Below are 252,213 nucleotides of genomic sequence, written 5' to 3' on the forward strand. Positions count from 1 at the left end.
CTGACTTGACTTGCACTGCTATATATCAACACCCATGGAGAGACTCCATTCCTGTCTTTCACACAGATGCCATATGCTTGTCTTTCTTCAGTATTGTCAGGTTGCCAGACACATGCCTGGCCTGGCCTACTTTTCTATCTCATTCCCTCTCACCCTGAAGACCTCTGAAGGCAATCCCTCCGTTTCCCTACCAATCTCATCACTTCATCCCTCTCCCTCCATCTCTCCCCTCATCATTCCATCTCTGTGTCTATTTTGCTTGCAGCTGTCTCAGCGCAATGTGGCTGACTTAGGCCTGCCACTCTTCTCCTCTCCCATGAGTCTTTGGGGCAGTGCCCACTTTCTTTCCCAGACAGCAGCATTTGCATAACCATAAATCACCCACCATAGTGACACAGTGCACAACAAGGCTCCTGAGGACTGCCAGGCCGGCCAACTGCCAGCTCTCTTTCTTTTTCTCTCTCTCGCTCTAGGTGATAGAACATATGGAGGATGTTCTAGAATGAACCCAGATGCTATTCCCAAATTGCAGAATCATCCATTCTCAGAAATTCTAGAATTCCACAGATTGACACCTTGACCACGAGTTAATGTCCTACAACATCAAACACACAAGGCGGTGGGATTCCGAACAAGGGGCATACTTTTTTTTTTTGACCCAAACTGAGTCTAAACTAAAAATAAAATGCATTGGTGCATCATGAGATTAACTTCAAGACACAAAATGAAAATCTCTGCTCAAAGTAACCACAGTAGTTGAGCTCTATGAAATAAATAAATATGGAAAAATAAGATACAATAGCAGTATAAAAATGTGCATTTTGAAGGATTAATATTTTTAGGTGTTTTTCCAAGCCTGATTACTTGGAGATGGCCTGAAGATCAACGTCTGTTCATGTTACAGGTAGTGGTCTTAAAAATGTTAATGGTGTAGGGGCAGTAGCCAACCTTCTAAACTAATTAACACAGGGACATGTATTCAGTCAGGCAGGGTGTCCAGGCTCTGTAAAAGACAGCTGTTCTTTTTCTGTGATCATCTTCGCTTAAATAAAGTTTCCCTCCTCTGGAATTTTGTAATAAGGCCTCATTTTGCCTCAGCAACTTTCTTCAGAAATGTGGTGTATAGCGTAGAAGATGAATTATGAGTGAAATAAGCAGTCAGTGAGCATTTCCGCTTTGAAACTGCAGTGTTGGAATGTCTCAAATGGGTGAATTCAGCCAGACAGGGTTTCATACATCATAAACACCAACAAACCCTGAGCAAATGTGGGGTGGGGCTTTCGAGTCAAATGGGTCATTTTGATGAACGGTGATTCGATTTTAGGGATTTAAATATGGACTGAACTTTAACTTATATCATATTTTTGGGTGCTATACACCAGAACTCGACTTTATTGCGAAACGTAGGGAGAGCAGAAAGAAAAACGGGACTGCGATAGGCGTACGTGACCGGGCGTATGGACAGAGTAATGCGCCCAGAAGTAGTTCCAGGAAAATTCAGAAATTGACTCGCGAACAGGAACTCTGCGAGCGATAAACATTAGTGACAAAACTATTGATTGCAGGCTTCATATTTACAGCCGCGTAGAGGGGCAAATATAGTGGAATATATTACTCTGCACTGACAGAAATAAACCATTCACTGTCCCATTACTGCGAGATGGATGTCCCCCGGGCTGTTAAACTTTCACAGGTGGCTAAAACAGGCAGATTAAACTTGGCTGGCTGCAGTGTGTTTAAAATGTGGGAAGCGCGACGCGGGCCGTGAAAGTGAAAGGGCGGAATAAAATACTGCTCCAATAGCTCCAGCTATCATAAATTACGCTGAGGAAAGAAATTGAAATTTGTTGGTCACGTGAATGATCTAAAATAGATTTTCCCCCTCGCAGTAAAGTACTGGCCCTAATCTCCATCTGACAGTAATCTGCGCTGGATTAGAATAAAACCACTTCAAGATTTGCATGAAACAGAGAGAGAGAGAGAGAGAGAGAGAGAGAGAGAGAGAGAGAGAGCCGCTAAACCTAAACAGCCCTCCAGCTCGTAGCTCTCTTTAGTGTTTCTTCGCCTCGCAGCCACCGTTTATTTCTCCTTTTCAGTCGGTTAGCCTCCGTCTCGGCGCTCTCCGACTCTTAGGAAAGGGGAGGAGAAAAGAGGACTCTCCCTCTCTCTCTCTCTCCCTCTCCCTCTCTCTCAGTGAGTGCTGGCTTGTGGTGGGTGTTGTAGTCAGTTAGCCCGAGCGGAACGTTAGCAGCAACCACAGGAGCTTCGCGCTGCCAAGGCAACCCCCCCGCGCGCACACACCTGGCCGCGTCACGTGACCCCGCTTCTACCTGGGCGTGGATGGTGAGACGACGGTTACTTTCCCTCCACATTGCTGTCAGTCAGTCAGTCTTTGTACAAACATTCCGCGGCGCCTGTCTTCTCCACAGCGTGCGCTCTCTATCTTTCTCTCGCTCCTCGGACGAGACGAAACGAGCCCGTTCGCACAAACTAAGATGTGAACTTTTCCGAATAGCTCCGCTTTGGGGATATATCGCTCACCCTGGGTGTGTTGTTCTCCTTCGGAGGAACCGAGATCTGAAATCTGACTGAGCTACTCACTCCGCTTCTGCCAAGGTGAGTGGGGCGTCTCTCTCTCTCTCTCTCTCTCTCTCTCTCTCTCTCTCTCTCTCTCTCTCTCTCTCTGTGTGTGTTTATATCTGAATGAAGAAGTTGTAGGCACGGCCGGCTTCTCCTCGCTGTGGTCGACCAAAATACAAGCTGTGCTCGCCGAGGCAGTAACAGTTAAAGCGAACAGGCTTTCCCTATTTCAGGCATTTCCTCGCGACCATTCTCAAAGCCCCTTGAACACACACAAACAGAGGCGGTCTCACTCTCAGTCCACAGCTGGGTCGTGGACCTCCCGCCCTTCCAGACCTCCTCCGCATGCGTCTCGTTTTCATTCAGCCAAAGTTTGTTTCACGGCTGAGAGTTGAGCGTTCTGGATGTGGTCTACGCTGCTCTGGGAAACGTGAGACTCAACGGTTAACGCATGCATGAATAGTAAAATGTGCCTGAGCACGAAAAGTTCGTTTGACCCGTACAGTCATTTCATCATGCGTCAGTTTTTCAGTGATTTGAATAAAGTTCCAGAAAGAGTTCTACACACTTCAGAGAGAAGCGCACTCAGCCCCCTTTACACCCCGCCCCAACCACATTCGAGGAGAAACTTTTTAAAGTTTATGGAATTGAAATGTTTTAGAAAGAAAGGTTAAACTGGTAACAGTTATATTACATTATATCAGTTCTTGAAGCCTGTTCAAGTTTCTCCACATGTAAACAGGGTTCTTTAATGAAGTACACATGTACCTAGGAATGCACTGTAATGTGTTGTTGCAAAACTGACAATGCGTCAGTGCATCCACAATGCAGACCACATCATGGAACTGGCTTGTAGGTCATTGAGTGCTATTACTCATCACAGTAAGTCAACTATGAACTAACCTTCAATCAGCAACTTTAAGGGTTGTGAATGTCTGTTAGTTTGTTTAAATAAGAGCCGTCCATGAGGCAGTGCATAGTTTACCAGCTCATCTTTTACTAAAAGAACAGCACCACTACCCAGACATCACTGAATTTGTTCCTCAAGACGGTAAATAAGCAAGTATTGCTCTGCACTTGAATCAGCGCTGTGAAAATCAGCTGTTATTTCTAGCCCTCTGTCTTGTGTAGCTGATGACCCATCTCCATCATCTCCCTTTAAAACCTCCTCCCTCTCCAGTAAGTTGTTTTTTTTTCCTCATCACTCAAAGCCAGTCCAGTGTATATTACTGTACTGTATGCCGTAGGTTAACTACAAACCTGGAATCCTAGGCTAAGTTGTTGGACACGTGAAGAAATTGAACTTCAAAACAAGCTCTCAGATAAAACAGGGCTCTTACGTAGAGGACTAAACGTACTCATGCCTGTTTAGAAACTACTCCACAAGGGTGTGCTATTCAGCCCTTTGCATCAACGACACAATTGCCTAGTCCCAAATGCTGTATGTGCACAAAGCTGCTGCAGGGATTTAACGCGTCTCATTTCTCATGTTCACGATCAAACGGGTGCTCATAAGTGCCCTCTACGTGCCCTTACAGCGGCCTTCGGTGAGGTCTGCCAGGATGCGGACTCAGCAGTGCCTTATTACCCAAAATCCTTGAAATACAAGTGAGGACCGTTGATGGACGGTTTTGTTTACGACTCTCTGTCCGACATGACAAAGTGAAAGGTGTTCAGACGGGAGCATGAATGCATTTTTTTTATTCACTGAAATTGCCACTTAGATACATTGTGCTTGTAATATGAACTGAGCTACAGTAGACGACTCAATCAGCTTAAAACACAAGTACCGCCAGGCACCTGTAGAGCAGGGAGAGCACACAAGTCTGTCCCATTGGCATGCGTCTGAACCGAGCAGCCTTGAGGTATGTTGTGTGTGTGTGTGTGTGTGTGTGTATGTCTGCCTCTTGTTTATGTTACCAAAGTGTATATGTGAGGAGGCCCAGAGGGCTTAGGGTTTAGGACTTAGGACATTTGTAGCAGGGCAAATAACTGCATTCGGAATCAATCCTTGTTATAGAAGTAGTGTTCTGGCCATTTGTAGTGTTCCTCAACATCAAAGTGATAAATCTGACTGACTGTATATTGCACTATAAAAGACTTAAATGCACTGCAAATTGTTGTGTACAGATGATATACGTTACACAACACAATATATCCCATAACTCAGCGCGGTTGTTCAATTACAAAGATTTGTTTATGTGACAGAAAAGATATTCGGCACGTTTTTATGAAGCCGTAATATTTAATGTAGTGTCTGCAAAGCCTTTCAGTTGTTCCCTAGTCAGATCGCTGTGTAGCAGATGCTATGTTGGGAATAGTGAATGAATTAACAAATGAACTGTTCAGAACAAAGCCCACGTGTCCTTGTTTTAACAGCAGCGTCCCGACTCTAGTGTCTTTTCACTAAGTTGTGCAGCAACATAAACCTCTCAAAACAAATCCTCCTGCATTTTCAGGGTCCTCCCTGCTCTTCTGAAAGAACATCATCAAGTGAACAAGCTGCTGTTCTTTCTCATTGGTGTCTCAGCTGATGGGGTTTTATTAAGGCAGGACAGAATGCTCTTTATCTTTATTCAGACTCTCTCAGTACATTGAGGTGCACAGTAAAATATTATGGTCGAAGTCACTGCCCATATCCCTTGCACGAGAGCCAAATTCCAGTCATAAAGCTCTCTGCTGCCGCTGTGAGAGAGCTCATGTGGAACGGTGGTGGTCAGGTTGCTTACTGTGCCCCTGCCCTCTGATTCATCTGGCATGCTTGGTCATTTGTTTGTGTGTGTGTGTGTGTGTGTGTGTGTGTGTGTATACACAAAAGTCTACAGAGAAGCTCTTTTTTAAATGCTGTTTCTTCTGTTTTGTTTGTCTTGAGTGAGAGAGAGAGAGAAAGAGAGAGAGAGTAAAAGAGGGAGAGACAGTAGATCCCATTCAGGATGTCTGAGGTTTTGCTGCTCTTCCGTATCTCTCAGCCCCTGGCACTCTGCGGCCTCACTGTACGGCCTCATTGTGGCTCTAAATCGCGCCTTTATCCAAAACTCTCATGCATCTCCAGCCAGAGCTGAGAGAAAGGCACTGTAAAAGAGAAGCTGCATCTTCAGGGGATTATCCTCATTAAATGACATTAAACAAACGCTTTCGTGGAGGAGGCGGATTAAAGAGCTTTCTCTCTCTCTCTCTCTCTCTCTCTCTCTCTCTCTCTCTCTCTCTCGCTCCCTGTGTGTTTATATATGAGGGTAACGGTGATCGAAAACTGGGAGTGGCAGGATCCTTCTCACTCATCGTAAGGGGCATATTCCCCAAACACTTGCCATCTGTGCAGATCTCTCTCTCTCTCTCTCTCTCTCTCTCTGTCTGTCTGTCACTCTCTCTCTGTTTCCCACTGTTTTGTTCATTCACCTGTAACAATCTATCTCCTGTCCACACGTGTGCACAACCTAAAAAAACAGCTTCCTTCTCTTCCTCATGGTACCTCACCTCACTTTTCTAGCTTATCTGCTGCTCTTTGAGGAGATAGAAAAGGCTGGCTGTTCCTTATCAGAAGCATGAAGCAGTGATAAATGCTTTCTCCGTACAGTCCTCACAGCTGAGAACGACCCCATTCACCTTCAGTCACTGTGCTCTTTTCAAGCTTCCCTCCATAATGTCATTACTTTCATAATACATCCATTACTCACAATCATAAGCTACTGTGTCACTAATGCCGGTCCGCTAAAGTGAGTGATATTTTTTTTCCCTTCATTTAAAGCTGAATAAACAACGAAAAATCTGACACTGCAAACCACAAACTATGGGGTGACTTTGTGTTTACTCAGAGTTGTTTTTTTTTCTATTTTTTTTTTTTTTTTGTTGTTTTTGTTTGGTCTTTTCTCTCTACAAAAAAACAGTCTTGCAGCACTTCAGACTCCTTGTTTTGAAGGCCCTTATTTTCCATGTGTGTAGCATTACTCATCTAGAATGGCTCGCCGCAGAAGAGGCTATACTTTACTTCCTCTTTTACTGCCGCTTAGTAAATCACTGTCATTTTGAGATGTGCTGAACTGCTGTGTTGTCAAAGTTGTTTAATTCCCCGTGACTTGGTCTCATATTAAAGCAAAGGCAGCCCACAAAATCGCACACTAAACTAACAGCGTAAGTTGACAAACATCACCTTCAACACCTCCAAGTGATGTTTCATTTACACTACCTCGTCAAAAGCAATCTTTTTTTGGTGGCTCATCAATTTATTATTCCAGTCTCAGTGAGAAAGGAGCACAGGAACACAGAATGTTTAAATTTCAAATGAGAACATGACCAGAGAGTGCCAGGAAGCTGTACTGAAGTCACCTGTGCCTTAGCACTGGCTAATATATGTATATAAATGTCGCAGTCATAGAGAGATTATATGGTATTTGGTCTGTTTTTCCAGTGTTTCCGTTGTCTTCAGTTTTAGGCTGCAAAATAATTGAATTAATTTATCTTGATTAATTTTGTTCTTTCTGTAGTTAATTGTGTAATAAAGGTTTTTGTTTGTTATTTGAACAATTTTTACACTCCATTACAAATTTCCATTTAAATCTTTGCATTTTTTTCATAGTGAGGTGAGACAAAGTAAAGTCTATCAGAATTCATGTGCTTCTTTCTGTAACTCGTAATATGTTCATTGCATGACTTCAGGTTCCATTTCAATGTAACATGAAAATCATACAATTGCAAGGTCAAAATTAAACAGATTTAACTATTTCTGCTATTCATCAACACTATTCAAACACTGTTGTGACTGTAGAACTCTTGGCCTCATACTGCTACATTGTGTCTTGAAAGCCATTTTTAATGCCTTTGTTAAATACACACGGACCAACAGGATACATTTGTAAAATATTGAAGCATTTTCAAAAATGCCCTGGAATATTCTTTCACTTTACTCTGATGTTTCTTTGTTGATGCTTGAAAGTCCCCTGTCCTAACGAGTTGATGACAGCCTGCAGAGCTTTCTCCTAAGAGGAACTAGCTTGCGATTTCACTGTCTAATCGAGTTTTTCTGACTGTGATATAGAGGTCCCCCAAGACTTAGAACTGAGAAATACTAGAACAGTAGTCTAACTGTAAGGGAACCATGCTAGGAAATGGCTAAGCTATGACTCGGCTGAGCATTAGGCAGAAAATCTGTGAGCACTTTCTTTTCAAAAAGACTGACTATGGTTGTCACAGATGTATTCTTTTGTTCTTTGCATACAAAGAATATTTTCACAAAAACACCTTTGCCATCACTTTTTTTTACATTGTGTTGCAGTTGCATAAAGATTTGTGATAGGCCCTGTTGGAACCTCTTCTCTTCAGGTGTTTTGACATGGAATGCCCCCTAGACTACTCTAACAAGATACTGTGGAGATAATAAATCATGCATGAAAATGAAAATTGCAAGCTTCCTAGTTTATAACATGAGAGGCTGAAAGTGAAACCGTTCTGGACAGCTAATTCATCCACAAGGATACAGAAGGGGCTGTGGTCAGTACCAAATGGTATTCATTTCTGTCCAATCAGTAGAATTTAGCGAGTGTTGTTCGGGTTTCTACCCTTCTGTTGTCCTGTGTGCACTGTTCCCTTAATAACGGAGCTGCCGCATTATTTGATGTCCTCAATTTGTTTTCCATGCTCTTGGAAGTGCTGGTAATTTGCTTCCTTTATTAATGCACTAAAGCATCTCTGCTGTTTCACTGTCAACTTTTGAGCAGTTATGACCCTTTTTTCTGCTCTAAGAAGCTTGAGAGCTGCTAGACCTTTTCTGAAGTATTAAAGCTTGGAAGAATTGCAATGGTTTAGTTTAAACTCTTTTTTTTTTTTTTATAGAGGGTGACCCTATCAACCCCCTACTCGTTTTTGTCTGGAGTCAAATGGTATCTGCTCTGAGAGGTCACCTGACCTCATTCTGGTCCTCTCTGGCCTGACTGGGAGGCAGGTATATACCATGTGTCAGTGAGGCTGGCACAGTTGCCCTTTGCTCCGGAGCCGGAGCCAGCTTTCTATGTCTACTGTATTGGTTAAAGTTGGATGGCTCAGTGAAACTGGCCCTGGATCAGCATGGGACAATAACTGACACCCACACACTGAGAGGGAGCAGATGGCAGAGCTGGGTGATATGTTCTGTATACCAGTATTGATGAAGCATAAGGATTTTTCTTTTTCTTTTCATTTTCCTCCCCCCCCCACCCCAGTATTGATTAAGTTATACTTTGTTAAAGGTGTTTTATATGATTTCAATCCAATACACTCTATGTAAAATTCAGTGGATGTTTCCTCATAGCTCCCTGGTCTGTTTGTGCATCGAAAGAAACAAAGTGATATGGACAGAAGAACATAACACTATTTGAGCCAACCAGCAACAAGAGGCATTTGTGCTTGTGTACAGGATGAGGAAAGGGGCAAGTCTGAAAGCTCACTGTTGTAATCCTGGCAGTGTTCATGCCTGAATTTAGAAGACAGAGCTACTGAAGGAGCACTGAAGGGAGGGGTGTGTTTGGTGTTGAAGTTCAGATATCAACCTTTGCTCTCCAGAATTGCCTTTAAATGTAGGTTATTTCACTGGTAAGCTGCTTCAGATTAAAAAACAAACAAACAAAAAAAAATAAAAATAGCAAGTATTATTTAAAAAAATATATGTTTTGCATCCAGGTATAATTTTTAAAAGCAGATCACAATAGGTCATTTAAAAAGTACAGGTCAGTATTTTGGGGTTATAGAATTGGTTATAACATTGTGTTGAGTTAATCTTTTTTTTTATTTTTTTTATTACAACGTTAATTTATACAGGCAAGTCATTAAGAACAGGCTCTTATTTACAGTGGCAGCCTAGCAAGCAGCAAATGCCATGTGAAGGAAATAGAAATACAACCCCAAATCCAATTACGTTAGGACATTGTGTAAAACATCAATAAAAACAGAATATGATGATTTGCAGATCCTTTTCAAACTATATTCAGTTGAATACACTACAAAGACAAGATATTTAATGTTCAAACGGATAAACTTTATTGTTTTTTGAAAATATTCACTTATTTTGAATTTGAGGCCTGCAACACGTTCCAAAAGAGTTGAGACAGGGGCAACAAAAGACGGGGAAAGTTGATGAATGCTCAAAAAACCACCTGTTTGGAACATTCCACAGGTGAACAGCCGAATTGGAAACAGGTGAGTGTCATGATTGGGTATAAAGGGAGCATGTTCACCACTTTGAGCAAATCGTCCAAACAGTTTAAGAACAATGTTTCTCAACTTACAATTGCAAGGAATTTAGGGATTTCATCATCTAGAGTCCATAATATCAATATCAAAAGATTCAGAGAATCTGGAGAAATCTCTGCAAGTAAGCGGCAAGTCTGAAAACCAACATTGGATGCCTGTGACCTTCTCAGACGGTACTGCATTAAAAAACAACATCACTCTGTAACGGATATTACCACATGGGCTCAGGTACACTTCAGAAAACTATTGTTAGTGAACACAGTTCGTTTCTTCATCTACAAGTGCAAGTTAAAACACTACCATGCAAAAAATAATAACCAGAAATGCTGTTGGCTTCTCTGGGCCCAAGCTCATCTGAGATGGACTAATGCAAATTGGAAAAGTGTCCTGTGGTCTGATGAGTCCACATTTCAAATTGTTTCTGGAAACATGGACGCCGTGTCCTCCAGGCCAAAGAGGAAAACTGTCCGGATTGTTATCAGCACAAAGTTCAAAAGCCAACATCTCTGATGTTATGGGGGTGTGTTAGTGCCCATGGCATGGGTAACTTGCACATCTGTGAAGGCACCATTAATGCTGAAATGTACATACAGGTTTTGGAGCAGTTTTTGACACTATTGAAAATGTGTGGCGCATTATGAAGCGCAAAATACAGCAACGGAGACTATTGAGCAACTGAAGCTGTACATCAAGCAAGAATGGGAAAGAATTCCACCTACCAAGCTTCAACAATTAGTGTCCTCAGTTCCCAAATGCTTATAGAGTGTTGTTAAAAGGGAAGGTGATTGCAGGCCTCAAATTCAAAATAAATGAATATTTGCAAAAAAAAAAAAAAAAGTTTATCCGTTTAAACATTAAATATCTTGTCTTTGTAGTGTATTCAATTGAATGTAGGTTGAAAAGGATTTGCAAATCATCGTATTCTGTTTTTATTTTTGTTTTAAACAACGTCCCAACTTCTTTGGAATTGGGGTTGTATAAAAACAGAGGGGGAAAAAAAGAAATACCTAAAATGTACACCATATAATGGGCAACACCAAAAATGAACAGTACTGTCAGTTAATTATCTAAACATATATGGTGGTTTTATAAGTACTGACACCTTATTCTTTCATTAATTTTCCCTTACTATGTTCAGGGTTGACCTGCAATAATGGGTCACAAGGCGGAAACACACCCAGTGGCTCATACACTCACACCTGTGGAAACACAACCTGTCAGCTTCCCAGCATGTGATTTTTGGACTATGGGAGAGAAGTGTAGCACTTAGAGGGAGCCCACAGAGATACAAGGTGAACACAAAACCCTACACATACAGTGACACGAGGCAGGGCCTGAACCCACGAAACCGGAACCCTGGAGCTGTGTGACAGTTGTTCTTGTTGTTGTTATTTTAATACTTCCAGTTAAAAGATTTTTCAAATGAATTCTTTAATAAATTAAGATGTATTTATGATTCTGCTAATGCTAAGGGGAAAAAAGGGGTTTCTTCATGATAGTCACTTTTCTCCCTTCATGATTCAGGCCACTCTTTGTGGTAGGTTTATTTGGGGTGCTGGAGGCAGGACAAACTGTTTCGGGTTTTGATTGGTTTCAGAAAAGGAGATTACGTCATCGGAATACTGCAGTGTAAGCCCACTTTGTTTTGGTGAATATTTGTTACTTAGTGCCCAGCAGCTCAAGTGGGAACACACGCCATGAAATTGTATACAACACAGTACATAAATATGTTTGTATGATTCAAGTGTTCAAAAGCAGTTAAAACCTCTACACTATTGGGATCATATATATTTACTTTAATGTAACCCAGGGCTAACAGCTGGGTTCACCCAGTTTATTCATCTTAGGCTTAAACCTTTTTGTCTTTGCAGATATGAGAGGAAATCAGACTTCCCTCAGCACTTAGATTTGTGTATCATGCCCCGTTTTCTCCCCTTTTCTCACTCTCTTCATTCACTTATGAGCTCGGTTACATCTGATAGCAAAGCCTCATGGGAAATGGCAGGCATGAGGTGAGATCATATCCATTCTCACACTTCCCAACCAGCAGCTGTCCACAGCTCTGTCAGCCCGCGGGGCCAGATCTGTGTCTTCGCTTCATCCACCCACCCACCCACCCTCTCTCAGCTCTCTCCTACACTTCCCCTCCCTCACATCCTCCTTCTCCCACTCATGCTCATGCAACTAGTTTGTTCAATTTGTGTCATAGATTGTGCCATATACCTCATTCTAGCTGTAGCACAGCACTCTTCGTCCACTTATCTCTCTGTCCAACTCTCTTGTTCTTGTTAGGGTTGCATGACATGTTGGTGAACGATATATTATTTGATTTAATTGAAAAAAACAATATTAACATACAACCAACTTAAATTTTTTAATTAAATTACAAGGACAGTAAAGTGCCTAACTGCATTTTACTATCCTTCAAATGGGCGATAAAAGATTATGTTCCCCTCCAAAGCAGGAACGCCACAGCCACCCATATATAAATCTTGATGACCTTGAGTAGGCCCAAAATGTTGCATTATATTATGTCTGATAAATATGTAAATGTCATGGCTGTATAAAATCCATCACTGATCTATCATGCTAACCTTTTCAAACCTGGTTTGTGCAAATTGCACTTCAAATAGTATTTACAGTTTGAACATATTGTTAATTTTGTTGCTGCTTTACAGATTTTATTATTATTATTATTTGAAGAACTGATTAAATTTGTTGGAGTGTGTATGCTTAGTGAGGATACAAGAATCCCATGTTCCTCACGGTTCAACATGAATGGAAGTGTGTGGGTTGGAACTCAGCCTAGAGAATTGTGAGCTCTTGGTTCAAAGGGTCTGGTTATAGGCATGAAAGAGTTTATCAGTGCAGAATTAGACTCTTGTATGGCAAGGCCTAATGGAGCCGTTTGCGAAAGACGTAACAGCCTCGGCTGCTGCTTCTCTTCCCATCAGCAGAGAATGAGCTGGCAGAATGGCATTCTTGACTGCAGAGATGTTCCTGCGCACTATAAACAGACAGACGCTCTGTGTGCTACCGGACGGCCTGTGTTTGGAGGGATGGCCTGTTTGGTGTGGACTATTAAACACACTGTGGCCCATTTTTGTTACATGAAATCATTTGGGCATGCAAAATAGTGTACAATAGTTCTAATATTCTTTTCAATTCAACATTCTAATATAGGCAACCGTTCCGAACACTGATTAGACATCCTTTGTTTTGGCAGGTTTCCAGGATGTTTTGTTGAGCTGAAAGAGAATGAAAGGATTCAGCACAGCTCTGTATTTTAAAGCTTTTCAATAGGTCTTCCTGCAAGTCTTTAACAGAGGCTACCAAAAGCCTCTTTTCTCAGTTTGACGTGTACTGTGAAGTCGTGTTTTTTTCCCTTTTAAACAATCTCTGTTTTATGATTTTAGGAAGGCTACCTGAACGTTCATAATGCAATTGAGCTGACAATGGCTTGACGCATTATTTTGGGGGAATGACTAAGCCCATGGAAGAACCGATGCATTCTTAATTTATCGCTGTGTAGAAAAGAGATTTAACGCCTGAACCCCACTCAGCTGAACAGATAAGTGCTAAATGATAGATCCACTTCATGTACCTGTCACCCACACTGCCGCTTTTGTTTCTGCACTAATGATTTTTTTCCCCCCTTTTTTTTCATTTTGGAGAGGTATTAGACTGAGCACTGAAGGATGCGATTTATTTCCCCAAATGTGAGTGATGCCACTGTTAATCCGCAAACAGCAAATGTCTAGCGCCAAGCTTATTTTTTAATTATTGTCTCTATAATACAGCTAATGGAAAGTCCAGCTGGATCATGTTATTAGTATAACTGTTTAGTGTGCTGATCTTTTTTTTGTGTGTGTGTTAATTTATTCCAATTTTTAAATTTGTCTCTCAGTGGTTAATTAAGAAGGAGAGCTTGGCTGGAGTTGTACTGGCTGTGACAGATGGATGAAGGGTCAGAAATCTGGCAACAGCTGGAAACCAAGGTCACCCCAACCTGAGAGATTGGAAAAAGAGGAGTTTAGCTCACATGGAGGAACAGATCAGTTGGGAGTAAAAGGAGGAGAGTGGTCGTTACACTCGTGGTAAATGATTCATTCAAGCCTCTATAGTGGATATAAAAATTTCAACAGGGCCCTTTCCTGGACTTGCTACTGACTCAGGACCCCAAAAAAAGGGAGAACTGGGTCAAGTGCAGTATTTTTATCACTTGTTACTGCTTCATTGAGAATGAAGTGGTGGTTTTGATGTGTTTTATATAACATCACAGGTGATTAAATAATCCGTCTGAAATGCTTTAGCCTGTATCTCTTTCAGTGCTTACAACAGTGAGTTCAAATGTTGGTTGCCTGAGTTATTTATTTAGCTGAATAATACAGTAATAGCTGGAACGGATCAGTGTGTCTCACCCATTGCTTTTTCTTCGGTGGTGGCGTTTGATGCTAATGCAAGGGTCAGTCGTGTTAGGGCCTGCGGGGCAGTTGAGGAAGGTCTGAGCTGTATGAGAGCAGGGGGTTGTTTGGCGAGCGGCACGTCTCCTCCTGAGGAGGTCCTGCTGTTCTGAAGCTTCCCAGAGCTCAGTCAGAGAGAAGGCCAGGAATTCCATCTACGTCCATTAAACCAGACACAGGCACAAGCATGAGAGCACATGGACATTCAGAGCTTTGTCTCATGCTGTCAGGACTTCTAGCTTAACTGACCTATATAGGGCTGTCGCAATAACCGCAATACGATAATATCACGCTATTGACCTGCCCACCGCAAGGAATGTCAAACAACCGTCACCACCCCAGTGTATACATGTTTTCCTTTTCATTGCATCTTCTTTCTTGTTTTACAGTTTGGTGTGTGTGTGTATGTGTGTGTGTGTGTGTGTGTGTGTGTGTGTATTAATGTTTAAAACATCATAAAAATGTTAGGAGTGTAATTTTTCTCAACCGTTGGCATCTGAACAGCCGAGTGTCAGTCTTCATTTAATAAAATGGACACAATGGCAGCAAACCTAGTCAAAAATGCAACTTCGACACTTTGGGAGCATTTCAGCTTTCAGCCAAATGAAAAGGGAGAGCCAGGCAATTCAGACGAGGTAATGTGCAAAATCTGTTCGCTGTGAAACAGGGAAATCTGAAATTTGAGATCTCATCTAGCTACCTATAATCCAACTGCCTCCACCAGTCATGGAGCAGCCTCAAAAACAGTTCAGGCCTTTTCCATGTGACAATCAGGAGTTTAGCACTACAACCAGGATGAATTAAGTAATTTGGGGCGGTAATATCACATATCGCAGTTTTGAACCCTGTTAAAACACAGCACGAGAAAGCCTTTCACCGTGACCGCCCTAGACTTATATGCGTTAATTCTCTGAGGTGGTCTTTCTGTGCTCTCTCTAAACCACCTTCATTTATTCCACACTCATATTTGCATAAGCGTTGTTTCCTGTAAGGATTTGTTCTCATCTTATATCTCGCCTTCATCTCTTAGGAACCATTTTCACAGGCTTGTATACATTTTCCGGCCTCTTTGTTCCTTCCGCTTTTCACAACCCTGCTCAGATCCTTCTTCCATTCCAGCACTCCGGTGCTCCAGGCTGGTGTCTGTCCTCAGCTTGGTGCATCTGCAGAACATGTCATTGTAGCTGTGTGTTTTGGGTGTTTACAGGTGCCTCCAGCGCACTAAGCTCATTCACAGCGATCAGGGAAGACATGCATGGCTCTGGACTGACTCATAGACAGCAGCATGGCTCTGCCACTAAATCTGTGTTCACTACTTTCTACTTTCAACTTTAGCACACACACACACGACTAACTTCTTCCTTTTGTCAAGAATACAGTGCATATGACTCTGTAGTGGTGTGACCTGCTATTGTCTGATTGTGTTCAGTGTGTTTTTCACTTCACCATTTAATACCCTGTCCTCTCAGGGTGGTTAGTTCATCTTTAGCATATCTGCTTTATAGTTCCATGACCGTAAACCCAAACAAGTGGCTCCATTTAAGCAAATGACATCACTGTCTGAGGCACAGCCCCTATAAACATGTCTAAACACATGCCTGCATGAGCCTGGTAGAGGCCAGCATACTTCCATCCCATTGAAGCATATTCTAACGAGCAGCACAAGCTCAGCACCCTGCGGAAAAACGACAGCACCGCATGGCTTTGCATGTTAAGTTCCAGCGTGGTCACCGTATGCTTCTGCTCTGTAGTTAGCTTTTCATTAACGCGCTAGTTCGCACGCTTCACGTCACTGCACTCTACATTTTTCAGACCTCTAATTATTGTGATTAGTGAAAGAAGGCATGCGGGTGGGGTCAGGAAACCTTATTATTGAGCTCATGACACTGAAAATACAAGCCGCCTTAGCTTCATATTGCCTTGTTTATTTGGTAAACAGTGCCAGATTGGCCTTTTTTAAATTTATTTATTTGATCATTTTTTTCTCCACCCTTTTCCTCTCACTGAATGTGTGAGTTGACTAGTGAGGAAAGCAAGACAAGGTGTTTCAGGGCTGTTCAGACTATTTCATGATCAGTTTGTTTACATGCGTCCAAGAAGTTGAGGAATTTTGCTGGTACATTTCAACATGAGTTTGCAATTAATCCATGCACAAAATGATGAATGTTGAACAGTCTCCTGGCCAGGGAGACTACCCCATGTGTTTTCTTTCCCTGCTTTTCCATGAGTTTCTACTCCAGGCCATTCTGTGTTTCTGTTCTCTAGTGAATTTCTTGTGTTTTCTTTTATGTTTTAACTTGGAATCGACAAAAGAGTGCCATGGCTGCCCCAGGAGTAGCTCCAGCTCAGCTGTGCCTGATGAATTTTCTACTTGCTACATGTGGGTGCCTCTTTTGCAGCAGTATCAAGAACTGCCAGGCCAGTCGCTGTGATAAATGACTAGAACTTTAAAGCACCTAGTCCACTAGATCTGTTTGTGTCTGCAAAATCAGAAACTTTCCTTTCCTTTCACTCTACTAATGTTGTGGGTTTTTAAAAATATTGCTTCCAAGTGGTGAGGATGCCTCCTCTCAGAGTTTCCTAGGTCCTCTTCACACTACACTGGTTTTTATGTTAATTGATCTAATGGAATTAGTTTGTTTTTAGTCATGATTCAAAATCCCACCTCATCCACCAGCTTTGTTTGTTTATGTCCAGAAATACATTCTCTGGCAATGTTAAAAGAATCAAAGTTGCAGCACTCCATGAAGCACATGCAATTCTATTGGGGGATAACAACTTAAATGGCTGTTTTAATACATTTCTCTCTCTCTCTCTCTCTCTCTCTCTCTCTCTCTCTCTCTTTCAAAGAAAGGAAAAAAAACACTTGGCTTGCCTTTATTTGCTAATGATTTTCTGCATTTTCAAGAAAGGTAAAAGTCCAGTCTTTAACTCTCTAGCTGAATTAAGAGAATGATCCCTTAGAGATTTAATGAACATGAGAAGAAAGTTAAAAGTCAGTCTGCTGTTACCCTCCAGCTTTCTAATGGAGCATGGAGATGCTTACTAGCATAGATTTTGCTTCCCATTAAAAAAGCTCTCAAGCGTTATAGCTTTGGCGACATTCTGCTAAACACTCTGGGGCCTAACAAGGTTAGCAGGATGCTAACACACAGCGCTGTGGGTTTTGGTAGGGCAGGTTTCTGTTTGATACAGAAGAGCAAGTGTTACACTAAGTGGTAGTGTAAAACCCTCTCTCCGTGGGTGTGATTTTAGGTGTAGAAAAATGTGCAATAGAGCAGACTTGTGGCCTGTGTTAGCTGTGGACTCTGACTAAAGTACTGCACGATAAAGAGGCTGCGTAGCAGGGCATTTGGCCGAAGCCCCCGGATGAAAGAGCCAGGCGAGAAAGCGATTGCCATGTCCGGGTGAAGCGAGGGGATTTCTAGCGAAGTGGGCTAAGCCTCGGGAAAACTGATGTTGTGTGAAACGCTTGCTGTCAGCCCTTGGTTTCTTGGGTATGTGGAAAAAGTGCTGTTGGGTTGAACAGCCTCTTCTATAAATATATACTTTAAGTGACTAACTAAAAATACCCCCTTGCCTTAGATTTTCAATCAATCCTAGAGTGATTGCCGTGTAGGCTGGAGTGGTTAATGCTAGGGTTAGACCCCCTATGGGGGTGCTCAGCGGTAGGACCTTTTCCCCTCACTCTCGCTGATCAGTTTTGAGGCCAAAGCATTTGATTTCCTTCAGAGTTGAGATGACAAGCACTCTGAGCAGTCCTGAACTGTAAAGCTCGGAGCGCTGTGCGGAGAACCAGACGTGTAGTCTACCAACAAGACTGATCGATCCTGTTTGCTCTGGCTTGTCTAAGTGCAATCTCTCTCTCTCTCTCTCTCTCTCTCTCTCTCTCTCTCACCGAAAATAATCCCAACTTAAAGTGCACAATTCTTTCACCCCTCTATAACTTCGTTTCACACTGCCACTAGCCTGGGGGAACTGGGCAGGCCAAGCCACGGATCCATGAATTCCTCATAACGCAATCTGTCGGCTGATCAATAATTCAATTCTATCTGTGAGCGGGCATGTCTGGATCCAATCTCACCTGCACCTCCCTAGCCCTCCCCTTAACGAGGTGGGCGGACTGTCCTTGAGCCAGGCCAAAATATGTGTGTGTGTGTGTGTGTACCTGTAAGGGGAGAGATATTGCTGATGTATTTGCATGTATAGCCGTGTTTGGCAGTGACATACTGTCTGTGTGTTGTCTCCCTGCAGGCAGTGTCTGTATATCAAAGACACCGCACTCATTAGACACCAGGGTAGTGGGGATGGCTGAGCTTAGGTGTTTGATTATCAGGATCAGGTGACCAGTGGGGACGCTCTCCTGCTGTACTAGACCCTCTTATCCGACTCCAGCACTTCGCTGGGGGGCCACTCTCTCCCGTCTGGGTCACGGCCATGGGACAAGGACACACACTCACGTCCCGGCCCGTATCGCACACCCTGTGTACTCTCTCACCTTGTCCGCATCTAGCGCTTTCTGTGTTTTGCTGCCTTTATCCAAGGCTGTTCATGTTTTTATCCACTCAGGTCATCCTGAGCTGACTTTCAGCCAAGGCTACACCTCTCGGAAAGGTTACTACTCTGTGGAGGTTCTTTTGTTTTCCAGTTTGGCGAGGCGCTGAGCATTATGAAAAAGTTCTCCTTTTCTGTGAATGCGCTCTCTGTCTTTTCACTCAGTCGAAGTCTTTGTCAGATGAAACGATAGCTGTTTTCAAGTCTGCTAACCACACTCTCAGTGGAAACCACAATCTCTCAACATAATTTCTCTCGCTGTCTGCCTTTGTTTGTTTGTTTTTATTTATGTAGGTTTTCTTAGTCACTCCTATTAAATATGCTGTTAAACCTATATAGAAACATATACACACACACACACACAAACAACAGAAGGGAAAAGGGAAGTCTCTTTGTACATTTGCTGAAAGCTGACTTCAGTAGGGACTTTTCATTGAAACAGAGATGTCTGTCTCTGCATTAATTTGGTGCTTTTGAAATATTATTTGGTCTGTTGTGGCCTCCACCCGGTAGGCATTGTTTATCCTCCTGAAAAATGCAAGCCATCAAGTCCTTTCTTCCTATTTATTTACTGCTCAAACTTTCAGCATCCACCTCCCTCTCATTTTGCATATGAAAACTAGTTTAGTGCAGATACATTTTATATAAAGGGTACATATTATGGAACAATATATTGTTTTTTTGTGTGTGTGTGGGATGGCACTAGTACATTAATTTGAGGATATGGTGTGTACCAACACATAAAATGTGAAATAAGACTACCCATTGAGACCCAATGAGTTTTTGTGTTGTTTCTAGGTCAGAAAGCTTTTAAAAATATGCGTAGTTCTGATTTGGTGCTGTGTTTTGTGTAGAACACAGACACCTCCTTGTCTCAGTGTCTTCAGTCACAGCACAGGACACGTGCTTATGTGCGAGTGCAAAGATGAGGTTAAATAGAGCAAAAGCAGCACAATGAGCGTAGAGAGGTAAGTGTACTGATTAAATATGGAGAAAATGACAACATATAAGAAAGAAAACAAAGTGAAAATAGCAAAAACCCAGAGCTCATGCTCTTTACTCCTGGACTTTCAAATTGAACTGAGCTTTGGCTCATTCTGATTTAAAGGAAAGGCTGTTGAAGCTGGTTGTTCTGAACAGGGCTGTTTAGAAAGGAATATAACAGTGCTGTGTTTTAATACCGTGTGATATTCAGACCTAAGCATTTAATAGAATTTCATTAAGACCCAGAACTGTGTTAACTTGTGGAAAAGGCATAGAATATGTCCTCTTTAGAGTGCATGATTTGGGTTACTTTTATTCGGGTTGTCTTTATGGATTTTGTGAGCTTTTTGTTCCTGTTTCTTCCTCTTCATGGCATACTGAGAGTGTGATGTTTCCTTTACATGCCTCTGATAAGACCCCAAGGGACCAGAGACAATTTGTTATAAATTGAACAATTGCTTTTTAAAGGGCAGACCAGCGCCTCCAGTTGTCCAGACCCATTTGTTGCAATAATCAGAGGTTTAATTAATGAAGTCAGCTTTGAATATCAATTAGACCACTTGTATCTGCATTCATGTGACGCAGAACAAAATAATGAATGATGAGGGTGTTACTGTTGCTGGCCACTAATCATTTGTTTCTTTTGGCTGAACAAATCAGATTTTTTTTTCCCTGTTTCTTGTGCTGAAAGCTTGAACATGGCTCTGGTACTTGGAACAGGATTGTTTTTCTAATGAGAGGTGAGCCGTCTGTGTTTCTGTGCTGCTTCAGACCTGCCATGAAATGATTCAGAGTTTTCATACTTCAGTGGAATGGAATGTATAATTTGGATAAGAAAACCTGATTCCAGATCAGTCTGAAAGGTGAATGTGTACTGGAGCGAGCACTACTGGAGAAAAATGACAAACATCGGCAAGGCACTCGAGCCTGCTCTGGCATTTTTGTCCTCCTGTCATCTCAGCCTCTAACACTCGGGTCACAGGCAGGCCTAGTATAAAACTTATAATCTTACTTTGTGTCTCCTGCAAAACATGCCTCTGCCTATGCCTCAGAGCAATTGAATTGTTGCATTCTCTCTAAAACCTTTTAGTAGTCATTTTGAACATTTTTTACACATTTATAAACAGAAACGACTTGTAGTGGACATATTTATACCTTTTTGCACAAGGGAGCAAAGTTCTGGAGTCTTAATGAAACCTCTTTTGACATTCTTTGTACACTAATCTGCAAGGATCAAACAACACAGTGCAGTTCTCCCTCTGTCTATACGGCCATGTTGAGAACGAACGGTTTCAGAGCATGTTCCTTTAAATATGCACAGGTCGGTTCAACACAAGAGCCCAGGAGTGAGGAGCAGAAGCTCTGGATTTGAGCCATTTTCACTTTGTTCTCTTTCTTCTCTGTTCTTGTTTTCACCATATTTAATTAAGGTTATTATTTCTTTTGTCATACTTTTTTTTCTTTTAAGTTTAACCTCAATTTTACACTTTCACATAAACCCTGGTCCATTATTGTGATTGGAGAGATTCAAAGAAGTAGGTGGGGCAATTCTAAAATATTTGCGCTCAAAATGCAGCACAAAATGAGAACAACCAAATTTATTTCTTTTTTTTTGCAGACTACAAAAAAATAGATTATTTTATTTGACCATGTGTGGATTGATAGGATCCCACACACAGTAGCTCCAGATCCCAAAATTAATGTCATTTTTGAGTTCATTAGCACATTAATTGGGCGATCTGTAGTTAACAGCCCACACACTCTGGAAAAATAACCCAGTCATTTTTTTGATCACCATGGGTCCGAAACTATGAGATAACACAAGTTGTTAAGATTTTGCACTGCTTCTTGTGTACAATTAAAGGTACCACAGTGGTTTTAAAGTCCAGCTGTAGTCCCCAAAGGTACTTTCTTCAGAAGTAGAGGTGAGTATTTGTAATATTTTGTTAAAGAACTGTGTAAAATAAAACAACATCATATAAGTGCTGGAGATGAAATGGGGTGTATGAAATCAACACAACGTAAAAATCTACAATTAAAATGGAATAAAGTGTAATTATGTTCCATTTTAAGGTACAATTAAGGCCACAGTGGCAGCACAAGGTACCACCACAACTGAGTTTTTCTGACAGTGTAGAGTGCAGAGATTTTAGACACCTCTATGTCTGAGTATCTCCAATTATAGAGCCGAACCTGCATTTATGTGAGAGCACAAAATGAGGTTAAATGGAGCAAAACAAACACAATGAGTGTGGAGCAATAAATGAACTGAATAAATATGTCGAAAAATAAGAACCAGAAAAGAAAGAACAAAGCAATAATGATTAAAGATCCACATTCCTCCCGTGCCTCATTTCTGGCATCTTACTTTTGGAGTATATAGGCTCATACGTAACAGGCACTGAACATGGTCATTCTGAACAGGGCTGTTTAGACTGGGGAGAACACTGCTGTATTATTTGATCCTTTGGACCAAAGAAGTAATGACTCAGAATTACTTAGGATTAAGTCTTGTTAAATTAAGGTACATTAAGAGTAAGCATATTTTAATCGTTTATAGGACTGTCTAATTCATTCTTTCATTCATTGTAACCAGTTACAGTGGGTCCAGGGCGTACCCGAAATCACTGGGCGCAAGGGGGATCACACCCTGGAGGGGGCGCCAGTCCTTCACAGTGTGACACACATTCACTCACACACTTACACCTATGGACACTTTTGAGTAGCCAATCCACGTACAAACGTGTGTTTTGGGACCATGGGAGGAAACTGGAGCACATGGAGGAAACCCAGGGGGAGAACACACCAAACTCCTCACAGACAGTAATCTGGAGAGGGACTTGAAACCACAGCCTCCAGGTCCCTTAGTAGTACCTATGTGAATGAGCAAGATACACCTAGAATGTGCTTAATTTCAGTATTATTATTACATTTATATTTATCATTTAAATGCATGGCAAACAGCTTCTATTGTTGTCACTGTCTTTCAGTGAGGGCAGCAGTGGCTGCATGGTCCAGCTCCTTTGTGACTGATGCGCGGGCTCAGTTGTGAAGTTATTACAGAATATTTAAGGGGCCAAAGTGGAGGATATGCTAATTGCATAGACATTTTTTTGCATGAATCAGTACATTATTGTGTTAATTTTAAGAATATTATCCTCATTATCAGTTATTTTCTGTTTCCTGATCCAGGACCTTTGCACTTGAGAGTGAATTAAACGTATTATTTACAGCCCACTGCAGATGTATCCCGCTGGCCTCAGGTGAGCAGAGTCCCCTCGCCACCACAATATTTAAATATTGACTCCATCTTGGCTCACCCCTAAACCAGCAGGGCCCCTAATTTGTCATTGTCACTCCAGCCCAAAATGGCCACAGCTGCACTTGCCCCTATCTGATGCCTTGTTGATGTCTGTGCTACTCCAGATGCCCCTGCTTTCTTTCTGTTTGTTGGAACCCAGGACGGAAGAGCAGTTGCACAGGAACCAATTAAAGCGGGTGCTGTTCGCTGAGCGTAGCGCGGGGGGTTTGATGCCTGGGCCACTGATGTGGCATCGTAGTGTTAGTGGCGCGCTGTGTTTTTTGGCAGCTGTCGCGAGGCCGGTGTGAGATGACCAGCGTGAGCACCTCACAAACAATCTCGAAGATTCTCGAAGCAGGAAGACCTCCCAGAGTACACAGACACACGCTAATCCAAACAGCCACAGGCAGAATAGGAGGAGAGACGTGGCTTGGGATTCAAGTGTTTGTTTGTTAGGGTCATTTCAGTAGAAAGCTGAATAATTGTTGAAAGCCTAATGGCTAAAGTGGCTCGTGGGCAGCACCAGTGTTGATTCATTGTTAACATTAAGTGCTTTCAAGAGGAGGTTTATCAACCAAGCTTTCAATACATTGCTAAAAAGGAAGAAGTAGAAGCATGCAGAGCTTAATGAGTGTTTGTTTATTATCCTCAAAATTGGCCTCAGGTTACTACTGCAGATCTAAGTGTATAAAAATGCACTGACCATTGCTTGAAAAATACCCAGAATGGGTTCCTGAGTGAAGACTCTGGAATGACTAATGTTGTTGCTTGAAAGAGGCACACACAATAGGAGTGATTTGTTGTTTAAAACTACTGTGTTCCTTGCTGTGCCATGTCTTTGTTTTATGTCTTTGTTATAGAAGTGCGCCTGCTTTAAACAGAACTTCAGCGTGAGCAGCCCTGTCCCCTTTAGGATTTATCCTCAGTTGTAAACCTGGTGTCTGCTATGTCAGTCTTGCTGCACAGAATGGCGGATTGGCCCACAAATCGGTTCTTTACCTGGTCGTCTGCGGCAAGCTGCCAGCCACAGATGGACTTCCCAGAATTTGTAAGTCATTTTGGGATTACACTCCATCCGTCATATCCGAAATTCCAAGCTGCAGCCAGGATCTCTCAGCTGGCACCTGCTGCCGGCCTAATACACCCAAAGCCTTCCGGCAAAAAAAAAAAAAAAAAAAAAAAAAGCTTTCAGCATTGTAGGGCTTTTAACTTTAACAGAAATCATTTCAGCTGGAATGGAAAATCACCTTTCCACATGTCGCCGCTCTAGTGCAGACGGTCTTTGACGTTTTTACACATGTTTTTGAAATCGCATCACTAGCACTACTTCGGTGGGGGTTGTGGAGGTGTGCTGTGCATAGCTGTGACGTCCAGCACCGTGACGCGCTTCAGTCCACAGCTGCCTGCTGGCTGGTCAGTTTTCCCTGACACAATAAGCTGCTTGTTCAGGGGGAATTGACCCATATCTCAGCATCTCTGTGGTGCTCGGCTCTGAAATGGCTTGTTCAGACGAACGATTAGTTCGCATTGTGACTATTGTAAGCACACCGCTGTTCTTAAATTGTCCTCTGTGGGAGAGCTGATCATTCTAGTCTAAGTGATTTTCTGATTTGCTGTGTGTGTGTGTGTGTGTGAGCATGTGTGTTTGAGAACTGAGCATAATGCATTACATGTGTGACATTAAAAATGAATGCATAGCTATTTGCTCTTGTTCTCATTATTACATTCACCAGGAGACCATTGTTTGACACAGTCACAGTGCGTGACATGACAAGGATCAGTGGACACTAACTGCTATTCCTGCCTTTATAAAAAGATTGAATTCAAACTTGAAGATTTGTATAAAGTATTATCTGGTATATAGGGCTGTCGCAATAACCGCAATACGATAATATCATGTTATTGACCTGCCAACCGCAAGGAATGGCAAACAACCGTCACCACCCCAGTGTATACATGTTTTCCTTTTCATTGCATCTTCTTTCTTGTTTTACAGTTTGGTGTGTGTGTGTAACAAATGTAAAAAAAAAATCATAAAAATATTAGGAGTGTAATTTTTCTCAACCGTTGGCATCTGAACAGCTGAGTGTCGGTCTTCGTTTAATAAAATGGACACAATGGCAGCAAACCTAGTCAAAAATGCAACTTCGACACTTTGGGAGCATTTCAGCTTTCAGCCAAATGAAAAGGGAGAGCCAGGCAATTCAGACGAGGCAATGTACAAAATCTGTTCGCTGTGAAACAGGGAAATCCGAAATATGAGATCTCATCTAGCTACCTATAATCCAACTGCCTCCACCAGTCATGGAGCAGCCTCAAAAACAGTTCAGGCCTTTTCCATGTGACTATCAGGAGTTTAGCACTAGAACCAGGATGAATTAAGTAATTTGGGGCGGTAATATCACATATCGCAGTTTTGAACCCTGTTAAAACACAGCACAAGAATTTCTTTTGCCACGGCAGCCCTATCTGTATGCATATTTTTAAATGTATAAATGGTTTTATCCATTGTCTTAACCCTTGTTTATACTATATACATATACAGGGGTTGGACAATGAAACTGAAACACCTGTCATTTTAGTGTGGGAGGTTTCATGGATAAATTGGACCAGCCTTCTTCATTACACATTGCACCGGTAAGAGCAGCGTGTGAAGCTTCAATTAGCAGAGGGTAAGAGCACAGTTTTGCTCAAAATATTGCAATGCACACAACATTATGAATGACATACCAGAGTTCAAAAGAGGACAAATTGTTGGTGCATGTCTGGCGCATCTGTGACCAAGACAGCAAGTCTTTGTGATGTATCAAGAACCACGGTATCCAGAGTAATATCAGCATACCACCAAGAAGGACGAAACACATTAACTGTGGAAGAGGAAGCTGTCTGAAAGGGATGTTCGGGTGCTAACCCCGGATTGTATCCAAAAGACATAAAACCACGGCTGCCCAAATCACGGCAGAATTAAATGTGCACCTCAACTCTCCTGTTTCCACCAGAACTGTCCGTCGTGAGCTCCACAGGGTCAATATACACAGCCCGGCTGCTATAGCCAAACCTTTGATCACTCATGCCAATGCCAAACGTCGGTTTCAATGGTGCAAGGATTGCAAATTTTGGGCTGTGGACAATGTGAAACATGTATTGTTCTCTGATGAGTCCACCTTTACTGTTTTCCCCACATCCGGGAGAGTTACGGTGTGGTGAAGCCCCAAAGAAGCACACCACCCAGACTGTTGCATGCCCAGAGTGAAGCATGGGGGTGGATCAGTGATGGTTTGGGCTGCCATATCATGACATTCCCTTGGCCCAATACTTGTGCTAGATGGGCGCGTCACTGCCAAGGACTACCGAACCATTCTGGAGGACCATGTGCATCCCATGGTTCAAACATTGTATCCTGAAGGCGGTGCCGTGTATCAGGACGACAGTGCACCAATACACACAGCAAGACTGGAGAAAGATTGGTTTGATGAACATGAAAGTGAAGTTGAACATCTCCCATGGCCTGCACAGTCACCAGATCTAAATATTATTGAGCCACTTTGGGGTGTTTTGGAGGAGCGAGTCAGGAAACGTTTTCCTCCACCAGCATCACTTAGTGACCTGGCCACTATCCTGCAAGAAGAATGGCTTAAAATCCCTCTGACCACTGTGCAGGACTTGTATATATCATTCCTAGGCCCTACACCATACTAATAAATTATTGTGGGCTAAAACCAGGTGTTTCAGTTTCATTGTCTAACCCCTGTATAATATAGAAAAGGCATTTACACAACAGCCAAGGTGTAAGGTTGTCTTTGTGAATGTTAGTGCCTTTTTAAGTATAATAGTGTCACTTGAAAATTGTATCTTTTATACAAAAATGTTTTGTGTTGATGAAATTATTAGGTTACGAGTAAAGTAGAAATATGAAAGATTGTTGATGAAAATCATTCACTGCTGTTATTATTTTCAGGTGAACAATCAACAGAACATCTGACTGACATTTGCAGTGGTTTCATGGGAGACACTGAATTGGGACAGTGACTTTAGCTCTTTTTAACTGGGCCATTACCCACATTGCTCAGTGTCTGGGAACTGTTAGAGCTACAGCCAAAAAAATGTTCTTCTGAGAGCTAATGAAAGTTGAATCCCACCATGCACAGAAAATGAGACTCGTGTCTTGCAGCGTACGGCACAGGTGTGAAATTATCTTTGGGAATTTGTGTATAAGACTGGTTGGAAACACTGATTTAATTTTCATTTTCTTTAACAGTTATTTGGATATTTGAATCAAATTTATAAAAGGTTTGAAACGGAAATCCTGCCAGTGACGCAGGAGGCCACAGCTGTAACATCTTGGTTTTAAGATTGGAAGGCTGCATGGTTGACATGGCAGATTGTGTGTGTTTGTGCTTGTGTGCATGCACACGCGCACTGTCCATTCTCTCAGCTTCACTGACCATACAGGAGCACTTTGTAGTTCAATAATTACAGGATGTAGTCCAGCTGTTGCTCTGCATGCACTGTTTCACCCTGCTTTTAAGTGGTTAGAACCTCAACAGAGGAGGTATGATTTGTGTGGTGGATCATACTCAGCGCTGCAGTGACACTGACGAGGTGCTTCTGTGTTAGTGTTGGCTGGATATTTTTAGTTGTTTGTCTATTCTCAGTCCATCAGTGACACTGAGGGGTTTAAAATCTCCAGAAGCACGATGATGTATCTATACTCTTATTCAATGGTCAGTACCTACACACAACCACTTCAGTATTATTTGAAATATTATGATGATATTATCATAATGCAATATGGTACAGCCCTACTATGGACCAGCAGCTACTGACTCTGACCACTCATTCCAGCGCAACACACACTAACACATAACCAGCATTTTAGAGTCACTGCAGTGCTGAGAACCATCCACCACCCAAATCATCTGCTCTGTGGGGGTGGAGCAGGTAAAATGGAAAATAAATATATTATATTAGTCTGTGATTTATTTATTTATTTATTTATGAGGCCAGGTAAAATTGTGTAGCATATCTTCTGTCCCTCAGATGGGTGTCAAACAGAAAAATGCATGTTGTGTTATTATTATTATTATTATTATTATTATTATTATTATTGCACCCAGTGGGTCCGGGTGGGCTCCAGACTCACTGCAACCTGAACTGGATAAGCGGTTACAGACAATGAATGTATAGATTTTTATTATAATTATTATTTAATTTTTTTTCTTGGTCATATCTGTGCATTGTGCAGTCATTTCTGTACCCAAGTCTTCTGGAAATGTTCAGCATCCATTAACTTATCTCAAGGCATTTACCCACAAGAAATTATTGTTGCAGTGCAATAAATATCTTTGAATTATTATAGTAATACATTGACTAAAATATTGTGTCCATATTGTGCTGTGTATGCGTGTGCCCTTGTTTTGATTTTCTTCATTTTACATCTGCTGGGCTGTAATTAGTTTTAGCCGTCTAGGGGGCTGCCAGAATCTACAACTTTTAATAAGGCCCAGACAATAGGTCTTTCTCAAGGCCTTAATAAAGAGGTGTGAATCCATGTAGACAGCAGGTCTTAACATGTGAGTGGGGACAAGTCTCTCATTATAGCATATCAAGCCACAGTTCATCCTAGCATCCTCCTCAGATGATCGTAGATTCAGGTCCTCCTGTTCAGACTTTCACTTAAGGGCACACAATGAATCGTCACGTGGTATTGAACTGGAACGGATATCACAGATCACCCCATGATCATGTGGGTCAGTCACATATATGCTTTGAGAATATGAATAAATGAGAATAAAGACATTTATAATGTGAACATAAATAATGTTTGTCAACAATAATTTAGGCCCGTTAACAGATTGCTATATTTTCATTATACAGAAGGCTACACAATATGTGGGAATGTAATTATATTCTAAGCCCTGTAATGCACCTTTTCTATTAGTAGAGTAGTAATTAGCTCCACGTGGGAATATTTCATCCTTTTCTCCAATGTGTAGTAATTATCACAAAAAAAACCCCTAAAATATTGTGACATGTGAATTGCACTGTGACGTTTTTACCCTCCTTCAGCTGGCTCTTCTCACTTGGATTATTGTCTGTTTTATGTGACTTCTTCATGTTCACAAGCACTCACTATCGGTCCTGATTTCTCCCCTGTGACTCTAATTGTCGCAAGTTTGAGAGGAGCTTTTAATCGTGTTGATCCTCTGTCTCTCCTTCATCGTCTTTTTTTCAAGCGGGATCCTGAGCGGAGATCTTCAAAGCACTTCTCTGACCAGAGCGCTGGCTAATCAGGACAGACCATTGGGCTCTGATCCAAAGCAAATCGACAAATTGTCGACACACACCCATGCCCATCACCATTTCAGAGTCTTACCTGACCAGCCTAATTTGTTACACAGCTTTAACTTCCACCTCCCCCTGTGCTACACTGCGGTTGCCGTCTGCCCACCTGACTCTGCGGGCTGTGGGCTAAAGGATGTAGATGTACGTATGAGAGAGAGAGAGGGAATGGAATACAGTCTGGAATGAAGAGGAACACTCAGGTGTTGAGGTTTGACTCTTTTGCATAGCCTGAGGGGCATTCCTCCCCTACTTCGGTGTCACTCTGCCAGTGTATCTGTCACTCTGCCAGTGTATCTCTCTTTGGCCCACAGGCTTTATTTTTTTTTTTTGCCTTGGTTTTTTTTTTTTTTTTTTGTGCTCCAGCTGCACTTCTCTTCGTGTCAGTGCCCTAAAGGTGCAGAGTCCCCTCTCATCCAGAAGCCCCTTCACTTGTGCACACACATTTGCATGGCTGCATTTTTAGGGTAAAAACCTTGTGCCGAGGTTTCAGCACAAACACATTTTTAACCTCCCTGGGCACAGGCTGTTGTGCATCTTGCACACTTCTAGCAGTATCCCTCGCCTGATTTCTAACAGACACACGTCTTTTCTCCTAGACTCCTCCAGTTTCTGTCCACAGAGGGATATCCAGTTTGAGAATGAGGAATGGCCTGACTAGACTGAAAAGCGAAAGGCCCCCCTACAATGAAAAGACCCTGCCATCATGTCTTTAGAGCTGCTATTGTTGTCTGAAATATGCTTCTCCCCCCTCTCTCCCTTTTTGTTTGTCTTCTCGTCTCCTGGTTTGTATCTGGCCGGCGATTGATAAGCCTGAATCCCTGACAATCCAAGTAGCTGTGTATGTGTGTGCATGTGTATGAGTTTGCATGTGTATGTGTGTGTGTGTGTGTGTGTGTGTGTGGGTATGGGAGGCATGGCGGGTGTACTTGTTTATCTAGCTTGCCTTTTCCAGATGGCTCACAGCAGAAAGAATCCACTTCCTGACACGCTCTCTTTCTCTCCTTCCTCATTATCACCCGGCCGTGGGCTCTCGTAGGAATCTGGGCGAGTTTTCAGGGCCAGAGTAAATGTGTACACACACACACACACATCAAGAGGCGGGAGGTGTGGCCCTCTAGCAGGAGATATGTAAGGAAGGAACAAGATGGACTGATGAAAAACTGTGTGTATAAGTGTTTTTCTTTTTTATTTATTTATTTATTTATTTTTTTGCATAACACATTCGTTTGAGTGGAGGCATCCACTTATGCTAATGATGTCTTATGGAGGTTAGGGCATGGGCTGTTAGTCACCTACCTAAATATGCTGATGTGAACTCAAAGGCTTGCATTTATTTGATGTAAGATCAATTTGTGTACTGTATCTATTAGAGCTATAATGAGGCACTCTGCTCGTAGGTTTGCGTCGTTCACCACACGGCTCCCGAGGCCATTTGAAATAGTTACTCCTACTATATAATCACTGCTGTGTTTTGCCACCCAGACAAACAACAAACCGACAAACCCTGCAGGAAATTCGGTTCGTCATAGTTTTGCTGGGCGTGTGTCTTATCAGCGGTTTGTCTGCGCTCACTTGAATCCTGAAGGCTGTTTCTTGCTCATTCATTGCCATTCATTGACAGGTCTGACCTAAAGTCCTCAGGGTCGTCGTGTAGCTTGGCTGCTGCCATCGACTTTCTTTTCCTTTTGCTGCTCCTCTAGCTTTGAATGGATAGACAGTCAATTTGAGTGCGTGAGGATAATGGCAGAGTGTCAGTGGCCACCGATCCAGCCGTTATCTACTGTTTCCACTGCTAGCTAACAACCCAGGGAGGCCCTTGCTGCAATTATTGGCTTCTCTACTTTAATGATGTGTTTACATTGGCTGGAGGTGTGTTTGGTGCATAAACATACCTTTATGCCCCTCACTATCTCTAACAGGCAGGCTGTCACTGTTGGTGGTTCGACTGGTGGATAGGGGTCCTGTTTCAGACAGCCACGTTAACGTCTTAATCTGATGTTATCAAGACAAAATATCTCCAGCCCTGTCGGTTTATTATAGTTGTGCTTTCGTGATCTCACACACATAATGAGAACTTTGTAGGAGTAGGAATACTTCAGAAATGCTGCTCTCCCTCAGCAAGACCTTCAGGTAGAAACTTAAGGTACTGCAAAAATCTCGTCAGATAAAAGGAGCTGAATATGCCAGGTAACGATAAATAATACACAACGGTTTTTTGTTTGACCAAAAGAAGCTGCTCACATATTCCCTTTGAAAGGAGTCTGAGGAAACAGGAGCTCTGACTGCTCGTTTCACTGGGCTTTCTGCTCACATGGTGGGTGGAAGTCTGGACTACAGCCGTGCGAGTGAGGGACCACAGGAATGTTCTTTTCTTCTGACTTAGCACTTTTGCACCCAGACACCGTCTGTCAGAGTTCCAGAAGCAATGATACAATCTGGTTATTTTTTGAATGCATCGAGGAGGAACCTCAAATATCAGCAGTGCCAAAGTTTCTGTAGGCATGTCCTACAGCATTTTCTGAGTAGAAAATGTCTTTCCACAACAGATGGCATGTTAAATGTTCATTCCACTGGCCTAAAATGTCTTCACAGTGGGGAATGGCACATTTATCTATGTAGATTCTCAGTGGAAAGCTCTTAACATCTTTTTATTGAACCATACAGGATAGGCCTCCATTTTCCAGTCAGGCGGTTTGTCCTAAGAGTGAAGGACGTCAGTGTCTTCCTCGTAATCACATCACTTTTAGTTCAGGTAAATAAAGTCTCACCCAAAGGTCAACCTAAGGGCAAGAACTTGGTGGCTCTCACTCTCCTTTGACATTTTCTGTTTCAGCAACTGGCTTGAATGAATAAATAAACATCAGTTTAAGTCAGCTGCAAGCCAGCGCTCTGTAAACAACAGGTGCTTGATGTAGTTATGTGGGTGTTAAATATGCTGTAGGAATGCAAAAGCAGTGATTGTAAAGTTTGCTGAAGTGGTTTTGAACAGCATGGTTTTGGTAAGCAAAAAAAGCTTAATTATTTCTGATACCATATATCTCCAGAGGGGAAAAGTGCCTCATGGGGACTCTGCATGTGAGTGTGTGTGTGTGTGTGTGTGTGCCTTTTGTCCTCGTGTGAGAAACTGACCTGGTCATGAATCTCTCATCTTGGCTTCCTGTAATTAACCACGGGGGATTACCAGTTCCTCCCGGTCTCTCCCTCTCTCTCACACTGTCTCTCCCTTATACATTTTCTCACTTTCTCCCTCTCTCCCATTCTCTCTGTCACACCTGACTGCTGCTCATTCTCACATTCTCACATTTCTACAGAGCAGAGATTCAGAGGTGAGCAGCTTGGAGGCTGCGGGGACAGTTCCCAGCCTGAACCCAGATTAAGTATCGCCTACGTTCCTGCCATGACAATGGGTGGCTATATTATCATCATAGGCATAAATATGACAATTCAGGAACACAAATTCAGTTGCTCGCTTGCTTCCCAAGTTCTGTTTCCTCTGTCTTATTTTACTTTTGATCTTTTTGTGCACTCTTGCCCCTTCTCTGACATAAATATTTAAACACAGACATACCTACAGACTTTTTATTCAGCAGACACACTAGGCCCAGAGCAGTATGATCCCTGTTTCCTCACTGCACTTCTCCCCTATACTCCACTCTCAACCTTTCACACATGACTTCCCTCACTGCTTTCGTCTTCTCAGTTATAAGCCAGGGAGGATGTGTCCTCTGGAGCTCTGTACTCCCTTGTATTTGACTGCAGACTGTATTATGGTTCCCTGACAGAATGTGATCTGAATGGAATACAGCCCTTTTACTCAATGACTTTATAACAGGTTACACTAGAGCCCTCATCTGACTCTGACAGTACTGTGCCTCTGTGGTGTGTGAGCAACAGTTAGATGTCAGAGTTAAACTCTATTACTCTCTGAAGGCTTGAGGTGTTCCGGAATTATCTTGCTGTCTGAAATTTCTCATAGAGTCTCTTGGGGTAATATAATTGCTCCTAATAGCCTCCAAATGAAGCTTTGCCCTAATTTTCTTCATTGTGAGCATGCAGCTTGAGATTCAACACAAAACTACGAAACATAAATGGGCCACATACCAAACCTTGAGGAACACTATTACAGCTGTCAGTCATACAATGTCTTTTTTCTTCGGTAGTGAGAGCTAATGGCTTGAGGTTTGGAGAAAATGATGTTAAGCTTTTGGTGGTTACAGCCACAATTTGCTCCTCTAATGGCCCTTGAACATTTCCATCCATTCCATTTTTCTCCCCTTCTCTTAAGCACTTAGTATGACTGAAACTGAAGCACACATTTAACAGAACATATCTAGTGAAAACAGCTGGATGCATAATTCAGTTTTTGATTTATACATAGCTGTCATAGAGTAAGCTTGTTTACCCAGCAGATAAGAAGTGACTTTGAGAAAGGTTCAGTTTTGTAATTCTAATCTTGTACTTTCTGGCATTTACCAATGCACTTAAAAGTTGTATTGAACCTTTGGGAGTGACGTAATGACTGCTGTCTCCACTCCCTACAGCATTCCCTGCAGCCACTCTCTCTGGCTTTAGTTCAGGTAAGATAATGTGGTATCACTCTCTTCTACCCTCCAACATCTGTCGCTCACGTTAAGTAGACTCATGTCCTTCCACAAAACGTCACGCTTCTTGAATGTTTACCTCTCTTAGGGAAAGCCTTATGAGCTTGCTCTCTGTCTCTCTCTCTCTCTCTCTCTCTCTCTCTCTCTCTCTCTCTCTCCATCTCCGTGTGTGTGAAATGAGGCTCCACTCATTAAATGTTTCCAGAAGAATAGGAAATCAATGGTGCATACTGGTGTGAAAGAACATTTTTTTCCCTCCCTTAATTCAATTTATCTCTCCTTATCTGTTTGCACATCTTTCTCTCCTCACCCCTCCTCCTTCCTCTCTTTGCATCTCTCACACTTTTGTGTCGTCCTTTCGTTCTTTTCCTCCTGTGGATTGCAAATGTATCACTGAGAGAGGACAAACAAAGGTAGGATCAGTTGCTTTCAGAAGTAATCTGCTTCTCGTTGGTGAGAGAGCGCGAGCTTGGCTGGCCGTCCGCTGTTCTTTTGGTATCTGACTGGATTGCTTAGCGTCCACCACATGATGAGGCTTCCGCAAAGCTTTATTTAACCTGACATGCATCTCCAGCGCTGAGGCTCTACGGGGAGTACAATTTTAAAAGTTTTTCAGTCTCTGGCAACCATTTTAAATTTAAAGTGAAAGTCCACATCTCTTCATCTTTTTCTTGTCTCTCTCCATTCTCCTCCTCTCACTCTCGTCCTGGTATAAGCCCCCTTAGCCAGGAGCGCTTGATTTGATTAGGTCAGCCGGGCAGGGACGGAGGACTGTGTGTCATGGAGAGGGTTGACCATATCGAGTCTGGCTGGAAGGGCTGCATTCACACTTTCTCTTGAGCAGCCATAATTATTCTTCTGGGATGTCTAGCGTCCTGCAGTCAAACACACACACACACACACACACAGAATTATTTTTCTCTCCCAACTTGGCTCATTATGGCCTCTTTTCACCTGTAGACAAGGTTACACACAGACACACACGCGCACGCGCGCGCGCACACACACACACACACACACACACACACACACAAAACCATAGCATAATTTGGTGAGCTGGCCATATTTCAGGCTGTTGTGCTGCTATCTGCAACTGAACAGCTTTGCTAACGCCACTCGGCCGAGCCCAGGAAACAATGCCTACCCTTATTTATTTATTATCTCCTCAAACGGGCCATTTTTTCCCTCCTTCAGCATAGTCGCTTGTGTAAAAGGGGACAGCAGGCAGGGCTGGATAGGGACTGTGTGTTTCAGGCTGTCCTGCAGGTCTATGCACAGCTCATTGCTAGAATAATGGATGTGCTAGCTCCAGCTGCCTGGCAATGGCTATCACTGGACTTATCTACAGGGTACGTGCACACACTAACACACACACACACACACACACCCAAAGCTTGAGTAGCCTGTGATGAATGGCTTTGAGTCTCGCTGTCTGCGATCAATAAGCCACTAGCACCCAGATGAGCGAGATGGACCTAAACGCCCCTCCTACTTCTCTTCCCATCTCTTCCATCCCTTTTGAGTTTGGGACCTGGAACTGGTGGCTGTCGCTAAAATACCATTGTAGGGTTACATTGCTGCTTTGAGTATCGAGCAGTTTGAGTGTCAAGTTTAACAATAGACTGTAATATAAATATGTGACTAATATCAGCTGCATTCTATTAACTTTGCCATTTTATACACTGTCCTTGTTTAGAAAACGAATAGCTGCAATCTTTTTAATTCAGTCGGTTCAGTATAATACACTGTAGTTTAAACCCATCACTTTAATGAGGAGGAAAGGAAGCAGCTATTTACTCTACTTTCATCCATTCTTTAAGAATAAGATTTCTCAGCACTGATATCTTTCTCAGTGGGCTTTGTAAAGATAGGGAACTCTAACTGAAATTCATACATTCATTAATTTTCTGGAAGTGCGTTATCCAGGTCAGTGTTGCAGTGGGCCCGGAGCCTTTCCAAAATCATTGGCTGCAAGATATTAATACACACTGGGCAGGGTGCCAGTCAATCGCAGGGCACATGTTCTCACACCCTTGGACAATATCATGTAGCATGGGTTTTTGGATTGTGGGAGGAAACCCAAGCACCCACAGGAAACCTACATATTGAGTTTTTCCACCACATGGTCCCTACTCTGCTCAGCTTGGCTCAGCTCAGCTCTATGTGCTTTTTGGGACCAGGGCCCAGATTCACAATAGTGTGGCAAGAAATTTTTAATTTTTTTTTTACTTCACATTTAGGAATGTAATAATGTGCAATTATTTGTCATTGTACAATATAAAACAAAATGTTTCTCCTGAATTTAAGCCATCTGTGGCAGTGAAACGTGAACACACACACACACACACACACACACACACACACACTAGTTCAGTAGGGGCTGTGAACACACACCCAAAGCATTGGGCAGCCATCCCTGGGAGGAGTTGTGGGTTTGGTGCCTTGCTCAAGGGCACCTCAGCCATGGAGCCAAGGAGGACAGATCTGTTCCATTCCCATTGCCCCCAATTTTCCTGCTGGTCCTGAGAATCGAACCAATAACCTTTCAGTCCTAAGCCTTCTTCTCTAAACATTAGGCCACGGCTCCCCATTTAAGATAAATAGTTATAAGAAAAAAGAATTGTCTTATTGTTTCCTTAACAACATTTCTCTTATAAACAATTAGCATTGTTTACAAGTATGTGTGTGTGTGTGTGTATATATATATATATATGTATATTCTGAATTCGTATTAGCTGAATTACTATCAATAATGTTTAATCTAAAAGATTAAAAGATTGTTCTTAACGTACTTTTCATTTCAGCATAAACACAAGACAAGAAACTGTGTTGTTGGTTATTTCCTCTACCCTCACTTCTAATTCTTGTTTACTTGAATTTTTGAATGATTAATTTGATACTTGTTTTCATCTATTGTGCTGTCCACTGCACAGATTTGACTGATGACTGGTAATGATGGTAGATTTTTATTTATTTATTTTTTTTAGATTAATTTTTTTTAAATGAGACTCACTGCATTATAAACAGTAAAATGCAGCATGACAGGCTTCATTACAAATTACAGACTACAGAAGAAAAACAATGGAGTAAAGAAATGTAAAGAAAATAATTAAAACCATCCATTTTTAGGAAAGCTTTTGTGAATCTGGCCCCTGATTCTTGGTCGTTTTTCCAGAAGCACCGCTCCCACCTAAATGTTAGTGATACAAAAACACAACAACAACACACACAAACACACACACAATTTAGGCTTGTGGGCAGCACAGTGAGCATACAGGTACACAGCTTCAAAGTCTTTGAGACTTGGATTTGATCTTTGCCTTGGGTCACTGTCTGTGAGGACCTTGGTGCATTCTCCTGGTCTCTACTAGCATTTTCCCACTGTATGGCACCCACTCAAATCCGCTCAGCTCTACCCTTTTCCATTAGGTTCTGCTTGCTCATGGTTCCCAGTGTTGTGACATGTAAACCTTGCAGATCTCTGATTGGCCAGAAAAGACTTGCCAATCACAGTGAAATGCAGACACCCAGTACAAACTCTATGCTTGTAAATCTCCAAGTCACAGTAGAGATCACATTTGTTTTTATCCAACTCACAACAGCAGCTCGGAAAATTACGCTATGGTGTTTTGAAGAGGTTCACACACTACTTGGTGTTGTGGCCAACTCCAATGAGAAGGAAGCAACAAAAACTCTACTGATATGTCTGTACTGGGCTGTGCAGCTATGTTCAGCACCAAAAAACAAAAAGGGCCATTGGTGGTTTTCAAAGCCTGTCGTTCCTTTAGAGCAGGTGCTTTATGACATCACTGGTTTACATTTAGTGCAGTAAGACAGGAATTTGAATTTACTGTCAAGGTATTAAAACCATTCTGGATGACGTCTGCTCCACATCCCTGTTTTTATCTAGCCCGCTTGCTATATGGATTGCTGAGACTTGGGTGGAATGCTCCCTTTTACGACGGGGGGCCACTTAAACATAAAATTAGAGCCACATGTGACATGTCAGCCCAAAATCCAACATGCACACAACATGCACTGAATTTAGCTCACATCCAGTTTGCCACAGACAGCACAATCATATATTTGCTAGAAGTAGACCAAATGAGCATTTTTACTTCACATACAGTTTTCCGGTACCAACAATAGGCCATTAGTGCTGCGTCTTTGCCAAAAGTGGTTTGCATCCGCATGCTGTCTGAGTAAACAGTTGCCTTTCATTTTTTACTCTGAAATAAATCAATAAGTGCTTAGCAGTGAGAATTCCATTGTGTATGTGTGCTCCCTCAGAAAGTACTGCAGTGCAAATACCCAAAGCCTCTGAATGTATTACTGACGATATGTCGGGTAAGCTGAGGTTAACCCACACAGTCCTTTTCAGTGTCAATTGTCATGCTCCCAGCTCTAGTCACTTCAGGCGGCTGAACATGGTTCTAGTCATACTTCTCTATCATTTAAATTTTGTTCAGATGATAGGAATATTCATCCCAGTATCATGAATAAAATTGTATCATGGTGTTTTTTTGTGGCTCTGTGTTTTCCATTCCTGGTCCTGGAGTACCCTCTACTCCACAGTTTAGTGTTGTCCCTGCTCTGATGCAGCTGATGCACCTGATCCAACTGATGAGTGAATTATCAAGCTCTTCCAGAGCTGAAGTGGTTTCATTAGAGCAGTGGCAGGCATACTCTGATCTGGATTTGGTGAGGCTCATGCATGTACACACTCACAACACGCGTTTTGCACAGACACTCTTGTGCAAGAAGAGTGCAGTGCACAGAATAAACTCTCGTTGCTCGGATGAAAGTGTGAGACTGAAACTGGAGACGAGCTGAAAGCCCCATCTGCACTGGATAAGAGGGCAGCCATGGCTAGAGTTACAATCAGAAGACACATACACGCACACACCCACACACCACACACAAGAACACTCTTTGTCTGTCTGGCTTTTGTACGAGTGTGCTTTGACATATCGGCACATCCAGACCAGGGCAATCTATCAGCAGCCATTCCCTGGACTTCAAAAGAAATTCCCCTATTACTGTGCATTCTAATCAGATGTTTTCCTCTTTCCTGGAGTGTGAATATTCTAATGCACCGACTAATTAAGCCTTCCAGACCATAACAACAGCTTTGACTACACACAGCAAAGCACACAATCCTATAGTTCAATGGGCAGTTCATGGTGGGGAGGTTTTTATTTTATTTTTCTTCAAACTTGAATCAAATATATTATAGTGCAATTAAACATGATTATTAATAATGTGTGGGGGAAGATCTCTGAATAAGTTTAATTACATAATTCTATATATATTTCATGAAACTAATTCATAGTTAAACTGCCAAACTAAGAGTTCTATGTTTAGAGCAGTATGTTGTAAGAGTAGCGTGACTGTTCATTTCAGTGTAATTCCATTTTATTTAAAGTGCTATGTTTATAACTGCTCTGGTCACAAACACTCTGGCCACAACTTCAAGTCAGAAATTAAGGCGACCGTGGCAAAAAATATGTTCCCTCAGAACATTATGAAGAAATTTGGGAGGAACCAAAACTCGTAATGGGAACCCATCTTCCTCTTCTTGACACAAGTTCAAAACTATAAAACAATGCAGGCACCAAGAATGACGAGTTATGGATTTACACTGAGTGTATAATAGTGTTATAAACACAACACAATCCACTATTGTATTCAGCCCAGGCTGTTCTGCATTCACAAGCCCACAAAGTTTTCCCACAATATATTAAACAATATTAATTAAAACCAAAGTGAACAACCTGGCTGAAGCTGGGATGCTTCTTGTTGGTGTCAGAGAATATTGATTTGGCGCTTTAGTTGTTTTAAGATATGCTTGCTAACAAGACCATGTTTTATAATATACACATGCCAGATTGATGGTAATGCAAATATGTTCTGTAGTAGCTGCCTATTACATACATCTGGAAATATGCAGCTCACTTCGTTGTGTTCTAAATCCTGTTTGAATTTGCTTGCTGGAGAGGTAGTGTCTACAGATTTCGAGCTCTGCTTCATACAATTAGCTCTATAGCCATAATTTACTGTCATAATTAACTGAAAGTGATTAGCCAGCCAGGCAGTATTTGCTAGATCTTGCCCTTCCAACACTGATGGGTGAAAGTGACAATGTTTTTTCAGTGCTTGTCAGTAAGACATTAAATAAGTTTAATTAAATAACAACTCGCAGGCAGATGTGTAAATGAATAGTTATTATTGACCTTTAATTATTAATCATATATGTAATATTAGTAGGTGACGGTGCATTATTTAAATTTGCGCGGCTTGTAAGGACAATAAAGGAGAACGACATAGGGAGGGGGGAAAATTCCAAATCCCCTACATTCCCCACTGACCACCCTGTAGCAGCCCAGACCTTCACATGTCCTGTCTGGAGTGGGCACTAAGCTGTCTGTTTGTCTGTTGGTTGTATGGCCTCCAGCCACTGCACCTGTTGCCGTCAGCGTGTTGTGTATGAGCATGATGCTGCTCCGGTCACCTCTGCCACTGATGGCTGTGTGAATGTGCGAGTGTGAAAGGGATTCTGTCTCCTCCAGACTGTCAGACTAACTGCTCCCCTGCTCTAATGAAGTCAGGGTCAGGTGTGTGTATGTGTGTGTGTCTGTGTACTTTAATGAAGGCAGGGTCAGATGCACTGTGCAGCTAATTGGTAGAGTTTGCCTGCGGCTACTGAGGCTTAGTGTGATTGAAGAGTCCGGCTGGGGTCTCTCTTTTCTCCGTTCCAACAGACTACACACACACACACACACACCTGCTAATGTGTGCATACAAAAAATGCTGTCCTACCAAAACAGTCAAACCTTTCTCTCACACACACACAGTTTCCAGTTTTTTTATTAGATACACAACATCACCAAAGTCTGGCTTTGTATTCAAGAGAACTGCATAATTACATTGTGTGACTGAAAATCAACAGACTTTGCACTGGACTGTAGTTTTGCTTTAAACATATTGTCCTGCTGCTTAAGATTAATCAGATCTTTTTTTTGTTTTGTCCTTCTACTTGACTTGCTCAGTTTTCAAATGTTCTTATGGTTTTTCCACAGCTTTAAATGAGATCATAGTGCAGACCCTAACCAAAGACCTTTTCAGAAAGATGTTCACCTATATGGACATCAAGGCAATCACTCATCCACTCATGCGAGTGTAGTGCAGTCACATGTTACATATTGCAAGCATTTAACTTCTGTGATAGTGTCGGATACAACACACACCAATGGTGATGTTCACAAGCTTTGTGTGGGCCGTTTGGGACATATTCTCTCCGTACTGGTGTACTGTGTGCATATAGCTGAACTAACAGGCTCCAGCGTATTTAGAGACAGACTTATATTTGAAATATTTACTGAAAGTGTCAGCATCCTGGTTCCAACATACACACTATGGGATATCTTTCTTGAATACCTGTTATTGGCATCAAATATTATGTAAATATACTAAATTTTATGCTGGTACTAGTGTACTGTGCTGTTTTTCAGCAATGGGGAAGATGAAAACATGGGTAGGAAAGTGCTATTTTATTGAACAAGCCCCACCCAGCATTACACACACACACACACACACACACACACACACCCACACCAAAACCAGGGGGTGGCAACTTTGGAAAGTGTGCAATGGAATGTTTGGGTGAATTACCAAAACATCCTCGAAATTACCATCCTTACATACAAAACAACTCAACAAACTAAACACACCACACTCCAAACTACACAACACCCACAGTAAACAACTGAAAAACATCTCTCTTACCGGGAGGTGTAAGGCATGATGGGAACTGCTTTGCATTTCTGTGCCCTGAAAGTTCCCCATGGGAACAAGAGCCACGGTGCCACTACGATGCTGCTGAAATTCCCATTAGGAGGCATATAAAACTTTGCATTATCTTCGTGGGTTGAGTAAAAAAAAAAGTCTTACTTACAAATTGAATGACAATGTGTGGCGTAAAGGCAGCTGTATTATGCTTGGTGGTTACATTCTCATAACTCAGGCTAGTCACGGGTTTGAGGTCTCACTATGTGTATGACTCTGCATACACATTTAAATGTGATGTCATTTTCTAAAATAATAATAATAATAAAACAAATCAGTACATGAGCCCTATTGGTAACAAACATATTCTCATATAATTTATTTTGCAGATTTCTATCCATTTCTATATGTTCTGTGATTAAAAATGTAAAAAAAAATATTACAAGCCATAGCTTTTTTTCCCAGGCCAAATATACACACAGATCAGCCACAACATTATGAGCATGTCCTTGTTTCTAGATCCATGTGTCCACAGGGGCATATTGTAGTCCTACAATTACAGACTGGATTTGTTGCTCTGCATACATTATTTTCCCCCTTTCACCCTGTCCTTCAATGGTCAGGACCCCGACAGAATAGGAGTGATTTGGGTGGTGGATCATTCTCAGCGCTGCTGTGACACTGATGTGGTGGTGGTGGTGTGTTGTGCTTGTATGAGTGGATCAGACACAGCAGTGCAGAAATATACTTCTTTTTATTTAGAAAATCAATGTGTATTTTGACCAGGAGTATCCAAACTTCTGCATAAGCCTGAACATGTTCCACAGCAGCTATTGGAGCAATCTATATATCTTTCTATAGTCTGTTCTGCAGAAGAAGTCACAGAATGTGGACTGACACTGATTGACCTGTAAAGGTCAAGCTCTGGTTCAAGGCTCAACTTCCCTCTAAGTCTCAGAAGAGATATAATATGCTCATTCAATAATGGAGGTACTTTCAGTTATTTTTTGACACTGTAACCAGACACATTCATGATGTAAATCTCTGCTAGGCTTGTTTGACAACTTTTATATATTTTTTTAAATAAAATTGTTTGTCGTCAAGTTATGTTGAACTTTCTCCCCAGTTATTATTCATCTTCAATTCAACCCTTTTACTGAATCTCCCTCGACTGGACACACTGCCGCCAGCTTCTGTGATTTTTCAAAATCACAAGGCCAGCTTACTGTTCTGGTGCCACTAGTTTAGCAACCCTGAGAAGAACACAAACTGCCCAGATCTGTTACATCAGCTGACGACTCCTGTGTCAGCTAGCACCGTGATCAGTGGAGGGAGAAAGGGCCCCATCTTTCCACATCCAACCACAATATTATGACCACCCTCTTGTTTCTAGACTCATGTCCACACTAGCATATTGTAGTTCTACAATTACTGACTGGAGTCCATCTGCAGCCAGAGAGTGATGCTGAAGCTTTTAACCTGTGGTTTCCTGGTGGTAGGGCCAGTGCTTAAACAACTACACCAGACTGGAGCTCAAAGTTCAAATCACATTTCAGCTCGATCCTGTACATCTTCAGCATTTTGAATGCTGTTATTCATTAAATAGCTATATTTCTAAAGACAGAGTCACAAGAGAGATAATTTGGTTAATGAGTGGCACAGATTTTCTTAGCAAAGTGATTCTGCGATTAACAGTTCCAGTATATGCGCATAAAAATACCCACAAATATGTTTTTGTGCCAAACTCATTAAACTTCCAAAAACTGATTCCAAGAGCTGTGACGTTGATTGTGGTGAAGACAGCGTGAAATTGCACTTTTAAAAAAGGTGCCAGAAAGGATGCTGTAGAAGCTATATTTGATTCCTCAATGAATCTTTCAGTGGATGGTTCTTTAAGACTCATTGTGAAGAATTCTGTTTTACTCTTTAAAGAACCTTCATGTAATGTTAACATTTACACGAGTTTCCTAGAACAGAACATCCAAGCCAAGAAGCATTTAGGAACATGGGGCCATATTACAGAAACTTCCTGTATCTGAAATGCTATTTTAGCTGCTTTGTTGTCATGGCAACTATAATTAGGAACATATTTAGGACAGCAGCCAATACAGAGCAACAGTTTCTAACTTCATAATCTTATCTTATTTCAAGGAAAGTAAATATTTTGTTTGTTTTTTTTAAATACAAAAACATCTAGAATAGTTAGAATAGTTTCCTAACTTCCCAACAAGCACAAAGTTGTCTTGAATTCTATTTAAAGCTTTTCAAGTAAAACATTTACTTGAAATCATTCTGTTGCAACTGTGAAAGAACAGCCTTAGGATTTTTCCAAGCTAAGGTTTCTTTATACAACATGTATATTTACAGATGTAAATATAATTTTTGAAGACCCAAACAACACACATTTTGAAATAGTTTCCCAAACAGGGATTAAACCTAGTCCATTTTGAACTGTGATATTTTTCTTTGGAAATAGGATATAGTCCAGGACTAGGTTGATTTCTATTTGGGAAACCAGCCCTTTAACAACTAGTGGCTCCCAAAGGCCATGATACACAGCTAGATGAGCAGATTTGGAGTGGCCATTGAGGCATCACAGGGCAGTTCCATGTGTAAAGGTCTGTTTTGTCCTTATAACTGTGGTTGTGTCAGCTAGCTACTGTCAGAGAAACTCTCACTGGTGGTACATATTCTCTATCTGTAATTAGGGATCCAAATTGTACTTTATTCTATTATAATTGTAGATCTTAAAGTTTTCATAGACCCCGTTTCATCTCCAGGACTTGTTATTTTATCTTACACAGTTCTGAAATGAAAGATTTCAAACGTTCACCTCACCTTCTGCAGAAGTGAATTTAATATACAGTTTAGGAAATAAAAACAGGAAGTTAAATCCTTTTAGTGACCAATAATGTACATCCACCATGCCTTTTATTCTGTAAGTGTTCACTGTAAATATATGTTTGGTCTAAATTGGTCTGGTTTTTCTAAGATGAGGTCAGATAAAGTGCTGTAGGGTAAGGTAAAACTCTTTCTTAGGAATTTTACCATACACTACAGCACTTTATCTGACCTCATATGGATTTGTGAAGAAATCTTACCCAAACCCATCAGACCTTAACTGAAAATAAAAGACAGGAAGATTCTCTTCTGCCCCTGGATTTTTAAGAGCGTGGGAGAGCTGTTTGTGTGTTGCTGGTTTTAAAAAATCTCTCATGAAAGGTATTGAAGTGCTAATTGTCCTGGAGTTTGCCCTCTCCAAGTGGCCAAACTTGCCAAGCTGTGGAAAATCTCTCAAAGCTGAATTTGGCAATATTAGCCAACTCTCCGGCTCACTCTCTTCCTCCTCCACCTTCTCCATCCTTCCCTCGCACTTCATTTATAGCCCTCTTTCTCAATTACTTCTGCTCTCCATCTTGATCCTTTGCTCTGCATTTTATTCCTGTTCTTTCTTCCGCCTCCCACTTTCAGGTTCTCAGCAACCAAACACACACACGTACACACACACACACACACATACACACACACACACACACACACACACACACACACACACACACACACACACACACACAAACAAACAAACACACACACATGATTGGAAGTTTGAGTAATTTTCTCAGTCTTGCTGGAGCGCAGCCAGGATAAACCTATTTTCTACCTTGGTGTGTGTGTGTGAGAGAGAGAGAGAGAGAGAGAAGAAGAAGAAAGGGGAAGGTATACTGTTGAGGAAAAGGAGCAAGCAAAATAGGGAGAGAGCATGAAAGAAGGGACTAAGGGTACAACGAAAGGTGGTAAAAGAAAGAGGGATCAAAGAAAAAAGAGGCTTCGATAATTAGTCTCTCTTCCTCTCTCTCCCTTCCTCTCTCACTTACATACACACACACACACACCACTTTCTACTCTCTCTCAGCTCGTTAAAGCACTACCGCCTGCTATTGTTTCTCTGTCACATCCACACTCTGCTCTGGAGGGAGGGAGGGAAGGGGCTCTTAACACAGAGGGAGACACAGGCTGACCTACCTCACCTGCTGCACACCTGAGTCTCTCTCTCTCTCTCTCTCTCTCTCTCTCTCACTCACTCACTCACTCACTCACTCTCTGGTTCTTGTTCCCCATGGCCTAGAAATTAGGCTGCCACTATAGCTTAACAGCTGCAGGCTCAATAGCTTCTCGTCATCAACAGCCTGAAGGCAGGCAGAGATCGTACAGTCAGAGCGATTGCCCAGTTCAACAGCATGAATCTGCTCTCTGCTATTTCATCTGTGGAGAGTGTGGGTAAGACATACTTTTTCATTCTTCTTGAGCGTAGTCCATATTGCAGGAAAGGTAAGGTGAAGTTGGACATGCTTGTGGATGCTTCATTGGTTCAGTACGCTGCTGTAGTAGCAGGTCATGTGTCCGTAATGTGTTTCCGTGAAGAATGATAACAGACACCTCAGTAGGATAACTGTGATGAATAAGGTAATTAAGGCCACTATCACAGAATCCCTGGATCATGAATATTCATAGTCATCATCTTCATCATTCATGGAACATGTCTTTGTCCAGGAAACATTTCTTACTCGCCATCTGCTTCACCCCTAGGTTTATCCCTGCCATCATCACCCCTTGGCATGGTTTAGAGGTCAGAGCCAATTCCTTATAGCACGTTTGACCTATGAGTTGACACCTCAAGGGACTAAATATCATTACTGCCTTTTAACGGGCGAAAATGGCATTTTTCTTCAAAGAAATATCAGTTGCATTTTTTTACATGACATGAAATCTCATTAACCTCTACTAGATTCTCCTTTGAGGAAACAGGTCATTTAGTGCAGAGTCATACTTAATTATGCTGCAACATTTTTCTGTGTAGGTGTAGTAGAGCCAGCAGTATTTAAATAAAACCTCCTGTTGACTGAGTAATGTTATTTACAACATAAAACACAGGCCAAAACCAATATTCAGAGCTGACTGATTGCAGTTGTGTAGATCAACAACTGTCCTGACTGTCCGGTGCCAATCCGGAGCTCAAACTTCTAGGGCAGTGGTTCCCAAAAGGTGGGTAGGGGGGCACAGCAAGGCAAATGAATAAACTACATAATACAGGGGGTCCTCGACTTACGACGTTGATCCATTCCTACGCCGCGTCGTAAACCGATTTTCGGTGTAAGTCGGAACATACGTACATACTGTACGTAAATAACATACTTTAAGCACTTATCCTATCCTAACACCTATCTTCCTCGGTCTTGAGCCGCGTAACCGTGTATTCTACCGCCGTGTACACCAGACATGAAGTTTGCGTTACGACGTTTACGGCGCAAAACCACTTAATTCGAAACAAGGCTTTATACAGTAAATGGGAGATGTGTTGTAACCACGAAACATCGTAACCCGAGGACCTCCTGTACATATTACGTGTAGTAATTACACTGTACAGTTGATTTTTCGCTTTATTTATTCATTCATTCATTATCTGTAACCGCTTATCCAGGGTTGCAGAGGAGCCTACACGGAATAACCGTGTGCAAGACGGAAACACACCCTGGAGGGGGCACCAGTACTTCACAGGGCGACACACACATTCACTCAAACCTATGAGCACTTTTTGAGTCACCAATCCACCTACCAACGTGTGTTTTTGGACTGTGGGAGGAAACCGGAGCCCCCGGAGGAAACCCACGCGGACACAGGGAGAACACACCAACTCCTCACAGACAGTCACCCGGAGCGGGAATCGAACCCACAACCTCCAGGTCCCTGGAGCTGTGTGACTGCTACACTACCTGCTGCACCACCGTGCTGCCCATTTATCACTTTATTTTATTGTTAATAATATGCTATGATATTGTGGTTAATTACAATGTTTAAAATAAATTCCAATGAAGTCTGGAAGCAAAAAAAAAAAAAACACATACATGGGTTTCAGAGCTTGGGTTTAGAAAAGTAGTGTAATATACAAAAGGGAATTGCAGAAGATGTTTGGGAGCCACTGTTCTTGGATCTAGATTCCTGACTTCTGTTAGGCTGTTTTTTGATGCTTTATATCACAAATTAAATTCAATTAAAATAAATGAAGCAGGGTAAAGTAATAAGTTTGTCTCGCAAACAATTTGTATTTTCCAAAGTTCACAGGCATTTCATTCTCACAGTGCTGTATGTGTTTAATGAGAGCTGTGAGCTTAATGAAGTATGATGAAGAGCTTTACTGGATCTGGATTACTGCAGTCAGATTGCAATCATTTGTCTTTTTTTACTGGATGCCGAATTTGTTTTCTGGTGAGCTTTGTTTTTCTTTTCATTCATTCATACTCTGATTTGTTTTGATTGTTTTCTCTCCCCTTTTAGTCTCTCTCTCGCTCGCTCGCTCACAAAATACACACCATGAGGTAATGGGGTAGCAGGGCTGAGTATGAAATAATGGGACTGAGATTAAGCTGAAAATGAAACAGAATCCTATAGATTTAGGTAAAAACTGATATGAGTTTAAATAAGTTTTTTTAATATATGTTTAATGCACTATTCATTGATGTCATACAATTTGTTTTCTCCATATTTTATGTTTGAGGGCATTTTATGAGTTTGTTTTTATTTTATTAACGTTGGTGAATTGTGATCACATTTATTACTTTAGCTTGTTTCAGTAAAAGATGATCATACAGTCAGAAATGAAGGCTGTTTGTCTCAAAGGCGAGATTCATGATTGTAATAATAATAAGAAGAAAAACACTTTATAAAATTCAGGTCATGTTTAGTCACCATTTGCTTGTTCTAGAGTCTGTTTGCAACTAATGTGTTTAGCCCCAGTGAGTCTGTAAATGAGTTTAAAAACGAATTGTCTCGGTCCGGTATGTTAGTCGTTTTTTTTTCCCTATCTATGCTCTTGGGAGAGGCATCTGGATTTTTGTTTTTTGAGAATAGAGAGAACTCCAAACGTTGAATAGCACAAACTGAGATGAGGATAGTGTTCTATTCCTGCTCCATATTGTGGGTAATATTGACTTATTTTTGCTGTTAGGTGGAAATGTTTGCAAAATTGGGAGACAGCTAATTGCATTACTGAAATTGCTACAAAACTAAACAACTCGAGTTACAAATGAGTTACTGTGGTAATAACTGTAGTAACTGAAGTTAAACTTCAGCCACATACAAACAACTTATTTTTTTTCCCCTCAAACACACAGTTCCACATTAAAAGACACTGGGCTTAGAACTGCATTTCCCCACCATCATAGACATTTCCTTTAAGTGGCAAAGTAAAATGAACAATATTTCCAAATATTTTGAAGACACACTTTATAATCTGTTGCCTTTCAGCTTCTTTAAGTGCGCCCACTGTGAATACAGACTGTTAGTTGTGTTGCATAGCTTTTTTTACTGTAGAATACTGTGGAATGAATTTAGTATAAGTTGTACCAGTGCAACTCACACAAACACACCACCACCACGTCGGTGTAGCCCTGAGAATGATCCACCAGCCAAATCATACCGGCTCTGTGGCAGTCCTGTGAGGGTCCTGGCTATTGTAGAACAGGGTGAAAGGGGGCAAAATATAATATGCAAAGCAACAGATGGACTAGAGTCTGTAATTAGAGGTCTACAAAGTGCTCCTGTATGCTTAGAGGAGATGACAAATTGAAAAATGTGTTGTGAAACAAGTATGTGACTTTAAAGTTTTGGCTGATCTGTGTATATGTTGAGCTGTAGTTGCAGAGTCTACCTGTGTGAATGAGTGTTAGGAGCCTTCCCCCTGTTCTTTTGCTTTCTAATCTCCAGCTTGTTTCTGTTTTCTGTGCTTGTGTTCTTTCTCTCTCTCTCTCTCTCTCTCTCTCTCTCTCTCTCTCTCTCTCTCAGGCCACTAAGCCCAGTGGTATTAGTGTTGTCAGAATAGAGAAGGATGGGACGTGCCTCTCTCTACCAGGTGGTGTCTCAGCCCCTGTTAAGCAGTGCAGCATTGGAGTGGGTTTTTTTTTTAAGCGCTGAAGGATGCGAGAGAGATTTGCATCACAGATTTAAACGCCGCTTTCCCTCCCTGCCTTTGTTCACTTTTTCTTCTCAGTCACCTAGGTCTGTTTCCCCTTGAGCCACAGCATAACAGTATGTTGTAAGTTCGCATGTCTTCCATATCCGCTCGGGGTCATGGCTGTCAGTCACACCTCTGGGGGCTCAGTGGGAGTTTGGCTCCTCAGCTAATCAACATGTTTTGGGGAGAGAAGTCAGCAGGAGTGAACGTGAACAACGTGAGTCCCTTTACTCTCCCCCTCACTGTGTATGGGTTCATGTGTGTATGTGTGTGTTTGACAGGTGACAATCCCCTCCACAGCAGAGCTCCCCCACCTACTGTTAATCTAATTGGTAAATGAAGCATTGGCCCCAGACAGAAGGGCTGGAAGAATGTAAATTACATTCAGAACACATTTTTGGTCTAATAGATTTTGCAAATTCACCCCCCCCCCAACCCACCACCACCACCTCATCCGTCCTTAACGGAGGGTTAAGAATAAATACTTTTGTCGGTTTTAAATGAATCATTTTAGTCAGAGAGAAGTGCTTGCCTATGTCAAAGTGGAAGCATTTCTGTAAAAATGATTTGAAATTATAGCTTCAAGGCATTCATGAGTCGAATCAGCCCAGACTCATTATGTTTTGAAGACTGGAAATGACTTCATGTGTACCTTATGTTCACTATTAAACCAAGAAGTAATGATGGTTTTGTGCCAACAATCCTGGCACATTCACTTTTAAACATTGTTTAATATAAATTTTGAGGTACTTTGCTTAATTGGTGTAATTTTTCTCATGTTCTTATGTCAGTGACTCTAACAGGTTTATTCTTTACCTTTTGTATTAGCTGTACATAATTTATCAAGACACCACCATAACAGTATCTCCACATCTAATGTATTCATTCACGTTTCAGCACTACGTATGGTTTCTCACTAGAATCGCATCATGTGCTTCTTATATTTCTCAAGACCAAGCTCAAGGCTAACTCAGTTAGGGAGAAAACCACGCAAATTATGCTAGTCATCATTTTTATTCCAAACCCCAACATTTTTTTTTCTTTCTGTTCCATGAACAACTGTGTACTCGATGGGGTGGGAGTTATTATAAAACACCTCTCTTCTCCCCCCTACCCTTCCCTCAACCCAATATGAGCTCCTCTCCTCCAGTATCCCGTCACCCCCTGCGAGCTTCCAAGCTGTCACGGCAGCCTGGGCAGCATCCCTCGTTGCCAGGGCGCCGCAGGACCAGATCCGGCCTTCGGGGCTGCCCACGCCCCTCACTCAAGCTCACGCAGACCCTCCCTTCCTGCACAAATGTTATCTAAATGCTAAGCACTTTGGCACTCAGTGGCAGGGTCTCCTTTGTGCGAAGCATGGGCTATGCGAGAAGAGTTTGCTGGTTTTCTGAGTGTGAAGCGCTTGCTCGGTGTAATGCCTAGTGAACAGGAACATGAGCCTATTTCACTGTGTTTGAATTAGGGAGCTGTGAGGCACTCTTAGGGCCTGGCAAAGCTTTAAATACGAAGAGATTTAACACAGCCAGAGACACAGAGTACACATCATAAACAGATGGCACTCATATCGGCCCTCAGCAGAATGTTGGTTCAAGGCTTTCGGTTGAAGGCTGATCATGCGTCAAGTGATGCTCCAGTCGCTCTTACACAACCCACATTATCCTCAGGATCTTTCTTGCATGGCCTCTCTGAGATGAAAGTTTCTAAAATGGCCTGAGCAGTCACAGTGAGGACGGAAATTTGCTAGGAACAATCTGAAAAATGCACAGATTAACTTCAAAATGTAAACAGAGTTTAGCTGAGGGTGTTTCATTTATTCTGTCCAAGGATGAAAGCCATCTGGACGGCACTGTGGAGCAGCAGGTAATTCTTCAGGGCTCCAGGGTTTGGGGGGTGTGAGGTTGGGTGTGTTCTCCCTTTATCTGTGGGGGTTTCCTCTGGGTGTTCCGGTTTCCTCCCACAGTCCAAAAAAATTCACACGTTTGTTGGTGGATTGGCTATGCAAAAGTACCCATATGGGTGATTGTGAATGAATATGAGTGATATGAGTATATGACATCTTGTGTTGGACCTTGCGCCAGGACCCACCATGACCCTGAACTGGATCAGCAGGTACAGACATATGAATGAATAAATGAATGAATGAATGAAAGCCATCTGAGTAGCAGCCGTGTGGTTTGGGCCAGTGCTGTCCAGGTGCCTCTGATCAGGTTTCCCTTGCTCATGTGCTGCTTGCATAATCCAGATCATATACCACAAAGCAGTTTTTTCACACCTCAGCAATATTTGGGGGCATAAAAATCGAAATCTTGTAGGTTTTTTTTTCTGTGTGCGGAAAACAAAAGGACATTGCTGAGCTGTTCCAAAGTGATCGCCACCAAAAGCCCAGAGTAGCAGAGCAGCGTTTTTACGTCAAAGTCAGGATACGCGCATGCGTACACTCACAAACCTTTTTACAGAAGCAACTAGAATTCGTTCTGTTAACATATTTCTTTTCTTTTAAAAAATGTTCTCTTGCGTCTCTTGCCTTTGGTAGGTGTGAGAATTCCTTGGGCTGCCTCTGGAAAACGAGTGTGTTTAACTTGTGTGTTGATCAGGGCTGGGTCTGATTTCACCCTCTTCGGCCGTGAGGCTGAATAATGGCCCGCCTGACTGTACTGAGGCTGCTGAGATGACTTTCTATATTTCTCCTGCACAACAAGCCTGGCTGTGATAGCAGTGGTACTTTTCATCTCACCGCCAGAGAGACTTAAAGGTTTTAGAGAACATAAATTGCCACCTCTGTAACACCGTTTCTGGACTCAGAGTGTAGATGTGGATACTTCAAAACACACAGTGCTGTTCTACACTGATATGAATGAACATTTCCCTGTTGGGAGCAGTAGAGAGGGAGGATATGAGTATTACATCCTGAACGGACGCCATAGGAAGTCATCAGCCGAACAGGAAAAGGAGACCCGCATGTTTTTGGACATGGCAGGAGATTGCTTTGTCACTCCTTCTAAATTGCACTTCATGAGCTACAGAGGAACGCCCTAAATGACTTGTCCCTGAATGCAAACCATTAGAACCGAGACTGTGTTCACAAGCATATAGACAAATCATCAGCCACTTGAATTTCTCTTTCTCTCTTCGGATACTTGTGTGCAGCTGTCACTAGCATTGGCGCACCGGGCTACGCCAGTCTCTCTCTATTTGGTTGTACGGAGGGTATATAAATAATGAAATGGAGCTGGTAATTGGCGGTTCACGGTAATTAGGCCTTGGCTGTCAGCTAAGCCAATGCCTTTCTCTCGTCGGAGGAGTCTGAACCGAGGACAGTAATTACTATTATCTGTGGGGGTTGTTGACACAACAATAATCCCATCCTTAGTGAGCCTATCATAGTGCAACATGGCCGCCCCCTTTTAGCATCTTTTTCTAGAGGGATTTATCTCACTGTTAATACCGATTTCCCTGCTGTGTCCTGACAACCTCTACCGCATTGGAGAGAGCCTGACCCATGGATTTTCTGCTTGGTGACTCCTGAAAAGCTCGTCCATATTTTCATTAGACCAACAGTTTGACTCTTCCCTGTGAGCGGCCTGAAGCTCCACCATAAACAGCATTATCAGGCATCTCAGCAGGCTTTCTAATGCACCTGTAATCCTGTCATTTCATTCATGGGTACCTCCGGGGTTATTCTTGGATGGCGCTGGTGTATCTGCCTGCCTGTCTGCCTGTCTCTGTGTGAGATTGGATTCCCTCGACCTAATGCTCCCCCTAAAACCAACCCTAGGGCCAAGAAGCTTATGCTTGTGTTTCATCCTGCCGATCAGGTACCTGCTGTCGAGGTGTGAAATGAATCGTCTGCAGATGAAGATTACGCTGAGATTATTCAACTAAATGCTGGTAGAAATCTGAGGAATATGGCTCAGCCATTGACTTTACTGACTAGGCGTTTGCCTGGAGTCAACTGGTAGTGTGCTCTTTTTTTAGTTGATGTTTACCTAAGCCCTGAGCCTATCTTTAATCCCACATTGTTCACACAGTACTGAGATGTGTGGCTGCAATGACCATGGACCACCGTTGATGAGGTAAGTTGGTTTTTTAGCCTCTAGACACTGCCATTTTTCTTGCCGCTGGACTGTAGAGAAACAGTATCTAGCCATGGCCACGAAAATGGATCTAGCCTTGCATCTCGGAGCGTTCTTTTAATACCATGGGCCAGGCAGTCATCCAGAGTGTCCCACCTCCAAGGCTGAAATGTATTTTAATAACTTTTTCTATCTGTACGCTGATCTGCTGTGAGACCTCTATCTTTGGTGCAGTGGAAATGGAGTGCTGGAGTGTGGGCCGGTAATGAATACTACATGTTTCTGGGAGATAAATACAGGGATGATGCACCTCTTTCGTTGCTAGAGTAAGACTGGATTGCAGGTAGGTGTTTGTGTGACCTCCAGGGTAGAAGAATTTGTGGTTGTGTGTGTGTGAGGGTGTGTGCACGTGCGAGTGAGTGAGTGAGCTGAATGATGAGCGTGTAAATTGCACGGGATCTGAATTAAACATGCCGCACCTCTGTGCTTGCGGTGTGATGGACACTCAAACATATTGCAGGCAGAGAAAATGACTTTTTAAGTAGGGTATTTATGGAAAGATATTGTATTCATTTGATTATAATAAAACATCCATTGTGCTGGGAATGAATGGCAGGGGGAGCTGGCGACAGTTCAAGGCAATAAGTGTCTCAGTGTCTGCGCCTCCAGCGCGAGAGAGGGCGGGCTTTCTAAGATTAGCTTTCTTTGTGCTCTGTAGATAGCCACGGCAATACGTTAAGGAGAAGTAATAAAGAAATATATCTGTTTTTATAGAGGCTTCATGACAGGGTTATGTTGGGAGGTAGCATAAAAAGCTGGGACAGGGTGTAAAGTGATATTATGGGCCATTAGACAGGGCAGATAGAGGAGCACTCTGTGGTAACCACCGCTTTTGGTAATGGAGCCCATCATTCTACTGCTGATCTTCCATCCATGCTGCTCTCAGGATGAACTCTCCAGAAACATGTCCCAACCACAGGCCTGGCCCTCAGTGCGTCTCTCTTGCCGCGTTTGCTCTCTCTATCCCGGTCCCGCGCTCTCTCCCCTGCCCCTATCTGAAATTGATACCGTTGTGAAATGGTGTCACAGCTTGTTGAGGTCATTTAGAGTGCGGTGTTGATTGAAGTATTTGGCTTCCTCCAGTGACACTGCTGTGAAGGTGAACTCGCCACGTCTCTGTGTTAAATGCTATCTTTCGACAGACCATAGCCTCTCACTCTCCTGCTTCTGTTGTGAACAGAGCCCTTGGGATATTATACCGCTCTGCCATGGAATTTTCTCTTCTAGCTGCTGACGTTGAATGAAAATGGGTGCATAGCCTGGAAGTTCCCAGTAACCCTTTATAAGCCCCCCGGGGGCTGAGCCCCTCCAGTAGGGAAAGAATGAAACAATCTAGCCTTTTCTCACTTGATACCACTTTTGATATCTAAACAAAGTCTAAAGCCAGTGCCAAGCATCAATTTAATACCATGGCTCTGTTAAGACCTGTTTAATATCAACAGTCTTAGGGTGTGTTCAGACATGAAGTTCAGTTCCCTTTGTCCAGACAAAACAATAAAATGATACATGGTAAGTCGACGTTCACGAATGCAACCCAAAAACACTTTTGCTCAAATCCGTCTAATGTGTTTACAAAGCCCCTGAGTGTGTAAATGAGTAAAAAAAAAAAAAAAAACTGCCGTCAAACACACTGTTCCACCTTAAAAGATGCAGAGCTTCTAAAAGTAAACAACCAGGATGAACTGTCTTTACCCACAATCGTATACATTCTCTTCAAGTTTATTCCTCGTTTGATTTCAATTTACAGTGACATATGACGTATGTATATATTATATATTTTTTTGCGAGCCAGTCATCAGAATCATTAGCTGGGCTTAATGCACTTATTTGCGTGTGTGTTTTACTGGAGGTGGAGGCAGGAGGTGGTAAAATAAATAAAGGACTAGAATGAGTGCCAGTAATTCCTCCACTTCCCAAACCCAAGAAAGTAATCTACAGAGAGAAGACGTTAGGAGGTATGTCCTCAGCTCTGTTTCCTCGCTGCACAGTTATTATTGTATCTTGGGATATCACGTCTTGTGTTTGGTTAGTTTCAGTTCACCAGAACCAAATGATTCACATCAAATTTTCACTTTTTTCAGATGGAACTAATAACGAATGCAATGACAGATTTTGCTAGCTTTCCATATTTAGTATTTCTTTTTTTGAATAAATTATTTTAATGTTGATTGTATGTTATGTATAAATGTTGAATTAACACAATGACAAAATAGTCACAGTGTTTGAATTTTGAATTATATTCAAACGGAAGTAAGCTCATATAAGTTAAACATTTTCATGGCACTGTGTATCACTGAATATAACATTTCTGCAGCATATGTTAAGGTAAGCTTGTTTTATACCAGATGTGGTATGGTGCAGCAGCAAAGTGGAACATTTATGCAACACTTTTGTCTCTCCATTCCAGTCACAGGTGACAAATGTTGTTCTGTACAAGCCTTTAGTTGCATGCTGCCTATTGTATAAAAGCAAAAAAAAAGGCTGTTTTAAAGCTGTTTCATCTGCTGTTTGCTGAGCATGACCTGTGTAAAAGGCCATGGTGATGAATAAAGAAGTGCACTATAAGCTTCAGCAGTGAGGTGTCATAGCGGAGAGGTTCATCCCCCCTGAAGTAAAATGCATTTCTTATCTCTCTTCTCTTGGGGGAAAACAACCCCAAAAAATATGTGTTTTTCAGGGTTACACAATACTGTTGCTGAAATATGCACACTTGGGACATATATTAACATTACAGAGAAATGAAAATGTTGTGGGTGTAGAGCTATAAATGCAGTAAAATGAAGATGCAGATATTTTAGCACCCGCCACTGTTGTCTGTGATCTTTTCAGCATAATAACTATGGCTGCAGACATTTGCATAACAACCATGGGTAACAGACAATATCAAAATATAGATGTCACGTCTGCCTGATGCCCAGTCTGTTTAATAAGGTCAGTATCAGTGCAGATTCCCAACCACTATCTGGGATAGCTGGATTATTGGTATTGCAGTTTACAGGCTACAGGAATATCCCTCGAGCACTGCCCCTTGTACTATAACTCTCTCTGTCAAAGCTAAGATAAAGGATCTATGTTGTGTTTAGGAGCTTGCTCTACCTCACTGACTCTCTTGCCTTGGGGCAAACATGGAGCAGATGAGGAATTCCAGGCATTCTGAGCTGAAGCAGATGATTTTTGTCTGTTTTTGTCTAGCCATTTGCCTGCATGCTTCATTCCTTTCAGTTTTGATGGACTCTTCCCAGTGTCCTACATTTGCCTAGATTTTGCAGTAGAGAGACTGGAATGATAATAGAACAAGATTAGCCTGTCTGTGGTTGAGGAGGGGCTTCTACTGCGTGCGTTAATTGGCCAGTGCCTAAAAACAGTGCTAAACTGTTGTGCTGAAACAAGTGGGGTAATAGTGATGTTACCATCCTGATGTGGCTAAACCAGCTCACATGGCCTGCTTAATGCTAAAGCAGCCATAGCCTCTCTGTTGTCATTCTGTTTAACTAACAGTTTTTAATGTTTTTTTTTTCTTTTCTCTTCAATAAGCTTCTTAGGAATGGAGTGGAAAGCAGTGGTCAGCCTCCAGTATGTTTTCGCATAAGAGGCACTTTCATGAGCACATAGAGGCCTTTGGAATTAGCTGCTGTATGCCAGTGATGCAAATAGTTAAGTTTAGGAGTCCTTATCTTCCTGCAAAGGTAGTAATAATCGGATACGTTTGGGATGTATGTGCATGCCTGTGTGGGCAGGTGTTGAGAATCTAGAAAGATGATTGAGCCTGTTGCACATTTCTTTGTTAAGCCTCTGGAACTAAGCTTTACTCTGACTGAACCCAAACCAGACACCTAGAGGGTATTTCACAAAGCAGGATTTCTCAATTAGCCCATAATTTAATCCACTCGTCCTCAAAAAAAGAAATAGTTGCACCCATAAAGAATCAACTGACAGGAAGAAAACTTTCTTGTGGTATTGTGAGACATGCAAAAGATTTGAGTTTCACGTTCGGCTGTGCATGTGATGAAGGCAAGGACAGGCCTTATTTCTGTACACGACTGACTATATAATGCTGTTCCATTTCATGTGCTTTCTATTCTGACTCATGCAGTTGTGTTGGTAGCATTCTTTGCAAATTAACTATGCTGCAGAAAAGAGCTCGAAAGAATTTCAATCAGTTGCAAACACAATCGAACCACAAAGAGGGTTGACTGGCGGATTGCCCGACATGTCCAGAGTGACTCAACAGCCATGACTGCGGACAACTAGTCAGCAGTGATGCCCTCACATCATCCTTATAGTGGCAGTACCATTGGCAGACAGCTGCACAACACAAATGCACGTAGAGCATTACAACAACTGCCCTTACCACCATGTCAGCATCAGCAGTGACTGCAATGGTGTCGTGCCAGACTGTCATGCAGTCGCTCAGAATGGCAGCAGGTCGTCTTCAGCGATGAGTCTAGCTCAACCAATGTATCTGTGTGTGGAGTCACGGTGTGCGGTGCAGTTTCGCACGATGCCAGATCACCTTTGGTGTTCATTACAGTTGTGGGATGGATTATTGCAGGACACCAGTGGGAACCTCTACAACTTTTGTGTTAGCATACCTGCCGGCCCAATGCCATACTGAGAGACACTACATCTGTATGTGTGGCTCAATTAATATTGACCATATCAATCTATATTTTAATCATTCAGTGTTTCTAGTAATCTTAAACTTCTTTTTATTTAAGCCCATAATAACAACTATCCAGTAGAAGAATGTTCCTCCTGGATAATGCTTAAGTTATCTAGCTAACTGAGAAACCCTGCTTGCTGTCCTCTTCATATTCTTCGGAGACCCAGTCTAGTAGTAAACACTACTACCTATTAACTTCGAGACCTTGTCCAGGCCGCCACCACACCCCACCCTCGCCCCTTTTGCGCCCCATTCTCACAACCACAGCCGTGTAATTGCATTTTTCTCCCCAGATAGAAAGTCGAATGTGAATGTGATGAAATGTGAAAATTCACCCTCTCCTCTCTGCTGGTGGTGGCTGGTCTTTCATGTCTGTATGTGGCAAGAGGAGATGAAATTAATTGGGTCACAGTTTAATAGTGATCTGTGCTCTTGGGACGCTGCGCAGTCTGGGTTAGATTCTGCCGAGCAACGCCGCTCGCTGTGGCAGCCACCATGACACAAAGCCACTCTGTCTGGAAATTAGAAAATCATAAGCTGTCACATTTCAGCATCTCAGAGCTTCACACTACCTGCGTCACATAATGCTTAGGCCACGCATCTTTGCTAGCGCATGACTCCACCCCTGCCATAGAAAGTGACTGAGACTTGTTGATCACAATCAATCTTTGAGCTTTTTTTTTAATCAGTGTTTGGCAGACTAACATTTTTTGTAGTTTGAACACTTTGTTTATCCACTCTGTTCTGTCGAGGTCCACTGTATTCCAGTCCCTCACTTACTCATGCAGACACCCTTGTGCTGTCTCCTCCCTTTCTCACTCCCTCCTCATTCACTCAGTCCTCTTTCACACCCTCCTAGCCCTCATTTCTCTCTCTCTCTCTCTCTCTCTCTCTCTCTCTCTCTCTCTCTTAATCTTACACCTTTAATTAATCTTTTTTGCTGTCTCTCGCTCTCTCTCTCTCTCTTTCTCTCTCTCTCTCTCTCTCTCTCTTTCTTTCTTTCTTTTGTTGCTCTCTCCCTCTTGCTCTCTCTCTCTGTGGTATGTTTATGTCTCTAGTGGAGTTAATGACACAGAACATGGATTTGTGTCTGTAGCGTTCTGACCGGAGCAGTGCCGCCTCATTGGTCAAGTTCCCCTTTCTCCCTCCAACACCCACCCACAGACACACACACACATGCACACACACACACACAGACACATCTCTGTACCCTGGCGCTATACCCTCTGCTCTCATCTATCTTCATCACTCCACCAGACGCTCTCACCTCCAGACGAGGCCATCCTCATCCTCACCTCCCCCTGACAGTCACTGATGACTGAGCAGCAGCTCCCCACACGCCTACACACACACGCTTACGGAAACATTCCCGGTCCGATCCGTCTTCATCCAGCACATGCGTGCCAGAGTGTTAATTAGACTTGGAGCCAGGAGACTCAGTCATGTTATCAACATCATCCTCTTTCATCTCTCTCCTCTTCGTCTTTCTCTTACTCTCGCTGTCTCTCGCTCTCTTTCTCTGTGACACGCATGCGCATGGCCACTTTCCCTGAGTCTACGGAGGATGTTTTGGTGCGACGCTGTTTGCCGGGGTTGTGGAGGGTATCGGTGCCAGCTGTCACTGCAGTGGATTGCTGCCAACCACTGATATCTCTCCCCATGCTCTTATCCCCTCGTTTAGTCCTTCATTTCTGTTTATTTATCCATTTGCAGTGTTTGCAGAGGCTGCATCTGTCTGCTTGCTGACTTTTTGTTCTCATAGGGTCACTTTTTGTTAGTGGTGCACCGATCATGAGATTTTATGGTGCTTTCTAGTGTTTCAGGAGTTAAACAGCAGTTTCTATTAGTGAGGTTCTTTCAGGTGTTAGTATTTTTTTTTTTTTTGGGAGGGGGACTTTTTTTTAGGGTGGGACCTCCATTGTTTTCAAAACAGCATCAATTCTTCTTGGCATGGATTCTGAGATGTTGAAAACTGTTTCTAAATCAAAACATGTATCTCTAGATTTGTCAGCCATTTGAACACAGCACCTGTCCTTCATATTGTCTGAAAAGTTCATACTGAATGGACCAATAGAAATGCTCCTAAAGGTTTTTCCTTTTCCTATAAAGTTACTATTTTAGAGACAAACATTTTCGTTGGACAGCGAGGAAACACTCCTTTGACGTCCTGGTCTGTGTTGACATAATTGCATCATGCAATTCCTGCAGATTTTTTAGGTGCACTTTCATGCTGCGAATCTCCTGTTCAGCCACATCCCAAAGGCGTTCTACTAGATTTAGATGCAGCAAGAGGGAAGGCCCCTGAAGAACAATGAACTTCATGTTTATGAATGCATTATTGACAGTACTTTTGCTTTACAAGAAATGTTTGCATTATCATGGTAGTAGTAGTATTTGAAGATGAAGGGAGGCACATCATTAGAAACAATGCTCAACAAGACTGTGGTACTCATTTATTATTTTTTTAATGCACCATTTGGTGCATGTCTGCCACCAACAAACATGTCATGGTCTGAATCACTGGGATCACATTTCTTCCCCCTCATTCTAATGGCGGATATGATCATTACACAAAGCTTCTAACTTGTATCTTCATATTTAAACGCAAGACATTGCTTCCACACAAGTGGCTGACTAGCTGCATGAATGAATAGGAGTACAGGAGTTCCTCATAAAGTACTTGTTGAGTGTATTTTCAAATAATTTACTTTTTGACAACAGCACAAATGTATACTGCACATGTTCTTAGATGAAACACATTGTTAACTTCAAATTGCGACCCACCATGTAAAAAAAATCTTGGATTACAATTAGAAACCAATAATCTTTTTTCAAGACTGCACTCCTACTGTTTTGCTATCTGCTATCTGAGTCACACTCTTATTGAGTTGTTTCAGTGCGGTGTGAAGGTATGGTAAAGCTCTGTGTTCGGTTTGTTTAGCCTGGAGTTCAGAGCCGTTCTCCAGGGATCAGCAGCAAGGCCAGAGAGTGTGGAGAGGAGAGAGACCTGTGCAATAGTCCACACCATGGGTGTTGACCAAGGCTTGAACACTTGCATAGACAAACACACGCACACACACACATGTATTTAATCTCACACACATGTACACTTAGGCTTCAGTTCATTAGTGATGTTAACATTCCCTCATCATGCCTTCCTCATTTTGCCCTGGAGAATCCCAACCACCATTTTAAGGGCCAATCCACCACTCTCGAGGCAACTGAGGTTCATTAGATAAATCCTTGGAGCGGCAGACAATCAATTAACATATAACTGTAGACATCAGGTAAGTTGGACAGAAGGCATTACAATCTGGTACAGTTCTCTTACCTAACAGTAAAAATTGTTTGCTGGTTTTATTTATTTATTTACTTTTTGTGCATAAGCATGCCAAAAATTATGATAATTTCAAAAGTGCATTCTTTTGATTAACTTATGGAGATCAGGTCATTTTATCTATGCATGGCAACTAAGCTTGTTGTTAGTATACTCTTCTCGCTAGTTTGCAGGCTTGTGTTTGTCGAGCATATATAATTTATAGCTTGTTTGTAGCTTGTGGCAACATTACTATGACATTTTTTTAGATGCTTTTTTAAGTTTGAAGGAAACTGGGGGTGAAACCTGCCAAGGCACTTACTTCCGCTGTATACACTGTAGTTGTTGCCAAGGGCAAATGTGTTATGTTGAAAAATTCAGTCTCTGATATACCCTCCTGCCTATCCTGCCAGTTATGATGGTGATGCTCACTTTCCAGTTATAAGGGAAAGTCAGTGAATGTGCTGAAAGTGTAATGAAACCAAGCTTTACAGTAACACACTTTCTTCTACACTGATCCATGCTTTATTGCCCTGCTTGTGCAATATCCAGATATATGACAATGAGCTTCATTGAGAACACAAGGTCAATCACTTTCAATGCCATAGTACTCAATTGCTGTCATCCTCTAAAAAGTGTTACCCATCTTTCTGAAGTAATCCATTAACAGCTCGTCTGTGACCAGTGTGAAGCCTGTAGCCTGAACAGTGATGTCATAATGCTGCCCTAGGGATTTGTTGACCTTACTTGTTTACATTCTTTTAACACCATTAATGTTCATCTTTACTGCTGTTCCCTTGTTTATTTAACAATATTTAGCTCTTTTTTTTTATATATAAACCACATTTAAACACCTATCTGAGATAAATAAAACACGTATCTTATTTTTAGCTCTTAGTAGATATAACGTTCCCATTACATTCAGTAGGTGGAGAGCCTCACTTTAATAGAAAGTAATGGCCTAAATCAGTGTTGCTCAAATCTGTTGCTGGCAGCCCACAGCAACTCTGATACAACTCATCAGCTAATTATCGAACCCTACATGAGCTGAATCAAATGTGCTGGAATATAAAGTGTGTTGGGATATAAATTTGAGCAGCTCTGGCCTAAACCTCACAGTCTGTTTTGTAAACAAATTCAGGGGGAATTTTGACGCAGTAGTTTGTTACTGTGCTGTTTTTATCACGGTTATCATGACTATCATAATCTATCATAATGACAGCCCTAGTCCTGCGCCCAACTTCTTCCTCTGGCTCTTGCTTGTGACTATGTGCATCTGTTTTGTTGTTTGCAAAGGGTGGGGGAGCTTGGGAGAGAGGGAGGAGGGTTTCACTCAGGTGGAGAAATGAAGCCTGGTTCTGGTGCTTGGCTCAGTTTTCATTCTAAACCTAGGATTTAACTTTTTGTTCAGTAATGCAGAATGGGTCATAGTCCACTTTGCAGCAGCAAATGGCTTCAGCAGATCACGGAGTGTGACTTACCCGTAAGGCTTTCTCCTCCACTGCTCGCTCTGAGCCGGTCAAGCTGGCAGAGGGAGGCTCAGCTCCAGGTCAGAGAGAAAACTGCTTGCACTACTCATCTGACCACATTACCTACACTGTCTGCTGAAGACCTACACGGCGGGCATGTTAGGTATTTGTCTCCAGAGGTGGAATTCAGAAATTTGTCTGTAAATGCATTTTTCCCACCTTGATTAACCCCCCTCCTCCCTCTGAATGTATGTGCTTTTACTCTTTGTGACGTGCCCTCGCACAGACCCCCTGGAGCATGCCTGAGACAGCAGGAGCTGGGCCAAGTTTAGATATATGCTTATTCTACACTGCTAATGCCAGCAGAACAGTTTGCTTCATGTTCTCCTACATTTTTTTTTTTCATTTCATAATGTGTCCTGGAAATAAGTTAAAGATTCCATCTAATGAAAGTCAAGTTTTTAACCTTGTTAATGTGTAAAATAAGCAGTCAGTGCTGTGGCTAACAGTTTTGACTTTGAAACTGCCACCGATGGCCAGCTCGAAAACTTTGACTTGAACAAACAAGGCCAGCTTCAGTCCTAAAAAAAACAGTCCCTGTCAACTTTCCCTTTCAGCTTGAACTAAGAGCAAGGTGTGGGAGGGGACACAGACAGGGTGTTATTGCATATTCACAGATTCAAGTGAACTGAATGAAGGCAAAGGTGTGGAGTTGCATCTCGGCTACTTTAAGGCATTACAGGATTTTTATGAATTTTTTTTATGAAGATTTAGATTCTGATTAAGAACCCAGAAGGTGATTTTAACACTGTAGCTGTTTTCACATATGAACTCCAGAGAAACTCCAGAGATGTTTGGGAGAGGTCCTTTTACACATGTAGCGCACACTTGTTTCTGTGTTAATTGCGTTCTCACAGCTGGAAATGTTCTACATGCTTTAGATGCATGTGCAGCACATGCAGGAGATACAGAGTGATTCTCCGGAACAAAAAGCAGCTCTATTCACATATGCTCACAATGACTTTACACTGTGTTTGTACTCGGGTACTACTGAGTAAGTCTAGGTAAAGTCGGGGAGTTCACACATATAACTCTTCAAGGTAAACTCCAGGACATTTCAGGTTACTGTGCATGTGTAAAAGGTGTGTGTACTTGTAACAGCTTTTTAGGGCTATCACAGTTTAAAAAATCACCCCAAAAATGCCTAAAACCAGTTATTTTAATCTCAGCTCAACTGGCAACAATTAGGCCAAGTTGGTAGAAATCAAGAGGAGCTTCATTTTATGCATATTCCCTTGCAGTAAAAAGTTTTTACAGAGCTGGACTTCTTTAATGCAGTTTTTATATCACATTTATGATGGCATCCATTTATGCAATTAATTGCAATGAATTGGTTTCTGATTCTGATTCGGAGTCATAGCAACAGCTGGGCAGCTAAGCTTCAGAGTGGATCTATGAATACTGGGACAAAATGAAAATACGTAAACAATGTCCAGTTGCGTTATCTCATTTGCACATTATTAATATACCCACAGCATTTTTTTCAAAGCTTTCAAGAAAAACCTTTGTTGAAAGCTTTGAAAATATAGTTATTTAATGTTATTGTTTAGTTCAGTTTGGTTTTATTGCATGACTTGTTTATTAAAGAAAAGTCTGATGACTGTAGCCAATGTAAAAATAATTGGTTAGTGATATAATTGATAGTGATGACTCTAACTGCATGTGTTTAATGGAAGTTGATGAGCTTCCACAGCTTGGTAGCAGTGAGTCTGTAGAGGTTTGGCTGAGCTGATGTGTGTTCTGCCTGATGTATACTGACCAGTGACTTGTTATGGCACTAGTGATGGGTCTGCTCTATTCTGTGCCATGGATTTGTCTTACACACATACACACAGGCTTTTGGAGACTATTTGTGTATTGCCATCATCTGTGTGAAGCCGTGTGGGGGCTGGGGTGGTTGAGGGGAAGGGGGGGCATGAACCATCTGTCTGTTTTTCCACATTCATGTTCTTATGCATAAATACATTTCATATGCTGTGTTTAGGGCTGTAGAGCAGTTTGCCCTGTTCTGGTTGCATAATCAACAATGCAATGAGAAAAAGAATATGGCTTGGGTGGGAAAAGCTGGTCCAACATCTGGTGCAGTAACAGTGCAGTGACTCTGTTGGAAGGAGCGATAATTTAAGGCCAGCTGCATTTACTGTAACACAGAGGGGTCACCTATCTCTTCGATTTTTACTGCTTCTTCAGGCTCTGCTTTCTAGATGTCAGTTTCTGCCACTTACCCTGCACAAACAGAACTTAGCCTAACACATCTCACAGGTTTTCATGTACACAGCATGATGAAGGCCGCCCTGCGGTACAGCTACTCTACTCAACAAGAGTGGGTGATCTGGTAAATAAAAAAAAAATATGATAAGGTCACAGTGTGTGGGCATCTAGGCTTTGTAGTTTATGCAGGTACAATAAACCTGTTGTTTTTGTAATTATTATTTTCTAAAAGCTGACATTTTTAATGTTACATGAGGTTGCTATGAATTCTAATATTTCTGTCTATGGAAGTAATATATACAGAAAAGTGTATGTTGGTTTTGTAACATTAACATGATCAAATTCCTCATCACTACTGTCTTTTTTATTTATTTTACTTTGTTTAGTAACTTGAAGAAACCCTCTGTAAGATTTGGGCTTTTTTGCTCTTGGGCTCCCCCACTCTGTCACTGTGGGGGCATCTTTGCTCTCAATGTGGGGCTCCCTTAAGAGTACATATTCAGTAAATTTAATATAGGAATAAAATTGAATCTTTTTCTTATTTTACATTTTTTAAATTGTTTTACTTTTTTATGCCCCATATAATCTCCAGGTTTTCTATTATGTTAATTTATTTTACACAGATCTATAATGGAAATGTACAAATGTACACTGCTGTGCTTTGAAATGTACATTTATGCAGTGTGTAACTTTAGTAACAACAGTATATCTGTACTGTACACTTTTTTTCTGAGAGCGTACACTTCCAGAGTGTAATTCACATTTACAGTAGTGTCCTGCTTTCAAGGGTGAATGGGGTAGAGTGGTGGGGGTTCTTACCCTCCTCCAAAAGTTACATAGAGTGCAGAGTAACAACGAAAGAGTTGTCTATACTCCCTGTTACACATCAGTGAAGCATCACAATGATTTTGAAGCTGTAATTTTATGGTGAAAATACTACCTTGTGTTACTTTAAGCAACTAAATAACCATGTTATGCACATTTCTTACTCCCTCAGTGGTGCACATAAATGTTTGTGTATGTGAACACAAATGTGACCAGAGCTGAATACAAATTCTTCTCATTCTTCTCATAAAAAAAAAAAAAAAAATCTCCACATTTCATACTTTCTCTGTCATGTCACTCCTGTTCAGCTCTGACCCAAGAAACCAAGTTTACATTGTGTGGGTCATATTGGAACATTCCTGAGCGCTGATCCAAGACATTGGGTATTTCGGCCCTGAGTGGGCTCGGCTATATTGGTTGAGGCACGGATGAAATAAAAACACAACCGAGCACAACAGCTTTTATTTTGGCCGTGACCCCGCGTTTAATTCCAAGACCCACGTCTCGACACAGTCTGTTTCCCAGAGCAGCGAGAGGAATCCAAACCTGGAACATGAAACATCAACACATCTGCAGACAAAACAAGCCGAGCTTGATCCCATGACAGCTCTTTTTTCCAGCAGTTTTTAAAACCCTTAGTGGCAGAAGAGCCCCAGGACTCTCGCTCAGAGATCAGCTCCTGTTGTTTAACAGCAGTTAAAGGCTGGCTTTATTGAGGTGAGTCTGATCCTAGATCTGTGCTCAAGGCCATTTTGTGAGGGCCAAGTCTGTTGATGAAGCTACTTTATTCCTTTTTTTGAAGAAGTCAGGCTGTTTTAGGTCACGCACCCGTGCGTCTGCGGGATTTTGGTTCGCTCTTATGAGGCGACAGCCGCTCGCTGCTCTCTGTGCTGTTTCTGGCAGCTGTCACTCGTGTGATATTGCCTACAAATGCCGCAGAGTTCCTTTTAAATCTGTCAGCAGCTTCTCTGACACATCTTCACCGCACAGATACTTTTATACGAGACTTCCTCTCTTCACCGTCCACAGATCTCCGTCTCGTTCTCTGTCACTCTCTCTCGTTTTCACTCTGGCTCACTCACTCGTGTCATCTTTCTCCCTCTCCCTGCCCATCCCCCTGCTTGCTGTGGGAGATGAAATTGGTTTCTTAGCCATTAGAGATTTTGAAGCGCTGGCTGGCCTTACTCTGGACCAGTGGCAGACAAGCCGAAAGTTTGTCATATGCACACTGTAGATTTCTAAATGGACGCGATAGTGAAGTGGAGGGAGTTCGTTTATTTAAAAAAAGAAAGAAAAGAGAAAGAAAATTGCTTTCTTTTTTCCTATTTAATTTTCTGGACTCTTTTTTTTGCACTCCAACACTCAAATTAATTCCGGCAACTTGTCATTTTACATTAGACCATGAAGTGGACGGGTGGAGGGCTGGGGAAAGCAATCTCGTCTTGTTGCCATGGGAGCGCTTTCTTATTGTGCATTTGGGTAAAGGAGCTGCTGCCAGAACTTCTACCCACCTGTTTCTGGTCTGTTTTCCGGAGGTAAGCAATGCTCCCAGCATGGGTAGAGGCTTGCACATGGAGGCCTTTCGCTCACATATGATTTACCAGCCTGATTAAAATATGTGTGATTTTGATTGGGGTTGAAATAGGAATTTGGATGCAGTCTCCACGGCTTCGATCCTGCTCTGCTCTGAGCCTTCCCTGCTGTTGAATGTTGTCCTCTTGTCATTTTGTTATAAAAATTTTTCATTCGTTCTAGCATGCACTCGGCCCTAAGTGGACTGGTTTCTTGTAGGCTTGTAGTCTTTTCTTTCATACTAATCTACCTCCCTTCTGCCTGTCCTACTTTAAAACTTCTGTGCACCAGAGCGAGAGAGATATTGGCCTGCACCCCAGCAATAATTTCAGAAAACACTATTATATATTTATTTTGTTTGTTTTTTATCTCGCCGTCTGCCTTATGGTTTATTGGCGACATCTCTGCCCCCGCACACTCAAAAAATAAAATAAAATGAAATAAAATAAAAGAGAACTAATACTCTCCACCACTGTGTGATTGCCCTCCTTCTCCAAACCTCTGATCACCATCTGCCTGTGTATCACAATTCTTGTGTTCAGGATCCCGTCCCTGTTATGCATTTCTCCAGAGGCCAGAGTAAACAACTGCCTGCTCACAGTGAATGCACACGCACACATTCGCGCGCGTGCGCAGACACGCACATATGAATGCACACCGGCATTCAGCACCCATAGCCCCTCATCATCAAGTCAGCTGAACACACCTGTGCAAACAGATGTCCGCGGGGATGGCTCTTATTCATCGCTCTGTGGCGCCGCTCACCCTCCCACCTGGGCACAGCGGGGGTCGCAGGAAACACTCCCGGGGTGAGACTGGTCTCAGACAGGAAATGAGACGACTATAGGGATCCTCTATCCTCTCACGCGCATGATTTGTGCTTAATACTCTATTAGCTCACACATGCTGCGAAGGGCTTTGTTATAGGGATAAAGAATCAGCCCATATGTTATAGACGGCTCTGGGTAAGACTGCTGATCTGGGGTCAGCTCGGCACTGGCTGCATAATTGATGTGTTCCCTACCAGCAGAAATGCAGGAAGGTGTTAAAATGTGATGTTGGTGTAATCCCCTCCCCCAACACACACAATAGTGTGTCAAATTTTTTTCTTCATTTGAATATTTGGGAACGTTTTCATCAAACAGATTGTGGAATGCAACAATGTGTTTAGATTTACCGGTTAAAAATCACAGCTAATGTGTCATCGCTCTGAGCCACTATTTCCAGCTTTTTTGAACATGAGACTCTCAGTGAAATCTTGAGTCACACAAGTGGGAAGTCAGGGCTCTATTTTTAACAGCTTTGCTCTACTTGACCATTGTCAGTAGCCTTTCAGCTGGTTCAGCACATTGAAGCAGTGTCAGAGGCCAGCAGTCAGGGAGAGATCTCTGATTGCCTGTCCAGTTTGGAGTATCTGTGCACAAGAAGAAAAATGAAATTGTCAAGAACCCAGATTTTGAGAATATTTAAAGCCAGCTTTTAAAAATGGTGGGTGTGTGGCTTTCTGCTCTAATGGCTCTTCTAGTTATTGTAGTGATATGAGCCTGTGTAGCAGTGCAACTAGTGTCGGAAGACTCATTGACCTGGTTTAGCACTATGCAGTACATTCTTGTAGCATCATTATCACATGTGCACATTTGCTATAATCATATTACAGTGTGTACAATGTCAAGTAAGGCCAATTAAATCAAACACATCATGCTACAACTGTCTGATAGAATGTACTCCAGTTTACAGGTTCTAGGATACACAATGTTTGTTGCTAGAGAGTGCCATGCAGGCACTGCGTGCACAGCAAAGCACAAATCACTATCATTCTTGATCATTTGCAACTGTGGTCACTTCTGCCACCTAAGCATCCCCTCATCTTCTCTACCCAATAGCAGTTGTGTGGTGAGGGCACTGGCAAGGATTGGCTGGAATCGCACCTTCCGGGTGGATGCTGCACATTGATGTGCTTTGAATGTCTAGAAAATGCTTTTTTTTTACTGAAACACAGAAGTGTTATGATGAATCACATTATATAGTAAACTAGCTCATTTCCCTTCAAAATCATTTCAGAAGAGCAGTTACAGCACTCATTAGCATTTGTGTTTGGTGCAGTGAAGCCAGTTTGATAGTGAAGTTCAAGAAAGTCTCTGAAAGGGCTTCAGAATAATAAAAAAAAATGTTACAGGGTTTTTATTATTGTTATTATTTAAACTTTCTGTGCAGATGCACTATTCACTGAATCATACGCCATTCTAGAAGGATTAATTCTTTTCCAAATACAACAATTTAATCATCTGATAATTCTTGTATGTTTTTACATGGCAGTGTATAATTTGCGAAACACAATGTCCGTTTTTTTTGTGCCATTAGCTTGGTGTTGTGAGGCATTTAAGGACATTGGTGCAGCAGATTGAGAGATAACCGAGGAAGAGTTCAAATAAAATTTGATTGGGCAATAGATGTGTTTGGTTTCTGAAAACAAGAGGCATGTTATCTCTTAAAAGTATAAAATAATAATAGATAAATAGTAATAAATAAATAAAATATAATCCCTTCGATTCCAGGATAAAAAAAGAGGTTCTTTAGTGTTCAGGCATGGCTCTTAAGCTTAATCATGTGGTGAGAGAGACGCATAGATGTCTGATTGTCAGCATGATGGACCTGGCTGTAGTTCTGAGTGCTGCTGGTGTTTCCCTTTTTAGTAGTCCACAGGTGTTCGCCATTGTCTCAAAGAGAGAGAGAGAGAGAGAGAGAGAGAGAGAGAGAGAGAGAGGTATTCATTTAACATCTCCAGAACTGTTGAATTGATGTTAATGATGTGCTTGCTGCCATGTGCATTTGTGTGATTGGAACGAGAGCTGTCACTACAGAGTGCTGGCTTCTATCAAAGCTAGTTTTAATGACTGCCTCTACAACTGTGAATGCTTTGTCGTTGGGATGAAACGCCTTGTGTTCAGCCATGGCGGAAAGAGAAATGGAATCAACAAATGATTGTTAGAACGTTTGATTAAGAAAAGCCCAAGCTTTTTGAGCAACTGTGAAATGTTTGTGTGATTATGTAGAGTTTATGGAAGAGCTTTGATTACAATAGGACCCCTACAGATAGAGCTGTCAAAAGCCACACCCAAAAGAAGCTCTCTCTGTCTTTCTCTCTCTCTCATTCAGACACACACACACACACACACATATACTGTGTTCATGTGTGGAGCCAGGCACTCATGTAATTTCCATATGTATAAGGCATACAGTACGGTGGGCAGAAGTCAAACACCTTCCTTCTTTAATTTAGTTTTCAGGAGATTTCCTTGTGTGTAATTATGCACTATTTTCATCTAATCTGCCAAAAAAGTAAAGAACTTTCTAAAGCTGGAATTCATACTTACTAAAAGACAAAGAAATTGGGATTCTTAACCAAAAATGCTCCCAGATATAGATAAAGATAATCAGAATTTAAAGCTTTCATCTTTGAGAGATAAGATAAATTCAATCTCCACCCTTGCTTAAGATTCAAATAAACTGGTGTTTTAGTCCATTTCCAATGTGAGAAGACAACTCAATGTTGTTGCAATTGTAAGGATTAGAGCACCACAATACATTACTAAACGAGGCTTATTACAATAAATAAATAAATAATAACTTTTTCAGTGTATGTGCATGTTAATTTGGGGATCTGGAGCCCACCAGCTCACAAAGTGTGAAATAAGACCACCAAGTCTGATTTTGTGCTGCAGCATACATAGTGCGGAGACGTTAGAATTGTCCTGCCTCTTCATCTGAGTCTCTCCAATTACAGTCCTGGACCCATGTTTACCTGAGCGAGCAAAGACGAGGTTAAATGGAAAGAAACAAACACAACGAGCGTGGGCAAATCAGTACTGATTGAAAATGGCAAAAACAAGAACAGAGAAGAAATAGAACAAAGCAAAAATGGTTAATAACCAGGGCTTCCAAACGCATCTTAGAGTAAAGAAGATTCTTAAGTGGTAGAGTGAGCATCACACTGAACACTCTCTCTCCCTGTTAACAATAAAATGTTATTGGGAAACTGGGCTCTGATATTATGCTCCTAGACCCTCACTCCTGGGCTCTCTCGCCAAACTGAGCTGTGGCTCATTCTCATTTAAAGGAACAGGTGCTGAAACCACTCATTCTGATCAGCGCTATTGAGACAGTAGCAGAGCTTTATTGTTTGATCCTTGTGTTAATTTGACCTACGCATGTCACAGACATTTCTTTAAGAGCCCAGAGTACTGTGGAAGCTTGTAGAAAATGTGGTAGAATAATTAGTTTTAGCTCTGGGCTTGACTAGCTGACCTGAGTGCTTGGATCTATGAGACCTACTCAGTTCATATTCTCTAAACAGAGCAGAGATATATTTTGAGCCTGATCCATTCAGTGATTTATAAACTAGCAGCAATAAAGTTCTGCAATGGACTGGAAGCCATTGTAATGATTTTAGAACTGGACTAATGTGCTCTGTTTTTTTGGTCCTGGTTAAAACGCTAGCCACAGCGTTCTGAATGACCTTGAGCAGTTTAATTTGCTTGAAACTCACTGTGGTGGTACCTTTTGCTCTCACTGTGGTGGTACCATCAAGGTACATATTTAACTTTAATTAGGGAACATAACTGTGTATATTCTCTAATAATTGTAGATTTTAAAGTTGTGTTGATTTCAAACACCCCATTTCATCTGTAGAACTTTTTTTGTTTTTGTTTTGTTCTTTTATTCTACACAGTTCTGTAATGAAATCATACAAATATTCACCTCTCCATTACCTACCTTTAAAGGTTCACTTGCACTGTGTGTACCTTTAGGGACAATAAGGCACCTGTACATCCCCTTTTTTCTGACAGTGCTTTTTTTGTATCTTTTGATTGTGGATATAATTTAAGATGGTAGAAAGTGCTTTTGGTGACTGCGTTGATGAAGCTGGTGAGTCTAATATTTGAGTCTCTAGAACTCTGACTTACTCTTTGGATTTTAGAGCCATAGAGCAAAGATGTTTTCTAAGTTCTACTACTAAGTTCTCTTCTCATTGTTTCCAAACACACAATTTTTTAGTTTTATCCCTATTTAACTGAAAACAAATGTATTATCCTATTATTTATGTTTGTAACATTGACACAGTGAGTATATCATGCAGACAGAGCCAGATGTGTCTGTGTATCATCTATATAATTATGGTACTAAGTGCTGTTTTTCTCCTGTAGAATATAGTCCAAAGGCAGGACATACTGATTAAACAGAAATGGTCCGAGAACTGACCTCTGGGGGATTTTTCATGTCATATTTATACATTAAGATTCATGACTGCAAATTCTTACACAATATCTCCACCCTTCTAGATAAGACCTAAATAAATGAAAGACTGTTCTGGAAAGTCCAACCCTATATTTCAGCTTGTCCAGCAGTATACCATGATCTACAGTGTCAGATGTAGAACTTAGGTCTAGTAAAAACAAGAACTCATATTTTCCCTGAATGAGTATTTATTCTTATATGATTTAATACATTTATAACAGTTGGTTCAGTTCTGTGACAAGGCCTCAGTCCTAACTGAACTTTGACAAGATAGCCTTTTTTGGAGTAAAAAAAATATGTATAAGCTAATAAATATTTAACACATATATATATATATATATATATATATATATATATATATATATATATATATATATATATAAGGAAGATTTAAGGCAGGTAGGTAGTTGTTTATACAGAAGTTTATGAGAGTGGTCTGATGGTAGCTGTGAATAATTTTTGAAAAATACCTGACAGCTGTGAACCAGTAATGTTTTATTGTTTAATTTTAATCACTTAAAATTGTTTTTAAAAATGTGCCAAGACATCACATTGTTGATATAAGATGCCCAACGGTTTCTTCGTTTTGTATGTTTGTTTTGATCAGCCATTCTAAGCAGTTGTAGAGACGTCAGTGTGTGACATTTTGCAGTTGATAGTGCATTTAATGTCATTTAGATATCATATTATTTATAATATTATAGTTTTTTTCATTAAGGAAGCAAAGCACATTCATTATATTTCTCTGTAGAAAGGAATTCAGGAGGTCTCTGGATTGTAAGCTGGTCAACCATGATAAAGTGTGTGTGTTGTATATATTATCATATGTTATTTTAGATATGTAAGTGTCTGATCTTGCCTAATTCCTGATTAAATTTGAAATTAAAGAGACTCTATATGTTTATAGAGGTCAAAGTAGATTTGAAGTTTATTTTAGAACCAGCTTCTAGATTTAGGTGTTTCTGTGTAATTTTCTGTTAATTACATGATCTATGAAGCTAACCTTAACCTTTATATCCAAACATATATATATATATGGTTTTTAGTATTAAAAAATGTAAAATATTTTTTGTTAAATCAGATCTGTTATCTGTTTAATCAAAGTGGTTTTCCTTATGAAGTCTCAGCACATAAAAACACACTCACTCCTCTAGCTCACAAAAACACACCGAGCCACGCCCTAAAAGCAGAGCCAGACTGGCAGCATGTGTATATGAGCTCACGGATGCATCCTCATGATTCAGGCTTCATGATGTTGGCACTCTTTCACCACACCCAAGTGTCATGCTACATACACACGCACACACACACACACACACACACACACATGCACGTTTTCTCATTTGCAATTGATCTGGCTCTTATCTGGTCTGTAATCTGTCTGCTTGTTCTGGGCAGTGCACGGATTGCCTAATGATCTATTGATCTCGGCATCGACCTCAATCAGCTGCAACAGGGCAACAGCACAGAGGCACCCACTGACATTCACACCCAGCTCCATTCTCTCTCCTCTTCCACATTGCCCACTACTTTATCCTCCTGCCCTCTTCTCCCCCACCTGCTTTTCTCTTCTCCCATCTTCTCCACTATCTCTTTCTCTCTGCTGCTGATCTCTTCTCTCTCTGCTCTGTTCCACAGAGATTAGGCATTACTCGGCTTTTAACATCTGGCTCCAAAGTTATTAATGCTAACTCTGTTAGCCAGACACAGCTCCAAACCCAGCTCACGTTTTCCTTCGGGTGATGCAGGGCAGCCAAGGCCATGCGTTTTATTAACACTACTAGTAATCTAAGGCTTTGTTCACAATGCAGGGCAAATAGGATTTGTTCCTTAAATCAGATTTTTTGGAGCCAGTGCCCAAACTGCACGTTACAAGTGACCAAATCTAATTTGTATGGTCAGACTGTAGTTGCATGTTCTCGCGTGACGTTGGTTGTCACAGTAACAACACAAGGAGTGAGTAGGCGGAGGGCAGGAAGGCATGAAGCTTCATCTCCGAATTACACAAGTACCACATGAAATCTTATCTGACTGGTCGAAAAAATCTGATAAGCAGATTCGAGCAGCCTGAGGGATTGGCGTAATAGCAATGCAGTCTATGTTCATCAAGTACTGTGAAGATGCAGTAGAATGTTACTACTAGTAGTATAAACATTTGAGTTGATGTAGAGAGCATAGGATCTGAACACAGGTCAGTACTTTTTTCCCCCCTTAAACATTGTATATATTTGATCCGGTAAATTTTGGTTTCATTCTGTATTGTAGCAAGCACCCTGAAAACCTTTCCAAAATATACATCCTATTGTCATCACATATGTTTTCTGTATTTCCCCATACTTAACATTAATTTGTTTATAGAGTGTGTGGGGGGGGTGTATTTGATGCTGGCATGTGGTCAGCTTGACAGGTAGCCAGAAAGCATAACTGAATAGATACTTTTTAGCCACAGTACTGCTAACACTATGGTACTACTGCCAGCAGCACAAGCTTAAACTTCAAGCAACACATACATTGCTTAGATATACAGTGCTTACTTATTCACCAGCTAATTATTCACATTTTCACTTCCACACTAAATGGTTGAACTCATTGCACTGGCTTATTAATGCTGTGTTCCAAACCACACCTGACAGCACTTTGCCTTCTAGACTACTGAGTGCCTTTGTGGTAATGATTCAGTATTTTTTTAAAATGCCCTATATAGTGTAGTAGTGTACCGTTTGGGATAAATCAGACGTAAAACAGTCGTTTAAATGTTTAGCTTTTATTTATGTATGTAAACACACATAAAACCAATACGATCAATGTGTGAGACTGGGTCGAGGTATAATATTTAATTCTCCCTCATATGTACGAGTCTGATAGTTATACTTAAGGCAACATGGCGTGATTATGGTAAGGGATTTACAGCTAAATTAAACGTTTTTATATGCTTTTTTTGGTGTGAAAGCAGTGAGTAAATTGCCTGGTCATGTCCATCTGTCAGGAGCGAGGGGCGGATTGAGGGAGGCGGACGCATTCGCTAAAACACGGGATAATTTAATATAAACAAAACAATGATACTTAAACAGGAAATAAACAAACAAGGAGCCAAACAAGCTAAATAAAACAAAGGAAACTGGACGGGGAAAACAGGACAGACGGACGAAAAGCGACACGACGAAAAAGGAGAAGAAACGGGGAAACTCTAGAGACAGACGGACAGACTAAATAACATGACCAACTAAACACAGGATAAAGGGGAAATGTACGACACACGGATGAGAGACAAGAGGGCTTAAATACTCACACAAACGAGACACACCTGAGACAGATAACGAGAAGGACGGGTAACAGATGACACGGACGAGGAGGCGGAGACAAGGACATAAACAAAACATAGCCATGTGCGAATAAAGCACATGGCGGGGACAACAGACTGACAGGACGAAGGCGTGACAGATGCCCCCCCCAAGAACGCGCAACTCCCGGGCGCGTACTCCTAAACCCCCCAGGAGCTGGCACTGGAGAGGGCACGGAAAACAAGACAGGACAACAAACCAACGGGTGACGGGACTCAGGACAGGACGGGAACAGACACAGGAGCTGGGGACACGACAGGACCGAATATACGAGACGGGACATGGGACATGACAGGAGACTGACAAAGGGGGGCAGCAAGAGACGAGAACGGACTGGACAGGACAGGAGTGGACACATGGGACTTGACAGGGTTTTTGACATTGGACATGACGCTGGATGGAAACAGGGACTGGACAGAAGACGGGACAGGTGACAGAACTTGGTGCTGGGACTGGACAGGAGCAGAGACTGGTGACAAGACACTGGACAGGATAGGAACGTTAGACTGGACAGGGGTACGTGACTGGACAGAAGACAGGACAGGTGACATGACTTGGTGCTGGGACTGGACGGGAGCAGAGACTGGTGACTGGACATTGGACGGATACGGGAACTGGACGTGAGACAAGACAGAGGGTTGAAACGGGGACTGAACAGGACTAACAGGGGACTGGACAGGAGACAAGACAGAGGGTTGAAACGGAGACTGGACCGGAGACGGGACTTGTGACTGGACAGGGATTTGAAACAGAGACTGGACCGGAGACAAGACGGGTGACTGGACATTGGACGGATACGAAGACTGGACATGACTAACAGGGGACTGAACCGGGGGTTGAAACATAGACTGGACAGGGCTGACAGGGGACTGGACATGAGGCAGGACAGGAGACTGGACTGGACTTGGTAGGGGAACAGGGACCAAGACGTTTACGGGGACAGACATGAATACAGTAACAGGTACAGGGACAGAGACAAAGGCTGACACGGGTACTGGGACAAGGACAGAAACGGGAACCATGACAGGGACAGACAAGGGAACCAAAATAACAGGGCGGTGCCCAGGACTGGCTAATGTCTGTGTGGCAGTCTGAGGAACCAGCCTGGGCACAGTTCTGGGGATCGGCCCTGAAGTCCTTCGGGCCGACCTACGGACATGGACAGGAGAGGCCGTAGCCACAGTCACGGGGACAGGAGAGGCCGTAGCCACAGTCACGGGGACAGGAGAGGCCGTAGCCACAGTCACGGGGACAGGAGCGGCCGTAGCCACAGTCACGGGGACAGGAGCGGCCGTAGCCACAGTCACGGGGACAGGAGCGGCGGGCGCCGCCGCAGTCACGGACACAGGAGCGGCGGGCGCCGCCGCAGTCACGGACACAGGAGCGGCGGGCGCCGCCACCATCACGGACACAGGAGCGGCGGGCGCCGCCGCCGTCACGGACACAGGAGCGGCGGGCGCCGCCGCCGTCACGGGGACTGGAGCGGCGGGCGCCGCCGCCGTCACGGACACAGGAGCGGCGGGCGCCGCCATCACGGGGACTGGAGCGGCGGGCGCCGCCATCACGGGGACTGGAGCGGCGGGCGCCGCCATCACGGGGACTGGAGCGGCGGGCGCCGCCATCACGGGCACTGGAGCGGCGGGCGCCGCCATCACGGGCACTGGAGCGGCGGGTGCCGCCATCACGGGGACTGGAGCGGCGGGTGCCGCCATCACGGACACTGGAGCGGCGGGTGCCGCCATCACGGACACTGGAGCGGCGGGTGCCGCCATCACGGACACTGGAGCGGCGGGTGCCGCCATCACCGGGACAGGAGCGGCGGGTGCCGCCATCAACGGGACAGGAGCGGCGGGTGCCGCCATCACGGGGACTGGAGCGGCGGGTGCCGCCATCACGGAGACTGGAGCGGCGGGTGCCGCCATCACGGAGACTGGAGCGGCGGGTGCCGCCATCACGGACACTGGAGCGGCGGGTGCCGCCATCACGGACACTGGAGCGGCGGGTGCCGCCATCACCGGGACAGGAGCGGCGGGTGCCGCCATCAACGGGACAGGAGCGGCGGGTGCCGCCATCAACGGGACAGGAGCGGCGGGTGCCGCCATCACCGGGACAGGAAGCCCTGCGACGTCGTCCACGGAGGCAGGGGAACCTGCGACGTCGTCCACGGAGGCAGGGGGACCTGCGACGTCGTCCACGGAGGCAGGGGGACCTGCGACGACGTCCAAGGAGGCAGGGGGACCTGCGACGACGTCCAAGGAGGCAGGAGAGGCGCGCGTCGCGCTCACGAAGACAGGAGAGCCGCGCGCCGCGCTCTCGAGGACAGGAGAGGCGCGTGCCGCGCTCTCGAGGACAGGGGTTTGTGCTGCTCTCTTGAGGACAGGGGTTTGTGCTGCTCGCCGGGCTCGCGCTGGAGCTGTAAAGGGTTTAGGGGGTTTCACAGGCCCACCCATTAGATCACCTCGAGGTGCGCCCCTGTTAGCCTCAGACCTCAGAGCTACGGAGGTGAGGCTAACAGCCCCTACCCTTAACGCCCCCCCAAAAATTTCCCCGGACCTGAGGGGGTAATCCTCCAGCGAGGGGGGAACTCCAGCACGGTTCTTCCGCCGACTCTTTCGACTCCCGCTGGCGCAACTACTCGATTCCCGAGTCGACTCCTCCGCTATAGGATCCGGAACAGCGCCAGGCAGGAGCTGGAGCCGGCGACTCCATTCCGAGGCCGCTTTCAAAGCCTCCCCCACAGGATCTTTGGGGCCTGTGCGGAATGGAGTCCGGCGAACGGCACACCCCTTGAGGTAGTAATCCGCGCTAGCTGCGTCCTTGTGGTCGTACATTCTGTCAGGAGCGAGGGGCGGATTGAGGGAGGCGGACGCATTCGCTAAAACACGGGATAATTTAATATAAACAAAACAATGATACTTAAACAGGAAATAAACAAACAAGGAGCCAAACAAGCTAAATAAAACAAAGGAAACTGGACGGGGAAAACAGGACAGACGGACGAAAAGCGACACGACGAAAAAGGAGAAGAAACGGGGAAACTCTAGAGACAGACGGACAGACTAAATACCGTGACCAACTAAACACAGGATAAAGGGGAAATGTACGACACACGGATGAGAGACAAGAGGGCTTAAATACTCACACAAACGAGACACACCTGAGACAGATAACGAGAAGGACGGGTAACAGATGACACGGACGAGGAGGCGGAGACAAGGACATAAACAAAACATAGCCATGTGCGAATAAAGCACATGGCGGGGACAACAGACTGACAGGACGAAGGCGTGACACCATCTCTGTCATTTACACTGAGATAAATGTGTTTTAAATATTACAGAGGCCCTGAAGTAAAATAACATTACACCACTTACACAAGTAAAGTAATCCTGTCAAACGATGGCTTCAGATTTTACATAGGTAATCCAGAGCAGCAAAATAACATGATAATATTTTCTACTGGATGACAAAAGCCTGTCTGCGCTTCCTGTTATAGTCTGTAAAATAGTCTGAACATCAAAAAAAAAAAAAAAAAAAAAAAAAAAAAAATAGTGACTTTGCTCCTCTGTTAAACTTTAAGTTAGAGTTTAAATTAATAACAAAACACCTATTAATGTGTGTGAGGGAGCAGTGCTGTTGTGGTAAGAGCAAAAGCAGTTTATCTAGCCTCTTGTCGTCCTTTGGGGAATACTAACACACTGCAGTCACAGCTTGAAGTTCTGGGTGTTGACAAAGATGAGAATCATGATTAGAAATAGTGTAAGTCTTACCTGCAATCATCACCTGCTCTGTATACCAGTATGATTGACATTTTTAAAAATAATCTGTTGCAGAAAGATTTGAGGCACATTATGGAGGTTTTGAAAGGGGAATTTCTTAGCCAATCCAGATATCTGGTATTTTTTATGTACACTTGCCAATCCTGATTCATAAAAATGTATGAAATGTACAATTAAGCACTTGATTTGATTTCAGTTAAAGGGCATGTAATATTAATCTTATAAATTAGATAACAACATAGATGTGCATTGCATTAATCGCTGCATTAATAAATTGTCAAGTGCTACAGTGGAGAAATTTAACTGCAGCAGCCAAGTGACATTGCTACATTCTCCACATCTATAGTTCAGTAAAATATTGGTTTCAGCTACCAGTCAAATGTAAACATCTGTCTGATGTATTTAATGCTAATATTTGTCTAATTTCACATATTTTCAGGGTTTTTTGTGCATACATTAAGGTAATTCCTGTTAGGGTTGACACACGTTAACTTATTAAATAGTCATTACTTATGTACTTATGGAGGTCCAAGCATTTATTATACTCTCCTACAACATAAGACACAGTTAGTTTGCATTTTATTTTATGTAGTAATTAAGTGATAACAATTGGGATGCAATATGTTTGAGATATTAAAGGGTTTATGTTATGTGCTAACATTAAAATATATGTGCCAATCCCAGTATAGAGGCATGTTACTGCATGCTCATGGAGTTACTACCTTTGCCTTTGTGCTTGAGAACTTAAACCAGTGCAACTGCATTTGTAGGACAGTAGCAGTATGCAGTTCTGGTTTTCCTCCCAGGGCCATGATTCTAAGGTCCAGACCTCTGCTTGAGAGGTGTGAGTAAGTGTGGCTGTGTGTGAGCAGTGAAAGCCTCTCTCCACACCTCCTAATTCTTTGCTGAGTCTGAGGGAGATTCTTTACCAGCAGGAGGAAATAACCTGGTGTCAAAAAGTCTGAAGCTTTATTGGAAACATTTCTCTAGCTCGATTTTTCTGAAGTCTGTTTGATTACCACCATTTTTCTGACCAGAGGGAAAGATGTATTTATACTTTTAGCTTGGAGGAAGTAGGCAAATGTCGAGTGTGGTTGGTGTATTGGGAGTGTTTCTAGAGTGTGTGAGTGTTGGGGTGTGTCTACAGTAGGTTGGTGGGTGAACATATGAGTCTTATTGAGATTCTGACCTGGGCAGCTGAGCTCATGCACATTAACAAACAGGTCAGCATGAGTTTTATGTCTTTGTGTGCAGGCTTGCTTCAGTTTAAATCCATGTCTGGAGGGGCTGAAGACTGTTTGTCTGTGTTTGTTAGGAAAAGGAAGATGGATTCATGAAGCAAGTCTGGGCACATCTGTTGGAAACTGGCAAGAGAAGAAAGCTCTGGCATTCTGGGATCTGCCTGAGTAGCTTACATTATGAAATGTCCAAAATACTCACCATCTATACAAACACACACACAATGTGGCTAATTTGGCCTGCGGCTCTGTTCCGTAGAGATCGCCTGAGTTGGCCAGTAGCAGTTGCTTCTGCTGAGGAATATTTCTATAATCAATTCATTTATGGACTATTTTTAAATGAATGTCCTTCACTTTTATCTGTGTAATAAGCAAAAACTGCTGAAGAACCAAATTAAACTGTGATTGATGGAATTCTAATGGTGAAACTAAAGTTTGGCACCGCCAACACAGAGTTACTTTCATTACAGAAAACTATGACAATACGTATACGTTGACCTATTTTTCACAACAACACTGTTGGACAAGAACTAAATAAAAATAATAATTTGTAGATGAGAACTATGTTGAAACATGCTGCACTTTTTAGAAATGAATTAAAACAAAACTAATTTGTGAAAAACCCATTACTTCTGATTTGAAAACAGAAAATCATAAGGAAGTAAAACCTTTGTCTGTTTGTTGCTGTCGGGTCAGAGAAACCTGCCGGCTGGAACAGTGAATAGGAATCTCAAACAATCATTTCTTCAAGCATCTGCAAGTCTCTTGTATCAACATTTGGCCAGCGATGATAGAGCTGAGTTCCATTTAAATAAACACAAAATGTATTTTAAGCCGTTGTTAAAAATTAAAAATTAAAATAGTTAAAATAGTAAAACCTTACATTACTAACATTAAGCTAATTGGTTTTTTTATGGATAAAACTGCACAGAAATATTTTTAGTTTTCATAAACTAAAAATTAGACTAAAACTAACAATAATTAAATGACTACAACAAGACTACAACAAATAAATATTTTAGTCAAAATACTAAGACTAAAGACTAAAGCTAAATCAAAGTCAGCTGCCAGCTGTGTTGTGTTCTGCCACAATGTCTCTGTTTATATAAGGACTGTACATTACACTGTATGCACATTGCCAACTCCATAAGGAACGAGGCATATGTGCAAATGAGCAATGACATGGAGCTGTGATAGTCAATCAAATGTTTCATGCCCTATGGAGCAGACTGCTTTGACCTTGGGTCCTCTGGTAGATTTGTCATGTACATGAGAGTTGAGGGCAAGTGATTACTGCTGAAGAGTATGTGTATGAATCTCCAGATCATTAGTTTTTAAGCAGCAGCGATGACTTTTTTTAATAACGATACATTGGCAGATCCTGACCAAATTAAAACATTCAGTTTGTAATGTTTTTAATTAACCTTAGATTATTCTTTCCTGACTGGATGTTTGACTAATAGCAAGCTATAGGCTATAGACTAATTGTTTTGATTAGTAGTTTGATAATGAAATATATGCAAAGTGTACTTTCCTCATACATATAAATTGTGGTCCTGTTTAAATGGTGTTATGAACAAAGAGACATTAAGATAGTACTTGAAATTACATGTCAAGCTTAGCATAAATTGGCAAAAAGGAGAAGTTCAGTATTATCAATTTGTCAGGTTAATGAATGTAGTGAATGAATGTAGCATACAAAGACATTTACAAACTGTCATTTTTTTTCTAAAGTTTGCATGTGGCAGTCCTGTATAATGTAGAATGGGTTTGAACACTCACCAGTGAGCAAGTGCCTGCTGGATAAACGATGCTGAGCTAGTTTAGCCACTTTCAGAGAATTATAGAGCACTTTCATTTTCAAGTAAACTTGTTATCAGTGACTAATCGACTTTGTTGAATTGTTTGTTCTCACCACAGACGCACACATTCAGGAAGGACAAATCTTGGCCAGGCGTTTGGAAATGATGTTAAAGCCAGTTCATCTTAACATTTTCTCTCTCTCTCTTTTTTTCTCTGTCTCTCATTTCAGAGTGTATTCCATCTGCGGGCAGATTGGAGGTGGCAGAAAAAGGCCTCCTCATTGCTGGGAGAACAGACGCCACTGCAATTAAACCTGACACCGCCGTTTAGAGCCTAACACGCACACTCCTGTGAGGGCCCACTGGCGAGCTGCACTCAACTCTTATGGGTACAGAGGGAGAGGGAGGGAGGGAATGTGGAAGAGAGCGGAATGGATGGATTGAGGAATGTATGTGTGTATGCGTGTGTGTGTTTGTGTTTGTGAGAGAGAACAAAGAGAGATGCCCCACAGCACAACGAGAGGCTAGTGTTTTCATACATGCCACAGCATAGCTGACCCCTGTCTCACTCAGATTCATACCCACACACAGAGTCAAACAATATGTTTGAGTGTAGCTGGTGCTGTCAGTGTGTGTGGGGCTGTGTGTGTTTGTGCCCTTTCTTCATTTGGCATTCATTGATTCTTGTATATGAATGAATGAAGTGTGTGTGCCTGTGTGTCTGTGCGGAAGGGAGGGAGGGGGAAATAGCATGAGTTGTGAGTGTGCTGGGCTTTGTGTAAGAGCTGGTGTGTTAAATAGAAAGAAACAATACCTGCCTGTTAAATGTCTAAAGAGAGGTTGTTTTGGTGGATGGAAATGACATAAATATTATGAGTTTGAATCAGAGGAAAATAAAATGTAAGATATGTGCCATTTTAGCAGAAGACTCTACTCTTTTCTCAAATGTCTATGAAAAGACATCTCTGATGGCACAGAGGGATAGAATGGAGAGAGGGAGAGTAGGGAGTATACTGGAGGCATTGAATGAGTGTGAGCATTAGTGATTGTGTCAGATTACTATTTGCGTGTGTTGTGGGGGTGTGTGTTACGGTTGAGATTTGTGCGTGTGTAATGGGGTGGAGATTCTATGGATGACTCTGTATGCTTTTTTTGGAAAAGACTTTGTGAAAAGAAGTGTAGACTTTCAGTACGGTGAGGAAAAGCCATCTGTGATGGCAGAGATGCTGATCTAAGAATCATAGTGCGTTCCTTCTATTATGGTGTATTTGTGTGATATCAATGTGCAGAGATCATTGCTGTTTGGAAAGCAATCTCTCTCTTTTCTCTCCTCCAATCCCTCCTGATGGGTTTTACAAGCTGCCAATAATTCGTAGCTATTGCAAGAAGCCCCAGACCACTCCCCCTTTTCCTCTCGCTAATACTAAAAATAATTTAGTGGCATCAGCAGAGGAAGCTGTTTTATCCCTAAATCTGGGCTGAAGGCAGGGTTTGGGGCAGTGGGGGTGGGTGGGGGAGCTGGTATGGGGTGTATCGTGTGGAATTAGACTGTGACAATCTCAGGCTCTATCTCAGTCCAGCAAAACACAGCTGTAATGCTATAACCCCACCCCCTGGCTCTACTACTAAACTCACTGCAATTTGGTGGATTTGGTCTGTGGAAAACACTGCATTAAAAAGCTCACCATCTGATGTCCTTCAGCCTGCAGACTCTACCTCATTAGACTCAGCAGCCTCCGCAAAAGGCACAAGATGCACTTTCTGAACGTGACGCAAATAACCTGTGACCGCATTCGTACCCCACCACGATCAATCTCCTGCACATCACATTCTGGCACCCACCGCACGTCGTTCTATCAGTCAAGCCAGCAGATGATAACTTGATGTCGTTATGATTTATTCGTTTACGGTGACACTCGGTTTGGACGGTAATGATCGCCGCCGTGCCCAGCAGGGACTTTATTGTTGACGTGACAGCGACAAGCTATTAGGAACATGACCAGAGGGCCCCACACACAGGCCTAGATTGAAACGAAGGAGAACAGAGGCTGTTAATTTCAATCTAGTGTGTGTGTGTGTGTGTGTGTGTGAGAGAGAGAGAGAGAGAGAGAGACAGAGACACAGATAGGGAGAGAGATAGGTGAGGATGCAGGCAGCAAATGAGAAAAGCAACGAGGGACTGGATTGGGGCTTGTTGGACCATGTGATCACATGTGTTTCGGGGGAGGGTGTCAGAAAGTAGGTGCCAGAGTGATGAAAGGAAAGGTGGAAAAGAGGTGATGGTGAAGAGGAGTAGAGGAGGGGATGAGGGAAATGTTTCAAGTGTCACACGTTTTCTGTCGAAGTGTGACAACACTGCTAGGATCCTATTTGTTTCCGTATATTGGTCACTGGTAGTTTAAGATAAGACTTCAATTACAAAATTAAAAATCTCTCTCTCTCTCTCTCTCTCTCTCTCTCTCTCTCTCTTTCTTTCTCTCTCCCATGATCTCTTGTATTAATCTGCATGTTCTTAAATTATCTGTGCATGTAGCTTGTTCACCTCTTAAAACCCTGCATTGTATCATGATTTTATACAAATGCCACAAGCTGAATAAATAGCAGACAGTGATTATGCTCTTTCAGAAATGCCTTTGCTCGAATTTTATCTCATCAACAATGGTAACAGACTCTGCAAATGAAAGCCTCATTGCTTGTGCAATCTTGCATGTAGCTTCTTTAAAAAGACAAACGAGAGAAGCGAGTTGGAAAATCATTTTCACATATTTAGCAATCTGACTTTTTTTTACTCCCATTCCTTCCAATCAGCAGCCTGTTTTTCAGTTTCCGTAGCTTTCCACAAGACTTCTCGTGAGACATGTTCTTTTAGTGGGCCCAGATCTCTAATTGAAAAACATTTACCTTGGGTTTGTGTCTACAAAGGTCCTAAGGTAATAGAAGACTCCACTTAATTAAATAAATGTGATCTGAAACCTTGCTAATCATTTAGTGTCTGTCATTTTTAGAGGAGTGGATGAATTCTTTGAGATCCTTGTCAGCAGAGCTTATCTCCTGAGTGTGAGTGGGTGGAGGGCTCCACAGAAAGCAGCAGTAAACCCGGACTTGTGTACATCAGACTTCAGAATGAAATACGTGATGCCATTCTGGAGTGGGGCGAAAAAAGAAAAGAAAAATCCCCCTCATCTCTTTTGTGGTTAAGGCACATGAACATGACGATTCAGGCAGGCAGGACACTGATGAAGAAAGGCCTGGCAGACGTAATGAATCACTCTAATTGTCTATAAACAATATGTAAAGTGGGCATTAATTATAGCATCCGGAAATCCGTGGCAGCGAGCGAGGAGTGTGGGCTGGGAGAGGGATTATGGAGGCCCAGTGTGGGCTCACAGGCCCTCACAGTTCTTTTGGCTTTGCTCATTTCCTGACTCGCCTTAAGTGTCATTGAGTGATTCCACAGCTCTTTAGCTACTATAGTGATGCCTCTACTTCACTTGGTGGTTCCCATTAGTAATGGATCGTCAATTTTATATCCCCATAGATCTGCACTATTGATAGATAATAACCTTTGTATTGATATTAACATTCTGTTCCATGCACTAGAGGTGTCACTGTTGCCCTGTGTATGGCTGGTTTTGTTGTTGCTGTTGTTTTTCTTATTTCTATTTTGTGAATTTGTGCACCTTACGCATGACATCCAAAGCTTGACAGGCCACTGAAATATGTGTAATTTGCTGAGTGTACGGGTGGGTAACATCACGAAATTGCATTAATTTCTTCATAAATCATGTCACAGTGTTCCACACTGCACATTTCAGAGCATCATTGATATCATCAGTGCATCTAGAAACACCGACCAACTGCATGTTTCCCTGAAAGAAGAATCGAAAATTTTATTATTGACTAAAAATAATAGTATTCATATTTTTATGGTATTTTATGAAATGGCTATACTGAGGTATTTTCTATATTCCGAACAAAGGTTTAAACGTTACACCAAGATTAAACAAAAACAATGATCTGATTAAATTTGTCTGAAGGCTCTTACTAACAACACAGAATCTTGATATGGACTTTCATTAACAGACACATGTAATTCCATATTTTCAACACCCTGAAATGTTTTTGTATTGTGAAGAGTGTTGTATATTAGGAAAATATATTCAAGTATGTGATTTTGGCCAATCATAGCCTGTTTCTGGATCAGTTATGGACTCGATAGGACTCGATATATCAACTAGTAATGTGATATATTTAGATTAGTTTGTAGTTGGAATAGAGGTGCCCCCCCGCCCCCAACAACCCATTCCCCTGCGTCATTGCGTGTGTACTCTGGTGGGTGTGTGCCTGCCTGCCTCGGGCAAATCAGACTTAGCCCAATGGGACTGATGAGGAAAAGACTGGGAGGGCCTCTCTCTCTCTCTCTCTCTCTCTCTCTCTCTCTCTCTCTCGCTCGCTCGCTCGCTCTCTCTCTATTCATCTTGACTGTGTTGGTGCTGGCGCTCAGCTGGAAAAACGTGCACAGCGTGCTGAAAACTGCACTATAGGGGGTCTCACACACACCCCTACACCTACTCTCTCTCAGACACACACAACCACACATGCTCACACACACACACGCACACACTCTCTCTCACACACACACACACACACACACACACACACACACACACACACACTAAGACTTTCTACCTCTCTTGTATGTTTGGGTTTATAGTAGCCTGAGGGCAAAGTGACATCTCATTTACATGTGCTGGGGTAGCAAATGAAGTACCACACTCATACCCTCTAAACTGTCCCTTTCTTTCTCTCATGCTTTGTGTACTGTGCACCTAATGTGTGTGTGTGTGTGTGTGTGTGTGTGAGAGAGAGAGAGAGAGAGTGCACAGGTGGTCACATGCACACATTGCCTAAAAGTGTGGTTAATTGTGACATTTCATCTGAACACAAGTGCTGTTTGTGTGCCATGATGTAGGCTCTCAGTGGTTAATGGCTGTGGAGGAACAGTCCAGCCCCTCTCTACAGTCAATTTTCAATCCTCCACCTCTCAGAGCAAGTGCTCTCTCTCTCTCTCTCTCTCTCTCTCTCTCTCTCTCTCTCTCTCTCTCTCTCTCTCTCTCTTCTCACTGACATTCTACCTTTCTTGTTCTCTCATCTTTCTTCTGCTTCACTCTTTCTCTCCACTGCACCTCCTCTTCTGTCTCTCTCCATCTCCCTCTGTCTGTCTCTTAGTTTCTCTCTTTCTGTGCTTCTCCCTCCCTCTCCTTCTCCGTGTGATCCCTCTTCAAAAGCCTTTAGCTGGAGCAGCCGTTTATCTAGCAGCCCTGATTCTGATGGCAGATCTTTCTTCTCACACAGAGCCAACCTGTTCCCTCAGCATTCTCAGCCTCTGCATTTATGCTGTTGCTTTCTCTCACAGACGCGTGTGCGCATGTGTGTGCTTTCTAAAACAAGTAAATTAAGTGAACCTAGCATGCTAAAACACTAGTATGTGCCCCATTTTGTACAGTTATTGTATGTTTTGCAAAAACCAAAAGCAAACCCACTTGCTTTTCTTAAATGAGTTAAATTAGACTAGACTGTCAACAATTCAAGTCAATAATCTTGAATCTAAACTAATCTCAGGTTGTAGATTGCTTAAAAACTCTAATCTCTGTATAACATGACAGTTATAAAAATTGATAGAGGTTCAAAAATCTACACAGATATTAAAAATCTTTTTTTATGTATGTCATTGTCTTAGCCATAGAAGTGAAAGGTATATACATATGATATCAGATCAGAATCAGTATTGTATTGTAAAGGAATTTCTTTTAGTGTAGGTGTTGACATAAATATTTACATGTAAAAGTATAAAAAAAATACACCAAATGTAAGTTTAACAATGGGCCCAGGCTCAACTGTGCAAGAGTGAACCTGAGGCAATCTGCAAAACAAATCAACATATGGGCTGCTAATGATTTGTTAAATATGTCTTAATATAAGGGGCACAATACATTTCCAGTATTCCCACGCTTTTCAGTATTGTTATTGAAAAGTGTGAACATTTAAAAAATTTAATTATGGTCAACTTTCTGATCGGCAGAGCTAATGCTAGCCAATAATATGTACAGCATATTGAGAGCAATGTTTCTACCAAAATTTGTGAAGACGTTTGTGGAAATTGTTCCACAATTGTACATTTTCATGAATTTTCCTGCATTCCAGAGGTGTCAACTATGCATTTAAAGCATAGGTGTCACTATAGAACCAATGAAACAAGCATATCCTGAATTGCAGTATCAGATAAAAATGCATTCTAACTTGTGAAGTTTTATTAGATTTGAAACATTCTAAGCCCCCAAAACACCACATGATTTTTAAATGTTACTCATTCCAGTCAAAATGGCTGACTTTTTGGTAGAATTGGATAATACGCAATGATCTTTGTTGGGTGTGATAAGATCAGTTACCTTGCCCAATTTGGTGCATACCTGACAAGTTTCATCCTGACCATTGCTCAAACTCCATGTAAGCTTTAGAGTTGACTAAGCACGAGGCCTTGGTCAATTTTTGTTTTGTTTTTGAGCATTGGAAGTGTCTGCAAAGCCAGTTAATACATTTAATAAAATAATTTTAACATTATATATATTAAATTAAAAACAATAACAACAAAAACAATAAGGCAAGGGCACCAAAGGCACCAAAATGTCATGGCTGCCTCTTGGGGCATCATCTTATGCCGTACTGAGGATAATAAGCCAAAAAATACTGAACCCCAAAATACTCACTCCTGAAACAAACTAAACTTAAGCTTGAAATGCTCAAGCAATTTTAATGTATTCAACAAAAGGACAATTTCAGTGAGAAGTGATAACTCTACTGAGTGCCACTTGCAGTAGTCAGTGCATCCACTTTTACCAACTTCACTGACAAGCAGCATGGGAGTGTAGTATTTCTCATGCACAAGTCTAATGGTGGTAGTGTGGTAGCACAGATTAAACTATTTTGCGATTTTTATTCCCTTATTCACTCTTTCCTGCCCTCATAAAACCCTTCTAACAACCATGGAATTCAACATTTATTTCAGAAATGACCGTGTCAGGGCTCCCAAGTGAGATCCAGGAGGAAACGAATCCTTGTCTTTATCCACCCAGTGTTGGTGGCACTGTGTATAACAGTGGGAGTTCAGCTAAAAGCTAATGGCAGGGAATTGGAGAGCATTAGTAATTGGGGTGAAATGTTGGTAATAACCTAGATGTTTAAAAAAAATGAACAAAAATGACTTAGAGTGGTCCATTTGTTTTGACTTTTTTCCCAGCACTTTTATTATGGCTTAAATCCCCTGATACTTTGAGCTCATGTTCTGAGATTGCTTGTGTTTAAGATCTTCTAATTAGAAGATGCATCATGCTCTTCTCAGTCTCAGTGGATAATAAGGACTGGTCAGCAATGACTGCGTTTGCGATAGCTCCTGTTTTTCTTGCAAAATATCAGAGCATTGCATCTCTACACCTTCTGCTTTGTGGCCCATCTGCTTTTGAGAGGTGCGTGGTGATTGGACACAGATGTTGAGAGGTGTCAGAGCTATTAGCACTCAGACGGCAGCTCTGAGTAACGAGAGATACACACAGCCTGGTGTGCGTGTTTTTTTTTTTTGTTTGTTTTTTTTGTTTTTTGTTTTTTTTGATGAGTCTACCACTCACTGCAGAGTGTCACTTGTAGCCATCCATTACCAAACATGTGCTGGGCCACAAGAGAAGAAAATCAGCTCTTTCTTAACTGAGAGAGTGAGAGAAAAAATTTCCAAAGTGATGTTGGATGACCTTGTTGAAGCTTGTGTTCCTCGCCTGCATGAACTGGTTTGGCTTTTTTAGAATGTTAAAGGGATTAAGGGAGAAAGTTCTGGAGAATCCTACTCTAATCCACATGCCCCTTGATCAAAGCAGGCTGATGGCTTCTTTGAGTCCAGTTCACTCTTCTCAGCTCCCTTTCTCTGTTTCATAGCATTGTAGACTTTTCCCCATCAAAGAACGCTGTCAGCTAATGTTTGGAGGACACTGAGAAGAAGGAAGACAGGGCTAGAGGGAGAAAGCAAGTCAAGGCAAAGAGAATTGTACTTCTCTGGTCATAGAAAGCCTCTGGACAGTTTTTTCAGTAAACTCTCTGGTACCTGTGTGAAAAGTGTATTTCCCGGTTTCCCTTTAAACACTAGAGTGAAACTGAAAGCTTCTGCAGCTAATCTTATTCCCAGCACCTCTTAAAGCCTTTGAGCCTATATTAGTTAGACTTAAGGGACCAATTTTTTCTCCCCTAACTCATGTGGTGGTCTTTGAGGGGGATTGGACAACTGTTGCTTGAGCCACATCAACAAGGCACACGTTGTCAGTGCTTCACTTTGTGATAATACCATGTGAAATGTTCTATTGTGGAATAACTGAATTCAAACTTGTTAGCTTTTCAGCATTTTACATTTTTGCTACTGAGCTGTGTGGAAACTTTAGGTTTCATTCAGGAGGTTCCTGTGGAGGAATTTTTTATTTAAAACCTGAAAACTGAATCTTGGGTCTTGTTTCCCACCTGAATGTATTTATTTTTTTGTTTGTTTGTCTGTTGGCAAAAGGAATTTGATGGGAATGTCTTCTGTAGTACGTATATTTTTCATTGTTGCTGTTATCTTCACCACGTGATTTTCACTGCCTTTGCTCCCTATATCTCTTTAACAGACAAGAACAAGCTGTTGCAAGACAGTGCTCATCCCAATTGTGTACTTCAAGATCTCATACTCGATCAAGCAGTTGAGAGGTTCTTGTTTTAATATCAGGTTTTGTAAGCTTTGTTACTCTTCAAAAAGTACCTTTGCAGCCTGAGACATGCCCTGCACAAGCCTGGAATACCTTAGACTATGTATGATTCCCCTCTGGATGCAAGTGGAAAAAGTATCAGCCTTTCACTTCAATGATATGCATTTTGATGAAAAATAAAATAAAATAGTCAAATAACTGTAACATTCCGAGTGTGGGAAAGGTTCACTGGCTTCACTATCCTGGTCAAAAAATACTGTATAAGAGCCGGTCTGATGGTGCAATCTCAAGGCATGATACAATGCAACATTAGTGGAGATGGATGGAACAAGGTGTTGAGCGACTGAAAGCATTCAACCTGCAGCCTGCTACCTGATGGAAAAAAGAAGAGTGGAGGCAGGGAGGTGCTGTCACTCTAAAAAGCTGACAGCTTTTTAATGTGGCTCAGGGACAGCATGGACGCCAGCCTGAATGGAAGTGTGAAAACGGTCATTGTGCCATCAGAACTGACAGTGGGCCCAAAAACCTGAGTGGGGAAAACATCCTGTTTGTGAGAACGGTAACGCTTGAGGCTGTGAAGGGCAGCTTTCCAGAGCAGATCAGCTGGACTGGACACAGCCCTCTATTAATCAATGAGGGACAGAAGGGAACTATTGCCAAACAGATCAATGAAAGGAGAAGCACTGCCAAATGAAACTTAAGCTGTGACTGAAAGCATTAGTTTTGAGGAGGGGTATACGGCAAAGCTTATTTACAATTTATTCTCTCTCTCTCTCTCTCTCTCTCTCTCTCTCTCTCTCTCTCTCTCTCTCTCTCTCTCTCTCTTCTCTCTGTCCCTCCCTCCCTCCACTTGTTGTTTACCGAAGTACAGAAGATTAATTCTCCAATCTGGACATGAACTTCACATCAACTCTTAAACTCCAACTCTTCTAAGTACTGCATGTTCTGAGTTTAATCACCAGTGCACTAAATCACTAAGTCTGACTTGTCATATCCCCTCTTAGCGATTTAGCATGAGTCAGTTTCGCAGCTGACCTCCAGTCAAAGTCTGAAATGACATTCATGCATCTGAAACACACTTAAAAGGCGCATGCTTGGTTTGCAGCAGCATACACTAATCCAAGAAGCTGCTGCGCACCAGATGCTTTCTATGTAGGCACACAAATCACTGTCGACATCCAACGTCAGTGCACTTTCGCTCAGTGACCAGCGCTGCTCAATCAGTGTGACACTCAGCATTTTTTAATACTGCATTAAATTAAACGCAGAAAGAAACACAGGAAGCGATGATGGGTTGTTGGGGAAGTCAATCTACAATTGAAAGTAAACAGACACACACTAAGCTAACATAGCCCCCCCCCCCACACACACACACACACATTTTCATGATTCACACAGTGTTGTTGAAAGATTTATTACTTTAAATATATTTGCGCCCTCACTGTGAGCAATTCAGTCAGTATAATGTAGCCAGGCTTTTATTGTACTGCCTATCTGAATGTGCATGTGTATTTGTGGTGTGTGGTTGGCACAGTTATCTGCACTTCATATGAATGTGATCTGTGATATGATTGTGGTTTTACAAGAGGAAATCATTTTGCCTGTTTTTTTTTTTTTATCTTTTGTCACACCGACTGATTTCAGTCTCACGTATCAAATGTAAATGTAGCTTATTTCATACCTCACTATATAATTAGAGCTGTAATTACATAATTATGTTTGAAACGAAGGTAATAACTCTTTACATTTAATAGAATGCTGGGATTTAATTCCCCACTGTGACAGTCTTAAAGTAAATTATTCACAGGTTCACAACCAACTCTTTGTGTGATCCTTTGTCAACTTCTTGCTAAATACACACATTCTCCATGTTTTAATGCTGTAAGTGCGCACAGGAGAAGGTCCTAAGCAAATTCCACCCGAACGCTCTCCTGTGGTGTTTGGAGCGTCTGCTGTAACTTGCTTGTCTTGCATTATCTCTGCCACGCCTCCATAGCAGCGGCCCACAGGCCACTCTGACAGGAAATTGATGTGCAGCTCCTCTGGAGTCAAACACACACTTCACTCTGAAAAAAGAAAGAGTTCAGCTTCCCACTGAAGTGGAGCTGTCTGTCTTGTTGGCAGTCTGTATATTCGCAAGCACACACCCCTCTCTCATATTCACACGCACACGGGGCCATGCGTGTGCACACGTACAGTTCAGATGTTAGGCCGGGCTTCTGAGGTGCGAGCTGCATTTAAACGGATGCTCTGGCAGTATTTTGCCTCATGGTGGAGTGGCTGTCAGCGCTCTGTTAGCACTGCCATTTGTCCCAGGGCACATGAAGGTGAGAGGCACTCGCTCAGCTCTGCTGGAGAGATTGTTGTCTCTGTGGGGGTGGCGAGGCCCAGGGTCTTTCTTCATCGGCTGCAGGAGCGGCCTGGTGGCGATGGAACTCCGATCGGATCGCTCGCCTGGAAAAAATGGTGCTTAGGTCCCAGGCCTGGGACAGATAGAGAAGGCAGCCAGACGTTTTATGAGCTTTTAGCAGAAATGACTGAGTGAACCACTAAGAATATCTTCTGCTACTGATCCTAGCTCAGGTCCTCTAATATTGAACATCTGCTGATATCAAATCTGATCTCGAGTTTGAATATTCTAGTCATATATTTCTCTTAGATTAAAGTTAGTAAAATCAGTTCAGTAAAAGCAACTCATTGCGCTTTCAAATGCTGAGGAAAACTTCTTGATTTCTAAGGTGTGTATATCTGTAATTTCATATTATATATATATATATATATATATATATTTTATCTCTTATTTGCACATGCTGTTACTTATACAGCTAAGTTTAATAGTGCGATGCTCTAGTGTCACATGATGCTAGTTTAACCCTGTTTTGACACATGGTGGTTAGCTTAACCTATATTAGGTTAAGGTATATTAGGTTAAGTAATATTGTGGCCTGCACTGCTGGTAGGGTAAGTGGCTGCTAAGGTGTTAATTTTCCACTTTGTCACATTTCACCAGTACAGATAGATATAAAACCCTTTAACCTCTGTGAGAGAGTGCCACACTAAAACAAGTTGTAGCTAATGCGCAATGTTAAGACATTGTGCTAGAGACGTTAGCAAAGAATTAAATATACATACCTTGAAATTGTTTTTGCACAAATCTTGTACCACTCTAAATGGTCCTTGTATGTTTTACCATGTTCAAGAGCTTTCCAGTCAACTATGAATGGAGAACAGTAAATGCAGTAAGCATTTAGGGAGTACTGTCAGTTGTGCATTGTGGCTTCTCAGGAAAAAGGAGAAAGGCTAAAAAGCCATTCCCAACTTGTGGGCACAGTGCAAACCAAAATAAAAAAGTGACAGAGAATAAGAAAGAGAGTTCTGAGAGGCCAAGAAGAATTAAAGAATCCACCAAGTCCATCCTGGTGAATCTGAGTAGTTTTTGGTTCCAACAACTCTGAGGCTGACACTCCCATGGACACTGCACATATCTGGAATGTACTGACCAAGGAGGACTTCTCACCTCCAACGCCCTTTTCACATATCAACTCCAGAGAAACTCTGGAGTAACAGGTCTGGAGATATTGCGGAGTCCTTTCACACAAGCAACGGGAGATTTTCTGTGTCAGGCGTGTTGTTGCAGTGGAAAATGCTTCACAGGTTTTAAGCATGCCCCTGTAGGAGAAACTCCAGAACATTAGCGGCATAATTCACTGCTGTAAAAAGACTTTGCCACTGATTAGTGACAAAAGGTAACATAAAATTTTAATTTTGTTGTCTCCCAAGATCTAGCACAATGCCTTTTGTTGCTGGGTTTTGTCATTTTCAACCAGAAGAAACTTAGTTGTCAAGTAAGAATTCACTATAACTCAGCACATGGCCTTGGTGTTAATAATTTTTGACTTAACTGTAGGTCAGACTTAACATCTCCAATACCAGTACATTAAAGCTTGCCTGCTTCTGCTTTAAATCTGATCTTTCTAGTTGGATAGGAACATTGTGAAGCTCTGATCAAGAGGCAGTGGCTGTACTTCCAGTCTTATAACATTTTATTCACTCCAGGAGTTAATTCTTAAGAGTCAGTGCAGCTGTTTTGGACGTGAGGAGAGTGAGAGAAGCCAGAAACATGTGGGCCTTTTCTTTCCCTCACCACTCGCTCTGTTGACCTCTGCTGTCTGCGACCTTCTAAAGGCACCACTAAGAGGATTTAATCCTGACGACAAACATAATCCAGTTCATGTCACTGTTAAATGGTTGAAAAAGTCACTTGTATCTCACAGAATTTTTAGCTAATATAAGCATGCTGTGCTAGATGTCTGGCTATTTTGGCTAACATATGCATGCTGTGGTGGATGACCATAGTAGGAAAGCTGTGTGCAGCTGTGGAATTCTTTCTGCAGCACGAGTCACAAGGTCTGAATAATATTAACTCTAAAGTTAAGAGCAGTTTGTTGGTGAGACCCATTGCCTTATATTCATATTTTAATCTGATGAACCTATTAGTAGAGTTTACTAGAGAGAGAGAAAGAGAGAAGCTAAATTTGATGTTGTCACTAGTGTAACACCTAATATCTAATCACTATATCACCTAATTATCTAATATCTCTGTTAATTTGGAATATATTTGAGATTTGTGTTATGCTACAAAATTAAGCAAAATTGTGTATATGACAGTGATCTTGATGTACCTTTATTTGCTCAGTGTGCTTTTTTTTATCTGCATATTTTATTCACATTTTATGAACACATTACAGTTTCTTGAAGACTGTGGCAGTCACACATCCCCTCTTTGTCTTTTAATTGAGTGTAATGAGCCTCATGAGAGAACCTCAAGTTATAAAATGGAAAATAAGTATCAGTGTAGTATAATGGATAACACAGTTACCTGCACGTTGTACTGTAATGCCAAATTATGCCTCTTCAGATTGAAAAACCTTTCTTTTAAACCTTTTTAGAGCCAAAAGTCTTAAAAAATGTCAAGAAATACACTTTAACCTTTTTAAATTGCCAGGCCCATTTATAAGTAATTTTGGACCATTTCTATTAGTCCATTCATTATAAAATATCTGCATATTTAAAGGGCAGTTGGCATTTTGAAAGGATGTTAATAACTGGGGTATCATTACCAAGATTTTGTTACCAAATTTTGGTGCTTTTGTTTGAAAAATGCATATGTTTTATGGTTATTTTCTGAATGCTTGCCATTTAGCTCTTTTTGGTGTGTTTTTTTTTTTTTTGATGCTAAACAATCTGTATTCCTAAATTCTAATTGCTCTGGATTAGTGATTCACTAGCCAGGTAAAAATTCTTTCACTTCTTTCATTCTTAAACACTTAACTTTCATAATAAGGTGGCTACATTTAGGAACTACTGAAATATGCTATTGTAGATGTACAGCAGAAATAACTATTGGGCATAAATGAGTACACTGATCAGCAACTAACAATATTCCACTTGTTTTACTGTGGCTGCAATATAGACAACAGTCAAACAAATAAGCAAAATATAAAGAGATAGGCAGGAAAACTGAAGGAAAACCGAGCTGTCCATATTTTTACAGCCAATCAGCCAATATCAATCAGTGTAGAAAATATCTGCTGAAAAGTCATCCCATATCACTGAGCACTTATTAAAACGCAGCTGGTACAAAGTAATACACAACAACCCTTCTGTATTATTTGAATACTTGGCAACCAGCAGCATTTGTACCAACTGTTATTTAACTTCTTGCTGCTCAAGAAACACATAAATAAGAAGTTTAGTGAGGAATGATGATTGAGTGGGGGTCTGCACACCCAACACACAGCTAATGTTGTGCAATGTGAAATCCGTATCTACCAACACACTGGGGGGACTGTGCATCGTTTTGCATGGGTATCCTTTTTGCAAAACCACTCCCAACTGCCCTGGGACCATATTGAGACTCCCAAAGGGGTCAGGTTAAGACCCCCTGCTCTGCATAAGCCACGTATTTAATAACAGTCCCACCCGTGTGGGACGGTTGAGGTTAAGATTCTGCATGTCTGAGCTGTTATTGCTGTTCATAGCTTTTGCTTGTCCTAGATTAAACTGATTACTGAAGATATATGTAATAAAGGATTTAAGACTGAACCATCGGTTCTTTCTGGCTTAGTATTCAGGATTATGGAAATAATAATAAGCCTTGAACTAAAGTTGATTATGATGTTGAACTGAGCATCAATATAAAGCAGGAGTGATGAAAGAGAAAGAGGACAATGCTTGCTTGAAGGTCTTTTGTCTGTTTTTCTAAAGAAGTTTGTTTAGCTTTTGGAGTTTGTTGCTCCTTTTATAAATTTAAAATTTTGTTGTTCTCTGTTCTCAGTTGTTTAAATATTTCAGATTTTTACCCAAATCTGTGCACTGCAAAACAAGTCTCTCCCACAAGACAAGCCTTCTTAATAAACATCACATTGTGATCTAGATTTTAAGGCTTGTTTTATTTTATGCATGAAGCTCTCATTTGGGATATGGCTGTTTCTTGGCTTCATGTGGTATGTTTTGTGTGTGTGAGTGTGTGTGTGGGTACAGATTTAGTTCTACAACTGCATAGCAATGAACTTTGTGCTCCCACTGTATTCAGTACCAATCCACCATTCTCTCCAACAGTAATAGAGCTTAAAACGTGAGATGTCAAAGAGAATGGAGAAGAGATGTCCACTTTTCTGACCACAGCCTCGGGCAGCCCTAATAAACCTGACAGTAGAAATACTGTAGCTCTGTCCAGCTTCTCTTTTTTCTCTGCTTTCTGAGGAGACACAAACACACATTTCTTCTTTCTGTCAGTATATAGAAATAACACCCCAGTCACCTTCATTTCCCCAATTTAACCTAAGCCATTCTTGCCATTTATTCAGCATTATTTATTGCAGCACAGATTAATCCCTTCCTTCTCTTTCTCTCCTCATATCAGCTGCTTGTCAGTTTCTCATCTCTCCCTCCATCATGTGACTGCAGCTTAGATTTACCCATTTATTCCTTCTGTAAAAAAAAAAAAAGAAAACTGCCTCCCTCAGCAGGATTTTTTATCTGATTGTGCTCATGTGGCCTCATTTCAGCCTATTCCATCTCCACTGTCTTCATACTTTGACTCTGGCCACAGCCAAGAGCTCAGCTCTATTGTCAATAAAATATACTGGCTGGTCTGAGTTGATTGAATTCAGTATAAATCAGTTTCCTAAGTACATCTCAGTACAATATTTAAGTTAACATTAAAGTTAACGACCGCAATTTTCTTGGCTACTGCCACTGTACTAAAAGATGTACCACTTATTGATGGCACAGGAGACTTAAAGGTGACATAGTTTTTAAGAATCTAGAAGATGTTTTCTCACCATTTGCCAGCTCTTCAGACTGTTTTCATGCTGGAAACCAGTCTGATGTGTCTGTAAATGAGTAACAAAATTCTCTGTCCAGTATGCCATCTCTCTCTCCCTCTCTCTGCTCATGGCAGAAGCATCTGGAGATTTTTTAGACAAAGGAGAGAACACCAAATGTTGAGAAACACAAACTGAGGTGCTCTGTATGTGGGTAATATTGACTTTGGATCACTTAAGGTGGAAATGTCTCCAGATTTTGGAGACAGCTAACTGCATTACCGAAAGTACTACAAAACTAAACAACTGGAAGTTACACTTCAGCCACGTGCAAACAGCAGTTGTTGTTTTTTATCCTGAAACACAAAGTTCCATCTAAAAAGACATGGAAATTATGAATGTAAACAACCAAAGAGAACTGTGTTTCCCTACAGTCGTAGATGCTCCGTTTAATGGCGATTCCCTTAAAACTGTTTATGATAAACAGCATTAGAAACAAAGGAGACTTGAACCCAGATAATAAATGCAAATTATTTGTGGTATCAAGATCAAAAGGGTTGAATCCGTGCCTTGTAGCTTGGTTTGAGATAAATATGTGTTGTTATGTCCAACAATCTGAGCAGTATGAGACTGTGAGATCTCCACAGAAACCCGTAAGGAGACATTTGAGATTACTCTTTTTCTCAGGAGGAATATTTGTGTGTGCAGATCTCCTTTGTCTTTTCATCTGATCTTGTTGTTGTCTTGGAAAAGCAGAATATTAATCTCTTTCTTGTTTATCATTTTCTTAGAAAGTGCTGCTTGTTTTGATTCTTTTCTGCATATCTTAAAATCACCCCAGAGAAATCACAATTTTTCTTTTAGTTTTTGCACTTCATTTGCAAGTTCTCTTTAAAATAGTTTGAAGCACACAACAAGCAGTGTATATTCGTTTTACGTAGTATATATCTAATAACACTGCTAAATCTATATATCGGTTTTGCTCTGTGCTACAAACAGAGACAGTATATATTGGGTTCATATTGAAATCAAAACATTTTTACTTAAAAACGTTATTGGACCAATGGATAAATAGATTGTATGTATATTATACATAATACTGTGTTATTTTAACCATCCACAAATAAATGTTATATTTCTCAGTGATATCAAACCAGGCAGATACGACCCCAGTCCACATGTGTTTATGTAATAACAGTGGCAGTACAAGAAAATGGGCAGATATGGGCATAGACCTCCACTTCTCATTTTGGTGCGATCACATGTACATGTAGATATACATCCTCAGTTAGAAAAGAGGTGGGGCACTATAATTATGCTATAAAGCCTGCTCTGTGTTTTCAGTGATAAATCTAAACAAATTTAGAAATTGATGCCTGCAACACATTCAAATAAAGGGGGGCAGAGGAATGGTTATCACTTGGTCAGATCACTATTTCTTTTAACTGTACTTTTTAAACGTTTGGGAACTGAAGATAATGAGGTTTCTGTTGTGTTGAGCCTGTAGTAGTCAAGACAGGGGCTCTGTTCTTCCTATTACAGGTCAGTGAAGCATCACAATGATTTTGAAAATGTCATTTTAAAGTAAAAATACTACCTTGTATTATTTTGAGTGTGGCCCGGTGGTGCAACAGGAAGTGTTGCTGTTACACAGCTTCAGGGTCTTGAGTTTGGGGGTTTGAGCCCTGCAACGGATGACTGTATAAGTCCGTGTGGGTTTCCTCTGGGTGCTTTGGTTTCCTCCCACTGTCCAAAAACACATGCTAATAGGTGGATTGGCTACTTAAGTGTTCATCGTTGTGAGTGTGTTGCCATGCGAAGGACTGGAAAAATACTTTTACTATATTTATGTTTTTGTATTGGTTGTAAACAGTTGGTGCACAGTCCTATTCCACCAATGATTATGAGAAGGTGTATCCACACTTTTGACTTTTGATATATTCATTCATTCATTATCTGTAACTTTCACTGTTGCTTCACAGGGCAACACACACTCACGCATTCACTCACACACTCACACCTACGGACACTTTTGAGTCACCAATCCACCTACCAATGTGTGTTTTTGGACTGTGGGAGGAAACCGGAGCACTCAGAGGAAACCCATGCAGACACAGGGAGAACACACCAAACTCCTCACAGACAGTCACCCAGAGCGGGACTCGAACCCACAACCTCCAGGTCCCTGGAGCTGTGTGACTGCCACACTACCTGCTATATATATATATATATATATATATACATATATATATATTAGTTTTTGTGTTGGTGTTGGTGAAAGTGGTTCTTCTTTTTCTCTTCATGATCCTCGTGGTGAGTAAGAGCTTTAACATGAAGGTTTATTATGAGTGCACCTGCACTGTGATAAGTAACCGCTTTTTCTCTTTTTTTCTCATATCCTCTCATCTCTGTTGCCTGGAAAGCCGTAGGACAGCCTCAGTGCTATGCTAGCTGTTCCGGGTAAGAGAGGAATCCAGTTTATTCGGGTCAGTAAAGGGAAATCAGATGGAAGTGGAGTAAACAGGAAAATGTTTCCCTGTATGCCTCCCACGGAGAGCTGTGCTCTCCACACACTCTGTAGTGCTGGAGCATCTCTGTAGAGGCTGGGCTGTGTGTGAGGAAGCTTTTTGTGGCTGAATGTTGAATGACAATCTGGATACTGTGTTACAGTTGTGCTGCAGATCTCTGGAGAAGTGGCTTGCGGTGGCTCTGTGGAAAGACGACATGATTTGAATAAAGTTGTGAGAGCCCCACCGCAGCTTAGCATGGAATCCCCTAGTCGAGCAGGGATGTTGTACTATGCTTCTCTGTGGAGAAATGAAATAAACTCTTTCCCCTCTCACTCACGCACTCACTTGCTCTCTCCCTCAGCTCCTCCACTTTTTTTTACTACTTTCTCTCCCCCACTTGCTCTTCATTTTCTCTCCCTCATGTCTCACTCTCTCTGCCTATCATTTCTCCTTTTCTTTGAATTTCTCACCATTTGCTTTCTTGTTTTCTCAGTCTCTGCCATTCTTTCTTTTTTGCCTCATTTCTCTGAATCCTCCTCTCGTTCTTTTACTATTTTCTCTCACTCATTTCTTAGGCTCTACTTTCTCCCCTTTTTGAGAGAGAGGGGTACTCGATCACACCATTGAAGAAATGGCACTGAGACGTAAAATATGTCTGCAATGTGGTCCTTATCTATATTTGTTTTCTTTCTTTCTCTCTCTCTCTCTCTGTCTCTCTCTCTCTCTGTCTTTCATTCTCTTCCTTTCTGTGTAAACCGCTGTGGTCTGTGTTGTAATTCCACCCTCAGCACAGCAGAAACAAGAGGAGACTGTGTGCTTCCTTAACTAATCGGAAACAAATTAGTCGAGTCCGTTGTCTATGTCTAAGGCACAGCAACAGCTGAGCAGATTTGGTTAGCTCTTGTAGCCGAGGACGGGTGGACGAATGTCTCCTCTAACTTAATGTTAAAAAGCTCTTTGTGTTTCAGGTAGGAGCATGTCAGTGAGGCGTCTACTGTGCAGATGCTCTCATCAGTGGGAAAATTGCTTTACAGCTGCTAGAACTGCAGCCAGCACACAGTCACTCAGTTAACTGAGTAACCTGTAGCCGTCTTATGCAGCCTTTCCTTTTTAAAATCAGCCTTATGCCACAGAAATCTGTCATTTTTACTTTGTCAGTCAAGCCATAACACTTAAGTATTCTATAACACTTAAGTAAGCATGTTATAGCTGTGGTTACAGAGCCTCAGCTCTTTGAAATGGTGAATTTTCGTAGGAGGAAGTGTTCTTCATTGTATGTATAATTCAGAAGGGTGGTTTGTAAGAGGGCAATATTGAAATTAGCAGAGCTGCAATTTTAATTATGTCCTGCATTGTTTCAGATTCCCTTAATGACACAATATACAGTGTTAAAATCCAGCCATTCTGATATTCTTAATGCTTAGAGCTTCATATATATATATATATATATATATATATATATATATATATATATATATATATATATATATATATTATATATATATATACAATTAGATTTTTCATATTCTAGAACATTTATTTTGGTGCATGTGTCATGCACCCAAAATAAATAGCAGCTGGCATTAATAAACTTTAATTTTATGAATATTTACAAGATTTTGATATGACAGCAACAGTATGAAGCTTGCATTTTAACAGAGTGGCTGTGCAGGATGATTTTTCTTTAGAGTAGTTGTTGCATTAAAACAGCACACATTATTGATAGCCTGTCAGTATTATGCTTACAACTTATTGTTCAGGAATCTGAATGATTGATGATGTGAGAATGTGTTCTCAAGCTCATGATCAATCTGAGTTATAAAGGCACTAGCTGTTTACTGTGGCCCAGTCTGCATGAGGAGGCCTTTAATGGTATATTTAAACCTGTGTGTTATCAGCTTCAGCTTTGGCTATTGGATTAGAGTGTGAGCTCTGTATTCAAGCTTATAACTGGGAGGGTGAAGAGGATTGGAGCTATAAATCCACCACCATATAGGTCATGAGATTAATAGGTTATTGTAGATCGAAGTGTTGGGAGCCACAGTCATTTTTCATCCTCATAATTGGGAAGTGTTTCTCTCGTACTGTGTGCTGGTTTGGGTTTATTTGGCCATGACATTGTGCTGGAGTATGATTCTGATCGCTGTGTTCATGTGTGTTTGTGCTGTTCCACTCAGTTTGGATGCTGTAAATCTCAGTAAGATTGATAGGTAGCCTAGATGGTGGAAATGACAGTGAGATTGTTTACTGATCCTTTCACTCTGTCTGTGTCCAAGAGAGAAGAACTGTGTACAGTGTTATATACTATCAAGCTACTGGGGCCCTACATTTGTGAAGGTGCAAGTAAGGCCTTGTGTAGTGCCACTTTGGTCAGGTGCAAGTGCATTCTTTCAGATTCGCACCCAGCTGCTATTTAACAAGAGCATCAGCACTGACTTGGGGTTTGGTGCAACAATAGGTAAAGCATTCAGTATCTCCAGAGCATTGCTATTTTCAGAGTCATTTTGTCTCAAAATTGCACATGCTACCGTCTCTGCAGAACTGCACTTAGCGCAAAAAACCCTTAAAGTGCAAAACGCGTGACATTTTCGTACAATAACATTCTGTGAATGTACAAACGTTATAGTATACGTCAGTATAAATAGTCAGTTTCATCCATCATACACCAAACATGAACCTTTGTATTCAAACAAACCCATGGACATTGTTTTTTTGTAACAATGTTACAAAAGCTGGTTGTAATTAGCTCAGGCTTAGTGAATATATGAAATACACTTGCAGCGTTTCTGGGCTTCTAGTGTTTTTGTTTTTTAATTTTCACAATTTTTGTAAATTTTTAGTTAATTAAAAAAACCTATTTAAATAAATTCAGTCATATAAAGTGCTACAAATACAGCATAAGTACATTTAATTGAATCACATTGTATGCGTCATGAAATGCAAAACAAATCATTAATTCATTGTCTGTAAGCACTTATCCAGTTCAGGGTCACAGTGGGTCCGGAGCCTACCCGGAATTACTGGGCGCAAGGCAGGAACACACCCTGCAGGGGGCGCCGGTCCTTCACAGGGTGACACACTCACCTATGGACACTTTTTAGTAGCCAGTCCACCTACCAACGTGTGTTTTTGGACTGTGGGAGGAAACCGGAGCACCCGGAGGAAACCCACACGGATACGGGGAGAACACACCAAACTCCTCACAGACAGTCACCTGGAGTGGGACTCAAACCCACAACCCCCAGGTCTTTGGAGCTGTGTGACTGCGACACTACCTGCTGCACAACCGTGCCGCCTTAAAAAAAAATCAGCCACAATAAAAATATTAAATTACCCTAACTGCATATTTTGAGGAGAATTTGTTTGATTCTGATCTTGGCCAGTGCCAATTACGATTGCTCCCTAATATAGCTAATCGTGTATTTTATTGTAACATATAAAAACAAAAAACTAAATGTACTAATGTAAATCAGACCTCTGATCAAACATTACCTCATATAATTAATATGCTGCCTAAAAATACCTGAATCCAATTGGCTGAGCAAGACTAAAAGCTGCTGTGGAATACTCCATAAGTGCTCACATAACACCACTCATGGTTTTATTACATCATATATTTTATACACCCTCATTAAGCCATACTATTTTATTAATATTCCATTATAAAATCTATTATTGAAACTGATGTTAAACATTATTTTGCATACCTATTGAACTATGGTGCTTGGCAGAGGATCTCCTTATTATATTACAGTACAAACAGATTCCAGAAAAGTTGCAACACTCTTATAAAAGTTGGGACAGAGATATGTTTACGAGTGTTACATTACCTTTCCTTTTAATTACATTATTTAATTGTTTGGGATTATGGGACTAATTGTTGCAGTTTTATAAGTTGAATGGTTGCCAATTCTTGCTTGGTACTATAATTCAGCTGCTCCAAATTCATGATAGCTGTTGTCTGATTCTCCTCTTCATGATGTGACTTAGGAGACATATATGAACAGGAGGTAGGCCAGTCAAGCACATGCACTGTCTGCCTACAAAGCTACCCTCTTATTGCACCCTCTTATATGTAAAATGGGACCTGACATAGTTTTACTGAAAAAACCATGGACTTCCCCGGAATTGACCTTGGACCCGGACCTTGAATCTTTGGAACAGAAGACATGATGTCGATTTAAGATGGGTGCAGAGATATAGCGTGGTTTGATCACAGCACTAGATCCCACTGTCTTTCCGACCATCTGAGATGAGCTCGTGTCCAGACGATACGTCATTGTTTCCGAAAAGGGTTGGTGTATGGCTTTCTTCTGGCATAATAGAATTTTATGCTGATTATTTTTTATTTGGTTATTATCACGATTCATATTTGCTTGCATATTTTATTGTATGTTGTTATTCCATCTCTTACCATTGCACCATTTTATGAATAGTCAGCCCAACCATCATGACATGCATGCTAAAACTTTATCTACCTCACCCATATCCCTCAATATTGCGATTTTGTGTCTTATTATTACATTTTCTCTACCAGCACCGATACGAGGCTCACACTCAAATAGGGCCTATGTATGTGCTGATTCAGAGGAGTCTGCTTAACCAACCTCATCCTAGTCATTTCCATGACAGAACTTGACATATCTCCAGTTTCCTTACGAGGACTCCACAGCTCAAGCGGTGCTCATCATTACGCACATGATTCCAATGAAAGCGAAGACCCCGTGTCGACAGAGTGTATGAGCTTTGATTCCATCCTAATTGGCTATGTGTTTGCCTCTGGTTGTACGGATACAACTAATTAGGCTCAAGAGTGATAATTAAAATGATATAGCATGGCCCGTTAAAGCAGGAAATGTGCTTAGCGGTAGCAATTAGGGGATTTATCACCTGTAAAGATCCGTTATTAGGCAACATTGTCATTTTTTTAAATCTCCATGTCTGCAGTGGAGTAGTGAGAGCATATAAAATACAAAAGAGCCTTTACAAAAGGATTTTTTTTTACAGACCTATGAAGCTGCAGTGAATGTGCTGTGATCCTCAGCAGCTGAGAGCTTATCTGAGTTAGTGCTACTCCTCCAGCAGTATTCACTCCTTCTGGAGCTTCCTCCCCATCTCCTCTCCACACACACCACCATTAAAGTTTCATATGTACAACGCACCCTCACCCAGGGGCTCATGCTTATTTGTGGCTCTGAATATCCCTAATAAGAATTCTTCCATTAAATCCCTTCCAGCCTTTTGCATTAAGCTTTAAACACATCGGTCTTGAGAGAGAAAAAGCACTTGATTGCTCCAATGAGACCTGACAAAAGACATCTTGCAAATGTGTAAAATATGCCAATCGATGTGATTCTTTTATTTTATTTTAAAGTGCTCTACAGCCTTTTCTCTCTCTCTCTCTCTCTCTCTCTCTCTCTCTCTCTCTCTCATCATTATGACAGACCAATGTTTGGAATACCCCTATTATGCACTTTTGACCTTGTTCAGCTGCCAGCTTTCAGAGTGAATTGGTAAAGGCATATTCTCCAACCCTTTGCTTTGAAATTACAGTCATCAGCTGTGAAATTGGTGTATATTTGTTATATTTACATGAACAACTTTCTGAAATAATAATGCCAAGACGGTTGTGGACTTCTATTCTAACACAAATGAACCCTTGTTAGGGTTTCTGAAGATGCAGATGATTCAGATGACCTATGTGCCACTTAACATGTGATTCAAACTTAAACCTAGTACCTCATTAAACACTGTACTGTAAGTGTGAGTAAGGCCGGGTACATATCATACTTCTATGTTCATGGGACCTCACACAAACACATCCAAAAGAACACCCATGACAGCTTTTAAATCAGTTTGCTTCACAATTCTCAGCTTTACTCATGGAGTGCTTGAAGACGTTCCCCCCGGATTCTAACCACAATTATCCCCTGATCGAAAACACATTCATCTTGTAATAACATCTAGCGTATGCTAATTGATGGAGGGGTGAAGAAGGCTTTTGGTATTAATCGGTCATGTGTGCAACGAGTGGGGCGACGCGCAGTGAAATTACATTAGCATAGATTCTCATTTCTAGACTCCTCGAGCTGGCACTGCGATTGATGCTCTCTGTAAACTGTTAGCGCTGGATCTCCCTCTCACTCTTCTCCCTGTCTCTCTCTCTCTCTCTCTCTCTCACTCTGTGATAAAGGGGAGTGCAGGGGGGTTTTGAGCGTCTCGCCCTTGCTCACTCTCGCCAAGGTGGCCATCTCACTGTGGCTGCAAACGGCGGCAGAGAAATTGGCTCTACTCAACGGAGCAGGACACAAGATAGCTGAAGCGCGAGAGTCAATTCCGAAAAGAACTTCATCCAGAGTTCCCATTCCGGGATTGAATCGTCAATTTCCATTCAGGCCTGCCGCTGTCCGGAATGGAAAATGAACGTGTGAGTGCGGGCATTCACTTATGGGTAGTATTGCACTGGGTAGAGCGGCTGTCTGCTTCTGAAGTAGCAATGCGAAGGATTCAGAAGTGAAATTGGACAGTGCCTGACCTTGGATCCACAGGCCGATGGTGCAGGTGATAAATCCGTCCCGGTGTGCATGCTGCAGCCCAGCCAAGTCTGCTGGGGGCGGGTGTAATTATCAACAGAAGGCTGCCGAGATAAAGAGTTTGGAATGAGAGAGCGACTGGCAGCCTGTGTCGCTATCTGAGCCGGGCCGCGAGGAACGGTGGTGGGCGAGAGATGCTAACAAAATGCTGCCAACAAAAACCCGGCTTTGATGTCACCCAGGCCTGCCTGAGCCCTGACAAAATGTCACCTTGTACACTAGACATGAAAGCACAGCCACCAGTCAGAGGGAGGGGGTGTGTGTGTGGATGTGCATGCATGTGTGTGTTACAAAATCCACAGAATACAGAGCCCTTCATCAGAAATACCCTTATTGCTTGTCAGACTGTTGTCAGATGAGTGAAGCCGGTTTGTGATTCTATGAGAGGGCTAATTTCCCTTAACCTGCAAAACCTCTCACTCTAGACTGGCAGCAGCTGCCATTTAGCCATATGCCATGCGATCCGGGCAGCTACCGAGAGGTGTGGATAATAGGCTAAGGCTTGAGCCCAGCCAGACAGGTAGGTGTCCTGAGGTGATAGAAAATACCTCCTGGCTTTCAACGTTTCGCTAATACCACGGTCCATTTTTTAAGGATTACAGTCAGCGGACGTGACTGCAATACCAACAGCACCTTGAAGCCTCATGGGCTCTGCCCAGGCTTCTCATGAAATTTCTAATGCAGTGGTTCGAAACCTTGCCTCTGGAGTACCCCAGCCCTCTATGTTTTAGTGTTCTCCCTGCTCTGCCATACCTGCTTAAACCTAGTAAGAGCTTGTTAATTAAGCGATTTGTAGGATCAGGTAGTTTGGAGGAGTGGTGGGGCCCAGTGGTATCCTCCAGCCCAACCCTCCTGGTCCAGTCCATCAGGTAATTATTAGTCCCTCTATTAGTTGAATAAGGTATGTTTGGGCAGAGACTGTTTGACACAGTTCAGGACAGTGAATCGTTAGCAATGGTACTGAGATCAGAGAAAAGCTCAAAAGGGGTAGTTCAGGACCACGGGAGAACCAGCAGAACCATTTACTAGAGATTGCCAATAGCAGTATACATATTTATTAAATACAAAAGATAGCCCACATTAATTTGATGCACTAATTGAGGATTTATAATAACATGATAGCTTTCAAACAACAGTATATAAAATTAAAAAAATAAACGTGTCTCCTGAGAAAATTGTTAGCCATTTATTTAGCTAAGTGGACCTTACAGAGATGGGTCACAGCTTTAAACACATTTTAAATAATAGTGGCCGTAAGGAGTATAAATGTTTGACAGCACAGTAATACAGAAATGAATTCGTCAGCACTCCATTGTGCTTCTCCACATTGCAATTTTTTTTTCCATGTTCATCAGTCTTTTTTTGTTTGTCTGTTTTGTTTTGTTTTAGAATGAGAGTGTCTCTCAGTCTTCTTCCGGCATAAAATATCTGGTTTGTAACAGCAGAAAAATTTAAGCATCATGCTAATGCCGATGATGTTTAATATTGAAAAATATGGAACCAGAGTGGGTTCTACTCCCGTGCGTGTAAAGGAAATATAAATTTTGGTGAGCAGAGATAGGACTTTGTCTCCTGTTTTCCTGGACTGCAGCTGTTCAGAAGCTCGTCTTGCTTGAGTGATGGCTTGCTGATCATCTCTTTGATTTCAAACTTAATTAACCCACATGTTGGCACCTAGTCGCCTGTATCGGCCGGCAGATCTGCAGAGAGATCTGGAGAGTTGAGAGGGAGAGAAAGACTGAGACAAAGAACAAATGAATAGAGAGCATAGGTAGTAGTCTCAGTGCCCAGAGTGCAGCAGAATGACAATAAAATAAATAAATAAATAAATAAATCAACAAAAGACCAAACGTCGCTCCAAGTAGACAGTGTTTCCAAATGGAAAACTGTAGAACAGATGATGAAGCGTTTATTTATGGGGTAGATTATCACCCTGGCCCAAGTGGGCCCCACTCTAATTCCAGCTGTCCAGCAGAAAAGCATGGACCAGGTGCACTGAAGATAAATGCGCCTGTACAAATTGCTGGCCTAAACAAAACGAGTGACACAGCAATGATTGCAGCATAAGAGAAACGCTGCTATATTACTGATGTTGCAGAAGCACAACAAACTTTTGGTAAGTCTGACCCTATTGTTGTTTGAGGGGCTATTGTTACTGCAGAGCGTGGCCTGAGAGTCCAGAAGTGCTGAGGGAAGGGAAATATCCCTCATCCTAGCACTCCTGTGTGTGGACGAGGGACGGTCAGTGGCTGGATGACTTTCTGCTCATTTATGACTGTGACATTTCATGGAAGGTGGTGCTCAGACGGCGGCTGGCCTCCACGCCTGTCGTGAAAAATAGCAGACGCATGCATGTTGATGTTGAGGAAAAAGGTCAGCGCTGTCTCAGAGGACCTAATCACCCGTTAGCCCTCTCTCAATGAGTGGGTCTACTCTTTAGGTTCCTGTAACGAGGAGGGATTCGGGGGGGATGGGGTATGTGTATCTGAATGTGTTAACTTCCAATGAACCACCTGCCACTGCGGACGAGTATTTGAGCCAGAGAACCGTGTTTTTTGCTTGCCTCATTAGGTTTCTTTCCCTTTTAACAGACTGTAGGGAGATGTATGTGTCGAGCTTATTTGTGAGGGACCGTTACCATGCCATGCTCTGTCTTTCTGTGTCGGTCTGTCTGTCTTTCTCTGTCTCTCCCCTCTCCGCTGGTTAAAGCCCTCATTAGCTCGGAGGGGCCGCGGGGATTAGCCGAGTGCTGGAGTCGAAGCTGCGGCATTGAGCACAGCCATCATGGCTAGATAATGGTGTTTGTTTAGCCATTACACAGACGCCTCTTAGCTGTGGGGCTCAGGGCCTCTGGACGCCTCCGCTGAAGGGTGATGGATGTGGAAAGACAGACGCTTGGCTTAATCCCAGCACGTTAAAGACTTTGACATGGGCATAACCTTCCAGAACCTGCGTTGCTTCCTGTGAAATGGTAATTATAGTCCTGTATACGAGTGTTTGTGTAGGAGTGACTGGAATTTTTTTGTTTGAATTTATGGCTTCAAAACAAATTTGCTCTTGAGTAAACTGTGAAGCACATTCTCATGAATGGATTCAGTTTGGTGCAGCAGCTGCCAGTATTTAAGCTGTTACTTGCTCATAATGACAGTGGTCAAATCCACGAAGACCCAACTGTTCAGTAACCATTTAATTTAAGTCTACTCATGCATGTAACAAAAATCTGCAAAACTCTTGACTACTTTATTATTGCAATCTCCAGCTGGGTTTCTATCAACATTTCAAAAATAAAACAGAACTATATAAGTCTCCTCGGGCTTGTATGAGAGTATAGCTTGAGGGTATCTTTAGATTCTGGCCTATTTGCTCTAACGTAATCATACATATGAAGAACACAACAAAGCTCTTCTGTAAGTTGCTCTGGACTAGAACATCTGCTAAATGCCATAGATGTAAATCAACATTCACATATGAAATTTGGAGAAACTCCAGAGAATCAGGTCAGGAGATTTTCCAGAATTATCCATTTACACATGTAGCTAGAAATGTTGTGCATGCTTTAGGTATGGAGCAGCACCTGTGCAGCGTGTTACTCTGACTTTACCCGGAATGTGTGCTAGAGCATTAGCAAGAAAAAGTCTACATAAAGCCTGGGACAAATGTTATGGAAGTTTGCATTCACACATTCAGCTCCTCCAGGTTCAGTTTGGAAAATCTCCAGGTTACTGTGCATGTCTGAAAGGGGCTTTACTTGTTAACTCCCTCTGCATTTCCCATGCCATTACAGAGCTCAGCCACAGCCTGTGCCTGATTCTTTGGTAGCTGAGTGGTGTGCTGATCAGGCAGGAGACAGGTGGCAGCTTGCAGGGAGCAGTGAAACCATCCCATTGGAGTAAACTGCTCTCTGACCCTCTGCTCCAATTTCACAAACCCAAAGAAAGCCACCCCTTTCTCTCAAGCTCTCACACAAAGCAACTTTCTCTCTCCAGACACTTAGTGCAGGAAGCTCTCCACTTTGGATGCAAGGGTTGCTTAGTGTTCTTGGAGAGGCATATAAACCCTAGCTTTCGGGACTCAGCAAAGAGAATAAGAGATTACGATCTCTGGCTTTTTAAGTGACACAGCGTTCGCTTAAGTATTGTTCTTGGCCCCGAAAGGCAGGGCCATGAGGTTGGAGATAAGAGCAGGCTTTTGAAAGCAGCATTTCATCAGAAGTGGATCAGTATTCCCCTTGAATCCGTGGTGACAAAGGAGTGAAACGATGCTGTATTACCACTTTCTGCATGGCTCATTGGGCTTTATGAGCGCCAAGTGCAATCATTAAAGCCAATAAGGTGTGTAATAGATTTCTTCCATGACTTCTTAATTGCATGGATTGTGTACAGACGTGTTATAGGAGAAGCAGAGAGGAGAGGACGGTGGGAGAGCCAAAGAATGCACAGAGCAGACAGGGGAAGAATTTCTGCATCCTCTGCCATTCCAGAGTTTAATCAGGTTTTGTATGGGCCAGCTGTGGCCCGAGCTTGCACATGGCATGCACACGTAAACAAAAAACATGCATCCATGCTTGCGCACACATAAAGCATAATATCTGTCAAGAGCAAGCTCCTTCAGAATGTGGAGGCCTAGCAAGTTCAGGAGATTATCTCAGCATGCAGAGGGGTGTGTGTGTGTGTGTGTTCTGCTTCATTTCACAGCTGGTACTGGGAGTGGTAATATGGAAAGAGCAGTAGGACTATAAACATTCAATTTGGCTATCAGGTCCAACCTTGATAAACTCATTCTGCCATAAGTCAGGAACAAGGGCTTTTAGATAAAAAAAAAAAAAGACAACAACAACAGGCGAAAAAAAAAAAGCATACACACAATTCACACAGATTTCACAATAGCTCCCATGCTGTTGCTATGATTTTAATAAAACAAAAATATAAATATAATTTATATAAAATTATTATATAAATTATATTACTTATTTAACATTTTAATGCATGGAATATATGTGTTTTTAGCTCAGTTCATGCAATATCCTATTTCTAAATAATCTGTAGTTCCTGGTGGTGTGTCTCCATCACGGACTACACAATTGTAGCCCTGTTAATACAGCTTTTAAATGGCATGTCCCATTGATGGCTCTTTTGGTAAGGCCAAAGCTGTATGTTTACAAGTAAAGCACATGGCTGATAATGGAAATGTCAGCCATGCAGTATTGTACATGGGATAACTATGAATAAATCAATTAGCAGCAGGCTAACAACAACAACACAAAGCCCCGAGTGCAGAGCTACAGTTAACTTTAACATAAGACAACAGGGATCTGAGAGCAAGAGACTACAGTCACTAGGGAGTTATTACATACAGCCACTATTGCTATCACTGGACTTTGATAATGAAATGAAATTAGAAACTGCGTTCACTCTTTTCAAGTTCTTTCAGCCTTAGCCATCAGAGGCAGAGAGTAAAGGAAAACACAATTGCCCTTGCTCCATGGGTGGGTATGATCGCATCGCTTTGGGCCTGTCATGCACTTCCCAAAGCTGACCGATTACAGCATCTCTTAGATGGCTTAATATACAGCAATCAACTATTATACACTCACTGTCCATTCTCTCAGCTCCACTCACCATACTGGAGCACTATGTAGTTCTACAATTACAGACTGTAGTCGGTTTGTTGTTCTGCATTCTTTGTATGCCCCTTTCACAAGCTTCTTTAATGGTCAGGACCCCCCACAGGTCATGCAGGATTTGGCTGGTAGGTCATACTCAATGCTCTCAAACTACAGTCTGTAATTGTAGAACTACACAGTGCTCCTGTGTGGACAGTGGAGCTGAGAGAATACAAGGGTGGTGACGGTAATGTTTTAGCTGATTGGTGTATATAACTCACACATTGCACTCTGTAACCTTGCAACTGAAGGTTTAACAGGTTTATCTTCTCTCAAAGTTTTGATACACACACATTTTATTTTCTACTCTTGAGAGAAACACATTTCCACACCCACCTGTAGTGTGTGTGTATCTGTGTGTGTGTGTATCTGTGTGAAGGCACATGCTCACACTCTAGTGTTTGCTTCACAGTGTAGTGTCAGTATATGTGTGAATATCTGCATACCTGAGTCAGTACTGTACAATTTGAACATATTCAACGTTTCAGAATCTACATGCTAAATGTTTTATGGTAAGCTGAGGACCCTTATTCTATGTAAAAAAAAATGGAGAGTAATGTTCAAAACATCTTATAATTGTGACCCCTGCTTGCGCTACTGAATTTGTTCACTTCCATTTCCAAGTTGTGTACTCAGCCCAACACCTGAGGAACTAAATTTATAGCACAGGTATTAAAATCACCCCTAATTTTACCATTTCTGTTTATTTTGCATCATGGAAATACACATTAACAAGTGACAGCAGAAGAAAATATGGATGTACACAGTTAAATCACAATATTATGACCACCTCCTTGTTTTTACACTCACTGTCCATTCTCTTAGCTTCACTGAATATACAGGAGCACTTTATACAATTACAAACTGCAGTCCATCTGATGATCTGGGTCATTCTCAGTGCTGTGATGCTGTGTTAGTGTGTATGCTGGTATGAGTGTATCAGACACAGCGGTAGTAATACTATAGTAATTGTAAAAGCCATATATCTAAAAACAATTAATATTAAAATCAAAACAAAAACAAAACAAAAAACCACTGTTTTTTTCCCTTTCAGCTTGTGTTAAATTTCTGGACAACATGTCATGCATTTAAGACTTATTGTACTATTATTTTGCTGCAAACCAATCTGGCAACCCTGCACACACTTGAATAACTGATTGATACACATGTATAATGAACAAACACACATACACACACTGCAAATATTCCTTATTTTTCCCATGGAGTACGCTCATGGCAGAGCCTGTAAGCCAAGGTAGAGATGGCTTGGCTTGACTGAATTGTGTGAGTGCCCTTTGTAGAGCCAGTGCACTGATGTGATTGGCCTCTCTGGGGGCAGTGTGTATTGGTAGCAGCTGCCTCGCTGCCTCTCAGCACTGGCTCGGTTGCCTTGGCGAGCCGCTCTCCCCCTCAGTCAGTCAAATTGAAATAAATGAAGTGCCAGTCCCGACAGTGGGGTAATTGTTCATATGGAAATTGGATTGCTGTTGTCACACAAGCTTTTCCAAAGCACCTCCGCAACAATTTTCCCCTCTGCCCCCTAAGCGAGGAGGGCCTGCTCTAACACGGTTAATGACTTTAATTCCTCCTTTTTATTGTCTACAAAATAACAAAATGTTCATTATCTCTGCACCGTCAGTGAACCATTTGTCACTGGTGCCCTCTCAGATGTGTGCCGCTCACTCTCACTGTCATCTATTGAGGCTAGGCTTTATCTAAGTTTACCAGACCACCAGAACATGACTGATAGTGACTATCAATCAGATAGAGAAAGACTGATTGGCAAATGAGTTGCCCATTCTCTCACCCCATGGGCAATGGTTTAGGGCTGATATTTTAATAGCTCTCACTTCTCTCTCACTCTCTGCGTGTGTGTGTATGTGTGTGAGATAGTCCAAGATGAAGTCCTCAGTTGTCATTATCGAGATGGCAATCTATCGAAAGCTGCATCTGAGTGCATTAGCATCCAATGAAGAAAGTATCCATTACAATTTCAATGGGAAATCTGCTCGGTGTGGCCATGAATATGAAATGATATCTCACTCATTGTTCATCGTCATTCTTTTTCACCGATTTGACAGGCAGGTTTAGCTTTGTTGAGGCCTCTCTGCAGGATTCGGGCTTTGGCTAAATGCAGAATGTTGCCTGCAGAAGTGTGAGCTTGGAAGTTGAGGCTTTGAAGCCTCCGAAGAGTCGGGGTCATGTGGATTCGTTGCTATTGTAATGCCCCTCACCTGCCTCCACAAGCTGCTGTCAGCAGCTGTTTGCGCTCCCAGAAACTCCAGCAAAGGCGAAACCGAGCAGGCACCAGTTTAGCTTCAGCCAAACTGACGGGTTTGGATTTTTTTCCCCTTTTTTTTTACTGGGGTCAATGGCAGGGCATCTGTCTCTTCCACATGAGAAATCTACAAACGTTCAGACAGCTCACTGGCCTTGCTGGCTTTCAGAGGTGCATTTAAGCCCCCACACATACGTATGAGACTACACCTTGTCCATCACTGCTTTAATGTCTAAGCACCTCCCTTTGGAGAAAGGCTTATACACAGCCTCCAGTGGAGTGTGGAGTCTAGACTGGTTCTCTATGTGCTGAGCTGTGACTGTAGTTTAGGAGACAGTGGTTCAGCTTAAGACACATCCAGCCTTCTGTTTCAGTCCTGTAGGCTCCATAGCGGTAAAAAGCAATACAAATGACTAGATAAATGCTTCAGGCAATAATACACTAATGAGTGTATCCTTGGTGTTTTTCTCTCACTTCCCCTCTCCTATCTTTTTGCTTTCTTTACACTCTCTCTCTCTCTCTCTCTCTCTCTCTCTCTCTCTCTCTCTCATTCTCTCCACATATTCATCACTCCTGATCTCTTTTTGCCCTTGGAGTTGGCTTATATCAGCAAACGTTTTCTTTCTTCCACCGTTGTGCACTTTCATTCTTTTTCTCGCCCTCTATCTCTCTCCCTCTGTGTCTTTTCTTTTTCTCCTGGAGGTATGCCTCCTGTTCTCCAGGACGATTATAATTTAACAGCATGGGCTTTCTGGCAGGATCGCTCCAGATGTGCCTGGCTCATTAGCAATTGGCTCGTTTCATTATTATTTATCGCCGCCAATTTGTGACGGTGTTCGCTTCAGGCTCATTTTGCAGCCCAAAGTTAAATTTAGAAGTGGTAGTTTGTTTCCAGGAGCTCTACTGATTGTGATAAAGCTTCCTGCATGTGTGTGTTTTTGTGTTTGTGTATCTGTGTGTCTGTGTGCATGTGTGTGTGTGAATAGAGTGTAGAGGAGTCTGAAAGCGCATGGTGCCACTCTGTTTTCCTGCTTTCTGATTGGATTGTGCGGCGCTCCGGTGTGACACCTGTGTCATTGTGCGAGTGTTGCGCTGGTTCTCCTGAAGCCTTTGATGGCGGGCAAGCTCCAGTCCCCGGGATTAGGAGTATGGAAGAGTGATGAAAAGAGAGGAAAAGCGTTTGGGGAGAGGAGGCGTGCCAGTGAAAAAAGGAAATAAAAAAAAGAGAAAGGGTTCAGGATTTTCATTCTTCACAGCGTTCAGTGACCCCCCAACCCAACATCTGAAGGAAATTTGTATAGCTGCGTACTTTGTTGGGCGAAGTGAGCGATTTGCATGAATAAGCAAATGATTCTTTGAAGTTATGCTCTGTACAGTAAGAGAGCGGAGATGAATTTCTGTCATTTTAATCACAATCAACTCTCTCTTCTAAATTTTCAGTCAGAGAACTGTTTCTCGCCTCATCTTTTTATAGACTTTTGTTTTTCCTTGTGCTCTTCAACAAAGCAATCTCGAGGTACACTGAAGGTGGGAAGATACCAGTTTTATCAGCAAATGCTGGTAAATCATTGAGTCTGTCCTGTCAGAGCTATTTCTGGTTCATTTATTGATGTTTAGTGCCAATGAACTTCATCTTCATTGCACTCTAAGCCATGTTATTCAAACCCTAGTCAATTAGCGTCCTGTCACTGATTGCATTTTGTCATTTAGTTAATTGGAATGGACTTTTAACTTTTCCTGGTTCTGTCTCCTAGCTCGGTATGTCCTGTGCATCTCGAGACAGTTGATGGATTAAGGCCCATGTGTCTTGACCTTTTGTCTCGCATTAAGAACACAAGAGACGTGTCAGGCTAATCGGATAACAGAAGACGCATGTGCGATTTGTGAGGTCTCCACCAGTGATCTATACATCTGAGAGCCATTTCCTTTGTGTCCAGGAGCTGGGTATTGAGTTAGGGTGTGTGTCAAGGGTTTTACCTCACGCTCTGTGTAAAAATCCCTGATCTATCTCCTTAGATTAGTGCTTAATCATTACGGTTGCTGCACGGACAGCTGGGACCTGATTCACTGGGTGTTAGCCATTTTGTGTTAATGTAAGATCAGCCTTCCTGACCCAGGTTTACGACTAAAGGGGCAGTTAGTCATTGTCTTTTACAGCCTTATGAAACTGTAGGCATGGATTGTGGCTCAGAGGTTTTTTGAGGTGTGAGCTGGATAAATAGCTTATATAAGGACCCTGGTAGGATTCACCTAGTGATTGCACATAATTAAAGCTGTCACTATGAATTATTCTAGCAATTGAGTAATCTGTTGATTAATTTTGTGATTAATTTTGTGATGTTTCTTTAGGAAATTTAAATGGACTTCACTGAGCAGCAGCAAACTTTCAAGGAGTGTTGGCTATGTCAGGATAATAATGTATGATAGAAGGAACAATATGTAAGAAAAAACATAAATATTCGTTCATTTATTGTGTGTAACCACTCGTCAAGTTCAGGATCGCAGTGGGTTCAGAACCTAGCCAGAATCACTGGGAACAAGGCAGGAACACACCTGGGAGGGGGCACCAGTGCTTCACAGGGCAACACACTTTCACACATTTACTCATACACTCACACCTACGGACACTTTTGAGTCAACAATTCACCTACCAACGTTGCCTTCTTAAAAATTTACAGTTACATCCTGTATTAATATCTCCTGTAAAGTTACTGTTTTGGGGATACATGTTCCTCTGGAAATCATTGAAGGAAAACTGGCAAAGAGTTTTTAAGCAGGCACATTTAATTGTGATGTACTATTATTTATTTATTTTTTTTCAATAAACTAATCATGGTTATTCACACTACATATGACAGGCAGAGACGTGCTCCAAACACTACCAACTGCTCTTCTGAGTGTTATAAAGAAAACCGAATTGCCCTCCATCTGAACAGCTGATCTGTTAAAATGCTGCTGCATTTACCCTGGAGATTTTGGTTCATCTCTAGGGGCAAAAAAAAACTGAAGAACCCAGCCGCTTCCACAGAGAGCACAAACTGCACGTACACTGTTGTGTATCACTGTTTCAAGCAGTTCTTGAATATTGTTTAAGGCAATGAATTAAAAAGGGCAGACACATTCACCACACATTCACCTGGAGAAATGGAATTTAAAATAAATGTGCTTCATGCTCTGAAGGGGTAGAAAAAGAGGCTGGGATAGAGCAGGGCAACAGAGAGACAGGCGCTTTTATGGAAATGAGAGTGTGAGCTGAAATTAACAGAGCCCTGGGGGGCTGAATGGATAATGAGTCGAGTGCATGGTCAGAGTTGCGGGGGAAAGGCAGGTAAACGTAACGTAACAGACATACATGCTCAGCCAGGTGGGACTTTCACATAAGGATTTTGGGTTTGACAAGTGTTTCCTCCAGGTTTTAAAACTCTCACTAGAAAGAAGAGCAGAAAACCCCCCACTGCTGCTGACGGCACCACCTGTAGAGAGTAGTGTGTGTTTGTGTGTGTGTGTGCGTGTGTGTGTGTGTGTGAGTGAAAGAAAGCGAGAAGAGCGTATACGTGTACGTTGCTCTTGTCAGTCAGACAGTGTGTGTGTGTGTGTGTGTATGCCCCCTCAGTTCCTGGTCTGTATTGATGTGTTAGTGTGTGTATCTGTGAGTTAGATTGCCTCGCTGTCATTTATATGTAATGAAATAAGCAACAGATGATTGACTGTGCTCGAGCAGCTGTGACCAAACTAAGATTAATGTCCTCAGAGAGCGAGAGAGAAAGAGAATGTATGTGTGTAGGGTTGAGGGTAGTGTGGTGGTGGTGAGTGTGAGGGTGATGATTTCACTTTGTGTTCCAGTCAAATATCTTAAATTTCTAAAGACTCCCTTGGATCCTGTTGGGGCTCAACTTGGAACAACTTAAAGAGTAACCTGACTGAAGTACCTAAATAGCGAACCAAACTTCCTTGATTCTAACACAGGGGAACTATTGTGGATATCCTTTTCTACAATTTTCAGATGTGGTTTTAGTTGTTCATAAAAGATATATTGCAGTTTATTTTCCCACACTGCACAAAAAAAAAATCATATCTTGGTGTGATGTAGCTCACTGATAGATTAGAGCTGGATGTTTGTAACTTGTTTTCACTGTAATTATGTGGAGAAATTGGCTAATTTCTGTCTTTCTTTTTTGATAACGTCTGCTTGCCAAAAATTCTGTCAAAATATTGACCATTATTTAAGATAAAATTACTTAAAGGAACGCTAGGTAGTATTTTTACTTTAAAATGACAGCTTCTGAATGATTGTGGTGCCTCACTGAGCAATAATCCTGAAAATAGAGCCTCTGTTGTTGCTACTCCAGGCTCAGCAATGCAAACACTGCAGTATGTTACATTTGTAGAAGGGTAGGAACCCACAGCCTTCTACACCCTCCCCCTTGATTTCAGGAGAGTGCTGTAAAATTAATTACACTCTGCAACTGTAGGGGGAGCCCAGAAGCAAATAATAATAATAATAAGCTTACCTAGTGTTCCTTTAAACAAAAAATGTCTAAAAATAAGATAGATAATCTATACAATGTTCTTGCAGCAATCTTATAATGAGACTATTGAATCTTATAATGAGACTACTTTTAAGAAGTACACAGTGATGTTTTTTGCATTTAGAAGAAGCCTCTGCCTACTATTGAACTCTGTCAGATTTCTGTCACATGATTAGGCATAATAGTATTGTATTTAGCTTTAAGGACATTTTTAATTCATCTTATTTACTCCTTTCCTTTTCTCTCAGAGATGGCGGGTTGGGTGCCGATGGTCCTGTTCTTGGCGTGCTCTGTTTCTGCTGAGAGCTCTGGAGAGATTCAGGAGTTTCCTACAGACACACGCATCATCAACGTGGTTCAGGACCCTAAGACGGGCCGCGTGTACCTTGGTGCTGTCAATGCCATTTACCAGCTTAATTCTTTTCTTGAGAAGGAAGCTAAAGCTGAGACGGGGCCAAGGAAAGATGCTCGTAGCTGCACGCCTCCTGTCTCCACCTGCACGTCTACTGAGCTCAAAGACACCAACAACATCAACAAGCTCCTGTTGGTCCACTCTGCGAACGGATCTTTGATCGTGTGTGGGAGTGTGTACAGAGGCATCTGCTCGCTTTTGAACCTCAAAAATGTAAACGAGCAGATCTACTACAGTGACAGCAAAGGGGAAAGGACATATGCCGCCAGCATTGAGGAGAACGTCTCTGTCGTGGGCGTCATGGCGACGTTCCAATTTAAGGATGACCTGGAGAAAAAGCCATTTGATGTCTTCCTGATAGGCAAGGGCTACGGCAGTCAGGAGGACAACCCTAAACTCATTACCACACGCATCCTGGAGAACTATAAGGAATGGGTGGTGTTTGAGAGCATTGTGGAGGCCTCTCCAGTGCAGGCCATCCCCTTTGCCCCAATGTATCAGCACCAGTTCCGCTTTGCCTTCAACGATTCTGAATTTGTTTATTTCCTTTTCTCCCGTACACGGGGCGGCACAGACAACAAGAACTTCACCTTTGTGTCACGTCTGTGCGAGAAGGACGAAGGCTATTACTCCTACACTGAGCTGCAGCTGAACTGCAGTAAAAATGGAGTTCAGTTTAACAAAGTCCAGGCTGCTTACGTAACTGAGCCAGGAAAGGAGTTGGCACGTGCCATGGTGAATTCTGGTCAGTACGGCACTGTTACCGTGTGGGACAAAGTGCTGTTTATTGTGGCCAGTCCAGATGGCGAGGATGCTACAGACTCTGCTCTTTGCATGTATCCATTAAATCGCATTAATGAGCGGGTGGAGGACATCCACAATGCCTGTTATACTGACTATGGGAAAATTGGGGGAAGGCCAGCTGTGTACAGTCCTTACAAATCCAGCACAGACAATCCTTGTGGGAATCATCATAGTGTAAGTAGCACTGTGACAACATGAAACCGGTTGATTAGGTTATAGCAGTGTTTCTCAATCCACTCATAAGAGCCAACTTTACACTGTATGTTTTTGCTCTGACACTGGTCTCTTTAAAACGGGTACCATGTATTGATGGTTCCTAATGACATGTTCAAGTACAAAAGAACCTGGAGAGAAGCAAAAAGCTAAAAAACTGGTTGAGAATAAACTGGCTTGGAGGAAGAATTTGCCTCAGAAATCTGCAGAGATTAATATATTAGCCCTGATCTAACAGCTGACCTCAAATCTTTAATACTAATGTATTCTAATCATGTGAATAATAGATTAGTTTCTGGAAATGAGTAGCTGCTATTTGATTCTGCTATTTAGTTTTGATTTATATGAAACACTCCTGGTTAAGGAGCATATTTGTAAAGCCCTATTCAAACTGGACTCATTTTACAATTTTGAAATTCTAACGCATCTATCTGATAGCTACATATAGGGTGAAGTAGAATTACATCATATACAGACATATATATTGTCTTTCAGCCAAGGAAAAATAGATAAATCCTAAACTTTTTAAGGATAAATACAATACCCTACTATAATAATAAAATAAAATAAAAATAATCCAGAATTATTACTCCTTAAAAGCTGCAGGTATGTATCATACTGGATCATGCATCCCATTGGTAATACAATCATAAATCTCATAAATCATAAAAGGTAAATCTCATAAATAATAAATCTCTTAAATCATAAATACTTTTCCAGGTCAAACTAATCCAGTTTGAATAGGGTTTAAGAGAGAAATTACTCCTGTAAGGATGTCCCCCCGTCCTGGCTGTGAGGCAAATTACTCAGCAGCTCTAAAGAGGCTTAAACCTCTCTTTCCTCCACTGCAGAAGGAAATAGTGGAACAGAACAGGTGTGGAGCGGAGTTTCTTCGTTACCCGTTGGCAAGCAGGCCAGAGTTCGCCCTACAGTCAGAGGCCATCTTCACCACACAGGGACGAGGTTATCTAACTGCAGTGGCCATTGCTGTGGAAAACGACCACACGATTGCCTTTCTTGGGAACAGCATAAGAGAGGTGTTGAAGGTAAGCTTTAGAGAATTTGAAAAACTTTCTTCTAAAGCCTCCATGAAAGCAGTAGTGTTTGAGCAGTGATTTGGCTAGAATGCACATTCTTGGCTTGAGTCAGCTGAGGTAAATTTGGTTGTATAAGTAATAAAAAAAAAAACTGCAAGAAATGGTGACACAATTAATCATCTACCAGTGCCAGCAGCTGCATTCCACATGCTTTCCATAGCTTGTATCCAACATGTTAAAAAAAGCGGATTTTTGGCAGGTGAGAGATTCCATGTAGTAATTCTATTAATCTGCCTGCCAGAAGGACAAAATGTGTATTGCAATTACTGGGGTGCCCTATTGCAGGCTTGATAAACATAGCACATTTTGTTTGTAGATGAATCTGCCATGTTTGCGTTTCAGCAATGCATAAATCAGATCAAAGGCTACAAGCTTATTGTGAACATCGATCAGATCTTTTCTAAGACACTCTGTGAATGTAGACATTGACTAATTACTCTAGATTTGTTTTTAGATCACAAACAGCCTTTCTCTCAGACACGTTTCAGGAGTTTATTGAAGCCTCCTCTTCGGGAATTCTCTCCTTCATTAACACCAGAAATCTGGCAGATTGAATCAAGCACAAAAGTTTATAGTGGAATGGCTGGCATCTTCCTTTCACTCACCCAGGTCCTGCTGATAGCAGCCCTGCTTATAATGAAGAGTCCAAGTGGCTATTCTTGGAATTTTCGAGCTGATTCCTGAAGGTTGTGGTCATTAACTGCTTGTAGGCCATTAGTTTGGGAGTGACATTTTGTCAGGTGTGTCTCAGGTGCGTGGGACGGTGTGTGTGGGTTTGTGCGTGGTGGGTAAGGATGACGGATGTGTCTTGTCCCATGCTGCACTGTATAATTGTAACCTGCTCCATGTCTATTGTTCTCCGACTCTGCAGGTTCATTTGTCAAGCAGTCCGGAGGAGTGCATCAGGCTTACTGGGGAGTCCACAGGCGATCGCGTGAATAAGAACCTTTTCTTTGACAATACCCTGAGCCACCTGTACATCACTACAGAGAAAAAGGTGCAGCACTAAAGCGATTTATCTTGGCATTTAGTTTCATTTCTCTGCCTTTCACTAATGTTTGATGTTGCAGGAATATGGCCTAACATCTACCACTGTGTACACCACCCACAGATGCAGCATTTTTGGGTTTATAATGATATCAAAACATAATGATATCTAAAGGCTATTGCTTAAAATAAGACTATATGAAATACTGAAATGCTGTTTTTGTGCATGTGTAGATCACTAAGGTGCCAGTGCAGTCATGCCATCTGAACAAAGACTGCATGTCCTGCATGACCCAGAAGGACCCATACTGTGGCTGGTGTGTCCTTGATGGCAGGTAAATATAATTTATGATATTCCACAATAATATAAAAGGATTTATGTATCCTGTGGTGTAACATATTTACCAAAGACAAAATGAAAAATGTGCACTTACTATATTTTTATACTCATATTATGTCAGTACTTAACAGTCCTTAAATTTGGGCTAGACCTGAACAGTGTTTAAGTTGTTTTCCAAGTGAAATCATAATAAATATTTTTGATTATATGAATATTTTTATTTTCTTCTTTTTGTAAGAGTACTTTGTAAGAGTTTTTGTCAAATTTGTATCTGCCAATAAAAGAAAAAAATAATATTGGTGTGTAGAATAACACAAAATTACATATGAACATCTTATAGATTTCTAACAAACACGTTTATTATATGTATTACATTTATTAGATATACTTCATTTAAGCCATTTTCACTTGCCCAGATGACAGATGTGTCTATGCCTAGATAGCATTATTGCAGTGTGATCTTTGAATAGGCCTTAAATCTGCAGATACTTTCTGAATATACCAGTGCATCTCTGAGCATGTGAAACTGAATATTTTACCATGAGAGAGGAAAATCATTGAATGTGAAACCGTCTCTGAAAAGCCTTTTTTGGTGTCATGGGCGCCCACACTCTGTACAGCCCTTTTGGAGAGATTTCTGAAAGGTTTGTAAAATGTGCGGGTGTAATATACAGAAACAGGCATTTCACAGAGCTCTTAATTCACTGATCCCCCTCTTTCTATCAAACCGAGAGAAATGGTTTTTTTAAAACCTCAATGAACGTACATATATTTTAACAAGCAATATGTTCTTGAAGATGGCCGATAAGTAGCACCATACACTCAGATTTAATTTTGGGGGAAATTTTGCTCAAGTGCTATCTACACAACCTGCTTCAGTGATAGTGGTGCAGACTGAAACTCCAGAGTGGAAGAACATGAAAGAGGAGTGTATGGGGAGGGCTGTGCAAGGCCAGGAAGTGACATTGCATTAGTGACACTTCCAAACTATGTTGGCACTTCATGTGTCTCAGAGGAAGCATGTGTGAACCTACCCTCTCTCAGTTTGGTGGTAACATGGGAAGGGGAGGCCTGGCTAACAGATGTAATTGGCCGTGTATAAATCTGGGGAGAAAATTGAAAATGAATGAATGGTTCTCACTGGAACCTGTGCTGCTTCTGATAATAACTGAACACAACTAGATGTTGGAACATTTCTGTGAGGATTTATTGGGCCTTCAGTCAGGAGAACTTTAGTGAAATCAGATACTGATGTTTTGAATCACAGTTGTCGTTCCAATTTCAACAAAGTTGTCCATTGCTCCAGGTTAGGCAGTTCCACTGCTGCAGAATCCAGTGCTTAGAGAATATTAAGGTCACTTGGCATTTGGTACAGCTACTTCAGAGTATTTCATTTTTTTTTTTCATGGTTTTATTTGGGGATTATACGAATGGTTAATGTACAACTTATGACTGTCTACAACAGGTGTACTTTAAAGGGAAAAATTTTTTTTTTTTTTTTGGTGGGATACCCAGGTTAGATACCAATGTATTAAACCACTGCTTCCCATAACAGATTCCTGGGCTCATGCGCTGTTGTTCATTCTCTTTATAAGGAAGGTGCCCTGAAACAGGACTTTCTTCAACCTGTGCTGTTCTTTGATCCTTGTGGAATTTTGAACAAGGCATTCCACACACATTTTATTAAGACCCCAGCACAGAGTTAACTTCTGGAAAAAGGGGTATAATATGCCCTATTTATTGTGTTTGAGTTCACAAATTCTAAGGTTTGTCGATTTTTTTTCATGTATTTGAGCTACCAAAACAATTGAGCTAAAACAAAGAGTTTTATAGACTCTCCACATTGAGCTGTAATATATGAAGCACAATTAACACCTGCCATATGCCAACAAAGTGTCTAAAACTCAGATCTCATATGATAGACTTAGCGGGCTGTGCCTGTTCTTTCCCTGTACTCTAGATGTACGAGAAGGTCAGAGTGCAGTCGAGCTGAGGAGAAGAATGGCTGGCTGTGGAGCCCCAGAAAAGAGTGTGTTAAAATAGTCTCCTTCCATCCTCCCAACCTCAGCTGCAAGAGATCCCAGCAGGTGAGCACACAGGTGTCACAGACACAATTACCACGCTTATTTTTAAACTTCCATTCTCAAACAATCATGAGAAAAGCTGAGCGTGCTGATCTACTGCATCTTCTCAAGTACTGCAAGCTGAAACCATATGGTGAATGTACTGAAAGAATATAATGCATGCTAATGCACTTTTATAAACTGCTTTTGCAAATGCTTACACAGAACGTATTGTTAGTGCTTCATAAATCTGGCTTCTAACAGTGATTTAATGGTCATGTCTTTTATCACATGTGGAGTCCTCTGTCAAGTTTTCGTTTGTTAAGGAGAAATAATGGAAGCTTTGGTAAGCCAGGACTTGTGAAGAGGCATTATTTACTGCACTGGTTCTTTGATGTGTGCAACCAATCAGTGTTTGACTCCTTCATTTCACATAGAAATTGCAGGCTACCTATTCCAGGCATTATATTGGAGCTCAAAACGGCAGGGGCTTGTCAGGTCTCTCACACAGATTGCCAGTTCATTAAACCTGCTCTCTGTCCTCCAATAGGTAGAGATCAACATCCCATCCCTGCCCAGCATCAGAGATTTTGACAGGCTTCACTGCACAGTTGGCTTTTTCAATAGCAATGCTGTAATGGTGGACTCCAGGGTGAAATGCCACCTTCCTCCACCTGATGAGCTGCCATCTACACCTCTCCATCAAGGTACGACAGTGGAAACATTTAACATATATACAGTTCCATGCTAATGTCTTGGGAAACTAAGCAAAATGTTTACCCATTAACCATTCATATGGGCTGTAACTGTAACATTAGACATATTGACAAATTAATGCTGAAAAAGGCAACAAACATTTCTCGTCGATGATAGTTTTTTAGCTAGTTTGAATAATACAGAGTCTGATTTCTCCTCATGGTGATCACCATCATTATTGTCACTGCATAGATTAGTTTACTTGTTCCACCAAGATACTTGATTTAAATCCTTGATTTTCCAAACAAGGATTAGATTGTAGTCTTGTAGTCTTAATGCTTGTGCTGGAAACCAGGCTTTAACTGAATAGATCTTAATCAGCCTATCACTTAAAGTTATATATAATGCTGGGAAACCTGGAGAGGAGTGAGTAGGAGGAACGGCCTGCCTGATGGTGAATGTAGTAGAGCACCTTGAGCCAAAGGTCAGTGATCGACGTTTTGGTCGTGTCTTCTGACCTGAGGCTGTATATTTTGTATAGTCTGGTAAAAAGAGAGGCTTAGCTGTCATCCAGTCACAGTCTCGTGTCGTGTTGGATCAGATGGCGGGGGAAATTGCCACACAGACCTGGTAGGCTAAAACGTATAGCAAGGTTTGGCTGGGAAAACAGACAGAGGAACCTATCCAGAGTGATTTCAACTCTCAACCCTGAGAGAGATTCTTACACATTCTGCAGGAAGTGGCAAGCCAAGAATCCAATGGTGGACACCAGAGGTGAGGGAAGCAGCCATGTAGAAGAAGGCTTTTCAAGCTTGGCTGACTCAAGAATCTCCTATTTCAACAGATAGGTACCGACAGGTGAACAAGATTGCAGTTTTAGCACTTGAACCTAACCTAGAGAGTGGGAGGAGTTTGGAAAAGCCATGGAGAATTATCTATCCAGTCTAACAGATCAGGAAAGGAAGGGGGACACTGTCAAAGCTGTGACCAGCAAGGGTGTTGAAACTCAGAACTGAGATCAGATTTTTGGGATCTTCTAAACCTGAGAGACATGCCTCCAAGAGGTGCCGGGGATGTCAGATTCCATTTACTTAACTGAAGTCACTGAGATTGTTGGAAAGGTAGTGGCAAAGCCCATTGGCAAACTGGCAAGGTGGTTCAGATATTTAAATACAGGGATTGTTGAGTGTGCGCCACTTTTGGGGCATCACACTTCTCAGCCTCCCTGAGAAAGTCTATGCCAGTTTACTAGAAAGTGTAGTTGAAGGATAGTTTGATAGCCGAAGCGCAGAAGAACAATGTAGAGCTCGTCCTGGCAGATCAAGCCTCCAACATGCAATTGAGTCAGGTTTTTGTTCATCAGTATTGGAAACAGGGACTGAGAGTTGAAGTGTAGAGTCAGCCATTACACTGGACCATACTGGACCAACTTTCAATTTACTGTGTGACCTAAGTCCCCACCCTCACCTATGAGTAATGTAATATATATATATATATATATATATATATATATATATATATATATATATATATATATATGTTGCCAGTTATATATATTCACACTGAATCAAGCTACAGAAGAGAATGTGAAAGTTTTGGTAAAAAAGTAAAGTGCCTAGTGTGTGAGCTTTCCTGATGTTTTCTGTCTTCCTGTCTAGATTTTGTGGCAGTGCCTTTGCGGGTCTTTGTGAATGGTAGTGTGGAGGTGGCCTCTCGGAACTTTGAGTTCTACAACTGTGCAGCAGCCATCCGCAAAGCTGAAAACACTCCGTGAGTGGGTCCTACTCTCTTCTCCCTATGTCAGCGAGTGTGTCACCGTTTTGTGCTGACACTGGTGTACCGTGTGTGTGTGCGCGTGTGTGTAATGAATACGAGCATCTGTACGGATGAAACTAAGGTTTACTCATAAATTGTGATGCATGAGTGATACTGAAATTGAATTTGTTTCTATAGGGACTCCTAGTTTTTTTCTCTTCCTTTCCTTTTTTTCCACCCACACTCCAAGAGCAGGAAATTGCTTTAGTTTCCTATTCATTCATCAAAAGCAAAAGGTGATCTCTAGTGTTTTTTCCACTCCCATAGTGTTTTTTGTAGATTATTTTCTTTTTTTTTCAAGGCACTGTAGAATATATCTGATGAATGTGCATTGTTTCTTGGGAATTGCAAAGATGTATTATTTCCCCTCAACATTTACACACTGCTGAAAAATGTAATTACAGATCTGTGGGGTCTGTGTGTTGATGCTTTGCTCTCTTCTACCTCTGTAGGTGTATATTTAAATTGTTCTTTCCTGTTTGCCTTGTAGATGTACCGCATGTGTGAGCCGACCGTGGGCGTGTCAGTGGAATACTGCTGACCACACCTGTTCAGATATGAATGATGCTGAAACAGGACCCAACATCATCAAACATAAACAGGTGTCAGGCTAACAAACCTAATTTATTCATTAATTCATTGAGGGCTTGCAGAGCTTTAATGTATATTGCTGTATATTCATTTAAACAGCATAATCAATTTAAGCCATAGGGCAAATCCTTGCTATGAGTTTTGTGCTATATTTTGTCATTGAACAAAAGCTGTTTTTCTAGTTTTGTTGTTTTGCATTTTTTACATAACTTTAAATATATACATAGTTATATTAAAATCAACCTTTGGAAAAAAATGACTGAAATCTGTCACCACCTATAACCATCAACATGCCTTCTCCCAACATCAATTTTAAGATTTCTCCACAGGTGTTCAATGGGATTTAGATCAGGACTCATTGCTGGCCACTTGAACACTCTAATGCTTTATTTCCATCCATTTCTACATTGTGACCCAAAGATCTTTGGTAATTCAGATTTCATAATGCTTTGCACACAGTCAATGCACCCAGTGTCAGAGGCAGCAAAACAACCCCAAAACATCTTTGAACCTCCACCATATTTGACTGTAGGTACTGTGTTCCTTTTTTATACTGTTTTCAGGAAACAGTAGAATGATGTGCTTTACCAAAAATCTTGGTCTCATCTGCCCACAAGATTTTTTCAATGGGTGGAAAAAATGTCGATGGATAGTTCACCCTAACACTGATGACCCCTGATCCTGCAGGACAGCTTGAATTTCTTTGGAACTTGATTGGGGACATTTATCCACCATCCGGACTATCCTGCGTTGCAACCTTTCATCAATTTTTCTCTTCCGTCCACATCCAGGGAGATTAGCTAAAGTGCCATGGGTTGTAAACTTCCTGATTATTTTTCCTTTTAATTTTCGTTGGTAGGTTAAATAAGAAACAGAGACAACATATACACTGAACTGTAGCAAACTAAAAGGGAAAACTACAACCTGAAAATATAATTTCTTCATTTTATCATTGATAAAATTACATTGGTAGAATATCATATTATTTGCACATTCTTAAAGATGTTTATTGTCCTGGGATTTTTAATTGTAAATATTTTTATTAAAAAAAAACATGCAGATAGTACAGCATAAGACTTTAAAGAAATTACATTAATTATTTGTCTACAAAAAAAAATTGCTGATGAATTTCCTCGAAGGTGTAGAATTAGGCTTCCAGAAATAACCTAAAGAAATGCTTTGAAGCCCTTTTGTTTAAACTTGTTATTTACAAGGCAGACTGTATATATCCTTGTTTTTTCTGTTATTAGAAGCTGTGTTTTTTCTGTTCCCCAGGCAAAGTTCTGTCCACGGTTTGAGAACCCAGACCCCATCCTCATTCCAGTTGGATATAAAACTCGCATCAGTTTTGAGGGAGTAAATTTGGAGGCGTATAAGGTTAGTTGTGACATCTTACTAGCCATTCCATTAGTAATGAACAGAAATTGCAATATGATGAATAAGTAAGCTTTTTCTGAACATATGGAGGGTTGTGTCAGTACTTAAAGAGCACAGAACAACTGTGTGTTTCATTAAAAAGAGATTAAGAACAAGTTCCCAAGTGAAGCAGCTGTTGTTGGGAGATTGCGAGTTTGAATCCTGATCATGCTGGAAGTGCAAAGAACATAATCTGTCCTGCTTAGTCAGACAGGAGTAATGCGAATTATGAGCAATGTTAAAAAAAATAAACCTCATATTTAACCTGAATGTTCTCTCTAATTTCCAATTCCACCTGTTAGCTAAGACAACCTAATCACAAAATGCTATCAACTCAGAAAGGTGAAGACTTGCACACGCTTCCTCTGAGTCATGTGAAGCCAGCTAAAAGCCCCTGAACAGCTCAACATGCTGTGAGGAGGACACAAACTACCCAGTTTTGTTATCTGATGGTGCTTTTCATTGCATGGTCCCTACTGTACTTGGCTGGGCTCTAATCAGCTCTTTTGCTTTTTCATTAGGTACATGTAACCAGGTGATATTTTAGTTCCTGCTCGCACATGGTTCCAAGCGAGCAGAATAGGGACTGAATGTGATGTTTAAACCTTGCAGAGTGCTGATTGATTGGCCAGAGAGATGTCAATCTCAATGAAATGTAGACACCCAGCACAATTTTGCGACATCAGCTGCTACATTTCAGGGTGGGTGTGTGGGGGTTTTGTTTGTTATAGGAGAAAACCTACCAGGGACCAAGCAAGTAGAGTTGATTAGAGCAAGTACCATACAGTGGAAAAGTGCCATTAGCTATCATATACCCACATTGGCTGGCATTGTGCAGACTGATGGAATCAGCACAATACAAACCTATCCCTCATCAGTCACATTCAACTGCTTTAGCCCATATATATGTGCATGTGTTTGAGACAAAATATTACGTATTTTGGACTTTACAGGGATGTGACAAATTTTGTTACGGAGCAGAAATGATTGCTAACTCATATGAGTTAAGTTCGTTATGTCTACAGGAAAGCTTACAACATGTTCAGTGTGTGAGAAATAAACAAATAGCCTTTCATGTTGTAATCATGTCCTGTAGTACTTTGTTCATAATATTAATAATAATTTTTATATTATTATATAATATTATTAATTATATTAATCTGGGTGCAGGACTGACAGATCTTATGTAGGATCCATATTTCCCAATTATTTATAATGTAGTTAAAAAAATCACTGCGCAGTAGGTCTACTTCTGGATGATGTGCTTCATTGATAATGCTGCTGGTGTTGGAATCTGTTGAGTAATGTATTAGCTCAATATTAGCTCTGGTTATTGATGTTCTGGGGTAGAAAGGTCACCATCAATACACACACAGTCCACAGGCACCTACTCTACATACAGTATTAGTTCACTAATTCATCTGAATTATTGATGCTGCAGGACCGGGAGTTCACCATCGGCACAGAGCTGATGAAACAGACGGAAGACGATGTGAAGACTGAACAGGGTCCCTTCTTCTCTTTCAGTGGATACACGGTGGGTAAAACACCCTGTCACATTCACATATTACATCTCCTTTCTGCTCTCTTCCCTCAAATTACTTCTCTCTATTCCGCTATATATATATACCCCCCCTCTCTCTCTCTCTGCTTCAATCAGTCTGTCTGCTTCTTCCTTTGCTATAGTATAGTACAGATAGTCTACCTTCTACATCTATGACCTTCTGGTCATTAGTAATCCAGCTGTCAGTCACTTCCAACCTGTGTGTCCTCAACTCCATGCTCATCATTGTTGTGTTACAGTGGTTCTTTTCAGTCTGACCTGATGATGCGCAGTCATCGCTGTCCATAGAGAAACATGTATCCTTAAAATAGTAACTTTACAGGAGAAGGAAAATACTTTCTTAACTCTCAGTGGATGTCAATGTAAAAAGTAATTTTGGAGCATTTCTATTCGTATCTATTCTATATCCATTCATCATGAAATGTTTACACAATTTGAAGAATAGCTACTATGTTCTAATGATGTAGTAAATTGACAAAAATGGAGATACATATGTTTCTTTGGACAGCAATGATATATTTTGGCTCAATAATAAACTAATTATTATGTAAATGGGCAGTTTGTTCATTAGAGTGATATGGCAATGCACTACCAAAAGGGAAAGGGAGGAAATTATTTTCATTCTACCACAGTATTAACCCACAACTCTGTATTAACCACTTCTGCCAGACAGTTTGTTGGAGTATCACAGTCCACTCAGCTTTAGGTTTTGTTCCATAGAATCTTGCCTTTTTTGGGCGATTTGAAGATGGTGCAAAATAAACGCACTTGACTCCTCTCACAGACTCTCACAGTAAGGCTCATTTTTTTGAGTTGCAGAGCCTTCAGTTCATTCTCTATGGATTCCAGGAGGGAAAAGCTGGTCTCGCTTCAAAATAATTTTGAGGGCAACTAAAAGACTAAAATGTTTGTTTATGGCTGCAATGGATTGTTCAGTCACAGTAGAGGCAAAGCAACTATTAAAAAGGACATTTATAATGAATTCCTGGATATGTATGTAGAAGAGAAACCATATGTTTTAAGCTTTATGGATCTATTGGTTATGGTTGTATGAGGTGACCACAGAAATAAAACTCTTCAATGTTAGATGATAGTGTCAAGTTAGTTTTGATTTGTACAATAAAATGTGCCAGTTGTCTTCATGGCTAACTCTTAATTTACCTAAATGAACAAGCCATCTTCGCAACCATTGCCTCCTACTGACAACAAAAATTAATGACAATTAATTATTTTATTTATTTTATATTTTATATTATTTTTTTACTTAATATTTTATATAATATGTAAGACATTTTGTCAGATATAGACTGCTGGACAGTCTGCACATATTGAATTCTTAGTCATCTACGCTCTGGACTGTTATTTATTGAAGGTATAGTTTCATTAAAAAAAAAAAAGAAAGAAATCTGTTGATTAGTGTCATTCTTTGGACGGAACTTTAACTTTAGCCTCTCAAGCTCTTGTTCCACATGTTTCTATTCTGCATTTCTAAAAATGAGATTTTAAAGGAAATTATAAACTGTTGTGGCCACTTCTCTTAATGAACATTTAAAATGATGGCTCTTTTCAGTATGATATGTAAAGGGAAAGAATGCTTTTAAAGACCCTCTCAATCATGTAAATATTCTATGTCCAAGTCAGGAGCCAGTTTTGAAGTTTTGTTTGTGTGGTAGTAGCTAATGTGAGATAAAAACATTAGGTCTGGAGTGGGTTCAGAAGTCATGGGTCCACCTGCACCTCCAGCTGTAACACTGTGGGAGTTTGAGATTACGGCACCCCCTGTTGGTTAAGCACTGGCCAGTCATAACTCTGTTGAGTGGATGGATCTCTGCCTGCCCAAGCTTCTGACCATAGCAGGGAAATGGAAACTAGCAGCACACAACAAGAGAACAGGCCCGCAGCTACTATCCGCCACTGATTCTTTTCAGCTGTATTTGACTTGCTGCCAGATGTGTTGAGAAAGCAAGAAGGGGGTCTGTGTGCAGCAGTGTGCCTGCAGATAGGAGAAGTACACTCTTATTCAAGTGTGACTCTAACAACAGAGGCCCCATGTACAAGCAAGAAAAGTCTTTTAACAACATGCATGGGTTTTTCTCTGCTGTGTGTGTTGTGTGCAGTTTTCCTACGATAAGTCCCAAGAGACCAGTGTCTTATTCCACATTAAAGACAAATATGCAGACAAGAAGATAGACAGCACGCTCAATGGTAAGTCTTCTGCTGACAGGTGTTTAATTTGCTCTGTGTTGCAATCAGTCTGGGGATCTAATGAAATTAAACTTTCTAATTCCTTTCCAATATCTAGTTATATCACTCAAGGGTTTTATTATTGCTTATACTTGTATATCCTCGCTGTCCAATTAAAAACATGTATCTGCATTTTTGTCGATCATTTGAGCAGCTGTCCTTCACATCGTGTGAAACTTTCAGGGTGAATGAACCAATAGAAATGTTCCAGAATTACTTGGAATAAAATCATTTTTCATTCACTTCCATTAAATATTAAGAAGGTATTTTCTTCTCCCATAAAGTCACTATTTTGGGAGATGTGGGTTTTTAATTGGTCAGCGACAGTATATACAATTTATTTCTTTAATAATCTCACTGTAAGGTGAATATTATTCCTTTAGTTTTTATTTAATTATGTTTAATAATGTTCTTCTCTCTATAGTCACTCTATACAACTGCTCATTGGGACGGGAGGACTGCAGTCTTTGTAAAAATGCAGACCAAAAATACCATTGTGTGTGGTGTACTCGGACCCGCTCATGTGTGTTTGAGAAACTCTGCCCCACTGATGAAGCAAAGGATTGCCCAGACCCTGGCATCTCAGATGTAAGCCTTAAAATCCAACCTTAAACATAAAATGTAAACCTTATAGAGCTCTTTCTGAATTTAGAGTAAGTATGGTCTGTTTTGGTGAGACTGGGATTCTGTTTTCAGCATGGGATCTTTAACCATCCTTAATATATTAGCATGATTAGACATTTGGACAGATATTGTTTGAGTTTATGGCACTCCCTGTGTTTGCACTGCTTCATGCATATAATAAACCAAAGAGGGAATTTACGTTTCAAAGGCATTGCATGAAAGTTTTATTGTTCCCTGGGAGACATGAATGAGTGGCGGAAATTGTGTAATTTTTTGTAATAAACTGTAATGTGCTGTAATGAAAATTTGAACTGTAGTCTGTTATACTGCATAATACATAATCTAGATCTGCACTAATTTTCCAAGTCTTTCTTTCACTCTTATTTCCCTTCTAGATTACCCCTCGTTATGGTCCTCTGAAGGGAGGTATCTCTGTCACTATTAAAGGCTCTAACCTGGGCATTCAGAAGGAGGACATTAAGCGCATCACTGTGGCAGGGGTTCCCTGTGTCCAGCAGGAGGAGAAATACTCTGTTTCCACCAGGTGAGGATATCAGAGTACAAGGGACATAGAATGTCTGTGATTGAACATGCAAGTTAAATCTTAACTGAATTGTAGTTTAGAATAAAACAAAAGAAATAAAGCTTGTATAATTTCATTTTTTTTGCTCTCATTATTAGTTTTTGTTATCTGTAAAGGCAGCATAGAATGCTGAGACATGGGTTAATATTATTGATTTTCAAGTTCTTAGCAGAATTTAAAACCTGACAGATTTGCACAGTGCTAGTTAAATTACTTAGACCTAATGATAATAATAATAATAATAATAATATATTATTATTATAATAATTAAAGTGATTATTACAGATGAAATTGTTTAATTTGTTGAATCACACATACATTGAAAGTAAATTACAAAATCAGTTAAATCATCAGATACAAATCACCCTGACTCTTTCTCTGGGTGCTTTTCAAACGCTAAAAATATATCCAGTTAACAAACGGTATGGAATTGCGTGGTCAGAATTAGTTTTATATCACCAAGATTTTTTTTAGATAATTTGAAGCCAAACAGGTGATTCTCAATCATTATATATGCGTTGATAGAAAAGTGCCTGCTGTGATTCTTCAAGCTCGCATTTTCCATGACCTTCAGGTACCCATGTTTTTCATCTGTAGCTGTAATCGTATTGGATATATGAATGTTAAGCTCACAGGAACACACCTGTGTAAACCTCCATGTCTCTCTTAGTCAAGAAAAGCAAAGGCTCATATAATAAACTCAGCCCTGTGAGCGTACAGTCAAAGCTAAGGAAGTAATTCCAGCCTTCACCTCTCCTCCACTGTTGAGCTGGGACGTGCTAGTGAGATCACACGCTGGTCTTTTAAGCTCCACTTGTGCAGCGTGTGGTAGAGGCTGGTCTGGCTTTGTGTCTGGCTGGCTGCTAACAAGCCTCTCAAGCACCAAGGACTGTGTGGAGTGTGTTGGTGTGAGTGTGCTCCAGGCAGAATCCAGCGGGCTTTGGCATCAGTGTGGTCCATAAGCATTCAAAGCACTACAAGGCTGAGCCTGCAGCATGTGAAGGCTGATATAGATTTGCCACTAGGGGAAGGGGAAGATTCTTACAATGGGTCATAAAGAATATCTCCAAGGTTTGACCGTAGATTGACTGTAGATTGCTGCCTCGTAACATCCCTGTAACCTCTTGCAATTTTAATCAATAGGTTTAGGTTTAATTGCTTGATTTATTTTTAGAAATCAAAACTACACAATGAAGCTACTTAAACTATACAGTATAACAACATTCGGGGCTTGTGGATACATTTCTAGTTAATGGAAATGACTCCCAATAACTTGTACTGTCCATGTAGTTTTGCATATGTGCTTTATTTTAAAATGTGGAAAATTACACACGAAAACATTTGACTGGTATTGCAATGCTAATGGTAAAGTAATGCTAATGTATAATTTCATGTGGTGCAGTGTTGTGTGTGAGATCGGTGAAGTAGAATCCTACAGTCCGTCTGAAGGAGGAGTGGAGGTGGAGGTCAAAGGAGGAAAGAGAGGAACATCATCAACCTTCTTTATCTTCCGGGTAATTCAACATAAAATTAATTGCATATTCTAATTAATGCTGCACTGTAGTTGTGCAATGTACCCATTGTGTTTAAACACAAATAACTTTGCAACATTTGAGATCAACAAACTGCAGATTTGTCATTAGTTTAGAACAGTTGACCTTTCTAACAATGTCATGTGTATATTGTGTCAGATTTCTCTGTGAAGTCCTTGGCCTGATGTACATTAAATCTGCAGAGTCAGCTGTATTGCCCACTGATATATTTACAGTGTATACAGGCCTATAACAAGGAAGATAATTATTTTTTGGACATTTCTGAACAGGTTTTTTTTTTTGTCATTTCTTGGTACCTAGTCAGTGGAATAAAAACAGCATTCAGCAAATATAATCAAAGCGGCTTATAGCTTTGTTGTGTTTTTGTTGTGAAAACTGCTGAAACAGCATTAGTGTGCTTGTTAAATTCCAGCATGACTTTAAAAACTTCACAACATTTGTCATTAGAATTTAATCGAAAAAAACAAGTGTATTTTTAAGTTACTTGTTTGAAATACTAGAAATGCTGGAAGTGAGGACAAGGGTGGGAGGATGTGAGCAAACTCAGAAGAGGGATGTGGTTGTACACATGTAGATGCAACATGGGCATAAAAAATATCTTGTGCCTTTGGACCTTTGTACTTTTGTTTGTCGCTCACATTGCTGGAATGAATGGTGAGCGCTGGTGATAGCATAGTGGATAACACTGCTACACCACACATGGATGTGTTTTTTTTTTCCAGGAAGGAATGTCAATGCTATACCCTTTAAGAGTTTGGCAGAACCTTGAATTCAACACATCTATTCAGATTCTTATAGTGTGAATGTGGGCTGCTGCTTTGAACTTTTAGCACCAAAGGCGAAATGCTCAGTTTTTACCAGGAGATGTTTCAAAAGCACAGAGGTGCAGTAACACCTGTTTTCTTTCCTGGAATTCACTTTTTCACCTTCCTCAGCTGTCTGTTTTACTCTGTCCTCATAACTGAGTATGTGAGTCCTGAGCTCAGAGGAAACCACCCCGTAACCTCTTCTCCTCGTAAAGGAAAGTAAAGTGAAGGCTGTGTATAATAAACCAGAATCCAGAGTGAAAGTGATGTCAGCCCTCACCTCTCCTGCTCTGCTGTGCCTGGATGCGCAGGCGAGATCACACTGTGGGTTTTTAAAGCTACTTTTGTTGAAACTAAAGAGTGAAAGGCTCCAGAGTGGTGGGGTGATGGGCTGCGTCCCCACTGTGTGATATTTAATCTGTCAGGTGAGCAGAGCATGCTGGTCCCTGTGCATTAGCAGGCTTTATTGCATCAGTATTATAGGGAGTTAGCTCTCCTCTATCCCTCCCTCAAGGCTTTGCTATGGCTATGTGTTTACTCAGCAAACTGACAGTTTGTGTGTTTGTGTGTGTGTGTGTGTGTGTGTGTGTGTGTGCGTGTGTGTGTGTGTGTGGGGGGGGGGGTTATGAGAACAAACGGCCGAGAGAGAAAAAGAGTCTAAATGTCAGTACAGCTTGGGGGAGATATGATACTAGAACTCAAGGGAGTAATGATACAGTTATGAGTAGGTGGAAACACAGTTAATGTCTTTTGCTGCCAGTTTTTTAGCTACTGTTCAGTCAATTAGCCCCAAAATGATACCCACCCCCAGGATTTCTGATTCAAAGGCTACATTTAGAAGGCAGGCTGTAATGTTTCAATCAGCTTAGTTTAGTAAGTCCTTTTTTTCCCATTACCTAATCGGATTTGTATGTTCAGACAAGCTACCAGCTTGTGATCGTTTGCTGAAATGCGTGAGTGTATTCAGATTGAAAATGAATGTAACTAATTTTATGTGGTTAAATGCACCCTTAAATACTCAATACAAACTGTTTTACGCAGAAACCTAAGGAACATGCAAATGGTTACTAGAATACAGACAAAAACAGTAAGATAAACAGTCGGCTTTAGCCACTCTTGTGAGAAAGCCCTGCTTATGTTCAACTTGATTTCTTGTAAAGACTTTTTTCTTATTTGCACATCCGTGTGGCTGTGAGTAAGAGAGGCTGCCGAATGACGTAACTTGTTGTAATATAGTGTAATGTTCTATTATGAAAGCACTTCAGAGCTGGCCAATGTTACAACACTTTTCCCCATCACTTTCCCATTGATTTCTCAGGACCCCAAGCCTGAAGCAGTGCAGCCCAGTCAGGGTCCCAAAGCTGGAGGGACGGTTATCACAATTAGTGGAACGAACTTGGACACAGCCTCTAAGGAAGACATTCACATCACTGTGGGTGAAGTGCCATGCCCAGTGTGAGTGCAATGTTGCATCATGGTGGATGTAGTTTGTGTAATTGCCTTTATTTCCCACAGAGCTGTACTCATATAGAAGTGAGTCGGCAGATTTGGTGGAAAGTAATTACCCATAACTCATAACTCATCAGAGTTTTGTGTGTGCATGACCTTATTTGCCTTGCTGCACTCCATCTCCCTCTGCTTTGAGATTTCACATTCCTCTTCTCTCATTCTGAATGTCCCAGTTATCTTAACCTCTCCCCTCAATTTTCTTCTCTGCTGCTTGTCTTTTTGCTCATTTTGTTCTAAGTGCTACTTGCTACTCTTGCTTAAAGGCATAGTCTGGAGAAAAATTTAATTTACCCTGTTTTTCTTTTATACCAAATGTAGTTGATCTGCAAAGACATGTGTCTGAAGTTTGCTTCTTTACTTTTACACTGGAACTAAAAAGGCTAATGTAGCTAACAAGTGATAGAGACTAAAACTTGAACAGTCTGCATACTTAAAACATTGTACACTTCTGACTGCTTTGAGTTTGTAGGTAACCTCAGAGAGATTTGCTCATTGTGTCTGGTACTGTCTGAACAGTTTTATTGAAATTCATTTGAAACAGTAATTTTTCAAGCTACAAACTACTTGTGATTAAATGTGCTTAGGCTTGTACGTTCTCTACTCAATGAAAATAACTAGTTAACTGTTGAGAAAAAATAAATGCATGCAAGGTTAATTCAAGAACATTTAATAGATGTTTTTTACTTTGTTACTCAAAGCAAATATATATCAAAGTATTTAAAGTATTAAAATATCTGTATTTCCTTCTTTAGGGAATTCCATAAAAAAGAGCAAGTTATCAAAAAGTGTATAGTAAACATTGAAGTAATGAAACATTGTTTAATCATTGAACATTTAGAGAAACGTTTAATGTTTCATTTTTGTTATTCTGTTAGCTGTCGTTCTTTTAGAAATTACAGCTTATTGAAAGTGCTATAATTCTTCCAGTCAGGAAAGCAGTGACAGATAAATAGGAAAAATGTGTGATGTGTGAGGTCTAAGCGTGCAATTAACACAAAGCTAAGCTGCTAAAGAAGTGATTTCAGACACCAAACATGTCTTGGAAGATTGACTATATATGGGGCAAGGGGAAAATATGTGCAGTTTTGGTTTATTTGCAGAAATATTCATTTTCCTTTTCTCTCATTTTTTTAAAAAAAACAATTAATAAACATTTAACTGCTTCTTTCATTTTCTGTCAGTGAGACATTTGGCAAGCAGATCACGTGTAAGGTGGGGCCATATCGGGATGAGAAGGTGCCCTCTGACTTCCTCCCTGTTATTGTGCGCTACGGGAAATACACCAGCCCTAAAGTACCCACGGCTTTTCAGTTTTTCAACAACCCTGTGATAAACAATCACCAACCCAGAGACAGCTTTGATTGGTGAGTTCATTCTGCGTCCTCTACCCACTGCCTCTTAGTTCTGGTTTGTTCTTCTCTATTTTAGAAGACTGTAATGTTCTCTATGCAAATTCAAAATGCTTGTGGACTTGGAAAAACAGAAAGAACAGCACTGGAACAAAAAATACAGGAAAATTGCCAGCATTAGATCAACTCCTACAGATGAAAGGGCCATTTCCACTTTCAATCTGTAGGAGTGAAAAGTTGATTTCTTTTATAAAACATTGTAGGTTTTACCGAACCTTTTCTTATTACCCCGTAGCACTCTGAGAGGTGTTTTTTAAATAGTCTAATATGTTGGTTGCCTTTTGCAGGATTTAGAATAAGAATAAAAATACGTTGCTGTGTACAGACTTTCCATCTCTGAAACTGTATATTTAAGAAAGATTTTTAAACAGCTGTTGATCCAATATGATTCAGTGCTTATCAAATTTTAAATCCAGGCCAATTCAAGTGAGGAGGACAAAGCCCTATATTTAATTGAAAATAATATAAAGCATATGTTCAAATGTTACAGTGTTTTTTTTTTAATATAATTTTGTAAATGATGCCAGCAACACATTTGTAAAACATTCCCGGGACTGATCAAACAAAACAACAACAACAACAACAATAACAACAACAAAAAGGCTAGTAAAGTTGTGTAATGCTACAAAAAGTATGTTAGGTTAATTGGCTACTGCTCTGTGACATCCTTGTGTTTAAAAAAACAGCATGAGGTGGAGGGGAATGAGTTCACCACTCTGTGAAATACTGCATAGGTAAAAAGTGCAACAATTCAATACTAATGTTTCTCAACTTAAAACAAATAGAGACCTTGGAAATTACATCATCTACAGTAACATCTAAAAGTTTCATGAAATCTGAAAAAAATGCATGTGAAATGGACAATGCCAAACAAAATTATAATAATAAACCCAATATTAGCTTGCTGAGCTTTATGACCTTTATGGCTTTATGAGGTCATCTTTATGACCTAAGGTGCCACTTAAAAACAGTATAGATTCTGTAGTGGAAATCACTGCATGGGCACAGAAACACCCCAAAAACTGTCTGTGAACATAAATTCATCACTGCATCCTCAAATTTTAGTTAATCTCACAAATGCAAATAAAAGAAGAAACTATATATAAACATGATCCAGAAATACTTCTTCCTTCTTTTGACCTGAGCTAATTTAAGATGGACACAGGGAAAGGGGAACAGCCTCCTGTGGTTTCTGACATATCAAAATTTAAAATTATTTTTGTAAATCATGGATGCTGCTTCCTCGGGGCTAAAGAGGAGAGCTATCATCTGGCTTGTTATAAATTCACAGTCCAAAAGCCAGCATCTGTGATGGTATGCGGGTGCATTAGTACACATGGCATGGGTGACTGGCACAGCTGTGTATGCACTGTTAATGCTAAATGATATATACAGGTTTGGAGCAACATGCTGCCATTGAAACAACTTACTTTTCTCTGAAGGCCTTATTCATTTCGGTAAGACAAGGCTGAGTCACATTCTGCATGAATTACAACAGAATAGCTCTGTAGTAAAAGAGTACAGGAGATAAACTAGTCCAATCCTGTCACCCACTGAACAGCCATTGGTGCACTAAGAAATTAAAAACTCTGTAATGGATACCTGGATTAGCTGTTGAGCAGCTGAAAACCTATAACAAAAATGTGAACATATTTAATTTTGAAAGTTACAGTCTCCTCAGTTCCCAAACTTTTACAGAATGTTATTAAAATAGGAGCAACACAGTGGTAAACATGCCCCTGTCCAGACTATTTTTGTTTCTGGGGTCAGTTTCAAAATGGGTAGATATTTTTCCATAAACAATAAAAATTATTTTGGAAATTGTGTTTTTTTAATAAATAAAGACTTAGGATGTCATTTTATGTAGTACTTTTTGTGTTTGCTTTATGTTGATGGTCACTGATTTTTTCTTTCTTTTTTTTTTGTTTTAGTGGTGGAAGAAAGATTCTGGTGATGGGCTCAGGATTTGACCTCATCCAGAAAGCCACAATCAAAGTGAATCTTACAGTGGTGTGGGCTGACCCAAAGACATCAACTACAATAGAGGTATCCACAGTGTACTTCACTGTAGTAGATGAGTTTATAAAAGTGTGAAAACATTTGCTCAAGATTTCTTATATCCCTGTATGTTTCTCCTTTTTGTCTTTTTATTTAAAATCAGAGTTGTAACGAAGGTTTCTCCTGCTCAGATCAGTTTCAATTATTTGATTTGGCAGACATTTAATAACTTGTAATTACAAAGCTGTCATAAACAAACAGGAAGATTAAACACACATTTATCTCAAGAAGAAAAAAAAAACTCGATGAATGTTTCTTGTAATCTTTCTTATCTTAGGGTAAGCTTTTGAACTCACTTGCTTCTTCTTCTTCGTCATATTCTTTTTCTCTATCAGACCGCCCCTATATGTGTACACCCACATTCTTTCACTCATTCAGTCCCACTGTATCTATAGTGAATACCAATAAGTCTAAAAGCTCCACAGCCTTCTGCAAGGCCTTACTGAAAAATGAATACTTCTGTAAATATATATAGAATATATAGAAGTGTATTAGAGTGTAATTGGAATGCATGGTATGGAGCGAGAGGTTCAGGGGTCTCCACTATGTCAAGTGTGTGTGTGTGTGTGTGTGTGTGTGCACTCTGAGTCACAGACTGCTTTGAGAGCAGCAGAGGGGAATAAGTGGAGAAATCTGATTCACTTTCATTTAGAAGCTGCATTAATACACGGCTGGATGTTCTGCTTGATTAACACAGAGGACAGCCATAGTGAGAGGTTCTTTTTCTCATTCTGTGTGTGTGTGTGTGTGTGTGTGTGTGTGTGTGTGTGTGTGTGTTTCTCCTCTGTCTGGTAAGGCCGTGACTAAACAGCCCTCAGGGTCTTTTTGGCAGTAGCACCAGAGCAGAGGCTGTTCTCATGCGGCCATTGTGGGTTTATGTGTGCCTATTCGTTCCCCTCTCCATTACAGCTGCACAATATATCATATTTTTATTGTTATCATGATATGAGTTTCCCAAAGAAATGCTCGGCTACGGCCTATAATGGCAAAACGTATCAATTCACCCCACACAAAGAGGACTAGAATTATGTAATTAGATTAGCAGGCGCAGTAGGATTCCATTAAGTTCCTCTCTGAATCACACTTGAACCATGCCCTTGTTTGCCACATGCAATGTTCAAAAACTATTCTGTCATGAGCTACTACTCTGAAAATGCTTTAAACTTGATGACTATTCTTACTCTTGGTGCTGTGTGCAAAAGGTATGAAACTGCCCTGACTAATGTCACAACAAAAGTGTATCATGGTATAAAGCCTTGTTTTTTATTTTTTATTTATGTTCATTGTGGTGAATTCTTCTGTCCCCTGCTCAGTTTGCTCAGGAGGCTGTGAGTAAGAATGACACCATGCTGCAATTCTTCTCGCCACCTGTGAACAGGACATCTCTCCATAAAAGTGAAGAAACATTTGGTCAAAATGACATCTCTAGACTGTCATTTAGTACCTACATCCAACTGGACAATTACAGAAAGGACCTTTACCCATTCGAATATCACACTGATCCCACCTTTGATAATCTCTCCAAGGATGTCATCGTAGAGAACAGTGTGTTCATTGTCACGGTGAGTGATCATGAGAGATGCAAATTATACTGCTTGTTAAAAGTTTGGAAATATATTTCCATCTCTTGGTATTTGTTCTGAGTAATATTGGATTTTCACCTTTTTCTCACTTTTCAACTTGGTAACTTTAAACAGCAGTAAACTAAATAATTTTAGGATTCTTCCCATAGTATTTTTTCAATACCCAATTTTTAAAAGCATATGTTGTTATTATTTTGGCCAAAGGGTGATTTCGACACTTGAATAAGGACTTGACGTTACATTGCCTTGGGAATTTTTTTAATAAACTGTTAACTACAAAATATTTTCTTCATAGTGAATGGCTTGAGCAGCACTACAAAATTGATGCATTTTCTAATACTCTATTTCTGTAACTGAGAACATTTCTGAACAGAATTAGATGGCAAAGATCCCACACGTATCAGTATCAGACTGATATCAACATAAAATGCAGGATCAGCTTTTGGAAGGGAAAAGAAATCTCATCCTGTGTCAGGTCTAAATGTTTTAACCAACTTCTAAGTCATATTCTTAGCTGTGTCTTTCTCTGTTTAAATCTATTAAACTATAAACTTTTATTAGATGTTCTTCTTAAATTAAATGCTTTAGTAAAAAAAAATAAAAAGAAATGTGATTGGCATCTTTTGACTATGCTGTCCACCATAAAAATGTTTAATATTAAGTTATGATTAATATGCGAACCAAGCTCTGTCACGCTTTTCAAATGTCTTCATGCTGAACATGTTGAATTGTTTTTGTAATTATATATTTGAACTAATTCTCAGCTGGTTTCTTTTTTATTGAGCAGGGCCGGGGTTTTTCCAAAGCCATGACTGCTAAAGAGGCTCAGGCGTTTTTGGGTGATGCATCCTGTAATGTGAACACACTCCAGGATGACAAGCTGTTCCTGGACCCTCCGGCCTCCACGCCCAGATCACGCTCCAAAAGACAACGGAGGGACATATCGGAGCCCCTTGAACTCATGGTGAGTCAGCACTTCACAGTGCTTACAGCTTCGCTAGCTCTGGGGCCAGGACATGACCTTTGACCCTTCTTCATTTTTTTGACTCAATGGTTCAGTCTGTCAGCCACTGTCTGACTATTGTTTGGTGTTCACATTAGCATAAGGAATTATTATTATTATGAATAATTAGGCAATTGAAATTATATATTGCAATTGCAGAACTGCATTTTTCATCAATAATCAATCATCAATAATGATGTCTTAACAAATCCTAACAAGTTTCAATCTGACTGTATAGGAAAATTAGTCCAGAAGCAACCGAACACCCATGTATTTTAACAACACAACCTCAACAAAAAAGATAAAAATGTGTGGAAGGACAGAATATTCCCTTGTGCTTTAATTTTTTTTTTTTTAGTGAGCAATTTAGAAGTACAGTGAGATTACCTATTACATCCGGGAAAGAAAAAAGTGAGTAATTCCATTGTAATTCGAAAAGAGCCATCAATAATTTGTTATGGATTACTAATATTTAGATACTATTAGTACTCATTACTTTTCGCAAAACCGTTTAGTGTCCACACATTAAGTCTTCAGTGGTTAACGGGGGAATATTTTCCCTTACACTGCTGTGTTCTGAGTCAACTCTTGAGTTGTTATTCTATTCTCTTCCACAGATTAAATTTGGCAATGGAGAATGGGTGATTGGTTCTGTGCGCTATGAAAGAAAGTATGAGGTGAAGCTGGATAAAATCATTATCCCTGCAGTCGTCGTTCCCATGTTGCTGATTATAGCTATCTCTATAGTCTGCTACAGGTAAAAGACCACATCTAACATTGAAATCTTATAAAAATCATAAGCTTTTAGACAGAAGATGTATGTATTTGTTGCTTGTATCAGTCCACCAGGCACTAAGAAACAGTCTACTTATTGTATTCACAGAAAGATTTCACACAGTCCTATCGATCTGCATTTTCTACATCTCTCTTTCTCTCTCTCTCTCTCTCTCTCTCTCTCAGGAGGAAGAGTCAGCAGGCCGAACGAGAGTATGAGAAGGTTAAGCACCAGTTAGAGAATCTGGAGGAGAGTGTTCGTGACCGCTGCAAGAAGGAGTTTACAGGTCATTACACATCATTACACACTCTTTACATACAAGCTGATGAAAAATTTAACACACACTCACATGGAGTAACTGTCTGTGCTCTTCTGTAGACCTGATGATCGAGATGGAGGATCATACTAATGACCTGAGTGAAGGACGTATCCCGTTCTTGGACTATAAAACCTACACTGACAGAGTCTTCTTCTTACCTTCGAAAGACGGAGCCAACGACGTTATGATCACCGGAAAACTGGATATCCCAGAATCCCGCAGAGCAATAGTGGCACAGAACCTCAACCAATTCTCCAACTTACTCAACAGCAAGACCTTCCTCATCACTGTATGAATATATTAATAATAATTATTATTATTAATCTCAGGAAGCCTAAACATTATAATTCACTGTAGTGAAATGAATTAAATAACAGAATTGCAACATACAGAAGAATGAAACACACACACACACACACACACACACAGACATTAGAATATGCTTACTCAAGTAGTTTGAGTCTTTACTCAAAGATTTTAAAGTCTGTCTTCTGCCAGGTTAGTCTCTCTCAATTAATTAAAGGGGACATATACGATTCTGAGGAATTGCTGTTCTTTCTGGTTTGTTTATGTTCAGAAACTACACGTCTTTTAAAGTTTTTTTGACTAAAAAAAAAGTGTTTGACTAAGCACAGAAACTCATTTGTAACTCATTTAGTTTTGTAGTTCTTTTGTCTATGTTTATTTGCATGCAGTTTCTGAATTTCCAACTTAAATAATCCAAAACAACAAAAATAAGTCAATATTACCCACCCATGAAGCAGTAATAGAGCAATATGCTCATCTCAGTTTGTGCTTTACAACATCTGGAGTTCTCTGTCTAAAAACATCAGATGCATTTCTGCCATCAGCAGAGTGAAAGCCTAGCATACCAGACAGATAACAGACACATTGCTTGTCTGTTATTATAAATCAGTTCCAAGTTTCTCAGTAAACTCCCCAAATAATTACCAATTACTACCATTCCTAAATGAATAACTTATATTCTTGTTACATGTATTCTTGTCAGATGCATACACATGCACATCTTACCATTTGTGATGTTTTCTCAGTACACACACTCCTGATTAAGTAATCACACAGAAAACACTTCATTCTCCTTCATTAAAACATAAATTGCCCAATTATTTTAGTGATATTGAAGAGTCTTTCCACTGTTATTATGTTATTATGTCCATAATATTTACTGTCCAAAGTAGTGTCTGCTCAAAGTCAGCATTTCTCTTAGTTATGAAAAACATCAGACATTGGCCTAGTTACTGCATTTATTCCCAACACTTTTATTATTTACATTTCTCTCCATCAGCTATACCTTTTGTGATTTGAGATGTTCTAAATACTCTCTCTCTCTCTCATGCGTTCTTGTTCTTTTTTTCTTTCTCTATAATTTAGTTTAGTTTTTTATGTTTTTTAAATTATTTGTCATTGTAACTGTAATTATAAATTTAAAAAATGCTTCAAAGTGAAGCCTCTCTGTCTCCCTCTTTTCTGTGTCTAGTTTATCCGGACTCTGGAGGCTCGCCCAGACTTCAATGCAAGGGCTAAGGTGTATTTTGCATCTCTGCTGACTGTGGCTCTTCATGGAAAGCTAGAGTACTACACAGACATCATGAGGACTCTACTGCTGGGCCTTATGGAGGAGTATGTGCAGAGTAAAAACCCAAAACTCATGCTGCGCAGGTGAGCTAACACAACCACAAAACTTCTCAACACCAAATAAAGCGTATCTTAATCCTTGGTAGAATCCTGCTTAAATTTTATGCTGGATTATATACGGCACGCTGTATTGTACTTTGTTGCCAGACTTTTTGCACAGTATAAAAAACTGCTACTGCTGTTCATGTTGCTTACTCCTCAGCACATTTGGAACAAATCCCTCATGAGCTCAGATTAGGATCAGATAACAATAGCTCTGGCTTTGCCATGTTCGCCATTATTTTTAGCCATTTGTTGATCTGCCACTCTTTCCTGGTTTAATTATAATTCTCCTCAATCAGCCGATGATCCACAGTAATTACCCCTCTCTCTGATTATCCCTTAAGTGTTCATTAGCAGCTAATCGGTAACATTTGGAGCATTTTGAAGTAAAAGAGCAAGCAGTAATTGGTTAGAAAACAGTGTATGTGTGTGTGTGTGTGTGGGGGGGGGTTTCTTTTCAAGGTCAGAAACAGTGGTGGAGAGGATGCTGTGCAACTGGATGTCCATCTGCCTCTACCAGTTCCTGAAGGTAATACAGGCTTACAAGCAATAGTCTTCTTCTTTGTGATTGTATCAGGTTTAAGGTTGACATTTCAGGGGATGGCAATATGGCAATATTATACTGTATCGTAATAAATTACCCTCTCCAAGGTTTGTAGATATTCAGCTATTTTAGCTACGCCATGTTCACACATTTCTGACACTGGTTTTAGAGCTTATAAGGTTTATATAATTTACAAATTGTATAATTTGGTGCGGGCGACACGGTGGCGCAGCAGGTAGTGTCGCAGTCACACAGCTCCAGGGGCCTGGAGGTTGTGGGTTCGATTCCCGCTCCGGGTGACTGTCTGTGAGGAGTTGGTGTGTTAACACACCAACTGTCTGTGAGGAGTTGGTGTGTTCTCCCCGTGTCCACGTGGGTTTCCTCCGGGTGCTCCGGTTTCCTCCCACAGTCCAAAAACACACGTTACAGGTGGATTGGCGATTTGAAAGTGTCCGTAGGTGTGAGTGAATGTGTGTGTGTCTGTGTTGCCCTGTGAAGGACTGGCGTCCCCTCCAGGGTGTATTCCCGCCTTGCGCCCGATGATTCCAGGTAGGCTCTGGACCCCCCGCGACCCTAAATTGGATAAGCGGTTACAGCTAATAGATGGATGGATAATTTGGTGCATTGACTTTATGGTGTGACTGCTATTGAGGTTTAAGTCACCATGCTCTGTCCCTAGCTTTGGTTAGTCCCAGTGCTTTGAAGAAGTGGAAAATGATTCTATGAAATGATTGAGTTTCATCCAATAACTTTGTCTGAACTGGACTCAGATTTGTGATCCAGAAATAATCTTCTGTGATCTCACTAATGTCCATATGGCTGAATGCCATCAAATCCTTACTTGAAAGTTATTTTATCTTGCCTAAAGGCTTCCTATTGGAATAATTCATTTATTCATTCATAATCTGTAATCGCTTATCCAGTTCAGGGTTGTAGTGGGTCAGGAGCATACCCAGAATCAGTGGGCACAAGGCAGGAACACACCCTGAAGTGGGTGCCAGTCCTTTGCAGGGGAAAGCAGTGCTTGAACTCACAACCCCAGGACCCTGGAGCTGTGGCAGCAACACTACTTGTTGCACCACTGTGCAATCCCATTGGAATTAATTATCATCATCATTTTCTTCTCCGCTTCTCCATTTCAGGGTCGCGGTGGGAATTAATTATGTTTTATTAAATATTGTGCACTGCAAAACCTCAATCATTGCTTTCTTAATTGTATATATTCTAGTATAGGTTCTGCTAAAATATCTCAAATCTCAGAAAAAATTAAATATAATGATACATGTTGTAAATTAGTTTATTGTAATGTTGTATTTTTGCCATGTCACCCATTGGTAGTCATAACCTTTTAAAAACACATTAAGCTTCCATCAGCACTTTAGGGCACAACATGTCTTGATGCTGATCTAACAGATCATATATTCAAATATGACCATTATTATATACAGTTTTATAAACATATGTATGTGACATTTTCTTATTACAAAAGGCTTTTGAGCAGTCATTGTGTTATCTAAATTATTCTAACTCCCTTTGGTCTCAGGTGCATCATCTTTGGACCCTTAAAGGCTGTTAAAACCTGATGAATCATGTTTTTATCCATGATTATGATGATGATAATGATTGTCATATTTAATAAATGTCAAGATTCTCTGAGTCTGCAGGGTATTATTAGATGTCAGTCAGCACTAGAGATGGGTATAATGACTTAAATGGTCAAGGCTTATGTGAGGTGATGAACAGATGTGTGAATCAGAGACATTCACATTTTGCACACTATGGAATATAATATGTATAATTATTTAGAATATGCAGTTATAAACCACCCCAGAAGTCAGTGGGACAAGAGGAAATCATTGCAGGTAGGTAGCTGAGCTCACTTTTTAAGAGGTTGTATGTGCTTTGTTTGTTGTATCTCTAGGACTCTGCAGGTGAACCACTGTATAAACTCTTCAGAGCCATAAAGCATCAGATAGAGAAAGGCCCAGTTGATGCAAAAGTGAAGAAGGCTAAGTACACCCTCAATGACACGGGTCTGCTTGGTGATGATGTGGAGTACTTAATGCTGGTAAGGGCTTTGAATAAGGGAGTGTTGCTTAAGGGGCGTAATCATTTTGAAAAGTTCACACAAAACTAGAGTTATCTCTATAATTACTGGCAACATTGGTAAAGATGGGAAATTAAATATAACAAAGGAATCATATTAGCTCACTCTTTGCTCAGTCACTGAAACCAGTGACTGAATGAAAGCAAATTAGGAAAAAAAAATGAAAAAACACAGAAATATATTAAATGCCCATTTTGAATGTGATGCCAGCAACACATTCCAAAATAGTTTGGATTGGGCAACAAAAGGCTGGTAAAACTGTGTAATGCCATGAAAATAAATAAATAAACAACCCACACATTAGGTTAAATGAAAACGTGATAATAACATAACAGTGTATAACAAAAGAATCTGAAAGAGGCTGTGTCTTTCAGAAGTAAAGATGGGGAGGGGTTCACCACTTTGTGAAAGACTTTGTGAAAGGGGAAAATACTGAAACAAGTCAAGATTCATGTTTTTCAACTCCAAATATCTTCATTTACCGTTTGTCATATAAACATATTATATCATTGCATCCACAAATGCAAATTAAACCTCTCATAGAAAGACAAAAAAATATAAAGCGTCCAGGAATATTGCCAAACTCTCTGGGCCAGAGCTCATTTATGATGGACGGAGGTGACGTTGGGAAGTGGCCTGTGGTCCAAGAAATAAAAATTTGAAATTCTTTTTGGAAATTAAGGATCCTTTAGGGTGGGACCATCTAGCTTATTATAAACGCACAGTTCATAAGACAGCATTCATGATTGTAGGGTTGTATGTCAGGCCACATGGCATGGGTAACTTGCACATCTTTGAAGGCACCATTAATGCTTAATGATATATACAGAATTTGGAGCTAGGTGCTGCCATCCAGACAGCATTTTTCTTTTGTGGAACAAAAGGCTAATACACATCCTGCATGGATTACAACAGCATTGTCTCATAGCAAAAGATAGGTGCTAAACTAGTTAAAACTTGTAGCAAATATTTGGTGCATTATGAAATTAAAAATAATATAACATGACCTCAATTTGTTGAGCAGCTGAAATCCAAGAAAACAAACAAAAAAGAAAAAAAAGGAAAACAGTTAACTTTCAAAACTACAGCAATTGGTCTCCTCAGTTCCCAAACACGTACTGATTGTTGAGTGTTGTTAAAAAATGAAGTGATAAACATGCTTCTACTCAAAGGTTTTTTGAAACGTGTTCAAATTGAATTTAATATGTTAAAATATATCAGTTTCAACATTTGAAATGTCGTCTTTGTACTATTTTCAATTAAATTTGAATGATTTGCACATCATTACACTTATTTATTTATATTTAATTTATGTGTAATTTCTCAATGTATTGATAAATTATATGATAGAGATAATTGAATAGAGTCATGGTGAAATTCAGGATTTCTTGATGCTTATATGAGGGTATAGGTCAGAAATATACTTCCATAATAATCAGGGTTAGAGTCATGTCTGTACCCCTCCTTCAGGGTTAAGTCATATAACCTTTAACCTGTTGCTATAGAACCTGCAGGTGCTGGTCCAGGGAGAGGGTCCAGATATCACTCCAGTGAAGGTCCTCGACTGTGACACGATCTCTCAGGTGAAAGAGAAGATCATTGAGCAAGTTTATAAAAACCTGCCCTACTCCCAGAGGCCAAAAGTGGAGAGTGTCACACTTGGTAAGTCTCCCACACTGTGTTTGTGTGTGTCTGTGCGTGTCTTTCGGTGTGTGTGTACTGCTGGCATTTCATGTTTTAAAACTCTATATACAATGGCCTGGCCATGACTCAGCTGGTGTGTTGATTGTGCTTGAGGAATGAATAGCTTAGATTTTCAAACAGGTATAGATCCTGGAAATACAGAATAATTTCAAACATCTTGCTGCCTTAACGTCTAGAGGGAAAAAAAGGCAGAATATATGTGGTATGTCAATAAATCAAGATAAGGAGAAATCAAGCCTGACTATCAGAGGCTGTGTTTGTGTAGCATACATGATATTTTAAAAGCCTAGTTTGGTATGTGTTTATGAAAGGCATGGTTAATTTGATTTAAACCATTTCAAATTGATTTGGGCCAAATGCCAGGACAATCCATTTCACTATTTCTGTTTAAGAGGTTGACACATTTGAATTGGCAGAAACTGTTCTCAGTGCATGATGCAATATATGAATCATTACAGCCTTAGTCTTTGCTATGAGTCCCCAAATCACTTCAGATGAATTATGACTTAGTTAAGGTGAGCCCTGGTGAAATATAGGGTAATCTACATGTTACCTGTCTTTCACTAATGTGTGCACCAATGTGCTTTTGGTCACATAGTAAATATGTGTTGTATGACAGTGTTTAGGAGGCATTGCTTGTCTGTGGTAGAATCAACAGGATTCACACAAGGGCAGCTAAGAAGTTTTGGCCTAACTTTGTTATTAAAAGGAGAGATAGAGGACTTTGAGAGTAACTGGGGTGAAATTAGTACCAAAATATTAATTTTACCTTTAGTCTATTAACAATAATTTGTTTAAATTAATTGTGGGCCACTGAATTAGAAATATGTGAAAGAAAAAACAACAAACATATGGATAAGGGGTTAATTAAAGCCGATGTTCAGCTTTTAACTGAACACAGCTTTGTAGATTTCATGTTGCACTGTCCGTCTGATGCAATACACTGAAAGATAAAAATTTTTTCCTTTTCACAGAGTGGCGCCCTGGCTCTACAGGACAGATTCTGTCTGATTTGGATGTGACCTCCCAGAAAGAAGGCAGATGGAGACGACTTAACACACTAGCTCACTATAATGTGAGTATCACTAAAAAAAAATTCTCCCATCAGCTTTTAAGCCTAGCAGTTCAGCTGTTAAGTTCCAGAGCATAAGTTTCAAATGCATAGAAATTGAGCATAAATACTCATGCCTGTCTTTCAGGTTCGGGACAATGCCACACTGGTTCTTTCCAGGGTTTTGCATACACAGCAGTCATATGATCAAAACCATGACAACCACGAGGAGAGTAAGTGTAAATTATTACATCTTTAGGATTATTACTCTGGATTGTAGAGTCGCCCACTGTTAATTTGCGTGCATGTGCTTACTGTGGTACATATTGCTTTGTGGCACAGATGAAACACATCAACACCTGCTTTTTGGGCCTACATAATCCTGTCTTTCCCTCATAGGAAATGCCTTGCTGGAGGATGATAAAGTGTTCCATCTGGTCAGGCCAGCAGATGAGCTGGATGAGATGAAGTCGAAGAGAGGCAGCATAAAGGATAAGTCCATGACCAAAGCCATCACTGAGATCTATCTCACTCGCTTACTCTCGGTCAAGGTAGACACCAGCAACAACTCATCTGTTTCCTGAAAAATATATCCTATATTACACATCAAACTCAGGGAAGATATTCAAATAAATATTACAGGCAATTTTCAACCAAATCTGGCATGAAATCTCAAAGCACAATGCTACTGGGTGTAAAGTCCTTAAGTTTTGCTAAACAAATATTTTCCACAAAAGACCACATGCACAACAATAACTCCTTGCAATCGAGTCATATTAAAGTGCTCAAATCCCACAGGATTGTTTGATTCTCTCTGAGATCTTGCATCAACTTATGCTACCCATACATGAAGAATTTGAAATGACCCTGAAAAGACATAAAAACTTAAGTCTGAAATACTCTCACAGCTAAAGACAATTAGTTTTTATTAAAGCCTGGGTGTCTTGTAAGACATTTGTATGAGATAAGATAAAAAAATGTGACAATGTTGTTAATTTTAAAAAATGATATTAAACATGGTTGATTTAATTGAAATGTCAAGACAGGAACAAAACTGACTTAAGTTTACACCAAATCGTAGAGACAACAAAACATTTTCATGATTTTATTCTGACTTTGGAAAATTCTCTGCTACTGAAATTGTTTGGAAAATCATTTGGTTTTAGGCCTGCATTGAAAAGTGTCAGTTTACTTCATTCCCTAATAAAAGGTATGAATATGTACCTTTGAGGGTAACACCACAGAGACAACAAAAGGTACCATCACAGTGACAGGTTTTCTGTGATTGAGAAATTATTAATGTTGAATTTCAACATACTTTTGTTATCACCAGATCGGTAGATAGCTGCAATTTGTCATGTTCTGAAGTAATCTGCTGTCCCTGAGCTTCTTCCAGTGTTGGTTCTCTGCTTGGTCTTTTAATGGGCCGCATTTGGTAATATGTGTCAACTTTAGAGGTTGTTCTGAGGAATCGAAGCTTGTCTAAATTTCATCTGCCCTGTTTGTGGAAATGCAGTCCCGTGTGATTGACTGTCTGATGTGTATTCATGCATCCTCTGCAGCAAATTGGGCAATTAGCGGAAGTTTCACCTAAGGCTGCATTAAGTGAGGGTTTGAAACCCAGCGGAGTAAACAAGGGAAGAGTCTTCACTGGGGAACACATGTGTTGTAGTCTGGCTGGCTCTCAGCACAAATCAATATATTTTCAAGGTGGTTGTGCATGACTGTTGGATACCTCTGGCATAAAGATTAGCATGGCCTTCTGATGAGTGTGCTAAGGTTATGGCCATCTGACATTTTCACAGATTGAGAATCAAGCAGTAAAATGTCATCATTTTCCAATATGTCATGATATTGTTTTATAGACATGAGATTTCAGCATATAGACAGGATTTTTTTGTGCAGTTTACTTAATAAATTCAGCTTTAATTCCTGCAGCTATATTTCTGGAATTGTTTCAGGGGCCATGCATGTAACCCTCTCATGATTTAATATTGTTTATAGGGCATTTCCAGTGTGTAAGTGTTGTCACCTCATAAGTCCATTACTTTACCTCCACTCAGCCCTTAGGTTTGTTGTCTTTTTTCTTTCTCTGTGTCCTGGGAAATGTCTTAGTTTGCATAATTTGTGCAGACTTTGTGTATTGCTCCCTCTCTCTCTCTCTCTCTCTCTTCCAGTGGTGAGAAGATGTTTTATGGTTGTGATGATCTGTTCAAAACAAAGCAAAGCAGATTAGTGTGTGATATGATATGCAGTGTCTAAGTGTGATGTGTCTCTTAACACCCATGTGTGTTTTTCAGGGCACGCTGCAGCAGTTTGTGGACGACTTCTTTCGCAGTGTTCTCTGTTCAGGAACCGTGGTGCCGCCTGCTGTTAAGTATTTTTTTGACTTCCTGGATGAGCAGGCCTTAAAACATGAGAATGTGGATGAGGAGACCATCCACATCTGGAAGACCAACAGGTATGAATGTGTAGTTGAAAGATTAATTGTTTTATTTCAAAATCATAATTTGAACATGTCCGATTTCAGTTGCAAATGCAATACTACCCTGGAGCACAATGGACACATAATTAAAGGCAGTACTGATACTGATTCATTTATTTACCAAGATGAATCTTTCTGCACAAAATAGATTAATAACTGTCTTTTTGACCAACATTGGTCCATTTTATCAGGATGTCTGATAAATATACATTGTTTAGTTGAGGATCACTTTTTAATGAGTTAACCAAACGTTTTCCTTGGCTAAATAGTGTATAAATATATTATTAACAAAGATACTGGAAATTGGACGTTTATTTGCTGATCATTGTATTATTGCAATGAGTTTACACTCAAAAGAAACTACTATTTCCAAGCTACTCAGTATTCATTTTTTTATATTTTCAAGTATTAAATTGAAGGAGAGCTTTTGTCTGTTATTACAATTCTTATATTGGAGACAAGGGTTTTTATTTTTTATTTTTTGGACTGTGATGAAATAATGTGGATGGGATACACAGGAGAGAATTAAATTGGTGCCAACCAACCCCACTTTCCATAATGAAATTAAAAGAATTCATTTCAAAAGTGTGTTGTTCTTAAATTTAAACTCAGGGGACTTTAGCTGTATAGCTGTAGCTTCATTCATTTTCTGTAACTGCTTATCCAGTCCAGGGTCGTGTGTCCAGAGCCTACCTGGAATCATTGGGCGCAAGGCGGGAATACACCCTGGAGGGGGCGCCAGGCCTTCACAGGGCAACACAGACACACACAGACATTCACACCTACGGACACTTTTGAGTCACCAATCCACCCACCAAGGTGTGTTTTTGGTTTGTGGGAGGAAACCGGAGCACCCGGGGGAAACCCACGCAGACACATGGAGAACACACCAACTCCTCACAGACAGTCACCTGGAATGGGAATCGAACCCACAACCTCTAGGCCCCAGGAGCTGTGTGACTGCAACACTACCTGCTGCGCCACCATGCCGCCCTAGCTGTAGCTTTTATATATATATATAAGATTTCCAAAAAGTGTCACAACACCCTAATAATCTTAACAAAATAGTGCAATATGATTACCTATCAACACCTCTGTAGCCACATCTCATCACTAGTGTGTGACTCTAGTACTTGAAGAGACAATGCACTGTGCAGCTCTGTGTGGGAGTGATTGTTTTTTACTCACTCACACATTCATCCCCTCACTCATGTCCTGCAGGAGTGTGACCTGCTCTTTTACATTCATAGTATCTCTTCTTCTCATGGGACCTCGCCGCATAAATTAACGTCAGCTCTGTGTTTGTTTATTCGCGCTGATGAGTCGCCGTGGCCGCAGTAAGATTGACGGCCGTTAGAGAGACGTGAATGTGGATGATGAGCAATATCATCAGTGCTGCTCACTTCACATGCTTGTTTTGTTCCCTAAACCAGCAGAGACCGCTCCTATTAAATATGAATGCGCCAAAGAGCCAAACAAACATGGTAATTACGTCCCTGGTTAATTTAATTGTGCTGTTATTACACACTCTTTTTATTTTGTTGTTGTTCTCTCACAGCGCACAGGGATGCAGCTAGCCGATATATATTCCAAAATTGCCCATCTCAATTAGTTTGCCTTTAAAACGCATGACAGAGTGCAGGGGCAGGAGCTATTTTGGGCCTGTTTGTAATTCTGTGGCAACGCTACAGTGGATGGGCTGTGTGCTCTCTTGTGTATTAGAGTTTTTATGTGTGCGTGTGTGAGTGTTTCTGCAGCCACTGGAGTGTGTTTGTGTGGTTGGGGGTGGTTGCGTGGGTGCTGGAGCGTGTAGAGAGGTTTGTGCTTAGCATACGCACGTTTCTTTGCTCCCAGTGTGAGAGTTCAAAGAAAGCATTGGTTAAAATGTGTAATTTTCCTTGTACAGTAGGAATGCACTCTCAGGTCAATGATGAATAGCAGGGATGTTCAGAATTCCGTTTGTGGCTGCAGGCCTCATATCCGAGGAGCTGATAAGCAGCGCAGTGCTCAGCAGAGCCGCACTCATTACATCTCCTCACAACTTCCTTCATTCTAACAGTTCACAATATTAAGAAGCCCAGCCATCAGGGGAGTCTCACACAGAGCTGGACCTCCTGATCTGTTCATTCAGGCCTCAGTCTCTGAATGCCATGTACTATGGTAATGTGCCAATTACCAAGTTCACTTCTCTTCTCTTCTCTTTGCTTCTCTTCTTTTCTCTTCCTTCTTGTTTTTTCTGCTGTTTTTCTCTTTCCCTCTTCTCTCTACAGTCTCCCTCTAAGGTTCTGGGTGAACATTCTGAAGAATCCTCATTTCATCTTTGATGTACACGTGACAGAAGTGGTTGATGCCTCGTTATCGGTCATTGCTCAGACCTTCATGGACGCCTGCACTAAATCTGAGCACAAACTCAGCAGGGTGAGACAAATGGGCTCCATTTCTGCGCTCATCAGAAACCACTTTTGCCTTCTCTGTTAACTATCTGAATGTAGGATTTGAAAATGTGGGCCCTGTGGGCCCAGATTCATTTTAACGCAGAAAGAATATAAAATCAACATTTTTTACTGTAGTGAGCACATATAATGATATTTTTCCATGACAGGACTCACCCAGCAACAAGCTTCTCTATGCAAAGGAGATCTCCTCGTACAAGAAGATGGTGGATGAGTACGTTTTATTATCCTAATCTTGTGTATAATGTGTTTCTTTTAAGAAATATCAGTGTCAAGCTTGTGGTGTGCGGACTGACGGATGCGGACGCACACGCTAATAACACAGACTTTATTTTACAAGAAATTAACAAAACAAACATAAACAAACTCGAGGGCAAACACGAAGCGAGGAAAGAACAAGACTAAGAACGAGAACCAGAAACAACATGACTAGGGATTCTAACAAATAGAGCACTTGAAACAACATGAGAATAACATGGGCCGAAACAGTACAATGAACAAATGAACGACAACAGGAAGTGAGGGAAGGGGACTTAAATGCAAAACACAGACGAGACGCACCTGAGACAAATAACGAGGGTGACGTAAAAGAGGCGGAGACGAAGGCAGAGACAAAGGCGGAGACGTGGACAATAACAGACAGACAGAGCCACATGGTGGGGGAAAACAAACAAGATTGGGCCAGGATGTGACAATCAGTTATTCAACAGCATTAACAAGGTAGTGTGTTAATATAAAAATGTTAGGAGTATATTTAATAAACAGACAACAACAGGCTAAAATTCTAACTTGTCCTGAAGTGCTAAATCCAGACATTATTGAAAAAAATGAATGAAAAATATTAAAGAGCATTAGTGTAATTTGCTAAATATCTTTTGAACTTACAGAAATTAGAACACACATTTGACACAGGGATTTTTCAGAATGTTAATGGCACTGAAGCCACCAGCCCATTAAATAGTTCTCATAATTATATGGCATGGCATATAATTAGAAGGACTGTTTAGTGGATTGGTGGCTACAGTGTCTAGAGCACGCTGAGGAAGACCCTGTGCTATTTTGTGTACGCTCTAAAAATTTTTGGCATATTATATTTCTGTTTTCCAATATTTTTTCTATTAGTGTTATATTTATTAGCTATTATTTGACATTGATTTGTGAAGCCATGGTTAGATCCACTCAATGGTAGGTGATGCATGATATTCACATTTATTCATGAAAATAAGTAGCATGAGCCAGTATGAGTTTTTGTAAAATGTAAGTGGCTAGTGTTTCAGAATATTCTCACTATCCAAAAATATATGTAACTCAATAATTGTAACTTTATAGCAGAAAAATATTCTTAAATCATAATTGAAAAGGCATGTCTTAATGTAACCAGGAAGACAAAAAAATAGTAAAATCTCTATTGGTCCAACTGTCATGAAATGTTCTTTTTTTCTGTTTTGGTCTATTTTTTTTCTACATCATTGGAACATGGAAGGTGTCCTTTGGATTGTGTAAAACATTCTTGAAAAACTGACCAATTTAAATGTCCCTAAATGACTTAGAATAAAACCTCTCCTCATTACGTTGCATTTCAGGTAAAGAAGGTTTTTGCTGTCCTCTGTAAAACTGCCTCTATGAACGTACTTTTTTCTTCTTTCTTTTTTCTTTTTTGACAGCCACTATATGTTTCTTCTTTTTGCTGACTGCTGGTTCTTGTACCAGAAGTTTTATCTTTGATGTTTGAAAGAAACTTACATCACAGGACCAGCACGTTTAAAAGCAGGAAGTGTCTGCATATTTAGCCTTATAAAACTCATAGATAATAAAATGATTGTGTCTATCCTGCAGATACTACAGAGGAATCCGACAGATGGTACCAGTCAGTGACCAAGACATGAACACACACTTGGCTGAAGTGTCTCGGGTGAGAATGGCCTCTTTCTGGTTGCCTCTTTTTTTAAATGAATACTGTGGGGGATAAAATATAAACATTAAAGAAAGTAATGATTACTGCATGTGATTCTGTTTAATGCTGACCTATTGTGTTGTGTAGGCTCACACAGACAAACTTAATACACAAGTGGCCCTCCATCAGCTGTACCAGTACGCAAGCAAATACTATAAAGAGGTAAACATTCCTGCACACAAGGCCAGTATATTGTATGTTAATCATTGTTGGCCTTTGCAACACCAGATATTACTTAAGAGGCTGTAAACTGGAAATAAGAGTTAAGACAAGTTGTGTTTAGATGAATTAATATTAAGATTAAGGAACTTGAGAGAGAGAGAGTTTTGAGGCTGTGACATAGTCTGGAGCTCATTCATTCATTCATTGTCTGAAACAGCTTATCCAATTCAGGGTCGCGGTGGGTCTGGAGCACACCCAGAATCATTGGGTGCAAGTCGGGAACACACCCTGGAGGGGGCACCAGTCCTTCACAGGGCGACACACACACATTCACCCACACACTCACACCTACGGAAACTTTTGAGTCGCCAATCCACCTACCAACGTGTGTTTTTGGTTTGTGGGAGGAAACCGGAGCACCCGGAGGAAACCCACGCGGACACATGGAGAACACACCAACTCCTCACAGACAGTCACCTGGAGCGGGACTAGGACCCACAACATTTAGGTCCCTTAATAATTGTATTATTATTTTATTATTTATTATTGTATTATGTATTATTATTATTGTATTATTATTTTAGCCAACCATAACTAAAAACATTTTAGTATTGTTTTAGTCAGTTAATATTCACGAATATTTTGCCTAATTATAGTCATGTATTTTTTAAGGTTTTTCTGTTTTAGAGGTATGATTTCTTACTAACTTTCATAAAGAATAGCTTAAAAGTTGTTACATTTAAAAACAGGTTCAACCAGGTCTGAATCATTGACCGACAGTTGATAAAAGTGATACCCAAATTAAAAATCAACTCTTTGGGGGTTGAGTCCTCTTCACTCCATTTAACTTTGATTGTATTTTGCTGCTCTCACTGTGTTGTTCAGCGGGATGATGACGTTGGAACTATATTCTGAAAATAATTTTGAAAACGTCACAGCAGAATCTGCTCTATGTCGCATGACTATGAGCAAGAAAGAGGTATTTGTTTCTTTTTAAAATAGATTTGACTCAACATTTTAAACTAAATCTCTTCACAAACCTCTTACACATGGCACACTCTTCTTTGTGCCATGTGTAAAATGATTTCAGAATGTGGAATGTGCCCTGAACACAACAAACAGGTGGATGATTTCCTGTGATTTTCAAATCAGTTTTCGTTAACAAAATTAACACAGAAGTGGATACATGATGACCTCTCTGAACCTCAGTGAGCAATGCGTAAATACAAGGCAAATAGCATTCACACTCTAAAAGTATTAATATTTTGCCTTTACTATACAACCTTGATCAAATACACTGTGTTCCTAGGATGGACCCCCATTTATATTATGTGAGTAGTTTTAGAAGTACATATGCCTAGTAGCCAAAAAATGTAAGTACAATTTTACTGTGCAAGTAGTGCAACTCTCAGTCACTGACTTTCTCTCTTCATTCTCTCTTTCTACCTCAGATCGTCCTGTCTCTGGATGAAGACCCCGCAGCTCAGAGTAAGCAGCTGACAATGCGACTCCAGCAGATCGCTGCTGCACTCGAGAACAAAGTGACAGATCTCTAACCCTGCCACACAGAGATAGAGATAGAAAGAGAAACACAGACAGGGAAAGGGAGAAGGAGACGATGGAATTGAAACAAACTGCCAGAGGTTATGTTGGGCTCAAGTCTCTGGGGTAGGAAAAAAGATTATAAGAAAGAAAAAACAGAACAATTTAAAGAACAAAGCCCATAGAGTGTAATTAGCATTATTCTATAACCAGATGTTCAATTTCTTCCTGTGTAGAGAAAAAAAAGTTTTAAGAATTGTATTATATATTTTTTTTAATTGTGCAGTCTTTATGCGGAAAGCTTTATAAGGAGAAAATAACTTTTTAATGGACAGCCTTGTGTTGATTGTTTCTAAAGCCTCTGTGGATATGTGGGGGATATGCGGGGATGTGTGGGTGTGTGTTGGTGTGTGTGTATGTGTGTGTGGGAGTTGACTCCTGACTGCTAATTGCTCACACACAGGATGCCTAAATTCTGACCCAAAAGGGAGTTGCCCAGTCATCTGTATTGACCGTTGTGTGTGCGAGTGTGTTTGATTTTATGTAAGCTCACCTTGGGGTCATAACTTATTTATGTATTGTCCAACCAAACATCATCTGATGGACCCTGACTGGCAGGAAGTGGAGTGCTTTTTCAGCAGGTGGTGATTATATTTTTCTATTGATCCTCGGTGTGGACCTGCTGGTCTGATGGGGTCAGCTTCCATCAGAAGAAACACTGGAAAAGCCAATAACATGATTAATAGCACATTTCCTTCATATGCTCTTAACTCGTCAGAACAACATGGACCAACCTGAGCACAAAGAGATTCTGTTTAGGCAATAGCATTTCAACTTTAAAAAGCTCTGACACAAGGCATGCCATTTTTAGACATAGATGTATGTGTTTATTTGTACATCATTTGTTATCATTCATTTCAGAAATATGGTTGTTATTATTATATTGTGCAATGCAAATGTCACATATGATGTCTTATACATCTCTTAAATGGATGGCTATATTTTATGGTTTATGGTACCAAAATGTAACGTTGATGACAAATCATTTCATTGAAGATTAGAGCAAGTTTGTATTTCATACAAGATTAAGTACCATATTATCATGCACCATACTGAAAGAAATGCCACATTAAAGGGCCCATCACTTCTCACCCTGAATTTCCTTTGAATTTTAAACAAATGAAATATATACCTTTTTGATATGTAAACTCGGTTTCCGAATCCCAGCCCATACGCTCCGAATAATACAAACTAAATTACAAAAACTGCCTGTGTTGCTGTGTTATAGCAACTGTTTAATTTTATCCACCTCTATCGTCTATTAAGCTCTGCTTGTTCATGCTGAAGTTATAAAACGTATCTAACCTTGGAGCACTTTATAAATAAATAAGAACCAAGCTCATATACATTTAATAGACACAGTAACAAATGAGAGCCTGTTTAGTGCGAAGGAATAAATTGGGCTTGAGACACCCAACTAATGTCTTATGTAAACCTGAGGGGAAATAAATACAAGACAAATAAAGGATATGGGCCCTTTAATAGAAGCGTTTCCTTATTCTTTAAAGCTGCCCATTCGGGAGTTTTGTCCAGCAGGTGGCTTAAGCTGTGGCCAGCGAGGCTCAGTGCCAGTTTGTTACCATTTTTTCAAAAGCTCTGCTGAGCTCCAACCAGTGTGTGTGTGTGTGTGTGTGTGTGTGTGTGTGTGTGTCACTGCTGATGCTTTTACCTGGTGTTCCCTTTGATGGACTGATGGTTCCCTGATGAACAAAAATCTGTTGTGGCAGCTTTAAACACTGAATAACATTTCATACTTAAGTGTGATTCCTAATGGATCAGTCCTAGTCTTAATGGTGTGTAAGTAGCATTTCAGTATGATGTTAGTGAGGGAGAAGAGCACTCTTAAATAAGCAGCTGCTTTGGTACTAAACAGCAGCTAGACTATATGGTACTTCTTTAATGGCAAAAGAGCAATTTATAAAACCTACTGTTTATCTTTATGCTTTTAATTTTCTTTTTTTTTTTTAATATATATATATATATTTATGTTCATACTACTAGACGTCATAATATCTGTACCAAATACTGCAATACACAGCAATCCTTCTGACAGGTTTGAGTATTATATGTGTTTAGGTAGCCTTTTTAAAGATGGTGAACTTTACTTGTTCTTTTTATTTCTTCTCTTTATTTTGCTGTTGATCCAAAATCTCTCTCTCTCTCTCTCTCTCACTGCGATTGAGGTAAGGATTTGGGTCAAGAAAAACTTCCCTTAGATCACCATGAATCCTAGTTTGAGCCTCATCTTGAGCTGTATCTCTCAGGGCTTGAGCTGCCCTTGATTTGACTGCCAGATGGCTGAATTCTGGCCTTCAAATGGTGGGATTCCTGCTTACAGCGACGGTGGTCTGCTAGTGGACTCTGCGTCGCTGAGCAGCACGGAGCTTTAAGAAGAAGCCTTGCGGCGGTTGGCACTGCCCACTCAATTCCCCTCTGCTTTAATGAAACCAGCGGGAGACGCGTTTGATCTTAATTGCATGCAAGCTGCTGACACCATGCTTTTAAATATGCTCACAATATTCCTTACGAGTTTTTTTTTTCTTACTTTTCTGAAAATGGGAAGCGGAGGCCCAAGCCCTTAGAGCTCAGCGTAAAAGCTTCTTTAGCCTTTCTTTCACCAGAACGTGCCTTAATGATTATATTAAGTGTTACTACTATCGTTAATAATATCGATGATATGAAGTGGCGAAATGGCGAGTCTTTAGAGCTAGGGTGCTTGCAGTGTCTTTGCAGCTGTGGTGTTGACCGTGAGTAAGTGCAGTCATCATGCTAGGATCATTTGTGCTGTAGCCACAATGTGCCAATTAGGGTGATCACAAAGGAGGGAGAAGTTGGCAGTTTTTTTAATAAACGTGCATATCTTTTTTGGACGTTCGTGGTTTGTGCGTGTATGTGTGTGCGCGTGTGCCCTTTTGTAAACAAACATCCCTCTGGGAGCAAGCCCAGTCTGCTCTGAACTAAACAAAGCCGTGGTGAATGTAAGACCATTCCCCAGAAGCATCACCCGTTACACTTTTATTCCTGATCCAAAAGGAGGGTGTTGACTAGCGCTAGTGTTTCCCTCTATTGTGTTTATCCCCTTTAGTCTATCATTTCCATAGTGTGTATGAAAAAATATATATATACATATATATATCTATACTCGACAATGACCTTCTTACTGCTGTGCAGTTATTTTTATTCCTTCATGTCCTTATGATAATAATATATGCCTTTGTATTAAAGAAAAGCAAATCTGTCAACACTGTATTTCTCGTGTAATACTCCTATGCATTTTGAGGTCCAGGAAAAATGCCAGTATGTTGTGCTGTTATTGAGATGTTTTATTTTATTATTATTTTTTTCTATTTCTTTTCCCCCCCTTGTGAATGTGTAGTGATGTAAGATAGCTGGGACTGTATAAGGTACAGCAAAGGCAGGAGACTAAAGGCTAGCCGCGGCTTTTCCAGGCCCGGCCGCTCGGAACAGCTCTTACATGCCTAATCTGTTTGTACTGAAGTGCTCGCCACTCAGTGGGGGGGCAAGGCCTGAAAACACACCTTGCACCCTTACGTCAATAAAGAGACACTTCCATTTCATTGCTTCTCTCTCTCTCGTCCTTTTCTCGCTCAATGAACATTCTGCCACCTTAGCAATCTCCCAAGATAGTGTCGTTGCCATCAAGCTGTTATGTGACCTGTAAATGAGTTGCTTTTCTTATTAAGATGTCAGAAGAAGATGTCACTCAGGAGTTTTTTTGGAAGCCTAATGTCACTGCTTACCTTTAATAACCTTTCAAACAGCACACCATTATAGGAAATGTGCCAGTGCCAATTTGTTTGACTGGTACAATCTAATTTAGTGAAAGCGGGACAATAGAACAGAATGGGGCCATTTTTAAAACAAAAGATATCATAGTGACGGCAGCTGTTAGTGTGAGTTTTCCGTTAGTGTAAATGTGGCATTCTGTGTAGATTCATTCTGCAGTTGGGTCACATGAGATTGATTTAAACCTTCATTAAAATGGTTGACTTTTGGAAAATACAGTGGACGTGAATTTAATGTTAAAAATATTTGTACTGAATTTTGAAATGATTTTATGATTACAATGTAGGCAGAGATACACTTAATGGCCAAAAGTGTGTAGACACAGTTTGTAATAAGTAAGTTCAGACATTTCTGTGTACACATACAGTTTGTCAAATATCCTTAGAAAAGCATTTGGGGCAACTGTACATGAGCTCAAGGTCGACATGTCAATGCCATGTACAAGGTAAAAGGTTATATAGCCCCTTAGCACTGGGCTCTGGGGCAGTGCCGCTGTAATCTCTGGAGGGATGTAATGCCAGATACGTTTAGGATGAGCTGGAGTGGTGTTTGTTTGGGGCTATAAAGCAATGTTCTTGTGGTTAAATGGCATCTAAACTTCATAGAAATGCCTCAAGCTGTTACCGTAGCAAAGAGGAACAACTTAACTATTAAAACCCTTTGTTTTAGAAGAAACATTCAATGAGTGGGTGTTCAGAAGCCTCTGGTCATGAAGAAAATATAATAGATGCAATTTATCAAAAAATAAAAAAATAAAAACATTAAAATTAAAGATTGAGACCAACAGTCATAGCAATTTCAGTTGTGTGCTTTATTGCAAAATATAGAGTGTCTAAAGGAAGTCAAATACTTCTGCTGCTACTGTAAGTAACCGCAGGTTTCTTTCTCTGTATTAAATATTCTAGTGAGGTTAGACTTATTAGGTTCATTAAAAAAGGGGATCTGCATTAAGAAGCAGTGATTGTTATATAGAGAATAAACAGCTGGGTGTTACACTGAGACCCCCAGTGACGGCCTAAAAAAAGTTCATCTAAAGAAATTAATTAAATCACTGCGAAATAATGCGGGGGGGGGGGGGGGGTTATATTTAAATAAATGTAGAAAAGATGAAAGTAAGCATTGCCTGGTGCTTCATTCTCTAACAAACCTTGGAGCAGATGAGAGAAATATCAAAGAGAAGGCCGACTCCCATGAAACAAACCGAGCGATACAACAAGAGATATACACCCACCACCCACCCTAAAAAATGGAGGGGAAAAAAGAAAATCTTCAAGGGACAACATAATTACATTCTATTACTCAGAATCCCTTGTGTACACAGTAGACAGACATGTGGTCTCATAATATCATTGTAGTCTATAATTATAAGTGTGGCAATCTCACAGTTAAAAGTCTTCAAAGATTTTGATAATGCAGCAAATGTTATCTACAATACTGTGCAAAAGTCAGAGACTGATCTTTCATTTATTCAGTGCCAGAACCAAACGGCCATTATCATAAAGTTTCTCTTTGCCTCAGAAAAAGGCAAGAAATTTACATTTTCTAGAATACTATACAAAGTTCATCCTTTAATCTTAACCAACAAATTATAGTTGTCTCCAAAAAAAAGGGGTTTTAGCAAAGCAGTCACTGACATTGATTCCCCTTCAGAGAGATGCTAACATTCACACAAGTAACTACCCAAACATACCTCAGCTGCCTTGTACATCTGTGCATCTTAAATGTTTAATGGGGGTAATCCTGTGTAAGAAAGTTAAAGGCCAGTAATAATATTAATAATAAATGCTTTTCAAAAAAGATTGAAATATACTGAGAAATGGGACCCCTAATAACTCAAGTTGAGCACCAATACATTCACCATCAGATAAATAGCACTTAGATGTTTATCTTTCACAAAGAGAGAGCAATCAAGCTCCTGTCTTACTTTAGTCCTGTCCATCCTTACTTCAGTTTCTGTCCATCCTTCCTCTGTGAGAGGAAAACTCATGCGGACAAAAGACTAAGAATGTATGGACTAAAACCCTACACCTCTGAGATAAGGCTGTGGTAAAGTTGGTTAGAATGGTTTGATTAAAAAAGGAGACTAAACTTTGGAAAATGAAGTAACTTTAACTTAATTGTGGAATAAATCAAGCTGGAAGAGCAACACTGGCTCAGAAACGTCTCACCTCATCATCTCTCCTGAACTATTTTAGACCGTGTTTAAATGGCTTCACAATATGTCAACTATAACAAAACCAGCTTAAAAAAAAACTTATAAAAAAATAAAAAAAGAACCAACTTTCTCATGCTGAGTACATAATGAGTCAAACACTTGCATACTTTTCTTCATCCCTCTGAGAGGCATCACATACAGCAGACTCAGATGGTACACCTCGAGTGTTTTAACATGTCTTAGAGTCATGTCTAAGCCCCTCATACCTCATTCTAATGAGATCTGGTCCTCTTTTCTTCCTCTTCCTCACAGAGAGACCACCCCTACAAGCACACTACAAGCAGCAGAAACTTAATTAAACTAGAAAAGCAAAAAAAATAAAAAAAACAACTTGACAGTTGTCATGATTAATATTACATCGGTTGACCACAAACAGATGCTGTGGGTGTGTATGCTCAATGCCTCAGTACGTCCCATAGGTCTGTGACTGCATTTGAAGCCATCTTGTACAGGGACACTAACTCCACTCCAGCAGTTCTCTCTTTCACATACTTTTCTCCATGTCTCTGTTTCTTTTCAACCCTCTGTCTCACTGTCACTTTTCTGTCTCTTTCACTCAATCTCCTCTCTCTCTCTCTCTGAGCCACACCATGGCCTACTCCACTATCGCACCTGTATCAGTTTGGTGCATAAGAACAGTGCTTCCCTCGAGCTACAGCTGAATTGGGTCACAGTCGTAATGTGTGTCACTTACTCTCGGCATGGGTTCAGAGTGTCAAGTTGTTTATCACCTCCCTTTAGCTTTTTTGACTCTTGGTATCATAATATGACAAAAAAAAAAAAAACATGGACTCTATCACACTGTCAAAGATATAGAAGACTAAGTAAAAAGTTATAATAGGATACTCTGCTAAATCTTAGATAAGCCATTTTAGTGCTCTTCTTGATACCCCTAGCCACTACATCATTTTTTATATTTCAGCATTTCTAATTTCATTTAATGAAGTACTGATTAACCAAACTGCACATGTGATAATAACTACAAATATGAATATGCTGCTGTGAGCAGAGGTTTGGAGCTGGTTCAGTGAACACATTCACATGTTTAATTACTTCTATTGTGTTTCCTGAGGTGTAAATACATGACAATATTTAGTAACAGTTCACAAAAAATTGCTCCGACAGTTAAAAAATACCTTCAGCACCGGTGTAAATTTCATAGTGCATAACTGATTATTAGCATAGAATTGCTTTCCAGTCCTACCTGTAAATGTGGATAATTGCAAGTCTTGGAGGTCACATGTTTTAGTGATTTACCTGCTGTCAGGCTTCTAGTGCATCAAATGTAGTCAGATGCGTGGGGGCATGAAAAATATTCAAAGTGTTCACAATATAGGGTGGTACGGTGGTGCAGTCACACAGCTCCAGGGACCTGGAGGTTGTGGGTTCGAGTCTTGCTCCAGGTGACTGTCTGTGAGGAGTTTGGTATGTTCTCCTTGTGTCTGCGTGGGTTTCCTCCCATGGTCCAAAAACTCAGGTTGGTAGGTGGATTGGCGACTCAAAAATGTCCGTAGGTGTGAGTGTATGTCGCCCTGTGAAAGACTTGCACCCCCTTCAGGTTGGGTTCCTGCCTTGCGCCCAGTGATTCTGGGTGTGCTCCGGACTCACCGTGACCCTGAATTGGATAAGCAGTTTCAGACAATGAATGAATGAATGTTCACAATATTGGGTCTTCAGAACAAGAGTTCAGTAACATTGAATTAAGGTAATCATTAAATGTCCCAATAAAGATTATTTAATTATAGCAGACTTTTTAAGAATCTGAAACACAGGGGAATGGATGCAGTGTGTCTGCTTACACTAGATTGAGTTGCATAATTTCCTGGCTTTTGGATGATTAATGATATATACTGTTGAAAAAATATGTATGTTCACATAAGCAGACTACTGCCCATCTGTATACCACTGTTCCTCTGCCCCATTCATCAAAGGACTGACCAAATATTGCACTATATGAGTGGCAGATCACTCTCAGCACATTGATAGGAATGAGCAATGTCAATGTTGCATCAGTAGATTCTAGGCCCTTCTGCCATACCCTATGAAAGTATTGAGTATTTCGGTAAGCCTGAAAAAACAGAGAAATTCATAACAATGATGCAAGATAAATTGTTTACACAAAAAAAATGTTCTACTGTACTATGATGCCAGGTGACATGTTCATGGTTAACTTGCTTTATTAAGTGCAAAGTAAATATCCCTCACATCAGTACAATATCCTCAATATTTGCTGTCAGCTAGTGTACTGTCATCTCTTCCAGCCAATTAACCTGTTACAATATCAACTCCTAAGCCAAAAATAAAGTCACACTAATATTCTACCCTTCCTATTTCATCAGCTCTACTGAATATATAGAGGACCTTGGTAGTTCTACAACTACACAGTCTAGTTTATGTATTGCTTGGCATACTTTGCTAGCCACTTTTCACACAGGACACACATGCAGGATTGGTTTGGGTGGTGGAGAATTCTCAGCAATGCAGTGACATTGACATTGTGGTGGTGTCTTAGTGTGTGTTGTGCTGGTATGAATCGATCAGACATAGCAGTGACACTTGAGGTTTTTCAACCCCTCAATATCACTGCTGGACTGAGAATAGTCCACCAACCAAAAATATCCACCCAAAAGTGTCTAAATACAAATCACATTTAAAATAGTAGCCATTATAAGCCAAGTGTGCTGAGCTGTCCTGTGGAAGCAATAAATAAATAAACAAAAACAGAATGAATTAATATATATATATATATATATATATATATATATATATATATATATATATATATATATATATATATATATATAATATTTAATGGTACCAAATCAACCTCATATTTGGAAGCCAATATTTTTTTGGGAATTGATGCCTGCAAGAACTACAAAATTATCCTTTATGGTAATGGAGCTGATAAAATGAACAATGAGTTATAAAGTAGATGTTCCTAATGAAGTGCCCAGTGTGAATGTAAAGTGCTGAAAGACATAAACAGCTTCATAATCATTAAAAGACACCTACTGAAGAGTATCTAAGGGTTGTATGTGGTTCATCCTAAAGAAACCTGCCGTTGACTCGGATGCCTTGTTGGTCAACACAGTGAATTACAAAGGGCCACTTCTTTGACTTCAAAAGGCGTGTTTCTTTAGCCTCTTGCACTTGGTTCATGACCTGATTCCGGGTTGTCTGGCATTCCTCTTTAGGCATTGAAAGAAACTCTGCCTGGTCACATGCTCCTTTCCTGGACCAGTGTGAGATTACTGTCAACCTGCTGTTTCACCTTGTGGAGGTCACTTTATTACAAATGCTGACTTTCCAGTCAATGGGTAAAGTGTTAAGAATAAAATGTAGAGATGTAAAACAATATCAGATAAAACTACAGTTAAAGAGTTTACGTTTCCACAGCCACAGCCACATTTGCTGTTTTAGTGACCGGTTTAATAGTTTATTCATCATTCTGTGACCAATGTAAGTGTCCAAACTCAAGCTTTTGAATAATTTTATGTAAATGCAAGCACTATATGAAAAAATAGTAATATCCTAACACGCAAAATTACGTTTTATCCAAACGCTAAATATCGACGAATCGTTTTTACGGCTTCCTATCTCTCCATCTTCGGTTTGAGCGTGCTGCTCATTCCTGTACCCTCCGCCAGTAGGCGCGCTTTCCTTCCGGATGTGATTATTACTAAACACCTCGGTTACACCCAACCAGTGCTCAGCAATGTGATTTACAACCAATCAGCTCTCAGTGGGGGAGGTCCTTTGAAAAGTAGCGCGGTCGCTGTGGAAATATGGCAGAAATCTCGTATATTTTTTTAATTATTGACTCCTGCGACGGGAATACAGTAATGGAGTAGTTTATTAGCGGGAGACTGTCATGAGCGGTGAGGGGACAAACTCATGTTGGAGCCGCAGTAAAAGAGAGTCACAGGGGTACACACAGAAAGGGAGAGAGCTGCTGTTACTGACCAAAACAAACAAGTCCAGGTGAGTCCTGAGACAGCGGGGCGGTTAGGTCCGACACTCCGGACAGCGTAGCACTGACCGGGGGATGGAGTAGGAACTGACCCTCTATTCATTTGAATTTTCCTCTGCACCTTAACTGTAGCGCTTGTACATTCTGGCGCCAGCATATCACCGCTGCACCATTTAAGGTGGAGCAGACAACTTGCAGTTGTGTTGAGAGAATGTCACTGCTCCAGCATTTAATGTCGAGAGGAAAAATTAATCTAAGATGACAGAATATAACTGCTGCTTCTTGTAGCGTAACATTAATATAGGGCCGTTTATAGCTGCTGCACCATTTAAGGTGGAACGGAGAATTCGATTAAGACACAGAATCCGTCCCAAATCACACTAAACATTTACCAGGTTGTGCACTTGTAACTCACTCTATGTATGGGCACTTCTCACTTCTCTATGATAGAATTCTGCTTTGGGCGCCAAGTTTAACTGACAGTAAGTTAGCTGCTAGCATAGCTAGCTAACTGCTGTAGCTATTCATTTAAGGTGGAGCGGAAATTCGCACATCAGTCTCAAGTCTATGAGATTAAATATGAGCCTGCAGAAGTCCCACCCTACAACCTGGGGGTATTGCATTATGACATAAGAAACCGTGTCTGTCTGAATTTGCCCATTTAAGACTTTGGAACACTTTAGTTTCAAAGCTGAAATGCTCAGCTATGGAATTGACTGCTTATTTTGCGTATGCTATGCTGTCTTCTAGCAAATAGAAAGTTCAAAACTTAATTTTCACTGGAGAAGGCTTTCAATAATAAGAGCTAGTATATTTACAGTCACCTGTTAGTGAATACATTTGTGTGAATATGTCCAATTCATATGTACACAGATAACATGTTTTATATTTGTATTTATGCTTATGAAGAGTGTATTTTTAAGTATACGTATACAAAACAAATATTCATTCATTGGGTCGCGGTGTATCTGGAGCCTACCTGGAATCACTGGGCGCAAGGCAGGAATACACCCTGGAGGGGGCTGCCAGTCCTTCACAGGGCGACACACACTCACACATTCACTCACACCTATGGACATTTGAGTCACCAGTCAACCTACCAACATTTGTTTTTGGACCGTGGGGAAAAAAACGGAGCAACCGGAGGAAACCCACATGGACACGGGGAGAACACACCAAATTTTTTTACGGGGAGAACACACCACTCCCCCGGAATGGGACTTGAACTCCGGGTCCCTGGAGCTGGGACACTACCTGCTGCACTACCGTGCCGCCCTACAGAACAAACATGTTACATAAATAAAATTATTACTTTATTTTATTACTTTAATTATTATTTCATTTCAAATTATGCAATTATTATTAAAAAAATATATAATCGAACATAATTAGAATAATATAATTAATTCAGTAATTATTCTGCTTGACTGGAGGATTTCTTTAGTGGACATTAATTGATAATTGTACAATGTATAACTGTGTCTTTTAACCCATTCATGTCAGCGAATACACACAGACACAATGGCAATAGTGGCACTGAACACACCCCCAAGCACTTGACAATCCCCAACTACCCCTGACTCCAATTTTCCTGCTGGTCATGGGAATTGTCCCAGTGACTTTCCAGTCCCAAGCCTGCTTTTCCTAACCATTAGTCCACAGTTTTACCCTTGAGGGAAATCATGGTAAAGTTGTCAGAGCCTTTCTATAGTTCTAAGGGACTGTATTTTAAATAACATGAAGAACAAAGATGCAGAGAGTTATTGATGTCAAAGAGGACAATGCTTTTTGGGGGTTTTATTTATTTTTTTAATAAGCTTATGTTGTCTCTCATGAAATAAGTTATGGGTTTATCTACTTTAGAAAAAGCATAGAGAAATTTAGTGTATGCATTTAATGTTTATTGTTTAATGTTATTTTTGTTTTCTCTTGAAAGGCAGGTACTACTCTGATCTTGGTGCCTGTAAGTGACCATGTACTGCAGCCAGATCTCATCTGAGATGTCCAGCTGTAGCAGCAGCAGCAGTATTACAGAACTCCTGGGGGCACTATGTGACTGTAGCCTTTCTGGTGTGTCATGGAAGCGGCACACTTTTAGAAATTCCTCAAGGGAGGCTTTCCGTCGTATCCTCCGCAAGACAGCCTATGGCGTTCTGCTCTCCAAACTGTTCCAGGACGGTTCCTCCAAGAACAGCACTACTCCAAATGCTTTAGCCAACACGCCTGCCCGAAACAAAATGATGATGATTTCTTTCAACCTCCGTGTCTCTGACCGAACCGAAGAAGCGGAGAGGCTGGAGGGCCTCCTGGTGCGTCTCAGCGATGTGGCCACGTTGTCTGGTCTGGCTGAGCTGGACTCTGTGCTGGAACTCCTAGTGCAGTTGGCTGGCTCTGTGCCTCCTCCAGCAGCCTCCTTCAGCAGGGACTACATGCGACGAGACCGGACAGTGCTCCGTAGACCTCCTTTGGGAGGCTATGTTAGTGAAGAGATGCAGAGACTGGAGAGCAGGGCCTGGGCTCTGGTGTGTGAGGAGGAATGGGGGGCATTTGGGAGTTTGTGTAGGACCCTAAGCCTGATGGATGCTCCTCCAGGGGCTGGTCTAACAGGCCTAGGCAGGAAAGTAGAAATGGAGGAGAAGTTTGAGAGGGAAACCAGACTCTCTCTATTTGGAGCCCTGCAGCATTCAAGGACAGAAGATATAGACATCCGACTCGACCTGCCTCCTCTGCCCAGCAACGCGGAGGTCACTGGGCTTGTTATTCGGGTATGACAGTGAGGACTGATTTGGACGAGTCAGACTAAATCGGGTCCACATCGGTCCATTTTCTTCAATTTGGATGCTACAAATGAGCTGAAATTGAACTTATTTAATTTGCAATTGACTTGCATTGATAAGCTTTCACTTTAAACTTTTTTAGAGAAGGCTATTTAATTGCATTTGCTGGTTACAATGAGGTTTTTTTTTGCATTAACACTGAACTGATGTAGTGTACTTTCAGAGTGAACCAGATCTTTTTGCTGTAATATATGAAATGCAGTCCCAAGGAAACATAAATATGAAATTTTGAGCACCTTTGGACAAATGATGCATATTGTCATTTTTTTAGTTAACTCAGTAGTAAATAGCTCCTCTGTATCTAATCAGACATGAGAAAAATTTTGCATTTCGCAATATGCATTGTTACGGACTGTCAGAATATAAATTGGGGATGTCCTGATCTGATCTCAAAGCATTGTGTAGATCTGTATCGGCTTTATTGAGCTCGATCTTAAGTCTAATCCTCCGTTTCCTCTAGGCGGCAAGCTCACACTCCCTCCTTTTGTAAATGTTGTTGTGATCTGACTCTGCTGGCCACAGTAGCAGACACACTTCCTTCTGACTGTTCAGCACAAACACATGTTCCCGTGAGTCGGATTCAGTGCTGGAGCGTGAGGGCACGTGACTAGAGTTGCCAACCGTCCCATATTTTGACACTAAATGCCGTGTTGAGTTTTGAACCCAAACGGGACACGTTTTATCCTGTATATTTTATGAGCGATTTTAAGACCATGAATTGTTTGAGACACGCTGCTCTCCCTCAACCAGAGAAAGGAGCAGATACTACACGGCTCCTAAACAGAGAATGCACTTCTCATTGGTCATCACTTATTGTTTATTTTACCTGTAGGTTTTGTGTTTGCACTGAGAATCAGGTCAGTGCTGAAAAAATATATAACTTATCTTAGCACTGTGTCTTGAAGAAACTACATTTAATTTTCCCTCAACACATCTTTGATGACAATAAAACTGATTGACTTTTAGAATCAAAGTAATTTTTTAGCTATAAAAATAACATTAGACGATTTCATATAAGATTAAAAATAATATAAAATTATTTTATGAGCTATTTGTAAAGACATCATTTGTTGACTTTGTTATAAAAAATATAAGCAGCAGTTGGATGCCAGCAATTTCTTTCTTGATGCGAGATATTCAGTATTAAGCAGATATACTGGGCAGTTTTTAATAACTAGAATGTACTTCAAGTGTGCACTGTGTAGCAGTACTCTCTAGGGAAATCTAAGTATCAGATCGGGGCTCAGTATCGGCAGATACTCAATATTAAAAGACTGATTGGGGCAAAAATATTTGATCAGGACATCCCAAAAATAAATCAAATCACCATTATAAATTTGGCCTGTGTTTGGACGCTTTAAACAGTCAATAGTAACTTTGACAAAAATCGTTTTTGGGGGGACACCTAAAACCTTTAATTTCATTGCTAATTTTGTGAATTCAGTGTGTAGCACGCATTGAATGTTTCCTACAATTTTCATGATTGGCACTGAAAATTGCTATGGCCTGAAAGTGAAAAAAATTCAAAAGAATACCTGAAAGTGGAAACTACAATTTGAAATTGCAACAATAAGATCTGAATGTGGAACTGCAACGGACAAAAATTATACCTCCAGTGTGATAATATGTATTTTTCATTTCTGTAATTGCGGGTCTGGAATCCACGTGGAATCATTGAATGCAAGGCAGGAACTCACCCTGAATAGGGCACCAATCTATCACCTGACATCACACACTCGCACATTGACTCACACAGACACTCTAGAATAGCTGTTTACCAACATGTGTTTTTGGAGGGTAGGAGGAAACCCATGAAGACATGGGGAAAACACAGCAAACTGACCCAATTTGGGGTTTGAACACACAACCCTAGAAACCTGGAGCTGTGTGACTTAGATCTTAGATTGTTGATAAGATCTGAACTTTAGAGATTTGTATTAGTTTTAAGGTATTTTATTTTTTCTTTTAAATGATTTGTTGGAACTGACAACCACATTTGCTAATAGAATGGGAAATGTTCTCTGGATAAAAATGCTTATTTAACAAACAATAACAATAAACTTAAATTGTATCTTAAAATGGGTACAGGTTCCTCAGTGTTTGGATCAGTCAGAGGATGAAGGGTTCCAGTCTGCCTCCAATCTGACTCCAGACTCGCAGTCAGAGTCTAGCCCCACCCCTGAAGTTGATGTCTGGGAAGCTCTGCGCACATATGTGCCTGGCAGGCGCCGCTGCTGGGAAAATGTTGGCTGGTAAGATCCAATATATGTGCAATATAGGCAAATACGTTAATTGGTTTGGGGAGTTTCTTATGGTTTAGGTTAAATCATTCTGCCTGGTTTGTGTGTCATTACCCTACTCTCTCCCTCCAGTCCCCCAGGTCAAAAAGAGCATCCCTATCTGACAGAGGCGGGCAGGGAGGCATTTGATCAGCTGTACCGGCTGTGGGAGGGAGAAATGAGGAACATGCTCTCCTCTCAGACCCCCTCTCCTCTCCTTCCCCTGCCTCTGGACTGCCAAACTCAGCTTGTTAAAGATCTCCTCAATGTGCTTATAGGGGTGGCCTCTGCTACCTTCCCCCTTAATGAGGTAACCTCCTCCTTTTTTCTGAGTAGGAAGAAACTGAGAAAAGGTTTCAGGCTGCCTGGTAACATTAGTAAAGATTTATTTATTGCATCTGCCCACTGCAGATTTCATATGAGGAGTTCTGTCCTTTGCTTAATAGAAGATTTAGACACAATTGTGACTGGCTCCAGTCATTACATGCACATCTGTGAAAATGCTGTTTGACTTGCTTTTAATATTTATTGTATATGCCTAGTGAAAGTATCTATGTGTGGGTAACAATATACTTCTGTTTCTTATGTTCAACTCCTCCTTTCTGCACACTGTTTCAGTCAAGTGTGCAGTTTGATGTTCGTCCGGATGTGTGTGTGTCGGGAACATCCCCAGAGAGTGTCTCGCGGTTGTTAGGGGAACTGGCGCAGTACGGTACACATTACCTTCGTCTGAGCCGTTTCTCTCTGGGCACTGCTGATAAGAAAGGTCTGGTGTTTCAGGTAATGGGTTCCCAATCAGCATTTACAACCTTGGTTTGCTTCAAGGACATGTTGCTTTTTATCGCTGTTCTGGAGTCAGGTTTCCTCTCCAATAAGTTTATCTCAAAATTATATTTATATATATATAAAAAAAGAATCCTAATATCAGACATATTGTGTATGTGTCTGTTTGTGCATCAGGCCTTTAGAGGTGGTCTAAGACGTTATCTGCACTACTATAGGGCATGTGTGCTGAGTACACCTGCCTCCCTTAGTCTCCTCACGATAGGCTTCCACTTCCGCAAGCTTGGACACCAGCTCAGGTAGGGTTCTCTTCTTCTATCACAGCATCAAAGCGTTTCCTACATTTCAAGTCAGTTGGATTTTATTGTCATTCTGATCATATGCAGTGTACAGTACATGTTGAAACAAAACACGTGCCACAGTGAAAGACAAGTACAATAACAATAAACACCTAACAGTAAATACTAGGGAGGGAGGACGATACAACTTGACCATTCTCAGTTCCCACTGGGGGTGCTCTTCAAGCAGCAAGTAATAATTAAAAGAATACATGAGTAAGGTTCAATGTACGATAAGGAAAGGTTCTGTTTCATTTGTATCAGTGGAAGGGTTATGCACTGCCACAGTTAAAGCAAAACTTCAGTCAGAGCGTAGGACGGAATCTGTCCCTACTCACCTCCAAGAATGGTGCTGCAGTGATCTCAAAATTAAGATTTTTTTTTTTTTGTTTTAAGACAAGGAAATCCCCATTCTTCTAATACGTATTGACCAGAGTGAATTTAGGAAAAAACAAAAGTGATTTGGGACAGATATTTGTCTGTAGGCTATTTTAATTTTTTCAATGGAATATTCCTTTAACAAAGACCCAACGGTGACCGTGAGTTTAGTGCTATATTAGAAATGTTCACTGGCACAACAGATGTAGTAATAACATAGATCAGTGGCTATTAGTCATGCTTTTTTTATGTACTGTAAGGGATGTCTATAATGTGTTTATGTAGAGCACTCTGCAGTATTGAGATTCAATATTTTTCAAACTTTTTCTTTTAAGAAGTTTGATGTGTGCATCCTTGTTGTCTTAAACTGAAAATCTGTTGGTGGTGCTTGTTCAGAATTTATGACTGTTTTTATCAGGTACCTCTCTGAATTGTGCTGTGTGGATGGAGCTGGATGTACAAGCCAGGTTTCCTTCCCTGTGGTATGTAACACAGTCACATTCTTGGATAGTTTAGAGCAAGTACAATCATTATAGCAGGTTTGAGCTGTAGTACTGTTTACAGATGAGTTTTGTATCTACAGGGTGTTAAGCTTCTCTCCTACCTGTATAATGAAGCACAGAGTAACTGCAGTAATGAGAACTATCCTGTATTGCTGTCCCTACTGAAAAGCAGCTGTGAGCCCTACACACGGTTCGTGCATCTCTTTCTCTCTTTATCTTCTGTCTCCAGCTGACACTTCTGTCCTCAACTTCCAAATGACAACTTGGGAATTCACCTCAGTAGCACTTTGGTATCCTTGATCAGTGTTCTGTTTCACTAATATAGAGAATCCTTTGGGGAGGATAGCAAACATACTGTGGTTACTGCCTCTGTTTTTCTTCACTTTCAGATCAATCTTTTCAAAGGCTCCATGAAAACCTTTAGGGACACACTTCCAGACATGGTTTAAATTAAGCTAGTAACAGATATAATTGTTGAATAGTTAAGTGAATTCTTAAAATTCAAAATTCTCATGCAGAGACTTACTTTGAATTATTTTCTTTTCGGCTGCTGAGACGGGTTCTAAGTGAGTTGTTGATTTTCCTCAGACTGTGCCAAATTATTTCCGGGATGGTGTGTGTTGAATCAAGTTATTAGGCTATGCTGGAGTTGAGGTAGAAGATTTGTTAACCCCTTACTGGACAGGCATAGTCTTATTCTAAATGATAACCTTGCCTTAGCCACAGTAATAATTTAGCAGCTGCTACAGTTTGAAATCATTAAAGACACATTTTGTCACCGTCTTTGTCTAGATAACTTGACTACGCCTTAGAAAGATGAAGTTCACTTCATTAAGCACAAACAGCTCTGAAACAAATGTATTTAGCTGTTTGGAGCACTGCCTTATGTCAATGCAAACCACGACCACATATTGATTGGACTTCATTCTGAATTCTAAGCCTTTCTGCTCTTGCTGTTGTGATGGCACATTACAGAACCGTAGTTCTAGATGCATGCACTTGCTTGTGGCTGTGCACTGAATACCTTTCTGTCTGACCACTGGTAAACTTTGTGGCAAAGGTATGACTTAATGGTTCCTTTCATAGCAAAGCTACTGAACTAATCAGGCATTTCCGTGAATGGTTCTATACACTCTTAAAAGGATCACTATGGATAATTTAGTGGACACCTTTCTTTTATCTACTCTAAGGATGACACAATACCATAAATCTATAAGTCGGTACCAATACCACAAATATTCCACGATTCTCTATACCAATTTCGATACCATATCAAGAAATAAACCGATGTCTTCTTCCAGACAAAAAAAAGGTGCCCTTTTTTGTTTAATGTGCTCTTTAAATGCCAGATGTGTTGGAAGGTGGAAGCTTCACCCTGATTGGCTGTAAAGCAAGGAAACCTCTTTCAGACCCCTCCTCTCCTGTATTTAAATGGTGGGAGAAAGGCAGCTAGTGTAAAAAATCTAAGCTTTAAAAACATTTATTGTCATGATTATTGTTTGTCAGGTTTGTGGCTGCAAAATATAAACGTTTGCGTCATCTCTCGTGCTGTGTGGGTCTGTTAGGCAATGAAACTGAATGCCCTCTGCTGAAATCTGTGTTTGTCCCTCCTCCTTGGTTGCACATCGCCATAACTTGGCCCCTGATTAGTCTACAGACTTGATTGACATGTCTTTGGAAAGCTGAGAGCGTAAGCTACAATTGGACCATATTTTTAATAGGTATTGTTTTTATGTTTTGTACTTTTGTAAACCTTTTGCCAGTTCCCTTTACACAAACATGAGGATTACTAAAAAAACAGTTTGACAGAAAGAGTCAAATTTGGTCTCATTGTGAAGGGAACAGCCTAAGGGAAGCGCTGGTGTTTCCATACGTATCTGTTTCCATATGTACCCTGTATTTTTTCAACCAGTTGTAAAGGACCTGTTGCTTGTCCTGCCGAGCCCATTCCTCGTGATGGTGGCGTTGTTTTAGCGTTTAGGCTTATTATGGTGACCTTGTGTGGTCTGGGAGATCTGTGAAGCCTTCAGTGCAACAGGAAACAGTAACCTTATCGTTTTCACAATTTTGGTACTGAAGCATTGGTTCTTATGACATCTCTAATCTACACTCACAGTACATTTTTCTTAGACCCAGTCACTCTGTACCACTTGTAATGTCTCTAGTTCTTGTATTTACGGATAGTAGTCCCTTAGTTTCTCTGCATATTTTATTACTTGTATGTATGTGTGTAGGTTTGTGTCAGACTGGGTTTACAGTGGAGTCTTCAGAGATGTGTATAAAGAGTTCATGATCCAAGTAAATGAAGACTACCTCAGCTACAGAGGTAAGTGTGTTTGTGCAGGGAACTGGACAAAAACTGTTGGTGTGGTATTTTGCACTATTTGGAATATTATATTTTGTTACTTTCAAGCAGTACAGACACAGGCATGTAGTTCCATATTTAGTTAATGTAATACCTAAAATGCTGATTGGAATTGATTAACTATTCTGAGCATCTGTCTCTCCCTCTTTTTCCTCTTAGATAAACATTTCTGGATGCAGGGCTACACTCTGATCTCGCGGGATGCAGAGGACTGCGTGCCCGTGTTCCTCCGTCATATCGCTAACGATGTTTACATCTGTGGAAAGACCATCAACTTGCTCAAGATCTGCTGCCCCCAGGTCAGCTATTTATAACCATAGCACAAAGATCAGATTTAGAAGCACGTGGCTTCAGGAAATGGGCTTGGCTAATTCTACCAAACATTACCAGTGTATTTTATATGAATTATTACGGTGTTTATTATTGGTGTATTGCTGTATTTTGTCCTTTTTGTGAGCTTTGGCAGCTACCATGAAACAGCATGGGACGTGTAAGCCATAAAAAAACAACTTGTTTAGTTTTGCCAAGAACCCATCAAAGTGTATATTAAAATGACTTCTAAAGAGAGTAATTTGATAGAAGTAGTGATAAAGCACATTTAAAGCACACTTTGATCAGTTAAGGGCAGTGGGGTACTTAGTCCTTTTGACTTTTAATTGTATCGCCCATACTAACGGCGTGTGTCCCTGACAGCACTATATATTCTGGTCGGAGCTCCCAGTGCCACGGATCGCAGTTACATTCTCACTGAGGGAAGTGGAGGAGATTGAGAGAAACTGTGCCGTTTACAGAGGCCGCATGGAGACCATTGCCAAACACAGTGCCGTCAGTAGAGAGGAGCAGGTACTACACTTTCACAAGCACCTGCAGCTGTAGGAAAAGTATATCCTACTTCCACCTCTAAATATGTTTCTGAGATTGATGCAAGTATTTATTGTTGATGTGCCTCCAAGATCTTTTGTGGATAATCAGTCATATGATGTTTATATTGGAGTTCCTGTTTCACATACTTTCAGGCCTTGTTTGTCTTTGCTCTTCTTGTAAAGCTTATGTTGGAACTACTTTGAATAGGGGCTACGTGTACTGCTTCATTCTTAAAGTGTACAGTAATATTGATATGATAGCACTGGGAAAAGTGAAGACTATGATTCATTAACACATACTTTCAGCAGAAATGAGGGACATTTTAAGCCAGAGGGCTGAAATGTTCCTTTTATTCTTTATGACTTTCATTGTTCCATTCTCTTTTTTTCTCTTCTTTTTTGTCTCTCTCTTACTCTCTCTCATTTCACTCTATGTCCCTCTTTCATTATATTTCTTTCTCTCTCTCTTTTCCTCTCACTCTCCTGTGTATTAGACATTACGTACAGAGCTGGCACGCCAAGAGCTCATCAATCAGGTCAGAGAGTCAGCAGCCAAGACGCTGGAGAGCATCCGAGGTCAGGAAAAAGTCACCTGCATCATATTTATCACAACACCTCATCTTTCCTATACTTCAGCAAAATGAGGTATAGGCAGTTGTTATAACGGATTTTGCTCTCCTGGTGAAATATGCCATCGGATCTTTGTACCTCAGGCAGAAGTATGAGACAGTCGTGAGAGGGGAAAATTATGGCCATGTGCTGAAATGTGAGTCATCTTCTGAAAGGACTCCTAGGCTAGACTATTACTGATATAAAACACAGTATTACCTAGAAGTTTCCTTAAGATGTTGAAAAATAAATCTTTTATAGTTTTATTGCACTTGCTCAAGGAAAAAAAACCTCCCCTTAAACTTTCTGAAAATCCAAAAATCAAAATTATAGCTTTTAGACCAGCTTCTGATTTTGCTCTGATTGCACTCATTTTCACAGGGAGAAGTTGGGCACTAATAATCACAGGAAACAGAAAAACAGCAGGAATGGAACAACCCAGAATGAAGTGAAATGAAAAGAAATGTGAATTAATGGGTTAGTGGCTGACTACCTGCTGTGCTCTCTTATGCCCCCTGCAGGCCGCCAGGTGTCACAGCGTCTGGCTGAGGAGGTGAGGAAGAGAGAGCGCTTTGAAGAGTTAAGACAGCAGCTGGAGCTTGACCAAGAGGTGAGACACACACAGAGCTTCAGGGGAATGTGAATGCTTTGCCTTATGAAGACATATAAAAAGAGAAAGATTGGACATGTGGGCTCAAAAAGTGTTTAGCGCAGTATTCCTTAATCATTAGCCAAACCAGATCTGTAGACATCCTGTCATCCATCATAATCTCCCTCACTCAGGTCACTGTACCTCAACATACTTCATATGTGAAACTGATGCAAACTGTGAATACAAAAGTATAGTGCTCCTAAGCTGGAAAAAGAGGCTGCAACATTCATATCTTTTTGTATTTCATATTTAGTTTCTTATTTTAATTATATTACAGTTTTATTAGAGTGTTATGGTAATATTTCCAGATACAACTTTAACGTCAATATTCAAAAATACAGAAAATGTGTAGGAGTGTAATTGAAATTTGTAGGAGTGAGTTTGATATTGGGGGGACAAATTTGAGTCAAGGGCCTCCCATTTCCAAAATGTAAGACTATAATGTAAGCTATAAGCAGATTCCTGTAGATAAGGCAGTAAAATACTGCATTTATAATGGTGCGGAACAGCTTTTTTAACTGTAATTAGCCGTCATTGTTATCTGTTGTGCTCTCGTTACTGACCTCAAGCCTAGAGCTGGAAAACACTAACTTTATAAACTGGTTTCCTATCTAATGTTCTTTATGTTTAAGGGTTATTAATGAATCCATTGGTAGTGAATGCTTTTTACTGAGTAAGCTTTATAGGGGGGGAAAAAAGAAAGGCATTAATAAAGACAGACTCATTAATAAAGAAATGCTCGTTTCTTCAGATTATTTGCTTTGAATAGTGCTGCATTACTACATTGAGTGTAGGGGGTCCGTTTTTTTGTTTTATTACAATTTTTTAATAAAAGAAAAATGTCTGCTTAATTAAGCATTGAAAGCAGTCTGATATGTAGTGTTCTGTTCCAGAATAATGTCCAAGTTAGGATTGTTTACAGGTGCATATCAATAAATCAGAATATCATCAAAAAGTTAATTTATTTTTGTTATTCATTTCAAAAAGTGAAAACTGATCTATTTCAAGTGTTTAATTGTTGGTGATTATGGCTTATAACCAATGAAAATCCAAAAGCCATTATCTCAGAAAATTAGAATAATCAACATGACACCTGTAAAGGTTTCTTATTCTGATTCAGTAGGTTACACATTCATGGGGATGACTGCTGAATAGACAGATGTCCAGAAGGCAGTCATTGACACCCTCCACAAGGAGGTTAAGCCACAAAAGGCCATTGCTAAAGAAGCTGGCTGAGTGCTGTATCCAAGTATATTAATGGAATGTTGACTGGAAGGGAAAAGTGTGGCAAAAAAAGCTAGCAGCTTTGAAAGGATTGTTAAGAAAAGGCCATTTCAAAATTTGGGGGAGATTCACAAGGAGTGAACTCCTGCTGGAGTCCTGTTGCATTCTATGTGTCAGTCCACTCATGACCCAGAGACAATGCCAGAAGTGTCTTACTTGGGCCAAGGAGAAAAAAGGACTGGACTGCTTCTCAGTGTCCAAAGTCTTGTTTTCAGAAAGTACATTTCTTTTGGAAGTCAGTTTGGTTCCAGAGTCTGGAGGAAGAGTGTAGAGGCACAATCCAAGCTGCTTGAGTCTAGTGTGAAGTTTCCACAGTCAGTGATGGTTTGAGGAGCCATGTCCAAGTCCAAAGCCAGCGCAACCATCTACCAGAATATTTTGGATTTCATTTTCCAGCAGGACTTGGCACCTGTCCACACTGCCAAAAGTACCAATACCTGGTTTAATAACCACAGTTTCACTGTGCTTGAATTATAAACAGAAAGAAATAAACATTTGAAATAGATCACTCTGTTTGTAATGAAGGGCGGCACGGTGGTGCAGCAGGTAGTGTTGCAGTCACACAGCTCCAGGGACCTGGAGGTTGTGGGTTCAAGTCCTGCTTGGGGTGACTGTCTGTGAGGAGTTTGGTGTGTTCTCCCCGTGTCCGCATGGGTTTCCTCCCATGGTCCATATACACACATTGGTAGGTGGATTGGTGACTCAAGTGTGTGTGTGTGTGTGTGTTGCCCTGTGAAGGACTAGCGCCCCCTCCAGGGTGTATTCCTGCCTTGCGCCCAATGATTCTAGGCTCTGAACCCACCGCGACTCTGAACTGGATAAGCGCTTACAGATAATGAATGAATGTTTGTAATGAATCTGTATAATGAGTTTCACTTTTTAAATTGAATTACTGGAATAAACTCGAATATTTTTTTTGATGATATTCTAATTTATTGAGATGCACCTTTACATTGTTTTTAATAAGAAATAGATGTCTGACATTTTACACTTCTATTTCGCAGAAGAGTTAGAATATGATTTCTCCTTTTGCTCAAAGCTACTGCAAAATGGCACCTAAGATTTTTGACTGAAAATATACAGACCCAGAAAAGCTGGTATATTTTCATGGCATCAAATTATAAATTAGTTTGTATTTACAAAATATATTCTGTTAGGGCAGTAAAAATATTGGAAATCATTTGTCAGATAAATTAATGATTCAAAATAATTTACATACTCTAGTTCATGTACTTGCTATACTTCATTTTACAGAATGTCTTTTGGAAATGGGAATGCATGTAATTTTATTATTACAAAGAGCAATACTATGTAGGAAATATTTAAGGCTTATATATTTACTAGTCATTAGAATAAAATGCTTTAAGCTACAAACAGAATCATTTTTACTTTTAGCTTTTACTATTTTAAATGTTGTTTTGGCAATTTCTCTATATATTATATTATATATATTATATATATATATATTATATATACTATATATATTATCTAAATATTATATAAAAAAATCCGGTAGACCCTTTCAGTAAAGCATTTCAATTAAGCATTCTGCCATTGGAATTTTCATAATGCACCCACTTCAAAGACACCAAACCTTCCACAGTTTAAAAAATAAATAAATAAATAAATAATAATAATAGGCCTTCTTACTCTCATGGGAAACTGTATGCTATATTTTTAACTTGTAGATTAGGAGGGTTTAATCAGGTTGTCCTATTTTTCACTGTTAAAACTGAAGCCAGTGTTTTAAATAGTGTCTATATTTTAATAATAAATTACAACAATATTATGTGAGTATGTGCATACGTTCAGAATAATATGAATGGCATTAATGTGTTTAAAGTGGCGCAGTGCTGCTAAGAAGAAGGAGCAGGAGGATGACTTCAGCTATGCTCGTGAGCTCAGAGACCGAGAGCAGAGGCTGCAGGCCCTTGAGGAGCAACTGGAGCGCAGGGCGCGGTAGGGCCTACAGAATTGCTCTGCGCACAGACCACATTCACGTCTTAGTTGACGAGGCACATATCTGATTATGGCCATTATCATTCTGCATGTGTATACAGCATGGACTTGATCGAGCAGTACAGTCGCCTCTCTGAAGAGGCTGCTAAGAGAGAACGTAAAGCAATGTGGAAGGTTCAGAGGTTGAGACTGGATGAAGCCAGACTGAATTTTCTACAGCAGGAGCAACAGGCCATACAGGTCAGATGTCAGTTTTCTGTTCAGATATATTCCCATTTTGCTGAATTTTTCTACCAAATTATTAAATGTCACTAATGCCATCTGTCAGTGAGTCTCCCTCGATTGCATACAGTGCCACTAGTCTCAGGAGGGTAAGGGCGAGCATGTGCTTTCTCTGAGACATGTGAGGCCAATAACCTACTGACAATGGAATTGTTTTGCGAATCTGCTTGACTTCCAGGTTTTACTTGAGAAGTATCCTTTAGGGCAGGAAGGTCCTGCTCAGGAACAAGATCATAAAAAGGAAATGCCTCATTATGAGCAGGTGTGTGTTTTCAGTTATGATAGGTATGTCTGAGAAATTTTTTTGTTTGTGTCACTTGCTCAAGTGTAACGCTGTGGTCTTATGTCTTTTCTTGGTCCTGGGGAAGCCCTATGCTTCTTATTTTTATATTTCCTTGCCCTGTCATATCTGATTCAACTAATCGGCTCAATAACAATTACTTGCTGAATTGTACTGTATGTGTAAGAGCAGGGAAAACTTAATGGGCAGTTTTGGAAAGCCCTTTGCTAGAATTACAATAATGGCAAGTGAAATCTTCATAAATCAAGTCTACTTATCTAATATTTCATAATATTTAATTTATTAATTTAGTTTACATTGCAATAAATCTACTGATTACATTATTCTTGTTTCAAGGATTATATTTGTAGTATTACTTGAAACAAACAGAAGTATATGGCAATGGAATACCCTAGCCTTACTAGATGGCCTTAATTCTTTTTAAAAAAAAAAAGACATTTTATTCTGTAAATATGTATGTGTATGTCCCAGATAAAATATTGCTATGTTCTAATAGATCATCCTCTCACACTGCAGGAACACTATGCTTCTGAATCACGGATGAAAAGCATGCTGCAAGAGCTCACTGTTGGCTCTGAATCTACCCATTCTCCTCCCTGTCCCTCAGCTCCACCTGCACCACTCTCCTCCAGTGATGTACTGATCTCTGAGGAGATTGACATTACAGACTTCCTCCCTAAGCCTCCACGTGTCCTGGACAGTAAGGCTGTAACCCAGGCCTTGCGGGACATTGGCTCGGACCTCCCAGAATCCTCCAAATACTCTGGTTCCCTACTACAGGATTCAGACTATGATTTCTCCTCCCCCTACAGTCCTCTTGAATGCCTCAAGCCCTGTCCTCGTCCAACCCTTACTTCAATGCCTCACGTTGGGATTGAAGAAAATGTGTCTGAGGCCCAAAAATCTATGCCCTCAGAAAAGCCTGAAGCAAGTGAACATGGTCACCCCTCACACAGCTCTCTGCAGCTAGGGAACAGTGACGCCTCAGGGCACAGAAACCAAGGTATTCTGACTGAAGCAGAGCCAGCAGGAGAGGCACAACATAAAATTGTGGCTATGAACCAAAGTCAGGAGACAGACGAAGGACCCAAAGAAAGGAACTTGGACAGGGAAGGGAAGGAGCCTTTAGCATGCAGTGCACATTCATTGCCAAAACAAGCAACAGATGACACAGCAAAGGAGGCCAAAGCGAGTGAGCAGCTTGCTCAGCCCCCTCACATGACAGCTGAGGAAACTCCAACTGAGCTGCGTCTCATCCATGTCAGCAGCCAAGACTCTGATACCCAAAGCAAAGATAAGAACACTGTCTCAAAAGTAACTAGTCCCTCTTACTCCACTTCTGTCCATGGTCACGCCTCTGATTCCCATTTAAGGATCGGCGAGTTTGTCTCAGAATTTAACACTGCTCCCCCCACCCCTTGTATCCATGGTCATGCCTCAGATGCTCATATTAAAATTGGTCAGCTTGTTTCAGAGGTGACTGCACCTAATCCATCACCTAATGTCTATGGACATGCCTCTGATGCTCATATCAGGATTGGTGAGCTTGTTTCTGAGGTCACAGCTCCACTCCCATTACCAAATATTCATGGCCACGCCTCTGATGCTCATATCAGGATTGGAGAGCTTGTTTCCGAGGTAACAGCCCCAACCCCCTCCCCTAATGTCCATGGCCACGCCTCTGACGCTCATATTAAAATCGGAGAGCTTGTTTCCGAGGTAACAGCTTTAACCCCCTCCCCTAATGTCCATGGCCACGCCTCTGATGCTCATATTAAAATCGGAGAGCTTGTTTCCGAGGTAACAACTCCAACCCTTCACCCTAATGTCCATGGCCATGCCTCTGATGCCCATATAAAGGTGGGTGAGTTTGTCTCTGATGTTATTCCATCTCGTCCTCGCTGGAGCAAGCATGGCCACTCTTCAGACAGCACGCTCAAAGTGGGCTGTGTGATGCCAGAAACTGAACTGAATCATTCACTTTTGCCCAACATTTCTTTCGGTCACTCTTCAAACTCTAGGCTGGGTATAGGTTGTTTGGTTAAAGGGAGTGAGCAGCCAAGCTCTAGTCCGCTGCCCAACATTCATGGTCACAGCTCAGACTCTACGTTAACTGTCGGATGTATTGTGTCTGGTTCAGACCTATTGCCAACACCACTGCCTGGTAGTGCATATGGACACTCCTCAGACTCCTCGTTAGGGGTAGGATGTGTAGTGAAAGGGACAGAGCCCCTTGCACGGCCCCCTCTCCCAGGCAGTTCTCACGGACATTCCTCAGATTCTACACTGGGCATGGGCTGTGTGGTACGTGGTTTGTTGCCTGGAAGCTCATATGGTGAATCTCAGACAGCATTAAAGTTGCCTACGGATGAAAAGGTCAAACAAGAGAGCATGGAGACACAGGGTAAGAATATAGAAGGATTCCTTTAAAAAAAGTGTTAGTTTAAATATGAATGTTGTGGCATATTCATAATAAACATTTCTCAAAACATATAATTGATATAATTTTGCCATATTGCATATAAATGACAGAGCTGCATTTAGCAGCTCCTACTTTTTCAGTAGATTCCTCTGAAGTGTGTGTGTGGGGGCTTTATTTCACCCACTCTACAGCAGGACACCCCACTTGGTTGCTGACTCTTGACGAGGGTCTTGCTGCATGGGCTCAGGGCCTGGGTTTGTCCCCTGGAGAGAGTCCAGAGGATGACTACCTCCTAAATCTGGCCTCCCAGTACCAAGCCGAGCAGTATGAGGATTCTTACAGCCTAATGAGTGAGTCACTTCCTTTTAACATTTGTTCTCCAAAGCTTCTAACAAGTGATAAAATCGACTAAACAATAGTTAATAAATATGAAAATGAAAAATGTATGTGATTGCCAGTACATTATTTTAATGCAGTGGAGCAGAAAGGTCTGCTAAGTAATGCACTGAAACAAATGAGGTTGTTTGCAAAAAGACATTCTCTGTGGATGTTGTGACAGGGAACTTGATCGACTTTACATTCAATTAACCTGTTGTATGACCTGTTGTTGGCATGACTGAACACCCCTGAAAGCAAAAAAAAAAGTTTAAATATAACAGGTTTATTGTCAGTTTTAATCATGAATGTCAAATTCAAGTTATAAATCTTCACAGGCAGCAAGATTCTGGTGCTGCAGTACCCTATGTGCAAGGTTAATAAATACATATTAACTACAATATGGCTTATATATGACACATTTATAATCAGTGACCCTTTTGGGCATAAATAGGTTAGATATTATCCATCATCTTCCTCTCAGTGCCTCTCTCCAGACTTTCTGCTCCTCCACCAGTTGGCTCAAGATGCTGGCTGACATTCATACTGCTATTAGGTAGAAGATGTAGAGGAGCCTGATGCACACACTGATTGAACTGGATGAGCTTCAGTAATGCCTGACCAGTCCAGTCTATTGCTAATCTGAAATTCAGTGTACCTGTAAAAGCCCACTGTCTCTCATCATAGTAATAGAAGGTGGAAGAAGAGAACTCCTGGTTCTGTCTGGAATCCACGGTTTTCTTGGTCTTGCTGGACTATTGGTCCAGGTTTGTCAATACAGCCCATAATAGAAGCATCACTAGAGATGTGCACAAATATGGGCTGAATTTAATATGGTATTTTTTTAATGTTGTGTTTGATATATATTCACAAGATGTTTTGTTAGGTTAGGAACAGCCCAGTACATCACGTCAGTGTCACTGCAGCGCTGAGAATGATCCATCACCCAAATAAATCCTGCTCTTTGGTGTTCTTGAACATTGAAGAACAGTGTGGGGTGGGGGGGGTAGGCAGGGTTGGAGAAACAGATGGGCTGCACTCTGTACCGTATTTTCCGCACTATAAGGCGCACCTAAAAAACTCAAATTATCTCAAAAGTCGACAGTGCGCCTTATAATCCGGTGCGCCTTATATATATATATATGGAACAATATTGAGCCACACCAGGTCTCGCAACTACGGTAAGCAGCCGCCTACTTCATTTTCTTCCGCGCGCGGTGCATGCTGGATATATACCGGTATATATATTTCATTTCCATTTGTTTTTTATGTAAAGACCCCAAAATGGCTCCTATTAAGAGACACGCATATGACGCAGAGTTTAAACTCAAGGCGATCAGTCACGCAGAAGAACACGGGAATAGAGGAATAACTTAGTAAAGTGAGCTTTACGTGTTTATTTTGTGTGTTGTGTGATTTTAACGTTTGAGCAACGTTGAGTTATTGATATATTGTTATCGCTTTGCACTATTTCGAGTGTTACTATATTGTGATTATTATTATTATTGAATCGAGGAGAAGTTCCCCTCCCCCCACTATGTGGGGTAAATTAACATTGCACTACATGTTTTACCTTAAACTACGCTGGGTTGTAATCTATTAATAAAGTTGAACTGACCTATCTGACTGTTTTGTTGACATTCCCTTTAGCGCAGCTCCATCTAATTGATGCATAACGTAACCCCCGGCCTCTACTGTAGCGTCTATTGTATGCGCCTTATAATCCGGTGCGCCTTATATATGGACAAAGTTTTAAAATAGGTCATTCAATGAAGGTGCGCCTTATAATCCGGTGCGCCTTATAGTGCGGAAAATACGGTAATTGGAAAACTACAAATTGCTCCTGAGTTGTCTGAGAGAATGGACAGTGTGTAGAAACAAGGAGGTGATCATAATACAGGAGAAGGAACAAACCTTCATAAATTTGAGTAATTTCAGAATAATTTTCTCTTGCTTCATTCATCGTGAAATTCTCACAATGCGAAGGACAGCTGCTGTGTTCGAATGATGAAGTAAACTAAAAACCCACAAAAATGGAGCGATGATTTAGTTCTAAGTAACATGGGTTTGGAAGGATTGAAATGCCATCTTGTTGCATTTGCTTTGGAAATTTTCACACTAATACTTTTGTGTGTGGTCAGTATCGGCCCCTGATGCACAGCTCCTGCAGCAGGTAACACGTGGTCCGAACGGTCTACCAGTGGACTTGTCCTTGCACTGCGCCACAGACTCCACTGCGGTCCAGCTCAGTGAGATGATGCCTCTCCCAGTCCTCATGAAACAATCTGTCACAACCCCACTCGTCACACAGTAAGTGGAATGAAATCTTCAACACTGCTGTGCAGTTTGACTATATGTGGTTTATTTTGAATTTATTTGCTTGTATTAGAATCATACCATGCTTTCCCCCAAAAGGACAACCAGTAAATAGATGCTATATTAACCCTTTTAGGTTAGAGTAGTTTAATACAACTTTCATTTGAATTATTCTGAATTATCTCTAAAACAATGCCACTGTGTTTATGGAGAAACCCTTTCCAGAATCCTTTCTCAAGCAGTGGCTTTACTGTAATGAAAACTGCTAGCATCCTGAACGATTTTACTATGTTTTTGCTTGCCTCCTTCTCAAGGGCTTTGTGTGCCAGAGTAAATGTGCTTGAATGGTGCTTCTTGAGTACTGAACAGTTTTCTCTTTCTCCTTCTCTCCCGACCTCTCTTCATCTTTCAGGCTGTCTATGGTGAATAAAGCGGCGGTAGATTACTTCTTTGTGGAGCTGCGAGTGGAGAAGCACTTTGAGGCTTTGCGGCACTTCCTGCTGATGGAGGACGGCGAGTTTGCTCTCTCGCTCACTGACCGGCTCTTTGAGAAAGTGAGAATTTGTGCAGAACATCAGTCGTCCGGCAGCATGCCAAGCTCCTCTTTGGAGAATTAGCCTGGGGAGGGAACTGATGTGTGCAGCTTGTGGGATGCCGTGTCTCTCTGCTTAAATTCGCTTGCTCTGTGCTCACTTCAGTAATGGAACTTGTGAGGTTTCCATTAAGCAGATATGCAGTGGCAGCAAAAGTGCTAGGGAGCTGTAATTGTTCTGTTTCAAGCATTTAAAGTTATGACTGTGCAGAGCTATGAGTGGTGCTTGATAAGTGCACCAGTCAAATGCATGCACTTTTGAAAAGGTTACCCTTACATTGTGTTTCTTTGTGTGTGTGTGTGTGTGTGTGTGTGTATGTATAGCTGGGCAGTGGTCAGACCCCTGGTGAGCTCTTGACTCCTCTGGTGTTGAACTCCATTCTGAACAAGGCCATGCAGTACAGTCTCCATGGCGACAGTGAGCTGGCCGCTAACTTCACGTTTGCACTGCGCTACCTGCCCGAGGTTTTCCACCCGCACGCCCCCGACTCACTCAACTGCCTCGAGCTTCGCTACAAGGTCAGACACAGATCCAGCTCCCTGCTCTTTCTCTTCATTAGTGCCTCTCTCCCTCATTCCTCCTCTTTTCTCCCTTGTTAAGTCCCACAGATGCCTCCAGTAAAGGCTAGAGTCAGAAGAGAATGCATGAACTCTGCATAAAAGCAGGTCTTTAACCTGCTTTTATGAAAATAGGATTATGATGCGCTGGGTTGCACTGGTTGTTTATATTATAATACCCTAATGTCTGATTAAGATATTCATTCTCTCTCTCTCTCCCTCACTAATCTTTTCAGGTGGACTGGCCATTGAATATTATAATAACAGATAGCTGCATGAATAAGTACAACCGGCTCTTCTCCTTCCTGCTGCAGCTCAAACACATGGTGTGGTCTCTCAGCGATGTCTGGTTTCATCTCAAGCGGACAGGTGAGCATCTGCAAACATTACTAGGTGATATTATTAGCTAAATAGCGGACTGACAGTTGTTGATGGGATGATTTATTTAGGCTTGGGTGACTAATAGTTAGGCATTTTGTCATATTTGTCTCTTTCTCTCTTTTACTCTGTCTCAGCATTGGTGAAGGGAGCTGGGCGTTCGGTGCAGTTTCGTCAGCTGCAGCTGTACAGACATGAGATGCAGCACTTTGTGAAGGTGATTCAGGGCTACATTGCTAACCAGATCCTGCAGGTGTCTTGGAGCGAGTTCACACAAAAACTCAGCAGTGCCAGCGACCTCGACAACATCCACCGTACTCACGCAGAGTACCTCAACAGGGCCATCTTCAGGTCAGAGCAGTACATTACCCATATATAGGTCAGTTTTTAAAAACTGTTTCTGCATGTTTACACTAGCAGTACCTATTCTAAAGAGTTGATACAGAAAACCAAATTAGAATAAAAAATAACCATTGCAGTAATAGCATTCAGTTGTGAGGTGGTCTCAGATGTGCATACTGCAGCTATTTTATAAGAGCGGTAAAGGCACCTCAGCAAATCAGAACTTAGAACTATCCATTTTATAACATGGCTTTACTGACTTAGCTATTGATAATCAAATGCCTTAAAACTACTAGAATTATTTTTGTGGGGGATTTTATGCTCACATTTGGACTCTACTGTGTGGAAACCCTAGTGGTGTTTTATTAGCAGGATTTTTGTCATCAGCAGTGACGCTGTAGAATGTAAATTTTTTTTATGGACTAAAGAATGCAGTGGTTGAGCCCTAATACATAAATGGAAAATGTTTAACTGCTCCAAGTTGATTTTTATTTATTTGGAATATCTATCTTTACTCTCCACTCCTGCCTTTATTCTAGGGCCCTGCTGACAGAAAAAGCTGCTCCGGTGATGAACATCATCCACAGCATCTTCAGTTTAATCCTGAAGTTCAGAGGGCAGATGATCGCCCAGTCCTGGGAGAGCCAGCAGGGGGAGACTGTGCACCCCAGCTTCATTGCCATGCAGCAGTCTTACAACACCTTCAAATACTACTCACGTTTTCTGTTCAAAGGTAAAGAGACACGCCCCACTGCTCTTCTCACTCAGCGATATACACAGCAAATACTGAATAGCTGGCAAATGTGATAAAATCTACCAGGTAATTCTTCATCACACTGAAGAGCAGACCAAAATAAACTTCTGATCAATATCTCTGTGTCTACAGTGGTCTCCAAGCTGGTTGACAAAGGCTACCAGCCACATTTAGAAGACTTTCTGCTGCGCATCAACTTCAACAACTACTACAAAGATTCATGACATGTTTGAGGGTCTGTATGAAGTGGTATTGCTGAAATGGACCTCTCCTTGCACTGCTTTGGCCCCATGCTTACTTTAGTTTGGCTCTCTATATGCAAATAACACGCTTAGGAGCATTGTAATCGCCCTGCAGCGAGACTGCAGGTGAGATGAGTAAACACTAGTGAGCATTTTCCTGTGTACATTTCTGTATAAAGTGAAGAAACATGGAACTGTATTCAGACGCTGTATAGATTTTGATGTACTTTTAAAAAAGAAAAAAAAATTGATTCTGTTTTGACTTTATTTCAGAAGAATATCATACATGCCAACTGCCAATCAGTGTTAGTCTACGTTGAGTCAGACATGCCTCCTGTTGTGGTGAGACATCTCTTGTAAGAACAATGTGGACATCAGACACCCAAAGAAAAATACAAACTAATAAACTGGGAGATTTAGAAATCATCACATAGCTTTATTAAAGATGTTACAGTGGTTTTTAAGAAAAGACCAACGTGCAAAACATTTAGGCATTAGACATTGCCAAATGGAGATTTACCAAAAATATTGCTCCACCAAAACCTCTTCCACTCAAGAGTTTTTCCCAAGTTTACTTTAATGCTATTATTTGCCATTTTAACCCCCCTGGTGGTGCAGTCTAATGGTGGACAAAACAGATGATGCTGTTATTGAGCAACAGACATGTTTTCATGCACTTCAGTCTGTTCTAGTCTTTTCCAGGCGCCAATAAACACAGAAAATGAGCCAGAGCCTGTCCACCCACTGAGCCTTCTTTTAACAGCTTGCTTTCAGATAAAGCATATAAAAGCCACTATTCTTACATAAGCCTGTAATGACTGAGGGGTGGGGGGACAATTCACATGTATATTCTGCTTTTATGTACAATACAGAAATGCAAAAAAAAAAATCATAATTCTTATATACTGCAGATTACAACAGGGAACAAAATGTTGCCCATAGGTGCGCGCACACCCACCCACCCGCCTATCTTTCAACATGGCTAAGCAAGCAGATTAAACAAGGAATATTTAGGGGGGAAAAAGCCCTTTAGTAGAAACAGACGCAGTCACAGCCGTTAAAAAACAAAAAGCCCTCAAATAGTGCCCTAGTGGGGGGAGATTTGATTTTGAAAAGAGCTACCAACTCTAAATTTACTACAAGACAATCCTTCATAAAATGCTCATCTACAGTATTTTAGTAGTTTGCATTTTGTTCCAACACCAGAAAAAAAAAAGTCTATAAAACTTAATGAAAACCTTCAGACAGAACTTTTGCAGCAGGAGCCTTCTTGTGCATCAAATTTGATACTAAATGAATTACCATAAGTAACAGGTTAAATGATCTTTAATATATATATATATTAGTGTTGTTTGGAGTGTCTCATACACCTCTATAAAGTATGACTGTAAGCTGCACTTTAAAACTAAATGTGCATGTCATTCACTATAAACAGAGCACTGCTCTTAGACCTATAAAAAAATATGAAATGTGGATTAAATACTAACACTTTTAGTGTTTTTAAAGTGGTTAAGAAAAGCTTGAAAAAGATGTTTTCATTAAAATGACCTGAGGAGAATGTATGGAATGAAAGGTAAAATACATGTTATTGACTTTTTTATTCAAAGAAAAATAATTCAAACACCCATCAGGTGTAGCAAACTGTCATTGAATACATACGCAAACACACAAGCCCCCATGGGACTGTTTGCGTGTGAAGGTTGTTGCTTATAACTGCTGATCAAACAGCACTGGAATTGGAAAAGGGAGGAAGCCCCTTGGTAATCTGTATGACAGCCAACCAGAGCATGGAATTAAGTTGAACACAGTAAAGTTATGATTTTGTATTTCATATTACAGTACCATTACCAGGAAAGTTACAAATTACAATCTTACTTTAGTGCAAGTAACCAATGTCAGAGACCACCATTTTGTAATTCTTGGAAGCAGTTACAATCTGTGCTTTAAAACGTGTGTTATATACCAGCAGCTAATGAACAGGTTAAGTTACTGAAGCTGCAAAGACTAAACTGACGCTTACTGATTAATAACATCTGCCTAGGCTGCTGCTGTATTAAAACTACAAATCAACATTTTTATTAGAAGAACCTGAAGCTTAATTCGGAAAGAAATGATCTGGCTGCAGCCAAAAACACTGAACCGAGCTAACTATACAACTGCATTTATTTCTTTATTTTTTAAAATTTTTTTTTTTTTTTTTATTCTAGCTTTAAGCAAAATAAGCCTGAACGAATAGATCAGATGGATTCAATCCAGCTTTGGCCCTGTCCTTGTTCCCTCCCTATGACCTAAGGTCCATTTTGAATTGCTGAGTTTTTGTGACACATATTGAAAACAGCATTAAGACACAGATCACACCCCTTTGACGTTCTAAGTGAACAATATTAAGCTCAGCGAAAAAGTGACTTTCCTCAACCTCAGGATTTTCACATAAAAAATATATTTGAAAACAAAGTTAAGAGTAAAATGACTTTTACTCACTTTACCTGCAACTACCCCAAAATCTAAATGTGCTTGCCTCCAGAATTTACATGCAGGGCAGTTTCTTTAGTGCTGAACCTGGGGTAGGAACAAAAGAGACTCTATTCTCCCTGTTCCAGGTCAGGAGTATCACAATGATTTTGAAGCTGTAAGTTTAAAGTAAAAGAAAAAAAGGCTACCTATTGTTGCTTTATAGAAAATGGGGCACCCTATATCATCTCACACTAGGTGCAAGGCTGCAAGTGCCATAGAGGATCAGCTCTAACGAAGAGCAGCTAAAGAATGTAATCTGATTTAAGATCTAGAGTCAACCTGTGGATTCTTGTATGAATATAAAGCACATTAGCTCATCAGCTGCCAATTCAAATAATAATCAGGGCACAATGTAAAGAAATAAATTGCAATTCTAATCTAAACCTAATGATTTACTGTATCTTGTCACAAGAGATCCATAGGTTCATCTTTTAGAGCTTCAGCAGAAATATGGTGAGACCAGTCTTGACAGGAAGTATACTATAAATTCACTGTTTACACAAATTGCTAGACCTCTTAAGACTGTACATTCCAAAAGTCTGTAGACACCCCTTAATATTCATTCATTCAATTATTTTAAGGAGCCCGCGCTGTAGACACATGTTCAATTGTGCATGCAAAGTTTACATTATTTCTAGACGAGTGCAGGAAATGAAATAAGATACTCTGGAGCAGCTACACATGACCTTAAGGTCACCAAGCTCAAAACACTGGGATGCAGAACAGCTGAAGTATGTTCTCTGGAAGTAATGGAGCTATATCCATTATGAATGTGTGATTCATAACTAGGCACCTGACCTCACTAACACTTCAGTGGATGACTGCAATCACAACCTCACACAAATGTTCCAAAGTTACGTGTAAAGCTTTTTCAGACCAGCAGCAGCTGCCCCTGCAGCAACAATGACAAACTCCTTATTAAATCACTACAATATCAGGCTGGATGAAGTGGTGTCCACAAACTTTTGACCATAAAGAGCTGCTTAAGAGCAATGTTGGTGTGTTGATTCCAGGCTTATGGGGTATTAGAATGGGGCACAGAATTTGTATCTGACATGGCAGAGTGTTGAGCTAGGATCACTTTCCCACTGTCTGATTTAAAATGTAAGAGTGAAGAGCTGAGCCTGGATCAGCACTCTTGCATAGAGGACTCTGACAAACCTGACTATGGGTGTAAAGTGTTCAGGCCTCAGACTCTAAGTCCTCTTGTCCTCCCCCATTAGCAGCTTCACCCGTCTCTTTCTCCAGCAACAGAAACTTGCCATCATTAGTCAGAGGCATAGACTTCATCAGCTGGGCTAGAGCCTCTGGGTCCTAATCTCTCACACACACACACACACAAGGTGGTGGAGGAAGATAAAAACATCAGTTTGAATAACATTTGGATCAGTTTATTTTATGAAAATACTTTAGCTACTGATATAATATTAAAAATGTAATAATCCTAACCAAAAATAAACATGCAGACTTTACCTTCCTTGCTTCAGTAATCTCCTTGCCTAAGTTTATTGTGTAGCAGATCTATAAAAAGGGAAATAATATCTGAAAGTGAATATTTTATGCACACATTTACCAGATAGTTACACAGCATTAACTACATTGCATATAAGTTAGATACAGTGAAAGTCAACACTGACTAAAATGTAACACAAAAAAATAAAAAGTAATAATAACATTTTTTCATTTAAAAATTAAATATTACTATAATGCCTCAAACTTCCCATATATTAAGCAACATAAACACGTTAAACAGTAAATACTCTAACACTGGGGGGTGGGGCTACCCTAGATTATTATTTTGGTTAGTTATATTTAATTTTTCTTTAATTGCTCACTAGTTTTCTTCATAGAAACAGCATGGAAACATCCACATCGTAAAGGTTTACTTTGGATGCCTTTTGCCTGCTTTTGGTATTGTAACAATGATGATGTTTCAAGGTGATGAATGCCAGTTTAGCTGTATACATTTCCACAGGGGTGACTCATTGTTGGCTGATCCAGATAACGAGAACCAAAATATATCGGGCTGATGAAAACATTAGTAAGGACCAATGTTACAGGCAGTCTGACAGGAGAACTCTGCCCTTAATTTGACTGAGGAGGAGGATATATTCGTATACTTTAATTCTCAATAACAAATTGCATCTCTTAGTAATATAGAGCAGGGGTCACAAATAGGCGGACCGCAGTCCAAGTCCGGACCTGGACCTGTAACTGATAAACTATTAAGAGCTGTTTAAGTGGTTTGATTATTTCAGTCATGGTTCAGTTTTAGCGCTCCAGGAAACTCACAGATTATTTGCTTTTCTGCATATCACATGTGAGGCTGCTCAGCCAGTTATATCTGTGCATTATGATGAGTGCTGTTACTCGAATGAGTGACAAACACAAGGCATAGCTCCAGACACCGCTGTCCTGGGGCCAGTAAAAATAGTCCAAGGGATAAATAAAAGCTCTTCTGGGACTCTTTCGGGACGACAGTGTTGTGTGATGTAAAACCAGAAACTTTAAAAAATAAGGGAACCAGTTGAAATACTCAACACTGGTCATGGATTCTGTGTACAGATAAAGTCCCGTCCTTCAGCATGTTTGCTATTTACGGACAAAGTCCCACCCTCCAGCAATAAGAGCCAATCATATTGCTGGATATGGAAAAGCAGTAAAGTCAACTGCAACAAGAAGTCATTAGGGACTTTATTTACTTATGAATTCTTTTTTCCAAATCATTTTTTTATTTGTAAAATTTACATGAAATGAAAAAATACAGTGATAGAGTATTTTTTATTTACAATTATTTATAAATCTTGTTGAAATGTAACTGGGCCTTAATGAATTTTAATTAATTACCCCTGATATAGAGTTCCCCCACATTTTACATCACGTGGCTCAGCTCCTATTACTCTGCATCTGAACTGATGTAAACCTGAAGAGTTACCTTCTCCCCCTCAGTGTTGCTCTCAAAAACAAAGGTGCTAAAGGATGGCTGTCCCTCCTCCACTCCCTCGCTCCAGTCTCTACCTTCCACCACAAAGCCCATCAGCCTGCTGTTCTCCTGATGAGCTGCAAACTGAGTAACATCCTTCAGCTGGAACTGATTGAGAGGAGAGGGTGGTGAGAGACAGAAAATATGTAAAGAGAAAGAAATATATCAGAACATTTTTTTCTGACTCTAGGTTAAACTTCTCATTGAAATCTGAGAGTTCAGAGATTAAACCCAGAGGGATTTACTTGCAAAGGATTATCACTTACACTTATTTTGGTGACCTGTGTCTGAGGATCAATCAACCTTGTGGACAAAAAAAGAATTTTTTTTTATTGACAGAAGGTATTTATTTATTTGTTGTGTGTTTGTGAGTGTTTTTGGTAGATGTCCTTTTTGCATTTATGGTGTGTCTCAAATGCCCTTAATTAAATCATACTTGGATTTTAAAATAACAAATTGGACTTAAAAAACATAGCAGTTTTATATACAATTTTTCTGATATTGTGTGGGGAAAAAAAAATTAAAACCAGAAAAAAATCTAATGACAAAAAATATCCCCATTTCTACTGCAACTGACCGGAGGCTGTTGCTGCTGACCATCAGGTGAGACTCTGTGGTTTTGAAGATGTTGTGTATTGCTCGAGCTGCAAGCACCTGCCTCATAGCTTCATAGATCACTTCCTGTGTGTAGCCTGAACGTACAGCCATGGAGCCCAGAAAACGCACAGCAAACACCTGCTGAAGCAGGGAGTCTGCACACACAAACACACACAGACTGAGAGTAGAATAAAGCTCAGCATTTATCAACTCTTCATAAAGAGAGCAGTGTCGGCACTAAGCTAATCCACAGGTGAATTAAAGTCTCACAGTTCCATTAATGCCTTGTTTGGCCTTTTCTGACCTTACTCATCAGCAATAAATGAAGAAGAGCTGAAAGAGGCAGTCTTGAGTCTCACCATCAGCACCTGAAGAGCTCTCCTCTTCCGTCTCACCAAAAGGGTTTGTGCGTCTGTGCATAAGGTCACGACACAATATTACACATCAGCTGTGATTTTTACAAGTCAGACAGCATTAATAAAGTATAGATCCTAATTTTGTCTGGGTACACAGAGTGAACCTTCAAACCACTTGAACAACACATGGTAGACAATATTAAGCAAACTGACATTTAGCTCTGTAAACTACTGACAGTAATACCTAAACAACAGGGAAGATAAATATACAATATATAAATAGTGAATAAGCTCATACTATTAAAACTTAGCAAACCTTGGTTTCCCAAAAACACACCAATCAGTCTTGGGTGAAACTACTATAGGAGCAGTGAATCTCAGAAAAATAAAAGTTACAAGTAAAATTTCTTGGTTTGAGAGCATTAGGTGTCAGTTCAGAAACGCTACATGGGCTGACCTCCCTCCAGCTCTGTTCTGGTCCAGGAACTCAGATGCAGGCAGCACTATATCAAACTGAATTGGTGTTCCAGGAGCAATCAGATCCTCAGGCTCAGTGGCAGCAGGGGTCTTCTTAGTGCTGCTGGGGGCTACTCCACCTGGCTTAGCCCTACAGATAGTGTGAGAGAAAAGTGGCTGAAGGTAAAAGTAGGGTTGTGGAGTATTTTAATATCATAAAGAGGTCTGCATTCCCTTTGTAATGTCATAATGGAGAGTAAATTTCAGTGTCCTGCACGGGAATGGGCAGTTAACCAATACTGTGACCGCAGCAGTGGGGCAATATAAACATAGAGAACAATTAATAAAAACTAAAAATATAATAATCATGCATAATCAACATAAGAAAAAATATCAATGTAATCAATAAGAAAGTAATAAACACATTCTAAAAGCAATCACATCAACGCCATGTTAATTGTGCATTAAAGTACAGCAGAAATGACGGAGTCTGTTGGCCTCTCGTGCGCGCGCGTGTGCCGATGCTCATGTGTGTATCACTCTTCCTCAACCCCTTTTTGTTCAAAGACAAGTATTTAAGACACTTTATTATAAAGCATTAGCAAATTTCCTTGCTACTAAATATTACTGTCAGTGGTATGATAACAAAGTGGAAGCGATTGGGAACAACAACTCAGCCACAAAATCGTTGGCCATTTAAACTGACAGAGCATGGTCAGTGGATACTAAGGTGCTTAGTGCGCAGGGGTCCACAAATGACTCTAACCTGTCAGGGTTGGGGGAGCCCTCCGCTCTCTTTTCAAAGCTGGTAATGGGAGTGACCGCCTGGATGGCCGTCTGATTCAGCCTGATGGCCACTGCCTAGGAACACAAAACATATCTTTTCTAGATCTAAAATGCAAGACAAATATGGTCATTTTATACAGCACTCCTAAAAGACAGATATATAGATATAAAAATATAAATATCTTATATGCTTCATAAAATATGAAACTAAAAATATCAGTGAGTATTATGTACTATTTGGCCCATTTTAAACTGAAACGAACAGGAATTTAATTTACGAGTGAGTCAAAAATCACAGGACACCGTATTATTTCTTTGATATGCTTGACCACCTTCACATTGGAAAAACTTACCCTGGAACCAAGATAGCCTTAAAAGATTAAATGGCTCTTTCACCCATTACTTGCTGGAGTATTCAGATAAAAGTGTGTCCTGCAACTTTGCCTCACCCTGTATATATATATATATATATATATATTCCAGTCATCACTGAAGCCATGCACCATAGAAGGTGAAATATGTAAGCAGGGGTCACAAATGAGCAAACCAGACCCAAATGGTGTAACTGATAAACTGAAAAGAGCTGTTTCATTTTGAACACACTGTTTGTTTTAAGTGCTATGACACTTTTAGAAATTACTGTTCAGTTTTAGTGCTCCAGGAAACACATCATCTAATCACATGCATTTCTGTATATCACATGTGAAGTTAACTCATGGATTCTGTTTACAGATAAAGTCGCATCCTCCAGCATTAAGAGCCAATGAGATTGCTGGTTATGGAAACGCAGTAAAGTTGAATGCAATTACCAAAATCATTAGGGACTTTATTTACATATGCATTTTCTTTTCAAAATCACTGGTTTTTTTTTTTTTGGTAAACTTGACTTGAAATGAGAAAAGGACATTTTATTTAGAGTATCTGTTACTTCCATTTATAAATCTTGTTGAAGTATGTTGAAATATAACTGGACTTTAATGCATTTTTATTAATTACCCCTGATTATAGAGTTTTCCCCAAACAATGGGCACAGTGGCGCAGCAGGTAGTGTCACAGTCACACAGCTCCAGGGACCCACTCCGGGTGACTGTATGAGTAATTTGGTGTGTTCTACCCGTGTCAACGTGGGTTTCCTCCGGGTGCTCCGGTTAGCTCCCACAGTCCAAAAACACATGTTGGTAGATGGATTGGTGCCTCAAAAGTGTCTGTAGGTGTGAGTGAATGTGTGTTTCCCTGTCAAGGACTGGTGCCCCCTCCAGGGTGTGTTCCTGCCTTGCGCCAATGATCTGGGTAGGCTCCAGACACACCGCAACCCTAAATTGCATAAGCGGTTACAGAAAATGAATGAATGAACGTACATTATGTGGCCCAGCTGTGGGTACTCTGCATCTGAACTCCTCAAGCCTATTACTAATACTGAACACAGAAGCAAGATGTATTAGATGACGCATTTATTTTTTTAAACTTTTTTTTTTTAATTCCTATTCAATAAATATAAATATAAAGGGTTAAATATATTGTCATTGTGAGGTTTCTACTTAAATAAAAGTTAAGCAGGATTCATATATAACTGCGTCCTGTTTTATCTGGATTTTATATACCGCCCAATAAACAGGTAGACTAATAGACATAATAACCACATAAAACACTGTTGCAAACAAACCATTACAACTGATAAAAATCAGTGATTCTTTGGAAGCTTTGCAACTATGTGATCACTGCCTAAGCATCTTAATCTGAAATATAACTCTTTGGGTCTATTAATCAGTGTAGGCAGGGGTCACTAATCTTATCCACACAGGGCTGTTTGTGCTGCAGGCTTTGCGAATAACACAGGTGGCCCCTGCCTTAAGGCACACTTATCCTAGGACTAATTAAACACTGATCCGAGGTGATCACTAACAGTTTGGAAATGCTGACCAAAGTCCATTTGTGTATTTGCTTTGGAGAGTTAACACACCCTCTCACTCAGCGGCTCACGTTTAAGGTCTCTTATGAAAATCACTGAAATCTCCACCCCATTAGTGCAAAATTAGGTCTTTCGGTTCTACGTTCTTGTAAATAAAACCAGTCTAAGGGCATTTTCACACATGAAAGTCTGGACCCAGGTCCGGACCATGGATTGTGTTTTGTTAAAGTTCATATGTTTAAACAGAACTTTTTACTACATGTTGCCATTTAATTAGCAAACTATAACTCTTTGAATAATTACGTCCCATCCTCATGACCCACATCCCCCCATACTTGACACTGACTGGGGACATGCATGTGATGTCAGCATGTGGTCAACTTGGAAGTAAACCATAAATATTGACATATAACATTTGTGGTTCAGATCAAGCTTCTAGCTTATGCAGGACACAACAAACACATCCATAATGCTTATCCTAGTTATTTACCAGCTCCTTATTCACAACTGCACTGCATGCCTGATCACTGCTGTGCCTTAAACCACATCTGGCTTCTAATAATGAAACAGCACTTATTTTTTAATACCATACGTAGCGTGATTTTGTACGTCTGTACCCACTAGTACAGACTGGAGACTGGTCTTGACTGAAAATGACTGCTCAAATGTGGCTCCGGTGAACATAATGTCTTCTGAAAGCTTTACATTGCAGCAAAAACCTTGACTCTTCACGTATTTTCATCTAAAACTTTCTGGAAATATTTAGCAAAAAAACAAGTACCTCTGGATTGTCCGTCAGGTAGATTTGTCTGGAAATGTTGTTGATGGTACATATCCACTGTTAGGAAAAGAAATAAATTTAATTTAAACTTTAAAAAAAAAAAAAAAAACTCAGGCTGAAGTGTTCAGAAAATATGAGAAATGGTGAGAAATGTAAAACACACCTCTTCATATTCCCTTTTGCTTTCTGCTTGAAGAATCATAGACCTTGAAGTAGAAAACAAAGAAAGAAGCAATCTCATCATTGTAATAATTAGTACAAAGATGGCTTAACCAACACTGAAGGATATTTCCCTGGGTTAAATATAGTAACTGTGTAATGGCATTACCTACAAATAACAAAGGGGAATTTCATCACTGGGATATCAACACCTTTATTCAGCATTGCAGTATTTTTTTTTTTTATCTGATCTGTAGCTGGGAATATTCAGTAGCATTTATAAACCTTTGTTCTGTATTCGCTGCTTGTACAGCTTCTAACAGAGCAGAGTGGATATCACAGGAAATGTCTGTATAATTATTTCCTCTTGAATTCAACAATGCTTAGAGGACGTCTCCGTATCACTCTCCCTCTGGCACACTGCCAGAATACTGACGCCCACTGGGTATCACAGTCGTTTTCACAGTTAGGAACACACTAATATAGTGACAGGAAATTGATTTTGGAGGTGTTATATCACAGGACTGATGCTAGAAATAAGCAGTTAAACCAAGTGGAGAACAGATCAACATCTGATCTGTGAGCTGATGATAAATGTACATTATAAAAAGCTATTGGACACATGTATTTAAAAGAGCATTTTACATATATACAAAATTGCCCAGAACTAAGAACAGCTGCCATTTATTTACATGCCTGTCAAAACTGACACTAAAGAGGTCATTATCCTACCCACTTTCCAAAAGATAAGACTCTCTGGGGTCTTAATGAAACATGTATTACATATTTTGCTCACAAGGATCAAACATCACATCATCCTTTCTCACGTTGCCTTTAAATAAGAATGAACCACGGTACACACCAACATGAGCTCCCAATAAGAAATAAGGAGAAGAAATGCTGGTTTTTAGCCATTTCTGCTTTGCTGTCTTTATTCTCCCTTCTTGTTTTCCCAATACTTAATGAGTACTCATTCCTTAGCATAGATTCTGTTTGCTTTACTCCATTCAGCCTGGTCTTTGTGCTATCACATAAACACAGGTCAAATTCAGGACAATTCTTAAGTCTCAGAATTTGATGTAGGAAGAAGAAGAAAAAAAAAAAAAAAGATTAATTTTATCCCATGTTTTCTGACTTGGGCTTCCCACAAAATCTGACAGGGTTGCCTTATTTCACCGTTTGTTGGTCCCATATACTTAAGTTAAGTATTTTCTTGTATGAACAAACATTTTTATCTGTAATACATCCCCTTTAAATACAAGTGCATCAGGGGGGAAAAAAATTAACTGAAAAATACACAGAATGGTCAACAACATTTGTGTGTGTGTCCAAGCTTTGTCTTCATAAGACATTATCGCACTATCCAAGTTATTCCAAAAAAGCACTTTTTGCTTGATTTCCTAATTTCTTTCTGATTTCCTTGGAAATAGTTTCTTGACAAAAAAAGAAAAACCTTGTGCTCATTTTGTGCAGCTGTCTTCTCACAGTGTAAGGATGGAGAATGTTTTCTCTGGTTCCTTAAAAGATTAATGTTGTAAGTGTAGTGAAAGGTTTTTAATCTTTTTTTTTTTTTAACAAATGCTCTATTCTTAACTAAAATTAAATAAAAAGATACTCTCAGATTTTGCACCAAACTGTAAATGAAAAACTGCTTTTCTGTAAAAATTTGACAGCACCTTACTCACTGGAATTTAGCAAGCTCAAGCAGCCAAGAACCAACTCTTGAGTATTCAGTCAGCCAATAAATTATAGATGGAAAGACGGTAAGAGAAAGGTACGCTTCAGGAAAGGAATAGAAAGAGACTGAGAAAGTAGGGTGTGCAGCAGGGAAAAAAGGCAAGCAGCAGAGAGAGGAAGATGAATGAATGAAGAGGGTTTTTTCCCTGTCCTGTCCTTTCTACTGAAGCCATTGTCTACACTGAATCCAGAGTCATATGCAAATTTGACTGATTCTGTGATTTTCTAATTAGAAATAATTCAACACAGACTTGTACAAACTTCTACAGAAGATGGGTTTGTCTTATTTTCACTTAGAAAATCATCAGAATACTTTATTTCACTAGTGATGTCCAGAGTTTAATTTACAAGTGTATATACTTATACACAGACCTTAATAATAATAAGTTCCTATATGTTATGAATTTTACACAACTTTAAAGTTTAAAGGATGATAAGGCAGTTTATACATCTGCAATGTCAAACTATTTAAAAGTGGACATGACAACTCGTAATATCTGCCATATTAGTTTTTGACTCCAAGTAAGCTAGTCACCTTACATTAAAAAGAAACTAATTTCAGAGAGTTTTTTGGGGTTTTTTTTGCCACTTGACAGAAATTGAATGTCACCAGAAGCATGCAATGCCTAAAAAATATATTACACTTGTTAATATAATAATGTAAAAAAAAAAATCTAATCATTTCAATAATATCATACACGCATTCTCTGATATAAAAAAAATCCCTATTTTAACTGCCTTTTACAATGCACATACAACACATAACTCGCAACCTTACACATTCTTTACAGGATGTTATGGTGCATACACATATACCCTTCTATTCTTCTTTTCATAAAAAGTTAGGTGTTGGGTTAAAGGAGTGATACTCATTGTAACATAAAACTGTATAATTTCTAACAATGATTTCATGCATGTGCCCCATAGCTGTTTCAAGTCATTTTTCACACAAACAGGTTTTTGCCATACCGTTTTCCAGTGGGCGATGTAATCTGAAAGCAGTATCGTCTGTCTTCACATTCCACAGCCATGACAGAGCTGTTGTCCAGGTCCAGCACCATGCCCCCAGCCACAGCTCCACGAGGCTGACACATCAGGTTTCCTCCCTGCGTGAAAAAATAAAGCCGGTCCCACGCTGTTGTCACCAGCCCAGTCTTACTGCAAAGAGACCATAACAACAAAGAAGGATAGAGCACAAGGCAATTGTTAAATAATACTGTTTACACTTATTTGTTTAAAATTACAGCATTGTAGGAGATACAAGTATAAAATAAGTTCCAGTAGGTTGCATGTACTACATAGCTTAACAGACTTTGCATAGGACACTGTTTAAATTAAGTGTCTAGAATGAGGAACAGAGCAGCTGATGATACCATATGCCAGATAAATCTATTACCATCTAAATAATTACCTTGACAGAGATTTTTTTTTTTAATTTTGTAGTGGATTTACATCATTTAATATTTTCCTCATGTTCCCAAAATCCTTCAAATACTGATTAAACATCTTGATATGATCAACATACATTTACAACTCATAAGCAAAACTTTTAAATACTTTGGTAATATTCCCTAAAAAGTATTGAGAAGTGTTCCTAAATGGTTTGCTGGTTGGCAGTCTAGCATGCCACCTTTGGACAAAGTTAAATCTGTTTGCATTTGAATCTGTGCACTAGACTCCATGTTGCTGACTTTCTGGCTGAATGAAGTGCTTTTGTTTCTTGAGCAAGCACATGCGCCGAAAACAATACACTGTGTTAATTCATTAGAGAAAAATAACTAAAAACAAAAAAGATGAATATGATGATACACAATATTAACCAAAACAGTATAGTCTGAAAAATTACACGCTACAAGTTCATGTTTTAACAGTTCAGTATTGTTATGAAAATGTGATATTGTTGGTGGTCTGTGGGCTGGAAAATGCCCTTCTTTCTTTACGGCTCATATGAATACTGGATACACCCTTTTAAAATGCCATGTCTTCACCTATGTTACCCTCATTAATACAAATTAAATTTGGAGAATTATAGGAAATAACATTCATTTAAAATAAAATAATCCAAGACACAAACAAGTGGTTTACTTTCTAATGTTGAGGTAGCCTGCTTTCTGAATTAGCGTGCGGTTGACCGGCTCAAGGTCTTGGTCAGGCATGTAGACCGTGTCCTCCACTGACAACAGCTCTCTCTGAGTCAATCTCATGCTCTCTGCCTCTGTATCTAACTGAGCCTGTATACTTCAGACACAGGCACACACATACACACAAAATGGACAAAAAGAGAAAAAGAAATACAGTGAGCCTACCTAAAAAGTCTTACACTTCATAATTACAGAGATATAATGTAAATAAATGTCTTGTATATTTATATAAAGCACTCTATTTATAAACTGGACCAGTTACCTTTGAGTCATACTAGTCACAGAAGCCAAGAAACTGTCCATTTTCTTGGAAACCAGTTCCATTCCTTTCTTAAAGAAGCTTATCTGCTCAAAGGACATAAGAATGAAAACAGAGAACGCATACAGCCACAGATGTAATAATATTTGAGGCTGTTTTATAAATGTTTGGGAATTGTGAAAGTCAGTCGTAAATATTCTATTCTGTGACTCTCACATACAATCTAATATAATCAGCCTCAGCAGAGGGAAAAAAAGAAAGAAGAAGAAGAAGAAGAAGAAAAAAAAAGACCTGTGCCTGTGTGTATCCCAGCATGGGTTCCAGCATGGCTACTCTCTTTCTGTACTGTAATGCATTGAGAGCGCAGTAATACTGCATAGAGGCCTGGTGCTGCTTCCTCCGGCAAAATGCCACCTCCCGAACCACCTCTGCTTTTAGCTGGGGATAATACATACACGCTAATTAAAGCACATATTTTATTATTATTAATATTTTTTAAAGACAAAAACATATCCCAAATGGCTCTCTTTCATAAATATGAAAAAGTAGACACATGAATTAATTTACTAATAATTCACCTTTTCATTCTCCCTCTTCTTGGGTAGTCTACTGTATTTAACCATGGCTGCTTCATGTTCTAAGAAAGAAGGAAAAACACATGAGTTTACAATCAATTACAGCTGCAAACATGGACATATTTGAAAAGAAGTCGATGGATATCATGATGATGAAACGAGAAGTAAAAATATATATATATACTTAAAATAATCTCTTATTGTCTCTACATCTAGTAAACCCAATGTTTACTGTGAAACAGAAATTTAACTAACATATTTAAGTAAAAGAAAGAGAAAAAAGGGGAAAAGTTCTGTGCAAAAGTATTAATCACCTAAGAAAATATAATTTAATAAGCTTTTTAGCAAGAGAAAATCTGCTCCTAAATACAAACAAACAAAAACCCTAATATTATAATAAAAATATATTATTACAGTAAGTAGAGACATTCAGTGTTTAAATATGTGGGTTTAACCATCCAAATCTCCTTGTGGCAGTCCAGTACTAAATAAAAGGCTAAATAATTAAAATAAATACAATTTTTGGTTATGATCCAATACCTATTTTACAGAAGTTAATATATACTTCATTATCCAAAATCAAGTGTGCTGTTGATTTATCAAATCTGGAAACAAACTTTGTTCTTCAAATTCCTTTATTAAACATTTACTACTTTTTACATTTTTTTAAAATTTACTTTGTATGTTTTTGTATTTATCATAATTATAAATACTTCAAAAAATGTATACTTCACTTAAGTAGAAGATATTAAAATTAATAATCATTTCTAGGGACTTTTTCACAGTTTATTTACTCGCATGTGACAGCAAGCTCATTTTTGCACATTGCAAAGTTGTTATAAATCAGTCAGCACTCCCTGAACAACTGTTTTTTGAAGACTACAAAAGTATAATCTCATTATAGTAATGTTGTTATGGCAGAGTTGTCAATTTACTCTCTCTACGCAAGGGTGACCAGGATTCGCACTTGGCTCAGGAACAGCTACTAGTCTTGTAGTTGACACTGATTTAATGACAAATTCCAGCCAATCTAAGACTCTCATTGCATGTGTTCATTGTCATTATACCCCTGTTTACACCATAGCCCTTTAGACTGTGTTTATTGCAGAAATACAAGCTGACATGATAACGATAATAAAATATTCTGCATCCATAGATTAAAAAATTAAATGAAAAAAAATGTATCTTAAAAGAAACTCTTCTCCTTACCATCAGTTGCAATTCCAAAGATCTCTTTCAGTGTGCTTATTTCTACAAGAAAAAACATAGTTCACACATTTCAACATGCTCTGATTGTTTGGTTATTTACATATTAGTCTCAAAAATGTTCAGTGTATAATAATTAGGCAAAACATTAAAATAACATTTTCTACTATCTTTGTCTATTTTGCAATCCCCTAAAACCATATAGGTGAACTTTGTAGTACCACGTTTAATGACTGAAGTCCCCCTGCATATTTTGTCACTTTCACACTGTTCTTCAGTGGTCAAGATCTCCACAGGACCACCACTGAGCAGGTATGATTTGGGAATGTGATCATTCTCAGTGCTGCAGTGACACTGACATAGTGCTGGTGGTGTGTTAGTGTGTGTTCCTCTAATATGAGTGGGTCAGACAGCGGTGCTGTTGGTGATTTTAAACACTCTGTGCCACTGCTGTTTTTGTAGGCATCTGGACCACCGAAGACAAAGTATGCATAGCAACAAATTTAGTAGTCTCTAATTGTACTGCGGACTCCAAATATATTAGTGGAGCAGATAAAATGCACAAATGTAGAAACAAGATGGTAATTTGAATGTTTTGGCTGATCTGCGTATAGTCTACCCTACCCAGAAATGCAGTGTGAAACAAAACACATTTAAAATCATTTTAGCATTAACACTACCCTACCAGTCAGGTCCTTCTCTCTGAACTGCACCATGGGAAACACCATCCTGTCAGCAATCTGAGTGGCCAAGTCAGCATGCAGAGCATTGAGCTGAGAGATGAGAAAAAGATACAATAACTATTGAAAAAAAAATTATGACTACATGCTTTACTGACAAAAAAAAGAAATGCCATATAAAAAGCTCAGCAGAAACAAAATAATGCACATTCCATTTCTGTGATATGCTAAGAAACCCAATAACACAGAACTCCTAGCTGAGCTCAGGTTTAAAAAAAAAAACTATAAACCTTTCCTCGTGCCCATTCCTACAAGAAAAAAAGAAAAAAAAAAAGAAAATAGCAATATGCTTTCTAGTAACAGGTGAAAGAAGTCTGTGTTCAGTTCAGTAGTTTCTAGCCCACAGTGTCTCAAAGCTTGACCTTGCTGGCTGAGATAACACCTGCCATCTGTTACTGTGCCCCCTGCTGGAACCCCACACTGTTTCCACCTGTGCCGCTGCTGGACACCTCCACCCAACTGAGTGTACACACTCTCCACAAATAATCACACACAAACACACTGATGTACAAACCTCATTTTCAAAGAAAAAACTGGGACGCTCTGCAAAATGTAAATATAAACAGAATGCAATGATGTGCAAAACAATTCCCTGAACCATTGAAAACTTTTGGTACATTATGGAAAGAAACGTCCCTTAATGTAGTTAACGTTGTTAAGGTAATATTTATCATAGTATTTCCTTTAAGTTTGGAGAATGTTTCTGTGATCCAGCCTTTTGTTTTCTACGCTATATTTAACAAACAGAAAGTCATCTTGTCTGTTCCTATAACGAATACAGGGACAAATCTCACCGTTACTGACTTCTGACGAGTAAACTACATCTGCACAGCTTTTTGTTTAACTTTACACGAAAATGGGTGAAATCTCCAGATTATTAAAGTCAGAACACCACAGCGAGGCGTTACTCAAAATAAACAACGCTGTGAATTTGTTACAGCACAGTTTTATCAGTTGGACCCTTATAGAAATGTAAGTCTGTAATAAATATCTAGTTCCAGCAGTGCCCTGCTCCTTTATCAAGTGTATATTACTTGGTTGATAAAATATTAAGGTGCTTGGTTTTAGAAATGTTAAAAAATATAAGTAATAAGCTAATTTTATAGTTTTATAATTATCATTGTAAACAAAGAAACTGATATGAAGCACCAAATCTTCTGGAGACCTTCCAATCACAAGGGTATGTATTTTGGGCTTTCCTGTTTCTGAAATGTCAGAAAAACCTCTGTGACAATGACTATGGCTAATGGCAGTCCAGCTAAATCAGGCTCGTTAACATTATACTAATGTAAGATGTTATTCAAATTATTTTTTGGCCAATTTAGTCCAATCATCACAAAAAGCTGAAGTGATGTAAAGAACTACAAGCATTTTCAAATATTAAAAAGTGCAGAGATTTTGATGACAGTTGGAATATGTTTAGAGATAAGCCTGTACCCAGTGTCTCATTAAGATACTGCAGAAACAGCCTCCATATGGTTTATATTTGTTTTGTTCATGACTGTAAAGAAGCCAAATATTATGCTGAACATTTTTTGTATGTCCCCAGACGGTAGCCGGAAATTTCAGACAACAGACAAACAGCATTAAGTCTAGGAAAAAGCCAGTGCACAAATATCAAGATATATCTGAGTTCTCTAAGATCAGGCAAAATGGGGTATATAAAGTGAAATGGCCTCAGGCAAAAGGGCTTCAGAGAAAAAGACATTAAGAATACTTTAGATAAGCAACTTTTTTATTTGAGTTTATACAACATTCAAAATATTGTTACACTTTATTACACATTACTACACTTTCAGCATCAATTCAATATTACTTACTCTTCTAAAACCGAAGCCTCAACTCACAAACTATTGGTATGTTTCACTGTAAAAGACTGTGGGGAAATGTAAACCAAAGGGGAAAACAATAACCTAGTTTAACTGTTGACAGTGGTTATCCAAAAGTGAGTACACTTTCATCAACACAGGCCTATTTAAAAAATGAACTTAAACACATTCCTGTACTTTCAGTATGCTAGGTCTATTTGCAAATATATTTCTATGTAGTCAGTACGACATCACCGAGACACACACACACAAAGACACCGAGACACACACACACACAAAGACACCGAGACACACACACACACAAAGACACCGAGACACACACACACACACACACAAAGACAGAGACACACCGAGACAGAGAGAGACACACACACAGAGACACACACACACACAGAGACACACACACACACAGAGACACACACAGACAGACACACAGACAGACAGACACACAGACAGACAGACACACAGACAGACAGACACACAGACAGACACACACACAGACAGACACACACACAGACACAAAGACAGAGACACACCGAGACAGAGAGAGAGACACACACACACACACACACACACACACACACACACACAGAGAGACACACACAGACACACACACAGAGACACACACAGAGACACACACAGAGACACACACAGAGACACACACAGAGACACACACAGAGACACACACAGTACTGCCCTCACCTCTTCTATGGTCCTGGCAAAGTGTTGAAGTGTGCTGATTACCTCTTCATCTCCCCTCCCCAGAGCAAAGTTCTGCAAGATCAAAGGAACTTCAAAATTATTTTAAGTCCAAAACACTGCATAATTTAGCATTCATCTGTCGATCTACAGTCATTCCTGACACCTCTGGGTCATAACAGAACTTTTTTAGGAAAATTGCTATGATATCGACAAATTAAAAACACTGTTGCAATGCAAGTCTATGTTTTATCACAACTCCCATAATTTAATTAGTGCATTATTAATCAGATTAAGAGCAATGAACAGTGTTGTATCAGCCAAGATTTGCTGTTACACAAGAAATTAAGGAATCAAACAGGAAACACGTTACCTGTTTCTCATACTCAAGTAACTGTTTGGAGAGTTGTTCTGTGGCCAGGGCCATCTCATTCTAATAAGAGAGAGAAAGAGAGAGAATTTTAAACGGTACAACTGATATATTTACATTCATTCTTCTGTCAAAGCACTGTCTGTGGGTACCTGCGCCCCGAACACTCTTTGCATAGACTGTAGAAGTTGGTTGGTGTAGTCTGTAAGAGTGCCAGCATCCTCTTCAAACACACTGAGCAGTGAGCGAGTCTGAAAGATATAACAGGTACAATCCACACACAGTGTTCATGCGAACAGCTCAATGAAGGTGAAATTTCTTCAACAAATGTGGGTGTGGTTCAAACACAAACAAAAGGAGAATATCATTAGGCTCCTGCAGAACTGCAAGTGATGAAATTAACTAATTACATGCTGTATGTGGCCCTCATTCTCATGACATCTTGACAATTCTAATTATATCAGTTTCAGTGTAGAGTTGTTTCAAGAATAATAGCTACTACTAAATGCCCAGAATTCAAGTGATCAATAAAGGAACCTTGTAATAGGAGTCCTAAGCAAACTTCAGACTTGCCTAACCTGACTCAGTTCAGACAAACTTCTAAATGCTTTGAGTTGCAATATATTCATACATGAAAGCAACTGTGTTCCATAATGACTCAGATAGCTCCAACACTGATTTTCACCATAATTGAACTTAAAGGTAACTGGATTGGACTGGCTGTCTGGATCTCATTTTGTTTTATTAACAGTAGTGCTTAGCTTCATCAAAATGGACAAATTCTTGTGGATCATCTGAAAACTCATGTGAACAAGATTAGTCAGCCTGCTCTGAGCATTCTATGCTGAAGAGCACATAGCCATGATTAATAAGAGCTGACTCTATTGTATTTTGCAATGTATTTTCACCATCTGGCAACTTTTTATGGAAGTAAAACCTGCAGTCATTCATTTTCAGTTAATCGTCTCTAAAATCTGTACAATGAATGTGTATACTAGTCCAGGACTCTGCATCTACAGTTTTCATATCTGAAACACTAACAATAATGAACTGTCTGACAGGCTGTTAATCAGAATATTTCTGTAGATTCTGCATTTCTGTAAATTCTTTTGTTTCTAATAAAGTTATGCTCTAAACTACAGCAGTAGGCTGTAGAACTAAAGTATTGACAAATATATTTTGTGTAATCTTCTAAATGGATTGCACTTGAATACAGACATTTCAACAACTTGGATAGAGTGCCAAAACAAGTCTATTTCTACAAACTGGTAATAATTTTCATAATCATCATTATGCAAAACTTTGAGGCTAACATTTAATGTTCCAGGTGCTGACCCTTGTTAGTTGTTAAATGTAGTCACACATGGTCTATTCTCAAATAAGCTCATGAGACAGGTGTCTGGTCATCAGTGAAATAAAAATGAGTGTTCTCATGCTGGAGGAGGAAAGGCAGAGAAAAAAGACTGATAAGACTCCAGTTGGGAAAATGGGACACAAGTGAGAATGTGGCAAACAATTTAAAAAGCGAAGCCAAAGAAGAACTCAAGAGCCAAATTTCTACATACTAAAAAACACTTCAAAACACTACATACTATATATAACAATTAATGAAGCACTGTACAATTCATGTCACTGGAAAATTGTATATTATATTTTCTGTAATAAAGTATTCATAAAAGTACTAATACTTAAAAGGAACACTGGGTAGTATTTTCACCTCAAAATGACAGCTTTAGAATCTTTGTGTTCACCGGCCTGTAATAAGGAGAATAGAGCCTCTGTTGTTGCTACTCTGCAGAAACTGCACTATGAATCTTTTGAATGATGGTAGTAAACCCCACATCCCCTTGATTTCACAACACTGATATAAAAATAAACTACTCTCCAAAAGTAAAAATACCAAAAATGAAAAATACCAAATAAATAAGCTACATAAAGCTTACCATTAATCAATCTAAACATATCTGAAAAGATAACAAAATAATACTCCGTAAATTTAATTCCTAAATCACATAACCAGATCACTTTTGAAGACGTTTCACAGCAGTCTGGGTAAGCCTATGCTGTAAAGCTCCTAAAGGTACTCTAAGGAATGTGATTTAAAGTGGTAACTATATACTAGATTGCATGCACAATTACATTATGCTTAACCAAGTCATAAAATGCAGTAGTTTAATCAAATGAGCTTTAAACAACAAGTTAAATTCCAAGTCGGGAACAACTGTGGACACCAGGGGTAGCTGAATTGGGTGTGCTAGTTGAAAGTAAACACAAAACATTCTGCACATGGTTTAAAACATCCAGGATTGACATCCGGGCGCCCTGGTGTAATAAACTCCCCGTCTACCTTACTAACTGATTTATGACCACAAAGGTTTACAGTTACAGAGTGTAGTCCATTTGTTGCCATGCAATATCTGCCACATTCCATCTTGTGCATTAGTTGTTAGTCAACCAGATATTTGGCCAATACTTCTTAACATAACTGCTAACATACAATGCAGGCTTTTCTTCAGCATTTAGATCTACAAACACAAATTTGTTTAACCTATGTTTATGTGAGCTGTGTTTGGACATGCAAAAAACAGGTATTGCAGCTTCAATAATGACAATGATGTGGGGCTGGTTCAATTTAATCAGATACAGCAATGCTTATTGAGTACTTATTCAGTGACACCTGTGTCAGTACTGGACAGCCAAGATTGTCCTGGGACCACCGAAGGAAGAGAGTCTGACCAACACAAACTGCAACTACTGATGAATCACTGTCTCTGACTTCTCAGTGTCACAAAAATGCTAAGAATGATCTATCCAAATAATACCTGCTCTCTGGGGAGTCCTGACCACTAGAAGAGGTGAAAACAGGCTAACAAACTAACTATGCAGAGCAATAAGTGGACTACAAAGATGCACATCTGTGGTCAGTGGAACTGATGAAAAGAACGATGATTGCAGAAATATGGGGTGGTTTTAATGTTATGGCCGACCACTGGATCACTAACTTCAGTGTTAGTCTTGGTATAGTAAAATATCCGTGTGTCTGGTTCCAACACCGTGAGCTGGAAACGGGTTTCTCGGGAGCGTGGGGTTATTTTCATTACTGTTTGTGCAGTGTGTTTAACAGTAAAGGCGCTCCCTGTCACACAAACTACACTCAACACATTCCCAGTAACCAGGCCCTCTTACACCGAGAGAAAGGCCCTATTTTACACTGGATTCGCTAAAAAAATAATACGTGGTCTTTCCTGAAATCTCCCAGAAACGTCTCAACATAGCCGTTGATTATCGCGCATTACTCTGGAAGGACCTGTTCGATTGTAGCTCGCTGGAAAACTCGTAAACAGCTGAGATGAGGGATGCGAGTAATATACTCGCCTCCTCCTTGGCCTTTGCTCCCCCTTAATGCAGAAAATGGATTTTCGTTTCTGTTTAAAACTCTAGCGAATCGTGTTTCACCCCAAAGCCGTGTCGTAAAAGCAGCACAAGTATCAGCTTGTCTTTATCGATTTTAACCGTTGGATAATTTAACACTATTCGACTTCAGACGTCTCTCCTCATTGGGATTCTGCCGTTTGGTCAAACGGACCTAACAGTTCGCGAAATCCTCACAGAAATACAGACGCTTTAACGCAACAATATAATTTAACAATCAAATAAATGCCCGTTTCTCCTACCTGCGGACTGTCCTGCAGCGCTTCCTCCAGCAGCAACTTATGGACGGCCGGCATCTTGCTAACAAGTATTGGTGCTTGAATTATTGATTTTGATATGGACTCCGTTTCCCACAGTGCACCGCGTTGCCGGCCACCGTAGGAACACGCCTCCTGGATTAATTTCCAATAAAATATTCAGACAGAGTACATATACTTGGTTAAATTACGAAATCATACCTGAAATGACAGTTACGGACTTTACATGAATTGTATTCCGTTCCCACTAATACTGCTTCAATACTCTCAAATGACACTGGCAATGCAATCAAATTTCCCTTAGCTCTGCTGTATTTTATCCAGCAGCGCCACACACTGGAGAAAATCTCATTGGCTCGTTTCCCAGCTCCAGCGACTGCACTACTTCTGTTTGCATGGCAAAATACTCCATTTACAGAGACCTCACATCTAAAATGACCTTTAGTACAGCCAATGTTTTTTGGCATTCCAGCATGGGGTTTCTAATAAAGTGTCCAGTTAATGTATTTACATACAGCAGAGTTACCAAATGCCTTCTGAAAAATAAATCTAACCATCTGACATTTTCTATTGGTTCCTGATGATGTCCAATAAGTAATGGCATTTTGTATTTGCCTAATGGGTTGATTTCACAGTGGAAATTACCCTAATGCTTTTTTTTAGGTGAACAGGGACTGATTTCAGGTATATAATTGTTTTATAATGGGTAAGGTGCCCTGCAACCACACCTGGTAAACATTAAGCCAATTCCCAATAGGGCGCAAATCACCAGGTTTTAATTCTAAAAGTCCTAATAGTCTTGTTTCAGCAGGATATGCATTTCACTTGATACAGCTTTTTGGACAGTTTTGGGCTAGTATTCAACATAACAAAATACTGTTCTGGGTCTTCAGCTTTAATAACAGTTTAAAATCAGTGACATAAAACCACTCTCATCTCTGCACAGTTTTATGTTTTCATACCACAATGCAGTGCATTATCAGAGGCATTACTAGGCTGTTCTCTTTGAGTGAGCAACAAAAAAATAGTTGCTTTTCTTATATTGTAAACAAGTGTGTAGTGAAATTCAAGAAGGATGGAGAAAACAAATAGAATAAAAGTTCAGCATCAGATTTTTGTACAAACGTCCGAGGCCATTACCTTTTGAGGAAAAAAAATAAGGTCTCCCTGTCTTTCTTTCAGTCTTACTTTGTTATTTCATTTTCTCACTTCTTCTCTTTTTCTCATTTTACTCTTCCCTTTTTTGGTTTTAGACTTCTGACATTTACATTCGCACATACAACCCCACCCCCCACCCCGCCCCCCACAGCCCATCCATAAACACATCCCTTTTTATCAGACCTAAAAAAGCTGTATTTCAAGGGTACCTTATTAAAAATAATGGTGATATGGGGAATTCTACCATTGTGAATATACATTTTAATATACTTAATTTTACAAATATCTATGTCAAACATCAAGGTTATGTATCCACTGACTTTAACACAACTTACAAAATAAATAAATCTGAGATTTTCTCAAATATAGTCCAATCCCACTTTTTAAAAGTGACATTTCCAATTAACATTTTATGTAGAAAAAGACCAATATTCCTTCCATATTATTTCATTTTATTTAATTTGAAATAGACTTCATAATTAACTTTTATAATAAAAGTTGTAGCAGTACAGATATGCATATTTTTGTAAAATTTCTCAGAATATAAAATATTCTATTTGTGGATAAGTGATATTTTTTCTCCATTTGAGGTATCCATAATATATTAAAAGGCATTATTAATTAATAATGTTTCTGCATTTTCAGTAACTTCAATATTTAACATGACTGACAATTATGGTTACACATTTTTACAGTTTAAACTGAAACAATAAGCATAAATTCTTTTTTTTACTTAAGATACAGGTGCATCTGAATAAATTAGAGTATCATCAAAAAGTTAATTTATTTTAGTAATTCAATTCAAAAATTGGGGCGGCACGGTGGCGCAGCAGGTAGTGTCGCAGTCACACAGCTCCAGGGGACTGTCTGTGAGGGGTTGGTGTGTTCTCCCTGTGTCCGCGTGGGTTTCCTCTGGGTGCTCCGGTTTCCTCCCACAGTCCAAAAACACACGTTGCAGGTGAATTGGCGACTCGAAAGTGTCCGTAGGTGTGAATGTGTGTGTGTCTGTGTTGCCCTGTGAAGGACTGGCGTCCCCTCCAGGGTGTATTCCCGCCTTGCGCCCATTGATTCCAGGTAGGCTCTGGACCCCCCGCGACCCTAAATTGGATAAGCGGTTACAGATAATGGATGGATGGATGGCATTCAAAAATTGAAACTCATATAGATTAATTTAAAACAGACGGATCTATTTCAAGCATATATTTCTTTTAATGATGATTAAGCTATACAATCATGGCGAACGATTCTGGTTTTGACAGATTTCCTGAAGGCAGTCGTTGACACCCTCCTGCTGTATCCAAGCATATTAATGGAAAGTTGAGTGGAAGGAGAAAGTGTGGTAGAAAATGTGCACAAGCAACAGGGATAACCTCGAAGGAAAGCCTTGAAAGGATTGTCAAGTAAAAAAGGTCCATTCAAAAACTGGGGGGAGATTCAAAAGGGGCACAGCACAGTGGCGAGCCACACATGGGGTGTGTTCTCCCTGTGTCCCCGTGGGTTTCCTCCAGGTGCTCCGGTTTCCTCCCATGGTCCAAAAACACACTGCGGTAGGTGGATTGGCGACCCAAATGTGTCCATAGGTGTGAGTGAGTGTGTATCACCCTGTGAAGGACTGGTGCCCTCTTCAGGGTGTGTCCCTGCCTTGCACCCAATCTGGACCCACCACAATCCTGAACTGGATAAGCAGTTACAGACAATGAATGAATGAAGATTCACAAGGAGTGGACTGCTGCTGGAATCAGTGCTTCAAGAGCCACCACACACAGACGTATCCTGGACATGGGCTACAACTGTCGCATTCCTTGTGTCAAGCCACTCATGATCCAGAGACAACAGCGGATGCATCTTACCCCGGCCAAAGAGAAAAATGACTCGACTGTTTCTCAGTCTAGTAAATTTTGCATTTAATTTGGAAATCACAGTCCTAAAGTGTGAGGGAAGAGTGGAGAGGCACATAATCCAAGCTGCTTGAGTCTAGTATGAAGTCTCCACAGTCAGTGATGGTTTGGTGACGAGCTTAAGGCTGCTACCTGGGCTTCCATAGCACCTCAGCAGTGCCACAGGCTGACCACCTCCATGCCACACCACATTGATGCAGTAATTCATGTAAAAGGGGCCCCAACCAAGTATTGAGTGCATATACTGTACATACTTTTCAGTAAGCCATCATTTCGTATTAAAGCCATTTTTAAAATTGGTCTTATATAATATTATAATTTTCTAAAATTGAACTTAGGGTTTTCATTGGCTGTAAGCCATAATATGAAAGCAAATCTGTCTCATCAGACTTTGAAATATTACCACCTTTGAATTTGTAGCACTGATTTTTTTTTGCACTGAAATTATGTATCTGAATTTTGCTGCTTTTGAATTTAAGTCTTCAAAAATTTCCTCCAAATTTTTGCTTCGAAATTATGCATCTGAAAATAATTGAACTGAAAATAATCTTGATCAAACAATACATTTTGAAGTTGCTCATATTGGATAGGCCATATTCAGAAGCCAAAATAAGAGTGAAAAAATTCAGAGTACACATCCGGGATACAAACGATAAGCAATCGATTCAACTACTGCACCTTAAATGGTGCAGTAGTTGCATTCTGTCGCCGCTAGATGATGAAATACGAACACAACTTCCATACCGTGGAAAAACTACATGTTCAGCTTCATTCCGCTGATATTATCTCCTTATTTTAAAAAGTGTCTCAAAAATCTGAAAGTCTCACTAAAGACATAATATAACAGACTATTGATATCCTGAAGATGAAGAAATTTTAAATTCAGATGCATTATTTCATTGCAAAAAAAAATTCAGTGCTACAAATTCAAAGGTGGTAATTTTTAAAAGTCTGATGAGACAGATTTGCTTCCATACCATAATCATTCATTCATTCATTCATTCATTATCCGTAACTGCTTATCCAATTCAGGGTCGCGATGGGTCCAGAGCCCTCCTGGAATGCTATAATCATCAACGTTAAAAGAAATTTATGCTTAAAAAACTTTCGAGGGCGGCACAGTGGCGCAGCAGGTAGTGTTGCAAGTCACACAGCTCTAGGGACCTGGAGGTTGTGGGTTCAAGTCCCACTCCAGGTGACTGTCTGTGAGGAGTTGGTGTGTTCTCCCCGTGTCCGCGTAGGTTTCCTCCAGGTGCTCCGGTTTGTAGGCAGATTGGCGACTCAAAATTGTGTGTGTGTGTGTGTGTGTGTGTGTGTGTGTGTGTGTGTGTGTGTGTGTGTGTGTGTGTGTGTGTGTGTGTGTGTGTGTGTGTGTGTGTGTGTGTGTGTGTGTGTGTGTGTGTGTGTGTGTGTGTGTGTGTGTGTGTGTGTGTGTGTGTGTGTGTGTGTGTGTGTGTGTGTGTGTGTGTGTGTGTGTGTGTGTGTGTGTGTGTGTGTGTGTGTGTGTGTGTGTGTGTGTGTGTGTGTGTGTGTGTGTGTGTGTGTGTGTGTGTGTGTGTGTGTGTGTGTGTGTGTGTGTGTGTGTGTGTGTGTGTGTGTGTGTGTGTGTGTTGCTTTTAATTTACTTGAAATTTGCATGCTTAACACTATCATTATCTAAAATAATTACTAAAAATGATAGAGAGAATACAAATAGCTAGGCCTAAACTGAATGGTTTAAACACAATTATAAATTATAAGAACATATAAAATTTATGGGCAATAAGCGTTTTGAAAGAAATAAAAAATGAGAAGATGTCAATTTAATATCAGTTATGTGCTTTAATAGGCTACAGGTGAAAGAGCGCAGTGCTTGGGGCAGGTGCTCACAGCGACTCTCTGCACTTGTAGCAGGTGAAGGAGGCGTGGCACTGTGTTAGGCCTTATTTTAGGGCTGTATTGATTCAAAGAACGGCCACGTTTTCCGTCAGCCGAATGTTTTCTTCTATTTCGTCTTCACCTGTACAGAATTCTCGCTTAGTTTTTCTCTATTTTTGCATCTGGATTTAGTCCTTCTGTGCTTTGGGGTATTTCTCTCTCTTGGTCTCTGTTTTTCTCCTTTTTGCTTTGCCCTTTTTATAATAAAAGCCTAATTGCTTACGTCTGTCTCTAGCCTTTGCTTATGCAACTGAAACTGGGCTTTCTTTACATAGATTTCTCAAAAAACTGGTGGATCGCGTTCCCTCCCTGGAAAAAAAGCAGAGGAATGCTGACGCACACCGTCCACGCCCCAACCCATCGTTCCCTTACAGACGTTATCAACTATGGTGTAGTTGATTTTTCTACAACACAAATGAATTTCATTGGGGCATAATTATGAACCATTTGAAACATTATGTAATTTACATATATGTAATTTACACATATGTAATTTACCACAGTTTGAGAACCACTGCACTAGTGTTTCTTGTAAGGCATTTCATAAACTTGATTGAGGGAGTGGGTGAATTTGAGTGAATGTGTGAGTGAGTGGGGGACTAGCTTGAGCTGGTCTTGCTGTATTTTTTCAGCAGGGAAGCAACAGGCAGCATTACCACCTTTGTGAGCAATGTTTGACTTGGTAAGTTGTTCCAAATTGGTACATTTCACATATTTTATTTCAGACTTACCAAGTGTATAAGCCAGAAACCGTGGGGAAAATTCCTAAAGAAGCTTTGTCCTAACGTAAGTTTTTTCTTGGATTAGAATGCCCAGGACAAGAACCACTTCAGACACCAATCAGTGATCCATTTGAGCAGAGAGTACACTAATGTTTATTGTTCTGAATGAAAGCCTTTTTGTGTGGTGAGAGTGTGTATCAGACTGGTTGAGATATTACCAGACATAGGGTATGTTTTTTTTTTTTTTTTTCTTGATTGCAATTCAGGTCAGGGGTTATGAACGTGACATACATAACTTGATCATTATGTTACATTGTTCTTTATTGTTCAGGGCTTTTTGCAATTCGCTGGCCTTCCGCTCCATCACCCGTGTTTCCATGGCAACCCTGTCAGGGTGGAGGAGACCAGCAAATCATGTGAGTTCAGAGCATCTCTCATTCCCTCCCTCATTTTCCCTCTCTGTCATTCTCATTCTCTCTCTCTCTCTCTCTCTCTCTCTCCCTCACTCTCTCTTTCGCTCTCTCACTCTCCCCACTTCCCATTGCTTTCCCCTTTCCCCCTCTCTCCATTCCTCTCACTCTCCTTCCCACCCATTCTCTCTCACTCTCACTCTCTTATTCTATGCCACTGCAGACCATTCCAGGCTGCATCGGACAGCAAGTGAGCGAGTGATTGAGGAAATCAGTGAAGAGGAGAAGTGCTGTCCTCCAGTTATCCTTTCTCCTTATTTGTCTTTCTTGCCACACTCTTCTTTCTATTGCTCTGACTCTGTTCTGTCAATATTGGAGAGTGGGATGCTAGTATGGGCTGTGGAAATTCCTCTGCAACTAATACTACAGCAGGAGGTGAGTGTATGTGCTTTTTTCTCCGAACGGAAACACTGTAGGAGTCATGGATGTGCATGTCTGTGTGTGGTGGGTGCAGGTGGAACAGATGCTGTGTTCATCTCTAAGAATTGGTGTGTGTGTGTGTGTGTGTGTGGGAATGAAACATTCCTAATGCTGTGTGTAATGCTGAGTGATAATGTCTACTATGTCTGCTAGCAGTGAGACTGGTAGGAGGCTTCATATGTGAGTATAAGGGAATGTGCTTTTTTGGGAATAGAGACGTTTAGAACAGTTGCCAAGGCGAGAATTATCCAACAGAGTCATACGCTCCGTCTCATTCAGCACGACTCAGCAGGACATTCAGCTCAGTGCTCAGCAGCACAAGCCTCACTCAGCCAGCCTGTGGTATTTGCAGTCACACACTTTTTGTGTGTGTGTATATGTACATATGCATGCAGTAGTGTGAGTGCTTGTGCCTTTGTTTTTGTGCATTTAGAGGATCCTGACTGTATTTGTTACTAAGGGTAGTGGCAGATTGAGAATTAGACTCAGAAAATACCCACATCTATATGTAATCACATGGAGTATGTTATTTTTTTCACTTAGGTAATCACACACCACATGCCCAACACACACATACACACTCCCCACACAAATAAATGATCGATATGGAAGATTTTAAGGACTCCACATTTTGACAAGATAAACAGACAATAAACAGGTCTCCCTCTCTCTCTTTTGTGTGTGTGTGTGTGTGTGTTTTCACTGTGTCCTTTCAATTGTGCGTATATTTGTTGCCCCACACTTTCTGTTTACAGATCTGAGACTTGGTGTCAGTAACTGATGTTACTCCCACATGCTTTGACATTTAACTGTTCAATCCCTTGTATACACCCAGCTCCACTCTCCATCCACTGGTTAAACTCCAAAGGTCCTTAGGAATGTGGCAAAGGACTGCTAACACAGCCTGAGACTAATTTCATGAGTCTTTGTTAGGCTTAGCATTACAGCATCACAATAATTACTAGTTAATAAATCCTAATATTAATAACTGAATATGACGTCTATAGTTAAAAAATGTATATATATATATATATATATATATATATATATATATATATATATATATATATATATATATAAAACTTAATGATACACTTCTCCTGTTAAACCTGAATAGATTTAAGTTTGGCCATAACTTCTCTGTAGTCTTGATGTCTTTATTATGCAGTAAGCTTTCTGAAGCACAATTTGCTGTCTTAATTATGCTACACAGAGGGGCTAAAGTGTAATGGGCTTATCTGCTTGAACCAGCCATGGTTATGCTATCAAATCAGTGCCATAAATTTAAACTAGAAAGTGTCCAGTCATCTCCATCTGTTTCTCTGAATTTTTTTTTTTTTTTTTTTTTTTTTTTTTTTGTTTGCCTGGAAACAAATTTGGCCCTCTTCAAATGACCTAGATTTCTTCTGTTTTTTTTTTTCTCCCTTCTTGTTGTCTTGGTTTACTTTTGTGTGATATAAACATTTGGATGAGCATGTGAGAAAGACAGTGTGGAGGTCAGCCTTTTTCAAAAACTGTGGCTTGGCTTTTTCTTAGTGTTCCCCGTACTGTACTCGTAAGCCATCCAGAGTTTACATGAGTATAGACAAAGACTCTTCATATGTTTTAGAGGCAAGCTAAGGCTCTTAAAGCTGCTTGGCTGTGATGGATGCCTGGGGCTGAGTGACTTTTTGAAGCACATTTGCACAGCTCCAGCACTATCTGTAGTATTCTGAAAGCTCTGGCTTGTGGAGAGAAGAACAGTGTGTGAAAAGCTCTGTTGTTTTAGCTTCCTGTCCCAGTCCCACATAGGTCAATACACTGTCAGTGTACAATCACATATTGTATACATTCACTTGGGTAACAGAGAATTAAGACTTACATTATTAATTAAGGGGCCATTAGCTAATTGATTTTATTTTTTAAATGCAACTACTGCAGATTAACTACTGCCCATTCTTATACTCCATCATAGCCAAGCAGCCTTAAAAGCCTTGCTGTTGTTTTGGGTGAAACAAAAAAATAAACACTCATAACATATTCTGTTAGGGGGCATATTTGTATTTTGTTCAATATATGCAGTGATTTTAAAATGGAAAATTATGTGCAGCAAATATAAACATTGTATTGGAATGCTGTTTGCTAGGCCTTGCAATCAGCTTACACTTTCTTTTTCTCAAGTGAGCATTAGGTACTGTCAAAAAGATACCCAGATACAATCAGAATAGCACCAGATGCTATAAGGGTTTGGTGCTTACGTGAACTGCTTGCTTGATATTATCCATAGTTTCCAATGTCTGTAACAGTATCTGGTCCTCACTCAGTTCTCACTGGACTGTGCTCATTCATTGGCGTTTGTGCTAATTCAGATGTATCTGTTGTTCAGCAGTCATTCTGCTAAAAAAAACACCATATCACACTATATAAGGATTTCAAATTTAGCATTAGTTGATTATTTTCAAGGCATCATAGTGTTTTGTGAATTTTAAAGTGCTGAGATATCATTTGATTGCCTGAAATTGTCTAAATTCAAGGGCACTGTAGAATATGCTGGTTACGCTGTGCTTTGCCTATTTGTCATTTGTCACTGTATTTGGTGATTAAAGCAGGAAGCACAGCTAAGAGGACTGCATGGAGTGTCCTTCAGCCTCTCTCCAGCTCAGACAAGGCCTCACACACACACACACACACACACACACACACACACACACACACACACATATACACACACACACACAGTACTGCCTTTTCTTTTGATGACTTTTAAGAATATGGGGTCACAAAGTAGTATATATATATATATATATACAAACACATACTGTAATTTATTTCACAAATAACTTATTTCCTCTTTTGTCTCTTTGTTGTTAGCAGGTCCTGCTGAGGCTGCTAAGGATGTGTAAGTGTCATTTTATTGTATGCAGTGGAGAAAAGCTATCTAACAATAACAAAGAATATGAAATGTCATATTTCTCCCTGTTATATATGATGTAGTGCAAGGAGAATTTTCAGGTATTTAAAGCTCATTTCATATCATTAATTTTTCCGTAATCTTGTAACTAATTATTAACTAGAAATAATTGTCAGTCCATCACTTAATTGAAGCACAGTATTTATGTTTATTTTATATAGTGCTCTGTAAATAAATACAAGTTATTAATATTCAGGAGATGCTTCTGAGAATTAAGAAGGGGAAAGTCAAAGGTGAACAAAATGTGAATTCTGATATACAGATAGAATGGGACTTCTACCCACAGTGTAAGGAGAGCACCAAAGCTGACATGAACTTAAAGGGAACTGAAAGGGATACATATGTGCAAATGCACTTTCTTATGCGTCTGCACATAAGTATTGGGATCTGGTGCATCTACCAAGCCACAAACTGTGACATAAGACAACCCAGTCAATTTTTGTAAGAAAACATAGTATAAAATGAACTGGATCAGATCTGGGTCCCCTTGCAAGGAAATGCAGGCAGTAACACAAATTTTAGCATCGCCTCAGCTGAGTATCAGACTCAGTGCCAGACCTAAGTTTCTGTAAGTGTGCAAAAGTGTAGTATTTGGGACTACAGTGATCTGTTTCTGGCTCTTTGTCATTTAAAGGAACAGGCCCTGAAACTAGCTGAACACAGCTGTTTATACAGGGGAAGAAGAGTGCTGTGTTGTTTTAACCTTGTGATATTTTGACCAAATAATGTTCAAAATGTCTGTGTTAAAAACATTGTTAACTTATAGAAAAGGCATATATCACATATAAAACTTTTATTCTGAAAGATGAGAAAACATATCTCTACTCTTGCTTCAGATCTGAATAAATCTGTAGCTCTCTCTTTCTGTTGCTCCACTGGGAGAAGTCCATTCAGTTCTATAGGGCTGAAAGCATGTTAAGCTCTCAAGAAGCTGTTACTGAAGAAAAGCAAATAGACAAAACACAAAAGAATCGAATAATCAGTCCAGAACCCATACCTTATTACATAATATGAATGTAAAGTCTTAAAATCTGTAAAAACTGAATGCAAATCGGTAAAGAGTGGACACACTCAATACTGAATAAAAATATTATATCTGAGTCTTCGGTATGATATTTTGTTTCCTGACCTACTGCCTGTTTTGACTTGACATTAATGGTGCTCTCTGACTTTTGAACTGTACAGTAGATACCAAAAAGATTGCATTAAGATCTGTGGACTGTGGGTGTATTGTGATTTTCAGAGTCAGACAAGCTTTACACATGCATTCGCACCTCCAGTAAATCCACATGGGTGCTGAGACTCTTGCTAAAGTGAATCCCTTAGAGAGATCCAATCTGCTCTGGCCTGTGTTCTCCCTGATGATAAACATGGCTGTGCCTCTGTGTGTGTGTGTGTGTGTGTGTGTGTGTGTGTGTGTGTTCAACTGTGGCTCCTCAGAGCTCCAAATGCACCCGGGCCAATCATCACTAATTACTGAACTCACCAGCACTCAGCGCATCAGCATCCACATTTAATCTTAGAGACAAGCCCCTGACACCAGCTCATAAACACTGCCGTGGGAACAGACCTTTCCATCCAAACTCCACACTCAATATTAAGGCACATCTCAAATAATGGCAAATAGCAAACTGCAGCCAAACAGCCCATGATGATTGATAGTGTCAACAAATGTAATGTCAAATGCAGTTTTGTTTTGTAACTTTTGAATGAATGAATGAATGGATGATTGGAGGGATGAGGAATAATTGAATGGGTGGATAGGTAAGGAGAGTGAATGAATGAACAGATAAATAGATTGTGGGTGACATGGAAGAAAAAATGGATGGATGGTCATTAAAACAGACAAATGGTTAAATGATATAAATAAACAAAAGAATGGATGGTGGATGGATGGATGGTTCCTTCCAATCTGTTTTAATGGATGGATGCACAGAAGAACCAAAGAATGAATGGAACAATTATGGATGAGTGGATAGAGGGATATTTGGATGGATTAGTAAGTGAGTGGATTAATATGCAGGAAGAGAGGTATGAATGATGGATAGTTTGGTAAATGTATATGAAAAAAGATTCTAACATGAACTCTTCTCTTGTAACAGGACAGAAGAGCCCTCAACAGATGATGAGAAAAGAAGGTCAGTGAGAGGCTCCTGTAATGGAGACATTAGTAAAGCTGCTGTAGCCTCAGAGTGTGTTTGACTGTGTGTTGTGCCCTCTAGGAATTATGGAGGTGTGTATGTTGGACTACCGACAGACCTGACCACAGTAGCATCCAGCCAGTCTAAATCCACACGGAAAGGTGAGCGTGACTGCTAGCTCCTGTTTCTAAATGTAGACAGAACAAGGAGGAATGTGATTATTCAGTGACAGAGTATTTTGCCAGAAAATATGACGTGTGCATCAAAGTGAATGTTTCTGCACTTGAATACTTCTATCCTTGTTTAAATGAATGCTCTCTGTATTAAGCATGTGAACAAGAGCTTAGGCATGCTACTTATTATTTCAACAAATTGCTAAATTAGAGTGGCATTGCCCTGTGTGCCACTACCACTTGATTATACAACACATATGCAGTGGTGACGGAAGAAAATCAGCAATAAATATACTTTCAAAATTACTTTGATACAGACATACTATGCTATAATCTATAGTGATCCTGTATCAATGATTTCATAACTGTCGTAACTGATTTCTGTTCAAATGAATATAAAATATGTTGAGGCACTTTACAGAGGAATGTTGTTCTACACCTATGACACCCCCAAATCAACAGATTTTTTTTTTGGACATTATTCACACTTCTTATATGCACAGATAATGAGACATCACTGTAATTATCACAGATTTTCGAGACACATGCAAATTAACCTGCGTCACAGAGTTAACTTTACAATCAGAGTCCAATAGGTAGGAACAGCTTAAACTATGCAGGAGAAGGATGATCAAAAACCAACAAACAGTTCAAAGGAATATAATTGAACAACAGCAGTACTTTGAAAAACTTAAAATAATGTATTATAGTAAAATACATGAATTAAAGAACAATTCATAAAATAATTATTGGCAACAGGACTCTGGTAGGCCTTTTTGCCAGTTATTGTTCACTTTCAGGAGGTATTTACGAGAAAAATAGATAATGCACTTGCATAAAGAAGGGTAGGTCAGAATAAATAAATTGTAAAAAACGTATATATTAAAATATAGGAAAGTGCACCTCAGAACTTCCATGCAAGATCTGGTAGGTTACCAACACTCTCATAATCAGATAAACAATACGTTCTAAAGCTTCTTTCATGCTTGAGATACAGGAGATTCACATCCATTCTTTCAGATGTGAATTAAAAAAACTCACAGGTGTTTCTGTCCATTATTGCACTATAAGGAAAAAAAGCACAGTTCAGTGCTGTGAAACTAAAAAGATGTGGATATGATGTACCAACAGTGTCCCTGCCTCTGATGTAAATAACAGTTCTTACTGAATATACAGTATATTTTGATAGCACTGAAGTGCAGCAGATAAAATATGTTCCTGGAGCTCACAGAACCAGATGCTACTAATTAGTGTTTTTAAACACCACTGGGTACGGAAGTTCATGTGTGTGTGTGTGTGTGTGTGTGTGTGTGTGTGTGTGCGTGCATGTCCTGACCACATCACATGGCCTGTCACCATCTCTTTAATGACTTTTTAAAAGGTTTCCAGAGAACATGACAGTGACACACATACACAGCTTTGTGCCTGTGGTGCATGAGCCTACAAATTAGTGGCATCTGCTAAACCAATCAAACCCAATCAGATCTCATATTCTCAACCTATATAAGCTCTGATGAGGCCTTTCCATCTTTTTCAGACTAGAATATCATGAAAGAGAAGCAGTGAGAAAATGTGACGCAGGTAGGCAAATTTGTCTGTTATTCCATAATACAAATGGCCTGGAGTAATTACAGTGGTTGTCATTAGCGTATGTTTCACTCTCACTCTCACTCTCTCTCTCTCTCTTACTCTCTCTCTCTCTCTCTCTCTCTGTCTCTCTTATGTGCAGTTGACTGTGTAAATGAAGGAGCTTTTTATGGACTAACAGCAGATCGAGAATTTACATGCACTCAAATGAACACTGAATATGACCTCTTGGTGTATGAAGTGGGGCTCTGTGTTGATCTGTGAGAGCTACAATGGAGGATTCTTCATATTAGAGTATAATTGCTCTAGAACTGTGTTTTCTACCAGAGACAGAGACCACCCTAGGAATGGAAACAGCAGCCCTAGAGGAGATCCTGGCATTTAAATGGCACTGGAGTCAAGATGGCAGGGCACTCACAGCTCAGGAAGCAATGAAGGCAATGTCAACAAACCAAGACCAGCTCCAGGTCTCTGCAATAAAAGACTAACCTGCATCTTCAATGTAGGACAATAGCTCTATAGCCAAGCCATCTAAAGACTCGTATTTAGCTCAGAGAATTTTAGCTGCAAGCTACTTTTATTAATGGTACTATCATTATATAAAGTGATGGATTCATCCAGCTTTATGTAGACTTCACAGAAGCTGTCCTATGAAGTGATTTCCATCACCATTCATGATCAAATACTAATAGATACCACATCACCTCAGTACAAATTAGCGCTTTTGAAATAGATGAATAATATAAGAAATTTGTATATGGTATGTTCTCTTTATTTAATTTTTGTTGCTATATTTATGGCATTTCAGGTTCATGACTTGTGATTGTAATTTCAAAAGTTTGTTTCATCCACAAATTGTGTATAATGAAAAAATTTTTTTTGAATAGTTATATGCTTCACTGTGTCTGTTTGTGTGCATATTTCTCAAAGAAAAGCTATGGTCTACTTGATTTGTACTGAATAATTTGACAAGATATAGCAGGTAAAAATACTACATATGGGACCACAGATACCACACATATATGAGCTTGGTTGACATCCCACTTAAAAACTATAAGACCAATCCCTAAAAAATCTAATCTAAAAATCTACAGCACTAGATTATTATACGTCCTTCTGTAAACTTTCCTGATAGCATCATTTGTTCCATTTGGAAATATTGTCCAAGCACCAAACCCAGGTTCATCATACCAGAGAGTACATTTCCACTGCATCTGAGTCCAGTAGCAGCATGTGTACCACCACTACAGCTAACACTTTGCATTGGGCATAATGATCTTAGGCTTGTTTATACCGTTTATTTCCTAAGTTCCAGACATGCAGTTCTTCTGTTGATATTTTACATCTAGAAGAGTCTAGAGTCTGAAATGTTCTAGTGACTGATAAAATAAATTACATTTTTTTCCTCACAGTATCCACTCCATCACTCTGTGAAACTGCGTCATCTACCTCTTCTTGCCTGACCTGCTGCTTATAGATGCTTCCATTTCACAATGACAGTGCTTTACCAGAGCAGATCCAGCAGGACAAAATTTTTTCAAATTGGTTGAACATTAAACATTAAAAGTAGCATCCAATCACAATGTCAGTGCCATTTTCACATGGACAATGTTTTTCTATGGAAAACACATTGCTTAATTTTTAAAACCTTTAAAGTGTGGGTGCGATTGTAACACATGAACTTAGTAAGTAAGGGGTGTGTTCACATATATTTTGCCATTTAGTGTATGTCTACATATGGTAGCTATATATATATTCCTCACATCAAGTTAATATGAAATAGTTTTGCAAATGTAGTGTCATTAGTGTGTATATAAGAATAGTGCAAATGACATGATAATGATTATATAGGCTTAGGTTTGAGTTTATTTCTCACAGAGAATAAGTGTTTATTAAAAAAGAGTTATTTTCTATTCAAAGGTAAAAAGGGCTTCAATTCTCCCAAACCGCTATTTTTTTTGTGTGTGGTCCAATGGAGGAACATCTTTTCTGTTTCTTAATGTTCAACCTTTGTCTCACACAGACTGAAACTCTGCAGTTCATGTATTCAACCCTATGAACATGTTGAAGATTGCCAACGATTAGAACAGCAGGATAGCATTTATATCCTGAAATAGCGAATGCAGCAATCAGCAGACAGCTCTTGAGGGACACATTTGACCATTTATAACTCGAAACTGGAGATACAATCTCTGTTATTTCCTGTCATTATAGTGCTCAGTTTGCTTGAGAAAAATGATTTTCTCTTTATTACAGGCTGCCCTATGATGTGGTTTTGTGTATATACAGCAATCAGCCATAACATTAAAGCCACTTTGTTTCTATATTCACTGTGCATTTTTTCAGTTCCATTTACCATAACTGTGCACATTGTAGCTCTGCAATTACAGACTATAGTCCACCTGTTGCTGTGCATACTTTCTTATCTGCATTTCACCCTGCTCTTCAATGGTTAGGACCCCCACAGAGCTGGTATTATTTGTATGTTGAATCATTTTCTGCAATGCAGTGACACTGCTGTGATGCTGGTGTGTGCTGCGCCGGTACAAGGGAATCAGACACAGCAGTGCTGCTGGAGGTTTTAAAAACTGTGCTCAATCATTCTTCATTCAGAGAAACATCTAATGTGTTGATCAAAACTTGTGATGTAAAAAAAAGACAGACATGAAAGGTCATAGATCATTTGTTTGTCATCATGTGGTTATTCTTCAGGGGTCACTGGATGCTGCTCCAGTCAGCTGGATATTTTTGGTCTGGAAATATTCCAGACTCCAGTTGTAATTACAAACTCCTGCAGCATTGCTGTATCTGATCCACTCACACCAGCACAACTAACACATACTAGCACACCACCAGTGTCACCACAGCGCTGAGAATGATCCGCTACCCAACTGCTCATACTAGCTCTGTGCTGAGCCTGACCATTCATTCATTCATTCATTCATTCATTCATTATCTGTAATTGCTTATCCAATTCAGGGTCGCGGTGGGTCCAGAGCCTACCTGGAATCACTGGGCGCAAGGCAAGAACACACCCATGGAGGGGGCGCCAGTCCTTCACAGGGCAACACAGACACACACATTCACTCACACACTCACACCTACGGACACTTTTTGAGTCGCCAATCCACCTGCAATGTGTGTTTTTGGACTGTGGGAGGAGCACCCGGAGGAAGCCCACGCGGACACGGGGAGAACACACCAACTCCTCACAGACAGTCACCCGGAGCAGGAATCAAACCCACAACCTCCAGGCCCCTGGAGCTGTCTGACTGCGACACTATCTGATGCGCCACCGTGCCGCCCAGCCTGACCATTGGAAGAGATAATAAAAATTATACAGGGCAACATGTGGAAGACATTCTTTAACTGTAGAATTACAAAGAACATCTGTGGTAGGATTAGCTGATAAAATGGACATGTTATAGGTGATCAATGTATACACAAAACCTCTTCATGCATATATAATATAGTAGTAGTTGCTATCTGAACAAAACTGAATATCTCCTGAATGGTGTATCTTTGCAAGAAAACAAAAAACTTACTGTCTATGGAATGAGATTTTTTTCCCCCCAAGTAATTTTGGACCTTTCCTTTAGACTGTTCATTTAACACAAAGTCCAGCTATTTTTTTACAATTACATAAAACAATGGACGAAAATAAACAAATAGGAAAACAAGATTTTGTCCCAACAGCAGTAAGCCATAACAACTTTGATTCTACACTCATCCACCCCTAAATCACAGTATACAATAGAATAATAAAGATAAAAATGAGAGTCTAGGTAAGATTTAGCAGTAAATATTGGCCTTCTGCCTTTAGGTGAAAATGAAAATATCTGCACCAGTACATTTTCAAAGATATTAAAATTTGTAGCAGAAATTCACATGGGGCTCCTAATTTTTTAGTCACTGCTAAAACTGATATATCTTAGTCAAGAGATAATGGGAATCTATTGTAGATAGACACTGAAGATATGGCTTCAGTATCTCTGCTGTAAATTTTGCATGATCTGTCTCTAAAGCTAATCTTGTCTTATCAGGATGTACAGCTCTATTTCAGAACGGAGTTTACACCTTCTGTTTGCTGAGACTATTCTCATGTGTGCCAGCAGTGGCACAAAGCTGCAAGCAGGCACTTTATGAGGACAGAATGTACAAATAGTTCTGGTTACTCAGACATATAATTCCACTGTGAGATATAAGGCAACACATTAAGTGTTTAAACAATTTTATGGATCCATGTCCTAAGGTTTTTATTAACTGTCTGCACATAAAAAAATGCAGACTAATCAATCTTGTCTGACAAGGAAAAAGCTTAAAATATACCAGTACTCTGCAAAAGTCAGGGACCACTATCACTTACTTTCACTTCTAGGCAAAAAAAAACATTGACCATATTGTCCCACATATTGTCCCAACAAACATATTGTCCCACACTTTTTAAATGTATTTTTTTCAGTAACAGCTTCTTAACAGCTACAGGTCCTTTCACATATATTGTCAGTTGATGGAGGAACTGCAAAATATTTTTGTGGTCTCTTGCATGGTTTAGGTGTTCCATTCTCCATTGTAGCCTTTTTAAATCATGTTTACAAAGATTAGACAAGATTATTGTTCCTTTGACCTTCCTTCCTCTTTCTTTTTATTTCCCTTAGTTTACTGTAGCTTCTAGAGGTGAAAATTGCAAGGTAATTTTAATCTATTTCAGTAAACGTAATAACAAACTGTTGATATGTAAGCGTGTAAATGGTGTGTATTTATATATGAGAAAATGATCTGAATCTTCTTTTCCTGTAGTAGCATATATAATTGTACACAGTAAGGCAATCACTGTCCCAGAAGCTCTCCTTCTAGTGAACAGGTTTCCCCTGGAGACTATTATATTTGACCTAGTGAATGATGGCTAGGCTGCTTTTATTGAAGTGTAAGAGAAAAATGTCTTTCCTCTGTTAAGGTCAGAACATCGCCTGGTCTCCAGTGGGCTCATCAGGGTGGTCCTCTGAGTAATAGAAGGATTTCAGGGCACTGATCATGGCTCAGTAATAAGACGTACAGGGACTGGGATGACTGCACCCACGCAATATGGGAGCAGCTGGGAAAATATCTGTACCGTGGTGTAACTGGTTCACTGGAAATGGAAGATTAGATAAGGAGATTGTATACACAAACACACACAAGCACAAATGAAAAACACACTGCGGTGAATACAGGTGGGTGAGGTTTACAGCGTCTGTGCAGTGTGTATATAGTGTATGGTGTGGTGTACAAGACCAAACACACACACTCTGTTAACAATATCATCTCCTGCATCCCTTCTGGGTCTGTGTTTCTCTGCAGTTATCAATCAACAGTGGCATTCATCCCTCCCCAAGCCCTGCTTCTGCTGCTGGGTAAGATCAGTGGCTGTGATAAGAGTCCTGGGTGATAAACACTGCACTGTACATTAAGGACATAGTAATGGACGAGGTTATACCTGTATACAATGTATAACTGTTCATATTACGTGGTAGGTACGTTGTGTGAAACACGGAAAATGTTTTTTCACTATAAACACACTTACCGTATATTGAAGATCCAGAACTGTTACTTTTCCAATGTCGAGCAGCAGGTGTCAGTATTGTCCAAGAAAATAAAAATCTTTTGCAAAACTCGAAATATACGTTGGAAACATATTCGCGTGTTTATCACCAATAAAGCTCTACATTGTTATAGTCTGAAAGCTGCTGATAGAACAGTTTATGTTAAATCTTATTCATAGTCCTGAGTCAGACATGATCCAAGAACATGCAATATGAAGTAGCACTATGAGGAAACTATTAATCTTGAGGTCATTTGCAGGGATAAACCTCTAACTGGACTTCGGTGAATCCTAAACGACTACACCTGGTGTATATGACATTAAAATGACATGCCTGCTTGCACAGAAAATAGTTATGTAGTACAGCTTCTATAATTAAATGAGGTTTGTGTTGAATCGATCTATGTAGTATATAGGTTAATTTACATACTGATCATAAGTTCAGTTCGGAGAAGCTACATATATCATGAATAATAATGTTATTACAAACTCTAGCTGACTAGCTTTGCACTTATACTACCTGGAGTGATTACTGTCTACAAATAAAGTCACAGAATTTCTCCACATGATCCTCTATTACAAAGCATTCAGTTATAGCTGCCAATTTGTTTTTGAAGCTGGAAGGCAGTGGAATGAAAATATGTTTCTATCTAATCCCTTTTCACGTTAAATAATCTTTTATTTATTTATTTATTTATTTATTTATTTACTTATTTTTTTGTTAGAATCGAAAAATGTATAAATAATTCTGATGATTACAACATTTACAATTAGATGCTCTACCCCTTAAACATTTATCTTCAGAAAAATATTTATACTGCCTTTAAATGCTCTACAAATGACACAGGTAAGTGTTCCAAGCCATATTTGAGCTTGGTGTATAGCAGGATTGCCAGAATGCAAACCTGTTTGATGGTGCATACTCACATTCCAAGCTCAACAAAAACACATCTGACCACACAACAAAGACATAAACTGGATAAATGAAACAGATAAACCCCCCCCACCCAAAACACCTAAAAAATGAACAGGGGAGCCATGGTTCACCCTGTGAACTCTGTTAGCCCCAGCCCCACTGTCCCACAGTGTTTAGCAGCGCTATCAGTAACAGTTAGAAAAGTTGACTCTTGTATTTTAGTAAAAATAAGTAAACCTTAAAAAAGCAGTACAATTTTTTATAAGATAAATGTATTTAAAAAATAGAGATTGTGAACTTAAAGGCAATTGAATTTGTAAGTCAAGTGCGGTCCCAAACCCTATTGTTATAATCCACTAAAATACATGGAACTACTATGACACGGATACTATGACCTAGCAGTTATAATATTTATTCACGATCTGCAAAGACCATGAAATGGCCTACCATTTCACACTGTGTAGATTGTAATTTAGGGCTGAGAGGTAATAAGCCATTTTAAGTTAGCACAACAGGGCGGCACGGTGGCGCAGCAGTTGCAGTGTTGCAGTCACACAGCTCCAGGGGCCTGGAGGTTCTGGGTTTGATTCCCGCTCCGGGTGACTGTCTGTGAGGAGTTGGTGTGTTCTCCCCGTGTCCACGTGGGTTTCCTCCAGGTGCTCCGTTTTCCTCCCACAGTCCAAAAACACACGTTGGTAGGTGGATTGGCGACTCAAAAGTGTCCGTAGGTGTGAGTAAATGTGTGTGTGTCTGTGTTGCCCTGTGAAGGCCTGACGCCCCCTCCATGGCATATTCCCGCCTTGCGCCCAATGAATCCAGGTAGGCTCTGGACCTCCGCGACCCTGAACTGGATAAGCGGTTACAGATAATGAATGAATGAATGAAGTTAGCACAACTTTTAGGAATAGTTTTACATTGCAGCTAGCAAATGCTCTGCCAGGTTCAGGTCGGAAGTGAGCTTAAGTGTAATTTCCCCCACCTCTCTTTCTTCTCTTTTAGTCAGACTGGCATTCATAAGGAGCTCTACAGTTTAGTCTTATGTAGCACAGATAAGCAGCTTGATTAGCGTATAATGCTGCCTGGCTGGGTTAGTGCTGTGATTAACACTGCTGCAGAAGCCCTAGCTAGATTAGCACACGCCAGCCATTACTGCCAATCAGAATGCATTTAACTACACACTGCTCTGCATTTGTCCATTTACACAAAGAAACATTTCCAACTTGTAATTGATCTTTTCAGCAGAAATGTCAGGCCTCACTGCTTCTCCTGAGAGAATGCATGCAGTGGATACAACGTATAAATATTTTCATCCTTGATGCTTATGATTTGAAAATGAACCTTCAGATGTATTAAAATAAACATTTTTCATGAAAAACTTAATGTCAATTTGTGATCATTTACACAAAAATGTTGAGAAGTTTGTGCTACTTCCCCTCCTCTGTGGAGGAGCCTCTGGAAAGCCAGGCCTATGAGCCAGGACCTTGACTGCATCAGATTAGCTATAATTCAGAAGGTCATGACTGACTTGCAGTTAATGTTTACTGGCATTATGCACTTGAGTGAGACTCTTAACCTAAAAGTTCTTGTCATTCAGTTGTCAACTGGAAATATATCAACATATAGAATGGTCAATGCATGATTACAAATATTTGATTCAACATAGAAAAGGAAACATAAAATACAAAGGTATAGGTCATTTATAATGTTTTATTTCTCAGCAACTAAACTGAATTTATGCACTAAAACACACATTTGACTGTAGAGTACCATAAAAATTTAAAAGAATTTACAAAGCTATTTAAACTTTTGCATGTAATAATAGATGTTGTTTGTGAGTTAATTATAACAATAACAGGCTTGTTTTAAGTTAATTTGTGGACTTGTTTAGCCAAAAGCTATTAATGCTTCATTTATTTTTACACTCCTAATAAATTTATTCATCCAAACTTTTCTGAGTGATGTTGCCACACAACTGCACAACAGCAGAATTTAAGCTCAGACTGAAATTCAAGAGCACATGTGATGGGTCACCCACATGCCAAAGCTTTGTTCACAGCCAGGGATATATCTATCAAGCTTTGCCCCATTCCAGACTCATTCCAGTGTGATTCCCTGTGTTCTTTCCATCCAACATGTCATGGCCCAGACCCATGCAGAGCCCTTCAGTGGCCTATAGCCCCACACCACACTCAGTATGCTTCCAATTACGGACAAAAGCAGAGAGGCGGTCCCTCACAACATGTGGTTCCATTTAGAGCAGGTGAAACAATGTAGGAAAATAGATCCATCATTCGTTGCATTCCAGAGGTCAGGAGAGAGCAGCATTAAATCACAGCAGACTAATCCTAGAAAGGTTGGGGAAGAGGAGAGGAGGGACACTGGGAGACCAGTTTGACCTCAGTGGGAAAGGCACTTCAGAACTTTGCAGAAGCTTGATAGCACCCTTTTCTCAATGATGCTTCATATCAGTATCATCATCATAGGATTTGTTTATTTATTTATTGTGAAATGTGATGCCGGAAGAATTTGTTATGTTTAAAGTCTGGGAACTTGTAGCTCATTCCAGCCCTAACACCCCTGTGTCTGGCAGCCCAGGTGCTTCTCTTCAAAACATCTTAGGAAGTGTCTAATTTGATTTGGGGGCAGTAAGGAAAGCAGTAGCTATCCCTTTTGTAATCTCAGCCTCAGCATTTGCCCAGTTTTCTCAGTCAGCTCAGAGTAGTGGCCATATTTGTTACATCTAAACACTCTCTTGCTCAGTAGTAGCCACAAGTATCTCTTCTTAAGAATTGGTCAGAGCATATTTGTTATGTAGTTAGCTAATATCACTTAAGGGCAGACAAGAACGTATGCCAAATATGGACCAAAATTTGCAATTTATTGGTAAAGCATTTACGGTTAGCGACAGAGCAATGTGATTCCAGCAATAACTCATCTGGTACTTCTACCTCAGAGGTGTGGACCATTCAATAGCATTAAAAACACCCTTTCAACAATTGAACACAGACAGACATAACATTTAAAGATTTTTAAATGTTAACTCTATTGACTCTATTTAACTCTATTTTAAAAATGCTCTGTAGTTGGGTTTATTCAGTTCCAATTTATTAATCATACTTTAATATATACAGCTGTGTAAGTTTTACTTCATAGATGTTTGTTGGGTTAATACAACAATATTAGCTAAAAATCAATACCTGTCCTTTTGGAATCATTGTAAAAAAAAAAAAGTTATGATCTTCCAATAATTGAATAATTTCATTTTTCACATGTCTCTGTGATCTATTTAAATTCATTGAGTGTATATGTCTCACAGATTTCATAGCTAAACTAAATTGCAAATAAATCCATCCATTGAGTAAAATAATAGGAAGCTCTGAATTTCAAAATCAACTGCATATGAAATTAACTTATTATGCTCAGTGTCAAGCATCATCAATAGTAATATAAAGCCCCCAACACTGAGTTATGGAGCAGCGGATTTTTGCTTTCTGGAGACATTATGGAGCACATTTTGTGTTGAAGTGATGTTTGCTATTCCAACATGTCCAACTAATGTCAGTGTGGCTGAATGCCTTCAAATGTTTCACAGTAATATTCCAAAATCTATTAAAAGTCTCCTCACAAAAAGCACTGTCATACTGATCTCTATTACATGATTAGGCTACCTAAAGGCCTACTTCCTTAAACATTGTTGGCTGCAGTGATGATTAACGCATCACTAAGCACATTTATAGCATCTAACCTTTCTCATATGCTACAAATAGTATAATGGGAAACACAAAGGTACTCCAGAGTCATACAGCAATCCACAGTGCCAAAACCAAGCAAAGTCTCGCTGTTAAAAATGCAGCCACTCTGTTTCCAGTGGCCTCTCAAGGCCTCCTCCCCCTCCCTTCACATTCCGTGGTCCACTTCAGGTTTTTATACTCATGTAAAACCAGAAATTAAAGTTAACGTTAATTTGTTCTGCAGTCTATTTTCTCTTTAAGCTAATGATCACATGGAATGTTCCCTGTTTCACTCCAAAAAAAATCCACGGTTCTTTCTCATTGGCCCACTGTAACAGGCTGCTTTCTTTTACTTTTTCATTTCATTAGTGAGAGACGGAGGGTAAAGAATGAGGAGTGTGTTAGATGTAGTGTTCCAAAATGTGTTTTTATAAGATCATGAATAGCTGGGCACTTTGATTGCTGATTGGACTTAATATCAGGAAACAGAACATTACAGGCCATTAGGCTTGTGCTCCACGACTGATTACCCTATGAGCACACCACACTATTATACAATCATACATTCTCTCTCTCTCTCTCTCTCTCTCTCTCTCTCTCTCTCTCTCTCTCTCTATGCCATCTTTTTAGCCTCAATGCCATGCTTCATTTCATAGCAAAGCCAGTCATATAAAATGTGTCTGGCTATATCATCATCTACACCAGAGGTGCCCAAGACCAATACTTGGAATTTTGGAGTCCTGCAGAGTGTAGTTATTGCCTTAGTGTAATAAACCTTGATGTCTTCTGTAATTTGCCTGCTTGCTAAAATCTTCCTGTACTCTACATCTGCAGGGGAATAGTGGAATTAGTCAGAGGTAGGCATTAAAGCTGCACTGTGTACATTTGCGGAGTGAAGGTTTCACTGGTGGAAATATTTATTTACATGCAACAAGCAGAAGAACATATTGTAGTGAACAACCATGGTGAAATCCAGAATAATCTACAGCAGAGTGAGGTCATCAGGTTTTAGCTAAGTAATGCAACTGATTTTAAGGAAAACACTTTTATTAATGCAGCTTTAAATTAAAATATTTATTGAAGGATCCACTGTAAAACTGAAGCATGAATTAAGAGGTTATTTAAATTATTTAAAAACTTAAAATTTCCATGGTTAAACTAAATCTGCCATAAAGACTATAAATTCCAAATAAATCCTTTGTGAATATGCATGTATAACACCAATCATGTTATAAATGACTACTAATAGAATAAAACCATGACTTTCAGCCAATTATGCAGTCACCAAGGTTTGGACATTTGTCATTTTTTTAAGAAATAAATATAACATTTGAAGCTATCCAAATGGATAACAAAATCAGCAGTTGAAATAGCAGCTTAATACAGTTTTGTCTTGTTATAGGGTTTTTCTGTGTGTGAGAGAGGGTGCAAGCACAGCCTGTTGAATTATCAGCACATTCACTGACAATAATTTTTATTTAAACATGTTGGAAGTAGGGTGGCACGGTGGCGCAGCAGGTAGTGTCGCAGTCACACAGCTCCAGGGGCCTGGAGGTTGTGGGTCCGATTCCCACTCCGGGTGACTGTCTGTGAGGAGTTGGTGTGTTCTCCCCGTGTCCGCGTGGGTTTCCTCCGGGTGCTCCGGTTTCCTCCCACAGTCCAAAAACACACGTTGCAGGTGGATTGGCGACTCAAAAGTGTCCGTAGGTGTGAGTGAATGTGTGTGTGTCTGTGTTGCCCTGTGAAGGACTGGCGTCCCCTCCAGGGTGTATTCCCGCCTTGCGCCCGATGATTCCAGGTAGGCTCTGGACCCCCCGCGACCCTAAATTGGATAAGCGGTTACAGATAATGGATGGATGGATGGATGTTGGAAGTAACACTGCATATGTTACATGTGTAAATTTGCAGGCAGCATACTATTTGGTGAGTCAAAACAATTTGTTACGCCATTATCTGCAGCAGAAGTAAAAAAAAAAAAAACAGCAAATTTTCATCTGCAAATTTTCATCAAAAGCAATTGAAGCATGTTAAATATACAAAATCTTGTCATGGTGGAAACTAGGCTTTTCTTTCATATAAGAATATTAGCTAAATTTTCACAAAATGGCACAGATTAAGATTTGAGCTGATGTTCTTAACTTTTTTCTCCTTATCACTTTTAATCTATCCATCCATCCATTATCTGTAACCGCTTATCCAATTTAGGGTCGCGGGAGGTCCAGAGCCTACCTGGAATCATCGGGCGCAAGGCAGGAATACACCCTGGAGGGGACGCCAGTCCTTCACAGGGCAACACAGACACACACACATTCACTTACACACTCACACCTATGGACACTTTCGAGTCACCAATCCACCTGCAACGTGTGTTTTTGGACTGTGGGAGGAAACCGGAGCACCCGGAGGAAACCCACGCAGACACGGGGAGAACACACCAACTCCTCATAGACAGTCACCCGGAGCGGGAATCGAACCCACAACCTCCAGGCCCCTGGAGCTGTGTGACTGCTGCGCCACCGTGCCGCCCCACTTTTAATCTAGAAGATGAATATTACAGGTGCTGGTCATAAAATTAGAATATCATAAAAAAGTTGAAACTTGTATATTATACTCATTCATTACACACAGACTGATATATTTCAAGTGTTTATTTCTTTTAATTTGATGATTACAACGAACAACTAATGAAAACCCCAAATTCAGTATCTCAGAAAATTATAATATTGAGAAATGGTTCAATATTTAAGACATCTGGTGCAACACTATAATCAGCTAATTAACTCAAAACACCTGCAAAGGCCTTTAAATGGTCTCTCAGTCTAATTCTGTAGGCTCCACAATCATGGGGAAGACTGCTGACTTGACAGTTGTCTAAAAGATGACCATTGACACCTTACACAAGCAGGGCAAAACACAAAAGGTCATTGCTAAAAAGCTGGCTGTTCACAGAGCTGTGTCCAATCACATTAGTAGAGAGGCAAAGGGAAGGAAAAGATGTGGTAGAAAAAGTGTACAAGCAATAGGAATAATCACATCCTGGAGAGGATTGTGAAACAAAACCCATTCAAAAATGTGGGGGAGATTCACAAAGACTGGACTGCAGCTGGAGTCAGGGCTTCAAGAACCACCACGCACAGACGTACACAAGCCATGGGTTTCAGCTGTCGCATTCCTTGTGTCAATCCACTTTTGAACAAGAGACAGCGTCAGAAGCATCTCACCTGGACTAAAGACAAAAAGCACTGGACTGCTGCTGAGTGGTCCAATGTTATGTTCTCTGATAAAAGTAAATTTTGCATTTCCTTTAAAATTCAAGGTCCCAGAGTCTGGAGGAAGAGAGGAGAGGCAAGGAATCCACGTTGCTTGAGGTCCAGTGTAAAGTTTCCACAGTGGTGCCATGTGGTTTGGGGGTGCCATGTCATCTGCTGGTGCTGGTCCACTGTGTTTTCTGAGGTCCAAACGCAACCATCTACCAAGAGGTTTTAGAGCACTTCATGCTTCCTGCTGCTGACCAACTTTATGGAGATGCAGATTTCATTTTCCAACAGGACTTGGCACCTGTGCACTGTGCCAAAGCTACCAGTAGCTGGTTTAAGGACCATGGTATCCATGTTCTTAATTGGCCAGCAAACTCACCTGACCTTAACCCAATAGAAAATCTATGAGATATTGTGTAGAGGAAGATGCAATACGCCAAACCCAACAATGAAGAAGAGCTGAAGGCAACTATCATATCAACCTGGGCTCTCATAACACCTGAGCAGTGCTACAGACTGATTGACTCCATGCCACACCACACTGGTGCAGTAATTCAGGCAAAAGGACCCCCAACTAAGTATTGAGTGCTGTACATGCTCATTCTTTTCATGTTCATACTTTTCATTTGGCCAGCATTTCTAAAAATTATTTTTTTGTATTGGTCTTAAATATTATTCAAATTTTCTGAGATACTGAATTTGGGGTTTTCATTAGTTGTTAACTATAATCATCAAATTAAAAGAAACAAACACTTGAAATATATCAGTCTGTGTGTAATGAATGAGTATAATATACAATATTCACTTTTTGAATAGAATTACTGAAATAAATCAAATTTTTAATGATATTCTAATTTTATGACCAGCACCTGTATCTCTTCCTCTGAGCATTGGTCCTCCTCTTCTATTGTTACCCAAGGGGTCCCATAAAACCCGTGGTCATATTCGTGGTCAGATCATACACTGATTTAATCTTGATTTTCATTATCGTTATGTGGTTAACACTCAGCTCTGTCTCCAGTCCAAATTCATTATTAACCCTGCTGTATATAATCTTGAGCATTGTTTTTCAAAAATAAGAAAATGGATGAAGAACAAAATACTGTTTCTAAATTCAAATTCTCATGGGCTCTTAATCAACTCTGAATAACACTGACCCCCTTACTCTTTCAGTTAGTGATAGTTTGTCTCCCTTCCCTGTGGTCTGTTTAAACTTGATTCTCCTGTCAGCTGCCTTGTTAAAGCTTTTTTTACCCACCAGGGTAAGCGTAAACTTAATAATCTCTCTCTGAGACTGCTGCTAATATATGTGCACTTTTATTTTAAGCCAACTTCATTACTGCAACTCTCATTTCTTTTCTTTTTTTTTAATTATTTAACCTTTATTTAATCGGGCAAGTCATTAAGAACAGCTTCTTATTTACAATAACAGTGTGGCCCTATGGAATAGTTAAATAAATGAAAATAGTAGCCCCCCATTTTATTTTTATGTCTAAGGTCACTTTCACCGTAAAAACTACTGTTAATGTCTCTTTTATTATTTAACTGTAAAATATATAATTTCGCCAGTAGAGGGAGCTCGGTGCCATATGCACCAGTGGCTGACACTCCGACCGGCAAAAGGAGTCGGTCAGTACTTGGTGTAGCAGTTAGCAGGTAACACACCGAGTGGCTCCTGTAACCTGCTATTTTCTGTTTTTGCAGTGCATAAACAAAATAAATATGTCGCACCGGAGATGAGTGGCCCATCATTTTCAAGAGTGTAAGATATTTTGGCGAGCCAGCCAGGAGGGGGCGCTGGTGAGTTAACAACATCACCAACCTCCTTCCTTCCCAAGAGACGAACCTTCAAAAAAAAAAAAATGGAAGTAATACAGCTTCTGCGCAATCAAGTGAGTGCAGCCTTGTGGCAGTTGGAGAGAGACTCTCTCGTGGACGTCTGCAGGCGACTGAAGTGTTCCGGCCTGGACAGCGGAGAGCCTCAACGCAAGGCCAAGAGGACACTCATCAGGTTAGCCGAGGACATGTTTGATGAGATAGAGAAAATGGAAGAGGAGGATCAAATGGAACAGTTCTACAGAGACACAGTCACATACATCCAGAGACTGCGTGGCGAAAAGGGTCAGTCAGAAGAGGAACCCCCAGTTAAAGAGTGTGCACCTCAGAAAGATCTTGAGGGCGCCATTCCACGTGCCATTTCAGTCCAGTCAATCGATTATCCATCCAAAACCCGACCAGAGTCAACACGAGCTCTGCAAGAGGTAACATTGAGGAGGGAGTTTAAAATCTCTGGGCAGATTGGAGAGAGTTGGCAGAAGGATAAGTTGTCCTACCTCAGTTTAGTCCGCCAGATCAAAAATGGGGTTGAAAAAGGACACTTAGAGACTGAAATAGTTGAAGCAGTAATTAGGGCCATTAGTCCGGGAATGCCCCTAAGAGACATGTTGGAGATAAAACGTGGGCTCACACTTAGCAAATTGCTCACCATAGTAAAGGGACACTACAGAGTAGACAGCCCCACTGAGCTTTACCACCAGCTTCTCAATATCTCTCAGGAACCCAAAGAAACTGCATTAAATTTTGTATTTCGTGGCATCGAACTCAAAGAGAAACTGTTATGGAAAGCAGCCAATGAGGAGACCGATGAACTGTACAGTAGGGCCACAATTCAGTGCAAGTTTCTCCGCTCCATTGAAACTGGGCTGCTTAGTGACTCCATTAAGTATCAGTTACTGCCCCTCCTGAGTAACATGACCATAACAGATGAAGAACTGATCGAGAAAGTCAATGAAGCTTCAAAGCTAGAAAATGAAAGATTTGAGAAACGGAAAAGGTCCAATGCAACTAAGATTCCCAAGGTACAAGAGCTCCAAGCAGAATGTCAGACAGACCTGACACCTGTTCGGAGCCACTCAACACCCAAAGAATCCCCCACTACAGTGGCCCAGAAAACAGTGAAAACTAAAGAGACCAAATTAGATGCACAGCAGATCGTAGAAGAACTTTGCAAGGAAATGAAAGAAATGTTTCGGGTTGCAATGGAAACTAGCGCCCCCACCAGGGCACTAACACAAAGACAAAAGGGTTGTAAAAAATGCAGAGAAGAGGGGAAAGGAGATAACTGTAGACACTGCTTTAAATGTGGTAGAGAGGGCCACTACTCTCGTGGATGCCGAGCACCGAGACCGTCGCCGGGAAATGGGGAGGGACTACTGAGATGGGACCAGCAGTAGTCCAGAGCCAATGGTCCCATAATGAACAACCAAGCTTACCACCATCCTTCAATGAAAAGCCAGCTACTGCCCTATCAGCTGTAACTGAAGTTCGCTATCTAACCCCCCCAATGCAAGTCAAGGTTAGTAAGCCTGGTGGGAAACCGCTGTACCGTGAACTGTCGTATGGATAATCATCCAGTCAAAGTATTGTGGGATTCAGGGGCACAGTCCAGCATTGTAAATGAAATCTGGCGGCAAAACCACCTTCCCCACACGGTGGTCAGACCTGTGTCAGAACTGCTAGAGAATGAGACACTCACAGTGTTCGCGGCAAACAACACGCCCATTCCCTACACGGGATGGATAGAAGTGAGCTTCAGACTAGACAGTGATTCGTCCTCAACCAGTGAACTGCGAGTGCCAATACTGGTATCCAGCGACTCAGCCGTGGCCAGTGAACCAATCATTGGCTACAATGTTATCGAAGCTGTCGTCAACAGGGAAGGTGTGAAGACTAAAAACGGAAGAAAACAACTTACACACTATGTAAGTAAAGCATTCGAAATAACTATACAAACTGCACATAATGTTGTCAAACTTGTGCAGAGCAGCAGTAAAGACTCAGAGGTAGGAGTGGTAAGGACTGGAGTAAAAAGGGTGCCTTTACCAGCTAATCAAGTCACCACAGTATATGCACGGGCATATGTTACTCCACATGCTCGGGGCCAAGACATGTTTTTTGTTGCTGATGTGGCTGACCCACCACCAGAGGGCGTTGTGGTCAATGACGTATTGGTGCAGATTCCAGACAGGAAAGTGCCATATGTGCCCATCCCAGTGACTAACACCACCGACCATACCATTTATCTGAGGTGTCGTGAAGTGATTGGACATCTTGAACCAATAAAGACGGTATATGCAGCGGACATCCAGACAAAAGTAAATGAGTTGTTACTAGAGTACAAAAAGAGTGCGGAATTAAGGCCACATAACCTGAGTAACACACAGTCACACGAGACCCAACAGAGACCAGAGTCATGGGATCCCCCAGTGGATCTTCAACACCTGACAGAAGGTCAACAAGCAGCTGTGAAGAGGATGTTGCGGGAGGAATGTGAGGCGTTCGCATATGACAGTGATGATGTGGGCTGCATCCCATCCCTTAAAATGCATATTACTTTGCAGGACACAAGTCCTGTAAAAAAAACCTACATGTCGGTCCCGAAACCCCTTCACAAGGAAGTGAAAGAGTATTTGCAGGACCTGCTCAACAAAGGTTGTATCACACCATCACGGTCTCCATATTCATCACCTGTGGTGTGCGTTCGCAAGAAAGATGGTGCCCTTCGCCTTTGTTGTGACTTCAGGGAGCTCAATCGCAAGTCGGTTCCAGATCGGCACCCAATTCAGGACATGCTGGATACTCTGGGTGGGAGT

At 40.4% G+C, this 252,213-nt stretch overlaps 4 protein-coding genes across 11 annotated transcripts; 3 read left to right on the top strand and 1 right to left on the bottom strand.

Moving 5' to 3' along the window:
• The first annotated feature begins 2,244 nt into the window (after window positions 1-2,244).
• On the top strand, window positions 2,245-167,010 carry plxnb2b (plexin b2b). 2 transcript variants are annotated; one of them, XM_066666959.1, is made up of 37 exons: window positions 2,245-2,616; window positions 83,774-83,932; window positions 121,472-122,613; window positions 123,504-123,698; window positions 124,621-124,746; window positions 124,971-125,071; window positions 127,037-127,163; window positions 127,690-127,846; window positions 129,494-129,605; window positions 130,141-130,252; window positions 131,517-131,618; window positions 133,099-133,194; window positions 135,339-135,426; window positions 135,890-136,053; window positions 136,485-136,633; window positions 138,075-138,186; window positions 140,350-140,486; window positions 141,722-141,904; window positions 143,881-143,995; window positions 145,321-145,569; window positions 146,378-146,554; window positions 147,211-147,350; window positions 147,554-147,654; window positions 147,747-147,976; window positions 149,186-149,367; window positions 149,848-149,914; window positions 151,851-151,997; window positions 153,542-153,698; window positions 154,715-154,815; window positions 154,940-155,024; window positions 155,191-155,342; window positions 157,092-157,252; window positions 159,547-159,694; window positions 159,879-159,943; window positions 161,566-161,641; window positions 161,771-161,845; window positions 163,297-167,010. In XM_066666959.1, exons 2-37 carry the CDS (start codon window positions 83,929-83,931, stop codon window positions 163,399-163,401), a joined length of 5,640 nt encoding a protein of 1,879 aa, XP_066523056.1. In that variant the 5' UTR covers window positions 2,245-2,616; window positions 83,774-83,928; the 3' UTR covers window positions 163,402-167,010. The 2 variants fall into 2 exon arrangements, with proteins under 2 accessions (XP_066523056.1, XP_066523057.1); XM_066666960.1 differs by lacking the exon at window positions 83,774-83,932.
• A 6,189-nt stretch (window positions 167,011-173,199) lies between these two features.
• tubgcp6 (tubulin gamma complex component 6) lies at window positions 173,200-197,308 on the top strand. Of its 3 annotated transcripts, none has more exons than XM_066669725.1 (25): window positions 173,200-173,453; window positions 175,379-176,207; window positions 178,368-178,531; window positions 178,652-178,868; window positions 179,177-179,338; window positions 179,519-179,640; window positions 180,476-180,539; window positions 180,641-180,750; window positions 182,795-182,886; window positions 183,085-183,224; window positions 183,619-183,768; window positions 184,283-184,364; window positions 184,919-185,007; window positions 188,177-188,292; window positions 188,394-188,532; window positions 188,753-188,836; window positions 189,392-191,279; window positions 191,489-191,647; window positions 193,814-193,982; window positions 194,401-194,542; window positions 194,905-195,099; window positions 195,375-195,507; window positions 195,654-195,867; window positions 196,398-196,591; window positions 196,745-197,308. In XM_066669725.1, exons 2-25 carry the CDS (start codon window positions 175,416-175,418, stop codon window positions 196,834-196,836), a joined length of 5,709 nt encoding a protein of 1,902 aa, XP_066525822.1. In that variant the 5' UTR covers window positions 173,200-173,453; window positions 175,379-175,415; the 3' UTR covers window positions 196,837-197,308. The 3 variants fall into 3 exon arrangements, with proteins under 3 accessions (XP_066525822.1, XP_066525824.1, XP_066525823.1); XM_066669727.1 differs by having other exon boundaries at window positions 191,492-191,647; XM_066669726.1 differs by having other exon boundaries at window positions 175,383-176,207.
• A 442-nt stretch (window positions 197,309-197,750) lies between these two features.
• Window positions 197,751-220,729, bottom strand: appl2 (adaptor protein, phosphotyrosine interaction, PH domain and leucine zipper containing 2). Of its 2 annotated transcripts, XM_066669729.1 has the most exons (21): window positions 220,626-220,729; window positions 217,104-217,202; window positions 216,955-217,014; window positions 216,585-216,656; window positions 213,999-214,086; window positions 213,317-213,358; window positions 212,111-212,169; window positions 211,824-211,970; window positions 211,536-211,618; window positions 211,218-211,370; window positions 210,102-210,290; window positions 207,400-207,442; window positions 207,237-207,293; window positions 204,527-204,621; window positions 203,762-203,911; window positions 203,308-203,360; window positions 202,929-203,103; window positions 202,618-202,654; window positions 202,304-202,459; window positions 200,842-200,889; window positions 197,751-200,682 (listed from the first exon to the last, which is right to left on the bottom strand). In XM_066669729.1, the coding sequence occupies exons 1-21, from the start codon at window positions 220,677-220,679 to the stop codon at window positions 200,551-200,553; spliced, it is 1,992 nt and encodes a 663-aa protein (XP_066525826.1). In that variant the 5' UTR covers window positions 220,680-220,729; the 3' UTR covers window positions 197,751-200,550. The 2 variants fall into 2 exon arrangements, with proteins under 2 accessions (XP_066525826.1, XP_066525827.1); XM_066669730.1 differs by lacking the exons at window positions 216,955-217,014; window positions 217,104-217,202; window positions 220,626-220,729 and adding an exon at window positions 214,568-214,596 and having other exon boundaries at window positions 216,585-216,654.
• A 6,185-nt stretch (window positions 220,730-226,914) lies between these two features.
• On the top strand, window positions 226,915-235,677 carry LOC136695489 (overexpressed in colon carcinoma 1 protein). 4 transcript variants are annotated; one of them, XM_066669605.1, is made up of 6 exons: window positions 226,915-227,180; window positions 230,076-230,103; window positions 232,278-232,313; window positions 232,398-232,477; window positions 234,027-234,070; window positions 234,219-234,539. In XM_066669605.1, the coding sequence occupies exons 1-5, from the start codon at window positions 227,138-227,140 to the stop codon at window positions 234,029-234,031; spliced, it is 192 nt and encodes a 63-aa protein (XP_066525702.1). In that variant the 5' UTR covers window positions 226,915-227,137; the 3' UTR covers window positions 234,032-234,070; window positions 234,219-234,539. The 4 variants fall into 4 exon arrangements, with proteins under 4 accessions (XP_066525702.1, XP_066525703.1, XP_066525700.1 ...); XM_066669606.1 differs by having other exon boundaries at window positions 234,404-234,534; XM_066669603.1 differs by lacking the exon at window positions 234,027-234,070 and having other exon boundaries at window positions 234,404-235,677.
• The last annotated feature ends 16,536 nt before the right edge of the window (window positions 235,678-252,213 follow it).

The sequence above is a fragment of the Hoplias malabaricus genome, chromosome 4, assembly GCF_029633855.1.
Source record: "Hoplias malabaricus isolate fHopMal1 chromosome 4, fHopMal1.hap1, whole genome shotgun sequence".
NCBI classification, from domain to species: Eukaryota; Metazoa; Chordata; class Actinopteri; order Characiformes; family Erythrinidae; genus Hoplias; species Hoplias malabaricus.

What these genes read in the sequence shown, in the direction of transcription:
- plxnb2b (XM_066666959.1), top strand. An exon ending in CAACCTTCTTTATCTTCCGG is followed by an intron (nt 138,187 to 140,349) that starts GTAATTCAACAT and finishes TTGATTTCTCAG; the next exon opens with GACCCCAAGCCTGAAGCAGT. An exon ending in CTGCAAGAAGGAGTTTACAG is followed by an intron (nt 147,655 to 147,746) that starts GTCATTACACAT and finishes GCTCTTCTGTAG; the next exon opens with ACCTGATGATCGAGATGGAG.
- tubgcp6 (XM_066669725.1), top strand. Translation starts at nt 175,416, where the DNA reads ATGTACTGCAGCCAGATCTCATCTGAGATGTCCAGCTGTAGCAGCAGC. An exon ending in GACGCTGGAGAGCATCCGAG is followed by an intron (nt 184,365 to 184,918) that starts GTCAGGAAAAAG and finishes TGCCCCCTGCAG; the next exon opens with GCCGCCAGGTGTCACAGCGT. An exon ending in CTCAACAGGGCCATCTTCAG is followed by an intron (nt 195,868 to 196,397) that starts GTCAGAGCAGTA and finishes CCTTTATTCTAG; the next exon opens with GGCCCTGCTGACAGAAAAAG.
- appl2 (XM_066669729.1), bottom strand. Translation starts at nt 220,679, where the DNA reads ATGCCGGCCGTCCATAAGTTGCTGCTGGAGGAAGCGCTGCAGGACAGT. An exon ending in AAAGAGTGTTCGGGGCGCAG is followed by an intron (nt 217,015 to 217,103) that starts GTACCCACAGAC and finishes CTCTCTTATTAG; the next exon opens with AATGAGATGGCCCTGGCCAC. An exon ending in ACATCGCCCACTGGAAAACG is followed by an intron (nt 207,443 to 210,101) that starts GTATGGCAAAAA and finishes TTCTACTTCAAG; the next exon opens with GTCTATGATTCTTCAAGCAG.
- LOC136695489 (XM_066669603.1), top strand. Translation starts at nt 227,138, where the DNA reads ATGGGCTGTGGAAATTCCTCTGCAACTAATACTACAGCAGGAG. An exon ending in GCTGAGGCTGCTAAGGATGT is followed by an intron (nt 230,104 to 232,277) that starts GTAAGTGTCATT and finishes CTCTTGTAACAG; the next exon opens with GACAGAAGAGCCCTCAACAG. An exon ending in ACAGATGATGAGAAAAGAAG is followed by an intron (nt 232,314 to 232,397) that starts GTCAGTGAGAGG and finishes TGTGCCCTCTAG; the next exon opens with GAATTATGGAGGTGTGTATG.